Here is a 243,793-nt window from a genome sequence, read left to right as displayed (position 1 = left end):
CCCCTGCTCCTCTGACGGCGTTTTTCAGCGCTCTCTGAAGTGCGAGTGCTGTGGAGAAGTGCTGTATAAATGCGAGGCTGGGACGAGGGTGACTCACTCCTGAGAGAGCGCCGAGGCGGCGGTGGGTGTGCGGAGAACGCGGACCTGCTGCGGCGCTCGTTTTGCTGGTTTTATGCGAGTGCGGGGGAGGCTGAGGTGGGGTGCGGGGGATGAAGCAGGCGAGCATACCTGGCAGTTTCACACTTTTCCAAATAGGGATATATTTTATGGGGAATGTGCCACTTACTTTCCTCTGCTGGCATGGAGGTTTTTCCGTCTGGTTTTGTGTTTTATTTGTGAGTGTGTGTGCCCACAGGTGTATATTCACGAACGTGCCTTAGTTATGACCACATTGGCATGACATAATCAAGCAACAAGCATTTGCAATGCAATCGGTTTGCATTTGTGAGAGTTAGAGCTATTGGTGTTGTAAATGACAATGCCCTTTACCCATGTGTTTTGGTTTGGAGTGGATTGGATGTATGTGGTTTGGAGTGGAATTATGTCGGTTGAATTGGGATTGTTAGTTGTGGAACTGTGTGGGGTGGAATTGTGTGGTGTGTAGTATATTGTGTAATGGAATTATGTGGCATGGTGAATAGAGGTGAGAGCTGCACAGAATAGATAGAAAGGAAGATAGAGAGGGAATAGGTAGTGTGCGTACGAAGTGGTGAATGAACTCCAGACAGAGGAGCAGGAAGAGTGTGTGAGAAAGAGAGAAAGAAGCGGAGAGCAGGCTGAAGACACATAAAGAGGGTGCACCTGTTTTTGCAGAAGACACCACAAGAACAGGAGGAGAGTGTATGTTTATCGGACGGAAATCTTGAAAAGGTATGGGAAAGAAACTGCGCTAGAAGACCCGAAGTGAAGCAATATGAGAGAGGGGGAAGAGTGTGTAAGAGAGCGAGAGAGAGGTGTGAGAGAGTAAGAGAGAGACGAGTGGGTGAGGCACTCAGAGATTTAGGGGGGAGGCAAGAGGTGGGCCAGTGCACAGCGCGAGGAGATAGGGGGTGTGAGGTAGGGATGAGAGGGGGCAGTGGAATTGCAAAATTAGTGGGGGTAATGGAAGTGTGAGGGAGAGATTAGAGAGGCAGTGGGTGTGTGGGAGAGAGATGACTGGGTAGGTGGAAGTCTGATGTAGAGATGGGTTGTATTGCAATTGTGGAATTGTGTGGTGTGAGATTGTTTGGTGTGGTGTGGAGTTGTGTCGTGGAAATATGTGGCATGGTGTGCTTTGGAATTATGTGGATAGTATTAAGTGGTATTAACTGCTGTGGAATTATGTAGAGTGAGATTGTGTGGTATGTAGTTAATTATGTGGAATTGTATTGTGTGTTGTAGAGTGGCATGTTATGGAGTTGAATTGTCTGGTGTGCTGTTAAGTTTTGTGGCATGATGTTGGAATCTGTGGCGTGTATTGGAGGTATGGGGTGTGTTGTGGAATTGTGTTGTGTAGTTGAAACATGTAGTTTGGTGTGGAATTATGTGGTGTAGGTTTTGGAATGGTGTGGAGTTGAATTGTGTGGAGTGAAACTGTGTGGCGTTGAGTGGAAATATGCTTATTGGAAATATGTGTTGTGGTATTTAGTGCATTTATGTGGATTGCTGGTATTTGGCATAAGGTGCATTTATTGTTGGTGTTTTTATGTTGTATTGAGTCAAGTGTACTTATGTGGAGTGTAATTAAGTGGCGCTGAGTGATATTTTGTGGAGTGTAATTATGTTGTGGGGTGCAGAATTGTGTGGCATTGAATTGTGTGGTGTTGTGTGGAATTATGTGAGATGGTTTCGGAGTGGTATTATGTGGCATGGTGTGGAGTAGTGTGATAAGGTGTGGAATTACGTGGCATGTTGCAGATTTGAATTTATTTTGTGGAGTGCAATTATGTGTTTTGGAATTTAGTGGATATGTAGAGTGTAAATATGTGGGTGAAATGTAGGTTGGAGTGGAATTATGTGCAGTGGAATTATCTAGAGTTGAATTGTGTTGTGTAGAGTGTAATTATCTAGCATAATGGTATTAAGTGAAGTGGAATTTAATGGCATGGGGAGGAGTTGAATTATGTGGAGTTTTTTAGTTTCGTATGTACTTATGTGGCATGGAGTGGAATGATGTGGTGTGGAAGTGTGTGTAGTTGAATTGTGTGGCTTGTTATCATGAGATGTTACCAACGTTATACACACAAGTCTTTGCAGTATGTGCATTGACTTACTGGGCAGCATTACCAGCGGCAAATGTTCAAGTCTGCACTTTTAGGAAACAGGTAAAAAAGGGATCTGTGACCTAAACAAAGCGTTTCTGTAAAAATCGTCAGAGGCTCGTTTAGTTTTGCTCCCATTGAGGAGGGAGGGCTGTCTGAGACACAAGCCGAGGGATGCCACCCTGCACCCCCTGCTTAGCTGAAGCAATGGTGCATGTGAGCATGTCAGTGGTCTCATGGGACCAGCTGACATCCCCAGGCAGTCAGCTGGCCACTAGGTGAATCTGGCAGCATATAACCACGACTTGTCTCTTGGAGACCTTGCCAATTCTAATTTTACGTAAAGTATTGCCAAGACCAGAACATGACAAGGAGAGGGTAGGGAACAGCAATAGACAGCTTTGATACATTTTAGATCATATATATTGACAAATCTTCATAACACAGACAGAAATACACAATTTATGGTCAATTGTTGACACCGAGATTCAAACATATATCCTCACGGCACAAGATACATCCCTAGGGCACCCCATAATAGCAACTGGGAGGGAATGTGTTGCTACGGTCGGAGCTGACAACTTTCTAACTGGGGAGCCTGTGATTTTGGGCAAATCCCTTAATCTTCCCCTGCCAAAAAAATGATACCTTCTGTAATGTAACTAGTGCCCAGGTAAAGCACCCCAACTCCTACAGGTCGAGTTTGGCTATATGAAACTGCAAACAAAAACTAGAATGTTTTTCTGAGCTGAGCACGTTTTGTTCGTAATGTCCAACGAGCCACAGCAAACGAAAAACATAATTAACCCTAAACCATCTGACTGCACAATATCCCTAGATTGTTTGTGCCCGTGCGCAACTCAAAGCCGAGGCTGTGCAGCATAAAGAAACCCTCATCACTAAATAAATATCTGGCATTTTTACAGAGCGCAGCTAACAAGGGGCGTCCTGTCGCTTAAGTCTTACTAAGGAAGGAATAATATGCCCAGCGAGGCAGCCACTGAGGCGGTGCGTTGCTCACCTGTCAAAATGCACGGAAAGTGTTGAAGACGTTTATGAGCTCATGGAGCAAAAAATCTGGCCGCACTAAGTATACGCTATGATTTCCGAAAGGAATTACCCTGAAGAAAGTTGAGCGGAGGTCTTCCTCTCTCATGGCGTCTTGGCCAGGCATAGCTAAAGAGACCACGTGTTTGCTATCCAGAGTGGCTGCTACTTACCCGCCTAAGGAATAGGGAAATACCACACATAATCAAATCTAACAGCTGCGGGATAAAGTAGTGGGATTACTTGATTTACGGAGCCATGGGAGAGGAGTGTTAAAAATCTGAATACTTAATATTGAATAAATGCCCCCATTCAGAAAAGTTGGCGTTACAAAAAAGAAGCAAACGATCGTACACTACACAAACTCCTGAGTGACCCAGTATGTATAATATTAAGCCAACACAACAGTACCATCTCACCCCTGTGCTGCCTCACAAACAAGTCTCATCTGATAACACAAACATGGTATCGGTATTCAGTACACGCATTCAAAACACCCAGCCGCTGTACGCCACATCCCGCCAGGCACCTGGGAAAGCCAATATGGTGACTCCTGCACTTGCGTCAAGTCTGACCTTGATGCATAATGGAGGACTGCAGGTTTTCAGTGCTGTCCTCGCTTTGAGGCCTTGAAATGGAGTAAAGCATTATCCACATCACCAGCTCCCACCTCCAAACAGCACACTACTGAATAATCAAGGGAACTCCCTTCCCATGCGCTCACGAGGGGCGCTCAGGGAAACAAAAGTGAGGAATGGGTTACAGGCAGTTGCAGAGTTGGAGGGTAGCTCAGTGAGGGAACAGAGACAACGCCCCAAAACGATGGCGATTGTTTAGGAGAGAGTATGTGGCATAACATTCAGAGCTGCCAACTTTGGAGCCCAATGAACAGAGTTCGAGTCTCACCTCCTGTCTTCCAAAATAAAATGTTGAGACATGGCAAACTAAAAAATATAAGTAAAACAATGGCGAAAGCTGCCATTTATTGGTGCCCCATTTCAAAGGGGATCTTGGCGGGAAAAAAAACAAGCCTGTTTGTCACCACTCCTTAAGGCACTTTACACTGCTACTGTCCTATAAATAACAGAAAGGAGAGCGAGCGTCTGTAAAAGATAAAGCGCAGCATCCATGAAGTGGGCACCGTGCTGAGTCAGGAAAACCCATGCACCCTGCAATAAAACAAAAAGAGTGTGTGAACACAAAAGGAACAAGCCAGTGCACGAAGTATACAAAACACAAACACTTAACATGAGCAGTGGCAGGCCAACAACAGTGCTCTCAAAGTATCCTAAATAACCTGAAGAGTAGGAGCACATGTAACTGGGGCAGTCCTCATGGGAGGATACAAAAGTCCAAAGGGTGGTACTTCTACGCATATTCACCGAACAAAAGTCAGTCTTTACAAAGGACAGTAAAACAGTAAGAGTAACCAATGAAAAAGATGGGTGGTGCTTAAAACCCATATTGTAGATACAGCATGTCTCGAAAAGACAGTGACATGCGCGGCCTAGGTGAGACCTAAAAACAGTTGTCTTTGTAGTTGTGAACTAGTTATTTTTGGTGTCCTAACCTCAAAACACTTGCAATTCACAAGTTGTGGAAGCACATGATATCACACATGGCCTCACTTACAAATTACATTATGACATGGACGGCGCACAGATCCCTTGCTTGGGACTAGAATCCAAGGACAGATTGAGGAATACAGCCTCTTGGCCCTTCCTAGAGGTTATGATTTATTGTATAGTGGTCTTTACTCTGTCTGTCTGGTTAATTAAGGATATTACACATGCTATCTTGATGGACACAGTACCATCAGCCCAGCAGTAATCTCTGTACCTTCAGAGGGAAGGCTGTCACAGCGGTTCCTCTAATAGTATCAGAAGTTTAGTGGATGGTTGCCGTCAGTTTTGATGGCCACCCACCTAACTTTTTGTTGTTCAAAATCAAATCCCAAAGTGGGAGTTTAAAAAAAAAACAAATCGCTAATGACCCCCAAACCCAGGAAGTTTATTCCTTGGGTGTGGGGGTAATTATTTTAATTTTTCTGTTCATCGCCATCAGCTTTTCCTTGATAGTGATGGACAGAAAAAAAGGGCATAAGACCATCAGCCCTAAATAGGGTGGGTGGTGTAATGTGCTTAATCTGATGGACAGTACTCTGTCAAGCTGTCAGAGTACGTTTTCTGCTGAGGGAGCCAACAGAGACACCGCCGACGGAATGCTGATGGTCTATTTAAATTTAAAAAACAGAGCGACACTGGTCCTGGGTTGCTTGTGTTCCGTTTCAGGGAGGACTTTGCTTGGCATTTCTGGCTGGACTGTTCCCAGCATGGTCAAGACTGATTTGCATATAGCTGGGTCCAAACTGAGGTGGATGGGGATGCGGCCCTGAGTGGCTGAGATTAATTGGAGCATTCCATCCATTACTTTTTGTATACTTTGTTTGTCACCTTTAAATAGGGTCGGTAGAACAAGAGTTTAGCCAACAGGGTACTTTGATGGAATACCCTGTCCAACAAACTCCAAATCAGGCCCGAAATGATGAGTCAAGTAATTGAGGCCCATACCCTAGAGGATTTGCATGGTTTATCTGTCTAAATTTGGTATGGCATTTTTTTATTTATCATTTAGTATTATAGGGCCCGATTCACAGAACTAACTTAAGACAAAATCCTAAACTTACTACCATTTTGGTATTCACAGAAGGCACTTACTCATTTTGGTATTCACAGAAGGCACTTACTCATTTCGGTATTCACAGAAGTTAGGAGTCCTAACTTTAGGACTCCTAAATGCCTTCTGTGAATACCGAAAGTCTTAAAATTAGGATTTTTCGCAGTTTAGTAGTAGTATAGTTAGGACTCCTAACTTTAGGACTCCTAAATGCCTTCTGTGAATACCGAAAGTCTTAAAATTAGGATTTTTCTCAATTTAGTAGTCCTAAATTTAGACTTAGGACTACTAAATTGAGAAAAATCCTAATTTTAAGAATTTCGGTATTCACAGAAGGCATTTAGGAGTCCTAAAGTTAGGAGTCCTAACTATACTACTACTAAACTGAGAAAAATCCTAATTTTAAGACTTTCGGTAGTCACAGAAGGCATTTAGGAGTCCTAAAGTTAGGAGTCCTAACTATACTACTACTAAACTGAGAAAAATCCTAATTTAAAGACTTTCGGTAGTCACAGAAGGCATTTAGGAGTCCTAAAGTTAGGAGTCCTAAACTTAGGACTACTAAATTGAGAAAAATCCTAATTTTAAGAATTTCGGTATTCACAGAAGGCATTTAGGAGTCCTAAAGTTAGGAGTCCTAACTATACTACTACTAAACTGAGAAAAATCCTAATTTTAAGACTTTCGGTATTCACAGAAGGCATTTAGGAGTCCTAAAGTTAGGACTCCTAACTTCTGTGAATACCGAAATGAGTAAGTGCCTTCTGTGAATACCAAAATGAGTAAGTGCCTTCTGTGAATACCAAAATGGTAGTAAGTTTAGGATTTTGTCTTAAGTTAGTTCTGTGAATCGGGCCCAAAGTGTTTTGCTGTTTCAAAGCCCAGCAGATAACAGTTGTCACTGATATCCAATTTAATACACATGACTTTGTAAAACAAATGGAGTACTCGGGTGCCTAATTCTGAGATGATGAGGAAGGAAGAAGGCAACCTTCAGTTGTAACAAAAATACAAACCTTTTCAAATTAACATGGTAATCAACATTTTCTCCCCTCAGAAACCAAGGTGCCCAAAAGAGTCTCTGAAATATCAGGGATGTGCACTTCCTTTCGGAACGGATAGCAAGAAAACTGCAGCAGTTACTGTTACGGTAAGGTAAGAATTTGCAGTTATATATTGTTTCCTCTTTTGCTATTTATTAATACAAATTAAGACAATAGTTCTAAAAATAGTTGTCAACCAAGACCAACTGCTTCGCCCCTCAGAGCTCATTCAGTCATCGATCTTATGTAAGTTCATAAAATGTTCACATATTTGCCTTGAGAAACATTTGGTATGAACATGCAACACCATGTACCTATAATTGCACAAACTCCTTCTTTGGCAACCACGATAAAATCAAGAACCATCCTGGTCTGTAAAATTATAGTTTGCTGCGCTTTCAATTTATTAGATATCAAGTCAAGAGTGACTGCAGATGAGGTTGCAATCTCTTCTAAGAGCTTGGACAACTGCTGGATCTTGTTGACAGACAGTTCACTCCAGAACTAGAAAACAGAATGGCAAAGGAACGAGCAGTCTCGGAAACCTCTAGGGGCACTCTTTTATGGAGAAGATGGTTTTTGGCTGGATGTGTCTTATAGCAGGTAGAACATAATCAGGATGTTAAAGTCGTGACTAGTCCTTTGTATAACCAGACATAGGCATGGTTACCATACACAAGGAATGTCCCTGGCAGATCACAGGTGCGACTACAGGTACATGGTACCCCTGACACAAGTCTAAAGTAATAAGGATATAGTTTTGTTATATTATGCTATGTTGATTTGTATAGCACACTAATCACCTGAGAGGGTTTCCAGGCGCTAGGGCAGGTGTGTAGGTGTGTGGTCCACTAGGTGCTTATACGAAGAGTCAGGTCTTCAGCTTCTTGGGGAGCTCAAGAAATGAGGAGGAGTCTCTGATGTGTTCAGGAAGGTCATTCTATGTTTTAGGTGCGATGTAGGAGAATGAGGGCCTCCAGTTTTGCTTTTGCGTATGCTGGATGTGTGTTCGAGTGAGAGTGAGACAGAAACAGAATAAAGCTGAGACGAGTTGAAGAAGTCATGTTCAGTAGGGCCCATAAAAATACTGCCATTCACAGCCCACTTTTTTGAGACAATACCAGCAAGATGAATAGCAGAGGTTGAAATGTGCTGGTCAGAAAAACAGAAATCTCCAGTTTTAAAGGAAAGGTTGATCGAGGTATTGTCACATTCAGTGGGATAGCACCAATGCAGATATGTTTCAAGACACTGTTCTTCTTTGACGAAAGGGATACCCCCATATGGAACAAGGTGTTAGATGGGCACAGATCCAGCATGAAGAAAGGTAGAGGTTCTGCTTGTACTGCTGCAGGAAATGTAAAAACTTAGGGGTGATTTACAAGCCGCCGCCGTTACGTCACTTTTGTGATGCAGCGGCATCGTAAACAATGCGCCACGTTGCGACACATTTACAAATTGATACATCTAGAGAGATGCGTCACATTATACCTGCGTCAGGTATAATGTATGCAGGGTGGGCGTTCTGGTGCAAGAAAGCCTCATAAAAGTGACGCAGTGAAATCTACAAGATTTCACGGCGTCACTTCTACGACACCACTGCGTCAAAACCTTACGCCTGCTGGAAGCAGGCGTAAGAAGTGAGGCAGCACAATAGGGATAGGCATTCATGAGCATTGCTGGAGTTGCACCACACTTGCGACACGACTCCAGCAATGTGTTACCTTTACGCCAACAGATGCGTGACGCATCTGTCAATCCTTGCGCCACAGTGTGCTGCATTGTAAATGCGATACATCCATGGTGGCGCAAGGATTTTTTTGCGTGACGCAATTGAACTGACTCATCTCTGCTAAAATGCAGAGATGCGTCAGTCCTTGTAAATCTGATAGAGTGAGAGTCAGTTTTGGAAGTGGGCACCCATAACCTGGCTCTTCCAAACAAAGCCACACAATGAGCAAACCAGCGATGCTCACAGCGTACACTACCGTGGTCACAGACCATAGCCCTGGGCAGGAAGAGGGACTGTATTACGCAGAGATCTGCACAGCTGGGTAGCAGCAGGAGCTCTTCCAGATGTCAGAGCAGAGGCACAGTAATTTTCTGGAGCTGTGGCTGTTTGTGCGGCAGGTGCATTACCACTTTGGCTGACAGGAAGAGGTGCAGGGGTGTCTCTATGAGTAGGTCTGGAGTCGTTTGGTTCAATGGTCCACTTGAAGTCTGATGCATGAAGTGTTTTTCGTGAGCAGAATCCAATAGGGACCTCCAAAATAAGTGCCAATTTTTGCCGGTGAATATTTATATATACCCAGTCACCAAGCTTTGGATCGTGACAGATTTCCATTGGGCAGGTTGGCAAGTCAGCTTGAATCTGAGAATGGAAGCTGTAGAGAGAGTGAATCAGTTGTTGATAATAGTGCAGAGTCACGTCATAATTCAGTTGCAAATCAGTAAAGCTGGAGACATCAAAGGGATAGCACTTAAGCCCTGTCTCACTACAAATCCTAACTATCTTGTGCCATGGAGTGCCATTAAATCTCTCTACTCTCCCCCTAAGACTCAGCGTGTTCAGCACAAGGAAAGGGTTATTTGATTCCTAACGCTTGACATAGTTCTTGGCCTACAGATGACACAACGTGATCCCCGACACAAAGTGATCCCCCTTGTCCCTCCCAATCCAAGGAGGCATTGTAAAAATAGGAATAAAAATCGAACAGCAAATTCTTGCTACAGTGAGTGCATCAGCTCAAGGACATCATCAGACTTCAGTGCACCCAGAAACATACATCCTACAATATAGGAAGAGCATCAAGGCGTTTGATGCCAGTGTGGATGTGAACAAAGCTTCCCATGGAGGTGGGTGGTTAGTGGAGGTGGCTTTGGCACTCTTCTCAATGTTGTGAGCTTGCCCATTGGCACAGGACCAGCAATACTGTTGAAAAATGTAAGGGAAAAAGGGACCAAACCAGGGAGTAGATGTTGCTCCAATCATGCCATCTCTGCTAATGTGGGCAATACTGTTGGGCACAGTACTGTTGGGCATGGTTCTGTTGGGCACGGTTCAGGAATAAAACTTTTTAGGGCAGCAACTCATTCTATCTTATCCCTCCATATTCCATCTGAGTCCCGTTAAAGCCCTATTTTAACGAAGCACTGTTTTTGATATCGGGGGGACGGGCATTTAGATAAAACCCCAGGATCCTGTAAGGTAAGCATGAGGGGCTCAGCAGCCTTGGATAAAGTTTCTACAGCATCAGGAGACAAAGCAGCTCCTTTAGTGACTTGGTCATCGAGGGCCCTCTAGACCCTTTCTCTTTCGCAGACTAACGAGCAGTACATTTAACAGCAGCACTTTTGGATGTTAACTGAAGAGCATCATGTACATTCCTTACATATTTTTTTTTTTTTTTTAGTATATTTATATTGAATTCTTTTTACAACATATAACATATAACGTGTAATAGGCCTATATGTTATATGTTGTAAAAAAAAATCAATAAAAATATACGAAAAAAATATAAATAAATAAAAATTATAATAATTTATTTTTGATTGGTTCTCCGGAGGACTCCATGCTGTGTAGAGAGAAGCCCAAAGTAAGGGGCGACGACTAAAACACATATTTCAAGTCAGTGAATATTATTACAGAAATCTGGGCAGCTAAAGATAAAATACAAACACAAGTGAGAGAAATCAGCTATCTTTTCTCATTTCTCTTAAATGACAAAAGGGGAATGGAAACCCGTGAATCCTGCAAGTGAGGTCTGGGCATCCGTTGGTGCTGTGGTAATCAAGCACAACACAGAGGGCTAATTTCGACATGGGAAACTCCTGCTTTGAAATTAAGCCCCTATATACAGACCGTGTTTTCATTTTTTACAGTTACGAATGTTATTGACTGATTGCCAGTGGTGGGCAAGTGACTGATTGCCAGTGGTGGGCAAGTGACCGTTTTTTGCCACGAGAAAAGGTTTAATAATAATTAGGGTGTTTTATGGTATTTATTTTTTGGTCATTTCCGTTTGTATTTATCCATATTTATTTTTTCTCAACTTTATCTGTATTTATCCATATTTATTATTGGTTTTGTTAAAAAATGTAATGCTGAAACTGGTATATTTCCACATTTATTTAATCAATTAATATGCAGTCATTCTTGAATGCCTGCCAGGTTTCAGTGATGTGAACACACGCAGAAGATAAATCAATAGGGGAGAGGATGTAGCCTTACGGCTAGAGCGGTCGAACTTGAAGCTGGGGAACCGTGTTCGAGTCTCGGCATCAACGCTCAACATTCTGTGATTCTGGGCAAATCACTTATTCTCCCTGTGCCTAACAAAAATGAATGTGTCCATCTGTAATGAAACTGGTACTCGTGTAAAGCGGTCTGATACCCAATGTCTCGGGTCTAATTCGCGCTATATAAAACTAAAAAAATGCGCATTTCAGCATCAGCCTTGTGCATAGCTACTGTTGTTTAAACCTCTTTACTAAAAGTCCTTTCCTTTTTAACCCCCTTACCTATCAGTCTACACAGTTATTGTCCTGGCAGTCATGGCAAAGTGTATTTAGAATCACTCAAAAAGCACTCAATTTTCATTTTTATCCACATTCAAAAATAAATACATTCAAGAAAATAAATGATTTTCTGTCTGTATTCATCTGTAAAAATCAGTAAAAACGGAAAACAGGGAGCCTCTTCCTTCTTTGGAAGTGCCATTGTTCCCACGCTCCCCGCAGCCAATCACAAAGCTGCAATGCCCTGAAACGGCGCTCAGCCAGGAGCTGTAGGGGTGGGCATGTTCTCCATGCAGGCTGTAGGCCCAAGGCTGATCGCAAATCTACAAACACTACACACAGTCTACCCCCTTAAAGGACAACAGTTTTCCAAAATAGTAACTGGAGTCTGAATACTTGGTCAATGGTGGACGTACAGTCATGGAAGCCTGCTTGAACGGGCTAAGAAAATCATTGGCCACCATCCACTCCTGTAATCTTTCTAAAATAACCCTGCTAAACAACTTTTGCTTAGTATCAATAAGACTAATAGGTCTATAGTTTGTTGCCAGCAGTGCGAAGCCCTTCTTATGGATTGACATAATTTTGGCTCCCACCCAGGATGGAGGAATAGGCATTCCTTCCATGATGGCATTGGACAGCAACGTGAAATATGGGCACCAAATGAAACTTTCAGGCAAAAACAAGCAGCCAGGGATCTTATCGATCTCTGGCGCTTTGTTGGGGACAATCTTTTTTATAGCCAAGGTCAGTTCCTTAATTTAAATGGTAGGGTACTTCTCACTTCTGGGCACCTCCCTTATACCTTCCATTGAGGGACCCATCTCAGCTGTTGGCAAGGCACGATCTCCTACCATAGGGGAGTACAGACTGGAAAAATGTTTGTCAATTGAGTGAACAAATACAGGGACTCAAACTTGCTTTGGTCCAACGAGCTAGAGGCAATCAACAAATCATCAATATATTGAACTTGCATAGATCCTTTTGGGAAGTTTAATGTGTCTAGCTCTTTCTTGAAAAGTGTTAAGGCGCCTCCATACACTCCAGGGCGACACAAGACAATATAAGTCTGTTCCCAGAGAATGTGAAGGCAGAAAGATTCTGATTATCTGAGTTTATTGGAATGCAGAAGAAAGCAGAGCACTGCTTGATCAAGCATATCAGACCAGTGATTCTGGAAGAACTTTCAGAGTGAGGGTACTACCATCAAGGTTACATCACTGAAGTGACACTCACTGTGAAAATTCAAATCATCACACGAAGATCAAGTGTAGCAGATGAGTCACGCCCTTTCAGCGGAAACATGATTAATACTAAAGCATGGTTTGATACTGCCCTATTTTGTACAGGCAGCACATTTTCCATTGAAAAGGCCACTAAACTAACACAGACACGCAGTTTTACTAATAAAACTATATAGTGCACAAACAATATCGTGAAAAAAACAGGGTTTCCTGAAATATTTATCATTAGTGCATCACCATGAAAAGTGTTCTGATTTGTTTTCATCTTATTAAAATAGATTGAAAGGTTTTTTAATGTTACTGTGTGTTAGTATAAAATGTACACCCTACATACAGCCTTTCCTTTCACATTCCCTGTAGCATGGCAAGATCGTCATCTAGTTTACTTTACAAACTCCTTTCACTTTTCTGTCAGAGAATAAGAAGCAGTTTGTCAGAAGACAGCCTGGCACATGACCTCTAACTTTGAACAAATAACAAATGTGACAAGATAAAAACAAAATGTAAAGGCCTCTTTATTGCTCATTCACCTCTTGAGCTCCAGCATGAGTATTTTGGGGGTGCTGCAGTACCCTCTGCACCCCTACTTCCAGCACCTATGTATCAGATATTGTTTGAGGTGAAGGTTGTGCAGCCTCTGTTTCACATGAATCATTATTTAGACAAAAGCATGCAAAACAACATTCTTGTTTTCGGCCGGTTCATCCAAATAGATAGCCTCGCTGTTACAGTATATAGTGCATTTCAATTTACACAAGAGCTTCCTCACTGGGAGTTGTGCAGAGGAAGTAGGGCATAAAAAAGGTATGTCGGTCAGTCATAGGACATACAGAAATAGACAAAGGATCAGTAATATATTGAGGAACATGTGGGTTAGAAAAATCCACTGAATCAATCATTTTGCCTGAGAGTAACAGTGAGGAACATTCAGAAGTTTTCAATGCAGAACTTCTATCAAACTATGCAATGAGCATGAGGTGGGCCTGCTTTCAATGGCACATTGTAAAGCCTATTTTGATTTCCAAAGACTAAATCTCTCACAGAGACGTCGGTTCTCCTCAGACTGTCCTAAAAGGTAGGTTTTTGTGAAATATGGGTTAATTTAGGCTGTTCGGGCTGATCATGTGAGCTCTGGGGCAGGTTAGACCAATTGCATTTCCAGTGTCCCAGCTGGCCGGAATTGAAACATGAGGAACCACCAGGTAAAGCAGAAATTCCCTTTTCCTACGCCGGGCTTTTCTCCTCATTGTTCACCATTGTCATTCTGCCTCTCAGTTTCTCACAGGCCCCTCCTTTTGACAATTTGTTCATGCGCCTAGAAACCTTTAATGATAGTTTACTGTAGGAATAAAATAACATAATATTTGTTATACAGATTGCATTTGTAAAGTCATTTTCTCAGATTCCATAGATTCTTTACTTCTTTCTCGCACAGAAATGCAATCATTTGCAATAGAAGCAAATTGAGAAAGACCTTTAGTTAGCCATCCTATGCAAAAGCAGCGCAGTTGTTCCTGCCCTTTCTGTAATAATCATTGAACAAATCATGCTCAAACAGCTTCTTGAGCAGCTTCTGTAGCATTAACAATATCGGAATAAACAATCAAGCAGGATTTTAACCTACGGTTTTTAGTTCGCGGTTCTAGATGGCCAAACCGAGACATGCTGTATCGCCTTTGTGGACTTACAGCCCGCCCATAGGCTTCCCATTTACTGTCACTATCATCGCTCCATCTTGCGTTCTTCCCATTTGTCAAGGGCATGCATACATCATGCCTCTTACGGTGTTTAGCCCTCCCTGAGACCATTGGTCGACTACAGTTACACATATGCAGTGGCCATAATCATGCATTGTTTCGGGACTACTTTTTTATTTTCTTTTAAATGGGTGACTGATTCCTCTACACATTAAATCATTAGCGTGCATGTTGGGATTGGGAGCCCAGCAACAGCTGACGCTTCCCCTGCCAGTTCAGGATGGCAATGCCTTCCCGCCTCTACAGGGAAGGCTTTCCACAGGAGCAGGCTACAGTACCTTTGGGCTTCTCTGCGCACATTTTGTGAAAAGATGCAGCGAGTACAAGGGAAACACTAGGTAGAACGTCCTTCTCCCACTCTGCTTTTTGCACCCATGCATTTTCAAGAAGAAAGTCCAACTGCGGATACCTGGAGCCGCTTTAGTTCTGTGTATGTTGTGTGCTGTATGTTTTATGAATCCGTCTCCATTTAACACACTCAGATAGGGTGAACTTAGATAACACAGTGAGTTAAACAGTGACAGCGATGAACTTTCTGGTTGCCTAAGCAGCAGGGCTCCAATCCCCGGGGACAGAGGTGGCCACATCAGCTTCACACCATCACCCCAGGCTCCCCGTTTGCCGTGACATAGACTTTCAGGCACTTGGTACCTCTCAGCTAAACATTCTGATCACTTGATATCTTTTCTCATGAGTAACGCAACTCTACAAAGTATATAAAATACAAATACATTTAAAAACAACAACCCTGCATCTTAAAAGGTAGACACAGAGGCCAAGAGGCCGAGGAAGATGTCAGAGACTCTCCTTTTTGTCGTTTTCATCCCTGGCTGAGGGTGTAGTCCAACATGTGACGCATTTGTTAAATAAACCTTGATTGAATGTGAGTTATATTTAATTTAATTTGCCATGTGAAAGGGCCTGCATCAGTCTTACGCCTGCTAAGATATTGACGCAGTACCGTCCTAGAAGTGGTGCACTGAAATCTTATAGATTTCAATCCGCCACTTCTACCAGGCTTTTTGCGGGGTAACGCCCACCCTGCATACATTATACCTGGCACAGGTATAATGTGCCGCAAGGATTTACAAAGTGACGCATCTGCCTAGATGCGTCACTTTGTGAATAGGGCGCAACGTAGCGTATGTATTATGCCACCGGTGCATCACAAAAAGTGACACACCGGCGGCGCAAAAGTGTCGCAAGGGCTCATAAATGAGCCCCTTTGTGTCTAAACTGGTCTCAACCCTCATGGCCCTGTAATTTCTTTTTCGGATGTTACCTCTCAGGGTCAGTCTCTTCACTGATCGGTGCCTTGAGTAGTCCCTTGCTACGTCATTTCATTAGACTTGTCTTACATTTGGCGCAAGTCCACATCCTGTTATACAAATATTATGACGGCTGCAAATTATGCCACACATGAGGCCCGATTCACAAAGGTAAACTTAGATGTTTTGTCAAAACTCACAAAGGGCATTTAAAAGTACTATCTTTATGTCTGCACTTGGGATGGAGATCCGGCCCAAGTGCTGGCCATAAAGATAGTATATGAGCTCTCTGTATCAGTGTGTGAGTTTACACTACATGTGTATCCGTAGGTGCCACTGGGAAAGCACTGTGCATATCTGCCTGGTCAGACCCCGTCCATGTGCTTCGTGTGTGTCAGTTTTTGACTGCACTTCTGTATATCTGCTGGGCCCAAATCTGTGCATGTGCTCTTTATGCGTGCATGTCTCAGTACGCTTCATATGTCTGCGCGCTTCAGAGTGTGCACTTGCATTTGGACATATGCAGCAGCCTGCATGCTAGTTGGTTGATTCCCCTCCGCAGTGCCCCTTTCGCCGTCTCTGTTATTAGGCACTCCCATTGCCAAGACCGATTGGCTATGCCAATGCTTGTGTGCAATTGGTCCAGTCGGTTTTCACAGGACATACCTCTGTAACAGTATTCAGCAGTAGACCCCAAGCGGCGTAAGAGTAGCTATCTCACTGGGTAGTGTCCAATTAGCTTTCTCTAATAAGCGATCCTGTACTCCACTCAGCATAGTAATGTGCAATAATTGCTTGGCATCAGTGCAGTTAGCTTTGTAACATTCAAAAGCAGTTTGCAGTTCTTCACAAACCTTTTGAGAGTCATCATGGATTTTAGGGAATTGACGTTTGAGGTTTACTGTGTTAGCTGGTGGGGGGAAGCATGGATTGTGACCAGGCTACCTATGCCAGAGCCCTGGTATTCTTGTAGAGGCAGAAGAGCATCATTGGAATGGTAACTGGCTTACCCACTTTCCAAGTAAGGCACTTGTTCTAGTAGGCGTGTTCCATCCATCGCTCTTCGCCACAGGCACTTTCATAGACACTCTTCAGTAGAAGCCTGACTGCTAGGCTGACTGCCTTGATGTCTTGCTTCAGAATGTTGGGTTATTGAATGAGACTTCATCTAGAGTGATCAGCGGCATATATCATGGAAGCTTCTCATCATGTCCTCATGTCATACATGTTGTGACTTAACACAGTTGCCATGCTAACTTGGATTCGCCTGTGCCCCTACCACCAGTCCATTAACAAGCACCAGATACGCCTTGGCGTGCATCCTCAGCATCTGCTGCTAGTATGGGAAAATTTAAAATATTTAGCAAATCCTCCTCCTTTTCTTCTTCTGCTCCTAAGCTTTTGCTAGTGATCTTGGAAACACATAAGGAGGCAGCACAGTGCCTGCACAAGCGCTAACCGTCAAATGACTATTTTGGTATACCAGTTCCTCATGGGAGTGTTTCGGGCCCTGCACCTGAGATTCATGTGAACATCTTATGGCTCCTCACACTTTGTCTAGGTAAGGGTTGACAGCAGGCCGCCCAACACCAAGAGAGTGCTATATCAGTGTTATCATTCATGGATTTGTAGTGAACGGCATCTCAAATCTTACACTGTATTCTGCCAGATGCCAGTTCAGCAATTTTAAAGCAGGTTTTGGACCTTGTTTTGGCAATGCTTTTAAAAATGACTGCAAAAATCAAGTATCAATATCAAGTCTCAACATCAGCGGTGACCTGGGGAACTTCACGAAATCATCCAATGGAAGAGAGAGAATATCTCCTTGAAAAGCCTTAGGGGCCTATTTAGAGCTGACTGACAGGGTACATGTCTCATCAACCATATTTAGAGTGTCATTGACTAAAATGCACTTGTAGTTACTTGTACGATCAATTCTTGGTGACAGTGTTCGTGATGAACTAGAGAATCTAATCCAAGATGACACCAAGGAATATACATCAATTGAAAATCCGGAGCACTAGGGTGGTAAAACATTCCTGTTTGCCTCTCGTGCCTCCAAACCTTCAAAGAATCGACGAAGTGTCATATTTCCTAGTTTTCTTGGTTCCGCAGCCTGTTCTCTAGCAGAAATTATATATGGACATCAAAAGCCGTTGGCAAATGTTTTGCAGGATAATAACCTGGGTGATCCGACTCATGATTAATTTGAATATCATTGATAATATATAGGACCTATGGGAGACCCTTCAGTGGTTCCTTTTTTTGGAAGCATGGGCTCAGACCTCATGTTGTACCTTGCTTTACCTGTGTTCCCTGTGTCCCTGCTCCATCATGAGTATGGTACGGCATGGAATGTTGTGCCACTTGGCGTGCTGGTCTATCAGTTGTGATCTGGGGCAGAATGGGGCAGTACGAGGCGCCTAGTGGGGTATCCTGCTGATATTTGCTTGTAACCTATAAATTAAACTGATGTTTCTTGAAGCTGTCCTTTTCTGTTCATAAAGGATCCATCTGTTTGGGCCAAGGCTGGTTTCTGCACACAATGGACTTTAAAGTTTCCACATTTGTTGGTTCGGGTTGGTAATTAAGGAGACTCGGCATGTGTTTTACACATTTCCAAATAAAAAATGTGTCCAGAGCAATTTCTGACAAACCCATCCAGATCTCCCTCCAAGGGCCTTCCCACTAGTTCATAGGATTGCAAGGTATTTCCACTGGAGTGGAGAATAGCATGCAGGGGCAGGTAGCAGCCCAGTGGTGTGGGTGCTGTGGGGTGGGGATCAATCAATCAATCAATCAGTCATTTGTAAAGCCCACTACATACCCGCGAGGGTCTCAAGGTGCTGGGGGGGGGAGGGGCTGCTACTGATCGAACAGCCAGGTCTTTAGTGTTCTCCTGAAGGTCAGCAGGTCTTGGGTCTGTCGTAGGCTCAGTGGGAGGGTGTTCCATGTTTTGGCAGCGAGGTGTGAGAAGGATCTCCCGCCGGTGGTAGTTCTTCGGATGTGCGGGACGGTGGTTAGTGGGAGGCCGGCAGAGCGTAGTTGGCGGTTGGGGATGTAGAAGGAGAGACGTCTGTTGAGGTAGGCTGGGCCGGTCTTGTGGAGTGCCTTGTGTGCATGGATGAGGAGCTTGAAGGGTATCCTCTTGTTGACGGGGAGCCAGTGCAGGTTTCTCAGGTGGGGGTGATGTGGCTGTGGCGCGGTACGTCGAAGATCAGTCTGCCGAGGCGTTTTGGATGCGTTGTAGTCATTTGATGAGCTTGGTCGGGGCTCCCGCGTAGAGGGCGTTTCCGTAGTCGAGTCTGCTGCTGACGAGGGCCTGGGTGACTGTCTTTCTTGTATCTGTTGGGATCCATTTGTAGATCTTGCGGAGCATGCGGAGGGTGTTGAAGCAGGAGGAGGAGACAGCGTTGACTTGCTTGGTCATTGAGAGCGTTAAGTCTAGGATGATTCCCAGGTTGCGTGCGTGGTCTGTGGGTGTCGGGGCTGTCCCCAGTGCCGTCGGCCACCAGGAGTTGTCCCAGGCTGAAGGGTTGGAGCTGAGGATGAGGACCTCCGTCTTGTCCGAGTTCAGCTTCAGGCGGCTGATCTTCATCCAGTCGGCGACAGCCTTCATTCCTTCGTGGAGGTTGGCTTTGGCGGTGATGGGGTCCTTGGTGAGGGAGAGGATCAGTTGAGTGTCATCGTAGGAAGTGCAGGTTAGGCTGGAGGGCTTACTGCTCCCCTTCATGCTGCATTTAGGGCATGTGTGTTGACTAGGTGCAGGAGCTGCCCGTAGCCCCGCGGCCCCTCTGTCTTCGTGCCTGGAATTATCAGGTCCAAAGTTTATGGACGAGATAATTCCGAAGCAGGCCAGTGGTGTAACAAAATTTGAGAGCCCCTCCCCCCCTGCAAACTCTATGGAGCCCACCCCCGGACCCAGTCAGGAGCTCTCAGGCCAGGGGCCTGCCGCCGATGCACATTGCCAAAGGAGGCCTCCCTGGAGCTTTGAATGTTTATTTGAATGTTCAATTCACTATTCCTAATATGACATAAGAGACACATTGTGACAATCTCTGTATTTGCGACTTTCTATATTTGGTCAAATTCTGTGACTTTCTAGAGCTGAAATATATTGAAGCCTCTATGACAGAGGCAAGAAATAGCAGATAATTCTGAGATTTTAGATACTGTTTAACTAAAAATGAGAACCACTCTGGGCCACTTATAATGCAGGGCCAAGTAGCTTATTAGTACCTTGTGTCTTCCACATCGATGGCTGCAGAGAGGTCATGAAGATCAGCCATGCTGGATGGGCCTCGTCTCTGGAGGTCGCGTGGTCCTGGTTAATACAGGCCCACTTCCCATCCTGAAACCTACTGGTGATCAAGGAGAAGGCCCTGAACTCCCAGTGGCGGCACTGCCCCAGCCATGGAAACCAGTGGGTACGTTAGGGCTACCAGGTGATGGCAGCAGCGTTCCTCGTGGCCGTAAATTTGCCTGCGCTTCGGGTCTCTTTTGTATGAAACCCACAGCACTGGCAGTCAGTGGTTATGTAGTGAAAGGTAGGTGCTATGCTGCCCAGTGAAGAGCATGCAGGCCTACCCCACACTAAAGGTTAGGCAGAGCATGCCATCCCATTAACTCAAGCATTTCACCTTGAGGCATTTACCTGCTTAGGCTGGAAGAGAGAGCGTCAGCATAATCTTTTCTGTTGTACTTACAAGCGACTGTCAGGCTGGACCAGGACATGCTTCTCCACACAAAATGGCCAAAGTGGTGCTGTCTGCCTAGGCCACATTTCTCTGGATATTGGCACTTGACTCCTTGACTCTACCCATCACATAGCTCTGCCAGCATGATCATAATAATAATCATTCCATAGACATAGCTCTGTCTGCAAACCATCTGTTATCCAGGCCATGATAACAAGTGTTAATTATCAGCCAACTCAATGGTACTCATTTCATTGACCCTGGTAGGATGAAAGGCTGAGTGGGTCCACCAGAATTTGAACCATTGTTCTTCAGACTGCGCACTGATCTATACAATGGATGCCTTAGTCCACAGAACTTTCTTACTGAACTAAGATCCAGATCTTGCACTGTATGGGGAGGTGTGGGTGGTAGGTTGCAGGTGTGTGTGAGTATGTGTGTGTGTGTATGGGCAATAAAAACCCATGCGGTGAGCCCAGATTGGTCCTCATAGCGTGGGTAAACCCTGATTGAACCAGACAAACACTATCTGTGTGAAGAACAGTGAGAACGGGTCCCCATAGTGTGTTTTCTATATGTGTGAGTGTATGTATGTTTGTGTGTGTGTGTGTCTGTGTTTGTGTGTATGTGTGTGCTTGCATGCATGTGTGTGTGTGTCTGTGTGTGCATGCACGTGCATATGTGTGTATTTGTGCATGTTCGCAAGGGTGCTCGGGATATGATCTGTGCGTTTGTACTTTATGCCACTGGGAATGTATGTGACCTCAAATTTGTATGCATCTGCCTGGTGGCCTTAATTTTTGTCTGCATGATTGTGTGTGTGCTTTGTCACTGCCAGTATGGGAGTGGTGCGTCCATGGTACATTGTATATTGTGGGTACTCTTGCCTTCTGGTAACCACCCTTGGAGACGGTCATACGCTCTGGGTTAAGATAGACATCCCTTGAAAACTCACAGCTGGTGAAAATCCTATTAGAAGTTGTGAAAACCTGACATTTGGGGCCAGTCTGGGTATTACATAAACTGCCCAAGAGGTACAAAGGGCATGTGGGGCATGGCCTCATCAATGGCAGAAATCCCTGGCCTCTGCTCCTGTTCAATATGATGAATGTGGGCACAGAGGCAAAGTGACAGTCAGGAGGCGCACTAACTGTCCACCACAAAGAGGTGCCCCGAGGGTGTAAAGCAGTGTCCCATGGATCCGCCAGACATTCCGCTGCAGGCAAGTGCAGTCACTGTCCACTCCTGCCTTCTTGCAGAAGCCAGCTGAGGGCAGCCTGCACTATGAAATGTGGACAGACTGCTTCAAAGAGTTGGGCCGTCTTTCAGGAATGCGCTGCCTCCAGGGCAGGTTCCAGTTTGTAGCTGCGTGGGGGCAGCACACTATCTGCAATAGGTGCACTGTCCCTGTTTGTATCCGGCCCGGTGAGTTAAAACTGCGCGTCTGTAGAAGAAAGGACTGTACACCCTATGTATGATGCGCCACTGATATCTGGTAGCCATAGCTTGCACTGGTAATCATGCATGTCGTATGTGGAGCCGACCTGCCTTCAGGTGGCCATCGTTTGTGCCTGAGGCAGTGTAGATGCCTGTTGACCATAGCTCCAGGGGGACCGGTGTACACAGACACAGAAGGTGCTGGGTAAATTGGTGACTAGAGGGATTAGACCACTGACAGTGCAGTGTCCCTGGGAGGAGGATTATAAGGTTTCACTTTGTATCAGAATGCTTCTAGCGTCTTGTTCACACGTTTTAAAAGGACATCTATGAGTCAATGAAAAAACCCATTGCCCTAGAGACTCAAGTGAGAGCTGTATGAATGAACGAATGAATGAGTGAATGAATGATGAGATTTATAAAGCGCATGGCTACTTAACAGTGTCCCGGCACTAAAACTAGATGCGAACACGTTATCTGGCCTCAGTCAGACTTGTGGTCCTGAGGCACATTGTGGGGGAGCAGGGACTGAATGTTGGTGTTGTTTGGGACATAAGGGCTCTGAGATAGGAAAACCGGTTTTGACTCCATTTCTGTCTGTGTGAACGTGTTTGCGTAAGTACCAGTCGCTTAGCAGATGTATTATTATTATTTAAAGGTTTTATATAGCGCAGGCTAGACCCGAGGGTATCAGAGTGCTTTACAAGAGTATGAATACAGTACAGGAATGGCACAATTGTTCAGAACATGGAGAAACAAACAGGGTTAGATTAATAAGGGCAAATAGAGTAAAAACAATTTACATATGTCATAGGGCTATCTACATAAAAGAAATAGAAATAGATATAAATAAAAAGTACACGACTAGCACAATTATTTGTAACATGCAATGTCAGTCTGTCATTTCTGAACATGAAGAGGTGTGGAGTGATCCACACCTACATGACGCACAGCTATCGCACTCAAAAGAGTTTTCACAAAAGTAAATTTATATTTTTACTCAACCATTATTAGTGAAGTAACATCAATCTTTGGTTTTCAAAATAAAACACATGAGTTAAACACGTATTTTTTAAACATACGTAGTGGGTGAAGCGTAATTCATGGTTGAAATATTTCATAAACAAATACAATTCGTTAAACAGTGTAATTTCTTAAACTTCAAAATTCATCGAATTTTCAACATCCATCCCAATGCATTTCGGGTTGTTAACCCTTCTTCAGGGGATTCAGTTCGTGTACTTGAATAAACAGTTCCACGTTTGTAACACTACAAAAAATTGAAACAATAGTACTTAGTTCACATATGCGCTATTAGGATTTGCACTCTTAACCAAAAATGTGTTCAAAAACTAGAAGCCCGGTGTATTAATTAAAAAACACACAATAGGAAACGTGTGCCTGTTGAAAGAAAAGTTTTTAGAGAATATAGTGTGCCGATAGTCGAGTCAACGCAACCTTTATTTAAAGGTCCTAAGTGTGGAGGACAACCGAAAGAGGAGAACAGACCCCGTATCGAATTGCCCTAATAGTAAACACCACATGTGTTTGTGTATCGTACTCACGATCAAGGGTCCAATGAAGTTTATGTGAACCGTGATCAAAAGGCAACCTCCAACTGTTGAAAAGGTGCGGGAATCTTATTAGTGCGTGAACGACTGTATATGAACAGTGACTATCAGGGGAAAGTAATGAAAGCTTACCCTTCCGTGAGCTGAATGTAATCCTTTTCAGGTGTCTGTAAGGATAAGGAAAGCTACATTAAGTACGGTGCATGTCTGACGCAGAGTTGGTCGGTTAACCCAAGTTCAGCGGAAGTGGCTTACCGGTCAAAGGTCAAGGAGCGCGAGACGTGGGAATCTCGATGCGTACGTAACAGCAACGCGTCGTCATTGTGAAACGTAAAGGGGCTGTTTTTATAGATAACGTGAATTGTAAAGCTTTATTGAGTCCCAGATTGAGACATGGGTCTCTGAGAATTACAGTGTTCGTTGTCAGATGTGATATGAAAAGTTGAATCGTGTAATGATTTCCGGACGTGCTGAAAGTGACTTAGTCAATACCTGTCTACTGAGTCAAAGATATCTGCACTTGAGTGTCCTTAGAAAAAGAAAATAATGAAACGAAATAATGAATCTGAGTGAACCCATCCAGTGTGTGAGACGAGTGCAAATCCTTTACAAAATTGTATAATTGCGGGAAGAGCGTGCGTCTACCGTGAAAACATAGAGAGCATGATCTAACATGAATCATAAGAAGCAAGAAAATTCAATATGATCATTAAGCCCCCCCGGGATCAGAGTACCCAGTTTTTTTATCCAAAACGTTTCTTTTCTTGCTAGCGTGTTGTGAATGTCAATGCAAGATGTGGTGCTGATTTTCTCTAAAATGGTGAAACGTAGTTGGGGTATGGTGTGTGCTGTGTTTATCCAATGTGTGGCCAGACAGGATTTCAAATTCTTGTTGCGAATTGTACTCTTGTGTTCTATTATCCTCGTTTTTATCTTTCTCGAGGTTCTACCTACATACACGAGTCCGCATGGACATCTTATCGCGTATATCACAGTTTCTGTGTTACAGTCAGATGAGTGTCGTAAAGAAATTTTTTCTCCTGTCTGAGGGTGGTTGAAAGTCTGTCCCACCATTACATTTCCACACTGGCCACAGTTGTGGCATTTTTGCATCCCTTTATATTTGAATTGTAGGTTTGTAGGTTTGAATTTCAAGATTTCTCTTAGGTTATTGGACCTTGTGTGTGCGAATATCGGCGGGCCTTGAAACAAATTTGTAAAATCAGGTTCTGTTATGACAAGTTCCCAGTGTTTGTTGATTATTTTCTTGATGTGAGATGCCTGGGTAGAGTATCTTAAGACACATACTTCACGTTGTGATGTGGTTTTCTCTGCTGGGAGTAATAGATCTTCTCTTTTTCTATTGCAAATTTTTCTCTCGGCTTCATTCAGAATGTCATCTGGGTATCCTCTTTCTTTATACCGTTGTTTTTGTTCATTGATCAATTGTGTGCTTTCTGCATCATTTGACGTGATCCTCTTTATTCTAATAAATTGTGAAATCGATAGGTGTTTTTTCAAAGAGAATGGATGTTCGCTAGAGAAGTGCAATGCATTGTTAACATCCGTTGGTTTCCTGTAGACTGAGGTTTGTATACCTTCCTGGGTCTTGCGAATTTCTATATCCAAAAAATGTATTTTTTCGGATTGTATATCATATGTGAATTGTATTCTGGGGTTGCAGAGATTTAGCTGCTGAATGCAGGTTTCAAGAACTTGTTGTGGTCCCTTCCAGAGGCACAGAATGTCGTCGATGTATCTAAGAAATAATATTGTATGTTGTTGCCATAACGGATTTTGAAGAATGTGAAGAAATTCAAAGTGCGCCATGAAGGTATTCGCATAAGCAGGTGCTCCGGGAAAACCCATTGATGTTCCTGTCTTTTGTAAATAGTATTCATCTTGCCAAAGAAAGTAGCTGTGATACAGCGAAAAATGTAAGAGTTCAAGTAGAAACACGCTCAAGTCCCGTTCTACCGGAGAATCTAGAAGTCGCCATTCAATGGCTTCTAGTCCCTCATTGTGAGGTATTGAAGTATAAAGTGCTACCACATCTATTGTGCACAATAGAAAGTCTTCATTCAAAAGATGATTTAGTGTTCTCAATTTTAAAAGACAGTCGGTGGTGTCTTTTACATAGGTAATCCATGATTGTACCAGTGGTTGTAAATGGTAATCTAAAAATTGTCCAATTGGTTCGTGGATAGATCCACACCCTGCAACAATAGGTCGAAAGGGTGGGTTCTCCAAATTCTTGTGAATTTTAGGAAGCATATAAATATGCGGTGTCTTTGGAGTGGGAACTGATAAGAATCTTCTGGTGTTTTCAGAGATCACAGCGTTATCACAAGCTTTTTGTAACAAGGAGCTTAGTATTTCCTGAAAAACTTTGATAGGGTTCCCTTGTAGGTGAATGTAGGTATGTTCATCCTTTACATGTTGGTCCACACTTTGTCTGTAGAATCCAGAATCCAAGATGACTAAGGCTCCGCCTTTGTCTGCTGGTTGACAAATGATATTTTCATCTTGTCGCAGAGCATTCAGTATTCTTGAGTCTCTCAGTGTGAGGTTAGAATATTGCGATCTTTTGTACTTGATCCGGGTGAGTTCTTTTTTCACTAATAGTTCAAAGTTGTCCAGTGTCTTGTGTGATGTAGGAGCCATGAACTTACTTTTAGGTCTGAAACGTTCTATTATGGGTTCCGTTGCGTCAGATCTATTTTGTGAAAAGAACCATTTCAACCTAAGTTTTCGCATGAATTTGAAAAATGAAATCTCTGTTTCCAAAGGATTTGATGAATATGTGGGAACGAATGACTTCCCTTTGTTCAATACTTGTAGTTGTTCTGAATTCAACTTTTTCTTGGAAATATTCACTACTAGCGAATTTATTTCCTGGGGTTCCTTTGTGGAAATAAACCGTCTTTTTTGGCAGAAGGTCAATCATCCAATCTTCCCCCGGACAAAAACACTATAATTCCAGATACCGCACCCGTAGGGGACAAGTCAACAACAAAAAAAACCTTGGAATCAGGGAGACCACAAAGGAACCCCAGGAAATAAATTCGCTAGTAGTGAATATTTCCAAGAAAAAGTTGAATTCAGAACAACTACAAGTATTGAACAAAGGGAAGTCATTCGTTCCCACATATTCATCAAATCCTTTGGAAACAGAGATTTCATTTTTCAAATTCATGCGAAAACTTAGGTTGAAATGGTTCTTTTCACAAAATAGATCTGACGCAACGGAACCCATAATAGAACGTTTCAGACCTAAAAGTAAGTTCATGGCTCCTACATCACACAAGACACTGGACAACTTTGAACTATTAGTGAAAAAAGAACTCACCCGGATCAAGTACAAAAGATCGCAATATTCTAACCTCACACTGAGAGACTCAAGAATACTGAATGCTCTGCGACAAGATGAAAATATCATTTGTCAACCAGCAGACAAAGGCGGAGCCTTAGTCATCTTGGATTCTGGATTCTACAGACAAAGTGTGGACCAACATGTAAAGGATGAACATACCTACATTCACCTACAAGGGAACCCTATCAAAGTTTTTCAGGAAATACTAAGCTCCTTGTTACAAAAAGCTTGTGATAACGCTGTGATCTCTGAAAACACCAGAAGATTCTTATCAGTTCCCACTCCAAAGACACCGCATATTTATATGCTTCCTAAAATTCACAAGAATTTGGAGAACCCACCCTTTCGACCTATTGTTGCAGGGTGTGGATCTATCCACGAACCAATTGGACAATTTTTAGATTACCATTTACAACCACTGGTACAATCATGGATTACCTATGTAAAAGACACCACCGACTGTCTTTTAAAATTGAGAACACTAAATCATCTTTTGAATGAAGACTTTCTATTGTGCACAATAGATGTGGTAGCACTTTATACTTCAATACCTCACAATGAGGGACTAGAAGCCATTGAATGGCGACTTCTAGATTCTCCGGTAGAACGGGACTTGAGCGTGTTTCTACTTGAACTCTTACATTTTTCGCTGTATCACAGCTACTTTCTTTGGCAAGATGAATACTATTTACAAAAGACAGGAACATCAATGGGATTTCCCGGAGCACCTGCTTATGCGAATACCTTCATGGCGCACTTTGAATTTCTTCACATTCTTCAAAATCCGTTATGGCAACAACATACAATATTATTTCTTAGATACATCGACGACATTCTGTGCCTCTGGAAGGGACCACAACAAGTTCTTGAAACCTGCATTCAGCAGCTAAATCTCTGCAACCCCAGAATACAATTCACATATGATATACAATCCGAAAAAATACATTTTTTGGATATAGAAATTCGCAAGACCCAGGAAGGTATACAAACCTCAGTCTACAGGAAACCAACGGATGTTAACAATGCATTGCACTTCTCTAGCGGACATCCATTCTCTTTGAAAAAACACCTACCGATTTCACAATTTATTAGAATAAAGAGGATCACGTCAAATGATGCAGAAAGCACACAATTGATCAATGAACAAAAACAACGGTATAAAGAAAGAGGATACCCAGATGACATTCTGAATGAAGCCGAGAGAAAAATTTGCAATAGAAAAAGAGAAGATCTATTACTCCCAGCAGAGAAAACCACACCACAACGTGAAGTATGTGTCTTAAGATACTCTACCCAGGCATCTCACATCAAGAAAATAATCAACAAACACTGGGAACTTGTCATAACAGAACCTGATTTTACAAATTTGTTTCAAGGCCCGCCGATATTCGCACACACAAGGTCCAATAACCTAAGAGAAATCTTGAAATTCAAACCTACAAACCTACAATTCAAATATAAAGGGATGCAAAAATGCCACAACTGTGGCCAGTGTGGAAATGTAATGGTGGGACAGACTTTCAACCACCCTCAGACAGGAGAAAAACTTTCTTTACGACACTCATCTGACTGTAACACAGAAACTGTGATATACGCGATAAGATGTCCATGCGGACTCGTGTATGCAGGTAGAACCTCGAGAAAGATAAAAACGAGGATAATAGAACACAAGAGTACAATTCGCAACAAGAATTTGAAATCCTGTCTGGCCACACATTGGATAAACACAGCACACACCATACCCCAACTACGTTTCACCATTTTAGAGAAAATCAGCACCACATCTCGCATTGACATTCACAACACGCTAGCAAGAAAAGAAACGTTTTGGATAAAAAAACGGGGTACTTTGATCCCGGGGGGGCTTAATGATCATATTGAATTTTCTTGCTTCTTATGATTCATGTTAGATCATGCTCTCTATGTTTTCACGGTAGACGCACGCTCTTCCCGCAATTATACAATTTTGTAAAGGATTTGCACTCGTCTCACACACTGGATGGGTTCACTCAGATTCATTATTTCGTTTCATTATTTTCTTTTTCTAAGGACACTCAAGTGCAGATATCTTTGACTCAGTAGACAGGTATTGACTAAGTCACTTTCAGCACGTCCGGAAATCATTACACGATTCAACTTTTCATATCACATCTGACAACGAACACTGTAATTCTCAGCGACCCATGTCTCAATCTGGGACTCAATAAAGCTTTACAATTCACGTTATCTATAAAAACAGCCCCTTTACGTTTCACAATGACGACGCGTTGCTGTTACGTACGCATCGAGATTCCCACGTCTCGCGCACCTTGACCTTTGACCGGTAAGCCACTTCCGCTGAACTTGGGTTAACCGACCAACTCTGCGTCAGACATGCACCGTACTTAATGTAGCTTTCCTTATCCTTACAGACACCTGAAAAGGATTACATTCAGCTCACGGAAGGGTAAGCTTTCATTACTTTCCCCTGATAGTCACTGTTCATATACAGTCGTTCACGCACTAATAAGATTCCCGCACCTTTTCAACAGTCGGAGGTTGCCTTTTGATCACGGTTCACATAAACTTCATTGGACCCTTGATCGTGAGTACGATACACAAACACATGTGGTGTTTACTATTAGGGCAATTCGATACGGGGTCTGTTCTCCTCTTTCGGTTGTCCTCCACACTTAGGACCTTTAAATAAAGGTTGCGTTGACTCGACTATCGGCACACTATATTCTCTAAAAACTTTTCTTTCAACAGGCACACGTTTCCTATTGTGTGTTTTTTAATTAATACACCGGGCTTCTAGTTTTTGAACACATTTTTGGTTAAGAGTGCAAATCCTAATAGCGCATATGTGAACTAAGTACTATTGTTTCAATTTTTTGTAGTGTTACAAACGTGGAACTGTTTATTCAAGTACACGAACTGAATCCCCTGAAGAAGGGTTAACAACCCAAAATGCATTGGGATGGATGTTGAAAATTCGATGAATTTTGAAGTTTAAGAAATTACACTGTTTAACGAATTGTATTTGTTTATGAAATATTTCAACCATGAATTACGCTTCACCCACTACATATGTTTAAAAAATACGTGTTTAACTCATGTGTTTTATTTTGAAAACCAAAGATTGATGTTACTTCACTAATAATGGTTGAGTAAAAATATAAATTTACTTTTGTGAAAACTCTTTTGAGTGCGATAGCTGTGCGTCATGTAGGTGTGGATCACTCCACACCTCTTCATGTTCAGATATACAGATAGGGTGAGGGCTGAAACCCTTATACATGACAGCACGCTGACAACTGTTATAACCGACCTAAAAAACACCTAAATTATAGATTCTTACTGAATAAACAGGAGTGCAGGCACTACACATTTTCTTTAGTCTGTCATTTCTCTCACCAGCCTAAACTTGGCAGTGGAAAGAGCCACTTGGTATAATTGTGGCAGCCTGGCGAGTGGCAGTGGGCACCTTCGTCCTGCCCAGGAACACTGGTGAAGTCCATCCTTCTAGAAGGCAGCCTTAACTCAAAAGCAGTTATTTGTGGTATTTTAAACATGTGGCGTGCTCATGAGGTCGGTGACTGTCTTTACGTTTTGTCATCTCTCTGATGTGGCCTCTTGTCTGCAGTGGTCGAAGTGGGGAACAAAAGTAGGGGAACTGTGGATGGAGAATCAGAGGGCGGGAATAACCCGTGGACTGGGTCAGTGGGCGGAGTCAGAGGTGTGGCCAGAAAGAGCAAAACATCCCAATTTTTAGTATTTGTTTGGTATTTCACTGACCATTTACAACTTATTACATTGTTAAATTCAACCAAGGGACACACATGTTTATTAAAGTCTGAAAATGAGTTATTGACATTAAAATGTATTCACAGAATGGCATATGTTTCCAATCACAGAATGCCCCAAATACACTTAAAAGTGGAAGTACGAGCCATTTGTCTCCTCTATTTTTCCACAAGAGCAGTTCAAACATGAATGACAAAATATCCCAGTTTGCAAATTTTTTCCACCTAATTATGGCTCTGACATATTTGCCACATAATACACCATCTGCTGCATAATCTGATGATATTAACTAATAAATTGTTTGTAGCTCAAATGGATCAAAAGTTACAAAAAAATGTGACTTGTGTTGCTGCGAAGTGGAGGGCCCTTTGCAGCGGTTGACTGGTAACCTTTCTCACTGCTGCATTTGACTGTTACACTGGTTCTAATGAGGCAACATATTTGCAGAGACTTTTACTATGTATAAAAATGTCAAAATAATAAAGTATCAGAAAATATACCGCTTTATGCTGCAGACTTTTTGTTTGCTGCATAATTTAGTCAATATTGTGGCATAATTTCGTTCTCTCTTGCTGCATAATTCTACTGGCCCCAAAGCAGGCAGCACATGTTAAAAATGCTTGTGCATGGAGCAGAGAGGCCGTGAAGTTTGGTGTGCGTGCAAAACCTGCATTGCCGGTCCCTGGTGAGTTGCACTACTATTGCTGAAACAAGGCCAATTGAGGTACCAGAGGGTGAGGCAGACTGACTTCAAAGGTCCTGTGACCTCAGTGACCAAGTCAATGTCACTCTAGGGTGTGTTGCTTCGTAAGCCTGCCCGCAAGACTGGAGGTGAACTTCAGCATGGATTGTGGTGGACAGGCCTTCAAGGATAACCCACACTTGCCACTGCTAGGGCCCGTCATCTGGTGCTAAGACTCCCGGGCTTCTACAGTTTAGCTGGGCCTTCTAAGGTCAAGCATGGGAATGTGCTCCCTCAGGAGAGTGGTCTGGTGGACTGGTCATGAACTTGGTTCCCCAGACCCAAATTCGGCAGCTCTGGCCATAGTGCCACTTCCTCTCCCACACTGAACACCATACCGCCCCACTGAGAGGAACTCGCACTGCCTTTAGCCATAACTCAGTTGTGCTGCATTAGAAACACCTGGATGTGACTCAATTCAAATTATGTACTAGACAAGTGATATGCTGCCTGAGAAAAAAGTAATAACATCTTGGAAAAATCAATTACTCATAGGGAATGCAAGATTAAGTAAACCATGTGAAATGTAAGCAGGAACAATGTGGTCTTAACAGGGCGCAACAAGGAGAAATGCTTTATTTCTCCTTGTTTTTGGTGTTTTCATCTGTACTGCATTATGCAGCACACACAAAAACAGCAAAACCCCATGCATGATTGTTTATATACAGTTAGGTGTTCCTTCCTGCACATAAACAGTCATTTAAAAAATGACGAGTTGCAACTTCTATTTCTGCTGCACAAAGCAGCACAAATACGGTGCAGCCCTGCACCGTATTTGTGCGGCTTTGTGCTGGGCTGATTTGAGCTGGGCTCGTCACGAGCACAGCGCCGCCGCGGCCTCCCCCCCCCCACACCGCGGGGCGATTACCCCCACGGCGAAGGGGTTACGCCAAGAAGGCTAACGCTGTGCTCTGTCACTTCTTTGTAAATATGCCCCGTTGTTTAAAGAAAGACGACAAAACAAAAGTTGCGCTTTACTGGCAAACTCTGTAAAGACGGCCTAATGTGTTTGGTGTGAATAAAACCAATCTGGCCACTTTGCAACCACTCTGACTTGCTTTATTTAGTTATTTTTAGTATTTTGAACCATTTTTCTATCCGCCCTGAGGCTGCCTTTTGGAATAGAAAAATATCAGAAAAAGACATCGTGGCATGCTAGGTCAGTATTTCTTCTCTGTTAGCTCTACTGTTATGTAAATTGGTATTAGTAAGGCTATTGGTTCCCTTCATGTTCTAGTTCGGAACTCTGTTGTGCCTGTTTGAATGCTACCGTTCTTCGTGCTCCTGGGCACTTGGTACCCGCAGCTTATCTTCAGCCTACAAATAAAGAACTACTACATTCTTTATGAGAAGCGTCTTCAAAACATTAGAGACATTTGCAGCAAAAAGGGTTCCTTTCTTTTTTTGGATCCATTTCACAGGGGAACAAATAAAGGGAAGAGAGAGTAAGAGCTGTTTCCTAAAGTCACGGTTTTCAGCAACAGAGAAGGAGCGAGACAGAAAGAGAGGCAATAAGGGGAAGACATGAGAGAGATGGGGGCAGCCTATGGGCTACAGCAGAGGGACCCTGAACTTACGGAATGTGTGTAGGAAGTGTCAGGGAAATATAATCAAATAACAACAAAAATATCCTACACCTATATACTTGAATTTTAAGGCTATAAGTCCATATGAATAAAGTAATACCCACAGACTAGGTGTACAAAAATATATATGACAAAGTCATTTAATAAATTGTTTTCATTTTTTCTGAAAGACTGTTATTTATCCATTTTACATAAAAAATGAATTACAACATTTAGACAAAATCATTGTATCAACAACAAAACACCATGTCAACAGAAGTATAAATACAAGACAGAAATGGTAAACATCAGAACATCATACAAAACTAACAAAGGTACAAAAAAGGTACATATAAAGCAATACAATTTTTATATAAAAACAGTTCATCATAAAAAGTGCAACCAAGTGTAACCGCCAAGACAAGCGCCAACGCGCGTTTCGGAGCTAAACAGTATATAGGCTCCTTCCTCAGGGCGTGTAAGGTAGGTCTTTCAGGCGACAGCACAAACTACGCACATATCCTTGACAAACGTCTGATGGTGTAGAAGTTGACAAAATTTCAAAGTTTGTAACCATAAGTCTACTTTTAGCGTACTGAGTTACTGGGAAAACATCCAGACTAAGATAGCTAATCTAGTGAGCTATCTGTTGTTGTGATATCGACACAGAGATGGGGGCAGCGGCAGAGCAGAAGCCGACACTGTCGTTGTCTTCCCTGGACAAGAAGGAAGAGACAGAGTCCTTTTCCTTCTATACCCACCCCGCCCGTCCCCGAACGGCCATAAATGGCCAAGACTTGTCTATAAGCTTTCGCTATTTCTGCCGTCCTGGGACACATTTCAAAAAACAGAAAAGTGGGGAACGGATTGCCTAAATTTGAAGAAGTAGTGGCATGGCGTGACCTTCCGATCCCGCCCACTTCGACCACTGCTTGTCTGAATGTTCCCGCGCTTTTCAAAAACAATAGAAGTGTAGTCACACAGAAATGCAAACGCAACATTTTTGTTTTCCGTTTTCGTTTTTATAATTCACATATGCTTGCCACACATCCGTGTGTGATCTAGCTTAAAATGACTAAACGTGACAATCTTTATTTATCCTCTAGTGCTGACCATGTCATTACGTCATCAGAGCACTCTTCAGTGGTATAGACAACATGATTTATGAGCAGTTTAGAACATTATGTTCATAACCACTTATACTTGTCTACTTACAAAGACAAGTTGTAACATATATATTGTAGTGCTGATCGAAGCTTCTGCATTACGTCAAGACGAGGCGCTTTAAAGGGATATATCCCTAAACAATATATGGGGGTTTTGTACTCATTTTTAATATAATAATACTGCATCGTTAATCACAAAAATTACTACCAACATTTGCTCGAAATCTGCCCAAGGGCCTTCAACAAGGAGTACCTTGCAATGTCCGTGATGTATCAGAATTTCACACCCAATCATCTTTTATACTTCCAGACACTGTGCAGTAATCACAACAATAAAGCTCATACAGTATAAACAAAGGAAGAAAAAATAAATAAAAACAAAAGTATTATAACATTGCGCAGCAGTGACCGGTGACGGAATTAGTTTTAAGCATAGAGGTTACCAAAACCATTAATCATCCATTTCGCGGGACCAGGCGACCGCCGTCATTCAGGGGTTATGTGACCAGTATGGGGTGGGGGCCTAGCTACTTAGCAATATCTGGCTCTCCTGCGCTTGGGTGTCTGGGTTTTCCCTTGTCTCTGTATGCAGCAAAGAGGTGTTAGGTTGTATTCTCTGAGTCGTATCTAGTTCCAACTCCAGTTGCCAGTCAGGCGTTCGCAACCCCTCCAACATGTGTCCCCAGTACTGTAAATCCAGTTAGGCATATTCGTCCGTACGTACAATTTTTAGGTAACTTTCTTCCGCCACCCAGCACTCCCGCATATCTGACAGCCATGTAGCAAATTTTGGTGGGAGTGTTTGAGTCCAATGTATCACAACACGCCGTTTTGACGGTACTAGGCCTAGGAGTGCAAATATGTGTCTGGCACGTGTTCCCTTTTTTGGTGCCGGGAGTACACCCAGTAGGCAATGTTTAACTGTCTGTTCTATCCGGACTGCTGTGGTGGTCCGGAGTGTCTGAATAATTTGATTCCAGTACTTTTGTAACCTGATGCATGTCTAAGTCATGTGCAGGAAAGTGGCAGGGTCTGCGCCACACCTAGGGCAGTGGGAATAGCGCTCTGAGTTAAAGCGAGCTTGTCGCTGAGGGGTCATATACGTATGATGTAAGTAGTGGAACTGGGTGAGTTTAAACCTAGCGTTACTAGCCACCTCCCAGACCTGTGCAAAAGCCTTCTTCCGTTCCCCGTCCGTAAGGGGGACCGTCAGGTCAGCGGCCCATCTGTCTTTTATCTGTGACGTCTCAATGACGCGGCCTTCTTTAAGGACCTTATAGATACGGGAGATTAGGCCTGTAGTTGAGCCCGGGTTTAGCAGGAGGGCCAGTGTGTGTGACTCTGCCGGTTCATCAGGAAAGGAGGGCCACATACCCCTAACTGTATGTGCAATCTTAGTGTACTGTAGGAAGTGTCCTGGAGGTATTAGGTACCATTCCATGGCTTCCTCATATGTGAGGAAAGTCCCGTTAGCCAAGAGATCCCCGGCTGTCGAGCACCCTCCTTCTAGCCATTTAGAGATATCCATGACTGCCTGAATTTGACAGAACCCCTGCAACCATTGCAAGGGGAGCGAGGCCGTGTAGGGTGCCCTGCGTACAACCCGGGTGACCGCCTGTTCCCAAATCGTTGCTACCTGCCTGATTATGAATGTACACGAGCTGGGGACCCAAATGTCCATCATTAGGTATTTGGGCAGCTCAGAACCGTTATTACAATTCACTAGTAAAGCTTTCTCCATATTGTGCCCCTCCATGCACCACTGTGCTGCATATTGAAGCAATCCAGCAAAATAATATAATCTAAGGTCCGGGAGACCCAGTCACCCAGATCAGTATCTAATTTGAGTGTATCTAATTTCAACCTATTGCGACCACTGCAAAAAAGTGGTGCTGCTGTCAGGGGTGTAATGTCCCTCTGTGGCTAGTTGTGTAGTATACCCCTAATGGATATACTTCGGGTCAACATGTTTCGCCCTATCTCACGGTCTCGGGAGGAGATCCAAAAGTGCTTCTTCAGGATCAGTAAGTAAACTTAAGGATAGGACAGAGAATTTAATGGCCTGAAATGATCTAGTGCCACTAAAGAAATAAAGAAGTAGTACTCCCTTAAGTGCGGGGAAGTTTCCCTATGAGAATCGGTCTGTGGGTCACTCAAGATTGTGACTCGAGGATTGAGGAGCCGCTACATCTATCGACCCCACGCCATCTCTGCCGGCCATTAAATTCTCTGTTCTATCCTTAATTTTACTTACTGGTCCTGAAGCAGCAACACTTTTTGCAGTTTTAACAATGACAGAGGGATCACTTCTCTAGTAAAATGTTCCTATACTCCCTCCAGTCATTTTTTAAGCCTCACTTTTAGGACTTCACTGCCACTTACCGCCACGCACCCACACAGCTCTATTAAAAGATCTCCGAAAAAGCGACCCTTCGTGGGACACGTAGGGCATTGCAGCGCCAGCCCATAGAGTAGCACCAGCACAATGATGAAGCATGACATCCTTCCAGTGTGTGAGGGCATCATGATAAGGACACACTATCCCACACTCACAGAGTAGTAGAACGACTTAAGTTACTTTTAGTAGGAGCCAGGTAAATGCTGCCATGTTCAACCCTTGGATGCCTGAGGGTCCAGTCCCTTTGTTTCTGGGTAGGTCCTACCCCAGTCTAGAGGTTTCCAGGTGAGAAACTAATGGGTTGCCTACTGCATGTGGGCAATGGGACCAGAGCCATGCAGCCCCCAGCCCCATGCAGCAACTCCTTTAAAGGAACCTATCACAATCTACCAGAAGTTACTTGAACAATCTTAATTCACAGAAGTAAAGAACCCCAATCTGACACACACCCAGTTATCCACTTCCAAGCACTGCCTCTTGCAATAGACTCAGTCCAGGCACACACTATGACCTTTGGCGACAACGTCCCTCCATCTGTCAGGGCGCGCGACCTGTCGAGGCATGTGACCAGTGTCTCTTAAACGCTGTAACCTGTCAGCTAGAAGTGATCATTCAGCAAGGGCTCATGTCTTATTGTATGATATACTAATGAATTATTTTATTATCATTACAAACCTTAGTTGTCCCTTATAAAGCACCACGACAACACCACTGAACACCAATTTAGGCAATAATGAATTTGAATTCATATAATTCATCAACAAAATAGAAGTAAGGTGGAATAGAGCTGAAGAGGAAGATGTCTTAAAACAGCCCCACACTCTTCGAATGAGGGTTGGTCATCTTTCCACATCTTTCTTTTTAACTAACTCTCAAAACTGATTTGTGAATGTAGAACGGGGGAGGGGGGGGGGTATCCCACCAGAAGGAGAAAGCCTAGCAGTTTTGGAGAGTGCGCACCAAGGTCATGTCTGCCTTGAAGAGTTCATTGAGGACTCGTCTTAAGTGGTCAGGTAAGCATTTGGATTCCAACAAATCGATCCATAGCTGTGACGTTTGATGTTCTGGTGAGAGGAGTTTGAGAGTTAGAGCTACACCATTCACCAATGTATGATCATAACATTTCTCTCTATCTCTCGCTCGCACTCTCTCTATTTTACTCCCTCTGTCTCTCTCTGATTCTCTCTCTGTCACACACACTCCTTCGGTCTCTCACCGATTCTCTCACTGATTCTCTCACTGATTCTCTCTATCTCTCTCTCTCTCACTTCTCACTCCCGCTGTCTCTCTCTGATTCTCTCTCTGTCACACACACTCATTCAGTCTCTCAGTGATTCTCTCCCTGATTCTTTCTACCTCTGTCTCACTCCCTCTCTCTCCTGTTCTCTCTCAGATGCTCTCTCTCTATGTCTCTTTCTGATTCTCAAGCTCTCTCTTTCACTCTGTCTCAGTCTATCTGTCTCTCTCTGAATATCCCGCTCCCTTTCTCACTTCCTCAGTCTCTTTTTTTCTCTCTCTCTCTCTCTCTCTCTCTCACTCCCTCTGTCTCTCTCTGATTCCCTCTCTCTCTCTCTCTCTCTCTCTCTCTCTCTCTCTCTCTCTCTATCTCTCTCTTGGGTTAAATAAACAGAACAGGCTTTGAGATTCTCTCCCTAGCTTTCTCTCTGATTCTCTCTCTTTGATGCTCTCTCTCTCTGTCTCACTGTCTCACTCCCTCTCTCTCTCTCTGATTCTCTCTCTGATGCTCTCTCTGATTCTCTCGCTCACTCCCTCTTTCTTGCTGTCTCTCTCTCTCTCTGTCTCTGTTTCTCTCTCACTGATTCTTTCTCTGATTCTCTCTGTCTCACTCCCTCTGTCTCTCTCTGATTCTCTCTGTCTCACTCCCCCTGTTTCTCTCTGATTCTCTCTCGCTCTGTCTCACTCTCTCTGTCTCTCTCTCTCACCACTCTCGCTTGGTTAAATAAACAGGAAATCGGGCCTAATGATCAGCATAAAAGCTTGCAAAAGATGTATTTTTTTTACATTAAAACACTTGGGTCATGTAGAAGATTGGGTCGCCCCTGTTTGTTACGCATGCATACCAATACACCTGATTCAGGTGGGAGACTCCCGAATTTTGTAGCAAAACAACGACTTTCTTTTTGGCTGTCTCACGCCTAGAATTGCCTCTGCTTCAATAGAAGCAAAGGGGGTAAATACCTCCTGATTCTTTAGGTCGAGGACCGTCCGGTCTGCCGAAGGCAGAACCGGAAGTCGGAGATTTAATGTTTTGGAGAAGAGGGGCTTGAACCCGCCCCTCTTCTCCCCTCTTCTCCATTGGCTGGCCTCTTGAATGCTGGCCAGCCATTGGAGAAGAGGCTTTCTCACTCCGAACAGGCCCCGTCCTTTTCGGATTCGGGGGCGTGTTTTTTCGTTACTTTTCTAATTATCTCCTCCAGCCAATGGCAAGAGGAGAACACGCCCCCGAATCCGAAATCGCCGCTGCCTTTCTCCGAGGCATTTCTGCTTTGCCTCGGAGAAAGGCAGTGGTGTCTGCGCAGAGCGGGTGCTAGTCAGAAGCTTCTGCCATGATAACCATTCATTCCGTCACGAAATGCCTATTTTATTTGATCTTAGTGTGTTTTTCTTACGTTTTCTAAAGCTCGTTGCGTCAGGGTGCTTTATAAACATATATCTCCATTAAAACACAATTTCGCATATAAACATGGAGGGTACTGTAATGCTTATGAATAATAGTACATATATTTTGACTCAATACATTGCGCAATTGAAAGCTTTTAACATTTTTCCCCTCAATGTGTTCTCGTTATACCGCTCTCGTCTGGACGAAAGTTCTTGAAAGTCGCAGTCGAAATGAACGCAATTTAAGAGACAGATTTGTGGGTATCCCGTGTTTATGTTTTTGAATAATTTCGTTTAAATTATTTCAGTTTGTAGCATGGGCCTGTCCCCAGGGGTTGCTAGGCGCTTCATGCTGAACATTAAGGGGCGCCTAGTTACCTGGCTCAACCCAGCGACGCATAGTATGATTTTAGCAAGGGTTTAGGTGTTCGGAGAACCAGTGTGGTGCTAAATGTTCAAGTAGGATCAGTGTGTAAAAGGTAGAAACACGGGTGACAGGGAAACATGGCGACCGCTAGCTAGAGCGGTTCGCACGCTGCCTTCAGCCTCCTGAGACCCGCGCACTGCTGCAATATCATTTCATGCTATGCCATGCCGGCAAAACTTAAGCTCTAGATGAGCGTTACGATCTTTTTTTTGTGGAACAATATAGGATTATGGAATAATATAGATACCGTTTTTCAGAGGTGCAGCCTTCAGTGAATGTGTTTATCGGCGAATGTGCTTTCCGGCGAATTTTCTCCTTTCGGCTCCTGCCCTAGTCTGTCTCCCGCGTTGGGGGCAGGCAGCCGTGGAGATTAGGCGCGGCCGTGCGGCCGCTGCTCGGGGCGTTTTCACCACGTCTTCACTCAGCAGAGGAGGAGGAAGAGGAATACTGACGCCGAGGGACACAGTACTGACTAGGTTCCGCCTGGGTCAAACAGCAGATCCAGAAACGGTTGGAGTGGCGGTTGATCTGGAGGAGCCAGTGGACTATAGTGACTCTTTGGCTGAAAGTAAGGTGTTTGTTCCAGCTAAGGGGGGATTTAAGGCAGGCACCATTAAAAGTATTAGTAAAAACAGTAAATCTCACCTAGGAGTCACAAGAAGTAAGACTGGGTATCGAGGTAAAGAGCTTAGATTTGAAGAGGGCAGTAAACCACAGTTCCCACAGTGCACCTTGGGACTGAATTCCAAATCAAGTCTGGAGCACCAAACTAGTTTGGGCGACACCAAGGGAGAATCTGCTAAGGAAGGGAAAAAACAAACTAGACAAAAAAAACTAAGAACAAAAGTTTGAAAGCCCCGGGGGGTATAGCTCCATCACTGCGCTCTTTCTTTAAAGCACTACCCCAGGTGTTGGATATTACACAGGATATGGCTGCATCTAAGGAAGAGCGTTTACAACTTGATAAACAAGAAAAACAAGACATATCTAACGCCACCCCCAGTGATATTTTATCTTCTAGTATCCCGACCAAAGAGGCGATACCTGAGGGCTCTCTAGCACCTATCTCACCTGACCCGGTCTTGGTTATAGTTACAGAGACTGCCACTGTTAGTAAATCACCTAGTCAACACGTCAATCTCCCACCTGATGGGAACCAAAATGTGGCTGCAGCAGAAAAAGGGGTGACACAGGAGGGAGCGGACCAAGGACAGGATGACCTGGGGGTGGGCAACACTCTTGAGGCTCTGGTCAGTTCTATAGCTGCGATGAGGGTAGAGATTCGTCATGATTTTGCAGTTTCTAAAGCCAACCAGAATGAAATAAGAGCAACCTGTGAGGTTTTAGAGCAAAAGGTGGATGGGCTATGTGAAAGAACTGCAGGACTGGAAAGTTCAGTAGATCTCTTAACCACTAATTTAGAGGCTGCTAGGTCCAAAATACACACTCTTCAAAGAGACGGGGAGAGCATGAAAGAGAGGATTGAGGTCTTGGAAAACTATTCAAGGCGAAACAATATCCGACTTTTAAAAATACCGGAAGGCAAAGAAGGTGCCGACCTTAAAGGCTTTGTAATCAGGATCTTGAAAGAATCCCTAAACCTTGTCGAATCAGCAGAAGAACTGGATAAGGACATCCAGCGAATACACAGAGACCCATTTCGCATGAACCCAGCAAGAGATAAACCCAGGAAGGTGTTAATCAACTTCCTGACATATGCTCTTAAAGAAAAGATTTTAAATCTTGCATTGAAAGCTAGATCATTGAAGTGCTCAGACTTTTCCTTCGAGATACGGTCAGATCTTTCCAAAACTACATTGGATAGGCAATGGGAGCTGGGCCAACGCATGGATAAATTTAAGTCTTTGGGTGCAACAGTGCAGATGAGGTTTCCAGCATTCTTAAGGATTATGTACAACAATAAGATGCATAATATCCGATCTATACAGGATGCTGACGACCTTCTGGTATCTATTCGAGAACATGCCCAGGCCCAGCATACAAAATAACTATGGGTAGTTGTGTTTCACCTCTGATTTAGGGCATCTACCTTTGTGTTGTTTAATTAAGTTTTGTCTACATAGTGGAGACTTTGTTGTATATCGTTAGAGAAGCCCTCTCCCCCTCCCCTTCTATCATACATCTCTAAAATAAAAAATAAAAATTTAAAAAAGGGGCGAGGAATGAAAAACGAAAAAAATTTTAAAAAAAGAAGAAAGCTAGGAGATATTAGATAATATTAATGGGCTAACTCCATGCGCCTTTATCGGCTGGCAACAGCAGTTTCCTACCTCATTCAGACAACAGAGCAGCGGGAGGGTCAAAGGGTAGGGCTTTAGGAGGGCGTAAATCTGGCCAGACATCAGGCTAGAATAGACAGGGGAGGGTTTTCCAAGGGGGGTTGGGGTGGGGGGGGGCGGTGGTGGGGGGGGGGGGGTAAGGTAGCATATCTAAAAAACCTCATTTGTCTACCTTCTCAGGCAATTTCTTTCACAATTGGTCCATTCAATATTTTAACAATCAAGATGCTATTAATCAAGGGGCATAACAACGAAGGAGTTGGGAGAATATACAGAGCATGACATCTATACATTTTCTGTCCTGGAACGTGAATGGTCTGCGCGTGAGAGGTAGACGAGATTGTATTTTACAATATTTGAGAGATTCCCAGGCGCAGATCATCGTTCTCCAGGAGACACATCTTCTTAAAACAGAAGCCACTACCCTCCTTAAAAAACAGAGGTGGATTGATAAATTTTGCTCAACAGACCACAATGCTAATATTAGGGGGATCATATTCATCTTTAAAAAATCCGCAAAAGCTCAAATCCTGGATTGTAAAGAAGATCATTCAGGGAGATGGTTGTTAGTGAGAGTCTCGTTGGATGCTCAGATCTATATTTTAGTTGGTTACTACGGCCCTAACTCTGATGATCCATTATATTTGGATGCGGTCAGAAACCAACTAGTATTAGCTCAAGATCCAGTGATTTGGATGGGGGACTTTAATATCGTTCTTAACCCCAGGTTGGATAAATCTGTAAAATCTAGATCTAGTAGCTCCGTCAAATCTAGACACACTCTCATCACAATCATGACACAACTTGGCTTGGCCGATGTATGGAGAGAAAGAGTGGGCAATAAGATAGGGGTGTCTCTTCGGAATAGTCGCTTCAAACATAAATCTAGAATCGATTATGCCCTTTTCAGTTATTGTTTAAAGGACACCCTGACTATGATAGATTATCTACCTGCGCACTTATCGGACCATTCTGCACTAACATTTTCTTTGAGACCTAGAAACACCGTCAACTATCCATCTTGGTCTTTTGACCGGACTCTCTTGCTTGAGGAGGATGAGGTCAATTTCTTGGTAGCTGAGTCACAATTTTTTTTCGATATAAATAGTGGTTCTGTAGGCTCGGCCGTTGTCTGGGAAACATTTAAGGCCTTTTTAAGAGGTCAGATAACCAACAGAGCCTCTTTTAGGCGGAAGATATATAGAGATAGGGTGGCCAGCCTTGAGATTGATATGAAACTTATAGAGTCAAGGATTGGCTCATCCTCAGGAACATCAGAGGATCAAGAAAATTTGGCTGAGCGAAAGGTACAACTTAATAATATCCTACAAGAGAGAGTAAACAAGAGATGGGAAGTGCATAAGACCTCCCAATTTGAATTTGGCGAAGCCGCGGGGAAAGTGCTAGCATGGAAGATAAAATCTGATCAAGCCCTCAAATTTATTAAAGAAATCAGGAGAGAAGGGGAGGTACTGACAAGATCCACTAACCTAGATATAGGTACTGCCTTCTTCGAATTCTTTGAGGCATTATATAGGGAGGATCTCCCTAACGATCAGCAGGCAAGAGATAGTTGGCTGGCAGCTATTAAGCTTCCTACCCTCTCGACATCCCAAAGTAACGCATTAGAGTCTGTGATCACAGAGGCTGAGGTGACTAAAGCTATTCGACAATCAAAAAAAGGTAAGGCGGCTGGTCCAGACGGTCTGCCGGGGGAGATTTATAGATCTTTGGAAAATGTCATCGCCCCTGTCCTGACAACCCTATTTAATGGAATCCTAACCAAAGGAGAGGTGCCACCTAAATCTTGGGGGGAGGCTACAATTGTACTTATCCCGAAGCCAGGGAAATCTCCACTTGAATGTGGGTCATACCGACCAATATCATTATTAAATAATGACTACAAAATTTTTACAGCAATTCTCTCAGCTAGACTGGCCAGTGTCATTGGCACCATAGTTCATACAGACCAAAAAGGCTTCATTAAAGGACGACAACTCTCAGATTTAACACATCAACTGATTGGAGCCATAGATATCGCTACAGCCTTTTCCATACCCTTAGCCACTCTTACCTTAGATGCAACTAAGGCTTTCGATAGGGTCAATTGGCTATACCTGAGTGATGTACTTAAAAAATTTAATTGTGGGGATGGCTTCTGTAGAACTATAAAACAACTTTATGCTGCCCCTGTGGCCAGACTGCTGATTAATGGCGTTCTGACAGATGCCTTTAAGATAACCAGAGGTACAAGGCAGGGTTGCCCGCTTTCCCCTCTCCTTTTCAACTTATACATCGAACCATTTGCCCAGTTATTGAGAGAGGATGCTAACATTCCATCTTTTAGCTTTCTAGAATGGGAAAGGCGCGTCGCACTTTATGCGGATGATATTGTGATCTTTACATCCGACCCATCCAAAGCATTTCCTGCGGTTATTAAACGGGCAGAAGAGTTTGGCCATATCTCGGGCTACGATATCAATTCGAGTAAGACCGAGATAATGGGTTGGAACCTTCCTGATATACAACTGGAAGTAAATATTTCGACATCCATGCGCTATCTAGGAATAAAAGTTACCCAAGATGTGGGTAGCATCGGACAATCCAACTTGAACAGAGTATATATGGAGACTAAAAAATTTTTTAAATCTTGGTCGCATCTGCCACTCTCCATAACGGGAAGGGTAAATTTGGTAAAAATGTCCATTCTCCCTAAGTTTACGTTTATTTTTAACGCAATCCCCTTGGCACTTGATTATAAAATAATTGAAAAATGTCAACAAGAAATCAACTCCTTCATATGGAATTACAAATCTACTAGAATAGCGTGGAAAAAGTTAAGGAGAAGAAGGGAGAAGGGTGGGCTTGCTCTGCCAGATCTATTATATTATGCTTGGGCATTCCTGTTGTCACACTCTAGGATGCTTTTAAAAATACCATCTAATCTCCCTACAGGATCAATGTATAAAGCTATGTTAATGGGGGCGAATTTAACTGCGGATGGATTCATGTCCAAATTTGGGAGTCAGAAATTCTTCAAAAAAATTAAACAAAAATTTTGCAGTCATGGACTACAGCTTGGCTTAGTATTAGAAAACGATTGGGGCTGTCCTACTACTCCAATTTTTCTCCTATTTGGGACTCGCCTGGTCTTCCACCATGTCTGAGGGATAGTCTGTCTTTCATAATACAACAAGCTGGTATTATAAGATGGGGTCAGCTATTTAACGAAGGAGCACTAATAACTTGGGATGTGCTACAGGATCAGGTGGGCCCTGGGCTTTCTAATTTTAAATACATTCAATTGGAAAGTTGGGCGAGATCCCAAAGGCGTAAAGACCCCCACATGGGAAAGGCTAGTATACTGGAGCAACAGCTAGTGGAACGACCACAGGGCGGGAAAGAAGTAGCCACATGGTATTGGCAGCTGTTGGAGGAAATTGATGGGGAGCTTCTCCTTCCAGACCAGTTATGGGGGGTGGAGACCGGTCTTCACTGTGAAGAGCTTTGGTTAAACTCTTTCGGCCTCCTCCATCGAATTGTGAAACCATCATGGCTTAAACAAAACCATCTATTCTCAGCGCATCGGGCATATATAACACCATTGAGACTTTCCAAATTTCTTCCAGATAAGAAGTGCAATAAATGTGACCTTATGGAAGCCTGCGATGTTCATATGTTCTTGGATTGCCCGGTCATTGCTGGATTCTGGGAGGAAGTGAAGAACACCTTAAATTCTATCTTAAAGGTATCCCTGTCTATAACCCTATCACTTATCATCTTTGGGTTGGAAGATAATATTATTGGTAGAGCAAGATCCTTTCTTTTCTACGCAATCTTATTAGCCAGAAGGCAAATTTGTATACATTGGACAGAGAAAACTGCCCCATCACACTCTGGGTGGCTCTCGTCTCTATATGAAACATCTAAAGCGGACCTTAACAGAGCTTGTAGCAAACAAAATTTAGCTTTTTGGAATTTTCTGATCAATTGGCGTTAATGTCCGGGGTTTTTTTTTTTTTTTTTTTTCCCCCGGATCCAATGATTATGCCTTGAATACTCCTCGGACTGAGTTTTCGCCTAGGTCCATCAATGGTCCTGTAGGTTGTAACATACCTAGATGGAGTTGTTGAAAGTCCCTCCGGTAATGGGTCATGTACGCCACCATTATAACATTCTACGCCTTTGGGCCATGTAAGGTGGTTGAAATCTCCCATACTGAGGGTAAGGCAAATGAGGACAAAAAAGAAAAAAAAAAAAATCAAAGAAAAAAAAAAAAAAAAAAAAAAAAGGTAGAAACACTGAATTCACCCAAAATCGATTAGAGAAAGGGGATACTGTTCTCTTGTGTCTATACAGAGGGGAGAGAGGTACGTGTGGAGAAGAAACAGATCATAAACCTCACTTTGTGCAGCGCGTATTCACTCGCGAGGCGCGTCTTGGCGCTATGGAATAAGATGTGTCGTAAGGCCAGAGCTGTCAGCTATGGAACTGGGGATCCAAGTTCGAATCGCGGCGTCGCCTCAGCATTCTGTGATTCTGCCCAAATCACGCAATCTCTGCGTGCCTACGAAACACGAATGTGTCCTTGTGTAATGTAACTGGTGCTCGTGTACAGCTCCCATACTTCGAGTCGAGTTCGCTCTGTCTAAAACTGCATAAAAAGAAAACAAAAACCCAGGTAATCGATGTTTACTTTTTGCAGACTCCGGGTACTCTTTGCCTCGACCTCTGAAGAATGAGAGGGTGGTGTTATCCGACAGGTTTGAACCTGTGAATATGAAGTTCAAAGCACATCCTCGCAGGGGCTGCATTAGCCCACCGATATACCCGCAGGGGTGGGCGGTTGTTTTTCATGGGAAACTGATTTTTGGGGGGGAGAATACAATCTAGCTGCAGCTCATGGGAACAATTGTGTCAACACGACCGTGATGAGGTGTGCAGCTCCTGTTTCCTATCACGCTTGGCGTCTCTACATGTGATTTTTAGAGGGTACACAGAAAAAAAAACTGGCCGAGCCACGCTCAACGGGCGATCACGACAAATGTGCGCATGCGCACATCTCCCACCTCTTCTCTGCACCCCCTTTTCACGCTCTCCTGCGTATACTTCCTTGCATCTCGCTCAATCCACCAATCTCCTCGCATACTCACAATGCACCCAATTACAGAACTCACTAAATGTTTTTTTAACTTTTACAATTGGCACAGCTGTCCATGGCTCTGTGCACTCTGCAGAGAGGCCAAGGATTGGATGAGTATGTATTCCAAACCTAGGGTGACCAGGTGTCCCGGATTTGCCAGGACAGTCCCAGTTTTTGATCATTTTCCAGGCTGAATCCAAATTTACTAAATTACTGTACAGGTTTTCATAAAGAGGCAACTGTACAAACGTTTATGTGTTCTGCTGCAGAATTAGGTACCAGTCTTTTCATAAACCGATCTAGCTAGCACTTACAATAGTCTGTGCAAAAGTTATATTTAACTTATTTCCCTTAGTGCCTCCATATCTGTGGTTTATACATTGGTAAGCATTGTTATTCATTCTGTTCCCCTTGATCGTTGTGAAATTGTAGTCCTACGTCTATTTTTGAGAAATGTCCTGCTTTTGAAAATGTGGTCACCCTGTCTGACTCCTTTATGTCCCACTGACCGGCACTGTGAGAAATGTGCTTGCATTTGACCTAAACTCCACAGATCTCAACCGTGGCCCGCCGGCAACCTGAACTCACACAGCTACATAGGAGTGACACTTATCACACTACACCCAATACATGAATAACATGTTCTTTGAAAAAAAGACAGACACACACCAAAGCAAATACTGAGAGGGAATGCAGACACACTCACACACAGATACCTACTCGCACTATGTACAAACACCCACACAGTGCTGTACCCTGGTCCAATTGCACGTATACAATCAGGGATATGGGGGGCACACTGGCGCTGTAGTGTAGCCGGGCCTGCACTGTGGCACCACTCTAACCCGGGGTTATTCCTGAGGTGACATGAGGTGGCTCGAGGACACGCTCCTAAATGGCCTTTCTTTTCTGTGAGCTTACACTTTCTGCAGGTCGTGTGCTGCAGGCCGCGTTATTCAGGGGGCTCTAGCCCACACACACTTTCCACATGGTGAACACCCCTCAGGGTAAACCCACTGCCCTTGGAAAGAGAACATTCTGGAGCGACCCAAACGCACCCGCCTTTAAAAGTATGTATTCTTTTTTTAAAACCCTTTATCTTTGGTTGTTTTGTGTTTTTAGCACTTTGGAGTCAGGACAGAGGGGCGGGGGAGGGGGATAGACTGCGCAGAGCTCATCACCATTCCTTAACTTGGCCATAAATACCCAGCTGAGGGAATTAGACGCTTATTAAAAGCTCCCTTTTATGCAGCTAAAGGAGTTTAGGACTTGTTCATCCTAGCGCAGGAGTAATGTAATGGCCTGCACATGGGTTCTGCTTTGATTTTTAAGTGTGCCGTGATATTTTGAAGGCATGACGTAAATACGCTATAATTGCTGATCTGTTGGCAATTAGCGCACAGAGTTTCCTGATTGCACCTATTACATATAAATCCAATTTCTTTACCTGCAACAGACGCGCTGTAAACAAAGCACACGTGATATAATACGTTAAGCTCTTTTTTAGGTCTCGGCTAACAGCTCAGATTGGCCTGATGTCTCACATACAATGAACAATTACCGCAACGCTGTCATTAACACACGCAGCAAACCAAACAATGGGGACTAGCTTATCCTAGTGACGCCAGCACAAGCACACGGGACGTTACACTCACAAGCCGGCTGAGGGAGCGCAGATGGCTGTGTGTGTGTGTGTGTGGCTCTGTGTGTGTGTGTGGGTGGCTCTGTGTGTGTGTGGGTGGCTCTGTGTGGGTGTGGGAGGCTCTGTGTGTGTGGCTCTGTGTGGGTGGCTTTATTTGTAGGTGGCTCTATGCGTTGTGGCTTTGTCTGTGTGTGGGTAACTCTGTGTGTGTGTAGGTGGCTCTGTGTGTGGGTGGCTTTGTGTGTGTGGCTCTGTGTGTGGGTGCAAATGCAATATGTCTCGCATTTGAGAGTGATTAAGCTATTGACATTGTAAATAACAATGCAGTTTCTTTAAATGTTTTAAAAACAAAAACAATGTCAGGAGAAATGCCAATAGCTCTAACTTTAACAATGCCGAGACCATTGCATTGTAAATGCTTGTTTTTTAATGCCCTCACTTTTCTCTTCTAAAATGTTGACCTGTATGGTCGCGTCCCCGTAAGAACTCACATCGAAGCAACTTAAAACACTAGTGTCAGTGTTATTCAGGAAGTGGCATCTCCCAGAAGGATGCACGTCTACATCTCGCAGTTCAGTAGTTTAAATTATCTCTACTTTCGCAGAAGTGGTCCTGGATGCACCCTTTGTACGTGCAGAATATTAAGAAAGGGTCAGAAGTTAAAAAAAACATTTCTTTTACACACGAAACTGAACGTTGAACTAATAATCCACACAAGTGATGCACTTCTCTTGCCACACGATGGCGATGTTGTACAATGGAAAAACGTTGAGAACTCGAGGCCTTGCTCAGTACATGAGCCTAGCGATAGGGAGTTATTCATATGCAGCAAAGACTCATAAACGACCAGTTTATACCACGCTGTGCCGTTCCATGTGTACCTGGAATCTTTCAAACAAACACGGCTTGAGAAACTTTAAACACCCACAGACAAAATATAATACAAAGAATGAGGCCACAACTAAATAAACTGCAGGCTGATGAGAAGACTCGTGTAGAGTAGAGAGGATTGGAGTGAAGGGGCATAGAGTGGAGTGGTGCAGCGTAGAGTGCAGTGATGCAGGGTGGAGTGGCATGGAGTGGTGCACAGGAGATGGCAGTGATTTGGAATGGTGCAGTGTAGAGTGGCGAGGAGTAAAGTGAAGCATGCATGATATGGTAGCGCACTGCCATTACAGACATCATATCATCAATTTAAATGACCAATACATGTGCACAGGCACACAGTTTTACTGATATATGTATACAGTGCACTGCAGAATTACCAAAAATTGGGCTTCATTTGTGCTTTTCTAATGCCAATATCTTCTGAAATATCAGCACGGTTCATTTACAGACATTTAAATGTGTGCTAGAAAAAGAAATAACACTGTACAGCCTTCCTCAATCACATCCCCATCATCCAGCATGGTTGTCACATAAATACTCTCACTTTAAAATCAGAGAAAGAAAAGTAAACACTAAGCTCCTTGGAGGACAGAGATTGACATTTGGCCTCTTTCTTTGAATGCACAGCAAATGTGACAAGAAAGGAACAACATTTAAAAGCCTGTTTACAGAAGGCATTCAATGGTGCAAGAATACGGTAAATAGAGTTTGGGCAACGGAAGGGACGAACTCAAGCTGGACAGCCTAAAACAAACAGAGCCAGCAAATAAAAAGCCAGAAAAGGCGAGCTGCAAGCCAGAAACCAACGGGAAGCAACACGCAGAATGCAATCCCAGAGAAGCTTTCCAAATGTCCCCTTGATGTCGTTAGCCAACCAGACAGCTGCGCTGGTAGGCTTCAACCTAAAAAGGGCTTGGTGCATGCCTATTGCTTACCATTTGTGCACTTCGGTATCAATCTTCTTTGAAGCATCCCTAATTGGCTATTCCAGCCAAAACGTCACTTCTGATGCTTCCTGTGGAGCACGGACCGAGAACAGATTGTCTTAACTCCCATCCGCTGCTCCCGATTTGAGTGAGGTACTATTTCTTCCCCTCCAACTCCTGCGACCAGCTGCTCCCTCTATAGCGCTTTTTTTTCTTGTTTACTTTTTGTCTCTGTCTCTGCATATCTGCTCTTTTCAGTCTGCTCCTGCCGCATGTCCAGCCATGTGTTCGCTGTCTTTTGCACTGTACTGTTCAGATTATCGTTGGGATGTTTAATTTTACTGCCATTACGTACTTTTATCAGTGGTGTTATCTGGTGGGTAAACCCGCTTGTTTCATCACATACCCACCAATACATCTTCCAAAGAGCAGGCACATCTACTCTCCCATCTCAACCTGCATGAAAACCATATTTCATCCTTCCACGTGTGCCTGGTCTGTTCCTCTTCTAGGTACACATTTGTGTAACCCTCACTGTGTATAGCGCTCATATTTTTACCTGTTCTTGCACATGCAGATCTCTCACTTCATGTGTGCACTCATGTGCATTTCTAGTAGGGTGACCAGAATTTAAAAACAAAAAACCGGGACATTTCACAAAAATAGAAGAAGGACTATACGTTTACGTCAAGTGAGCGCCCAGAATGACAGCGCTCCTCAGCAGAGAATTACAAAACAGGCAGTAAGAACATACATAAGATGCAATTTTTAAACCCAGTAACTTTACTGTGAATTAAATTGCTTTCTTGGAACAACTGCTAACTAACTATCCCTGCTTTGTAAAACATAAAAAAACACCTCCCCCTGTTTTTAGTCGACCCTCTCCCAAAACAGGGACCTGAGCTAAATTTCTCGAAATCTACCCGGACAGCTGGTGAAAAACGGGGACCGTCCTGGCAAATCAGGGACGCATGGTCACCCTAATTTCTAGATGCTGATGTTTTAAGAATATTATCCCGGTGAGCTTCTCTCACCGCGCTTGTGTGTATCGTCCATATATGCGCGCCCCTCTTTCATTCTGAGCGTTTATCACCACGTGCGTTTCTCAATCCCGCTGCAGGTATCTCCCTATAGATAAGAACTGATACAATCGGCGAGCAGGTATAATATGTCAATAAAACACATACAGGACAGTGTGGGTTTGGAGATACTGTGCACGTATTGCTTAGTACTGGGACTGCTATGACAAACAGCAGAATAAGGACGCAGGATTTAAATACTAAATAATAGCCTGACTTGGAGTCCTATTTGATTGTAAACAGAACTTCACATTTTAACATGAAACACTACTAAGGTGGTTCGTCTCGATGCCCCCTCCAATGCCCCTCTTGTTGTCTCTATGTTTTTGATTCTCTTGATGTCCGAGGTCTTGCTTCGCATCCTGCTGTCCCTCATATTGCTATCCTCTCCTGATCTCATCCCGCTATTAATGTTAGCTTCCCCCCATCCGCACCCAATCAATGATGTATTTTAATATTATGGGCTGATGGAATATTGGGGTCATGTGTTACACTCAACAAATCAACCCAGAGGAAGGTTGCACACAGCAGACGGAAATAGAATGTACACACAATTTCAAAAAAGTTCTGAACACATCATTCAAAGAAACCACCAGGGCCAGACTGGGAACACACCCCAGCCCTGGCAATTTTATCGGACCTGCCCCTGGGGTAAGGGAGAGCAGGGGTTGGGCGAGGGTGCAAGTGTGCAGCACTGCTGCCTCACTAAACAGGCCCCCAGCACGGTTGCTTTTGTTACTGGGGGCTGGTATTGCAGTACTGCTGCAAAACCGCCCCCACTAACAAAACTGCCCCCACTGCTCCAAAACCAGCCCCCACCCTTCCAGCCTCCTGGGTAAACACCAGTTGCCTGCTACGTCAAGTTCGACCCTGGAAAGCACGTACAAGGAATGCAAATAAAAAATGTACATTTTTAACCGAGAAACATTACACACATCACCCTATCAATGAAAAGTTTTCACGGGAAAAAGACAGTGTGCATTAGAAAAAAGGGTGCAACGTACACACCAGTGATAGAAACCATGCGAAGGTCTGCTCTATATCATGTTTTTTTTATTTTTTTGCAGAGTTTTATATAGCGCGAACTTGACCTGAATCCAATCAGGTATCAGAGCGCTTTACATAGCACCAGTTACATGAGGACACACATTCATTTTTTGTTAGGCACGGGGAGATTAAGTAATTTGCCCAGAATCACAGGATGTTCAGCATCATTACCGAGACTCGAACCCAGTTCCCCAGGTCCGAGGTCGAGCGCCCTAGCCGTTAGGCCAACTCCTCTCTTTTAAACAAATGCTTATAGATATTTTGCTTCAACTGTTTTGTTGCCTCGTCCGTGTCATTTTTGTTTGTCACTGTTTGTTTTTCTTTATGGTTTTTGGGGTTTGCGGATGCTATGTGCCAAACTGCACAATAACCCAGTCAAGCAGCATATGGAGTGTTCCCACACATCTGGCAGCATACGTTTGTTTCAGTTACACACCAGTTCTTTGCATGAAATTGATGCAGTCTGCAAACATTTACATTATTTAAATAGAACGCATACAGGACGGTTCGTCTTTGGATATATTGTTCCTGTCATTCTTAACACTGGGATTGCTATCCATGGCACACAATTCCTCTCCACTAAATTCCACTCCACACAATTTTATGCAACACAATTCCCCTTCACACCACACACTTCCACTCCATGCCACACAGTTCTATGCCACTCCACACAATTCGCCTCCATCAGTTCCACTTCATGCCACACAATTTGACTTCACTCCACTCCATATAATTCAACTGTACACAATTCCATTTCCATGCCAGACAATTCCACTGCACGCCACACAATTTCACGGTACTCCACACAGTTTCACTGCACGCCACTCAATGCCACTTCACACCACAAAATTCAACTTCACATCACACAATTTCACCCCATGCCACACAAATCCACGACACACATTTCCACTCCACACCACACAATTCCATATGAAGCAATTCCACTCTACTCCACACAGATCCACTGCATTCCAAACAATTCCAAACTACACAGTTCCAATCCACACAATTCTACTCCATGCCACACAAATACACTACACAATTCCACTCCACTCCATATAGTTCCATGCCACACAATTACACTCCACAAATTTCCACTCCACTCCACACTACACAATTCCACTCCATGCCACACAATGCCACTCCACCCCACTCCAACAAAGTCATTAGAGCTCATATAGGTGAGACCTATTGGCTTTGTCAAGCCACTGGGTTTATACCCTCACTTGGTGTTGTGTAGTTCCTATAGTACCCATGCAGGACATGTGCGTTTGGATAACATAAACTGTGGGATTGGTGGCAGACTTGGTTCCGTACACCCCCACTGAGAAATGTTAGCCTGTTTGCATTTAAGCTAGCTCACAGTGCCACTAGTGTCTCCTCTTATCGGGGAGAGATTAGTTTCTGGCAACCTTAGAACATGACAACCCTGATCCCTCAAGATGGTGGAAACAATGTACTACTTTTTGCTCAGTCACTCATGCTTTTTTAGTTTATCTCAGAGATACACAGAATAAACAGTCTGGGTGTTTCCATAAGGGTTTATTGAACAGTTGTTATTCTCGTGTAAAATACATGAGCTGCAACAACCATTAGACAGTTGACGAGATATATTATTAGCAGTACAGTGAATTTAAAAGGAGAGTACAGTTCTACCATCTTGCAATAAGCATGAATAAATAGATGAATATAAAATGCATGATAAAACTGTGCATACTCCTACGATGCCTATCTAGATGTGCCTAAGTTTAACTAGCATATGTGTAGGTGTAAAGCCAAGAATCCCTCTGGGTTTTAGTCAAACTCTACTCCATGCCACATAATTACACTACACAATTTCGCTCCACTCCATATAGTTCCATGCCACACAATTCCACTCCACACATTTCCACTGCACTCCACACTACACAATTCCACTCCACACCACACAATGCTAATCCCACTCCATGCTACACAATGCCACTCCACTCCAACAAAGCCATTAGAGCTCATATAGGCGAGACCTATTGGCTTTGTCAATGCTTGTGTACATTAATCCACTGGGTTTATACCCTCACTTGGAGTAGATTTGTATATATATTTTTTTTTTATTCGAACGTTGTTTCCAGTAATATTCTGGGATGCTATGATTATTACCAGGGCCTTGAGGAGGGAGGGGCGGGGGGCATTGCTCTCCAGGCCACATGGTTTTTCAGGGCCTGAGATACAATATCCATTTATAGATTTTAAAGAAAGCCTGCCCTATTTATGTCAAGCCTACTAGAAGCACAAGCGGCCCCTCTGCAAAAGACCTACTGTCAGCTTACTAACATCTTAAAGTGGACCCATACCTTACCATTGGGTGGCTTTACTGTTGCTCTTATTTGCTTGCTTCGTATTTGATGGCTTGCCTTGTCCATTTGAGTTTGTCTCATCCCGGAGCAAAGCCTCAATACGTGGGTCCTTCCACTGGTCCCTTTAAGGGAATTACCTTTTTTCTTTAACATTCAGCACTCAGTGAGAGTGAATGTGTTTCTTGTTCTCTCTCCCAAGTACCTCCCATTCCATCCTCTCTGTGTTTCTCCCTCGCCCCACATCATCCTTTGCTTCCTCCCATGATAGACTTAAGTCACACAACTTAATCGCAGCAACCTTATCTAGATACGCTGGACTAAAAGTTCTGCCTCTACATCTATCCATGCAGTGGTGATTTCACTAGTACATTTCCCTTTTTAAACCAAAAATACTGGAAAAACAGCAAACAAAACCCATAGCAACGTTGCACGTTATTGCTGCCTTTACCGTGACTCAGTTGCACGTGTAGCCGCTTCTAAAAGTCGAAACTGGTACACAGCCAACTTTATGTCCATTTAGGAGAAAATTTGTTTTTTTTTCCATTACCTCATGGGAGCTAAGCTGTGACTCAGCATCAGGGCCTCCAAGGAGGTTCCTTTAGCTCTCCATCTGACCCCATCCCTGCCCCCCTTGCAATCATAACCCTCCCAAACCTCCTGACCTGCTATTTATTACATCCTTGCTGACTCCTCTGCCCCCTCCCCTAGTTCATTCTTAACAATGCAGGCAGTAACATAACACAATCATGATTCTTGTTCTTTTGTCACAGTCATCTAACACAGTACAATATGTTGTTAGTAGCAAGAACTGGATATCTTCTTGAGTTATATTCTACAATATATTCATCACCAAGATAAGGGTATCCACAAGTAAAATGTATTGTCTGTAGGGACACCCTGAAAGTTACTCAAATTTAATTCTATTTAATCCACAACCCAATGATAATGGTATCAATATTGATTGAGCGCAGTTTTGCGCTCAACTAAGATTCAGACGTTTTGGATTGAAATTTTTGGTGTTATTATAACATGAAAAACATTTATTTTGGTACAAAGAGGGGCCCTGCCCTGCATTTATGGTGTGGAGTAAATGACTCATAATATGTACAAATGACAAGGTGGGCACATGCAAACACTTTGTTGAGAACGACAACCCACGGAAGCAGGGTATGTATTCTAATAAGCTTGTCCCAGTTTCTGTAGATTTGGTATAAGGGTGTGTCCTCTGTTCTTATAATGTATATAGCTGCAAGACACTGATGCTTTCAGCTCACAATCATTAATGCATTATTATAATTAGGGCTCCCGATTTTATGGTATGTACTTTTTTGACATGTCCATCTGTATTTATTCATACTTATTTTTTGCTAATTTTCTCTGTATTTATCCATTTTCAGTTTGTGTTTAGAGTATAAATGAAGCTGCAGTGGGTATATTCAGGGACAGACTGGCTGTGGCGGGCACCAGGCGTATTCCCGGTGGGCCTGAAGGGTGGGGGCCAGTGTTGTACCTGTGGGTGGCACTTTTCTTACTGGGTTTTGCAGCAGTGCTGCAATATCAGCCCCCTGTAACAAAAGCGGGATCAGTGCTTCTCACTAGCAATCCGCACACCGACTGACCCAGCACCCGTGATTGACTGTAGTGAGAATCATCCAAAGAAGACCTATTTTCCATATTTTTGCAGATTTGAGAATAAAACCAAAATGAAAACACATCGGGCCTCATGTATAATTATTAGAAATAACGATTACTTAATTGCAATTTTCTTCGAATGGCAATTAGATAATCGCTATTCCTAATGTGTTTCATATAGCGATTCCTAGTGGGTCGCAAATCAACCTAGCTCATGAATATTAATAACGTAGATCGCAATTTGCGACTCAATAGAAATTCCTAAAATCAAGGAGTTGGTTACCTGCTGGGATCAGCAGACCACCAGGTCCGTGATTGCTTTTAAAAAAAACATTTTTTTTTTAAAAATGCAGCCCGCTTTCCTTAAAGGAAAACAGGTTGCACATAAAAAAAATAAAAACTTTCTTTTCATTTTTTCTGAAAAAAAGGTTTTGCCACCATTCCCAAAGGGGAAGGGGTCCCTTATGGACCCCTTCCCATTTGCGGATGGGTAACCACCTACTTGAAGTAGGTGGTAAAAGGCAAAGGTTTTGCGACCCCAATTCGGTCACAAAACATTCTTACATACTGCTGCGATTTTGTATTAGGAAGAAACGCCCTAAACACGCCCCTTACTAACACCAAATCGGTCTATATTCGCAATCCCAAATTGCGATTCAGTAACATATTACTGAATCAGAAATTGGAATTCATACATGCCAGAATGCATTTTACCGGTCGCAAATGGCGCGATTGTGCAAATCAGGCTGTTACTGACCAGTAAAATGTGTGATACCTGGGGCCCCTAGTTCTCTGTCTGTACTTAGCTGTAAAATCGGTAAAAACGGAAAACTGGGAGCCATAATTAAAATATGTGGATGTGCTTCCGAAGCACTCCTACCCGTACCAAGGGGTAACAACACCCTCTCATTTTGAGCACATACTTTCATGTCAGTGAACTCTGCCTTTACTTGTTATTTCAATATTCAGTAAAAGCTTAGGCAGTGTATAATTTATTCCAAGCTGCCCATTTGACTCTGTGCCCACTGCTCTCATGGATGCATGGGACACACTCTACATTCGCATCTGGGGTTATGTTTTTTGTTTTCTCTTTGCAGTCTTTTAGCACATTTTTGATCATTTTTTTTGCCAATTTTTAAGAGCCACCTTTTATCCTTACTTGTTAATCATATAATTTACCCCACAACACGTCACTTGTTCAACTTTGCCCATGAATATTCAGTACTTTCATAGAGAAGGGTCACTTTTCATGCAGTGGCATACTAGGGGAGTGCAGGTGTGCAGACCGCACCAGGTGACACCATCACATGGGGTGACACAAAAATGCAAAATATTACTGTCTGTCTATGATTCTATGTCACTCTATGAAATTATTCTTATGCATTGTTTCAGCCCAGCAACAGAAATTTATTATTGAAATATAAAAATATCTCTGTTCTATTAGTTATAAACACAAAAGCAACATGTTATAGTTTTGTTTTGCATCAACCCTAGTGACGCTGCTGCTGAGCCTCTGCTTTAAAGCGCTACATAAATCAGGAGGAACCCATTACCCGGCCGCCGGCCAAGATTATTGTCCAATTAGCTATACGACGTCGGTGTCCGGACGTCGATGACGTTCGAAACGTCACTCACGTGGCTCCCGGACCCGCCGTTTTCCTCAGCCCACTGCCCACGCCCACTACACGTTCTTAAAAACATGCTTTGCACTGGCGGACTCGGAGGAGGTCCATCATGGGGTAAGTCGGGAGGGGGTAACACCATGAGTTACCTCACTGGGTGACACCAACCCTAGTGATGCCGCTGCTTTCATGTTGAAAATAAACAACAAAAAGGTCAAATGACGGCACTTCGTGAAGCAGTGTTTGACAATTTGCCAAGCGCCATTGAGTCTGAGTTGTAAAATGTAAATGGAGTTTTACACATGACATAAATAACCATTAATTAGTGTGACAGCCTGACACCTCACACACTGCAGTACCACACACAATCTGTTCACAAACTTACCTCCAAGACCTGTTGTTTTACAAGGTATCACTTACATACTACAAAATGTAACATCTCTTACCTAAAAACTAATTCAGATAACAGAGCTGTCACTTGGGGAAACACAACTTTGTGTTCGCTCTTGCACCAGTGTGATGCCTTTTACGTGCATGGGCACAACAAAATAGAGTGGTGCCATGTTTAGACTAGCCTGGGGGTTGGCACATTCGCCACTGCTATGTCATGCTACTGCATCTGTAACGCTTGTCGTCACCCTGGAGGATATCCTGGCACGAAGAAGGAAACTGCTCCAAGAGGAGGCTGCTGAAAGAAAGGTAAGTTTTTCGAGATTTGCGCAAAAAGCAAGATGGTTCTCAATCATTAGAATCTGGAAAGTGGGAGAAAATGACAGGACTTTGCAGCCAATAGGAGAACTAGCGAGCACATGCACGGCTACGCCAAATCCCGGGGAACATAAGACAATTGAAGATGGTCGGAGTGGGCAAAGGTGTGTGTGGTGAACAAACTTCTGTTGTAAAAACTTGGGTCCTAATGAGTGGAAAGCGTTCCAACAAACAAATGATGGACGGAATGCTGACAATGCAGACATTCTCCCCCAGTCAAGAGATCTGGGTTAAATCCATCGTTCTTTTGCCCACTACGCCACCCCAGTTTAGACATGGCCATATGCAAATCAGTCTTGACCCTGTGCCTCATGGGAACAGTCCAGCCCGAACTGCCAAGCCATGTCTTCCCTGGACCGGAATCAAGCATCCTAGGACCGGTTTCTGACTATCAGCCGTCATCAGCAAGGATAGCTTGACTCCAGTGGCGTAGTGAGCACGGGTCCCACGTCTGGGAATACCCATCCCACTTAGGGCGAAAAGCGTTACAACAAACAAATGATGGACGGAATGCTGACAATGCAGACATTCTCCCCCAGTCAAGAGATCTGGGTTAAATCCATCGTTCTTTTGCCCACTACGCAACCCAGTTTAGACATGGCCATATGCAAATCAGTCTTGACCCTGTGCCTCATGGGAACAGTCCAGCCCGAACTGCCAAGCCATGTCTTCCCTGGACCGGAATCAAGCATCCTAGGACCGGTTTCTGGCTATCAGCCGTCATCAGCCAGGATAGCTTGACTCCAGTGGCGTAGTGAGCACGGGTCCCACGTCTGGGAATACCCATCCCACTTAGGGCGAAAAGCGTTACAACAAACAAATGATTGACGGAATGCTGACAATGCAGACATTCTCCCCCAGTCAAGAGATCTGGGTTAAATCCATCGTTCTTTTGCCCACTACGCCACCCCAGTTTAGACATGGCCATATGCAAATCAATCTTGACCCTGTGCCTCATGGGAACAGTCCAGCCCGAACTGCCAAGCCATGTCTTCCCTGGACCGGAATCAAGCATCCTAGGACCGGTTTCTGGCTATCAGCCGTCATCAGCCAGGATAGCTTGACTCCAGTGGCGTAGTGAGCACGGGTCCCACGTCTGGGAATACCCATCCCACTTAGGGCAAAAAGCGTTACAACAAACAAATGATGGACGGAATGCTGACAATGCAGACATTCTCCCCCAGTCAAGAGATCAGGGTTAAATCCATCGTTCTTTTGCCCACTACGCCACCCCAGTTTAGACATGGCCATATGCAAATCAATCTTGACCCTGTGCCTCATGGGAACAGTCCAGCCCGAACTGCCAAGCCATGTCTTCCCTGGACCGGAATCAAGCATCCTAGGACCGGTTTCTGGCTATCAGCCGTCATCAGCCAGGATAGTTGACTCCAGTGGCGTAGTGAGCACGGGTCCCACGTCTGGGAATACCCATCCCACTTAGGGCGAAAAGCGTTACAACAAACAAATGATGGGCGGAATGCTGACAATGCAGACATTCTCCCCCAGTCAAGAGATCTGGGTTAAATCCATCGTTCTTTTGCCCACTACGCCACCCCAGTTTAGACATGGCCATATGCAAATCAGTCTTGACCCTGTGCCTCATGGGAACAGACTGTCTACATGGGAACAGTCTAAACTGGGGTGGCGTAGTGGGCAAAAGAACGATGGATTTAACCCAGATCTCTTGACTGGGGGAGAATGTCTGCATTGTCAGCATTCCGCCCATCATTTGTTTGTTGTAACGCTTTTCGCCCTAAGTGGGATGGGTATTCCCAGACGTGGGACCCGTGCTCACTACGCCACTGGAGTCAACTATCCTGGCTGATGACGGCTGATAGCCAGAAACCGGTCCTAGGATGCTTGATTCCGGTCCAGGGAAGACATGGCTTGGCAGTTCGGGCTGGACTGTTCCCATGAGGCACAGGGTCAAGATTGATTTGCATATGGCCATGTCTAAACTGGGGTGGCGTAGTGGGCAAAAGAACGATGGATTTAACCCAGATCTCTTGACTGGGGGAGAATGTCTGCATTGTCAGCATTCCGTCCATCATTTGTTTGTTGTAACGCTTTTCGCCCTAAGTGGGATGGGTATTCCCAGACGTGGGACCCGTGCTCACTACGCCACTGGAGTCAAGCTATCCTGGCTGATGACGGCTGATAGCCAGAAACCGGTCCTAGGATGCTTGATTCCGGTCCAGGGAAGACATGGCTTGGCAGTTCGGGCTGGACTGTTCCCATGAGGCACAGGGTCAAGACTGATTTGCATATGGCCATGTCTAAACTGGGGTGGCGTAGTGGGCAAAAGAACGATGGATTTAACCCAGATCTCTTGACTGGGGGAGAATGTCTGCATTGTCAGCATTCCGTCCATCATTTGTTTGTTGTAACGCTTTTCGCCCTAAGTGGGATGGGTATTCCCAGACGTGGGACCCGTGCTCACTACGCCACTGGAGTCAAGCTATCCTGGCTGATGACGGCTGATAGCCAGAAACCGGTCCTAGGATGCTTGATTCCGGTCCAGGGAAGACATGGCTTGGCAGTTCGGGCTGGACTGTTCCCATGAGGCACAGGGTCAAGACTGATTTGCATATGGCCATGTCTAAACTGGGGTGGCGTAGTGGGCAAAAGAACGATGGATTTAACCCAGATCTCTTGACTGGGGGAGAATGTCTGCATTGTCAGCATTCCGTCCATCATTTGTTTGTTGTAACGCTTTTCGCCCTAAGTGGGATGGGTATTCCCAGACGTGGGACCCGTGCTCACTACGCCACTGGAGTCAAGCTATCCTGGCTGATGACGGCTGATAGCCAGAAACCGGTCCTAGGATGCTTGATTCCGGTCCAGGGAAGACATGGCTTGGCAGTTCGGGCTGGACTGTTCCCATGAGGCACAGGGTCAAGACTGATTTGCATATGGCCATGTCTAAACTGGGGTGGCATAGTGGGCAAAAGAACGATGGATTTAACCCAGATCTCTTGACTGGGGGAGAATGTCTGCATTGTCAGCATTCCGTCCATCATTTGTTTGTTGTAACGCTTTTCGCCCTAAGTGGGATGGGTATTCCCAGACGTGGGACCCGTGCTCACTACGCCACTGGAGTCAAGCTATCCTGGCTGATGACGGCTGAAAGCCAGAAACCGGTCCTAGGATGCTTGATTCTGGTCCAGGGAAGACATGGCTTGGCAGTTCGGGCTGGACTGTTCCCATGAGGCACAGGGTCAAGACTGATTTGCATATGGCCATGTCTGAACTGGGGTGGCGTAGTGGGCAAAAGAACGATGGATTTAACCCAGATCTCTTGACTGGGGGAGAATGTCTGCATTGTCAGCATTCCGTCCATCATTTGTTTGTTGTAACGCTTTTCGCCCTAAGTGGGATGGGTATTCCCAGACGTGGGACCCGTGCTCACTACGCCACTGGAGTCAAGCTATTCTGGCTGATGACGGCTGATAGCCAGAAACCGGTCCTAGGATGCTTGATTCTGGTCCAGGGAAGACATGGCTTGGCAGTTCGGGCTGGACTGTTCCCATGAGGCACAGGGTCAAGACTGATTTGCATATGGCCATGTCTGAACTGGGGTGGCGTAGTGGGCAAAAGAACGATGGATTTAACCCAGATCTCTTGACTTGGGGAGAATGTCTGCATTGTCAGCATTCCGTCCATCATTTGTTTGTTGTAACGCTAATGAGTGGAAAGCACAATGAACTAGGCAGAGAGTTTTACACTTAATGGAGCTGGGAATTGGAAGCCACGGCAGAGTAGCCAAGTTCGGAGGGATACATGAGTGATGCGGGAGCTAGATAGTGATACCAGCCATGGTATTCTGGATTTTGGACAGTCTAGCAGTGTTAGAAGCCAAGAGACCCAAATAAAGTGAATTGCAGCTATCCAGTTTTGAATAGATGGCAGCTTGGACCACTGAGGGTGAATTTGTGAAGCAGCAGAATATGGTAAATGCAAGTGAGGAAACTGGGAGCAGAGGGAGACGGAAGGATTGAAGTGGAATCCCAGGTTCTGGACTTCGGACACAGGTACATAGTCCAAAGCCAGATCTGTGTGTGACTAGTTAGTGGACAAGATGGTAGGGGATTTGTGGACAATGGCAACCTCAGGTTTGTCAGTATTAATTTTAAGTGAATTTTTTCACATCCGGGAGACCACAACCGAGAGGCAAAAGGTACAATTTACACTAAAATGACCTCGGACAAGTCAGGATGAATCGGGATCTGGGAGCCATTGGTATAAATCATGAGGGAAAATCTGAAAGAGTGGCAGTTATCGGCTTGTGCCAGGAAAACGGGGTGGGGCAGCGTGGGGTGAAGGGATGGACAATGACAAAAACAACCCAAAATAAAACAAATAAAAAAGAACTTACCTGCTGCCTGCCACATTGCTGTGCTTCTGCTCCTCTGACTCCACTGCAGCAGAGACTGAGGCTCCCAGACTCCCCTTTGGCCAATCCAGATGCTGCTCTCATGCTGCTTGCAGCATGAGAGAAGCACTGGGATTGGCCTGAGCAGCCTGTATTTGCTCTCCCAGAGAGACTTGTAGCCTCTGCCTCTGTCTCCAACCCGGCAATGCAACTCAGACACGGCAACGCAGCTCAGACACGGCAATGCAGCTCAGACACGGCAATGCAGCTCAGAGACGGCAATGCAGCTCAGGTTGGAAACATCTCAGTGCACATCTCGGTTTGGCCATCCTATGACGGCCGGCCAAACCTACATGCGCACATTTAGCTGTTCTCACCACTCTTCCTCCATGAGTCGTCACAATGGTCCGCCCCTAGACTCTGCCCTGCGCAGAAAAGTAAATTGGTAATAAATCTGTTTTATTATCATTTTATTTTTCAAGTTTTGCATCTGCTGGCAGGGGAGCAATGCTCCTCCGCCATATTGGAGGAGCCGCAGCTGAAGAATGGGTAAGATCAGCCAGAGTAATCTAAACATTACTGTTAGCAGGTGGTTCTGACACTATGGGCCGCCCAGATTTTTCGCTTTTTGAGCACCTTATTGTTGAGCTTTTACTGGGGGGGAGCCTCATAAGTTGGGACTCACCCACAGTGAACTCAGGATGGAAGAGACATGCCAGGGAAAGTCAGTGTGTTTTACTGTGTTTTCACTTCCTTATTCCCCTATGGGAATGTGTAGCCAGGGGCTAGTTTAACTTTAATTAGGCCTACAGATTCCAGACACGCACTTAAGTCCACTGTAGCAAATGTGAAAAGAAGTATTCTGTAGAGTCCAAAGTCATATTTGTACTGCTTTTGGGTCATCCAGAACTGTCATATTCCTCTGAGCCAGCCAGGACCAGACCCAGGCTGAGGGCTGACCTCAGCTGGATGGATTGATAACCTTTCTTCCACAAGCTAGGGCCTCCTCTCCACAAAAGGAAGATGGGAGGGGCTGCAGGCCAATCCATCAACTGCTGTCGCTGGGTGCCAGGCACCAGGCTGCACCAAGGAGGGAAGGCAGCGTGGAAGGAGTTGGGTTTCAGAGGCCATGTGGCCAGAGACACTGGACGACGCCATTTTGAACAAACCCAGAGACTGGACAAGAAGGAGGGAGCAGGGGCAGGAAAGTGATGTGTCGCTGTTTGATAGAACCAACAGGGACTTCCTGCCAGCCCCCTACTCAACTTTTAAAAAGTGCTTGCACAGGAAGAGAAGGTCTCTCTGGGGTGTGGTCGGCTGAGGCTGAAGGTGCTGGAGCCTGGCGCAATGGGCAGTTGGAAGGAGAGACCCCCTGACTGCCCCTAGGACCCTAACAGCACCAGAGGAAGAGCCCAGGACCGGTGCGCAGGAGCAGTGGCCTCTGCGCAGGGAGAAGAGGGGCCCGGAACCAGAGCCAGGCGAAAAGGCTGGCGCAGGGAGCCAGTGAAGACCGTTCCCTGCAGAAGGCACCCCCTTGGAGACCAGGAGTAGGAAGGAGAGTGCGCCCAGTGGCTGGGGGGCGCCACCAGGAGCAAGAGGACGTGAAAATGGAGAAGATCGGACCCCTGGGGGCTGAGATATGCCCCCCAGAAGGTACACAACCTTTGACCTTTGATGGGACCGACGACGAAGCACGTGGGGCTCCGCCGCCGGTCTGGCAACTGCCCCCGGGGTGGGTCAGGTCCCGGGGGCTGCCCCCCAAGGAAGAAAAGTCGGGGTGCGCCGTCGCGCACCCCGTGAAGGTACCCCCGCGGGGTGCCAGGAGCCCACCGAAAAAGGTGGATGGGGAGTGCCGTCGCGCTCCCCATGAAGGTGGCCCTAGGCAGGGGGCCAGGAGCCCACCCTGGCCCCCACCGATACAGAGAGAGGGGGAGCGCCGTCATGCCCCCCGAAGATTTCGGGGGCCCATGACCCCATCCCCAGGCCCCGAGTGTGGAGGAGGTGGGGGGAAGTGCCGTTGCACTCCCCCCGAAGAACCGCTCCATTGTGAAGGCTGCGTGTCTGCCCGCTGGAGCGGGCAGACGAGAAGAGTCGTGCCGGCTCCCGCGTCTGCACGCAAGGGTGCTGGCCGGGCGGGGAGCCGGCGGGGGCAGCCGGGGGTGGGCTCCCCGGGCTGCCCTCCCTCAAGGAGGCATGCTGGGGTCCCGGGTGGGACCGGGACCCCGAGCAGGAAGAGCGGAGGCGCGAGGGGCCCGGGTGGGACCGGGCCCCAGAAATCAGAAGGAGCGGCCGGGGGTGGGCTCCCCGAGTCGCCTAGCAGCACCTGGGGGTCGGGTGGGACCGGGCCCCCCACCGAAGGGAGAAGAAAGGGCGAAGCCGCCAGCATCGCCAGCGCGGCTCTCCCCGGCACAGCGGGAGAGCCGCTCATCTATTATTCACAGGAAGGAGCTCTAAGCGCCCCATAATGCCTTGCAAGGCATGGGGAGAACATCGTTTTTGGCACCTGGTGGCCCCCAAAGGAGGGGGTCACCCTCATGAGTGAAAGACAGTGCATGGGGGCTGCAGGAGCACCACAGCCTCCCCCAGCCTAATGGAGAATCGTCCCCCCATAAGTTTCAGGGGGCATCTGAAAGAATAACCCCTCAAGGGCTCAGCCAGCATCTATCACCTTCTGGGCTGGAACTTATGTTCTGCAGCTGAGGGTGTTCTACGAAGTGCATCACGGAGGAAAGGGCTGAGTTGGGGATGTCTGGAGAAGGGCATCCCCTGGCGGTGAAGTGGTGTAACTGCACCGAAATGCATTTACTAATAGTTATTTCTTTCAGAGGGACTGAAGTTCATTTGTTTAATGTGATGTGCTGGTGTAAGGTGATGTCATAAACCAAGTGGGGTTATGTTGCCAGACAGTCCTGCTAGGGTGTCTGGCTGTATATGCGTAATCCTGTGATCTCATCTGTGATGCCTCTAGAGGCTGTAATTGCAATGCATTCAAATGATCAACTAAGGTGATGAGTACTGTCATTCTAAAGTGTGCGTAAACATGGATTCTTGCTGCTGCGCTTAGGTGAAGACCCCAGACTGCTAGCCCTTAAGATATAGATGTGCATACTTTATGGTCAGTAGGAGATGCTCAGTCAGGGTCATGTGTCACCAAGGCAGGTTTACCCCTTTTTTTTTTTTTTTTTTTTTTGAAAATTTTATTGTGCAGAAAGAAAATTACAATCACAGGCCTACAACCACCAGGGCCGGCTGCTAGTAGGTGAGAGATCACACAGTGCAATAAAGATGACTGGCCCACCGGGGACCCGCATAATACAGAAGAGCATACTGCACATAGAGGAAATCAGGATACACCCTTTTAACATAAATAACAACTTAAAACAAAGGCGAGGCAAGAAAACATAAGATGGGCGTCAGGCCACAGCAGGGGCACGTCCATATCCGACCACCCGATGGCAGTCAAAAACAGGGAAACCAGGAGGTAGGGTGGGGGGGGGAGGGACGGGAATACAAATCTATACTCATGTGCCAGATAAGTAAGGAACCATCAAGGATCAGGGGGACATGGCTACATCAGACGTTTCCATCAGGGGGGGAGCACAAATACTTCCACGATACACATTCCACTGCCCCCAAATTCTGTTCCAAGCCCCGGGCTTACCACGAGCCACATAAACAGTCTTTTCCCTAAACATGCACCAGTCCATGTTCTCCTTCCAGACCGACACGGTGGGGGCCCGCTGCGAACCCCAAAGCTGCGCTATGTCCCTCTTTGCTATCATGTTCCCCAGGGAACCCCACCGCGTCTGGGCAGCATTATAGTCATTGGGCTCCCACACATTCAAAACACAACGACGCACCTCCGGCAACAGCGCGACCCCGGTGACTCTCCCCATAACCTCATGCACCTGACGCCAGTATTCCACCACCTCGCGGCACTCCCACAGGATGTGGAGAAAGGTGGCACTGTGCCCACAGCCACGCTTACAGAGCCCGTCCTCAGAAAACCCCATCGAGACCAAACGGGGGCCCGTAACGTAAACGCGATGGAGGATCTTAAGCTGGACCAACCGGAGACGGGCCGGGATGGCCACCTCCTTAGGAGATGACAGCGCGGACTGCCAGTCCTCGTCGTCCAACTCAACTCCATCCCCCGTCCACGTCTCCCGTAGACGCACCAAGAGGTCAGCCCGGTTATTTATCAACTTTTTATATATCAAGGAGATAGTACTATCGGGAACGTGACCGTCGAGTATGCGGTCCTCGAGGGGCGAAGAAACAGGGACCGTGGACCCTTCCCCAAAGACCGAGAGCAGGGCATGCCGAACCTGGGCGTAGCGAAAAAACTCCCTCTCACTAAGATCATACTCGCTTCGAAGCGCCGCGAAGGTCTTGACCGCGCCCTTGACCCACATATCCCCCACTCTGCTAATACCGATCGTGTCCCAGTGCTCAAAGCCTTTCGTCGTCCAAAGGCTCCCCAGGCGGTCTGAGGCAAACAGGGGAGTAGCACACGTTAAACGCTCACCCCACCCCATCGCAACATTCGCCGCCTTCCACACCCTTACCGCAATCTTGGTAGGGCCCGTGAGGGTACCACCAGCAGATCGGGAATAAAGCGCTCTGTTGTAATTACCGCCGGGAAGCAGGAATTTATCCATCTCATACGCCGGGTTCAGACCAGGAGCATACGTGGCATGGTTAATTGCCGACAGTTGAGAGGCCCAGTAGTACCGTCTAATGTCAGGAAGCGCGATGCCCCCGTCGTACCAGGGGAGAGTAAGCTTTGCCAGAGCGATACGCGCCCGCCCGTCCCAGACCAGTCTCCTCTGCAAGCTCTCCACCTCCCGAAAGTAGGCCACCGGGATGACATCAAATGAGTTCTGTAGTGCGTAGAGAAATCTGGGAAGGGACATCATTTTGAACAGGGCCGCGCGACCAAGCGGAGACAGGGGCAACCTACACCAACGCGCCGTATCCACCCTCAAACGTTGGAGTGGAGACAGGAGGTTCTGCTCATAGCGGACCGCCGGGTCCAACGAAACATACACCCCCAGGTACTTAAAACCGGATGAGGATGTTTGGATAGGAAGTAGAGGCGGTAAGACGGGAGGGCAACCGGAGAGAGGGTACACACAAGATTTGGACCAGTTAATTGTCAAGCCCGAGTTTTTCCCAAAGGAGGTGAGGACATCAAAGAGAACATTGAGTGACTGTCGCGGCGAGGTGAGGTACAGAAGGATATCATCCGCGTACAGCGAGACCCGATCCTCGAAGCCCGGAGCCCACCGGATCCCCCTAATAGAGGGCTCCCAGCGGAGCCAGGCGGCGAGCGGCTCCAAGGCCAGAGCAAAAAGCAGAGGGGACAACGGGCACCCCTGCCTAGTGCCCCTCCCGAGAGCAAAGGGCCTGGAAGCCCGCCCATTGACAACCACCTGAGCCATTGGTCCGGCATAAAGAAGCCTCACTCAGCTCTGAAATCCCTCCCCAAAGCCAAACTTCTCCAAGACCGCCCAGAGGAATGGCCACTCGATGGTATCAAAAGCCATGGTGGCGTCCAATGAGACCAATACGGCTGGTTCCGAAAAGTATTTCGCCCTAGCTAGGACACCGTGCAGACGCCGCAGATTAAGAGCGGTATTACGGTGGGGGATGAAGCCGCTTTGATCCGGATAAATCAGATCACAGATAACGCTCAGCAAGCGGTTGGCGAGGACTTTAGCCAAGATTTTGGGTTCTGCGTTTAAGAGGGAGATAGGCCTATATGAAGCACAGCGGTCACGTGGTTTACCCTCCTTAGGAATCACGACTATAGTCGCCAGACGCTGGTCGGCGGGAAGGGAACCCCTCTCGTTCGACTCCTGAAACATACGACGAAGGAAGGGCGCGATTTTATCCGGGCGTAGTTTGTATAGTTCGATCGGCAGGCCATTAGGGCCCATGGCTTTGCCCGAGCGAAGGGAGCCAATCGCGGCAGCAATCTCGTCGACGGCCAAGGGGGCATCCAACCGCTCACGGTCCTCGACGGATAAGCCGGGCAGGACAATATCCCGTAGTAGAAGACGAGAGTCGTCTTCATCTCTGTCAGACACCGGGGAATACACCGTCCGGAGGTGGTCAGCAAAGCACTCCACAATCTCGCCAGGCTCAGTCACACACGCTCCATCCGCAGCCCGGAGCTCTGGGACCACACGATTCACTCTCTCCTTCCTATCCAGCCAAGCAATCAATTTACCAGCCTTGTCTCCAGCATCATACAACCTACCCTGCTGCTCCCTATACATGGTCCGGGCAGCGTCAGTGACAAGGGACTTATACTCGAACTGTTTCAGGCTGAGGGCATGTAGCCCATCCGGAGAGACACCCGTCTCCAAGGCCGCCTCCAACCCCAAGATGTCGGTCTCCAGCTTCTCCACCTCCTCCGTCTTAACCTTCTTAGCCGCCACAATCTGGGATAGGGCATGCCCACGGATTACTGTCTTAAAGGCCTCCCACAGGGACACTGCGGACATCACCGACCCATCATTCTCAAGGAAGTATTGGTCAATCGACTTGACCAGACTATAGCGGATCGTGGGGTTCCGCAGGTACCAAGGGTTAATAGGAGCGATCCGCCCAGCAGACCGCGTCCCAGTGTCAAAGAGCAACCACAGTGGGGAATGATCAGAGATACCCCGGGCCAAATGCTTAACCCCTCGAATCCGAGCAGTCTGGGCCGCGGGCATAAGAAAGTAATCCAATCTGGAGAGACTCCCATGCGCCCCCGAATGAAAGGTGTACTGACACTGTGTAGGATGCATTAACCTCCAGCAATCAACCAGACCGAAGGTCTCCATGAATCCGCCAAGCCACCCCTGCGCAGCAGGGAGGGCCCTGGGTGGGTGGCGATCCCGGTCGCCCGAGACCACCGAATTGAAATCCCCACCCATAAGCAGAAGACTATCAGGAAGCTCAAGCAGCATTCGACCCAAATCTGAAAAGGTGGAGTTCTGGAGGCCCGGGGGGACATAGACAGAGACCAGAGAAAGGGACTGCCCCTCCCACCGCCCAGTCAGAGCCACATAGCGCCCTCTGTCGTCCGGGACTACCCTGGTGATCTCCAGCGGAAGTGAAGATCGCAGGAGAATGCCAACCCCTCTAGAGCCAGTGGTGAAACCAGAATGGGCAACGAGTCGGTACCCCCCCCCTGTTCATGGCATGACAAACGTTACCCACCAGATGCGTCTCCTGTAAAAACACCACATCAGGTGACATACGTCGCAGGTACTGCAGCACAACACCCCGTTTGATACGGTCCCCCAATCCATTGACGTTCCATGACATCAACCTCAACCCGTCTCCCCCCATCCCCCCCAATCGATCAAGAGTCCCCCAGCAGTTAGCGCAACGCCCAAGACAAGAACAGAACAAAAGCCTCGCATGAAAAACAAAACACACAAATCAAAGCCCCCCAACCCCCCCCAACTACCAACTCCCCCCACCCTGCACCCCTGCAACCCAAAAAACCACCCCAACTTGCAGTGTGCCTGTCGCCCCATAAACCCCATTCTACGGAAAGACCCCGGAGGAGGAGAGGGACCCGTCCCCAGCCGCCCCCCACATAGATCATAATGAAACAAAATGCAATAGAGAAGTCAAACCCAGCCGAACAGTACAGAATGGTAAAATCAAGGACCAAAGTCACTCCGAGGGAGACCCGCCACCCTCGGTACCAGGAGAGGGCCCAGGCCGGTCCCCGCGGCCCGGCAACGAGTCAAGCCAGTCACTCACAGTCACAGGAGAGTCAAAAAAGAGTGTCCGATCTTCGTGCTCCACTCTGAGCCTAGCAGGAAAAAGCATGGAGTACTTGAGACCCAGGTCGCGGAGGCGACGCTTTACCCCTTGGAAGCCCATCCTTTGCTTCTGGACAAGTTGGGTGAAGTCCGGGAAAAAGTTAATAGACGCATTCTCATGGCGGACCGGGCCATGGGCCCGCGAGGCCTGCAAAATCACATCTCGGTCTCTGTAATAGAAAAGTTTGGCAACAATAGGCCTCGGGGGGGCCCCGGGCCGCGGCCGACCGCCCGGAACCCGATGGGCCCGCTCCACGGCAAAGAACTTACTCAGGCCGGCGGGGGCAAGATGCTTGAGGATGAGCTCTTCCACCAGGAGATCCACCAGGTGGTTGTCGGAGGACTCCGGGACGCCCACGACTCGGACGTTATTGCGGCGGGCCCGTCCCTCAAAGTCCTCCAGCTGCCGGGCCATCAGATCGTTGGCCGACTTGAGGTCGCCGAGAGTGGCCCGCTGGTCCGACACATCCGTAACCAGGGTGGACGTCCGCACCTCAAGCGATTGGACCCTCTCGTTGGTCTTCGAGAGATCCGCCCGAATCAGTGCGACATCAATAGCCACCGTGTCGATTTTACGGGCCAAGGCCTCGTATTGCGTAGCAATAGTCTCCTTGATGCCGTTAATGGCGCCCATAATGTCCTGCAGGGACGGATCCGAGGGCATGGACGAGCCACCACCAGCCTCATCCGTGGGGGCTCCAGCCGCTCCAGGGGACCCTCTTCCTTGAGTATAGCGATCCATGTTGTTCGTCTGGACCGGACCCCCGCGGAGGGATGTCTTAGTCTTGCGCCCCTCGGGGCCTCCCCTGCCACCCATGAGAACCACGCTCACCAACGGGGACCGCCGGCCCAGCGTCAAGGGGGGTGCCGGTCACTCAGTCAGAAGCCGCACCAGGTACCGTTGTGCGGCCGGGCGAAGAAACAAAAATCCACGGACACACTGGTGGCAAGCGGAGACAAGGGCATCCAGCGGAGATGAACACCCAGCCGCTCCAATCAGTGACGACCTCCAGCTCCTCCGGGATCCAAAAGTGAAACCGAAAGTAATGGAGCGGCCCATGGCACAGATCCGCTGCCGCTGTTGTTCAATTACACCCCGGCTCCACAGGTCACCCTCGCACCGGGCACAGCCATCGATTGGGCCTCGAAAGTTCCAACCACCGTAAATCAGGATTCCCAGGTCCGATTTGATTTCTGAAAGAAGATCCACGCTCAGCCAGAATTCGCCTTCCAGATTCCGTCAGCCAAGTCAGGATAATTTCAGGATAAATTCCGAGGAGCGGCAAGGGTCCGGGGAGCCCTGTGCTCACGCGACCATCTTGGATGCGCGCTAGGCTCCTCCTCCCAGGTTTACCCCTTTTTAATGCTGGTTGAGGTAATGGGGTGGGTCGCCACTGGGATGGTGCCAGTGCTCAGGGCCCTCGCTCCAGGTTATGTTCAACTAACTGCATTGGGGGCAAGTTGATATGCATACATGGGAGTGGTGGTACTAGACCCCACCCCCCCCCCTGCGGGAGGGGTGGAGATGTTATGCAATGTCACAAAGTAATTCCAACAGCTTATGTATATTTGTAAATTGGTGCATGGTATTGAGTAGTGTGTGTGTTTAATAAATGTACTTTTACTTTTATAAAGCAAAGTACGGACTGGACAATCAATTATTGAGTGTTATTTTTGTGCAGCAGCAAATGGCGATTACTAGCCCACACCACCTCCCTTGAGTAAGCCTCCGACTGCTCTGCAACGCTACCCTCTGAGAGTCAGGTGCTACAATTGGGTGTTTGGTTCCCAGTGAAGGACAAATGTAGTCATGTTATTTGTGCAGGCCTCACAGATGCTGCCTCGTTTTCCAACAATTACACAGAGTTAGGCTAAGGGAGGATCCTCGTCATACCCCATGGGATTTTTTATTTTTATTTTTTTTAAGCAGAGTTTTATATAGCGCGAACTTGACCCGAATCCAATCAGGTATCAGAGCGCTTTACATAGCACCAGTTACGTTACATTAGGACACACATTCATTTATTATTATTTTTTTTTGTTAGGCACGGATGTGGACAGCTTCTGTGCAGTCAACCAGGCATGAGGCAATCCAGGATAGGGCGTGGCCTGTGATGCTGATGTCCGAGAGACAGGACAGCAGCCTCTGTGTCGAAGGCGGCAGACAGATCCAGGAGGACCGGGGCAGCTCAGACACCACAGGTGTGCGGTCGCCCAAACTTTCAATCAGAGCAGCTTCTGTGCTAAGTAAGGGATAGAATCTGGTTGATGTGAGTCTAGGATGTTACAGGCCTCCACCTTCCTTCCGCGTATGAAATGTGTCCAACTGGTCCAATTGATTCCTTTTTTGTGTGATGAAAAGTGAGTCAGTGCTGTCTCTTTCTGGTGGTGTGCTGTTGGCCTTGTGCATCGGATTGGAGAGTTTCCCATGTACTTGGGCAGTTTTTCAGTTTTACATTTCTCCTTGAGTCGGGCCAGTGTTTCCTTCTGAACATCTCTAATGCTGAGTAGATCCGCACAGAAAGGATCTGAATGGATCCGTTACACAGGGATTAACCTTAACTGGGCATTATCAGCTCTGTCAGCCTCACAACTCGAAATTCTCTGATTGGTGTTCCTGGAAGGGCATAGTAGATGTGCATTGGAGACCTTTTGGTTAAGGTGGTAAGGAAGTCCTTTTGGGTGCTATGGGCTACACTGCTTTCCTCTATTTCCTTGTCCTCTTCTGCTATGGCCCAGTCTATGCATCAAGGAAAAGACACAGGAAAGTGCATTTATCTCCGAAGACTTTAGCCTCTTCTGTTCTCTGTCAATGTCAAGGCTTTGCCTTCACTGTAGGATTCCCCTATAACTCTATCGCTGATTGAATTGACTGCACACACTTTGCAGTGGTATGTGAGCCAGTGCTTAATTTGTGCCGCTGTTTACCGGTACTCAGCACCGGTACTTATTTCAGATAATCAACCACACTGTGGCATTGTCTATCTATTTTTCAGCTGGGCATTAGCAACACTGTGTAATGAATACACATAAGTAAAAATAAACCAGCTCACTCAATCTATTCATACAACTTTGGGAGACATGGAATTTTCATAATTGTCACATTCGTTGGAGTGTGATCGCTGGTATTTATCATTGACACTAGTAATTGGCAGCAATCTTTGGGCACAAGCTGAGGTGGTCTCCCATGAAACACCTTGGACCCCGGCACTTTTTTTTTTTTTTACAAATTAAGAACTGGCGTGAGCCTTTTTAAAAGGTCCAGGATTTTCAAGAAGGGAGAGGAAAAGCAGTGACAGAATGACAGGGTAGAAAACAGCTTTTGATGCAGTGAGGTGACCACAACTGTCTTGATGCCGGGATTCGGGGCCCATTGCTGGGTGACACAATAAAGAGTGTTGTAAGATCGCGCCGTGTGAGCAATGTGAGCTTAATATTTGGTGTGCAAATGGGGCATCAAGGAGAATGTAGAATGAGTTCTGTGAGGGAAGGTAAGATAAAGGTAGAGAGGCTAGAAAAGGAAAATGAGAACTGGGGGAGTAGGAGTGATAGAACAAAGCGTAGAGAGTGAGCCCCACAGTAGTGGCTTTTTTGCTTCTTCTCTCAATAGCATTTCAGTAACTTAGGGCGTCCTGTGCTCAGTCGCATCCGCACTCGCTTACCCTGCCTAAAAAATAATTACACTGGGGTGCTGGCACCCAATGAGGAGACGTGGGTTCAACACTAAGGGCCTGATTACGATGTTGGACGAACCTGAGTCCGTCCGACATCGTTTGGGAACTGGGACCGAACGACCTCCTGTCGTCGGTCCAAACCCAACAATTAGGATGCGACCGAACACTGTTCAGCCGCATTCCTATTCTTTACAATGGGAGCATACATTCCGACCGGAATGCATGCTCTCATTGTAAAGAGCTGAGGTGCAGTTCATCCCTGCACCTGGTGGAAAGCACCTCTAGGTGACTGCCATCAGGTGCAGGGATCAACAGGGGGGTTCCATGGGTGCCCCCTAGGCCGTCATCTGGAGGCCATGCACCCATTTGGACCCTGCTGGGGACCCCCAAAGTCGGATTCCCACAGCCTTTCTGTGTCAGAAACGCTGGCACAGAAAGTCTGTTGAAATCTGCCATCGTAATCCCTAGGGCGGAAAGAGCCGCCTGAGGTATTACTGGAGGCTTTCCGAATGGCAGATGGGCTCTCCGAGCCCTTCAGAGGACATTCGAAAATCTGGTTCGGATTCCTTTCCGGCCAACCCCATCAAAATAGGTCAGTCGGAAAGGAATACGAATGGGGCAGTTCGATGGTCGGAGCCATTTCCGACCGCATCGAAATTGGGCCCCAAGTGTGAAATTATCAATACTAAAGGAGTAAGCATTTCACAAGAAGAGTCAGGTATTCATTACTGTCCAGACACTGATTCATCTAAGTCAGGCTATGAACGCCAATCTCACCACAACCCTTTAAAGTTCACTTTGACTCACAGTAGAACTGACCCGACCGTTCTTACATATTAGTACAGCAAAGAGAATATGCTATTGCCGCATAGATCTATTCACAGTAAACCAGCTGACAAGAATACTTATTAATGGTCTGCAGGCATCATCCTACACCACTAAAACGAGTGGGATCTTAAATTCCTGATGCAAGAATAATTGACAATCCTCCTGAACTGTTGGAAAAAACATGTCAACATCACTGAAATAAAGATTCCCCTGGAAGGATTATAATCTTGATGAGTGTCCTTTGCATATAGTAATACCAAAAGGGAAGGGAGGGTTTCTATTAGATTTGGGGTCTCCACAATCCCTGAAACAGACAGAAATGCATTTAAATGATGAACGAACGAACAACTGAATGAATGAATGAACAAACAAATTAATGAATGACGAATTTTGAAAGCACACTGCCACCCACAATAAGGCGTTCTGGCACTGAGAAGTAAATAAAAACCAAAAGTATCATATTCTAAAGATTGAGGGCCTCATTCATGAAAAGTGACGCCTCGCTGGGCAAAAAAACGATATATCTAGGGGTGCAAAAATTATGCATTGCTGGAGTGTGTTGGAACTCCAGAAATGTGTCCTAGCCCATCGGCGAGTCCCATGTGCAAAGACCTGCGTCCAACCTTACGCTGCTTTAAGCTGGCGTAAGGATTTTAATGCAGTCAAGTCGTAGAAGTGGCGTAGTGAATTCTCATAAATTTCACAGTGCCACTTCTATGAGGCTTTTTTATGAGGTAACGCCCACCCTCCATGCATTATACCATGCATTATACCTGACGCAGGAATAATGTGGCACAAGCCTTCACAAAGTATTGCTTAGTTGCGTCACTTTGTAGAAAGGGCGCAGTGTGGAGCATTGATTGCGCTGCCGCAGAGTCACAAAAAAGCGATGCTATGGTGGCGCAAGGCCTTCATAAATACGGGCCTTAATGGTCAGGCTTTGGCGTATGAGATGATGAAGATAAAAAGGGCCTCTAATGCAGAAGGCTAAAAAAGAAAGCAGGGAGCCGTGAAAGCAGAGTTGGTTCTGGGCAGCCGGTAAAGCTCTCTAAGGCTGCTGGAGATGGAATGATGATGGGGAATGTTAAGTAGTAAAGATGTCATTGGGAGGGAGGAGAGATAACCTCTAACAGCATAGCCAATAGTTGCAAAACGATGTATATTTTGATGCTGCGTACCTTGAAGAGTGCATCTGCGGGCATCAGATATCCATGACCCTCACTGACCCAAAAGGAAACCCTGCAGTTCTTCAGCTTTTGAATGGAATTTTCAAAAATCTGGTACTTCTTTTAGGCCTTCTACCTATAAAAAATGCTAGCAGGATAGGTGGCCACCCACATCTGTTCTGCAAGGCCCCATGCCGTTCACCGATACAGTTTATGTATAGGTGACACATGAGTTCTAGTCCCTTAGCATCTGGGGTAGTCCATCAGCATTTTATATTTGGAAATCAATTGTAATTAACATTCCCATTCTGCCATCCCATAAAAAGGTATAAGTCATTTGCAAACCTCCTTGCTTAAGAATATCAGAAGCTGAAGAAAGCACTAGTCTAAAGGCGTGGATTCACTCTAACCCCCAATCATGTGCTAGTGCTATATAGCAGTTACAGCGTGTCTGGGACCCATTGCGTTATCTTTCCTAAGAGAGGTTGTCTGCAGGGTGCGTGTGATCATGTGGCCCAGCCCCACAAGGTCACTCTTGTGACATTACAAGTAGAAGGGGAACAACCTTTACATCGCAGTTAGTACACCGCGATGCAGTTACATCGCAATCGTTACAACGACTGCATGTTACCACGCCATGCCATTACAACGCAAGTCTTTACATCGACTTGCGCTAGATGGCGTGCTAACATTACAAATAGTGTAGTTTACTATCCCAACACCTTCCCTACTGTTAAGTGGACTGGAGTTGGAATAGTAAATTATGCTTTTCTAATGTTAGCACGCCATCTAGTGCAAGTCGATGTAAAGACTTGCGTTGTAAAAGCATGGCGTGGTAACATCGCAGTCGTTGTAACGACAGCGAGGTAACGGTACGTGTTGTAAAAACTCGCGTTGTAACATCGTACATCCCAAGTAGAATGGTCAATCGGCTGTTTTCTGGTTCCTGGACAGAGAGACAGGTGGGTTAGTGGGAAGAGCTGGAGGTAGAAGGGTGACAGGACAGTCTGTCCTAGTGAAGTCCATGAAGAAGCCTTCATGGTGGACACCAAAAGCATGATTTAGAAGTTGTCAGATGCAGTGTATCGACGACACACCAAAATTATGGTGGCTGTCCAATCGCCTACCTGTTCTCCTGCTCCATTTACGGTGGCTAAAGACAGTGTCTACCAGAGGAGCCTCAGCTGGCTGTGCTGTCAGAAACCCTGGACTTAGAGGACAGTCCACCACAGGGCTGCAGGTCACAGTGAAGGATGAACCACCATATTTGTTGAGGGCGACTGTCTCTGGTTTCCCATAGCTGAGTCTGCACCGTAGCCGAGCAGTCAGGGGAAGAGAGAATAAACAATGGAGCTCTCATACAAGGAGAAACACTTTTTGCATCAGGACTATTGTTGTCTGTTTTTTTTCTAAAAATAACTCCTGCTTTGTCTATTTGCTTTGCAAACACAAAAAGCATGCCAATTAATGCAACAAAAAGGCATCCACTTGACATGCGTTTCTGCCCTTAGCGCAACCGCCACACCAGATGTTGCGCAGAAGGCATAGAGATCACTGGTAGGCGGTGAGGATCTCACAACACAGCAACCGTACCTCAACCCAGGGGAGGGGAGGCCATAGCTTCCACTGACCTGGTGGACATGCATCATCTCAGGAGGATCGAAACGGCCATGCAAGTTCACGGCAGCACAATCTTTTGTTGACCAAATCATACCCCTTCAGGGTTAGTCTGAGAGGAGTCCCAGGCTCCTGAAGCACTGTCTGACCTAGGTAAACCCCCCCCCCCCCTCCCCCAAGGTGGCGTTTCACTGCTAGCGAGAGAACCACATGGCCCAACTAATAGGATCCTAAGAGATGCCGCTTGTTGGAGGCTGCTGACTGATAACAGGCTGCAGGTAGGACAAAACAACGAAAAGTGTATTACGACCAAGCGTAACCAGGTAGGCACAGCCTAGTGTTGGAAATTAATAAGGCATTTCACTTAAGAGTGAGATGTGTTTTGGTGTCCTCTGAAGCTCTGTGGAGGACTCAGACCCTACCCGAATCAGTTGCCTGCGTGCCTTAGGAGGCGTTGTGCGCAGAGCAAAGACTCTCTATAGCCTAAAGGGAAGTGTGAGATGGTCAGGTTAAGAGACTTCATAACCCTCATCAGGTTGGTGAGTATAAAGGGTAGCACTCAGTGAACTACAACCAGAGTTGGAATACTGACCACACAGCATGTTGAAACAGTAGGTTAACTCATGCTGGACATCAGAGTAATGTAAGGGTCCATGAAGAACTCCATAGTTAACCTGCTTCGTACTGTGGGTACCTTAGAAATTTTACTTGGGTGAGTGTTAGACATGGAAAGAAGAGCAAGGAACAAAGTATCTGTTGGGATCAGACCCACTCCCAGTGGAAGGTGGCCAAGTCTGCCAGCGAACATACTACAACCCAAAAGGTAATGGTTGGCACAAAGGTGCACTAAAGCCCTTACAGCAGTCCTTGAAGGGTGAGTTGCAAGAAGTGAAGGAAGTGAGAGTACACACCCAATACAGGACTCAACCCATTGACAATAGGTCAGTGGAGCAAACGGTATGGGGAAAAGTAAACGGGAAATGGTTTGAGTTTCCTCTTTTATATAAGTAAATAAAACAGAGGAGAGTTTCAGAATGTAAACACATTAATCGATGAATAAACCAAAGGATTAGAGTACACCTACACTAAGGAGTGTGGACTTTGTCCAATGAGAGACCGTAGATAGGAATGTGAGCCTCTCCGCCTACTCTTGGTTTATTAAAAGATGAGAAAGTAAAGGTACCTCACAGGTAAATATAAGCAGAGTGACGGTGCAGTGAAGGTGAGTAAAGTAACTAGGTAGTGCGCTTGTCTTTTAAACAAAATATATGCATGTGACTGATTGTGACAATATGTTGTTACAAATGGCACTCATAGTACGAGTGTGAATGGACAAAATCGTATTTAAAAAAAAAACAGTCCACATAGAATTTTTGTCGACGTTTCGACACCTTAGTACAATTATTTAGAATGGGGTCATCATCAGGACAGAATACGAATGGGGGACTCCAGATAATCTGGGCAAAAAGACCCACAAGCATAGATTTATCACAATCAGTCCGAGGAAAATCTCAGCAAACTGCATTAAATCGCATTAAAGTAACAAAAGGTTGTGCCACATTCCTTGTCGGTACCGGTCTCACTTGTGTTCTGAATAGAGGCTCAGGGAATGATTATCAAGTTCATACGGTACCAAAGTTCCGTTGTGGTCACAGGAGAAGACCTTTGTATGCAATAAAATATAGCTCTGAGCTCAATTTATGTGCGGGCAGCAGCCTTCAAAATGAATCTATCTTGATTAACTCCCCTTGAATGTGGGAGATGAGAATGGCCTCCAAAGAAGCAAAATAAATACCCAGAAACTTCCACTTCCCAGGCCTGCACATGGACCAGTGCGGGCAAACTGGGAAGGTGTGGCAGTCAGAATCCATGACTAAGGCTTTTTTAACACAATGTTTAGCATTACGGAAAAGTGAGACACTGTGTACAATTTTCACCATGCATCAACGGTGGCGTAATGTAAATTTGAAGAATGTCCTATAGGGCATTATGGACATTTTAAACTGCGCTAAGAGCCACCTGCAGCCTTAAAAATCTGCCAGGTGTTGGTGAGTGGACTTCTTGGATGTGCTTTGAAATGCATCGGTAGTCAGTAAATTTCCCAAGGATTTCCTAAGGAAGGCCCTCAAAGCCCAATATGAAGAGGTCTTTAAATCCATTAACCAATGTTGTTGAGCTAATTTGCTGTAAAATCCACTTTTACCACTCCATTTCCTAGAAGGCATTTGAGGAAGAACCCCCAGCGGTCTTCAAAGATGAACTTTTTATCCCACATAGTTTCTTGTACCAATGTCAATGCCATAATGTGCTTTAAAATCCACTAATTGGCACTAACTTTCTTAAAACTTCCGTTGGGCTCAAGCCCAAAAAACCTGCAGAGTGGCCCAGAAGTCTACAAACTGACAACCAAGATTACCAACCTGACATGCTGTAAAAAACTGCATTAACTACTGGATTTTCCTCCGAATCAACCACGGATTAATTCTGCTATAAGGTGGTCTTTAAATCTTACCAAATCTTGCCAAATGTTCATGTCTCCAGCAATATGCTTTAAAATTCACAATTTGACATGCATTTTCAACTTAATAATTGGGAAGAACCCCTAGCTCTCTCTAAATTATTTTTGTATGCGGTCAGAGGGGTCACTGTTGCTAGTCAAATTGTGTTTAAACTGCAAAATGTAATACACACAACTTCTTGTAGTGATGGTAACTAATATGTCATTGGATTATTTACAGTTATTATCCATGTTGAAAAACAGCTCTGTATCAAAATGCCAAGATGTGGTTCTAAAGTTACTCAATTTGTACTGTGTTTCTTGTCGCCCAACAGAGCATTACTTGATATACATAAGTCTATTATCTATATCTATGAAAGTCTACAAGCTCTAATTCTTAAACAAGCATTGGCAAAGACAGTAGGTTTCGCCTTTGGAACCTATCGACTTGGCCAATGGTTCTAACCATGCATTACAGCATCCCTGATGCAGAAATAACAGAGGTGCAGGGAAGGAATACAGACGAGAAAGAATAATGAGGGAGAGAAAACAAATGAGAGAGATGCTCCATATGAAGGTGGGGGGAAGCACAAGAGCAAAAAACCCTCTCAGGGGTGTGATAAGCACACAGGGCAGTGGGGAAGCACACCAACAACAAGTGTGGCACAGGGAGGCACATACATGAGGGAGACAGCTGGAAAACACATGCACTCTTGTGGAGTGCTTAAGCAATATGAAAAACCAAGCACCTGAGACCGAAGCAGTGGAAGGACACATGTAATGCGCCCATGCTCAAAGGGAGGGGCAAACCGAAGAACTAGAAGTGAAGTCCATACAAGCTAGAAAAACAGAAGCAATCAAACGACAGCAACAATTAAGCCAACTAATGGTATGTAGTGGGCGGGCTCTAAGCCCACTATGAGCTAGCAAAATGTCTCGCAAACGGCAACGTATATGCTTTCTTATGCAAGACATAATAAAATGCAAGTATATACATATGGGTAATCTAAAATAAATTTTCACATAAGGGTTTCTGGTGAGAATAGCAAATATGCAAGACTGCCTGCAGGGTCTATGAATAACAAATAAATCCCCTGAAGAGATCTCTCCAATGCATTTTGAATAATAAAACTCATGTCAGCTGAACTGTTATTTGGGGCCTGCTTTAGACAAGACCCCAAAAGTGTGTATTGTTTTATCGTGGAATAGAACATAAGGATTTAGGAGATGTGCCAGTCATTTGTCCTGTTGAAAAGTACAGCTGAAGGCCTGTAACATTAAAACTGAGCATTAAGCAAGAGTCATTAAGTTGAACCTTAATTTCAGTATTAAGAAACACAAGCCCTCACTTAAAAAAACAAGGTTTGTATTCTGGTGGTAACTAATTGCATAAACCACTCCAAATCTGACATGTTTTGTGCACAATGTTCATCTCTTAAAATCATTATTTACTTTGGCAACCTTTAAATACTGGGCATAAAATCAAGAAATAGCTATTTCTCCTATGTCTGACCTCATCACCAGACATTTCAAGAGGGCAGGCGGAGGTGAATCCTCGCACAATACACAAAGCATACTCATTAAGGGAAATAGACCAGACTCGAGAGCAGCCAAGGCGGATAGGTTATGTTTATTGAATGTGAATTGCTCCTAAATACAGTACAGTGGAAATGGGCTGTTTCAGCACAATTCTGTCAGTCACTGGGCTAAACATGCAACAAAGCCAAGAATTATTTTTATATCAGCTGCATGTCCTAAAAATAAATCACTCTATACGAAATTGACAAAAAGGTTTCTGTTCAGTGCGCAGAAACATTTAAACAAGCACTGACAAAGTCAATAGGGCTAGCGTTGGCTGCCAGCCATTTGGCATTGCCAATGCTTGTTTTGTTTTGTCATTTTTTTTTTATCCGTTAAGCTGCTGGGTCCTTGTCAATGCAAAAGAAAAGACCCTGGCTAAAAGAAAAGATAATTTTAGTCTGCTGTAGTGAAAGAAACTACTTTGTGTACGGATACCTCACAGTGAAGTTATCCAATGGCTGAAGTGGGCTGAGATGTTGCATCATGCCGTAAAGAGTCAGGATGAAATAGAACAGTGTGGTCTGGAGGCGGGATCCTGCATGAAGGGCCTCCGGTTGCTGCAGTCAGAGTCTTAGGGACAGGGGACTAACATGGAAAGAAGCTAAGGCACTTTCACCGTGTTTTGGAATCCTTTCTCAGGTGGATGGCAAGTCCCCATGATTGTGGGCTATATTTGGGTACAGAATCACTCTGTGCCCACCCTATGGCCCAGAGAAGACTGCCACAGACCTACTTGTCCAGTAGTTTTCAGCAGCAGGACTCTGCGGAGACTTTTGAAGTCACACAATGTGGTGGTGATTTGGTGGTCTACAGGCTCCTGGCTCTGAGGGGCAATGGGTGAATGGGGAAAGGTGCCACCCTGAGAAGGTTGTCCTCCCTGGAGCACCCCTCAGTTTAAAGAGGCGGCTACATGTGGTGAGACAGGTTCTGTGCACACAGCTGCACAGCTCTCTTCCAGTTTTTAGTTTGGCTGCACCAGCAAGAGAAGTGAAAAGGCCATTGCCATGCCCTCGACAAGAAGGCCTCTGGGCATAAAGCAGCATTTCTCGAGAAAGGAAAATGTAACAATAATTTGTGGGTGAGCACCATACAGACCTCCTGACTACTGTCCAGGAAAATATTGTGAAGTTACAGACACACTTTACTCCAGGGTTTGGTGACCTCTGTGCTGGAAGAATTCTGTGAAATCACTAAAATCATGATTTGCTTTGGATTGTAACCAAAAGTAATGTAAAGCTGTATGTGCTGCCTTGCATTACCTTGCATCCAGGAGACATTCCCTGTATGGTGGATAGGTGTTCCCATGCCACCACCCATAGGTATTGATGTAAATCCATGGCTTAATTTGAGCTGGTGGTGTCGTGTAGTTCCAAAAAATACATAGGATCTGCGCATTTGTTGGACAACATAAACTGAGTGATTGGTGTCTAGACTGATTCCGGACACCCCACAGGATATGTCAGTCTATAGACCAGCTAGCTCACAGTGCCACTACAAGCCCCCGAACCTTACTAAGGAGCAAAGAGTTTCTGGCAACCATTGAACATGACAACCCTTGATCCTTCAGGAATCGTGGAAACACTACAGTACTTTTCGCTCAGTCAATCATGCTCACTTAGTCTCAGAGAGATACCCAGAATAAATGTTGGGGATATTTCAATAAGTATTTATTGAACCAGCGTTATTTTAGTAGAAAACATGTTTACTGTGACAATCAATAGACAGAAGCTAACAGAAGAGATTACAAGCACCAACAGATTAAATAGAAGGTAGAATTCTACTATGGTGATAAAACAGTGAATATATGCAGGCATATAAACATGACAGTAATCAAGCGTACTCCTACGATGCGGACCCTTCCTAAGTGTACCTAGGTGTACCTAGCATGTATGTGGATGTAAAGCCAAGAATCCCCTAGAAAAGAGCCAACCTCATTACCTGATGGGAGAGAATGAAGGACCCCGTCTTGGTCACGAGTTGGGCACCCCGCAAGGAATGTCAGACAGCTGCGTTTTGAAGATTCAGAGTGCAGGGACCTCTGTGTCTTGTGTCAGGTAACTTCCTCTACATAAGGTGCTTCAACATTTCTGTGTACCACAAATAATGAGTAAAAGTTGTTTTTGGTTTGGACTCCTATTGGGCCATTTGAGTGCCATGAGGTCTGGCTCCCGAATCCCAGATTTAGATGACTCGGACTGAAAAATTGATTTTGGGAGAGGGGACATATGACAAAATTCTCTATCAGTCACATTATAAGGCCTAGTGTCCTGACTTGATTCCTTCAATGCAGACGGCAATGTTGGAATTGCCAGTGTGCCATTCACATCTTTTCCAGATATATGCATCATGTAAATATGCACCAGAATCTGTGAATTCTGGACTATGTACATTGATCTGTTCATTCTTGGAATCCTCCTCTTCTGTTTATCGGTGACCAGCCAGTATTCTGGTTGCTGAATCTCAGAGGTGAGAACTTCATGAAGATGTTCTACGGGCAGATTATTCCTCTGAAGAGGCATTGTTAGGTCTGACTTCCAAATGAAACTTATATGCTGGTCTGCCATTTATCTTCTGAATTACAGGTTCGGGGCTGCCATCTCAGCAACCCCAATCTTGCTCTTCCCCTTGGTGCTGACACTTTGAATCAGGAAGCAGGCTTCTGGCAGAAGTTCATGGTCATTCACCCTCATGTGGAGTTTGGTATTTTCTTCCAGAAGTGTTGGTGGCATCTTTTTGGGACACTTCGTATGCCTTCTGAATTTGCTACTTGAGATCTTTAGGTACTTCATATATGTCTCTCATCTATAACAGTTGATGATGATGAGAAAAAATGTTGCTTCATAGAAGAGCCTTCTTCACACCCCAAAAGTGATAAATTAGTGAGCAAACCCTATGGTGTAATTCCTGGTTGTAAACATGAACTAAAGAAACCAACAAGATGAGCTTGTGTTTGCGGTACACAGCAATAACCTAATAACTTGCTTTATATAGTGCTGTTGTTTCTAAGCACTGTAAATACCAGTTGTACTCAATTACCCAATGTAATGGAGTTCAATTTACCAAACTAGGAGGAGTGGAAACCTGAAATAGACCTGTCAGTATTCAAACTCATGCCATGTGGATAACCGCATTGATCACTGGCATGTGTATTCATCACTTAGCCAATTAGCTGTAGCATCCAGTTGAGCATTATCTTTTGTATTATAGAGGTTGTCCTGTTATTCTAAACCCTTGTTAGGTTCATAATATAGCAAGTGAGAAGTCTCAACACTGGTCAGAGTGAAGTCTGGCTTGCCACCTGTAGTAACAAGGCGGAGGACTTTGGCCACAGTTGATGTCTTTAGGTCATTGCACTAGAATGCCTGCTCATATCTTGTGTACTGGTTGGTTATCGCCAACGCGTTTTTGATTGCCTTCCTGTCTGATGCCTCAGACGAGAAATATACACAGATCAGCTCTGTGGGTCCAATCCTGCAGGTGTTTCTCTCTGCATCCCTCTGATGTTGGGACTTGCAGACTGTGCAGGGGCACATATCTTGCAATGTCACTTCGCATTGTTGACTTGTGGGGCCAACAAAACTGTCTTTGAACCAAGTCGAAGTTATTGTCAAAACAGAGATGTCCATTGTCACCATGGCTGTACTTTATGGCAATCACCCAGATCACAAGAGCCAACAGAAGCCACTGTAAAGTGAAGAACTCTGGGTTCTGGTTCTCCAGGTACAGCATACCTTATTGGTCAATCATTCTGTTCCAGGCTTAGAGTATGCTGCTGGGCTTTCTTTCATCGTGCACAGTTGAGAGATGATATCGGTTCCCTATCTTTTATGCACTGAGAATGACAGATGCTGGGATCCCTCAGCCGGGCGGAATGATTGTCTTTATGTTCACTTGGGACTGAAATGTCAAATGCAGGTTGTACACATTGCACTGGGTCACAGGAAGGGAATCAAGATGGCTCTAAAGATCTCAGCTATATTCCTTTGCTTGACCGCTGCATGGACAGGCTTGGTTCCACAGCTCTGAAGAGCACCTTGTTGGTTGCACCTGACAGCTCCACCCAATCAGGTTCAAGCTTCTTTGAATAAAGTGATCTCGAGAGAGCACCTTCATCGATGTTCTTCTTCCCAGACTGATACTGCAGTTATTTGTGGCCAGAGCAGTGATGGACAGCATCAAGGCAAGAAAACCAAGCTTATGGACCAGGTACTTCTTCTCTGATCACAGGAGACTGCAACTGTTGTTTGACAATGTCTGGCCTCGTTTCCCTCCTCTTGTGAATGGACGCTACATTAATACCGGTGATAAGGGAATGAGTATACCACCGCCCTACAGAACAGCTTGCGATGGAGAGAAGAATTGGGTTGTCAAAGAGGTTTGCTTGAATAAACGGGCTTTAAAAGTGTCATTCTGGTGTTTGACTGATTACCCAAACTTGTCTCACCCTCATAGCAAATCAGTTGGGGTTACTAGGCCATATGCCTTTATCTAATTAGTGTGAATTAAAATAATTTGAGATCCCTAAGAGTGTAAATAGGCAATTTTAATGAGAAACTTCCAAATATTAACTTGGTTTCAGATAGTTCTTCATTACATGTTTGCATGTGTGATGACATACACCTAATTAAGATGGGCATTTTGCTGAAACACATATACGTACCTCTATCTAACATGGGTTTTGCACCTCCGGCCCTGTATACGTCATAGTTTTTAATCCTCATCACCTTACAAAATGACTGGCATAGAATTGGAAGACCCGGCAGTCTGGATGCACCTGTGCGACATTGCACTTGCCAATATTCCCAAGTTCTTAATGCACATAATGAATGCTATGCAGCATTTGAGATTGATCACAAAGTGTACATTGATAATGGTTAAGACTTGCATAAACTTTTAAAGACTAAAAGGCTTGAAAGGCATTCTTTGCGAAAACAGATCTTTGTGGGTAAATGCTGCCTTAACCATCACAGTGGAAAAAAGTATGAAAAATTAAGGGAACGGTGTCATAACAAGATTTGATAAATAGATATCGAATGTTTAATAAAGAATGAAGCAGCTACTCAGTTTTATATCAGATATTACAAAATTCAAAAAGATAGTGGACTCATTCGTTTGGGTCATGCACCAGAGCTTCATCTCATTTTGACATTTGTGATTCTGCAAGCTGTTCATAAGACAACTTGATACTGATGTAAATCAAATGTAAAGCATTACTTGGTTTGATGCACTAAATTTACCAATAAAAATATTGATAGAGCATTTCCAAAAATAGTTAGGAATATGCTTTGGACATGAATGTGAGAATATTCTCAGCAGCACTTATTATTTGGCAAATACTGCAAATGTGTTTTTGATGCATCTTTAGGGTATGTTAGTAAATACAGGGGAGTTTTCATTAACCCCTTCGCCGCGGGGGTAATTCCCCCGCGGCGCGGGTTGTGAGGGGGGCGGCGGCGGTGCTGTGCTCGTGACGAGCCCAGCTCGTCATGAGGCACAGTGGAGCTGTGCTCATGACGAGCCGGGCTCGTCACGACTCCGCCCACTAATTGATTTCCTGCCTGTGCGGGAGAATCAATTAGTGGGCAGAGTCGTGACGAGCACAGGCAGGGAATCAATTACGCGTGGGAGTGGGGCGACCGTTATGACAGTTCACAGCTCCACTGTGCCTCATGACGAGCTGTGCTCGTCATGAGCACACAAGGGGTTAACATCATTTCCTTTTGTGACCTTCTACCAATACACTTATCTGATTGTCAGGGATCTAGCAGGGTGATCTGTCAGGGGACTCGCTGGGTGAGAGTGGGACAAGACTGGATAATTGATGTGTAAATAAACCAGAGAGCCCCTGTGAACTGGACAAATGCCGAGGACTGAAGCAGGTTAGAACAGGCAGTGATCAGGAAACTATAATTCTGACGGGAAAACACAAGTACTAACAACAGGAAGGTGAAGCAGGGAAATGATAAACAAACAATCATAAATTATAGTTTGTCTGCTCCTCAGAAATGATCTCTCTGTGAGGTGAAAAGATCTTCAATGAAAGCATAGAGCGGATTAATCGCACAGAGTTCTGGGAGACACCAAGCAGCTCCTATGGAGAAGGAGTGCAGGGCAGTCCTCTGTGGCACAGGCACACTTGCACCCTTGGAAACTAAGACAATCAAAATGACAATGTAACCACAAGGCAGAACAACAAAGAACAGAACAAGGGACACCAAAACAGAAACAGGGCTCAGGGAAATCCAGGTTTGGAATCAGGGCCAGGAACAGGACTGGAATACACAGAGCTGAAATACTTACACTCAAACAAGGCAAGACAGAAACATGCAGACAAAAAGGAACGCAGAGCACACGGCAAGGAGTCTGCATATAACAGGGCAGATCAAGAAGAGTGCAGACAGCAGAATATGACCAATGGCTAACACAGGAACAGAGATGCAGGAATACAAGGGGCAGAAACAGATAGCACAAATGGTCAAAAACAGGAAAATGGGTACAGGGGAAAGGGAAACAAAATCAAGGAACAGGCCTGTAATAGCAGCAGGAACACAACAGAGCACAAGGAGACTCAACAGAAGTCAGTTGCAACCCGCTGAAAAACATCTTTTGCAAGCCATCGAAACATTGCTCATTGATATATGTACCTGTGTGTGCTATGGAAGTGGAGGAGAATGTACTCCTTACTTTGACATCTGCTCGGGGGCACACCAGGGATGTGTTCTTGCCCTGGTGCTATTCTCCGTCTTTTTGAATGACTCCCAAGAATTTCTACTTGAGGTGGTCCCAGACGTTCTGAAGCTGGGCAATAAAAAAAATAGTTATTCTCCTGTTTGCCAATGACATGAATATTATCCTGCACTCAAAACGAGCTTCACAGGAGGTTGGGCAGCTTCAAAAGCTACTGCAGTCAAAAAGACCTTGTCGTCAACAAACAAAGACAAAAGCAATGCCACTGAGACTATCCCCACCCCTGATAAAAACACCAAGAATCGCTGGTAAGGTACTTGAATTTGTCTATGACTACAATTTTTTGGGGATCTCCTTCAATAACAAGTTGTCTCGGCGTGCTCATGTTGACAAAGCGGCTGCCAGCTTACAGTGGTCTGCCAACGCAATTCTGAGGCTGAAGAACAAAATTGGCTGCCACTCATTGAGCATCATTCCCCAATAATACAATCAAAAACCAGTAGCAGCAGCAAGCTACAGTGCAGAACTATGGGGGTACAGCAACAGTAAATACCTCCAAATGATCAAAAGCACATTCCTGAGATCACTGCTACACCTGAGCCCTGGCACACTGCTTCTTCTTCTGTACCTGGAAATGAGCTTGGTTCCTAATTCTGAGCTCATAGCTCTTGCCCCGGTCCTATATTGGCTACGTTTAAATTGCAATTACAATGGAGAGTCCTTTCTGAGAGCAGTGCTCGAAGTGTCGCCATATGAAAAATCCGTCTTAACCCATGGACAAGCTGTCCAAGAAGCTGTCTCCAAAATCTCGGTCTTGAGCACCTATGGTTAGAGCCAGCCCATATTAACAGTACCACCGTTGCCATGGTAAAGGAAGTATTAATGTACACAACACTCAAGGCCCATCTTATCTTGCAATTACCTGCACACAAAGCACATTCTGGGCAGGGAGCAATACCTGAATGACATTAGCCCTGATGCACACCGCACTTTATATTTTGAATTCCTCCAAGGTATTTTGCCCAGCACATTGTTAGTGGGTGACAAGGAGTCAATTACACACTTTGTGCTATTTTGCACCAAGTCTAAGCTCCTAGGCACTATTTATGGAATTTTGGCATAGGGCAGAGCAGCAAGTCATTTGGCCAAAATACGGTGCATTCCTGTCCTTTCTCCCTGCGCTGGCGCTGTTTCGGCAGCCTAGCACCAATGTAGGCAACCTTGCATTATGGTGAAAGAGTGCCTCCATTGAATGCAGGATTGTATTTGTTCAGAAAAAGGTACCCTCATGCACAAAAACAATCCTTAGATGCATTTTCCTCTTTCTATGTGTGCTGCAGAATGTAGAACACAGAGAAAGAGGAAAAAACGAGGAGAAATAAACATATTTCTCCTCGTCATGCCTCACCTTCGGAGGAGTACGGATTCATCACTTCCCCGGGTTTAAGTCACTTTGTAAATCTGGGGCAGCTTCAAATTCCATGGGTTTTGCATGTGAAAACCCACCGAAACGCCCATGGAACGCCTCCCGGGTGCAGCGTAAGGCAATACAACGAATTGCCCTGCATCGCCATAATCATGTTTTTATGTTGTGAAAAAGTGACGCAGGACTCTCATAAATAAATGGCTTATCCCACTGTTCAAACAATTCTCAACCTCATCTTGCACAGGAGCAATACCACCTTGCACCATAACAGATCTACCAGCCATTTACAAGCCTGTGTCCAGTTACATTATGGGTCAAATAACAAAGTGGGGCGACCCGGTGTCCCTCAGAACCTGGGTATAACGTTTATGAACAAAATTAGTTCTGTCGGGTTCTCAAAAGTAATTTTCACTGCGCATTAAGAGTCACATAACCCAAATACCGTAAACCAGCAGAAAGGGATACGCTGCTTAAATATGAGTCTAACCATCCCTTCAATCTGCGAGATAACCTCCCATATGGGCAATACTTACGATTGAGTACTAATTGCTCAAGAAGAGAGGAGTTCTTCAAGGAAGCGGATAACCTCACCAGGAGACTGAGGAACCGTGAATATCCTACAGGCCTGTTCAAACGAGCGAAGAAGTGAGCATGGTAATGCCCTAGGGAGCAACTATTACAACCCAAGGAGAAGAAGACGGGGATTGACAACATTTTCTGTGTCACGATGTACAGTTTCAAAGAGCAATGACATAAAGAGGATCGTCAATAAGTACTGGAATCTGGTGGCAGATGACCTAAAAACCACTGAACATCCTCTGTTCGCATTCAAAAGGGGAAGGAATATCAGAGACAATGTGGTCAAGGCATTCCTTGAACCACCCAAGCCACCCGATTTGAGGAATCAATTGGGTCTTCCTCCCATAATCGGACACCACAAGTGTGGCTCATGTACAGCCTGTCCACTCACTGTTGAAAGGCCCAGTTTTACACACAGCAACTCAGTACACAAGTTACCGGTATTCACGAACTGCAACAGCATCAATGTAGTGTACATCATTATATGTCCTTGCAATACACCATATGTAGGGCAAACCACACAGAAGGTGAAAGCACGTATTCTCCAACATATGAGTAGGATCAGATGCAGAGTGCAGGGAGCCCCTTTGGTGGAACACTTCAACACACACAACCACCCACCAGAGAGCATCAGATGGAGGGTCCTTGAGAAAGTCTGTCCACATCCTAGGGGCGGGTCATTAACAGCTGCTCTTAATCTAAAAGAGTGTAGGTGGATCCATTCCCTCAACTCTGTGCTGGCAGGCTTAAATGAACATGAGGAAACTGCAAGACAAATGGGGCATTTGTGACGTGACATTCCCTAGGCAGCCACATGCCTTGGCATTCACCATCTGATAAACATGTTTAGACAGTACACAACACCCACTCCATTTCCCCAATGTTGTTAAAATCACACCCTGTACTTTCACCTCTAAGCTTCTAATATGTTTGTATTTGAATACTGTAGTAAATGCACGGTTTTTAATATTGAATTTCTGATCCGTATTGACTCTGATGCTACTGTGCATATGTAAGGCGCATGTAAATATATAATGGTGCCTCGTGTAAATTGTAAATATCAGGTTTCTAAAGACTACAATTACTTGGATGCATTTTGCTGACTGAGCTTCGCACATGCAATATGTTAAATTATTATGGGCGTACTTTGTATATCACCGGATGTGTCCTGGCAGTCCATCACAGACATAGGGAACCGTGGCACACCGAACGCTTCCCCAATCGAGCAACCGAACTTAACGGCCGCTTACACACGCCCGTGTATATTGTAAATATCAAATTACTTGGATGCAATTTGCTGACTGAGCATCACACATGTACATTGTAAAATTGTTATGGGTGTACTTTGAGTATTACCAGATGTGTCCTTACCACGCAATAAAATGCAAAGTGGATATGCATAGACGGTGCTATTGTGATTATTCCAGATAACGTTTCTTATATGGTTAGGCGTGTGTGACGTTCTTGACCTATGAATATTTGGGTTATGTGACTCTTAATGCGCAGTGAAAATTACTTTTGAGAACCCGACAGAACCAATTTTGTTCATAAACAGTTACATTATGGGAGCATGGCTCATCACAAGCAGGGCGCAGAGACCCTCTACTGCCGCTATTAACTAACTGTAGCTTTCCTGAATCGGGACTGCTTTTATTGTGTTTTACTTGATGTACTTTGTATAACTGGAAGGCTTATTATTAGTTTTATTGCTCTTTTTAATATCCTATGGCACAAATATGGTGATAAAGTGTGATGATGATGATGATGATGATGATGATGATGCAAGCTGTTGCACTCTGTGCTCACAGGGCTGAAATGGCTGGAGGCTCAGGGGTGGAGCACAGGGGCAGGGAGAAAAGTAGGTGCAAGGACTTAAACAATTGCAGGGAATGAGGGAACCACCAATGAAGGGAACGCTGAACTGGGACCAGGAGATGGAAAGACCAGGTGAACTAGGAGACACAAGAAAAGGAATAGGAAAGCCTGTAATGAAGTATGGATTGGCGCAAACATGGAGAACGGTCCAGAATGCAAAAATAAAGGGGTCAGAATAACAGTAGGATCCAAGAACCAAACTAGTGAGTGGGAAGCCGCCACCAGGACATGAACTAGGAAGGGACAAGGATAAAGGGAGCGACAAGGACCATAAAACATCTGGGAAGTGGAACAGAAACCTGGACTAAAAGGTGAAGCGAAACTAAGTATGATAAGTATTATGATGTGTTTATTGACTTATAGTAATATAAAGTTGCAGGTTTTCAAAGGGCCCTTGTGAGTGGCATCTAGTGGCAGGATGGTAAAATACTGACACTGATGTTTTCCAGAGAAGTACGGTAATAATGGATCTAAGGATTATGAGTCAGCAAATGCTTATGCTGTTGCAATTTCAAAACTCTATACATTTAATTCATTAGAAAAACAGAGTTTTTAATGTAAGTAAACAAAAGAGTAGTGTTAAGAAAATGGAAGTTGTCGAAAAAACAGGCATTGAGAGTGAATTCAAGAAAGAAGTTGCCTGGTTTCAAAGAAATAAAAAATAAAAACTTATTTGGCCAGAGAGGTCAACTTGTGAAATCATGTTTGAAATCAATTTTTGGAAATTTAGCCATAAGTTTATCTTTCGAAATAAAATCATCATATAAAGTGCTCAAAATATACTGGTAGTTTGACTATTACAACACAACTCCCCCAACCCTTCCCTCTGCCCCTTCTCTTTAGATATTGCCTTAATGTCTTGTGTTTCTTGTGTGCTTGTTTAAAACCAGGAGGATTTTGATTTCATGCTCATATTACATACAATTTTGCATTCATTGGCAAATATCTGTTAAACTTCATATTAGATTAATTGTAAGATAAATAGCTCTTTACAATGTATGTACTCGAATGACTGTGTTTGATCAACATAATGTTAAAAAAAAAAAGAAACATAAAAAAAATGTGCTCCTTGTTCCTTGAAAAAATATGTCATTAACCTCAACCACCAGCTTAAAACTTCAATTATTTTTGGAATTTAGAGAATTTTGTATCTGCTCATCTGCTGCACTAGCATAAGTCTACTATGTTACTGTCCCTGGGGAGATCCAGGGTGATGTTATTTGTGTACTGTGCATCATTTGACTTCACTTCCCATGACTTACCTGGCAGTCTACAGTGCCTATTGTCCTGAATGCTTTGATCACCAATTTTGCCAAAGAGCCGCTTGGCCAGAACAGGAGGGCAGAGGCCGGAACCATCCTGCAGTGCCCACCAGGGCTGTGCAGGGCATGGGCAGCTCCTGCCACTAGGTTCTGACCAGCTCCCAAACCTCTTTGTGCATCACTGCTCCTGATAAAGAGGCGGTGACAGAACTGGTCCACTGAAGATGCATGAACAGGAAGGGTGGAGGGAGAAAGTCTACAAGTACATGGTGGTAATGGGATTTGAGTTGTGTGAAATATGAAGTTTCTTCACAAGTCTGGAAATTTCTCAGCAGCCAGTTGAAGATACCTAACTTAACATACCCTTGACAAGGCAATGTTTTATATTTTCTGGCTCCAATTCTATGCAGCAAGTTGTCCAGTCCAAGCAATACTTAATTTGTAATAAATAAATAAATGAATAATGATGCCCAATTTTTTGTAGGTGTCCATGACTCACTGGTACAGCTAGATCTCTTGTTTTACTGTGAACCCCACTTATATCGTTGCCTGGTCCTGCATTACGAAGCAGCACTTGTCGGGCCCTACACTGACTTCCAAAAAATCCCTTCTCAACTCAGCGCTGTTTGATCTTCATTGCATCCACAGAAAGGTGTTTCTTGGGTCTGCAGTGATTCGGTCACTAGCTCTTTTCGTGACCGTGGTTCTTCAATCAAGTAGCGTTCCTGTCACTTGAGGTACATGCCTCCTGAATGTCCCATGTCCCTAAAAAGAAGTCTACAGGTGTCTCCCTCTGCGACTCTTCAATGATGAACTCTTTCGGCTCCTGCGATGAAGCTCTGATTTTCCAAGGTTCGACCCCTGCCTTTGCGGCCCTACAGCCACAACAACCAAGTTGTAGGACACCTATGACACAGACACTAGCGTGCAAGAGGAGGCATCATTAAAACTATCTCCAGCTGACATCTAGAACTCTCCTTCTTCAGTTCCGCCAGTTTATAGGACCTTCCTACGTGGCTTCCATCTTGCGTTCACTGGACCGCTTTATTGCTAGCTTGGAATCAGCAGAAAGTGCATTCCATGCATTTATACATGCAACTCAATGTGTTTTCACCCTTCTTCAGGCTGTTGAAATGGCATGGCCTCAACTATGCTCAGCAAACAACAAAAACAGCACTGTTAGTCATCGAAACATGAATGCTGAGCTCATAGATTGTTCATTTCCAATGGCTAGCCTTCTCATTCACAGTGTCTAAGCAAATCCACAACCGGAAATAATTTCTAATAATTCTGCTTGCTGCTGTGTGAAAATGCTCTATTGTTATCAGATGCAGCGCCCATCATACTCGCCCAGCCTGCTTCAGTGTTCTTTGTGTCATCCTTCACCTTCTAAACATTGTGGGCCTGATTTAGAGCCTGGTGGACAGTCCGCTAGACTGCGAGGTCAGTGGCGGCTGTGCCTTTCGCTCTCCTGGTGGAAGATTGCCCACCATATTAAGATATTCCCACCAGCCATACAGGGATCTCTGTCACTTTAAAGGAGCTGCCATCATGGCAGCCCACAGAAGCCACTGAAGCTGCGGCCATGCTATGCTTCAAGCACCCACTTGGCAAAACATCTTGGTTTCATATAGCAAACTAAATAACAATGGTCCTGATGTGCGGGTTCCACAGGAAGAGCATCTCCCAAATTCTAAATGATCCTTTGACTGACTTCTATCCCCCCTCCACCCTTGCCTCCCATAGGTTGCTCAGCTGCTCGGATGTGCTAGTGAAACTGATTAGGGAATCGTCAATGCTTCTGCCCCATTCTGCTCAGCTTACTATATCCTTCAGATCAACCAGAGAAAATGAGATACACTCCAACATTTAAACTGTGTCACTCTTTTTATTACTTCACCTTTCTCTGCTGCCTTCTTGAAGAGCAATATATTCAGGTGCTTGCATCTCACACCAGCAAGTCAGAGGCAGAAATCTACACAATCTTAAGCCAATTGGCAGAGGTCTGAATTACCTCCCTGCCATCAAGTGGTGCAACCATATTCTAAATGACCACCTTCATTCCCGACACAATTGTCGACTTAAGTTTGATTTTCTCTTTGCCAATAATTCCTGCCTATGTGCCCAATCTCAAGCAGGATTAGACATCTTAAATTCCACTGTGCGATGTTACAATTAGAACTAAGAGTGAAAATAATATTGGCCGTGGTGTAGCACTTCTACATTTGCAGCAACCTGCCTCTATATAAAAATACACACATCTTATCCCTCCCCCAATATCATCAAATATGGGGATTTTGTTTCCTGCACTTCCAAATTGCACAACACCATTCATGTTGATCTCACTGACTATATCAGACAGCACCAAACACTGACTGACTATCGCTGAGAATTGAGGGCAAAATCCTATGTCTCATTGTATGCGGCCAGAATAAAGTGGAGTGTCTCAGTGCCACTGAAGATCATTCCTTATGCCTCTGACCATACACATAAAAGATGCCCCTTTGCTAGCCATGTTCCACCAATGATTGTCCACAAAAGTTCCTTCAGGGAAGTCACAGAAGCTGAACTGGCTCAAGTACTGCCTGACATTTCCTGCAAAATGGTTATAATGCATGTTGTGTATGCATCGGTCACCAGTCATATTAATTGTCACAGACTTGCCATCTGATTTGGTTTCTTATGCTACTTCCCGTCCTCAACGGCCAACTCTTCACAGACTTAGTCTGTCAGAGATAAGGGCAACCACTTCCAGTAGCCACGATGCCGCTCACGCAAGTGAGCACATAGCATATAGTGCCTTCAAGAAGGAACCTCAAGGAGCAAAAATTCCACTGTAGAGGTATCTGCATTTTCTTGATATGTCCAGAGACCAGAGGTGTTCCTTCCACCATCTGTACCTGCTCAGGAGATTCCTTTGTGATTTATTAAATACCCCTTTGCTTTGCCCATTTCTCATCCAGAAGGGCTGACACCTTAATCAAAGTTATTTCCAGCAACCCAGCCTAGACTGGCAGAAGAAAGAATGGGAAATGGGAGTCCTCAGAAGCTCAGACAAATGGAAACTGGTGTACTTCCATCCTCTCTTCTGTCACAAAGGACCAAATTTGACTTTTCTCAAGGGTGTTTTTGAGGACAAATTGGAAAGGTTTGATGTTTGGAAGAATCGTAATTTAAGCACAGACCATTTCTACGACAACGTGATCTCTCAGTCTCCAAAAGAGAACCACGGATGGTGCCAATCTGTATTTACTCTTCACTTGAAGATGCGGACAATTCTACAGAAGAAATTTAAATTTTATAAGATGTATCTCACAAGTCTCCTACTATTGTAGCAACGTGAATAATCCGATCTGGGTTCTCATAGATGATGCTCGATTAGTAGGGCTTGATCCATAAATTCAGAGAAGGTGTCCAGTTGGGGACAATGAATTAGCTCATCTTTAATCTAATTTCTCAGACTTCTATGAAATAAAGTCATCAAAGTTCACTCTACCCATGTAGTCTTAGCTGCCAACTGGTGGAAACGAGTAATATAGATTAAGACATATTGCCCACCTTGATGAATGTCACGAAGTGCCTCGTCAGCTGAAAATTCAGGGTCAGATCTTTCGAACATTTGCATGGAAGAAGTTTAAAAGCTGACATAGTTTGAAAGGCTGGGGTCTTCAGAGGTTGATAGAGGGGCTGCCCAAGCTAGTGCCAGTCTGGAAAAGACAATTTTGGGATTGACGAAAAGCAAAGGAAACAATAAAAGAGTCAAGGAACTCTTTCAATTTATTTTGGTCGCTGGAAAAATGCTGACTTGTGGGAAAAAACACAGGTATATCAGAAGTTCTGAAAATAGAGGCTTAACGCAAACTCTGTTTTTCATGATGCAGTTGCTGTAATTCCTGCGTCTGCTGCAATACCTTTTGGGGTAAAGCTTTAGTTTCATCCAGCTTAGAACTGGGTGATGGGTGTCTCAAACTGTCATGAACTTCATGCTTAATTTGGTTCCTTACGCTACTTCTCGACCTCAACAGCCTAGACTTCACAGACTTTGTCTGCCAGAGATAAGGGTGACCCCACCAGTAGTCGCAATTCCACTGGCGCAAAAAAGGGGCCAGCAGGGAGTGCCTTCCAGAAGGGGCCCGACAAAGGAAAAAAGCTCAATGGGCAAAAACCTTCATAAACAATCCATGAAGGCTACGGAAAGATGACTTGCCCCCAGAAGACGCGAAGTGGTGAGCTGGAGATAAGCCGGAAGTAAGGAAGCTGAAGTTGCAGTCCTGCACAATGGTACATAAAAGGCAAGACTACTGAACAGCAGAGGAATAAGGGAAAGGAAAACAGACAAAGGTTCAGGAAGAAATCCAGGAGCAAGGAACACAAAGCATTGCAACAAAGAGGTAGAAAGAGTCACTTCCTATTAAAGGTCAGGAAACAGGAGGTTGTGTTGTCCCCATATTGATTTGGGAAGACTTTCAGGCTAGGTTGAGACACAAATTACCTTCTACAACCACCTCACCAAGAAACACTAGGAAGGAGAAGGCCAAGCAGGCCCATGGTGTAGTTTACATTGTCTGGAAGAAGGCCCCACATTGAAGAATGGCAGAAACGAATACCAGTGGGTCGTCCGCCGCCAAGTAAATCGTGAAAGGAAATGCAGTGACCCGGAGAAAGTGGTTGACGTACCGGACTGCGGAAATGTTGTCCAACTTGAGAAGAACACAAGATTGAACCTTGTCCTTGGTCCAACAGCGGACAGCGAAAGTCCCCGCCAGGAGTTCCAGGCAATTGATATGTAGGGTTTGTTTGTTTTATGACCAGACTCCGCAGGTGGAGAACTCCCCACTGTGAGAGGTTGGCCTAGTATATGTTGTCCACTAATTATAGTGAGCACCCTGTACCAGTCCAAACAACCCCTTATTGGTTATAGGTTAAAGACAACCTTTATTGAAAGCTAACCTAGTGGTAGCTATGGAGAGCAGCCTTCAGGCTAAGTCTTGAAGGAATGTAAAGCAGCTTGTTTTACCAGTCCATAATCTCTTGAGTGCCTAAATGACAGACAACCACACCAGGTATATATATAAAATATATGTATTTATTTCTAAACACACCCTCCTAGTCTCTTTATGAGACTAGAGGTCAAAACACATAAGGTACACTTCAAATATCACAGTAATAAGCACAAATACACGTCAGGCCCTAGGGGCGAGCCAAACCATATACTAAAATAGTGGTATAAAAACCACGACTTAACTAGACACAAGGCCTAGAGCCTGTAGAATCGCTGGGACCCCAAGAAACAACCCAAGGTAGTGACAACAGGGGACCCACGGACCGTGTGCAGTGTGAGAACACAGCCGCGAGCTCCTGTTAGCTTCTATGGGGAAAGTCGCGGTTAGATTTTTAAAGATTAGAAACACTTACAAACGAGTCAGGACCAAACCCTTTGGGACTTAGGAAGATTTTAGGGCCAACACCCATGGGAGCAGCTGAGTACTCGTGTTACCGCACCCAGGGAAGCCGGGTGCATAAGTGTCAAATGGTGTCGGGTCACGTCATCGATTTCAATGGGAGCTGGCAAAGAAGTGCTGCTGCCGGGAAGATGCGAAGTGTCCGAACAGATCCAAGCCTGGATCGAGGTTGAGAAGAACCTGTAAGCAGAGGGGACAGAGTCTGGGTCACTTGCCAGTGACCAGGAAGGCGAAAGGCGGATGCCCACCGATGTCGGGTGATTTCAGGTGAAGAGGGTGAAGCTTGACTCTTCAGCCACGAGGACCAGGAGGTGTTGAGGACAACCAGAAGCTGGATTCCAGCTGACCCACAAAGGATGTTGAGTGCTGCAGCATCGGTGCCTGGATTGGACACAACAAGCAACAGCAACCCACGCAAAAAGGAGAAAGATGCTTCGGTAGCCAGCAAGGTCTGAGGGAAGCACCACTTGTTGGGGAGTCAGGGCACGTCTGGAGCAACCATGGTAGCCCAAGGAAATTCAAAGTTACCCCCTCAGGGATCCACCAGTCGACGGACCAGGGATCGTGAAGGGACCTCGAGAAGAACCACAAAATGGCAGCGCATGGGTCACTTGGGGTGACTAGGCCAACAATCTTTGGTGGATTCTCTGCCCGAGGTGGGGGATACAAGTGAGCCCAAGTACGACTTCAAGAGATGTCGAGAAGTCAATGCACGTGCAAAAGTGCAGGTTGACCAGGAGTTCCGGTCCCACGCTACTCACAAGGGCTGCGGGTCTCAGCTTTGCTGGGGACTCGGGTCAGCCTCTGAGATGTCTGGAAATCCTCTTCCTGGGCTGCAAATACTTCAGAGTCCGGCAGGGGCTTCGGAGATGCAGACCGGCAAAATGTTTCATTGGTGCCCGCCAAGCAGGGAAGTCATTCCTTGACCCCAAGGGAGATTTCTTCAGTTCTCTAGTCTTTAGTAGAGCATCAAAGTTCCAGGATTCAGCTTCAGAGTTTTGTCCGGGGATATCTAAAGTTCTGGTTACAGAGGTTTCTTACTTATACCTAAGGAAGGGGTTGGACTAGCTCTAGGCACCCAGCTATGGGAGGGTTTGGAAAGAGGGGTGGCTACACCCATTTCCTTTGTCCAGTTTCATGCCAGAGCAGGGACTGAAAGCCCCTGAACCGGTTTGAGCTGGACTATGCACAGGGACACCAAATGTGCCCCCAGTGCAGGACTTTAAAGCACTCAGAGAGTGCTACTACCCAGCCCCAATACACATCATCCTGTCTGGGAGGTAGTTACACCTCCCTGTGACAGGAAACCTATTGTCCAGGCCTCCCCTGCCGGAGTTTTGGTCAGCAGCAGGAGGCCCGTGTCTGTGACCGCAGCATCCATTTTGTGATGCCAGGGCTCTATTAGATTTCTACTGGGTATAACAGTACTGCCATCTCTCTCCCTCTAGACTGGTGGGGTCATATCCTCACATCAAGAACTGATGTGGGGGTATGATTCCAAGGTGTTTGACACCAAACACAACATGTTTCCGTGCAGCCAGTCCAAAGTTAGCATTAACCGTTTTAGATATAATGCACTTAAAAGTATTGGGTCAGGCTGCACCACTGACAACCCCGGAGAAGAGATTTCAAAGGCTGCAGAGGGGCTCAGCTCATGCCTGGGCACCCTCTCACACATAACCAAGCACCCTGCCTTCAGGATTGATAAGGCCTGCCATAGGGGTGACTGATGTGCAGTGATAGGTGAGGTATAGTGAACCTATACCTCAGTAAAGGGTGCATGCACCACCTTACCCAGGCTGCAGCAGCAGACCTGCGGTGTCATTTTGCATGGCTTTCCAGGGGTGGCACAATACATGCTTCAGCCCCTGGTAGGCCTCTGGGGTACCTATGCCCTGGGTACATAGTATACCATATACTAGGGACTCACAAGGGTACCCCAGAACACAATCCAAGTACATGCAATCAATTTAGAGAGGAAGCAGCTAGGCTGGGGCCATGAATAGCAGGGTCCCAGCCATATTAAAGTCGAAAAAAAGTGAAACACCAGAAAAAGTGGGGGTAAACATGTGAAGCAGATCCTACTCTCCTACACCCACAACGAGCGCAGTGCGCCATCCGGTTCTGCTGGCTTCGGACTCTATGATGAGGTCTGGGAAGGACCCAAAAATCACTCGGCCGTTCCATGCCTCCATGTGGGTCAGCCACCATGCTATTTCCTCTCTTGCTTCCAAAATCAGCGGTACTGACTGGGCATAAGACCGACCCGGTCATAAATGGTATGCCTTTTAGGCGCTGAAGCGCCCAATAGTGTAAGGGACCCGGGAAGATTGCCTGGATGGATGAAGAAAGAAGTCCCACCAGCCGCGCGATCTGTCTGAGGGACGTGCGAGGTCTGGCCATAGTCTGTCACAACTCATGGCGGATTTTGGCCATCTTTCGGGACAGAAGACTGAAAGAGGTTTGAATCGAGTCCACTACGAAGCCCAGAAAAGTCACATTCTGAGAGAAAATGAGGACCGATTTCGGTTCGTTGATGACAAACCTAGTCTCTGCAAAAGGTTCACCGCCTGATGAAGCTGGGAGTTCAAGGTCCTGGGACACTGTCCCATGAGGAGAATGTCGTTGAAATACACGATCATTCGAATGCCCTGTCCTCTGAGGAATTCCACCGCTGGGTGGAGCACCTTGGTAAAACACCATGGTGCAGAGGAAAGTCCGAACGGAAGGGAGATGAACTCGTAGATCAAATCCCTCCACCAGAATTGCAGAAAACGCCGATGAGGAGGGTGTATTGGGACCACTAGATAGGCGTCTGTAGTGTTCTAGGTTGTAAGAGGGAGATGATGTAATGTTCTAGAGTGGGCTTAGGTCACTTGTCTATGTCATACTGTGTTTGCATATTCTAATGTGGAATGTACTTGAGGGAGAATGTTACTCCTTGAACGCTGTGTCAGTTATTCTTGGATGTTGAAGGATGGGGTCTCTTGGATTCTTTCTACATTAAAGAACCTGCAAACAGATCACCTTTATTTCTACTTTATTTCTGATCTTCAATACCTCATTTTGGCGACGAGTGGAAATCGACAAGAGACCCCAACTCACCCATAATCGTCATCTCTTCAGATCTCAGGCTTTTCTTTTGTTCCTCAAGTTCAAGTTCAGGCTCAGTTTTCACCGAGCTTGCTCCGCCGCTTTTCATCACATTGCCGCTGCTTTTCCACGATCTTTTGAAGGCGTCTGGCATGTCCCTGATCCCTGTTGGAAAGCGTCTGTCTGTTACCTGATCTCCGTTGGAAACTGTGGCTCTTCACCGCTTCACTGTGTCTCCTCGCAGATCTGGCCCGCTGGCTGGTGAAGGCCTCGCTGTCCCGACGCCTCATTTTCAATTTTGCAAGTTTTCCGGAATAAGCGCTGGGCATTTGCCGTCTTCGAGGGGTTGCCTAGCAACCTACCGTGTGTTGGGCCCAGTCTGTTGCCTCGCATTGAGTTTCTCACGTTTCCGTACGCTCTACGTCAACGAGCGGAAACTCTCTCAGTGAAAAGACATCTACTGCGCAGTCTCCGCTGCGTTGCCTGGCAACTCCTCAGCGTTAGGCACAAGGGTTGTTTTACTGCGTCCTGAGTGCGAGGTGACTTGTGGATTATCCAAGAACTCCTAAGGTATTGTGGAGCGATTCAGTTACGTTGACAACGCTGATCTGCACAGCTTTACTGTTTTCTCAGCAGATCATTTCTTGTGTTTTAAACTGTTTCGTGACTTTCTTTTTTTTGTTTTGGCCTACGCTAATCAAGTGATTCAGTTACTTTGTCAACGCTGATCTGCACAGCTTTACTGTTTTCTCAGCAGATCATTTCTTGTGTTTTAATACTGTTTCCTGACGTTTTTGGCCTACGCTAATCTGCACTGCATCTTTTTCAATTGCTTAATCAACGCTGATCTGCACAGCTTTATTGTTTTGTTAGGCACAAGGGTTGTTTTACTGCGTCCTGAGTGCGAGGTGACTTGTGTATTATCCAAGAACTCCTAAGGTATTGTGGAGCGATTCAGTTACGTTGACAACGCTGATCTGCACAGCTTTATTGTTTTTACTGCAGTATAGGTACATGTTTTCTTAGGCTTACAAACACGACCTTTTTAGTTGTGTATGAAAGAGAGGTTGGGTTGCCCTAATATTTTATTTTATCTTTTCTTGGGTTATTTGCTCCTTGTTATTTCTGCTTGCAGCCATGCAAAATGTTACTGCTCCTCCTTTCTTTCTATCTTCTCCTGGGGATCCAACCATTCCTTGGATTAAATGGAAAAAAGTTTTTGCAAATTACGCCAGGGTTTGTGGCACTTCTCTGAGTGCTGAGAGGAAGTCAGCTCTCTTTCTACATTGCCTAGGCTCTGAGGGCCAGGAAGTTTTTGAACACCTTCCAGATCTGCCTGATGCAGACTCCCTCAATGAGTATGAAATCTGCATTAAGAAAATGGATTTACATTATCTACCAAAAATGAGCATGGTTTTAGAAAGATATCATTTTGGTAAGAGGGTTCAAAGGCATGATGAAACTGTGGAACAATATGTTACATCGTTGCGCAAACTAGCTTCCACTTGCTCGTTTGCTGGTAGCTTGGAGGAAAGACTTAGAGACCAACTCATGTTGGGTTCCTCGATTGAGAAGGCGAAAGATGCACTTTGGCAGAAAGATAATCCACCGCTGGAAGATGTTATCACTACTTTGAAAATGCACGAACACTCTAAAGCTTGTTCAGAAGCCATAAAAAAGGGGTCGGTCTCTGACAAAAGTGCTGACACGGATGTCAAAGAGATCAATATAAAACCTAATGTGAATTCTGATAGTTTGGTTAAGTCTTCGGTACAATCTGGACAAAGTTCCTCTAAGATCTTACGTCAGAACTGGAATCCAAAATTCTCAGTAAAGTGCTTTAGGTGTGGAAATGCAGGACATGTGGCTAACTTTAAAGATTGTCCTGGGTGGAAAACTACATGTTCTATTTGTAAAAGAAAAGGGCATTTTTCTAAGTGTTGTAGGTCTAGCAAGAATACAAAAAAGGTGAATGAGGTAGACATCTATGAGCAAGATGAGGGCGATCTGATTGTATCACAAATTTACAGTCAGTCAGCAGATGGTCCTATAGAGAAGGTTTTGGTTAATGACAATCAGGTGGATATGTTGTTTGATTCCGGGGCCAAGATCACTTTAGTACCAAAAATTTTCTATGAAAAATACTTAATCAACAAAGTGAAGCTTTTTAAGCCTGATATTATTCCTAGAGGTTATGGTGGTCAGGTCATAAGCCTGTTGGGATATTTTATGGGAACAATAGATTACAAAGGGAGGATCACGGCTGGGAAGATTTATGTCTCAATGAAAGGGGACTCGTTAATCAGTTGGTCACACCAACGTGATCTTGGGGTTTATTTAGATCCCAACGAATCTCCTTCGGTGTGTTTGAGGGATCTATCCACTGTTGCTTCCATCTCTGATAACAGTGTATGGATAAGTAAGTTCCCTAAAGTGTTCGAAAAGAAACTAGGGTGTCTTAAAAAGTACGTGCACCTGATTAAACTAAAAAAAGATTCTATTCCCGTGGTGGCTAAGGTCAGGAATGTTCCTTTATTGGTAAGAGACAAAATGAAAGAGGAATTGAAAAAGTTGCTGGATAGTGAGGTCATTCAAGAAATTGAAGCCACAGAGTGGGTTTCTCCGGTTGTTATGGCCCAAAAGGCCAACGGAGAGGCCAGGTTATGTATTGATTTGAGAGAACTGAATAAAGCGGTAGTTGTAGATCATTACCCTCTTCCGAACATCACCGAAATGTTGTCATCGTTAGGTGAAGCCACACACTTTTCTACACTAGATTTATCTTCGGCCTACCATCAGGTCAGACTCCATCCCTCGTGCCAAGATTTGACTGCTTTCATCACGCCATTTGGCACTTTCAAATTTCTTAGAATGCCCTTTGGCTTAATATCGGCTGCATCGGTATTTCAAAGGGTGATGGAAAATGCTTTACGGGGTGTTAGTGGGGTCAAAATCTATCAGGATGACATCCTTGTGTACGGGTCCAGTTTGGGAGAACACAATGAAAGGGTAAATCAAGTTCTCTCTAGGTTGGAAGATTCTGGTCTCACTCTCAGGTTGGATAAGTGCAAATTTGATGTGAAGCAGATTGAGTACCTGGGTCATATGATTTCTGGCTCAGGAATTAAGCCAAAACCGTCTTTGGTAGAGGCCATTTGTAAGTTGAATTATCCTGCAAGTAGAGATGAACTCACAACGTTTTTAGGGATGGCAGAGTTCTATAATAAGTTTGTTCCTGGGTTTGCTCAAAATACAGAAAAGATCAGGGCCTTATTAAAGAAAGGTTGTGAATTCAAGTGGGATGAATCTTGTAGTTCTGAGTTTGACTTGATTAAGGATTATCTGAAAAAAGCTCCTAATCTTTCCAGTTTTGATCCAACTAAGGATTCATATGTTATGACTGATGCCAGCTCCAAAGGACTGGGTGCTGTGTTACTACAGTCCGGTGATGGAGGGGTCAATACCATTCTGTTTCTATCAAGGCCTCTCAGAGGGGCTGAGTGCAATTACTCGGTGGTTGAGAAAGAGGCTCTAGCCGTGTACTGGGCGATTCGTAAACTGCGAAAATTTTTGTGGGGTAAAGGGTTTGTTGTAGTCTCAGACCACAAACCGTTGAAGGAAGTTTTCGGGAAAAAAGGGATTGACCGTGTGTCACATAGGATAAGGAGATGGGTCGTTGCATTGCAAGAATTTGAATTTGTTGTCCAGTACTTGCCTGGTGCTAACAATATTCTTGCTGACTGTTTGTCAAGACTTGGTGGGACCACTATTTCGGATGAAGGTGATGATGAGGAAGATTATTTTCTGGGTGAAGCTTCTGGTGGAGAATGGAGTGTGTGTCTGGTCACCCAGGGGGTGGTCACTGAGGATGAATGGAATGCTGTGTTGAGAGATGATGCTGTTCTTCAGCGTGTTGTTTGTCGTCGAGACCTATCAGGTTGAGGAGAATTCCTCAAAGATTTCAAGATTGAGGCTTATTGTTTGTCACGGTGTTGTTTTTATTCTTTTGGTTTTTTTTTATTTTTTTATTTTTGCTTTGGGTTTGATGTTTTGGAAAAGAGGGAGGTGATGTAGTGTTCTAGGTTGTAAGAGGGAGATGATGTAATGTTCTAGAGTGGGCTTAGGTCACTTGTCTATGTCATACTGTGTTTGCATATTCTAATGTGGAATGTACTTGAGGGAGAATGTTACTCCTTGAACGCTGTGTCAGTTATTCTTGGATGTTGAAGGATGGGGTCTCTTGGATTCTTTCTACATTAAAGAACCTGCAAACAGATCACCTTTATTTCTACTTTATTTCTGATCTTCAATACCTCATTTTCCTTCAAATCTAAACGCACCATCCAGTCCGATGGGAGAAGGACATCCCGAAGGAGGTGAATCCCCTCCATTTTGAAGTGGCGATATACCACCCACTCGTTGAAGTCCCGGAGGTTGATGACCGGGCGCGGCCGCCATCGGCCTTATCCACAAGAAATATGTTTGTGAATGTATGTGAATCCATTGCGATGCAGAACCGATCAGTGAATGGCCCCTTTGCTCAGGAGTGCAGAGACTTCCTCATCGATCAGATCTGCATTGTGGGTTGAGAAGCAAATAGACTGAGGATGAGACTCTTGTGATGATCGCAGAACTCCTGTTTGCAGGACCCAGGCATCTGAGGTTATAGCCCACCACGCGTCCAGAAGGTCTGCTAACCGAACCCCAATGCGAACTTGGGAAAAAGGTGGAACACTTACAGGTTGAATTTCCGCCCCCGGAGTTATTCTTGAAGCCTCCTCGGCCCCTGAATCACTGACCCCTGGTGGGGTAGAAGTTGGTAAAGTTGGCGCTGGTGTTGAACTGACCGCGACTGGAGCCTTGTCTTTTGGGTGAATCCTGTTGGAAGCCACGGCCGACCGAGCGGCCCCTGCCTCGGCCGGCCCCAAACCCGTTTAATATTTGACTGCACTTTATTTAAAGAGGTGAAGGTTGCCACGAATTTTCCGAGCTCCTTAACAAAAGGATCCCCAAAAAGACCACCCTGAGCCACTGTACCCGCCTCTGAGGAAGCCAAGTTCCCGAGCTTAGGGTCGAGTTTGATCAACAACGAGCAGCAACGCTTCATTAACAGGGCACAATTAGCGTTGCTCATGAAAATGATGGCCAGCTGGGCCCAGTTAGAAAGTACCTCAGATGATATAAGGGATCCAGAAACCTTTGCTTCTTCAGCCATATCTAAGATTTTGGTCATGGGGCCAATGGCGTCAAGAAGCTTATCTTGGCACGAACGCCAACATCTGTCAATGCCTTTACGCGGCTCCTTCATGTATTTAGCCAAAAAGTGGCCATATTTGAATCTAGCTCTGGGGTAAAAGCAACCTTACCCTCCAAGGTGGATCTCGGGCACTTCGCTTTGAGACAGCCCCGGGCCTCTTTCTCAAGAGTTTTGCGGAGACGACCCGCAACAAACTTTGCCACCTTTTCCACTGGAGTCCAAGCAGCAAACCGAGGATGCACAATCTCATCCGGGTCCAGCATGCCTGAGTCCTCCCCTTGGGCAAAGGGGGAGGTGATCACAGGGCACCAATGACGTGAAGGACCCGCCTCGTCATCCAAATCTCCCTGGGAATCTACATCGGGTTCGGGAGAAGCCAGGTCAGGAGTCTCAGGGGGTTCTGGAGACACTAAGGGAGTTGGGAGAGTGGGAGTTCCTCACGCCAGCAAAGCACTCGTAAGGCACGCAAAAGCATACTTGTCGACCCCTTCCGTGTGTTCTTTCTTAGGTGGAGGGGCCTCCTCCCCCGCGGAGGGGATGGTGGGGGGAATAGGGGATCCTGCCGGGGTCTGTGCCAATTTTGCACATACCTGGAAAATTCTGTCGGCCAGGCGCTGCTCCATGGGTCCAACTACTTCATGGACCACCCTATAAATCAAGGAGTCAACTGCATTAAAAAATTCATCGTCCAACTGAATGTAAGACTGGGACTCTTCCTCCTCATAAACACAATCCTGAGCTTCCATTTCCCTGACAGAGTGTAAGTCAAGTATAAAATATATATATGTGCCCACAACAATGAGGCTTTGATAGGGTAAAGCGTATGTACGCTTAAATGTATAAATAACCGGTTGCTGGGGGACCCAGACCAATGACAAGGGCAGACCCAAGGCCTGCAATAGGGCTTGCACCACCCCGCGCACAGAAATATATATAAATATACATAGAGCCCTCAGGTACAACTGACCGGGCTCCGCTGCCCCGCTGTGTGCGTTAATCAAGGTTAAAGCCTCCGTTTAATATACGCACTCGGCGTTGAGAAAATACTGGACAAAGTCAGCTGTGCAATTCAATACACCCTCAGGTGTCAACGTGGGTGTAGCCGCAATGCGGACCCCTGCCGGGGCGTTCAAAGTTTCAAATGCAGGGAATACAAACCCGGTTACCGGGCGTGACAGGTGGCAGCAGTAGATAAGGCTACGTCAGTGCATCTCCCGCAGCGTGGTCTCTCTGATTTTGAAGAGACGTGTTCAGCGAGAGCAGCGAGACAAAACAGTCCACCTAGCGGGCTTCCAGAGCACCGCAAGATCAAAGGCAACGGCCACGTGAGGAGCGTTGAAACGTTCCCACGGTCAGGGAATCTGAAATATAAAACCACACAGCAATAAACATTCAAAGTAGTCTCTAAAAGTCCACGGAGGGCATTTTGAACACGCGCCTCCGCGGTAAAGCCTAAACAAGTACAACAAATGCTCAATGTGGAGAAACAAGGAAAAACATACTTAACTGGCTGCGAAGCAGCGAAGAAAGAAGAGATAACACAAAGAAAGGACTATGTGGCATTACTGGACACTATAAAAGGACTACTGTGTGGGATCTCCCAATGGTTCATGGGAGTTGAAATTTTTGTTTAAAACAAATCTCATTTGACTGCTATGAAATTTGTTAATGAATAAAGCGAAGAGAGATAAAGCATAATCTGAAGCCTCAGGTCCTGACATAGAATGTGTAACTGTCATCGTGTAACCATAGGCCGTATACTTGAAGCGGATTGGTCCCGCTAGAGCTTTGGATATTTCTTGCTGAAACAAGTTCAAGTCACAAAGCAGAATGGGACTTGGTCGTATTTTGGAAGGTGCTTGGAGCCTTGACCAAGACAAAGCTGAAATCCAATCCAATACTGGGACTGCCAATCACCTACTTTTTCCCACAGCTCACCCTGAAGCTCTGGATGAAAAGTGTTTCAAAGTTTCTAACCTTTCTTCCGCTACTCAAATAACCACAGGAGTACAATTCTAAGGCCTCCATGACCTCAGGCCTGGGCACATAGAGACACTCAGGGCCCAATTCACAAAGTTAGACTTACACTTTTGTGTAAGTTTATGATTGTTTACTATTCACAAAGGGATATACGAGCAGTATCTTTACGAGTGCCGAGTCTCCGCACATAAAAAGATAGGAATGTTCTATCTTTGTGAATAGCAAATAATTATAAACTTACACAAAAGTGTAACTTTACCTTTGTGAATCTCACCATCATGGTGCCAGGCAGCACAACCAACAAAGTCTAGTACAGATCCAATTGCCACTGGTCAGCTGGGTACTTCCAGGAAAAGGTCTACTGTAGTTCGTTATGTCCCCGTAGCCACAGAGGAGGTCAGTCAACTGACCTTTGGAGTCCACTTCTTTGCCATGGGTACAAGGGGAGCAGATCCAGCCCTTTGTGGACCCTCTCAAGTCGCAGGCTGCAGGTCCAGTCCTCTTCTGATCTTTCACAGGGCCAGAAAATGTTCTCAGGAGGTGCATTGCACCAGCTAGGCAGCGGGGGTGACACCTGGGCAATACCTAACCAATTGGATAACAAGTACCAGGGACAACCCTCTTCACTTTTTCCGAGGTTCCTGTTTGCCCCATAGCAAACAGTCCCACAGTGCCCCTTGCGGTTCTGCGGGTTACAGAAAGTGTCTCGCCTCATGTGCTTTTTGAAGTGAAATTGGATGAGGAGTCTTGCTACAGCACTTCGGATTCGTTGCATTTTGCATATGATGAAAGGGGACAAGCCACAGGATAGGCTGCTGACATAGTTAAGCTTAGAGGTTACAAGTGTGAGGATAGTTTGCAGTTTTGTTCATATTCAAGGTAAGGGAAGATGTGCTGCAGCGTTTTCAATGTGTAGAAGTAGCTCCTTGTAGCTTTGTTGGCACGTGGAGTCAGGGAGAGATCCGAGTCCGTGGTCAACCCCACGTTGCTCACTTTTCTTGATGTAGCTGGATGGTCATGAGGTTCATTTGAACATATGTCTGTAGGTGTTTGTGTCATTGTGTTATTGTTGAGTCATCATCCATTCATCTAAATCAGGGAGGCCTTGACTACTAGAAGTCTTTAGGGACATCCAGTTTTAAAATGATTTGTGTTATCATCTGCATAGTTGTAGCAAGAAAGGTTTACCAATCTCGACTAGTCCAGTAAAAGGGTTAGGTAGATGTTGAATAGAAGAAAAGGGCTCATGGCCTCTGATGGACAACACAGGGTGAACGACCTTCACCCCGCATCCGTAACCCCCCATGCTGTTGTGACAACGCATACCATTACCCCGCAAGTCGTTACAACGACTTGCGGAGGGGGGAGAAGGTGTTCGATTTAAAATCCAACACCTTCCCTACAGTCCGCACAGACTGGAATTGGAATAGTAAATTTTACTATTCAAAACATTCAGCACCCCCCCTCTGCAAGTCGTTGTAACGACTTGCGGGGTAATGGTATGCGTTGTCACAACGCAGTCGTTGTTACGACCGCGTTGTGACAGCATGCGAAGTAATAGTATGCGGGGTGAAGAGACATATTCCTAACACAGGTTGTAGCCGGCAATCCTTTATAGAGCGTTTTTGCGCATTCCAAGATGATGGCATGTCTTGTAGTAGCATCTGATAGCAGATAGTCTCAAATTTCGCTGACAGTTTCAGCAACAGTAGGGTGTAGTGTTGCTCTTTCCCATAAAGCTGGAGTCTAGTTATCTGAGAATCTCAGCGGCTCTGCAGATCTGGAACCAGCACTTCAGTTGGGTCTTGACCAGGTGTAGGAGAGTAGGGTCTGCTATCCTATGGTCACCCCAAATTTTTGCTTTTTGCTTCACTGGTTTTTGACATATTGAGGCTGTGGGCCTGCCAATCAGACCCCCAGCCTGCTGTTCTCTCTACTAAATTAAAACTATGCACCCTAGGTGCATAACCAATTGGAAGTGGATCTCCCTGTCAGCCCCTGTACCAGTGTACACTAGGTACCCAGGGCATTGGTGTACCCAAGGCCTGCCAGGGGCTGCAGCATGTATTATGCCACCCCAGGCTTGGCCTAACAATCTGACACAACTGGCTGATCACTCAGCTGGGGTAAGTTGGTGTAATCACCTCTTACTTAGGTGTAGTATACCTATACCTAACCTTAAATGGGACACCTGGTAACCTATAAGTCACTCCTATGGCAGGCCTTAACAATCCTGAAGGCAGAGTGCTTGGTTCCATGTGAGATGGTGCTCTGGCATGAGCTGAGCCTGTCTGCAGTGGTCGGAACAACTTCCTTCTACTGTTTCCAGATATCGTCATACCATATACTCTTAAGTGCATTATGAACCTCGCGGTTAAATGCTATCTTTGGTTTGGCTTTATCAAAACATGTCGAGTAAGGTGTCATACGAATTGGAATACTAACCCCTCGCCAATTCTGGCGACGGGGTTAGCATTCCACCCTTCTAGAGGGACACGACATGTACAGTACCTGAAACCCGGGTAAAATCAGACATAGCCTCAGCTCCACAAAATGGATGCTGCCACCACAGACACAAGTCTGCCCTCCTGCTGCTGGGAGTCCTTCCAGCTTGGGAGGTGTGGACAAAGGGTTTCCTGCCAGGGGAGGTGCGTGCACCACCCCAGACAGGATTTTGTGTATTGGTCAGGTAGGGCTTGAAAGAAACCAGACATGCCTGTGGCTCACAAGGAGCCTCGGTGCATATGCCAGTTCAAACCGGTCCTGGGGCACACCAGTCCCGGGCCTGGGGCGAGCTGGACAAAGGATTGGGGGTGTAACCACCCCCCTTCCTGGTCCCACCCATAGGGAGGGACCTAGCAGGTAGTCCGGCCCCTAGAATCCGCTTAAAGGTAGGAGCTGTGTCCTAAGACTTCAGACATCCTGGAATCAACTTAACACTAAGAAGAAGACGGGAACTTCGACGCTCTGCTGCACAGAGGACTGAAGCCAATCTCCCCTGTGGTCAGGGAGTGACCACCTTGCTAACGCAAGCACCATCCAGCGAATCAACGTCTGCTTTGCCGCCGCCTCCCGCCGGAGCCCGAGCCCAGAGACTGACAAGACCTGGACCTCCAGACCTCTCACCGCCCGATCCACAGTCCCTGAAAAGAGGAGACCCGTGGAGGCACCGAGACACGTGGAGCCAGCCATCTTGAAACGACCACGACAAGCTGACAAGTGCAACAACCGAGGCTCCCTCCAAGTTGTGCTTTGGGATCTGAGAAGCCCAACACCCGAGCAGCATCTGCACCAAAGGTGAGCCCTCCAGCATCTCCACGATCTGCGTGGGGCCCTTCTGCATTTTGCCACTCGACGCGCCTAACCGGTTGCTGGCCCGCTGGCTAGTAGCCATCTTGGCGACGAACTTCAAGAAATACACCGCGGGTCTGGTTGCTCCAGACTGGCCCTTGCTCCCCTCCAAAGGAGCAGTCCTTCTGACCTTGCTGGTCAGAACCATCAGCTTATTTCATCTCCTACAACAATTGCTTTTGCCAAGGTTTGTTTGCTTCGATCAAGTCGCCGACACCGCCGACAGTGAGAGCCTGCGTGGGACAGCTCGTGAACCGACTCCTGGACGTCGTCGACCTCCAGGGACCACGTGGCTGCAGAGACAAGCTACACCTTTCTTCCTGTTTGCACCCGACATTGCCTGGTACCCACCTGGTGCCACGCCGGTCACTGGCTAGTGACTGTGAACACTGTCCCCTCTGCTTACAGGTCTTCAACATCTCCGATCCACTCTTGGATCCACTGCATCTCTCCCGGACCGACCGCCTGCAGCATCTTTGTCTTCAAGCTCCACGGAACAGATAGAAGAAACCCGACGCACTTCGAGGCCTATGCACCCGCTTCCTGTGGGTGAGGTAAAGCTGGCACACCTGTGCCCAAGTGTAGTATTACATCTCTAGTGCCTGTGTTCCAAATCTTGAGTTCCTAGTCCATCCGGAAGATCCTCTTTGCAGTAACTTTGTACTTTTTACGCACCCATTGAAACCTATGGGAGCACACGTGTGACTATTTGCTCTGCACACGCCACCCGTGGACCTCCTGGTCACTAACTGACGTTAGCTCCTTGTAGGCCCAGCGATTCTAGAGGCCCTAGGCCTTTTCCCTTTTCTGTTCGTGGTACTTATACCACTATTTTAGTATATGGTTCGAGTGGCCACCAGGGCCTATCCATATAAAGTGCAACTTCTGTGTATTCTACTGTAATCTTGTTTGACGATTTGTGCTCCTGTGCTCATAAAGAGACTAGGGGTTACTTTGAGAAATAAATACATATATATTTTGAATATATATCTGTGTGGTGTCCTTTCATTGGTATAAAAGGGGGTTACATTTGGTAAAACAGCTGGCTTAACACGCTTCACGAGTTTAGCCTCAAAGACTGCTTAGCCTACGCTACCACTAGGGCAGCTAGTCCGAAAAGGTTGACTTACAACCACACCATAAGGGTTGCTTGGCATGGTACAAGGTGGTCACTTTAACTAGTGAACATCATATACCAGGCCAACTTCTCACATTGGTGAGCAGCGGTTGGATTTGAGCTTGCTGTGTTTTACCATTGTAATCTCTTGGTTACCAATTGAAAGATCACATAGGTACCTGTAGGTACATATAAAACAAGATTAGATATACATAAGTTCTACTGAACTTAGTTGTTGTAGAGCAAAGGGAGTAGCACACCCTGACTACAACTACTAGATAGGTTTAGTAGGTAAACCCAAGTGTAGGTAGATTGCAACACATCCACCCACACTTAAGAGCAATGGCCGGGGCAGAGGGGTCCACTGTACCCATCTCTGTTGAGATGACCCCCAGAGGGCACCATCCAGCTTTGCTACCCTTAATCAGAATGAGCTCAGGCATTTGGCAACTCTTAGAGGCCTTAAACAGCCCAAGAACCCTACCTCTGCTGAGCTCAGAGAACTCTTACAGAATGATGAGAATCAGAGAGAACTCAAGAAAGCTTCCCAGTTAGCCCCCTTAGGGTCAGGAACAGGAGGCCCCCCTTCTGAAGATGCTACAGAGGTACCCAGTTCCAATAGCCATCCCTTAAATGAGAATCATACTACAGGGAAGGAAAGTGGTGAGGATACAGAAAGTAGTGATGATGAAGGGAGAACTAGCCCAGTGCCAAGTATTATACTTGGCCCAGCTAAACTAAGGCTATTGGGGACTGACAGTGGGTTTACCCCATTGGATCTCCCCAGTGGACTTAACCCAGGGCTTGGGAGGCAAAGGAATCGCTCAGGTGACTCCAATGCTTCTCATGGCTCTAGAGGCTCTCAAGGTCACTCCAGGAAAAGGATGACCACCCCTCAGAGGAGGGAACATGAGGCCAGAATGCAGGAAGCCCAGCTGAGGATCAGGAAGCAGGAGCTAGAAGTAGCCCTGATGGAAGAAAAACTGAACAAGGCTAGGCAACCTAGAGAGAGTGGGTCTATACCCACTGGTGGCAGCATTGTCCCTAAGGACAAAGATAGGGTCTTTGATAATAGGAACCTGTCTAAGGTTGTGCCCCCCTACAAAAGTGGGGATGACATCCACAAATGGATAATTGCTCTTGAGAGAGCCTGCAAAGTACAGCAGGTTCCTGAAGACCAGTGGGCAGCAATCCTCTGGCTCTCCTTTGAAGGAAGAGGCAGAGACAGACTCCTCACTGTTAGAGAAGAGGATGTCAGAAATTACAGAGTCCTGAAGAGTGTTCTGGTAGATGGGTTAGGCTTAACCACTGAACAGTACAGGTTAATGTTCAGAGACACCCAAAAGACACAGACTCAGGACTGGTCTGAATATGTTGAATGTGCCACTAAGGCTTTGGAGGGTTGGTTGCTGGGAAGTAAGGTATCTGATTTTACAGGATTGTATAATTTGATGATGAGAGAACAGATTTTAAATAACTGTCAAAACCAGCAACTGCATCAACACTTGGTTGACTCTGATCTGACCTCTCCCCAAGAATTGGGAAAGAAGGCAGACAAATGGGTCAGAACCAGGGTTAAGCAAAAGAACCAGAACCAGGGCCAAGGGGGTGATCAGAAGAAAACAGACCAAAAGGGTGGAGATCAGAAATCTAAAGACCAGAAGTCTTCAACAGGGCCCCAAACTACTGCTAAGGAGGGTGGGTCCCAACAACAGTCCAAAAAGAAGAAAGAAGGTCAAAAGAAACCCTGGTGCAATCATTGCAAAAATACAACTCACTGGACTAGTGATTGCAAAAAGGGTGGAGCACCCAACACTGTTGCCCCTAAGGCACCTGCTCCCAGTACTACTGTTAGCAGTGTTGGTACCCAGACAAAGGGTGTAGTGGGAATCACTATGGGAACTGAAGGAGATTCTGACTTAGACAGAACCCTGACACAGGCAGTCTTGATCTGTGATGGGGACATTGATTTGTCCCTGACTGTGAGCCCCAGTAACCTGGGCAAGTACAGACAGACTCCTTTAATTAATGACAAAGTGGCTCAAGCCTACAGGGACACATGTGCCAGTGTCACTATGGTGACACCAGGCTTTGTGGACCCTGGACAGTACATACCAGGTGAGAACTACCTGGTGACCAATGCCAGCAATGCCACTACTTCACATAGTGTGGCAGTTGTTAACTTCTCATGGGGAGGGGTAACTGGCCTCAAAAGGGTTGTGGTTAGTGCAGACCTCCCAGTAGAATGTTTGTTGGGCAATGACCTAGAGAGTTCTCTATGGTCAGAAGTGGAGTACAGGACTCATGCAGAGATGTTAGGTATATCATCACATGTCCTTGCTGTGACCAGGTCACAGGCCAAAAAGTGCCTCACTGAACCTCAGGTCTTGGATCCTGGAACAATGGACCAAGCACCTACCAAGAAGAAGAACAGGAGGGTCAAGGCTGTGCCTTCCCCCCTGCCTCAGAGTGATGATCAGCCTTCCCAGGAAGCTGATCTAGAGGACCCTGAAGGAACTGTCCCTGAAGAGCTTGAACCTGATCAGGTTGAGTTTCTGGGGACAGGGGGACCTTCCAGGGCTGACTTGAGGCAGGCTCAGTTATCCTGTCCCTCTCTTGAACCCTTTCAGACAGCTGGCTGCTGCTGAGGCTGCTGGGAATGCTCAAGGTACCCATAAAGTGTATTGGGATGAAGGGCTCCTTTATTCAGAGGCTAGAGACCCAAAGCCTGGTGCTACCAGGAGGTTGGTTATACCTCTGCAATTTAGGGGCTTCCTTCTTACCTTGGCCCATGATATTCCTTTAGCAGGACACTTAGGCCAGAACAAGACTTGGGACAGGCTTGTCCCTCACTTTCACTGGCCTCATATGAATGAAGATACAAAGGAGTTTTGTCGCTCCTGTGTGACCTGCCAAGCCAGTGGCAAATCAGGTGGCACAACAAAGGCCCCCCTAATACCACTACCTGTGGTGGGGGTCCCCTTTGAAAGAGTGGGAATAGACATAGTGGGTCCCATGGAATCTCCCACTGCATCTGGGCACAGATTTATACTGGTGGTAGTGGATCATGCCACCAGGTATCCAGACGCAATTCCCCTTAGGACCACTACAGCTCCTGTTGTGGCCAGGGCCCTGCTGGGAGTATTCTCCAGAGTGGGGTTTCCTAAGGAGGTAGTATCTGACAGAGGTACCAACTTTATGTCAGGATACTTGACAGCTATGTGGAAGGAATGTGGTGTCAACTACAAGTTCACCACCCCTTATCACCCACAATGCAATGGGCTTGTTGAGAGATTCAACAAGACCCTAAAGGGTATGATCAAAGGATTACCTGAAAAGCTCAGGCGAAGATGGGACATCCTTCTACCCTGCCTTCTGTTTGCTTACAGAGAGGTCCCACAAAAAGGAGTTGGCTACAGCCCCTTTGAATTGTTGTTTGGGCACCCTGTGAGAGGCCCACTGTGTTTGGTAAAGGAAGGATGGAAGTTACCTCTCAAAAAGCCTAAGCTCGACATAGTGGACTATGTACTTGGTCTCCGCTCCAGGATGGCTGAGTATATGGAGAAGGCATCCAAAAACCTTGAGGCAAGCCAGGCCTTACAGAAAGCTTGGCATGACCAAAAGGCTGTCTTGGTTGAGTTTCAGCCAGGACAGAAGGTATGGGTGTTGGAGCCAGTGGCCCCAGCAGCACTCCAAGACAAATGGTCTGGACCCCATACAATCCTGGAAAAGAAGGGAGAGGTCACCTACTTGGTCGACCTAGGAACTCCCAGGAGTCCCCACAGGGTACTCCATGTTAACAGGCTTAAAGCATATGTTGACAGGGCAGACATGGGCTTGCTCATGGCTACAGATGAGGGACAGGAGGAAGAGAGTGACCCTCTCCCAGACCTGTTGTCTCAGAACCCTGAAGATGGCTCAGTTGAAGGAGTGACCCTTGGAGGCAACCTCACTGCCCATCAGCAGACTGAATGTAGACAGGTTCTACAATCATTTTCACATATGTTTTCCTTGATACCTAGTCAAACTGACTGGTGTACCCATGTGGTGGACACTGGTGACAGTCTGCCTGTAAAGAACAAGCTTTACAGACAACCTGACCACGTCAGGGACTGTATAAAGGCTGAGGTACATAAAATGCTGGAATTAGGTGTCATTGAACCCTCAGAGAGCCCCTGGGCTAACCCAGTGGTTCTGGTCCCCAAACCTCACACCAAAGATGGCAAGAGAGAGATGAGGTTCTGTGTGGATTACAGAGGACTCAATGCTGTCACCAGGACAGATGCACACCCTATTCCAAGGGCAGATGAGCTCATAGACAAACTAGCTTCTGCAAAGTTTTTGAGCACATTTGACTTAACAGCTGGCTATTGGCAAATCAGATTAGCTGAGGAGTCTAAGGCCAAAGCAGCATTCTCAACCCCAGGTGGGCACTACCAGTTTGTGGTGATGCCCTTTGGTCTGAAGAATGCACCTGCCACCTTCCAAAGGCTGGTGAACCAAGTCCTTACTGGGTTGGATGACTTTTGCGCAGCATATCTGGATGACATTGCTGTCTTTAGCTCCACCTGGGAGGATCACCTGATCCACCTGAAGAAGGCTCTTGAGGCCCTGCAAAGGGCAGGCCTCACTATCAAGGCTACTAAGTGCCAGATAGGGCAGAGTAAGGTTGTATATTTGGGCCACCTTGTAGGTGGAGGCCAAGTTCAACCACTGGAGAGTAAGATACAATCCATCAAGGACTGGTCCCCTCCAACCACCCAGACTCAAGTTCGAGCTTTCTTGGGCTTGACTGGGTACTACAGGAAGTTTGTTAAGAACTATGGATCCATTGTGACTCCTCTTAATGATCTGACATCCAAGAAGATGCCCAAAAAGGTTCAGTGGACAGTAAGCTGTCAAAAGGCATTTGATGACCTGAAGGAGGCCATGTGCTCTGCACCTATCCTGAAAAGTCCTGACTACTCCAAAGAGTTTATTGTCCAAAAAGATGCTTCTGAGTTGGGTGTGGGAGCTGTGCTGTCACAACTTAATGTAGATGGTCAAGACCAACCCATTGCTTTTATTAGCAGAAGGTTGACCCCCAGAGAGAAGAATTGGTCAGCTATTGAGAGGGAGGCCTTTGCTGTGGTGTGGGCCCTGAAGAAGCTGAGGCCATACTTGTTTGGCACTCACTTCAAGATTCAGACCGACCATAAGCCCCTCTTGTGGCTAAATCAGATGAAGGGTGAAAACCCCAAACTGCTTAGGTGGTCCATTTCCCTACAGGGCATGGACTTTACAGTGGAGCACCGGCCAGGTACTGACCATGGGAATGCAGATGGTCTCTCCAGGTACTTCCACTTAGGACATGAAGACGAGACTGGTCAAGGCTAGTTTAATGTCCCAGCGTTTGGGGGGGGTTGTGTAGGAGAGTAGGGTCTGCTATCCTATGGTCACCCCAAATTTTTGCTTTTTGCTTCACTGGTTTTTGACATATTGAGGCTGTGGGCCTGCCAATCAGACCCCCAGCCTGCTTTTCTCTCTACTAAATTAAAACTATGCACCCTAGGTGCATAACCAATTGGAAGTGGATCTCCCTGTCAGCCCCTGTACCAGTGTACACTAGGTACCCAGGGCATTGGTGTACCCAAGGCCTGCCAGGGGCTGCAGCATGTATTATGCCACCCCAGGCTTGGCCTAACAATCTGACACAACTGGCTGATCACTCAGCTGGGGTAAGTTGGTGTAATCACCTCTTACTTAGGTGTAGTATACCTATACCTAACCTTAAATGGGACACCTGGTAACCTATAAGTCACTCCTATGGCAGGCCTTAACAATCCTGAAGGCAGAGTGCTTGGTTCCATGTGAGATGGTGCTCTGGCATGAGCTGAGCCTGTCTGCAGTGGTCGGAACAACTTCCTTCTACTGTTTCCAGATATCGTCATACCATATACTCTTAAGTGCATTATGAACCTCGCGGTTAAATGCTATCTTTGGTTTGGCTTTATCAAAACATGTTGAGTAAGGTGTCATACGAATTGGAATACTAACCCCTCGCCAATTCTGGCGACGGGGTTAGCATTCCACCCTTCTAGAGGGACACGACATCTACAGTACCTGAAACCCGGGTAAAATCAGACATAGCCTCAGCTCCACAAAATGGATGCTGCCACCACAGACACAAGTCTGCCCTCCTGCTGCTGGGAGTCCTTCCAGCTTGGGAGGTGTGGACAAAGGGTTTCCTGCCAGGGGAGGTGCGTGCACCACCCCAGACAGGATTTTGTGTATTGGTCAGGTAGGGCTTGAAAGAAACCAGACATGCCTGTGGCTCACAAGGAGCCTCGGTGCATATGCCAGTTCAAACCGGTCCTGGGGCACACCAGTCCCGGGCCTGGGGCGAGCTGGACAAAGGATTGGGGGTGTAACCACCCCCCTTCCTGGTCCCACCCATAGGGAGGGACCTAGCAGGTAGTCCGGCCCCTAGAATCCGCTTAAAGGTAGGAGCTGTGTCCTAAGACTTCAGACATCCTGGAATCAACTTAACACTAAGAAGAAGACGGGAACTTCGACGCTCTGCTGCACAGAGGACTGAAGCCAATCTCCCCTGTGGTCAGGGAGTGACCACCTTGCTAACGCAAGCACCATCCAGTGAATCAACGTCTGCTTTGCCGCCGCCTCCCGCCGGAGCCCGAGCCCAGAGACTGACAAGACCTGGACCTCCAGACCTCTCACCGCCCGATCCACAGTCCCTGAAAAGAGGAGACCCGTGGAGGCACCGAGACACGTGGAGCCAGCCATCTTGAAACGACCACGACAAGCTGACAAGTGCAACAACCGAGGCTCCCTCCAAGTTGTGCTTTGGGATCTGAGAAGCCCAACACCCGAGCAGCATCTGCACCAAAGGTGAGCCCTCCAGCATCTCCACGATCTGCGTGGGGCCCTTCTGCATTTTGCCACTCGACGCGCCTAACCGGTTGCTGGCCCGCTGGCTAGTAGCCATCTTGGCGACGAACTTCAAGAAATACACCGTGGGTCTGGTTGCTCCAGACTGGCCCTTGCTCCCCTCCAAAGGAGCAGTCCTTCTGACCTTGCTGGTCAGAACCATCAGCTTATTTCATCTCCTACAACAATTGCTTTTGCCAAGGTTTGTTTGCTTCGATCAAGTCGCCGACAGCGAGAGCCTGCGTGGGACAGCTCGTGAACCGACTCCTGGACGTCGTCGACCTCCAGGGACCACGTGGCTGCAGAGACAAGCTACACCTTTCTTCCTGTTTGCACCCGACATTGCCTGGTACCCACCTGGTGCCACGCCGGTCACTGGCTAGTGACTGTGAACACTGTCCCCTCTGCTTACAGGTCTTCAACATCTCCGATCCACTCTTGGATCCACTGCATCTCTCCCGGACCGACCGCCTGCAGCATCTTTGTCTTCAAGCTCCACGGAACAGATAGAAGAAACCCGACGCACTTCGAGGCCTATGCACCCGCTTCCTGTGGGTGAGGTAAAGCTGGCACACCTGTGCCCAAGTGTAGTATTACATCTCTAGTGCCTGTGTTCCAAATCTTGAGTTCCTAGTCCATCCGGAAGATCCTCTTTGCAGTAACTTTGTACTTTTTACGCACCCATTGAAACCTATGGGAGCACGCGTGTGACTATTTGCTCTGCACACGCCACCCGTGGACCTCCTGGTCACTAACTGACGTTAGCTCCTTGTAGGCCCAGCGATTCTAGAGGCCCTAGGCCTTTTCCCTTTTCTGTTCGTGGTACTTATACCACTATTTTAGTATATGGTTCGAGTGGCCACCAGGGCCTATCCATATAAAGTGCAACTTCTGTGTATTCTACTGTAATCTTGTTTGACGATTTGTGCTCCTGTGCTCATAAAGAGACTAGGGGTTACTTTGAGAAATAAATACATATATATTTTGAATATATATCTGTGTGGTGTCCTTTCATTGGTATAAAAGGGGGTTACATTTGGTAAAACAGCTGGCTTAACACGCTTCACGAGTTTAGCCTCAAAGACTGCTTAGCCTACGCTACCACTAGGGCAGCTAGTCCGAAAAGGTTGACTTACAACCACACCATAAGGGTTGCTTGGCATGGTACAAGGTGGTCACTTTAACTAGTGAACATCATATACCAGGCCAACTTCTCACACCAGGGATCTGTCAGCCCCTCTTGATGTCAATGACGAATGCCAACTGGGCCTAATTGTTATGGTCACCACACAACGTGAGTGACCCTCTCTTCAAAGTGGCCCGGGTGGCAGGACAGGTGGGCCATCAGGCGGTTATGTCCGTGCAGTGGAGGTGCACTGACCCGTTGAGCTGGGCAGCTGGGGAGATGAGCGTTTATTTCCCCACAAGATTCAGGAATACTGTGGTCTCACACAAGATGCCAAGTCTCGGTGACCATCTTAGATGGGCAGGCTTTTAAACCACTCCCTTCCATTGACCGCATTGCTAGGCAACTGAGAAACAGATAAGAAGTCTTGCCCGATGATGGGGCACCAGCCCGTACTAGCCCGTCTTCCTGCTGATTCCGGGTAAAGCTGCAAAGTTCAACACGCCAGAAAAGGGTTTTGTTCACTTGCAAAAATGAATCGGGAACATTTCCAAGAGAAATGCATTGAAATTGAATCTAATGAGAATGTCTGGAACAAGTATTCTTGACTATAGAAAGACAAAATATTATAACCTAGGACCGATTCTCTGTCAAACAAGCAATTTTAAAATAAAGTTAATTGGAGAATGTCTTTGGTTAGGTAAAAGTGACTAAGCTATGGGATATTCATTTTAAGTGCATTGTGAACTAAGTACTGATTCTCTGAGAGAGAACACTGTCATCAAAACCCCAGAGCAAACGTCCAGATGCAGTGCGCTCCAGGACAAGATTTTCTGGGAAGAAGAGCTGACTCGATTTCTCTCTCTCTCTCTCTCTCTCTCTCTCTCTCCTCCCTAACCCCGAATCACCTGGTGACAGTCTCTCACGTCATGTATAATCAGGGCCATGGGAATTTTGCAATGTTGCGGCTGCTGTATTTTCTGTATGTGCCGCATTTTGTAAAAAAAAAAAATACTTTGGGGCAGATTTACAAGCCCCTTGAGTGACTTTTGCGCCGCCATTGCATCACTCTTGTGACGCAGCTGTAGCCTAAATGTTGTGGCCCATTTACAACGTGACGCATCTAGGGAGATGCGTCATGTTGTAAAGCCCTGCATTACATTATACCTGCATCTGGTCTAATGTATGCAGGGTGGGCATTCCCATGCAAAAAGCCATGTAGAACTGACGCAGTGAAATCTGCATGATTTCACTGCGTCATTCTACACATTCACTGCGTCAAGATCCCTACGCCTGCTTAGACCCGGCGTAAGGAATGACGCACCCATCTATTGTGGCGCATTGCTGGAGTTGCGTCACTTTCATGAGCAACTCCAGCAATACCTCACTTTTGCGCCAACAGATGCATCAGAATTTCTTACGCATCTGTTAATCCTTGCGCCATGGAGCACTGTATTGTAAATACAGAGCATCCATGGTGGCGCATGGACATTTGGCGCTGACGCAAGTAAACTGACGCATCTATGCAGATGCGTCAGTTCCTTGTATATCTGCCCCTTTGTTTCTAGCTTAAGTGGATCAAAACTTACTGAAAACGCTCCAACACTCGTTGCTGCACAGAGGAAGAGCCTTTGCCAAGGTGTACTATTGTTGTTGCTTACTGCTGTATTTAGTAGTCAGGCTGATACTAATGAGATGAAACCTTTGACAAGAAAGTGTTAACTAGTGAAAAAATAATAAGGCAACACTATTACACAATGTGACCCATTGTGCCACATAATTTGTCTCTCCTTGGTGCATATTTGTGTTATCTCTGGCGCATGACTTGGTCCATTCCTATAACTCATAGGTGGGACAGACTGTCTGGAGGGAAAAGGTGGGCAATCATTGCTTGTTCCATAAGGAATACCAGGTTAATGAGACTGCGTCCTGCGCGTCCAGCGAGGGTTTGCCTTAAGTCGCTCCACAGGCTGGAGCAGGGAGGCTAAATGGTGGTGACCAAGGACATTGGGTGGGGGAAATCACCCTACCAGTCGGCCATTTCTCTAGAGGTGCAAAAGATGGGAGAGCGTCCTAGCCCTCAGCTTTATACAGGCTCAACACTTGACGACATGGGGGACTAGGTGCATGGTGCTTAAAGACACATGTTCGCATCATTGTGGGCATAGTGCCTCCGGTCACATAGGGGGAGGATTGATTCTCCATCTGAGGCAAAACGCTATCAAATAACAACAAAGAGCATAGGATTGGGTGCACCAACAATGGCCATTAAGTGCTGATGGCAAGTGATGGTTGAATGGTTTGGCAAGAGTTTCCAGTTCTTTTTCAACATTTTCATGGCTTGCCATTTTCATCAAAAAAGTTAAAACTAGCTAATGCCAGTTAAATAGTCCTTGCTGAATCCTACATGACTTTCCAATCTGAAGTTTAATCATTGTAAACCGTTTCAAAGTTATTTTTGGGCGCAACTATAAATTGGAAATATGCCAACTAGTGTCTCTCTTCTATTTGTGTCATCTACAGTGGCGGCTGCTCAGTGGTGGCAGCTACAGGGCAGTAGTGGTGGAGCGAGAGGGGGGCATGACAGCAGCGTCGTGATTGGTCTGAGCCACCTGGTTCAGCACACAGACAGGGGGCGGGAGCCTGTCCATGATCTCCACCCGGCCTTGCAATTCAGCTGGGTGGAGAACATGCTAAGTGCGCATGACTGTTTGGCCGGCCTAAATCGGCCAGCCAAACTGACATGCACACTTAGAAAGTGCTCACCACTCCTCCCCCTGCTGGCTGACAGCCCAGCCCGGCACCTAAAACAAAACAAAACTGGGTCAGCAAGGAAAAAAAATTATAATAACACAGTGGCCGCTTCTCCACTAAGACGGAGGAGCGTCGCCCCAAGGCAGAGGAGCGCCGCCCCACTGCTTTTTGCAGTGTAAAAAAAGGAAAATTAAAATTATTATAACTCGAGGTTATTATCATTTTGTTATTCCCTGTTGCTGTGTCTTTTGGGGGTGGGCTGCTCTCAGAGCAGGGGGAGGAGTGGTTTGCACTCCCTATGTGAGCATGAGTGCTTGGCCGGCCCTCTCGGGCTGCCCAAAACAGTCATGCGCACATACTGTGTTCTCCATGCAGCCTACGTGGAGAACATGCCACCCCTCCAGCTCCTGGATGAGCACCGTGCCACGGTGCTCAGACCAATCACAACGCTGCATTGCAGCATTGTGATTGGCTGCAGAGGGCCTAGGAGCCCTGGTGCTTCCTGCTTCCTGTCTCCCCCAAGAAGCCAGGAGGAGAACGTAAGAGTGGTGGCAATCGTTCAGCCGGCCGACCGGGAGGTAAGTGATTTTGTTAGCCCATCTCCCCCCTCAGCCCCTTCCCCCCAACCCACCCCACTGCTGCTTCCAGGTAGCAGCCGCCACTGTAATAACATTGTGTCATTATCACTTTATTTTTCCTATGGGGCGACGCTCCTCTACCTTATTGGAGGAGCTGCCGATACAGCTGCTCCCTTTAGACAGTGATGTGGCACATACATTTTTCAAACTATTAAAATTATAAATAAAAGTACCTTTCTGCAGGTTGCAGCACACTTTCAGCTCCTGCCTCACGCTGCTTGCTGGATAAAACCATTAAGCCAAATCAAGCACTGCTCTCTTGCTGCTTACAATGCTAAACAGCATGGGAGCAGTGCTAGGATTGGCTGCAGCAGGCAATCACAGCGCTCCATCAAAGATCTACGGGTCTGTGCTTCTGTTTGTCAGCTGCTTTTCAACTGTTGAAGCAGTAGCCTGAACTGTGCATGTCAGGATGGGGACTGTTAAAACACTGGCCAATCCGACATACACCGTTCAGTTAACACAGCCTGAACGGCTGTTGTCATGCCGGGAGAGAGAGCTCTGTCATGGCCCCACCCCCTAAGAAGGTGAGAGTGAAAAGCGTGAGAGGGAACATGCAGGGCCAACTTTAGGGCAGTGCAATCGGTTCCACCACACCGGGGGCCGTCTTGGGGTGGGGCCGTCATATTTGCAAGTATTTTAACATTTTACAAGCACCTGCTGCTGCATACCTGGCCTTCAGCAATTTTCAGGCATCAATTAAAATGTCAATATAACTCCGGTGATTAATGTTATTCCTGGAGAGAGACAGGAGTTTTGTCTAGTGGAAGTTTTGACTTGTCCTAAGGTAGCGCAGAGGGGTAAAAATGCCTGCTGCTAAAAACGTGTACTATGCAGATCACAAAGTGCATATAATGTAAATAGGTCAGGGGGTTACTGCTTCTGTAAAAGAGCTCTTTTTAGGTCTCGCCTGACCCAGCACATGCGCTGGTCTGGAGAGACTTTTTGTGAGGGCTCAAAAAAATGCTACCATGGCCAGCCTAGAGCTACAGTGCATTTGCGCGGACGCGCGCTTAGGAGCAGAGGCTGGCAAACCTTGTGAAGCTCATTAAGCGCCCGCGATCACTTTCACTTTCGCCCGTGATCACTTTTGCGGCGCCCCTCTGATGTTCTCGTTCAAAGAACATCAAACATCAAAGAACATGTTGTGTTAATGCTTTTCTGCGCCCGTTTGACTTACAATGTGCTTTCTCTTACCACAAACTCGATGTTTGTGTTCCTTTATTTTGAGATGCTTTTAGTATTACTGTTTTGTGACTTAAGGAACATTAAGGAAATGTTACTGTGAAACTGGACAACGTCCACAGTGTTTATTTCTGATTGCAGTGGCTGCTTCATGTCCGTTGCACCATTCAGGGAGTCCTTTCATTGTCGCTTTCATGAGAACATGATGAGGAAGCTGGAACACAACCACACCCACACACACACACAAACACACACAAACACACACAACCACACACAACCACACACACAACCACAACCACACACACAACCACCCACACAACCACACAAACAACCACACACACACAACCACACCCACAACCACACCCATAACCACACCCACACAACCACAACAACACCCAACCACACCCACAGCCACACACACACACAGCCACACACACACTACCACACACAACCACACACACAACCACACACAACCACACATACAACCACACACAACACACAACACACACACAACCACACACAAGCACAACCACACACAACCACACACACACACACACACAACCACACACACAAAACAACACACATACAACCACACACACAATCACACATACACAACAACACACACACAACCACACACACAACCACACACACAACCACACACACACAACCACACACACACAACCACCCACACACAACACACACAACCACACACACACAACCACACACACACACAACCACACACACAAGCACAACCACACACAACCACACACACACACCCACACACACACAACCACACACACAAAACAGCACACACACAACCACACACACACAACCACACATACACAACACACACACAACCACACACACAACCACACACACACAACCACACACACAACCACACACATACAACCACACACACACAACCACACACACAACCACACACACACCCACACACACAACTACCCACACAACCACCCACACAACCACCCACCCACACCCACAACCACAACCACACTCACAACCACACCCACAACCACACACACAACCACACACACAACCACACACAAACAACCACACACACACACACAACCACACACACACACAACCACACACACACAACCATACACACACACAACCACACACACACAACCACACACACACAACCACACACACACACACAACCAGACACACACAACCACACCAAGCATTGGCATAGCCAATAGGTCTCGCCTTTGGGACCTTGTAAGTGTTTAGCCACGCAACAGTTTATGTGGTTGCACCAAGGATATTGTGCTGCATAACTAAATACTTAGAAGCGAGACCTATTGGCTATGCCAATGCTTGTTGTTACTTGTAGTTTATAAGTCAAAATCCCAACATACAACATTGAGATATTAACTGTCATATAAGAGCTGCATGCAAACTGCAAGAGATATGTTAGAGCTATATGTTTTTTTGCACAGTCTTTCATTATCCTAATCTTCCCAATAGGGTTCATCTGGGTAGAAAACAATTCTTATTATTAAAGAGAACCCCTAACAATGATGTAATGTTTTAAATTCTGAATTTGTGCTTTTCCAGAATAAGGACTCTTAAGCTATATTGCCTACCAGTATTGATGACATGTTGCTCCTACACGACACCTTGTAGTCCTGTCTGATGTATCATTTCCTATACACTGATCTACACACATATGATTGTCTCTGTGCAATGTGTGTGATGTAAAGTGCTCGGACACCTTACACTGCAATGAGTGGTGTTACAAAACTAAATAAATCGGAGAGACAGTGGTTGTGGAGACTTGAGGGGCGCTGTTAAAGGGTGCTAGTGAGGGAATCCGTGAGAGAGGGGGCCATGGGGGATGCGGGGGGCGCCGACAAACATTGTCGCACAGGGCACCACCAGTGTTAAAACCGGCCCTGGGAACATGTGTACTGTGTGTGTGTAGTGGGTCGCAGTGGGGAAGTCAGGGGGTCAGCACCCCCATGCTCCTATCCACGAACCGCCCCTGGTCATCCATGATCCGGAGGAGCAAGTCCCATAGACAGAGGCGGCATGTGCACAGAAACATGGACTTGCACCACCTTGGCGGGTCTGTACAAAACTCAACACAACAGTGCAAGGTCCGAAGACTGAAGCTAGTTTGGAGGCAGAAGGATGGTTCTCCAGCAACACAGGCGCATGGAAAAACACTTGTGCTGTAGCTGGTGTTTGTAATTCCAGTACCTGTATTTAGTGGGGATAATTTGTACATTTGCGGTTTGGGGCTAAACCAGGCACCGTGGGGTGAGGAGAGTTCTCTTTCCACATGCTCCCGGCATGGAGGGATAGCTAAATAAGTGGGCAGCAAAAATCTTCAGACCACGAATTAAAATCCAGTAGGGGTGCTCTCCATGTTTCGGCTTTTTTTTTTTTATTTCAGTAGATTTTTATTAAGATTTTGTTTTTTCTCCCCAAAAACCCATGACATATAACATATAACATAACACATACATAAAACAATTAACAATTAACATGCACTCTGCATCGCTTGTTGTTACAGGGTCGTCCACTTTGGCTGTGTAGGTTGAGTTACAATTAGCCTTTTTTGGCTATCTTCCACCCACTGTCCTCTTATTGTTCATAGGAAGCACAGAACAGCCCTAAGTGCCCCAGCAGTAAAGGTCCCAGACTCATGCTGAATCTTAAGGCTTCGATTTCTTTGGACTGTATGGTCAGGTGCATGGTCCAATACGTGGATTCTTAAGAGAGTTCGGAAAACGGTGTGACGTTAAAAGTAACATAGCAAAGACACAAAGGGCGTTTCCCACCGAAGCTCTTAAGGTTTCTGTTCGCCAAGATGTGTACCTCAGCTGTCTTGCGTAAATCATAGGAGTTGCAGGTGCGGGGAGGATCTATAGAGCAGAAGGTAAGTGGAGGGTTTTGCCCTTCCACTGCTAATTATTTACATTAGCTTATACAAAGGATGGGCCTCACCTATGGGGAAATACCCAGGCAGCTATGCATGCTGACACTGACGGTAACTGGAAGAGTTTGCTACCCTTTGTTTTGAGCACCATTAACCTCGACTCATGCATGCCGGGGAGGCGTACAATGACCTTAACATTTTTAAGCAGCCAAGTGGGAACTCATTAAACAGATAATTCCCAGGGCCACTAGAATTATGTTGCAGGAGAGGGTCAAATTATGCGGCAGGGTTGATTAAATTATGCACTAAGATAAGGAAAATTATGCGGCACAATGCGGCATGTTTTGTAATAGTATTACTTTTCTTATTTCATCATTTTCAAACTTGGTAACACTCTCTGGGCATTAGTACCAGCTTAACATCCAAATATAGCAATAAGCAACACAAAGGTGTCAGGAAGCCGAGAGCACAAGCGATGGAATCGCGCGCCTGCATTGCCTACAACTCCCAGCCTGCCCACAGTTCGGGGGAGGAGTCACGCCTACAAAACCGAAGAGACGCCCCATGGACGCTGTGCGTAATTCTAAGAAGCACGTCCGTTGTCGAGCCAGTGGGAGAAGCATCCTCGCCATGGCGTTATACCGGTGAGGACGAAAAGAATGCGTGGAGCCTGCAACCGATAGAAGCCGCGGAGAAGAAGCGAGCGAGTCGGAGACAGGTCCGCGGGTTCTCCGTCGACGGAAGACGTCTTTCGGAGGAGGCTCCCAGAGTACAGATAAGTGCAACATTCTCTCGGACAGGAGAGAACCGAGTCGGACCCTAAGGAACCGTTTCCCGGGCCCAAGAGCAAGCAGCAGGATTCTCAGTTGCTTAAGGTTACCGTGCCAGTGAGCGGGTAACAGGATTCATAGTAGTGATTAGTTTTCTTGTTTCCATAGCGCTGGGGTGAGTGTTAGAGGTGTATATAATTCGTACTTTTCAGCCAAAAACTATATACCCCTCGATTCCCATTTTCCTGCAGTAAAAGGAATATTCGAAAAGAAGGTGGGGTGGCGAGACTTTGTACTTAAGTGAGGTACGACTCACTATGAGACTTTCGAACTGTAGTAAACTACTCTTTGGTCAGAACTGGGAGCAGTTCATCTGTATGATTTTGTCATGTTGAGTCTCTAACGGTACGGATAGAGGGGGCCCTCTTTCCAGACGTGAGAAGGTGGTGTTAGTTAGTAAACGTTTAAGCTCTTGCCTCTGCTAGGACCTCATGTTGTGGACTGCTTGTTAACGCTCAGGTTCAAACTATTAGCCTCAGAAAATATCTATGCTTCCATGACTAGAGAAAATGAGTGATGTTAATCTAATGTTGGCATAGGCGGAAAGACGGTGTCTTTCCAGAGGGTTAGCCCACAGAAAGGGTCTGAGGTTAGCGAGAAGGAATGAGAGTAGCATTACAGAGATATAGGTATTGCTTTGTGTATTTTTTCGTTACAGGTTCTACTCCCCGCTGTTCCCTTCCTTCCCTTCCCTCACTTGATCGCTCTATACCTCCGTGCCTTTAGTGCAGGAGTTGGGGATATCAAGAGGTGGATACCATATGGCATCGCTCGAATCCTGAGGAGTACTGGACCGTGGACGGATCGTGACAGAATTACGCACCCACGTATTAATACTCCTCCCGGTTCGGGGGGTGGATATAGGGCCACAGTATGGAGGACGTTTTGCAGGCACTAGCAGCAGTTCAGCAGGAACTGTCAGCCTCCAGAGTAGAAACCGCCGCATTAAGAGATCAAGTAGACAGGTTGTCTAGAAACCCCTTCAATGTAAGCACAGGATCTAATCCTATACATGTGACTGTGCCCTCACCCATACCATTAGCCAACCCTGAACGCTATACAGGAGACCCCCAGAAAATTCAGGTATTTCTAACGCAGATCTTGATGCATTTTTCCTGTAGACCATCCTCTTTTCCAAACAACCACTCAAGAGTGGCGTTTGCCATCTCTTATTTGGCGGGAGATGCAGCCAATTGGGCAGTGCCATTGGTCAGGAACAACGATCCGATATTGTCCGATTGGGACGAGTTTAGGGTCGCTCTGGAAGGAGTTTTCGACAGACGCACGACGACATTCTGTGCAGACAGGGAGTTGTTAGAACTAAGACAGGGACGGAATGAATTGGTGACTTACTTGACCTCATTCAATAGGCTGGTGGCAGAAGCCGATTGGCCGGAAGAAAAAAGGATGTCACTCTTCTACCAGGGGCTTTGTAATGAGTTAAAAGACGTCATAGCCCGCATAGACCCTCAACCCCGTACATGTGCCGCTCTGGTCAGCTTGGCTCTAAGGTTAGATGGGCGCATATCAGATAGAGGAGGGGATAGGTTTAGGGGAGAAAAAGGCAAGAAAGAGACGGCAGGTACCGACCTGGCACCAGAACCCATGGAGGTAGGTGCCATTCGTGCCTCGTTGTCTCGTACTGAAAGAGAGAGCAGGAGAACTCAGGGGCTCTGTATGTATTGCGGGAAGAAAGGACATTATGTTCGAGAATGCCCGGCTAGGCCCAAGAAACCAGGGGTAAACAATCGCTATAGAAAAAATATAGCAGTAGTCACCAGTCCTGAAGGGGGCTCCGCTTCCGCGGAAGCTCCAGAGACGTCGGAGGGCAAACTCTGGAGAATCCCTTCTGTGGCTACCACGCAACAGGGACAAACCGAAAGACACATAGAGTTGGTTATGTGGCTGGACAACGGCCGTAGCCTTTATCAGGTGAAAGCCATGTTGGACTCAGGAGCGACGGGAAATTTCATACATTCCGGGTTGGTGGAACAGTTGGGTATTACAAAGGTGGCTAGGGAGATTCCAGAAGAAGTATTGGCGGTAGACGGAAAGCCGCTTACTTCAGGTTTACTCATTGAACAAACAGAGGACCTAATCCTAACAACCAGAACGGAAGAAGGGAGACACGTAGAAACCGTAGCCTTAAACATTATTGAGGCCCCTCAGTATGAGGTGATCCTGGGTATGCCGTGGTTCTGTCTTCATAACCCAACTATAGACTGGAAAAAGAAGACAGTGTTCTTCAGGTCAGAAATCTGTAACGAACATTGCATTCAGGGGAAGGACTCCGGTGCTGCTGCTTTAGCCTGCCCTTTTGTCGCCGCTACTGCAGCAGAAAAAGAAGTGAGTCTACCCAGGGAATACGCTACTTACGCTGATGTTTTCAGCAAATCTCAGGCCGAATCACTTCCCCCCCATAGATCTTATGATTGCCAGATCGATCTGGTGGAGGGAGCCAACATGCCCACCTGTCGGGTGTATGCTCTCTCGGAACCTGAGACGAAACACCTCAGAGAATACCTGGATCACTTCCTAGATATAGGGTTTATTCGTCCTTCCCGGTCCCCGGCGGCGTCACCGTTATTTTTCATAAATAAGGCGAATGGGGAATTGAGAGCCTGCTGTGATTATCGCATGTTGAACAAGAACACCGTTCGCAACAGATACCCGTTGCCACTCATCCCCGTCTTGTTGGATCAAGTGCGTGAGGCCAAGATATATACCCGACTGGATCTCAGGGGGGCTTATCACTTGGTGCGCATTCGCAAAGGGGATGAGTGGAAGACGGCGTTTAAAACCCGGTATGGGCTTTTTGAGTATCTGGTAATGCCGTTCGGGTTGTGTAACGCCCCGGCGGCATTCCAGTACTTCTTAAATGACGTCTTGCGAGAGTACATAGACAGAACAGTTATAGTGTACATAGACGATATCTTGGTTTACTCAGAGGCCAAGAGCTGTCATCAGGAACACGTGAAACAAGTGTTACAGGTTTTGAGGAAACATAGGCTGTTTTGCAAGCTGAGTAAATGCGAGTTTGGGGTGTCGGAAGTCGAGTTCTTGGGAGTTATACTCCGTCCTGAGGGTATGTGTATGGCAGAACGGAAAATCCAAGCGGTGCAGGAGTGGCCAGTGCCAGGTAATGTGAGGGAAGTCCAGTGTTTCCTGGGCTTCGCTAATTACTATAGGCGCTTCATTCATGGGTTTTCCAGTATCGCCATACCGATTACACGGCTTCTCAGAAAAGGAGTGCCGTTTGTTTGGACCCCCGAAGCAGAACAGGCTTTCGGGTATCTCAAGGGAGCATTTACTACGGCTCCGGTGTTGCGTCACCCTCAGCTCGATACCCCATTCATAGTGGAAGCCGATGCCTCCAATGAGGCCATTGGGGCCATTCTCTCCCAGAGAGACAAAGACACTGGGCAGCTGCACCCGGTAGCCTACCTATCCAGGAAATTGCTCCCCGCGGAAAAGAACTATAATATCGCCGAAAAGGAGTTGTTGTCCATTAAGAAGGCTTTTCAGGAGTGGCGTCCCTATTTGTGGGGTGCCAGATTTCCGGTCACCGTATATTCCGATCATCGGAATTTACAATACTTAAAGGCTGCTAGACACCTGTCTCCCCGACAGATGAGGTGGATGCTCTTTTTTGAGGAGTACAACTTTGTTATCACCTTCAGACCGGGGGTGGATAACCGGAAAGCGGATTCGCTATCTAGGGTGTGGACCGCAGAAGGGGCAGTGGAGGCTCCCGAAGAGGCTATCATACCTCCGGCCAAGGTCCTATGCACCATCAAGGCAGAGAATTATCTTGATGACATCCGAAAATACAAGAGCCCCGAGGCCTGGGGCCGATGGGCTGAACAAAGACAAGATCGACTGATCCGGCAGGGTCTGCCTTTTCAACAGAATGGTCTGTTTGTACCCTCACTGTCTCTTCGGAAAAAGGCCTTTGAGTGGTGCCATAAATCGCTGTTAGCAGGACATCAGGGCATTCAGAAGACCATCCTTTTGATGAAAAGATCGTTTTGGTGGGATTCGATGGTCTCAGACGTCACGGAATGGGTATCCCGATGTGAGGACTGCGCCCGAGGGAAATCGAACAACGCCTCAGCTAGGGGACTACTCTGTCCCATGCCCACGCCGCGTTCACCGTGGCAGAACATTAGCGTGGATTTTATAACAGGACTCCCGGTGGATCAAGGGTGCTCAGCCATCCTTGTGGTGGTAGATAGCCTGACCAAGATGGGGCATTTCATCCCATGCAAAAACTTACCCACGGCTAGCCAAACAGCCCAGTTATTGTTGCAACACGTGGTGCGGATTCATGGCGTCCCGCGAGTCATAGTGTCCGACAGGGGCCCTCAGTTCATCGCCAGTTTCTGGAAAGGGTGGTGCCATTCCCTGCGCATAGACTCAGCAGTTTCCACAAGCTTCCACCCTCAGACAGACGGGCAAACGGAACGACTTAATCAAACATTAAAGAAATATCTGAGATGCTATGCTACAGAGGCACAGGACTCTTGGGTTTCTTTGCTGTGGATGGCCGAACTGTCCTATAACAACACAACGCACAGTTCCATAGGCACATCTCCCTTTTCAGCCAATTACGGCTTCAACGCCAACGTCCTACCCATAATCGTGCCCAGAGGGGCGTGTAATCAACCATCGGTTCACGACCGAATGAGGTTGTTGCGCGAAGGACACGTGCTAGTACGGAAGCTTTTGGGTAAAGCGAAACTGACGTACAAAAAATGGGCAGACAGACATCGAGTGGCAGGACCTCAGTATCAGGAAGGAGACATGGTATGGTTGTCCACTAAAAATATCCGTTTCAAACTGAGGAGTGTTTTCCACCCCAGATATATCGGTCCATATCAAGTGATAAAAAGGATTAACCCGGTGGCTTACAAATTGCGCCTTCCAGGCTCTCTTCGGATACACCCAGTATTCCACTGCAATCTCCTGAAGCCGGCCAAAGGGGGGGTAAAGAAAGCTCCTCCGGACATCTCTGCAGAAGGACAGGAGTACGAGGTACGGCGCATATTGGATGCCAAATTCCGAGGAGGTAGTCTTTGGTTCCTGGTCTCATGGGCCGGATACACTGCAGAAGAGGATTCGTGGGTGCCGTGTCGTGACGTCCATGCCCCGGCCAGGATTAGGTCCTTCTATCAACGGCACCCGGACAAGCCCGGTTCTAGGAGGCGCTGGGCAGGGGGACCTACTGTCAGGAAGCCGAGAGCACAAGCGATGGAATCGCGCGCCTGCATTGCCTACAACTCCCAGCCTGCCCACAGTTCGGGGGAGGAGTCACGCCTACAAAACCGAAGAGACGCCCCATGGACGCTGTGCGTAATTCTAAGAAGCACGTCCGTCGTCGAGCCAGTGGGAGAAGCATCCTCGCCATGGCGTTATACCGGTGAGGACGAAAAGAATGCGTGGAGCCTGCAACCGATAGAAGCCGCGGAGAAGAAGCGAGCGAGTCGGAGACAGGTCCGCGGGTTCTCCGTCGACGGAAGACGTCTTTCGGAGGAGGCTCCCAGAGTACAGATAAGTGCAACATTCTCTCGGACAGGAGAGAACCGAGTCGGACCCTAAGGAACCGTTTCCCGGGCCCAAGAGCAAGCAGCAGGATTCTCAGTTGCTTAAGGTTACCGTGCCAGTGAGCGGGTAACAGGATTCATAGTAGTGATTAGTTTTCTTGTTTCCATAGCGCTGGGGTGAGTGTTAGAGGTGTATATAATTCGTACTTTTCAGCCAAAAACTATATACCCCTCGATTCCCATTTTCCTGCAGTAAAAGGAATATTCGAAAAGAAGGTGGGGTGGCGAGACTTTGTACTTAAGTGAGGTACGACTCACTATGAGACTTTCGAACTGTAGTAAACTACTCTTTGGTCAGAACTGGGAGCAGTTCATCTGTATGATTTTGTCATGTTGAGTCTCTAACGGTACGGATAGAGGGGGCCCTCTTTCCAGACGTGAGAAGGTGGTGTTAGTTAGTAAACGTTTAAGCTCTTGCCTCTGCTAAGACCTCATGTTGTGGACTGCTTGTTAACGCTCAGGTTCAAACTATTAGCCTCAGAAAATATCTATGCTTCCATGACTAGAGAAAATGAGTGATGTTAATCTAATGTTGGCATAGGCGGAAAGACGGTGTCTTTCCAGAGGGTTAGCCCACAGAAAGGGTCTGAGGTTAGCGAGAAGGAATGAGAGTAGCATTACAGAGATATAGGTATTGCTTTGTGTATTTTTTCGTTACAGGTTCTACTCCCCGCTGTTCCCTTCCTTCCCTTCCCTCACTTGATCGCTCTATACCTCCGTGCCTTTAGTGCAGGAGTTGGGGATATCAAGAGGTGGATACCATATGCCATCGCTCGAATCCTGAGGAGTACTGGACCGTGGACGGATCGTGACAAAAGGTGTGCAATCTAGCTTTGCAAACGGCCTTTCACTGCACTGTAGTACGTGTCATCTCATTTTTTCGAACCCTTAGAGCTAGAAACATTTTTTCTGTTAAAATATGTAGATTATGTGGCAGATGATGGATTATGTGGCAAATGTGGCAAATCTATAATTATGTGAAAATCGCCACAGCCGCTCAATCGCATAATTCCAGAAGCCCTGGTTATCTCCGACAAGGATCTCAACATAAAGCCCTGTTGCAGTGTCCTGTGGTGCAGCAGGTGCGAACACCAGGGGTTAAACTGCCGCTAGTGCGGCAGGTGTAGTGTCACCGAGGCCCTCAAAGGGAGGAGTCTTTGTCTGCCGGATTAGTGACCTTTTCTACGGCTATTACAAGAGCAGGGCAGTTGGAGACTGAGAACACGCTGTACAGGCGGGGCTAGAGCAGCCATCTTGCTCCCTGCCTTGTTGCCAAGGTAAGTTAAAACAGCTGGCCAAAGGGGGTCGAAAGGAACCTCAGTAATTTATTAGGTGGATAGCCGGATGCCATTAGTTCGTTGGCAGCTTTCAATTCATTGACAAATGGGGGCTACCGTAGTGACAACCACATTTTTAAAATCAAATAGATGATAATGCAAATATATGGGAGTGAATCCCACTTGACTGGGCTGACGGTGGCATGGCCACGTTATATCTGGACGCCAGAGCACCAGGAAGACCAAATGAACGAGGATTTGCAGCAGTGATTATCACTGCAGGGCAGCTCATGTCATCATAGCTCTCCCCATCAGGCACATAAAGTCAGTGGAGAGTTGGAGTCAGTGGGAAATGAAACTATCTCTTTAAAAGGGGTAGACAAGGCGTGGTGTGGCAGCTTTTCATGCAGAGAGAGCCATTGGTTATGAGCAGGTGGCTCTATCTGAGGGAAGCAGCACAAATAGGGCCTTGACCCATCTGGCTCAATTGCCTGACTGTTCCTAGTGGTGCCTACATTATTTCCTGTTTGATGCATCCTCTGTAAGGGGGGCAAGCAAACCAGATGGGTGGCAGGGGGGCACAAAATTAGGCAAGTGAGTACAATTCGAATAGATTTTGCACAATGTTCAGCAAAATAATTTTCTTGAAATACGAATCCTTAAAGGGCCAGTCAAAGGGGCAAGCTTTTTCACTTGCTTGTAGTTTAGGATCAGACAGCTAATAAGTTTGTTTGTGTGCCGGCACGTGTGTTGTGCATGACCTATCACTGAGGGGATGTGGCTATCTCTTTATTGTGTTTGGCCCTATGGAATGGGGTTATAGGCGGCCACGACACTGTCATAGTTGGCTCATAGCTTATCAGTACCTCAAGCTCATGAGGCAATGCCCAGTGCAGCATGGTACTGGGTACTTGTACAAGTTAAAGGGGTGATTGGCAGGGACTAGCATGGGAAAAGCAGTTATCTGCAGGTACACGGCTAAGCAATAATGTCAGCCACTACTACCACTATTGTGTGATCCCTGGCTGTTCATCATATCCAAACAAACACTTTTCAACAATGTAATTCCTGCCTAGGGAAACATTTTAATATTTGCATTATATTTTCAGTCTGATTTTCTAGGTGCCACCCAGGAGTATCCTCTGTCCTTGGATGCAGATCTGGAAAGATTGCTATCCCCAGTGAGGGGCACAGACCCTCTGCGCGCTTTTTCATATAAGCATTGGGTTGCTCAAATATGAATCTGTACGACTGGTCCTTTCTTTTTCCTGAATGAGTGGTCAGCAATATTACAATAAACTCATAATGTGTTTTATCCTCAAAGTTTTCTCAAATCCCATCTTGAGTTTAAAAAATTGTTTACGATATCTTGCAAGAACCAAGTTGCTCATCCAACAGTTCAAATTATATCCCCAATGCGTTTTGGACCAGTTGATCCTTCATCAGGGGTATATGCTAGTTGAATGTTAAAATGCATCAATCTATAGATGGAGGAAGATGTCGATTACAATATCAACATGCTGGAATCAAGAAAATAAAAGACTGGCATTGCCTGTGCCGTGCATTCTCTATTTCATGTGATATGCTCTAAAGAAAGTCCTCGAATGGTCATCCACTTAGAGACAATGGCTTAACAATAAATTACAATATGTCCCGTTGGCATCCAATAATATGGGCACGCATCTGTTACAGGACACAAGAGGCTGAAGGTACATGCCAAGGGCTAAATGGCCGAATGGTGCCCATTTTTAATTGTCAGAAGGAGTGTGGAACCTAGTTGGTCACACTTTCCATTCGTCGAGAGCTCTGGGATCACTAGCGGCATAGATCAATGAATGACTTGAATCTCTATAGGAAAACAGCCACCCAATAGGACATCCCTTCTGCTACCCGTGAGTCAAAGCTTTACTACTAATACTGCCTTCAGTTGTTGGAGAAACACCAGGTTTTATGATGTTTTCTAAACAGACTCCACAAGTCTATCACTGGAGAGGCGTCAGGAGCTCACTCCAGGCCCTTGCTGACAGGCATGCAAGGGACCTTTCTCTTTCCAGCTTGATCTTGGGAATTGGAGGAGGTTTGAGTTAGATCTCAACCATCTGTTAGCAACATAGAGTTTTCGTCTGGCTATGAGGTAGATATCTTAATGCAGGTCTATTAGTGCCAAGTCAAATGGCTAGTTTCCTGCTCAGGAGGGCTAAACACAAGTAGCACTCTTCGAATATCCCATCAGTGCGACTGACACTTGGGTGCCTTCCTCTATTTGTATCAAAGCATAAAATAAGGCTAACCTCAGCGAGGGTTTATTTTGTTTATTGACTCATCGCCTTTGAAACCTTGGCTCTGGTTCTTGGTAGGGCAGTTGGTCAGTGGAGTGTGGTCACACTGCAAGCAATATGGCCATGTGGCGCTGATCCCAAGGCCATGACTGACTCAGCGAAGAAGATCATTCACTCCTCACTCGGTACAGAAGATACACACGGGCTCCAAGATGGGTACCACCAGGCCAAATTCGCTCCAGCTCAGGAGCAGGGATTTGCTCACTAAGAATGCGGTCTGCCTTTCTGATAGAGGTGAGGAGTCATTCTTTCATACAGTCAGGGGAGCAATCCCCAAACAAGTGGAGGTGTGGCCGGGAGAGGGTGAATTCGCCAGTTACGTCTTCGCCCTGTGGCAGAAATATTTGCAGAGGAAGGGGCTACCCGAGAACTTTGGCTACTTTATTGGTTTGTCCCCTTGATGTGGTAGGGAGTTTATGGGCACATGGCTGGCTGGCTGAAGGGAGGGGCTGACTTAATGGTGGTCCTGAACCTTTCAGCCCTACCCTGAGTTGCCTGGGATTGATTATTGATGGATGCTTCACTTGGAGGCTGGGCAGGCCACAGGGGCCAGCCTTATCAGCAGGAAGCATTCCCTTAATTGCATGCAAATGAAGGAATCCCTTTGCCTCTGTACACGCCCCTTATTACAGAGGCAGGTGCAGAGGCAAAGAAGCTGTCAGGAGGCACACTGACAGTGCGCTACTGTCAGTGCGCCAACCTGAAAGCAGCCCTCTGCAGGGGGTCAAGAGGGTCACATGGACCCCCCAAACATCCCCACTGACTGCACCCACCTGCAAGGTGATCTCTAATCCCCCTTTAAAAGTGCAGGCGGGTTGCCGCCTACACTATGAAAACACGAAGCGGCTTTAAAGCAGCCGCTCCTTTTTCATGCGAATGGGCTGCCCCCAGGGCAGAGCGAGTTCGCGGCTGCCCTGGGGACAGTGCAATCATGGAAGTAGAGCACATTTTTATTGTTTGCCATGGGCGAACCTTTCAAAAGGTGCGCCCGACGCAAACAATGTAAATGTGCCTTTACTGTAATACGGCCCCTGGTTGTCTGCCTCCTCTTTCTTATTACAGGATGGGAGGGAGGAATTAGCTATGTAATGTTCCTTGCCCAGATGGGGCTAGGGATTGTCACATTGTGAACGCACCGCGTGTAACAATAATATTGGAATCCTATTATTCACCTTTGCCCCTCCAATAAACACAGCATTCAACAACTTGAATCTTTAATGGCCTTTCTTCAAAAGTGGGCAGTTGGAAATCAGAGTCCCTGAGCAATCCACTGTCCTGGAGGGGGCAACGCAACGAATCTGATTGTGAGGGAAAGTTCTCCCAGCGCTACCTGTGCTGCGCCTGTTCTCGGTGTGAGATAAGAGTGCCCTGGTGCTTCCTGTACACCTGTACCCTCCTCTTCACTGTATATGCAGCAGTTCCGGATTAACAAATATGCAAAGTAGGCACCGGCCTATGGGCCCCACTCCTTTTAAGGGCCCCGCGACAATGGATCAAAATAATATTGATTTAATCTGGAAAAGAAATTACAATCAAGCTTTCTTAAATTGTTTCCAAAGGATAGAAAAAAATGAATCAACTCAAAGAAACGAAAACTTTACATTAAAGACTTTAGAGAGAAAATGTTGTATTCATGTAATGTACCCATTAACAACTTAAAGTACATAAACCAGAGACACCAGATTCACATAACAATTCGTCTTTTGTAATCTCATTTTCTTGCAGTCGTCAGAAGATTAAAACAAGATCCAGTACAACTACACTCGTGTTATTATTAAACTTGTTGGTTGGTAACATTAAAAACGTATTAGGAGGAGATAATTTGCGAGAGGGGGGCGAAATGTCGACTCTCTGGGGGCCTCCACAGGGTTCAATCCGCCACTGGTGTGCGGAAAGTCTGCACTTCCACGATCTCTGTTGCACCTACGTGGAGAGGAAGCTTGCACTGTCGCTTCCCCGGCCCAACCTGTTTAATGTATGAAGGCAGCTTTTTTTGCTGAATGCCACTCCGTACCCGCTCAGTGGACCTTAGTAAGGCTCGGTACATCATTTTAAATATACAACAGCTCCCACTATTAAAAAGTGGTCAAAATAAAACGTTTTATAAAATCTTATGGGCAGCGCTTTTGTGTCCCCTAGCCCTAGGTGCACCATCAGTTTGAAGAGGCCCACCACTGACTGAAATACGTCACACTCTCCTCGCGGGTGAATAGACAAAAGGGAGGGGCGGGGGTGTGAAGCGATGGCGCTGACAGCTTCCGGTTCAGGTCACTTCCTTGCGCATAGTTTTCTAGGAAGTTTGGGGCCCCCTAACATCCTAAAAAGCTGTTCTTTCGAGTCCCTGTTCCAAGCAAAACACAGCCGTGGGTTGATGTGGTTGGTGCCTGCTCCCCAAAAGAGCAGGCCTCTCAGGGAAACGCCAGAGGTCCAATGAAGAGAGCTCTTCTGTTGTGAAAAGGGTTAAACTGAACGACATGTTTTGTCCCACCATCACCTGACCCCACGGAGCCAGAAGAACGTCATGCATGTTAGGGGTGCAAACGGGGACTATAGAGACAAGACCAGCCCTTTCTTTATGAAATATTAATGTATTCGTTCTTTTGATTAAATATAATAGTTTTTATCAGTTACCATTGGAACTCATTCCTTGTATCACATCTCTATTTACTTGATTATATGTGGCCTGGGAACTGTATTTTCCGTTCTGCTAACACTGAAATACATTTGTAGTATTTCGAATTGTGTCTACTTCATTTTTTAAAGATTTTTTTTTTTTTGGACTATTTTGCTATTATGCTCGCAGTGGAGCTTTGGAAATGTGTTATGCATGCATAGCACCAGCAGTAGGCAACACTCCCCACCCCCCCACAATAGCATGAATGTTCTATGCATAAATAAAACACACCGCACAAATTTTGTTTGGGTAAAAACTGCTGCAGGTTTATTACATACACCGTTATGTAATATGGTGGGTTATCTTACGGGCGATCCAAGTGCAGGCAACCATCATGGCGGAGCGTAGCAAGGCAAGTCCCCGGTTGTTCAGGCCCACAACCGCCCGAAGGACTAACGGGGCGCCAACACGGTTTTCCAGGAACCTCCCTTGAGGCTCCTGGGCTCTGGCACCCCCTATGGTGCCGCGCAGAGGTACCCTTTGGTACCCATTTGCTTCCAGATCACCCTGTAACTCCGCCTGCAACGAAAAAGAACAACATTCTATGCCTCCCCCGCTGCTTCCACGCCGGGTAAGCGGTAGGGTGGGAGACGGCGTGTCCAGGGCACGAAAGAGGAAGGCCAGTGGGTGGGGGAGGCCTATATACCCCCGTTCCTCGCGCCCCGTAAATGACGAGCCCTCCGCGCCGCAGCCCATGGCTGCCAGAGTAGGGGGACTCCTCCCCGAGGGGTCCCCACACTTAGAAGAAGGGGGGTGGGCTGGTGCTTTGCTGGCACAAGAGGCCCGCCCTCCTAAGGGCACCCTGCGGGCGCCAGGGCACCCGCATAGCACCAGCAGTAGGCAATACTCCCACCCGCCCACAATAGCATGCATGTTCTACGCATAAATAAAACACACCACACAAATTTTGTTTGGGTAAAAACTGCTGCAGGTTTATTACATACACCGTTATGTAATATGGTGGGTTATCTTATGGGCGATCCAAGGGCAGGCAACCATCTGGGCCGTCTGCCCGCCTGATGAGCCAAGCAGCACTGGGGCGAACCCCATCTGTGCTGCCCCTTCGGTGATCCTCTTCCCGGATCACGGTCCCTTATTACTCACGCCCCTTTCAGGGCGGAGCGTAGCAAGGCAAGCCCCTGGTGGTTCAGGCCCACAATCGCCCGAAGGACTAACAGGGCGCCGACACGTTTTTTCAGGAACCTCCCATGAGGCTCCTGGGCTCTGGCACCCCTATGGTGCCGCGCAGAGGTATCCTTCGGTACCCATTTGCTTCCAGATCACCCTGTAACTCCGCCACAGCTCTGGAGGCGGCCACCGTCGCCGCCAGAGGCCCCCACCAAAACAGCTATAGTCTTGCCCGCTAACTCTCCTGTCTAGAGCCTCCTGCAAATCTAGATGAAAGAGAACATCCCTACTGGTTATCGATGCCCCATCTATATCCCAATAGCCCTAGACGTTAACATGGGGCAACTAGTGTCTGATGGAACAAAAAGCCCTTTATGCCTGTGAAGTTGGGTCAAGCACTATTCACCTCACACCGCAAAGTTCCACTACGTCACATGACTCAGCCCCGTCCCACTCTGGGAGGGACAGTTTCAGACACCCTGGCACACGATGCCCCACCTATTTGCTGATCACACTGGCGACCGCCATCTAGCACTGCGTGTGACTGGACACATGTGTCTCCCATCTCTGGGACAGCAGCTCATATGTTAGAAGACCGTTCCAACCCCAGCTTGCCAGTTTAGGCTATACGGGCGAGGGGGATTATGCTTAATCCTGGCACGGTCCCTTTACTTGCTAAATCCATGCGCACAGGAATGTCCATAACAGGCGTATGAGACAATGAGCACGGCTGCCCTACAGCCCTTGCCCTGCATCCCTTATTCCTTATGGGAATTTAGAACGCTCAGCTCCTTCTGGTGAAGACCCTTAGGCATACCCGCTCAGAGAATCTGTCTGATTCGATGCAGGGCGCACTGTCTGTAATCCAGTGCCTAACACTTGATGTGGGAGATGCCACACACCGCCTAGGTCATTGGAACCTTAAGGAGCACACCATTTTCCCCCGGGCGTACCACTAAATGGGACTGGCTCCACCCAGCTATAATGCTCCTACTGGGCTGAGTAAATGCGGCCCTGGAAGACCCTTAAACAATCTGCGTGGTGTGCTGCCACAAACCGTATTGGTAATAAGAACCTTAAGAAGCACACAATTACTACCTGGGCGTACCCCTCAATGAGACCGGCTCCACACAGCTGTAGGCCAAAGGGACACAATATTCAACCGATTTACTGGATTCTGCCACTTGGTACCCTACTGGTTGCAGCTCTGTGTTTATGTGAAGCGCGCGTGCCCCCGGGGCATGAAGTCGCTGATAACCGGGTATGTTACCCACTCGCTGATGTATCGCTAACTGCCCTTATTTGGCCTGAAGGAAAGCTGGTTGATTCCTAAGGACTGTGGACTTAATACTCCAACCCAGTATGACCCCAAAACTTGGGACAGGCAAGAAGTAATCACGCCCTTCAAGGTACATCTACCCCAGCAATGACTATCAACATATTTGGGACACCGGTAGCAGAAGATGCCCCTTCTATTCTCAGGTTCTAGCCCCTAGAAGGATAACCAGGGAGCGGACAAGTCTGTGGGAACCAGGGGGGACATACTGTGCCAAAAACCTGCCCTTTCCTGAATATTGTGACGACAAAAGGTCTATGATACCCTGTCGCCCTTTGGCACTAACGCAGTGTTAACCAAACATTACTGCCCCACAGCACACTTGTTAGATGACAACTACCACCACCCGCCTGCTGCCCTGGTTAAAGCGCGGGTGAAAATGTCTTAACTGACGCAACCTGATACCTGCCCTTGGCTGCAGAAGAATGCCCACCCCGTGAACATGGTACCCGATTCTATAAGGTGCCCCCAGGTGTTCCCCATGAAGGCCCTCGTAGCCAATTGCACAATGCAGTCATTATTTTGCAGCGCCTTTCTCTGCGTTGCAATTTCATGAGTAAGTGTAAAATTATACTTTCCCTCCATTGGGCAGGAAACCGGTGGCAAAGGCAGACTGTTAATTTGTGGCTTCTGACATTGCCGCTGGGTAACTACTACAAAACCACAGTGCACCTACAATGCTTGTTAGTTGCATAAGATAACTGAAGTCACAATTCCGGCTTCGCTGCGTAGCATATTGAACATGCCTCCATTCAGAACTGGTGGGACTGTCGCCTTAACTTGTTGAACATTGCATGGATTGTCTCCCTACGATGAGTAGTAAGCTTACCCGCAATTGGGACCATTCCACTAATCAACTTCCGCAACAGCCAGACAGGTCACCCGCACGTAAGCCAAGTACCGTAAGGGGAGCCATTTGGGAACGGAATAGCGGCGCAAAATCCCCGCGTTGGAGAAAAAATTGACCTTGTTGTACTGCGACAGAGGCACATGCGGAGACAAAATAACTATTCTTAGCAAAACAGAGCCTGTCCGTATCTTTTGCCTGTATAGGGACAAAAGATGAACCATTATATTATCACTGACCAAGCCTGTGATGTCCTCTTCCTACCTCTGGCATATTTCTCATCGTTCGCCATATCTGACTGACACCGCACTCTCAGCCTGTGCTTTGTGTGCTCTTGGCCCATTTTGGTGTGACCAGAGCCCCGTGAAGTATACTTGGGTTCTAGGCCGATAATGCACAAGTGTTAGGTGAGGAAGATGAAACCATACTTGCCGAGCCCCGTCCAGAACCGACAACCATTTTACCATTTGTCATCAGGCACATTCATCAATAGGACATTGAGAAGGGCCACATGCATAACTCCTGGTGGCAAAAGGACCTTGCTGGCCAAGCGGCGAAATTTTTGCTCAATGCCATAATATGAAACAGACTTCTCACGGGGCACGCCACCCAGACACCAAACAGGACACAGAGGTTTACACCGAACATCCCAACTCCAAAGAAAAGGCACCACAAACCCAAACGCCTGCGCGAGTCACTCACCGAGGCACCGCTGAAGGATCCACCCATGGACAACGCCCCTGCATGAAGCTTGAGTGCCCCCTGAGAATAAAGTAGGCTGTGGTTCACCAGATGTAATCCATTTATATCAGAGGAAATGGAGAAAACCTATGAGTAATGTGTCTGCACACTCTAACTATGAATGCAGAAAGTGATCTGGTAGTTGTCTGTATTAGTACACCATCCCCTCTAATTCAGCACATCGAGGCAAACCGCACCATCCTCGGAATGGCACACTCACACCCCAGCTGGCTGAAAGTGCCTGTTCGTGTGTAGCCCATAACCCTAGGTGTTTCACTGGCGGTATCCAGGATTATGCTGAGACTAACTAGCTTCACCACTGAGTGTGCATTGCACAATCACAGATATGTCTTTGCCTTTTTCGTTCCAGGGTGGAAAGTTTGAATGACATGGCCAGCCCCAATCCCGGGTGAATAAAAGGAAGCTTTACTGCTAACCATGTGCGCAGCTGCTGGTTCTGATGATGGAAATCACCTAGTTGCCACATGAATTCATAAGCCACAGCCTACTGTGCTAAGTTATAAGCGCTGAGGTACCTAACTTAATGTCTCTTCAACTGTGAAGCACCACTGATGTCCCCTTCAGCGAAAGTCGTGCACTCCCCCGCTTCTGCTAATGCGTACCATGGAGTGTACCAATGGGTGGAAACAGGGGGGAGCCATATCTACAGATAACTGCCTTTTCTTGAATAATGGAAGAATTTAACGCTAAGTCTCTCGCTTTCTACTTTGCCGAGTGAGCGCGGTACCTTCACCAAACTCCTGAACAATTTCCATTTCTGACTGTAATTGGGAATACGTTCACCCCATGGTATCTTGGCGCTGCATAACATGTTTATTGTTTCTCAGCTCAATGGTACTTGTTTTATCGACCTCAGAAGGATAAATGCTAAGTGGACCTACCAGGATCTGAACTTGTGACCAAGAGGTCGAACACAAGCCCCTTTCTGTTCTGCCTATCCACAGGCCTGTGAAATTGTATCCCAGGGCTGACTTCTGGCACCTAAACCCTTACTTGGACATGCCTGAGCCAGAACCCACCTCTAGAAGGCCTGCCAACCTGCTGACCACTTCCAACACCAGAGTGTCACGCAGCCACTCCGTAGCCTGGATACCAAACCAGGTAAAGATGTATCAGAAAACCCCTCTCCTGACGCATGCCTGCCATAAATTTCAGTGAAATAATCGCTGACAACTCACCTGAAATTAAGCAACCGGAACAACCAATACAAGGGTCCATGAGGTGGCGCACACTGGGAAAGGAATGCCAGTAGGGTGGGAATGCAACCTGCGTTCCATAGTTAACTATGGTCTCAACCTCCAAATAGCCTGCCTACAAACCCCGCTAGGTCCGAGTGAGCGCCCGAACCCCCAACTAGGACAGGGAGGCAGAGCACGTGTGACGTGACTACCACATGCTAAACGAAGTGTCGAACCTACGGCGCTCCAACCACCGGACCCAGCACACCCATCCGTAAAGCTCCGCCCAAGCCGCATCCTCTCCCTATCAATCCACAGTCAGGCCAGCCAGATGCCAAACGTGGGGATCCCATTCAGACGATGGCCACCATCAACCTCTGCGGAGCAGCCAGCTTGACGGACTGTACTTTCAATCAAACCAATGTCATTCTAGAATGAATTTTCACCCAGCCCAAAGGTACCTATTTTATCAACCTCCGGAGGATGAAAGGCAGAATGGCTAAGCCGGAGTCCGCCCTTCCCAAGGTCTGCACACTCGTGCAAGTGTTCCTGTTCCAAGGAGCACCCCCTCTCTTCGCGGATGATGTGGACATCATCATACACCAAACAGCACACAACCGGCTGCAGCACACACGTGTGTGTCCTGTACAGCGCAGCACAAAGCAGGTGTGATTAAGTTTTACAACCACAAAAATTGTGCGTCTGGCCGTGTTACACCTTTACGTCAATGAGCTGACTATTGCATTCTGAATCCACAAAGTGTTGCTGGGCTATAACCTTTTGACCATATACTGCCCATCCCAAATTAAATATACAAATCGTACTCTTCCTTATACAAAACAAACATTGTTCTAAGGGCCTCGCCGGAAGTACGCCTTTTATAGAATAGCTGGAGAAACCTCCTTAAATCGTGAATGTCCAAACTACGGTGAAACAACAAAATAGAGGGACAGTACCCCCGGTGCCCCAAACACCTTATTGTGTTGCCTGTTCACATTTGTGACCTCCCGGTGTCAGCCTGATAGTTTAAAGGCTGTACCCACATCTTCCTGCCCTACTCCATGACCGGCCGCCAGTTATGCAAGCCAGTTCTCAGACAACCCTGGAGTAGATTTTTCATGCTAGATCACATCTTGGCTACCCGAAAGGAAAAAACACAGAACTGTAAAGAAAGCAGTTATACTGGTGCTGCCGTAACAGACAAAGGAAACCTTGCACTAGTTCCCCACACTGGCCTTGCATCTTTGATTTAGCTGGACAATGAATGAAGACCGGGAGCTGTTCGTGCCATAATTGTGGTATTTACAAGCGGGACTGAAGATCAGGGTCTAGGTCTCAAGGATTTGGACCTCAATTTGTTTTCCTTTATTTGTTGCCATCTGCTCTTTCTGAGGTTAGAATCCCTTATGCACGCTTCTCACAGGAGCTGTGGGGCCGATCACTAACTTAAGCCCACCAATATCGGGGGGGACTGTAGATACGGCGGAGCAGAGGCAGCACTAAACCCAGCAAGAGCCAAACGAAGCAACGGTATCCATACCAAGCTATGCTTTCCATCACTCAATTACCCAACGCGGAAACAGGCACAGCGCATCCCGGCTACCTCACCCCAGCGATGAATGGGCACTCCCTCCTAACAACTTCCCAGTGACGGTGGAGCAGAGGCAGCCATGAGCCCAGCTATGGCCAAGCTAACCAATACTTTTCTAAATCCAAATCAATCTATGAAAATGTGGACACAGACGGCATCCAGGCTACCACTCCTGGGCAAATTTGGTCTACCTCTGCCCTCAGCTCCAACCGCAGAGCCAGCGAAAGCCCGAGAGTAGCTCCAATGCAAGGAGCTGCAGAGCAAAGATGAGCCCTTACCACATATGCGAAACACATCCAACCCAATCCATTAATTACCGTACCTGCCTCGCTGCACTGTATCCCGCCCCAGCCTGCTGTCTGCCAGGCTGACGCCGAGGCCTGCCCCGACCAACATTCTCACAGGGGCAGGCCGCTCCAGTCGTGAGGCCAAATCTCCACCCCAGCCTGCTAATACAGGGAAACAGGACAACGATGCGCACCGAGCCCCAGCGTTCCATGCTTGTCGGCAGCATAACCATCATGGCGGATCGCACCGGTGATGCCCTGCTACTACTGAGATTCACCCTCGTGCCAGTTCTCCACTCCCGGGGGGTGGGCGGCGTGAAAAACCTCAGACTGCTCCATCATGGCCGCTCGGCGATGGGCCCCCCCAACGTGGCCATCCTGGTAACCCCTTCCAAATGGAGACCTGAGTGCCCAAACCTACCATGCGCGTCCTCACACAGGGGAGGCAGCGGGAGACTACCACGTGACTCCTTCACTCGGGCTGCTCTGCGATAAGCACTCCCACGACAGCGAAACCTAGCCGTCGAAAGCGGTGACCACCACGCTGTCCTCCCCTGCGAAGGCAGCGGAAAGACACTTGCTTCGGGGCCATTACTCCGACTAATGCCTGAGCACTACCACCTGTTCCCCCCTACCGCAACAACATGCGGGCAGGGGATTCAGTATCTACAAAATTATGTTCAGCATTGCACGCCCCAATTATTGCAATGTATGTTTCCATGCCGAGATCTGGACCCACGACCTTCTCCTTGGTAGACGCCTCATTCTCCTGTTCCTACTATCTCAATTTCGACCAAGACCTAACCAACGTACGTAGCACACCCGACCTTGCTCGGACAATATGGAACTACACAGTTTAAATCTTGCATACTACAACTCATGTTGTTACCTAAATGAGTCAAGCCATTCAGTGTATCATACCACCTTTACTGGAACTTATGTTCCACATTCTACAAGGCTCGAACCCTGCACCCCACCACTACAGTACACGGATGCTTCTGTTATTTGACAACCTTTCGCTACAAACGCGCGTCTTCCAGGTCTTCGGGCAGATAATCATCCCCTACGGGCCCGCAAAAGTTGATACGTCGCCCCCGTGGCAGCAAACAACTATTCAACCTTCGCTCGGTCATGAGGGGGGGGGGGCGAGAAAGCTCGTCGCTGAACCCCAACGACACCTGAGCCTGACGCATGCGGTGTTGTAATAAGGCACTCAAATGGCACCAGTTCGAATTTTGGTGCAATAGAAAACGCACAATTTTGGTGTGTTCTGAGCCCACAACACCCTTTGTATCAAAAAGGATAACACACGCCTGGACAAGGCCCTCGGGGGGAGCACTGAGCACGTTCGCGCACATGAATCAGACAACAAACAAATGATATGTACCTGTACAAAGTTACAGACCTCTACGGGGCGTACAAGGCTTCCAGGCGTCCTGGATAAAGATTCCTGAGGCACCAAGCTACACAGCAATGGTGGCGTCTCGAGCATTTATGACACGCCCGTCGGCCACAGAGCGTCGAGACGCATAGAGCATCAACAGAGCAAAAAATGCCCTCTAATGGACTGCATCATATACTGCCCTCGCGCGACCATGGGATTATGAACCCGATAGTTCAAACGAGACGCAAAAGGAGTGCTGAGGTGCGGTCCTGCGGCTTAAAATAATACCAAGTAGAAAAGTAGTCTAGCAATCGCCTAACACAATATAGGACAATTCCTAGAAAATTAAAGATCAAGAGCACAACATCTTCCTGGGTCACCATCCCAGAAGTACCCCAATCTCTGCTAGCGCACCCCCCCAGAATATACAGGAGGGGGGCAGGAAGCGTCGGTCATCAACCCACGGGCCGTGGCCAGGGTGACTACCACTAACCTCTTCCGCGAGATGAAGACTCGACCAGGTATCGAGAAGCAAAACCTTCAACTCAGTCCCAAAGTCAAGCTACCGACACGAGACAACCAGTCGAGACGGCGTGTCCAGGGCGCAAAAGAGGAAGGCCAGTGGGTGGGGGAGGCCTATATACCCTCCCCGTTCCTCGCGCCCTGGAAATGACGCGCCCTGTGCGCCGCAGCCCCTGGCTGCCAGAGTAGGGGGACTCCTCCCCGAGGGGTCCCCACACTTAGAAGAAGGGGGGTGGGCTGGTGCCTTGCTGGAACTAGAGGCCCGCCCTCCTAAGGGCACCCTGCGGGCGCCAGGGCAGCCGCAGTTGTTTGGAACCAGGGTAGGGGAGATTTGGAAACCAATTATATAAATACATTTCTTCCTCAATTTACGTTAAAATGGAGGCAAATTTAGAACAGGAGAAAAATAAACCAATTTTTGCATATAAAATCACAGCTGTCCTATAGGAATAGGTTGTGTTGGCATGCATTGGAAAGTATGTCTATATAAAGGTCTTTATATAGAAGCGGACTGTTGAACCAACATTTATGTAAGAGCAGAATGTCAGATCAACATTCTAAGGTCGTCCTCTAAGTCAGAATATAATGCTAATGGTAATAGTAATGTGTGTGGCACGAGGGAGGGGGCGTGTGTGTGTGTAAAGATATCAACCTATAAAGTGATATAGAACATATATCAAACCCGTATGTTCACAGAGCATAATCAGCGTGGTCCTCCTATAGGTACCCAACCATAGAGTAGCAGCTTAATTTAGATTTTATTCACTTTCGCCACCACAAATTAAATGCTTGCGATTTCGGATTGGGCTGTGATAGCTACAACGCTTTCTCCCTATATGTGGCTATAGGGCACTGACTGAATGCGGCTGCCCGCGGCCCATGCAGGGGGCCACACTAAAAGGGCGGGCCTCTTAGTGCCAATTTGCGGCTGACCGAGGACCCCACAGGGGGCCACTAAAGAGGGCAGCCCTCTAGTTTCATCTGGGCATCCCACACGCCACCTTAGGGGCAGGGACTCAGGGAGTAGTCCCCCCAGCCTCGTTGCGATGCGCTAGGGAGCGTCACTTCCTGGGCGCTAGGACTGGGGGAGGAGTATATAGGCCTCCCCCACCATCTTGGCGCCCTCTTTTGCTGAAGATCCATGGCCCTTATCAATGCGTGTTTGTAGACAACACTGCATAACGGTGATGTTTTATCTCAAGAGTTGTCGTGGTTGTCTTTGTCGCGTTGTCGAAGTGTGTGGTAGGTGCGGGCCTGTAGAGGCCAGGGGGGACCTTTATAAGGGCCGGCCAGCCCCCCCCCCTTTTGTCGGCCAGGGGTTGAGGATGCCTGGATTCCCGGGTCAGATTGTATGCCAGAGCTGCATGCACTCGGGCCCGGGTTTGTGGGAGGCCGGGGCGGTCTGAAGTGAGTTAGTTGTGCTCGGCCGTGCCCATGATATCCTGGGGGCCTCCTTTCAACCTCGGACTTCAGGCGGACCGAAGGGACATTGGGCTTTTAAATAACCAGAGGTTTTAAATGGGTTGGTAAATCATAAGCAAGACGATCTCTTTTAGTCAGAAATAGATCACCCTAAAGGGTGGCGCAGAATTATTGGCCTGGGGAGATTTATTGGTGTTCCAGCGCGGAATGTGGAAAGCCATGGGCCCTGGGCGCCGTTTGAATAATTGAGCACACACCCCTATGGAGTGTGACAAATGCCATCTAGTCCAGAGAATTGGAGTGACTAATGTGGCCCGTCGCGGAGATGAGATCTTTCAATTCATGCTTGTCGACAGATTATTTCACGTTTAACATTCATGCAGTAAATGTTGGTGTGTTCTAGCGTTCAATATCACTAGTCAGCAAGGACCGGGCGTGCCGGATCCGGGGGCCCGGTGCCGTACGACAGAGTGTTTTGAGGGGAAGGGGCCCAGCACCCACGTGGCCACAGGCGGGGGCGCTACAGCGTGCGAACACATTGCGACACAGGTTAAGGTTCACAGATAGCATGTAGGACTGGCTCCTCACCGGGTGAGGAGAATGATCAGAAATCGTGGTAAAGATAGTTTACAAAGGAGCTCTTACACCACTGATCGTTCATGCATACTCCAGGTGCAGTGAGGCATTTAGGCCACCGAATGGCACTGTCCCTCGGTTTTGCAATTGTTCTCATCTCGCTTAGGCGGCCAGATCATTGGTCGCAGTGCCCTTATCTGGGTACTGCGAGCATTTTGTTTACGAACATGTGCTCACTTGCCAACTGCTATTCACGTGTCATTTGTATGTTTTCCCCCATGCGGATGTAATTCAATTGGGGCACTTGCGTTGCTCAGGTACGGGGTTGCGCAGAACATGCAGCGTCACAGGATATGTTTGTGGGCGGGTCACGGACACCCTTTGGCTGCCGGATTACATGGGGCGCAGCGTGCTTGCTAGGTGGAACAGCCCTAGTTCCTGCATAATGGCAATAAAGCGTTCTGTTCATAGCCAGTGTGTTTGGTCAAAATATTGAATTTTAATAGCACACAGGATAGGCTTTGATGTCACCGCAGACTGGCAGCTGCAAATTCCGGGGTATCCCTCCAGGTCTTCGCGTGTTCGCCCTGCTTGAAATGACAGTGTATGAGCGACGGGCAGTCTTTTCAGCATACATTATTCACAGGGTGCACTCAAGCCTCATGAAGGGTGGGGTCCTAACAGTGGTCCCTTTGAGAGTGACATGGCGCAGTGGATTGGTTGGTTGTGGTGCCTTTACTTGGAGTTGGGATGCTCAGAACAAACCTCGGCCTGCCCTGTGGTGCCTGGGGGGCTCTGGGGGGTGTGTGCTGTGAGCAATCGGTTTTGTTTGATTGCATTGAGAGAAGACTTCGCTGCCTGGCCAACAAGGTCCTTGTGCCGCCGGGGGTTATGGAATATGTGTACATCGCTCAAGGCGCCTCCAAGCCCAGAAATGCGCACAAAAGCAGCCTTAAACCTAGAGTTTCGTGTTGGTCTAATGGGGGTTATTACTGATATCGATATGTCTCCCTCATCTTCATTGTTTGATTTTGCTCGCAAGAAAGTGTCAGTCATAGTCCTTTAAATTTCACTCATAGTTGCACTGAAATGATGACAATGTCACACATAGCAAATTGAAACCTTGGCAGCTATGGATGAGGGCAGCTAGCTCTTGGTTGGCTATGCAACGGAGCTAGAATTGTCGCTTATTTATCAGAAGCAAATAGAAGCGTTGACTGAGCCAAAAGACAAACTTATTGTAGGTGTAGTGCTCCTTTTGTATTAAATATAGGGACGCAATGACATAGCGGCAAATACCAGGCAAGGGCAAGGCACGGACTTTTTCAGCACGCTTGGGGGGCGCTGTTGCATTTAAAACACGGTATCCTGAAGGTTTGAGGTCAGAAGTGCATTTACTTGTAATCAACAGCACATGCGGTTGTACTACCAGCCGCTCTGGGCCAAAATTATTGGGAGCACCTGTTTCGAACGTCTTTTAATTGATACTGTTCAGTTCTTTTATGCCCACTGTGAGGACGGGCACAGACACACTTGTCCAAATTACGAATGATTACATCCAATATGCGGTGGCGGTGACATGCTTTCAATACTGTAACACAGGAGCAGCTAGTTCTGCTCCCATTGGCCCCCCAGGAGCACAGGGTATGCCCACACCTCAATGCTGGGGGATGTGCAGAGCATGTGGTGTGGTGCATCAGGAAGGAGCGATGGGCATGGTTTGTGATGGATATGTAGAGCCAGGTTCGCCCAGGCACACCATGTGTGCTCCCGCCGCAACTAGAAATGCACGCCCACTCGGTGCATCAGTTGGTCATTGGTTCTTTGCCCCCACCCCCCTAGCACTCGTGCATGTTTGGGGCTTAAGGTGAGGCACTCCGAAGAGGTCCTCCTTCTCTTTAGTGCGGTTGGTTTCAAAGTACGAGTGAGCTGTACTTCTCCCCTCAGTGGGTTTAAACTGTAGATGGTTCTTCTTGGATGTGGCACGGCTGTGTTTGGCTGTCCTTTGTTTGCCTATATAGGAGCTATGGCTCAGTGGCAAGTCTATTTTTGTTGTTGTTCTCATTTGCCTTCTTTCCACTTCTCTTCTAACGTGTCCGCCCCAGGGATTCATACCTCATTTATGCTAGACAGGGAAGGCCAATCAGTGGCAAGTCTTGTGCCTTTGGTGGCAAAGGATCTCACAGGATAGGGGTTCAAATCCTGCCGAAGCTCTCAACATATCCTATCGCACGTTCTTGCACCTTTACCAGAGTCGCCTGTTTGCCTCTCGTGTGTATGTCGGGGTTGCATTATTATGGGGATTACTGGACGGTGGCTGGGTTTTTGGAGGAGTGGCCCCATTGGCTAGTTCCAGCATGAGGTCAATGTTCCTGGCGGTTCTTAATTGGCACTAATGCTTTAGACCTTTATTCCGTCCCACGAGTCCTCGTAGTGCCCTCACTAAGTCGGACAATATTGATAAGTTTGAAACATGGCGGCTAGCACTGGGACGATCGCCGATCCTCACGTGTGCCTTACAAATCCAGATTCAGCATCATAGGTACTAGTGGAGAAATTCCACGATATGGAATTTTGTGGACCACGAAGGTGAGAACTGGTTGATATGTCGTTGTTGTCATTGAATTGGATGACAGCGGCATAGCAACAGGTGGATAGGGAATGGGTACTTGTGGCACATTTGATAAGGGTGCAGGATAATTATTGTTTTACTCTATGAAACTGGGATCTTATGCCCAGGTTCTGTCTTTCTTTGCCGCCGGTTAGCAGCCCAATGTTGGGAAAGTACAATTTTACACTTACTCTGGGCAATTACAACTCAGAGTGGTGCTGCGAAACGTTGTTGAGACTGCATGGTGCATTTGGCTACAAGGGCCTTGATGAGGAACATCTGCTGGCACCATATACATACAGGTACCATGTACACTTGGTGGGCATTTCTAGCTTTGAAAGGAAGTTGAGACAATCCAGTAGAGTTTCAGTGCAAGGCCTAATTTGTGGGGTGTCATGTTTAAAGCATTAGACCAGCCAGCCCTGGGAATTAGGCGGGCATATGATGTTGGTTCAAACCTGTTAGAGCATATCTACCATAATTAATAGTGTAACCAGGAACAGCTTTACAAATCAATGCAGTAGATTTCTTGTAGAAGCCTGGATGGACAAGCTTTAAGGAGAAGGCCCTGGCCTTTCACCCCTCGAGGGACCATCACTACTAGGTGGCGAGCATACTAATCCCCCAGCAGGTAGCACAAGAGGATAGGTACACGAGAGTGTGTGATCTCACGACGCCCTGTCTTAGCAATCCAGGTCACACCTCAGAGGGCAAAGGCAAGGCCTCGACCCTTGATGGAATATGTTTAATTTTAGTGTGTGGGACTGGGGCCGCAATCTTGTCTCGTCTGGCTATGTCTGGTCGAAGCAGCTAAAATGTGCCCTCTGCAGGTTACAGGCTGCGTCGGTTAAGACATATTCACCCGCGCTTTAGCCAGCGGGTTTGTGTCACACAGAACTGGGGGATGTCTCAGGGGGCACACTCACACCTGTGGTAATGGTGCGGGATAATTATGGTTTACTCTAGGAAACTGATCTTATGCCCAGGATCTGTCTGCCTTTGCCACCGGTTACCAGCCCAATGGTGGGAAGTATAATTTTACACTAATTCTGGAAATTACAACGCAACAAGAGGCGCAGCGAAATGCTGAGCTGCATTGGGCAATTGGGCACGAGGGCCTTTATGAGGAACATCTGCTGGCACCATATAGAGACAGGTACCATGTACTCTGGGTGGGCATCCCTCTGCAACCATTGGCAGGTTTCAGGTCGCTTCAGTAAGACATATTTTCACCCACGCTTTAACCAGAGCAGCAGGCGGGTGGTGGTAGTTGTCATCTAACAAGTGTGCTGCGGTGCATAAAAAGTTTGGTAAACACTGCGTTAGAGCCAAATGGTGACAGGGTATTATTGACCTTGGCATTACCTTTATTCAGGAAAAGGGCACGTAGTTGCACAGAATGTTCCCCTCTGGTTCCCACAGACTTGCCTGCCCCCTGGGTTATCCTTCTATGGGCTAGAACCTGAGATTGGAAGGGCCATCTTCTGCTACAAATACGTTGATGGTCAACGCTGGGATAGATGTACCATGAAGGGCATGATTACTACTTGGGTTTTCCCTAAGTTTCTGGGGTCAAACTAGGTTGGAGCATTAATTCTACAGTCCTTAGGAAGCATCCAGCTTTCCTTCAATCCAAGTAAGGGCAAATGGCGATAGATAAGTAACAGCGAGTGGGTAACAGACACCGGCTGTTCAGCGACATCGTGCCCCTGGGGCTGCAGCTAACATGAAACTGGGAATCTGGGATTCCGACACTTTTATGAGTTTAAGCATTCAGGGTCAGAGAAGGTTAGCAGGTATTGGCATCTGTGACCCAACGGCAGTTAAGCAAGCGAGGTGCACTGCGGAAGTTGTCACGACATGAAAGGGTGAGGTGTCGCCAAAAGCGGGCATAATACATACAGGGTCAAACCAGATTTCACAACAATAAGGCGTTCACCAGGGTTAGCACCCAAAGGGGTCTGTGCAATTGTCTGGTCAACGCGGGGAAGGAGGTGCACCCCAGTGCACTTACTTCCCTAAGTCACTTTTCTAAGTGACAGGTTACTTTACTAAGTGACCTGTTCCTGTGGTCAAGCTCAAAAGCCCTGCACGGTCAGCTAGATTAGCCATGCTTGGTGTGGACGCGGTTAGCCAATATAGTGTGCTGCCATCCCATTAAATGGGGTAATAAGGTGTCAAGCATAATGGGCTACTATTGCAGACAGTGCGCATTGTGCAAATCAGATAGATTCTCAAAGCAGGTATTCCTAGGGGGTTTCACCACAGAGGGAGCTGAGCGGGGAAAATTCCCATAAGGAATAAGGAATGCAGGGTAAGTGCTGGAGGGCAGCCTTGCTCATTGTCACATACTTCCAGTTATGAACATTCCTGTGCGTCATGATTTCGAAAGCTAAGGGACTGTTCAAATATTATGGACAACCCTTCTCGCCCTATAGCCAATGCAGGCAGGCGGGTTATGGAAGTAGTCACCCAGCAAGTGGGCTGCAGTCCCATAGATGTTGGACACAGGTGTTCAGGTACACACCGTGCTAGGACGGCAGCTAGGTAAGAGCAGCAAATAGATGGGGCATTGTGAGCCAGGGTGTCTGAATGAAATGAAATGAAAAGACCATTTGTTAAGCGCGATAGCTACCCTAAGGCGTCCTAGCGCTGCGGACAGACGCGTGCAGGAATAAAGTTAGAAACTATACGGATTTGTTGAAGAGCAGAGTTTTTAAAAGCTTACGAAAAGGGAGCAGGTTGGGCTCTGCACGCAAGTGAAGGGGGAGAGAGTTCCAGAGTTTAGCCGAATTATAAGCAAAGGAGCGGCCACCACATCTAGTTCTTTTGATCTTAGGCACTAGAGCGAGGAAGGAAGATGGTGATCTAAGCTGTCTGTTCGGATGGTAGGGGGTAATCAGCGATTGGCTAATGGCAGCGCCCATTTTCCAAAAGGCCCTATGAGCAATGCACAGGGCCTTGAATTCAATTATTTCCCTAACTGGGAGCCAATGAAGGCTCTTTAGACCGGGATTGATTGGAAGTCGGCGCGGAATCTGAAGGAGAGTTCAGGCTGCACAGTTTTGGATGACCTGGAGTTTGCGCAAGGTTGATTGAGGGGCCCCTAGATAGAGGGCGTTCCCAAAGTCCATAAATCCTTCCCGCCCAGAGATGGTGCGGGGCTGAGTCATGTGACGCAGTGGAACTTTCCCGTAGCGGGTGAATAGTTCTTGGCCCAACTTCACAGGCCAAAAGGGCCTTCTGTTTCATCAGACACTAGCTGAACCAGGCTAACGTCAAGGGCTATTGGGATATAGATGGGGTCATTTATAACCAGTAGGGATGGTTCACTTTCATCTAGAGTTGCAGGAGGCTCTAGACAGGAGAGTTTGTGGGTAAGGCTATAGCTATTTTGGTGGGGGGCTCTGTCGGCGACGGTGGCCGCCTCCAGAGCTGTGGCGGAGTTACAGGGCGATCTGGAAGCAGACGGGTACAGAAGGGTACCTCTGCGGGGCACCATAGGGGGTGCCAGAGTCAAATCCTAGTAGCCTCATGGGAGGTTCCTGGGAAACCGTGTCGGCACCCCGTTAGTACTTCGGGCGGTTGTGGGCCTGAACAACCGGGGGTTTGCTATGCTACGCCCTGCCCTGAAAGGGGCGTGAGTAATAAGGGACCATGTGTCACTTAATCCGGGAAGAGGATCACCAGAAGGGGCAGCACAGATGGGGTACGCCCCAGTGCTGCTTGGCTCATCAGGCGGCCCAGTTGGTTGCCTGCCCTTGGATCGCCCGTAAGATAACCCACCATATTACATAATGGTGTATGTAATAAACCTGCAGCAACTTTACCCAAACAGGAAATGTGTTGTGTGTTTATTTATTAGCATGCATGTTACGTTGGAGGGGTGGGGAAGGCTGCCTATGGTGATACTATGCGGCTGACCGAGGCCCCCGCAGGGGGCCACTAAAGAGGGCAGCCCTCTAGTAACATCTGGGCACCCCACAACCCCCTTAGGGGCAGGGACTCAGGGAGGAGTCCCCCCAGCCTCGTCGCGGCACGAGGGAGCGTCACTTCCTGGGCGCTAGGATTGGGGAAGGAGTATATAGGCCTCCCCCACCCCTCTTTCGCGCGCCTGACACGCCGGTGAATAGACACAAGGGAGGGGCGGGGGGTGTGAAGCGATGGCGCTGACAGCTTCCGGTTCAGGTCACTTCCTTGCGCATAGTTTTCTAGGAAGTTTGGGGCCCACTAACATCCTAAAAAGCTGTTCTTTCGAGTCCCTGTTCCAAGCAAAACACAGCCGTGGGTTGATGTGGTTGGTGCCTGCTCCCCAAAAGAGCAGGCCTCTAAGGGAAACGCCAGAGGTCCAATGAAGAGAGCTCTTCTGTTGTGAAAAGGGCTAAACTGAACAACATGTTTAGTCCCACCATCACCTGACCCCACGGAGCCAGACGAACGTCATGCATGTAAGTGGGGTGACGGACAGGGACTATAAAGACAAGACCAGCCCTGCTAACACTGTAGTATTTCGAATTGTGTGTACTTCATTTTTTTAAGTTTTTTGTTTATTTGGTCTATTTTGCTATTATGCTCGCGGTGGAGCTTTGGAAATGTGTTACGCATGCATGCATTTGTTTGGAAACAGGGAAGGGAGATTTGGAAATCAATTATATAAATACATTTCTTCCTCAATTTACGTTGAAATAGAGGCAAATTTAGAACAGGAGAAAAATAAATCAATTTTTGCGTATAAAATCACAGCTGTCCTATAGGAATCGGTTGTGTTGGCATGCATGGATAAGTATGTCTATATAAAGGTCTTTATATAGGAGCGGACTGTTGAACCAACATTTATGTAAGAGTAGAATGTCACATCAACATTCTAAGGTCGTCCTCTAAGTCAGAATATAATGCTAATGGAAATTAGTAATGTGTGTGAGGCGGGATGGGGCGGGGGAGGGGGGCGTCCGCATGCATAAAGACATCAACCAATAAAGTGATATAGAACATATATCAAACCCGTATGTTCACAGAGCACACAACTGTATAATCAGTGTGGTCCTCCTAAGGTACACAACCATAGACTAGCAACTTAATTTAGATTTTATTCACTTTCGCCACCACAAATTAAATGCTCGCAATTTCAGATTGGGCTGTGATAGCTATGACGCTTTCTCCCTATATGTGGCTATAGGGCACTGACTGAATGCGGCTGCCCGCGGCCCATGCAGAGGGCCACCCTAAAAGGGCGGCCCTCTTAGTGCCAATTAGGCACGTACACCACCCCTCTAGTGGTAGGATTCGGGGAGGAATCCCCCCTTGCCTTGGCGCGGTAGGTGCGTCACTTCCGGTGCACAGAGTTCGTGGGAAGGTACTTATACCTCGCCCGCCTTTCTGGCGTCCTCTTTGCGCTGGACATGCCGTCGGGGAGGACTTGCTGTTGGTCTGCTGCTGGACACGCAGTCTGCGCAGGTCGAGTCGGGAAGTGAGGTGAGTGGCTTGTCCGCCCGAATCCCCCCATCACATATGACTATGGCCCGTGTGGGACCCCATGCATGTGGTGGATTCCCAGGCCCCGCTGGTGCGGGCACCTCCGGGTGGGATTGTGTCGAGGGTTTGGGAGGGGGTCAGTGAGTGGGGGACAGGCTTCTTGGCCTCATGTGGTGTAGGTCAGTTCGAGCAGCCGTAAACTGAGGAGCTCTACTGCTCCTATTGCGAGTACCATCGCGCGGCCCCTTCCGGGAGTAGCCCCCTGAGGGTTGCTGGAGCGATGCGGCCGGGGGCATTAGGCAGCCCAGCGGGTTCGACCGCGAGGGAAAGTACCACGATTGGGGGTCGTCCGCAGCTGCCATTTGGGATGTCGGCGCAGTTTTTTCCTGAGTGGCATGGCTCCTATACTCAGCGAGGTAACCCAGGGTTTTTAGTGGGTTTCCAGAGCTAAGTGTATATAGCGCGTTAATAGCGAGGCTGCAGTTGAAAGGTGGTTGGCTGCTTTGCTTGGAGCTAGAGCGCTCCTAAATCGCGTGGGTTCGAGACTATGCTCTGAAGAGACGAAAGCCCGCCTTTCCTCGAACACTCCATTTCGGCAGGGTGAGTGCAAAACAATGGGTTGTTGGAGAGGTGGGAACGAGTCTGCAGTAGAACCATCGAGTTTCCTTTTAGTGTGGCCTTTACTCAGATTGTATATAGCGCTGATTGTATACACCACCTCCTAGCACCGCCGAAGCTCTAGCGCGGACCAGGAGCAGGGAAGGGGTCGCTGAATGCTGGTGGTGTGTGGTCCCCGTGCTCACGAGTGACTGGGTGTGGTGTCAGTCGCGCATGGTGCTGTGGCTCGGAGGCTGTACTGTGGGTCCGTGCGCCCCTGCCGGCGGGACCTGTTCGCCGCCGGCCCGTATCGCGTCCAGTTGGGGCCGAGCTGGTGGCTGCGTCTGCCCGGTTCTTGTGCTGTTTTTTCAGGCGAGGTGCCGCCTGGTGCTGTGTAGCGGGGGAACAATTGGATGTGTTGATTTGCCGCTCCTGCGCTCAATGGGAAGGCGGGAGGCAGAAATGTGATGGTGGTTTTTGAAGTATATACATGTATATGGGTGTTTTACTTAGAGCAGTCAGCAGAGCCTGGAGGATCAGCACGCTGTCTACCTTTGCAGAATGAAAGCCATGTCCTGCCCAGGTGGAGATGGCTGCAATAGGCAAGAGCCTTTTGCGGTCTTTCTTTTGAACCCCGGTTTGGTATGCATACAACTTCTCCATGTTGTTAGTTTCGGCTGGGCCTCCTGTCTGTCGGGTAGTGCCCAAGCCGCATGCTGCACTTGTGATGCTGAGTCGGCGAAACGAGGTTTCTTGGATGCACCTTGTGTCGCCGCGTGTGCTGGGTCGGTATACACTTCATTCCAATTGGCGACTCTCCAACACAAAACAGAGATTGGCTCGGAGCAGACTATGTATGAATGGACAGGACGTGTTCGGCGGCCACCGCATGGTGCTTTGTCCCACCCCGATTCATCAGAATGGATCTCCTTGCGTAAAGTTTCAGCTGTATGTGTACAAAATGAGGCCAATCCGTGACTTAGCAGGTATGAAGCCATGTTTGCAGAATTATAAACACATTATTGGTTTCAGTTTAGTAGTGTTCTCATGCGATGATGAACTTTTCGGTGTCAGGGGTTGGCAGGGGGTACATTGCAGGTGATATTTCCCTGCGACAATCTTTTTCTAATTTTGGAGGAGTCCATATGTCACCCCAAAGGCCTAATGGTTGGATGTTGGCCTCCTGTGGCAAGGGGTGGGAGATTGAGGCACATCTGTTAATCTGCGCATCCGAGCAATAAATTGATTAGCTTTTCGTGATGGGAATCAAACCTCCCGACGGTATTGCACTTAAGGGCACACTGGAGAAGGCAAGGGGCCGGTGTGGTATGGCGTCTAGGTGTTTTTGATTCACTTTTTAATATAATGCTAAAACGCTTTGGCGCGGAAGCGCGGTAATAACGACATTATTTACTCAGATCGGTGCTGCCCACTTGTCGCCATTGGAGAGATAAAGGTCTAAGTTTGCCTCACCAGTATTGTCGCAACGATTAATTTGAGCTGATGGCAAAGGAGACTGGTGCTTATCACTGTTGCTACATGGGGACGCTGTTGAGTAATTTGTTTATGTAATGTGAGACGGGCAATACAGTTGGGTATAATTCAATATCATTGAAAACGACTAATACATGCGCCAAAGCCATTCTTAAAGCTGTGGGGGCATCGAACAGTCTGAATTGTCGCACTTCTAGGAGGGTCACAGAGCAGTTGGGCGGGCACTGTCAGTTCGCATTATGCCACTGACTCAGGTGTGTACAAGTCCAGGGGGGGCGGGGCAAGGTGCTTTTCAGACAGGCCTGGCAACTCCCGACATGGGGCACGCCTCCCGCAGCTAGCCTGCAAAGTTCTGTGAACATCTACCCACAGGCTTGGGGGAAGGGGCAGTCTTTTGAACGTTCTGTCAAATTGATCTGGGTGTTGTAGTCAGGTTGCAGCCTCTTCAGAGCGATTGAAGGTGGGGTGGGGTGGCGTGATGTGGAATGCTTGCTGAGTGGTTAGGAGGCAGATTGCTGATAATGCAGACATGGCGGATTTATGGACAACAAGACTGGTTGGAATTTTGTTAAATAGATTTCCTATAATATCTCTGGATCGATTTACGCCAGGGGTGCTTTTGCACATCAGCGTGCAAGGAAAACGGCGCTGTCATGGCATCTTTATGCATTATTGACTACTGGATACTATTGTTTATTAATTATGAAGTACGTAGGGGAGGAGCCTAGCGCGCAACCAAGATGGCTGCGTAGGTGCGAGGCTCCCGAGGACCTCCGCAACCTCCTACGTTTATCCTGTCTTCATCCTGAATCGGTTGAGGGGACTGTGTCGGTGAGCCTGAGCCGAGGTGGTACCCGTTTTCCGTTTTCGAATTGGACCCCGGGTGCCGGAGTGAGCACCGACTGAAGTTTGCGGCCTACTTCTCTCCTGACCCCAGATTCGAGTTTGGGGGCGACCCAGTGGCGAAGTGAACAACAACGGCGGGCTGGGTCTGGCGAGTCACGTACCCCACACTTTCACTTTCGCTTTTGAGTCCCCTTGCCATTATCGCAAGTGGGATCACAGCGCTTCTTTGTGTTGGGGTGGCCTCGCTGGGAGACCCTGCCTGCCTGCCTGCGGTGGCCCGCTCTGCCGTCCTGGGGTGGCCTTGACTGCCTGCTCTCCACTGCGTGGCTGGTGCGGGTGCGAGATACACGACGATGGCCACGAAGCAGGATGGGGATCGGTTGAAGGCCAAGTCGACCCGGCGTGGCACCGCACATCAGGCCAACGTCATGGACCGCTACACCCTCCCGAAGGGATCTCCCGGCGGATCGCACAAGTCCTCCGAGTGCCCCCCGGATGCCCCGGATTTGCCTATGGATCTGACTTTGCAAGACGTCATGGGCGCCATTGCTGAGATGAAAACCTCGGTGGGCCAGCAATTCGACACTTTGGCACACAAACTCGACGCGTTCCTCATTGATGTCAACCTTGTGAGAGCTGATCTCTCCAAGACGAATGACCGGGTCGACTCCTTGGCCCACACCGCGTCGGGCCTCACGACTGAGGTAGCGGCCCTTCAAACGGAGGTGTACCGGCTCCGTCAGGCAAGTGCGCTCATGGATCGGCGCCTGGAGGACTCCGAGAGCCGGGCCCGGAGGAATAATATCCGTATCATCGGAGTACCCGAGGGACGGGAGGAGTCGGCGGCGAATCTCTTTGTGGAGGACCTGATCTCTACCCATCTCCAGCCTCGAGGACTGAGTCAATTCTTTGCTGTGGAGAGGGCCCATAGAGTTCCCGGAGGCAGACCGAAGGTCGGAGCCCCTCCGCGGCCTCTTATTGCCCGTATTTTCAACTTTCGGGACAGGGATGCGATTTTGCAAGCTTCCAGACTGCAAGGGCCGATTAAGCTGGAGAACATGGAAGTGAACGTTTATCCTGATTTCACGCAGGCGGTCCAGAAGCAGAGACTGAGTTTCCTGGGCGTCAAGCGGCGGCTTCGAGGCATGAACTTAAAATATGCCATGCTCTTCCCGGCCAGGCTGCGGGTGGAGGCGGATGGTCGCACTCACTTTTTTGATCGTCCTGAAACGGCCGGGGACTGGCTGGACACTTTGTCTGGGGGTCATGGTCGGGATGGGGGGGGGGGGGACGGGAGGAGAGTGCCCACCGGACCGGGTCTGAGGTACTGACACGGGGGCTCACTCCGGATGATGCCACTTTCGGCCAAGCTTAGGGTCTTTTGTCTGTTGTGTCTTGTCTCCCCTCCATTGGAGGAGGTGCTGGGTCTCGAGGGGGTTCTCCTTCCTCCTCTAGGGGGTCTTAGTAGTTTAAATCACATAGGGGCGACAGGCACACTGCAAGTTGGGGGGGCTGTTTGGGCTCATGCAGGGGTGCAGGGAGGGGGGAGTTTTGTTGGGGTTGTTGGGTAGGGGTTGGGTATTGTTTATTTGTACCACAAGGCAGAAGTATTGTTGTGCTATTTCTAAAGTGCTCTCTGGGGGGCGATTGATCGACTTCGGCTATGATGGGGGGTAGGGGACTGAGTCTTTTGTCCTGGAATGTTAATGGACTGGGGGACAGGATAAAACGGGGGGTGGTCCTGCAGTTCCTAAAACGAATTTCACCAGATATAGTCTTTCTGCAGGAAACACACCTCATTGGAAACTCCTTTCGTGCCATGAACAGATGGGGCTATCGCCTTATGGCTTCACGTCTGGTTCAAGGGGTGTGGGCATTATGGCTAAGACCTCGCTCCCGTTGGAAGTTGATGAGGTGCTCCATGATGACAGGGGACGATACACGGTTCTGGTGGGTAGATTGGAGGGTAGAGTGATTGTTTTCGTTTCTGTTTATGTCCCGCCAGGGTTGCAAACGACTACTTTTGCGGATCTGGGGCGCCTCCTCCTTGGACTTCCAGGAGGGGATTCTAGTGGTTGGGGGGGGATTTTAACGCTGTGGTTTCCGGGACTGAGGATCGTCACCCTCCTAGGGATCTCCCCCGTGCCCAAGCGTGGTTGTCCGGCCTCTTGGATACCTTGGGGCTGGTGGATTGTTGGCGGTTGAAACATCCTAAGCAGATACAGTACACCTTTCATTCCGGGGCTCATGGCAGTCTTTCGAGACTTGATTATGTCCTGATGCCAGCGGTACAGGCGGGGCGGGTTGGGGAGGTACGACATTTGGCGCGGGGTATTTCAGACCACTCCCCGCTCCTGTTGCACTTCGACATTGTCCCGAGGGGGGAGGGGAGGGTGGCCCCGATTAATCCCTGGTACCTGCGTGACCCCACAATTCGCGCAGATTTGGTTAAATCTCTTAAGCGATATTTTGAAGACTATGTGTGGTCTGTGTCGTCCTCGGTTTCTCTGTGGGAGGCGTTTAAGACGGTACTCCGGGGGGAGGCCCTGTCCCTTATTTCCCATTCCCGGAGGCGCGAGCGGGAGGAGGTGACCCGTATTGAAACTGAGATAACCGAGTTGGAGGGTGATTTGGAGTGTGGGGTGACGGACGACAAATTGCATGCTCTCCGACTCAAGCAGGTGGACTACAAGGCCCTCGTCACGGAGGCAGCCAGGGGCCTCAGTAGAGAGCAACAGGGGAGACTGTATGATGTGGGTGATAAGGCTGGTAAACTGATTGCGTGGCTGGATAAAAAGGAGAGAGCGAGTCGAGTTGTCCCGTCGATTGAGAAATTGGATGGTGTGTGTGTCACTAAACCAGGAGAAATTGTTGATTGCTTTGCAGAATATTTCCGTGGGGTGTATTCCCCGGTATCTTCCCGCTCGGAAGAGGATTCCCATGCCCTGCTTAAAGACATTGCGCTGCCTTCCCTTTCGGAGGAGGATAAAGTGTTGTTGGACGCGACCCCAACATCTGAGGAGATTGCCCTCGCCATACGTTCGGTCGCCTCCGGCAAGGCCATGGGTCCTAATGGCCTTCCCATCGAATTGTACAAACTACGACCGGATACGCTGGCGCCGCATCTCCGTGCTATGTTCCTCGCAGCCCGCTCGGCGGGTTCCCTCCCGCTGGACCAGCGTCTGGCCACTATCGTGGTTATTCATAAGGAGGGGAGGCCGCGGGATCGGGTCACGTCTTACAGGCCCATTTCGCTGTTGAATGCGGAACCCAAAATTCTCGCCAAGGTGCTGGCTAATCGGCTGGTTGGCGTGGTGTGCGATCTGATTCACCAGGACCAGTCCGGCTTTATCCCTCATCGCAACACCGCGCTCAACCTGCGGCGTTTGCATGGGGTGCTCGCGCGGGTCCCGTTCATACGAGAGCCGGCCATTTTGGCGTCCCTGGACGCCACTATGGCGTTCGACACGCTTGAGTGGCCATATATTTGGGCGACGCTGGCTAAGTTTGGTTTTGGCCCGGGATTTATTGGTTGGGTGAAACTGTTATACTCCGGACCGCTGGCGCAGGTGGCGGTGAACGGTAGAGTGTCGGCTCCGTTTGAGCTGGGCAGGGGCACGCGGCAGGGCTGCCCGCTATCGCCGCTCCTCTTCGCGCTTGCCTTGGAGCCCCTGGCGGAGTGGCTGCGGTGGCACCCTTCTATCCGTGGTCTCCGATGGACCCCCGAGTATGAGGATCGCGTATCCCTTTACGCTGATGATATTCTCTTATACCTTGCTTCCCCGCGTAAATCACTGATTGTACTTGTGGATGTTTTGCATTCATTTGGCCGCAACTCCGGCTTAGTCATCAACTGGGCTAAATCCTGTGTGTATGTCCTTTCCGGGGAGGCTCCTATCCTTCCGCGGGGTTGTCCTATCCAGATCGCTCCGCAGGGATTTAAGTACCTGGGTATCTTCATTACCCTGGACGCTGAGGCCCGATATACACAGAACTTGCTCCCCCCCCTCCAGCGCCTGAAGGAGGACGTGGGGCGTTGGAGGCGCTTGCCGCTCTCACCGCTCGGCCGTGCGGCATTGTTTAAGATGATGTCGCTGCCACGTTTCCTATACGCTTTACAGAACACGATGGACGTTGTCCCGGCGCGCTACTTTCGCGAGGTGTAGAGTCTGCAGCGACGCCTGTTCTGGGAGGGTAGGCCGCGTATCGCCCTTGCGAAGCTGACGCTCCCGTGGTACGACGGGGGGGTCGCCCTCCCAGATATCAAACGATATTACTGGGCCTCCCAGCTGGCTGCTATAAATCACGGCCTTTATGGGCCCGCTCTTAACCCGGCCTTTGAAATGGATAAACTATTACTGCCGGGTGGCGACTATAATCGGGCGCTTTATTCTAGATCGCTCGACGCACGTCTGACGGGCCCTACGCGGGTCGCGGTACGGGTGTGGCACGCGGCAAACTCGGCGATGGGGTGGAAGGATCGGTTGACCCGGGCGACGCCGCTGTATGCATCTGAGCGGCTGGGCTCTCTGTGGACCTCGAAGGGCTTTGAGAAGTGGGACATGATAGGCATCAGCAAGGTGGGCGATCTCTGGACGAGGGGGGGATTCAAAACGTTCGATGTGCTGCAGACTGAATTCCAGTTGCAGGACAGGGAGTACTTTTGATATATCCAGGTCCGTCACGCGCTGTGCTCCGTATTCCCGGATGTTGCCTCCATCCCGGAGTATTCCCCTCTGGAAGATAGAGTGCTAGATGGGCATGTACCGGACGGCACGATTTCATTGATTTACAAAAAGCTCATCAACGATCGCTTGGGACTGCTGACTAGCCTTCGTGAGGTGTGGGTGGCCGATGGATTGGAGCTGGATGACGAGGATTGGGTGTCTGCGGTGGCCTCCCCGAAAGAGGTGGCCATACCGGCTCGCCTTCGCTTCGTCCAGCTCAAGATACTCCATAGGGTCTATGTTACGGGGCCGGGTCTGATGCGTACGGGATATGCCGTGGATGGGTTGTGTAAGCGTGGGTGTGGTTCTTTAGGGACCTTCCTCCATATTTTGTGGGAATGCCCGGAGGTGGCGCGATTCTGGCGTGATGTGCACGCGGTGTTGCAGGCGGTCACGCATGTGACGCTGCTTCCCGAGGCGAGGAGATGTCTGCTAAATGTGTGGGAGCCGACTGACTACTCAGTGCCGCAGACGTGGTGGGTGACTCTGGGATATATGGTGGCCAAGCGTGACATTGCGCAATTGTGGGGTTCCCAGAGGTTGCCAACGGTCTCGGCGTGGAAGGACAACATGGATTGGTGTATGTTTCGGGAAAAGGTAGTGTATGTTGCGAGAGGTAAGCCTGGGAAATGGGTGAAAGTGTGGGGCCCCTGGAACACCTACCGTGGCGGAATTTGTACCCCGCCGCTGACGCCTGATCTAGCACTGGCCCCGTCTCCTTAGTCTGCTTGTCGCCTTGGTTCTGGGCTTTGAGTCCACTTTGTCTCCTATCCCCCCCGCTATTCCTGTGGATCGGTAGGGTCCTCCCCAGGGGAGCTCATACTGTTGCTTTGACTTTTGGCTGCCTTGTGGATTTGTTTGTCGTTTCTTATATAAAAATGGAACCGCCATGTGGGGGGTCCGGACGGTGTGGCCGCCAACGCTTCTTTCAACTCCTGTGACCTCTCTCACGCTGCAGCGACTGTTTACTGACTGTATTCTATGCTCATACTGTTTACTAGCGACCGGCCCGAAGGTTGTAGGCCCATCTTTGTATATCTTTTGAATTCTGTAATAAAGGTTTAAAAAAAAAAAAAAAAAAATTTAAAAAAAATTATGAAGTACGTAAAAAGTCTGCGGACTGCGGGGTCAGGTGCAATTTTATCCGTTTATCCGTTCGGGGAATGCAGCTACCTACTTGGTGCGCCGCACAAGGTTTAAACAAGTGTAGCTTTTTGGTTTCCTGCATCATGCGGCGGGGGCTAATAAGCACAGCGTGGCTTGTCAGGGTGGTCCTACGTCTGGCCCAGTGGTTGGGGCGCAGGTACATAGCGATTTCCGGTCTGGAAGGTCTTTGTACAGATCCTTCCCCCCTTCAGTGGTCACCGGTCATCCCCTGTGACTTTCTGCCAGGTGAGACTGAGTGGCGCATTGAGGAATGGGAGGCATTGCGTTTAGGTTGTGGCAAGGTGTCTTTTGAGTGACAGGCACATACGCTAAGTGAGATGTATCACATACCGGGTAGAAGGGTCCCGGTAGGACCCACAAACTGGTGGGCTGCATTATGACATGACACCGGAATCTTGATATCAATGTAATGGGACCCTCGCATTGTGGGCAGAACTATACAGTTTTAACTGCACATGGGGAATTCCTTTAAGGAATAATGGTCAGATTATTAAGCGAAGAAACCCTCCTGGCGGAAGACCACGTGTTCTAACAGCTCTGGAAGCGGGGTCCTCACAGTGAGGTAGCTCCCAAATCATAGTCACGGCTAGGTCAAACTGGACTTTCAGCCAAATGACCACTTGCGCAAGAAGGTCAAACGGTATTTTAAAAAAGGGGCATAGGATGGATGATGGAAAAGCGAACCCGTGCAGTTTTAAGTTGTGCAACTTATATGGCATGGGAAGAGTGTGCGCAGAACAGCACACAAGAGTTGACAGAACATGGGAAATGCCTTTCCAAATCTGGCACCAGAACACAAGGTTAGCAAGGGCCAACTTGTTTGTTGGGTGACTTATGTAGGCGAAGACTTATGAAGCGTTACCTTAGGTATCCCTGGGCATAAAGGAAGGCCAGACAAGATCACGGAGCAAGTGCACTCTGTTCTTAGCGTATTATATGCAGGCTGCATCACCTACACCAAGAAAGCAAGCATTTCTTTAGGTCTTCGGTTGAACCTATACCGGACATCACCTATACCAGCATAATTTAGCTATACTAACTTGCCCCACCCCCCACCTTCAAAACATCTTGGCCATCCTCCTTGTTGTTCACAGCAACTGCACATTGAGCGTTTCAATTACCTGTGCAAAGTTCATTCAGATAAACAATATCATTTTAATTTAAATAATCGCTGTAGTTACAAGTTGCAAGCGTGAGATTCCCTCAATGTCAGCAACTGCCCACATTGTCAGCAATGAAGCTGCCTGGGAAGTCTGGGTGCAGAGGAGGGATGTTGAATTGATTTCCCACTTAGCAGTATGACTATTGCACAGGAGGATGGAGGGTGATTCAAGAAAACACAAGACTGTCAGCTTATGCTGGGTAGGAGGTTCTGTATCACCAACCAGAAGGGTGCCAAGTGGCAAAACCAGTAAATAGGTTTAAGATATGTGTGTCTCTGGCCTTACGGCGGTGTAGAGCCATTCTCATTTAGAGGTACGCCCAGGTGAAAGTTGTGTGCTTCTTAAGGTTCTCATGACCATTGCGGTTTGTGGTATCTTTTCAAGGGGAAGAGATATAAGTTAGGCACTTAATCGCTTACAACGTAGCACATTCAGGCGGGCGTTGTTTAATTGCAAGTTGCAACCGGGTGATTTCCTCATTAATGTCTGTGCACATGGCCAGCAATACGCAGCCTGGAAAGTCTGGGGGCGAATGCCACAGATTAAACTATAAAGGCAAAATTACTGTACGAAAGGAGGGCTAAATGGCAAGTACAGGAAGACTCCCTTGCTTAATGTCACATATTCCATGGCGGGATAGTCACCAAGGTGTGGCAGGCTATTGGGTATGCCTTGCCAGGACAGTGACACACACTTCACTAGAACTCAAGCCCCTATAAAGGATAAATTCTGTAAACACAGACTGGGGTACGTTGGGCTCAAAAATCCTCTTCAACAAGCTGCTGGGCATTTTGTTGCCATATGCCGTTGAGTGAAGAGGCAAGGGCGTTAAGGGGCGGTATTAAGTAACAAGGTCATTTGCAGGGATGCAGAGGGGTCCCAGCGGATCCACTGAAGGTGGGCTGCAGCTAAACATGGAACTGGGAATCTTGGATTCCGACACTCTTGCTGGTTTAAGCATCTAGGGTCACAGCTGGATAGCAGGTACTATGCATCTGTGATCGGACGGCAGTTAAGCAAACCTGGTGAGCTGCGTAAGTTCTCACTCCACGAAAGGGTACAGTGCCTCCAATAGTGGGCACAATACATATATTCTTTCAAATGAGATTTGACACCATTAATGTGTTTGCCAGCGTTTAAAAGGTCTGTGCATTTGTCTGGTCAACATGGCGACGTAAGTGCACTCTAGAACCAAGGGTAGGTTACAGGTTGCTTCAGTTAAGCTCAAACGCCCCTCCCCCCGATAGCTATATTAGCTAGGCTGGGTGGGGACGTTGCCAGCCAACATAGTGTGCTGCTGTCCCAATAATTGGGACAAGGTGTCAAGCATAAAAGGCTGCTATGTAAAAAGAACATTTGGCACGTTCAGTATTCAAGAGAATTAAAATTTTACGGAGCAGGTAATTTTCCACTGCTGGTGCTGCACATGGTTGGCAGTGTGAACCCCCAATTTTGGGAATAATCTAGTACAGGGGTAAACAAGGGCTTAGTCAATCCTGAATGTTAGGCACTATGTCGCAGACAGTGCACACGGGATTAAATCAGACAGAATAACAAACCTGGAAAGCTTAGGGGGTTTCACCACAGAGGGAACTGAGCAGGCGGAATTCCCATAAGGAATAAGGGATACATGGCAAGTGCATGATGGACACACTTGCTCATTGTTACATACTTCTAGTTATGAACATTCCTGTGAGCAATGACTTAGCAATCAAAAAAGACTGTGCTAATGTCAGGTCAATCTCAACAAAATAGGTGCACTCTGCTCCATGGGCATGTTACGGGTTGCTTCAATTAAGCAGAAAACGTCTCGCCCTGATAGCCAAAGTAGACAGGCTGGTTGTGGGAGCGGTCACCGAACAAGTGGGCTGCTGTCCAATAGGTTGGGGACACAGGTGTTAAGGCACATACAGTGCTAGAAGGACTGCAACTACAGGTTGCAGAAGGTTGGAGCTTACATTAGCCTGAAGGGTAAGATAGCCATGGTTAAGGTTAGACCTCCCATTGGACTCCCAGAAACTGGCTGGGGAGGAGGTCTCCCCAACATCTTGGTGATCCACTTAGGAGGCAACAACCTCACTGCCATGGGTGGGGGGGGGGGGGGTTGCTGCAAGCAATGAGGGCTGACTTAGGTGAGATCAGCAAATACATGGGACACTGTGAGCTTTGGTGGTCTGAAATCGTTCCGCGCAGAGTTTGGCACGGGGCTAAGTCATGTGAGGTGGTGGAACATTCCCGCATAGTGCAATGTGCAAGTTCACAGACCAAGAGGACTTTGGTTTCATCAGACACAAGCTGATCCAGACGAATGCCAGGGCTATTTTGATAAAGATGTGGTTCACTTGTCACAGGTGGGAATGGACCTGTTCCTCTTGGATATGCAGGAGGCCCTGAATATTGCAGGTTGCAGGTGAGAATACAGCTGTGTTGGTGGGGGGCTCTGGGGGCGACGGGGGCCACCTCCAGAACTGTGATGGAGTTACAGGGCAATCTGGAAGCATATGGGTACAGAAGGATACCTCTGCAAGAGCATAATAAGGGTGCCAGAGCCAAATCCCAGGAGTTCTCATGGCAGGTTCCTGGAAGAAGTCCGTCGGCGCCCCGCTAGTCCTTCGGGCAGTTGTGGGCCTGAACAACTGGGGGCTTGCCTTGCTACGCTCCGCCCCGAGGTGGGGGCGTGAGTAATAAGGGACCAGTGTGTCACGTAATCCAGAAAAGAGGATCACCCCATAAAGGGGAGCACTGATTAGGTTTGCCACAGTGCAAGTTGTCTCATCAGGCGGGCAGGGCAGCATAGGTCAGTTACCGCTGCCTGCCCTTGGCTCGTCCGTAAGATAACCCACCAGATTGCATACTTTTGTATGGAATAAATCTGCAGCAATATTTTCCAAAACAAAAGTTGTGTTGTGTATGTATTTATGTCATCATGCATGCTCTGACAGTGGGTGGGGAGTGTTGCCTATAATGGCACTATGCACGCGAGGACCCCCAAATGATAATAAATTAATCTTTAGCGACCTTTCTGGTGACCTCGTTTGCACCGGTCACGCCGTCTCGACTGTTGGTCTAGAGTCGTTGGCTTGACCCCGTGACTGGGTTTGGAGGTTGTGTTCTCATCTGCCTGGTCCAGTCTGCACATCGCCGAAAGATAGGTTAGTGGTAATCCCCACAGTTGGCCGCGGCCTGCAGGTTAGCGAGCAATGCTCCCAAGCCCCTCCTTTCTCTATAGCATGCGGGGACCGAGAGGGTGCTCTGGCCTGGCCGGGTGTATTTCCGGCGTATCCAACGCACGGTTGTGTCTTGGTCGAGTGGTCAGCGGCACGGTGATCGGGCCGGGCGGCGAACTCGAAGGGTCGGTTGGTCGGGCACGGGTGTCTCTGGGGGCACAGCGGGGTCCTTATCTCCACCCACACCCTCCAACCCCTTTCGTGGAAGCAACCACATAGCCCTGTTGGTAAAGTAGCATCATGCAGCATATTGCCTAATCTGGGTGGCAGGTTCAGGCCCCACGTGGCACTGTTTACCGAAGTACTGTGAGCAAAGGTGGGACGGTGTGTTGGCTGCCAAGGGAGGCGACCTATCTGCGATAGCGGGTCCTTTGGGTCTTCTGATCGGCTTTCCCCATGCCTCCTGCCCTAATGGAGGGCCCCTTGTGACACGCGCCGCCGCGGGAATCGGGGCTTTGTAAGAAGGGCTGCAGGTCCTCCGCGAGAGGGGCGGGGGGCCGGTCTTTCGGGGCAGACGCCGGGGTACGGGTTTGTTCCCTTGTGTTTGCTTTTCCCGCTTATGAACTTTGCCCCACACGCCCCGGTGTATTTCCAAATTGACCCCCTTCCGTCGTACAGACGGCCTTCTGTTCGCCTGAGAGCTCTGAAATCAGGGTGCACGCCATACTGCATGCTGCATTTATCGGTGTGTACTGTTAACTAGCATATATTCAAAACATGCTACACGTGTTGGCCTTTTTAAAGAAGGTCGACATGTTTCCCTGTCTTACTATGTGCCCTCGGAAGCAGGCCCTGGCGCATGCGCAATAAAGCATCTCCATCTTGCGGTCTTGTCTGCTTGAGTTGAGATCGGCTCTGTATCACATTGGATCGCTGTCCATGGCTACCCTAGACCATCTTGGGAGACCCGGAAGTGGAGAGCGCAGGCGATTCACGGGGGAGTGTTGCCTATAATTGCACTATGCGGCTGCCCGTGGCCCTCTTAGTGCCAATGAGGCACATACATCACCCCTAGTGTTGGGGACTCGGGAGGAGTCCCACTGCTAGGCGCGTCACTTCCGCCGCATAGAGGTTAGGGGGAGGGTATTTATATCCCCCCCGGCCTTTCGGGCGACCTCTTTTGCACCGGTCACGCCATCTCCCGCCCTACTGCTTACCCAGGCGTGGAGGTGGCAGGCAAAGTACGTAGAACGTTGTAATATTTTCTTTTGTCGTTGCAGGCAGAGTTACAGGGCGATCTGGAAGCAGATGGGTACAGAAGGGTACCTCTGCAGGAGCATAATAGGGGTGCCAGAGCCAAATCCCAGGAGCCTCATGGGAGGCTCCTGGAAGAATTACATCGGCGCCCAGAGGCGCAACTAGAGCCAAATTTCGGGGGGGGGGGGGGGGGGGGGGGGGCTGAGCAAAAATTTCGGGGGGGGGCTGAACTTTAAGCAATTGGCAGAGTGGAGCTGCAGGAGCTTTTAGAAGGGGTGAAACAACAGCAAGGCCTCATTAACATGCAAATAGTCGTTTAAAGACCTGTGAAGTGCTCGGGTGCGGCTGCTTTTTTGCCCGGGAAGGTGTCTTATCCCGGGCTGCCACACACGACGGGGGGGGGGCTGAAGCCCTTTGAGTCCAATGGGTGTTGCGCGCCTGTCGGCGCCCCCTTAGTCCTTCGGGCGGTCTTGTCTGCTTGAGTTCAGATCGGCTCCGTATCACATTGGATCGCTGTCCGTGGCTACCCTCGACCACCTTTGGAGACCCGGAAGTGGAGAGCGCAGGCGATTTAGGACTTGCGCGTGCTGCCATGGCAAGTGCCCAGGGGCCCACAGTATAAGGAGCTGCAGCAAAAGCCGGCCATGCCAGGCTGAATTTGAACTTCCCGTTTAGACATCACAGAGCCAGGGGCACTGCACAAAGCATATCAAAGTTGGCTTTAACTTGTGTGATGGAGGCCTGTCTCTGCAACGTAGACGTCATTGTAGGTATATTTTGAGTTTTGAATTGAATTTGAAGCGACTGCACAAAGCATCTTTTTTTGTTTACGAGAACACATCCTGCTTTCATTTCTGCATCTTCCAGACCTACGTCCCCTTTAGTCTTTTCGCTTTGTGTTGTACAGTTCAGAGGAGCGTCTGTGACGTCAGCAGCACGAGCCACCAGCCCAGGAAAGGTTCAAGAGCCGCAGTGGTCTGAGGCCGAACAATCCGTGGAAGTGACACACGAGCCCAGGAGAAGAGAGAGGACAGGATGTCAGGGCGGAGATACCAGGGAGTGCTTTGTGCGCACACCGACCGCAGGGTCCCGGCCATTCCTGCATTTTATTACTCGGAAAGGCGATGGGGGCAGGTCAGGGCACTGAACTGTAAGGAAATGGCGCCTTGTAGCAAAAGTCAGTTTCCAGTTTAATGTCTCTTGCAATATCCCATCACAAAAATAGCTCGACGGCATTGGACATTGGGCGAACTTCTATTGGCACTACAGTATGGCTTATATTCTTCCAAGATTGCTTCTTCTTTTGAGCTATGTACATTTAGGACTTTTGTATTTTGATAAACTTTGATATGTTATGGACAGGGTCTCCTTCCATTTTTGCGTGCTGGTGGGAGTGGCCATAGAAAACACCACAAGATGATGGACGGAGAGCTGAAACTTTTAAACCACTCAACCCCAGTCAAGTGATCTGGGTTTAATCCATTGTTCTTATGCCCACTACGCCACCCCAGTGTGGACCCAGCCGTATGCAAATCAGTCTTGACCCTGTGCCTCATGGGAACAGTCCAGCCCGAACTGCCAGGCCAGATCTTCCCTGGACCAAAAGCAAGCATCCTGGGACCGGTTTCATATATCCACCCCTCTTCAGCCAGGCTAGCTTGAATCCTGTTGCGCAGCGAGCAAGGGTCCCACGTCTGGGCATACCCTTGGCCAAAGTGGCCATGGCTGTAGGAGAATATTGAAGGTGCCCACAAAGAACTTCAGAATGTGCACACTCAGTTTCACACAGGCAAGTCTGAAATGCGCAAATGAGCATGGGACAGCTCTCGGACTGTGGACTTCCTGGAATATAGATTGATGTGTGAATGGAATCCGATGATATAATTCTCACAATTTATGGAAATATATTTTTTAAATATTATTTATTTATGCGTTTTTATATAGCGCGATTTTCACCCAAAGGTGTCAGAGCGCTGTGCAATAGAACATTTAACAAGATTTTTAAACGCCACCGTTCCCGTCGCCTGGGGGTTTTGAAAACACTGCTGCTTTCCACTAATTGGATGAAGAATGCTATTAATGTTAGTAATTTCCATAGATTATGGACAATAATTGCGAGGGTCGACCTCATTCCTGTGAAGGAATGGTGGAGGAACCATAGCTTAGTCTGCATTAAGAATAGTCAAACATGTAATATGTAGAAGATAGGTGATAGGTATCTATATGTTCCGGGCCTGGGATGCTACTGAGAGATTCAATTGACATAAACCATGCGACCGAAGAATGAATGACTTATAAATGTCCCTAGAACCCCAAGATCACTCTACTGCTCCATAACACTGGGTACGCCATCGCGCCTCCTGGTCACTCCCTTGTAAGGGTTTTTTTTGTAGGGGTGCCAGGATGCAGCTCGTGCAGAGGTCACTGATAGATCACCCCTGGTCCTGTGCAAGCCTGCTCTACTATTTACTATTAATTACAGGAGACTTAGAAGATGGAGAAGCCGTCAGGCACCAACTCATGTCACAAGTTCTCAAAAGACTATTGTCTTCCAGTTAGAAAACCAAGCACTCCTTTTGTACTCTTGACTCTCCAGGGGTAAATTGGGCGAACAGTTCAAGGCTTACTCCAGTAGTGGAACTAGCTTTGGAACTCAGAAACGGTGTGAGGTTAGAATCCCACCCAACAACTCAATGTCAAGTCAGACTGCTATCTCCAGTAAAAAAAAGAAATATTTGCAGATTTACTAAAGCTAGTGCAGCTACTCACTCATTGCTTAGTTTATGCCGGTGGTTGCAGGTGGTGTAGCACCAGCACTTTTTTTTGGGGGGGGGGGGGGGGGAGGGGCATTATCAGACTTGGTCCCAGATCAAGTGAGGGAACACAAGGAAAGAGAGAAAGAAGGGTGAAAAGAAAAGTTAAGAGAAAACAGGGACAAAAGGGGGAAGCAGGGTTGAATAAGAAGCTGCAAGAGTGAGATAAATAGACAGGATGTGGAATGTGGCAAAAGAAGAAAGTCATGAGGTGGAATGAAGACCCGGCATCCTTAGTCCTGGACAACCCCAACATTTGGCAGCACCGCTGGTGGGCTCCTCAGCGCCACTGGTGTGTAGCTTGAGTCCTAGGACGTTAGGCCTCAGTGGTGCTGTTTCTCTTAAGTTACCACCTGACGATCAGATTGTGACTCACAAATTTCCTTGCAGCGCTCACCTCCTCTCATAGCAGTAATTTTGATATCATGACGCACTTCCTCTCCTCAATCATCTCTTAGCATTATACTATAGCCCAGTTTATGTTTAGTCTTTTAAATCAGCAACTCTGACGGAGAATTCTTAAGCGCTCTCATGTTCTGCCTGCATTACTGAATGTGGTAGAAGACACTGTATGTACTGATTGCCATTCGCCCTTTCATGTGCACTTGGGCTTGTCTTGAGTCACATAATTTGGGTAAAATACAATTATCCCAAGATAATGCCCCGTTAAACATCTATTAACACTAAGTATAGATCATATCGCTGCAGGAGAGTGTTTGTAGACCATGATGACAAACTTGATAGTGTGTGACATTTTATTTTGCATTTGTGTTGTTTTATTTTACTTCGAAATGTATTATTCTTGCATTTCTAGGTGAAAACACCATTATTTGTTGGGCATGCATTAAAGAGTCTACTTTGTTGTGCTTTCCGAATTTCTCTGATTACAGGTGCCATATTTTGGGGAGCTTGGAACATTATGTTTATATAAACATGTGAAAGGAGTTGAACATGAAGAAAAGAGGAAAAGGTCAGTAGGAGATGGTATAATAGTGGTGTGTGGCGCTGCCACTCAAATTACACCAGTCGCTCTCCCTTTTTCCCCAAAGGGAGGACTGGAGCGCTAGAAGCAAAACTCATTTTGATGCAGTTCAAGGGATGGAAAGGCCATTGAAAGAATGAAACTTGCCAAGAATACTCTGCCTTTAGTCAGTGATAATGTTGTACGTGAAGGATTATTGGCCTCGAGATGAGTAAAAAGTCTAGGTAATGGCCCTCGCCTCACTTATGAGCCAAAGACCTTCGCACGGGACGCCGGGGCACGAAGAAATACAATGACTAAAGTGGCACCTACCATCCCAACTCCAACACAGTAACACCCCCAGGCAGGTGGCGCTGTATAGGTACGCTCTTAACTGTGGTAAGTGCTGAACATAGCATCCCGTAAGTATTGTAGAAGCTGCACAGCCTGGAATTTAAGGCAGTACTAAGAGCATGGCATGCGATACTCTACTGATTTATTCACTGTTTATCAGATTTCTGTAGTGCCCACACACCATTAGGTATAGGTGTTCTTTTCAAATATAACAAGAGCAGTGACACTAAGTTCTTACATCAAATAATAAGCACAATGACAGAGTAAAAACACAGCAGATGCAAGGTACTAATTGACAAAACAGCGTGCATTTATTGCAGTATTATATCTCTACTTGTATCCAGTATGCTTATGTAATTTACCAAATTCATGCCACATCTATTCCCTCAAGGAAGTTCTTTCACAATAGGAAATTCTGTACTCCATGCCTATAGAAGTGCCTTCCCAGAGTGTTCTTGTGTTTGGAGTGACTGCCACTTATTGCAGTATTATACCTTTATTTGTATCCAGTATGCTTATGTAACATGCACTCTTGTCACTCTTTCCTCTTGTAACGTATCGTTTGCTATCTCATCTTGTATCTTGTTTACTGTTGTTACTTGCACAATTGTCACTTTTTCCACATGTAACGTTTGCTCTTGTACTATGCACACTTGTAATTTTCTCCTCATATAACGTTACTATTCCTATTGTGAAGCGCTCTGACCCCTTCGGGTAAAGTCCGCGCTATATAAAAACGCATAAATAAATAAATGCATTTTAATTGGTAGAGCAAGGTGCGCTCTAACTGCTATTACAAGGCACCACCAGATTCCACCGAGTGATGCTGAGGTTCCTGCCACCAATCCGCTGAATGGACAGCAAGTTCCGAGCTAGCAGGAAGGGTGTTACGCAGAACAGCATAGCATTGGACTCAGCCCGAACAGCAATGTGCGCTTAAAGCTCCAGTGCAACGTCCTTCAGCAGTTTGTGTTCATTGCTCCTTGATCCCACCTGCGCATCCCATCTGTTTATCCCCTCCAGCACTTCAGCCCTCAGGTACGCTCACTTCAAGTGCTGCTGCAGCTGGATTAACACATGCACCCTGTTTGTAGTGCATTGTGGATCAAATTTACACGCGCCTTGCGGCAGGTCTGTTGTGATGCAAAGCAGCACCTGTTATTTATTATCCAGTACCAAAGATGTTTTGTACACAAAAACTTTGCAGCACTTTGCACCGCTTTGCGTCAAGGGGGTAATACTGGGCCGGATCAGCATAAGCACCTCGAGAATTTTATGCTAAGCCCAAACTACTAAGATAGCCAAATCAGTCTTTGCGTCAAAAACTAATGTCTACTTGAAGCACGCTCCAGCAAGAAACAAATTGTTAATTTCTCAAAATAACTAACACTTCAAATGTGTGCTGCACTGGACAGCATACAGCCAATGTGTATGAACCTTCTGAGATTGTCTATGCATAGGAATTTGTACTGGAAAGATATGCCTTCCTGTGCTTGACAACGTGCACCTCTTCACCATGGTGCAAGGCTGTGTGTCCTGCAGGCAGTCTGATTTGAGTGCCAGTTCCAGGAGTTACACCAGCATCACGCTCATCTAGGTAGATATGGCTTTGAACTGTGTTTTGCCTCTTGCACAACAAAGCGCAATTTGCCTGCTGCACTACATTGTGTGAAAAATTTGTAAATCGGGGCTTTAGAGTTGTAAAAAACTGTTTAATAATATCTTAGCTAAATTATTTAGCGAGTTGTAGGAAAATATTTTTTAAAAGATGCCATAGCAGTGGTACTGCTAGTAATTCCACAATTCCCCACTACAAATCGCAACAGAAGAAAATGTGCAGCGCTACCATAATTACCATTACAAGGTGTTACCATGTGATTTAGCAAGCCTGGAGGCCCATTGCACCCTAATTACCATTACAAGGTGTTACCATGTGATCTAGGAAGCCTAGAGGCCCACTGCACCATAATTACTATTACGTGGTGTTACCTTGTGATGTAGCAAGCCTAGAGGCTCAGTGCACCATAATCACCATTACAAGCTGTTACCATGTGAAGTCGCAAGCCCAGAGGCCCATTGCACCCTAATTACCATTACAAGGTGTCACCATGTGATCTAGGCTGCCTGGAGGCCCATTGCACCCTAATTACCATCGCAAGGTGTTACCATGTGACCTAGGGTGCCTGGAGGCCCATTGCACCCTAATTACCATTACAAGGTGTTACCATGTGATGTAGGAAGCCTAGAGGCCCATTGCACCCTAATTACCATTACAAGGTGTTACCATGTGATGTAGGAAGCCTAGAGGCCCATTGCACCTAATTACCATTATAAGGTGTCACCAGGTGATCTAGGATTCCTAGAGGCCAATTGCACCCTAATTACCATTACAAGGTGTTACCATGTGATCTAGGAAGCCTGGAGGCCCATTGCACCCTAATTACCATTACAAGCTGATACCATGTGATCTAGCAAGCCTGGAGGCCCATTGCACCCTAATTACCGTCGCAAGGTGTTACCATGTGATCTAGGAAGCCTGGAGGCCCATTGCACCCTAATTACCATTACAAGGTGATACCATGTGATCTAGGAAGCCTAGAGGCCCATTGCACCCTAAATACCATTACAAGGTGTTACCATGTGATCTAGGAAGCCTGGAGGCCCATTGCACCCTAAATACCATTGCAAGGTGTTACCATGTGATCTAGCAAGCCTGGAGGCCCATTGCACCCTAATTATCGTCGCAAGGTGTTACCATGTGACCTAGGAAGCCTGGAGGCCCATTGCACCCTAAATACCAGTGCAAGGTGTTACCATGTGATCTAGCAAGCCTGGAGGCCTATTGCACCCTAATTACCATCGCAAGGTGTTACCATGTGACCTAGGAAGCCTGGAGGCCCATTGCACCCTAAATACCATTGCAAGGTGTTACCATGTGATCTAGCAAGCCTGGAGGCCCATTGCACCCTAATTACCGTCGCAAGGGGTTACCATGTGACCTAAGATGCCTGGAGGCCCATTGCACCCTAATTACCATTGCAAGGTGTTACCATGTGACTTAGCAAGCCTAGAGGCCCATTTCACCCTAATTACCATTACAAGGTGTTACCATGTGATGTAGGAAGCCTAGAGGCCCATTGCACCCTAATTACCATTACAAGGTGTTACCATGTGATGTAGGAAGCCTAGAGGCCCATTGCACCCTAATTACCATTACAAGGTGTTACCATGTGATGTAGGAAGCCTAGAGGCCCATTGCACCTAATTACCATTACAAGGTGTCACCATGTGATCTAGGATGCCTAGAGGCCCATTGCACCCTAATTACCATCACAAGGTGTCACCGTGTGATGTAGAAGCCTAGAGGCCGACTGCACCCTAATTACCATTGCAAGGTGTTACCATGTGACCTAGCAAGCCTAGAGGCCCATTGTACCCTAATTACCATTACAAGGTGCTACAATGTGATGTAGGAAGCCTAGAGGCCCATTGCACCCTAATTACCCTTACAAGGTGTCACCATGGAATGTAGCAAGCCTAAATGCATTGTTATTTGCATTGCCAATAGCTTAAACTCTCCCAAATGCAAGACCTATTGCATTGCAAATGCTTGCTTTTTACTGGTACCAAAAAATAGGGCAGTACCATTTTCAGCATTGTTGAGGCCTCTGCATTACAGAATGGAACACAACGTTTTTTTCCTCCACAGGGGAATTTATGTACCAGGCACCAGTGAAACAAGTAAACTGAACAAGCAGAGACTTTAAAACCAAGAAAAGAGTTGCACAATACACATGAACAAAAACATTATCATAAATAATGACTGTTTGCAGCATACATTATATGCCATTCTCAATAGAAACAAAAAAAGTTAGAAATTGAAAAATAAAGAGCTACTGAAACTGGCTGTCGGTACGACCAGGAACGGATGAGAGTGTAAATAAGGAGACTGTATTGATTTGTCATGGAATAGCACCGGTGAAGCCGTCAGTGGCAGGAATCACACTGATTGAATGTACTAAATCCACTTTCCCACTTACTTTGCGGCACTGAAGTTCAAAGCCAAAGTAAAACACAGCCTTGATTGCCTTTCTGAACTGCAGTCCAAGGTGTGAAAGGGATGCTGCCCAAGAAAACACACCCTTCCATGCTTACTGTATGTGTTCAAAGCTTGATAAAGAAACAAGGCACATGCATGTGGATGGTTTGACACCGGGGGCACCAGAGAGTGCACAAAGAGCACGGGAGCCCTCAAGGCGGTCCCGGCTTGTGCCCTGGGGAAACGCGTGCACGCTCATTGTTTGCCTGCTTATATCAGTCTAATCTTGTATTTATAGTAGGATACGGTTTGAGGGCGCGGGAAAAGGACTATATATCATGCATAGCTGCCAAGGTTTGAGATTGCTATGTGTGATATTTGCATCATTTGAGTGTAATTATGAGTGGCATTTCAGCACCTATGAGTGACACTTTCTTCAGAGCAAAATCAAGCAATGAAGACGAGGGAAACATATAAAAAATTATCACAAATTACACCCATTCGTGCAACGTGACTGCGCCAGGAAAATCACATTTTAACATAGCATAAGAGTCAGTGGAACAGTACGAGAGCTTGACTTACACCATCGCTGCCACGTTTTCAGATTGGTTATGTTTATATTTCCATTGTTTCAATGCACTTCTGAGTGGCATTTAACTGCAAATGAGTGAAACTGAGAGTGACATCGAAAAAGCTAAATTAAGAAGAAACTTCAAACTATTGAGCAGTGAGAAGGGTTAGCAAGCATTTACAATGCATCGGTCTCGGCATTGTTAAAGTTAGAGCTATTGGCATTGCTCATGACATTATTTTTGTTTATGTTTTTGTTTTTAAAACATTTAAAGAAACGGCATTGTCATGAGCAATGCCAATAGCTCTAACTTTAACAATGCCGAGACCGTTGCATAGTAAATGCTTGTTAAGCGACTCCCCTTGGCCCAGGACCCCGCTCTGATAGGCCGCAACCTCGGCCTCGTATTTCTCCTTCAGAACGGCGGCTCTGAGCTCGAACGGCCGCCGCGCCTCGGGACTTTGCTCGGACCACTTCTGGCCCAGCCTCTTGGCCTGCTCAGGGACGGACAACCCGGGACAGTCTAGCCTGAGCTGTGGCCGGTACGAGGAGGCAAATAGGAAGAAGGCGGTAAGCGGCTTCTTGGGGGCGCGGGGGTCCTTGCGGGGCCGGACACGGGCGGGCACCGCACCCCCTCGTTCTCGCTCCCAGCGCTCCTTGTCGCCCTGGGCCAGGTGCTCGAACATCGCCCTCTCCCGAGCTGTGATGCTACGCCACCGCTCGCTGCAGGCCCGGGAGAGCACGGACACGCTCACCCGCGCGTCCAGGTGTCTCCTGCGAATCTCCGCCCTGCAGGCCTGTACGAAGAATGAGAAGGGGGACATGCACGCCCGGGGCTTCTCCGATTTACCCATGGCGACTGCAGGGAAGAAGGGACGCGGTCAGACAGCGCCCCCAGCTTAAGTGAAAAAGTCGGTGCGCTTAGAACTCCGGCGAAGAAGGTACTGCGTGTCGGGATCGGGTCGGAACACAATACTTGGTAATCAAATGTCTGCCGCCATACTGCCTGCTCTCGAGGAGGCCTGTGTGTAATATTTTCAAGCTGGCTTCCTCAGCCACAGCAAGCTGTTTTCTAAGGACAGGTTCGACTTTTCAAATCAGACGCCGGGACACCACCGCCTTTCTCCGAGGCGAAGCAGAAATGCCTCGGAGAAACGCAGTGGCGGTTTCGAATTCGGGGGCGTGTTTTCCTTTACTCTCCTCTTGCCATTGGCTGGAGGAGATAATTAGACTTCTTCGAAAAAACACCCCCCCGAATCCGAAAAGGACGGGGCCTGTTCGGAGTGACTGTCCTCTTCTCCAATGGCTGGCCAGCATTCAAGAGGCCAGCCAATGGAGAACAGGGGAGAAGAGGGGCGGGTTCAAGCCCCTCTTCTCCAAGTCATTAAATCTCGGATCGAGACTGCGCAAGCGCAGCCTTCGAGCCGAGACCTAAAAATTACTTGAAACCAATGCAAAACTCCTCAAAACCGTTTTCTAAGATGACCATTATATAAAGCAGTCGAGGCTCCATTGTTCATCTCGATTAAAACAGTAAGTAACTCAGCTGCATCAGCTAGTATAGACTTGCTGTGAAAACCGCACCACAGCGCTGAAGAAGACATTTTTGCATATGTCACACTGTCCAATTAAGCTTGCTGCAGGAATTATTTTTTAGCGGAAAAAAACATCAGTTTAACCTAGCACACCCACCTAGACCGACAGGCCCATAAACAGACACAAATAATTATCCCATATACTGACCTGCTGTCTCGAGACCGGGTGGCGGCAGAACAGCAACTGAAAGGAATGCTGCAACATCAGTGCCTCAGGGGTCAAATCACCAGGGTCTCAGATGTCTGCTGTACCCAGTGCGCGCTAACAATACCACGTGACACAAGGGCAGTAGTTTCAGCTTCATGGATGCTCCGGGCCGGCCCGCCCGTCCAGCGCCAAATTATCTCCTGACTCACTCACGGACCGGACATTAACGCTACCCACTGTCCAGGGCACAGGCTTCTCTACTGTGCAGTTCTGGGGTCAGGAGGGGTGAGCTGCAGCTCTCGGTACTTCAGCACCTCATGCAAGTCTGTACACAGAAGTACTGCACACACGGTAACCGCCCTGATGCACTGTATTATCTCACTGCACAGGAGTGACCCGTGCAGTGCAATTCAGTCATTTTCCTCTGTTACTATGTGTAGCCAATGTTATTCGCTAACATCTGACTGTTAACTAACAAGCAAATATTTGGGAATTCGCTGATATTCACCGCCTAGACTACTTGACAAAAGTAACGTTGTGAATAAACGCAGAAATACATGCATGGCAATTTACTGTTAGCACGGAAGCATGCAAAGATGACAGGGTGTACTCACAACGTGTATTGTGTGACAAAGAGATAATCTAAAGAAGCGGCACTGACAGCGATTGCATCGCGATCGCTATTGTCAAACAAGGGAAAGTGAAAGAACGCCATGCGCGCGTTGTATGCATGCCGTGAGCGTGCACATCGGCGTGGTCTGCGGTTTGTGCCCAGTGGCAGCGCCTGCGGACTTCGCCGTACTTACTTAAATAAGTGCTGCGCGGCTCGTGCGGCCCAGGGAGGTAGACAGTAGAGAAAGTCCAGCGGGAGCCCACCCAGCGTTCGTGAATGCCGCATGGTGCTGCCAAAGCAGGATTTCAGACGGGGCTCCTTTGAGCAAGAGGGAGCACCGCATGTTGCTGCAGTGACCGGCTGAAGACGGAGACCTGCCGAGGAGCAGCGCAGAGTCCCCACAAGAGCCGGTAAGTGGGGTGAGGCATGCTGTACATTTAAAGCGCGCCGCGCTTGGAGCTCGCGTGTGCAATAAAAAACGTGTGCATAAACTCTTGTATGCATTTGGCAAATTTTTTAATTTGTTGATCAAACAAACAGGACGCAGCAACCATAAGTAAGAAAAACAACAAACACAAGTAGAGAGGAGGTATATTGCAACAGCCCATAGCTAAAGCGAGCATGCATTTCTCGTGTGTTTGTTAATTAAAGAAGCACACATGGGGCTAATAACGCGGCGCCAGGCGCCAGCCGTACACGTGCAGATCTTATACATTTGATGCTAGCCCGTCTTCACAAGCGCGTTCACAACCTCCAATTGCCCTGCGCGTGCCCCAGTCTGTCTCCCTTGAGAGGCATCAGCGAGACCTAATAACAAGCATTTACAATGCAATGGTCTCGGCATTGTTAAAGTTAGAGCTATTGGCATTGCTCATGACATTATTGTTGTTTATGTTTTTGTCTTTAAAACATTTAAAGAAACGGCATTGTTATTTACAATGTGAATAGCTTAAGGATACTAGGCGAACGGAAACAAAGGAATTTGTCCAGGAGCACACGGTGCACTACAATTCCCACGGCGCACTGGAGAGCCAGGAAGCTGACGTATGTCGACCCCGGAAAACAGGTTCACCCATGCCACTTAAGGTTACGTTAAGTAGCGGGCGTTGGACGTGCACACCCATTTGTTAGCTGTCTCAGAATTCAGCTGGTGCAGTTAGGAACATGCAAGACACGGGCTGAGGGTGGAGACAGCTGCCACCTTCCCCACTCCCGCGTGATCGCCCTATGACCCGTCATTATAAGGCGGGGAGGGGCAATAATCGGTGACAGACTACATGCTCACCAATGCAATTAGCATATGAATGTGACAATCCCATTACCCCCGATGCTAATTTGTCTCCTTCCTGCAGTTTATTTAAAATGATACATGTTCTGAGATTCCAAAGATGCCCAATACCAGCAGTAGGAGAACTAACTCCGAGCAACCTGGCGGTCAGTCCTGCCCCAAACCGCTAGGCCGCCCAGACTACTAAACTTTCTCATCCTGCTGCCAACTCAGCCCGGAGTTGCATCTCAGTTACACGCACCGTAGGGACTTCCAGGCGCCCCTGCTTCTCCTCGCATACCCCAGGACAGCAGCACAGAACGTGTCCCGCGGTTTCGCTGGGAAGGAGTCAGTCACGAGTTATTCTTATCCGGGAGCCTCTGAAAGGTCTGTGGCGCTGGGACAGAGTCAGTCAGTCACACATCAGGTGCAGCTTACATCTCTGAAAGGTCTGTGGCGCTGGCAAGGAGTCAGTCAGTCACAGGTTAGGTGCAGCTTACATCTCTGAAAGGTCTGTGGTGCTGGGACAGAGTCAGTCACAAGTTATTCTTATCCGGGAGCCTCCGAAAGGTCTGTGGCGCTGGGACAGAGTCAGACAGTCACACATCAGGTGCAGCTTACATCTCGGAAAGGTCTGTGGCGCTGGGACAGAGTCAGTCACACATCAGGTGCAGCTTACATCTCTGAAAGGTCTGTGGCGCTGGGAAGGAGTCAGTCAGTCACACGTCAGGTGCAGCTTACATCTCCGAAAGGTCTGTGGCGCTGGGAAGGAGTCAGTCAGTCACACGTCAGGTGCAGCTTATGTCTCTGAAAGGTCTGTGGCGCTGGGGCAGAGTCAGTCATGAGCTATTCTTATCCGGGAACCTCTGAAAGGTTCGTCTGGCCCTTTGACAGTCTTCTTCCTCAGAATTAGAGGAAGGCCCTCCCACGCGGAACCCGCAGGCTCCTGCAGTGAATGAAAACCTGCTGGACTGGAACACCGAGTCGGTCACTGAACGCTGCGCCCTTTATGCCTGTAGCGCCTTTGAGCGCCTCATAGCGCCACCACGTGCTCTTTCACAGCGGGATCCGAGCTCTGCCTGCGGCGTGGGCCGTTGTGGTACCGGAGCCTCTCCGACAACACTGGTTGTTATAGCGATGCTGAGGTTCTCAAGGGAGCGCTTCAAACACACGAGGGATCACACGCTAGGCGCTTTACAGCCGGTGGAAGGATCAGACACAGCCGGCAGCGTTCACCGGGTCCAGACAGGGCACAACGAGCTCCTCGCGTCCTGCTGCACCAAGAGGCTCCCGCAGCCAGGTCACGGTAATGCAAGAGCCTGCCAGTGCAGGGGATAGCTAAGTGGATTCATGCACCTGCTGCACGGAGAGTTCTGCATCCTGAAAGCCATAGGCTTGGCTGGGATTCTGGGGAGTCTGCATAGGGTTACTGCCAGCCAGGCTGGGGCAGACAGAGTAATCCTAGAGGCCTAATGTCGTGGAGATAGCTGAGTGGGTTTATGCACCTGCCGCCTGAGTCGTGAATACAATAAAATCAGAATTGAATCTTGGGAGCAGGGGAGGGGGCAGTGGGGCCTTTGTAGGGCAGGTCGGGAATGGCCCAGTAACCCAATAGGCTCCCTCTTCAGGAGATAGCTGAATGGGATCAGGCCCCAGCTGCGGGGTGCTCAGCTGCAGCTCTGATGCCTGATGGGGTGTATATGGGGCGAGGCAGGAAGGAGGGGTCTACACATCACCAACCCCCTTACAAATATTTAATCTGCAATCGGTGAATACTCAAGCGTTTCTTCCATTTTCCTCCCACACCAGACAGGAGCAGAGGACACTCGTCGTGGGCGCACACAGAGAAGGCGCTTGACAGGACCTGCGCCGCTGCACGTTTGCCCCCGGAATTCAACAGCGCTGTTCGTGGAAAGGAGCGGGTGTGTGTTGGCGCTGGGCCGGGGATCCCCAGGTTTATTCACGGTAGCGCCTAGAATCTGAAGGCAGAATGCGCTTTCAAGGCATCAGTGCGGAGGTGCGGCGGGCCCTCCTCTGGGGGAGGGCGGTGGAACTCCCCCCAGAGTCCTCCAGGGTGGTCCGCGTCTTCATCAGCTCCACCTTTGCAGGTAAGCATCCCCTGGGATTTATACAGCGCTTCACGCAGCATTTTATATAGAATTAGTACCTGGTCGAAGTATTGGTATTCAGTTTATCAACTTAAGGTGGATGAAAGGCTGAGTTGCCCCTGCCAGGACCTCTGACCCTCAGACCATACACAGACCCCAGCGGTAAGCGCTCAGTCGGATGAACTGCCTTGGAATGGATGCGAGGCAGCTTGTCGGGTTCGGGTCGCTGCTGCAGAGGGTCAGTGAGGAGCCTGCGGGTCACAGACTGCAATCCTTGCAGGGCGGCCCGGGCTGTTCGCTCTTCAGAGTTCAACAATGATGGCGTGCGGCAGCCCTGGGATAAAAGCGACAAACGGGCCTCTGGAACTGTGACGGTATATACATGAACTATGTGATATTATCTACATGAATATTGTTGCGGTTACTAGTGCAATTACTAATATTAATATGTTAAGTTATTCCTTTTTATAAAGCGCTGGCATGCGCAGAGGCGTCTTGGCGCTGTATGAAGGTTTAACCAGGGAAGCTCCACAGGTTCTTGGCAGAATAGCCCTGTTTTTCAGGCTTTTCTGAAGGAAGGGAGCCTCGAGTTGTCCTTCAGACAGGAGGGGAAACTCTCCAGAATCTGGCGGTGCAGGTTGTGAAGCTCCCGTCGCCCCAGGAAGACCGTGTGACCTTTGGCATGTGAGGTTCTTGGCTGCAGAGGAGCGCAGAGCCCTGGAAGGCGTGCAGCCGGTGAACGGGAGGCCCGGGGCAGACAGAGGGTGCGAGGAAAGAGGAAGGGTGTAACTCCGAGACACGGAGCACGTCAGTGGATGGGTAGACAGTAGATTGCGGAAGGGCAGTGCGGAGCAAGGAAACGAGGAGAAAAGCGTATATAAGGGCGAGAGAAAGAGGCTCGATAACAAGAGAAACAAGCACACCACTGCCTTTCTCCGAGGCGAAGCAGAAAGACCTCGGAGAAAGGCAGCGGCGGTTTCGAATTCGGGGGCGTGTTTTTCTTTTCTCTCCTCTTGCCATTGGCTGGAGGAGATAATTAGAAAAGTTGCAAAAAACACGCCCCCGAATCCGAAAAGGACGGGGCCTGTTCGGAGTGACGAACCTCTTCTCCAATGGCTGGCCAGAATTCAAGAGGCCAGCCAATGGAGAAGAGGGGAGAAGAGGGGCGGGTTCAAGCCCCTCTTCTCCAAGTCATTATCTCTCGCGAGTGAGACTGCGCAAGCGCAGCCTTCGCTAGCCGAGACCTAAAAACGGGCAGAGACAGGGTCCGCTGAGGGAACTCAAAAACAGTAATTAGGTATTGGTGTGCTGTTCCTCTTATGGTCATTGTGTACCCCTCCTGCAATTTTCGACCCTTAAGTACATTCTTACAAATATCACTTGAGATTTACGAGCACACGCAGGTTGGAGGGATTCCAGTTACACCAATATGCATGCCAACATCTGGGATCTAATAAGGACTGGATATTTAACAAAAAATAAAAATCAGAACGAATATGCGACAATAACGTGCAATGGACTGGGGAGAGAAAATATACTGTACCTGCCCCTAGGCATCTTCTTCCGGTACGCAATCACCAAGGTAACGAACGTAACAACGGGTGATTCTGTGCATGCTGTACGCCAGTCTGTCAGTGCGCATGCAAAATTGCCTATATCGAAGGAGAGGCACAGCCGTTTACGCTAGCACTCGTAACCAATCAAAAAAGTGGTCACGTATTCTATTGGGGCGGAGAAAGTGTGGTGTCTTTAGATTGGTTCTATGCTTCTTCTCGTGGGATTGGCTGGAATAAAATCTGCTAGTTCTTTGATTATTGGATCTGGCTTGCGACTCCTGAAACGGTACGATGTTTATTTTAGCTGCTAGCAGTTCCATATTGTTCTTGATTAGTTTGCAATGTTTGATGTGCAGGAAGGTTGGCTCTATGTAGAGAGCATTTTTTTCCCTGTCAGTGTGGGCCATCCGGTAAAGGACGGTATTGAATTAGATTTCAGCGCTCCCTGCTGACTTTATGCTTAGGACATGTGCCTCAGGCCACGCATATTGTTGCCATTTCTATTTTTTTATTGTAGCCTTCTCAATGACACATTTTTAAACTCCTCTTGACATTAAAATACAGCCGAAGCAGCGAATTACAGCTATGTGCAGAGATTTAATAAACACTTTAAAGTACAGCGACGCACCGTAGGAATTCGTTTAACTAAGACCCTCTCTGCCTTCGAGGCATCGTGGGTAGGCGCTAAGAAAAAAAGCCGCGGATGCGGTGAGGGGGGAATGCAGCGGCGGGGTGTGTGCGCGCGCGTGTGTCTGTGCGTGTGCGTCTGCGCAAGCGCGTCCACAGACCCCGATCGCTGCGCGTGCCCCGGTCTGTCTCCCTTGCGAGGCATCACGGCAACAATAGTTCTCGTTGGCGGCAGCGCTTCGCGATGCAACGCCATCGAGACCTAAAAATGGAAATCCTTTCCCCAAACTGTACTCCTAATTTTGCAAAAGTTTCTCAACTTTTCAGGTGATCAGGAGTACTTCTCGAATCTATGACAGGAACAGATTTTCAGGAGTACTCTAATGATTCAAATGTATGCACACTGAATATAACATTTTCCAGCTTTGTGACAGAATGTTTTAGATTTTATTTAAACACAAAGGAAATGATTGTGCTTAACTTTCTTTACTCAAAACTCAGAAGCATGTTCGTCATCATAAACTACACGACCCAGAATCATAGGTTATATTTTACAGACCCACCATAGAAAAAAATGTCTTATCATTAGACGTCCACCTGAAAAACTCCTCTTGAGGCTTACATACCAGCCTCTTTCTTTGTGTCAGTAACTTGCACCCTTATTTCTCAAATGTGAAATATTACTCATGTTTATGTTCAGTTTTGTGTTTTTGCCTACAATGCAAAAGGCATATATCTGATTATGTAATATCTAGTCTATGCTGTGAGTAACAAAGGAATATCATTATACAAATCGTTGGGGTAGATTTATGAGGTTTTGCCGTAGGGAAGCGCAGCAGGCCTTCCTACTGCGCTTCCCTACGGCAAAAGAAAAGGGCAGGGATGCGCCGTATCTATAAAATGCGGCGCATTCCTGTCCTTTTCCCCTGCGCCGGCGCACAATGGGCTGCCTGCGCCAACGCAGGCACCTCTGCACCATGGAGCAAGGGTGCCTGCGTTGCGGAGATGAATATTTTTGTACAGGAAGGGAAACCTTTCTGTACAAAAATAATCACAAGAGGTTTTTCCTCTTTGTATGGGTGCTGCAGAATGCAGCACACATAGAAAAAGGAAAAACGAGGAGAAATAAAGATATTTCTCCCCGTTGCGCCTCCCTTACGCCTCCACTGGGGAGGCGGAAGCTTTTGGCGCTGCCTCAGATTTACGATTTCTCGTAAATCTGGGGCAGTGTCAAAAGGCCATGGATGTTGCTGGGAACGCCCCCAGCATCACCCATTGCACGCCCCTTTAACGCAGAACACTGCGTTAAAGGGACTGATATTTATGAGGCAGCATTAAGCCAAAAAAAGTGGCTCAGTGCTGCTTGATAAATATCACGCAGGCTTCTGCGCCATGGAATGTCACAAAAAGTGACGTTCTGATGGCGCAACTGGCCTCATAAATCTGCCCCATAGTGTTTAGGGCAGGTGATAATTTTGAAACATGAAGGACACCATTGGATGGGGAAGTCTACCCCCAAGTACTTGTTAGAACTGGAAACCGTCTGTTACAGAAGCCTGGAAATATTATATTCCGTCAATGTGGGGATTATGCTCGTTCAAAGCTTGCTTACCATCAAAATAGCTATATTGATCATAGCTTGGAAGTAAAATTGTTTACACATGGATTCCTGTGACCAGTCTGTTAACTTCTTAGTATCCCATAATTTAGCCCATGTACTGTAGGTTTTGGTTAGCATAGTGCCTCTGTCAAAATGGGCCACATATCTATAATCGTTAATATTTGCCTCTGCCGTCATCCATTCAACCCATCATGTCAACGTTGATGCAGTGATTGAGAACAGGGTGTATGAGAAATATCTGTAGCTGTCATTCTCCTCTGGGTCTGAATCGTCATATGTTTTCAAGCATTTGACCACGCATAATTGTGGATTTACGGAAAAACTTTGATAAAAGATGGATTGAGTTCATTTTATAACAAACATGACTCCCCTCTGAAGTAGCAACATTACCATCTAAACCTAGGGACTTACAGCTAAACGCTTTCCATCATGATACCAAACATAGGAACATTATAGTTTTGCCAATAATTGTTTCCTGGCTAACTCTTTATTAGCCGGCATTCTAATCAAGAGGCAAATTCCCACACCAACATTCCAAAATGGGATTCAGGAGAAATTAAAAATCTAATGCCATACAGTAATTTTCAAATCAGAGTTTTTTCTCCTACTGGATTTCCATATAATAGGAATGTGTCCTACTGAAAGGGCTGATCTATAAGTGTTTTTATGTCTTGTATGCTAAGCTTTCATCTGCAAATTGCATCAGGGATTTAGGATTATTTACTACATCTGCCCCTATGAAATCCAGGTAAATTTTGAAAAATCAACTGAATCATGCTGTCCAAGATCACTTTTATCCCTTGTGCTTGTCCTCAGTTCATGCTTGCTTGATGTTGCATCCTAATCTAACCAAAATCATTCATTTCATCAGCTGTCACAGACCAGATTGCCCAAAGCGATGCTGAAGGCCCAGGGGATTCACCAAAAAGGACAGATGTTGGGGTAGGAGACAATTGGAAAACGTAAGAAAGTTCCAGATGGACTGGACATCAAACTTGCAGAATGTCATTAAGTCTATATTACCTAGGGTATGGGAGGATGTGGACAAAGTGTCTATTCCTAGATTTCCAAGCAAGAAGTATCTATTGGAAGACTTGGAGTAAACTTTTCCACAAATACTAAAGGTTAATATCATTCTCACTTCCATGATATCAACTTCTTGTTTGGCTTCGAAGGAATTCACACTTTCTGAACTACTGGATAAAAAAGTGGAAGCCTCACTTAAAACTTGTTATGCTGCTACAAACAATGCTACCAGTATCAATACTTAGGCGGCTTACATCACTCAAGTCTTGTTAAAGGACTTTCATGCAGTGTTTGAATGCCTACAAGCCAATGAGGATCCTACCCTGCTATTTCCTAAGGTGGAGCAATTAACTCAATTTATGTCAGACTCCACTTTTGATAGATTATGGGTCTCATTATCAGCTGCTATTACAGGTCGTCAATCACTGTGACTTAAACTTTGGAAGTTGAAGTCCTGCCAGAAGTCTACTCTATAAATTACTATTCCTTGGTGGCAAGCTTTTTGGTCCTGAATTGGATGAACTAGTGCCAAAAGTGGCTGAGAGAAGAAGATCGTGAAGTCCTTTAAGTTTGGTTCAATGCAAAAACCTCCCTTCCATATTATCATGCCCCTCCTAAAGAAATCTGATCTGGATAGTACGGACTGTAAAAACGTGTCCGATTTCTCTGTTTCCCTGTCCAGCAAAGATTCTTGAGAAGCACCTTAATATCTATTTGATGGAAATTTCATTGGCTGAATAATCCTCAGTTCGGCTTCAGGAAACATCATGGAACAGAAGCCGCGCTGATCTCAGCCACTGACTGCATCAAGCTGCTAGTGGATGAAGGACAGGGTGTGGCTCTAATACTTCTGGATCTATCAGTGGCATTTGATACCATCTCTCCTTTGCTTGCGGTTGGATCGACTCCAAGGTTTGGGTATCTCTCATCAAGCCCAGGCCCTTCTGTCCTCTTTCCTTAGGGATGGATCTCAAAAGGTGAAGGTACAGCACTTCTACTCAGAGGTTCTTTCCCTGCCATGTGGAGTGCCGCATGGCCCTTCGCTGAGCCCCACGCTCTTTTATCTTTATGTGGCCCCCTTGCGGCAATAATTCAAGCATTTGGGATGAAGGTAGTGTCATATGCTGACGACACTCAAATTATTGTGTCAATCCCCAACAATTCATGCTCCTTAGCAGATAATGTCTCACGATCTATGTCAGCAGTGGAAGACTAGATGGCCCGAAACTTTAAAAAATGTAATGGCACAGGATCGCCCAGCTGGAATAGTAGCTGGTGGTCAGAATCATTAGGAACCTGCCCAATCCTGAGGAAGAAGGCTAAGAACCTTGTAGTTCTTGTAGATCTTGAAATCAACTTTAATGCCCAGGTGAATCATACAGTAGCAACCTGCATCTGGATTATAAGGATGCTTAAGAAAATCTTTCCGCTTATTCAGCAGTCAGACCATAAGCAGGTCGCTCTTGGCCTAGTTATGTACAGACTGGATTACTCCAATTCACTATACCTGTACTCCAATAAGAGCACTCATTACAGACTTCAGGTGGCACAGAATGCACTTGCCTGATTAATTCTAGACATCCCTAGGCGCCAGTCTGGCATCAAGGGACTGGAGGCCTTACATTGGCTGCCGATTAGAAAGAGCATTATGTTTAAATCTCTATGCATTGTGCACAAGGCCCTTTATCTTCCCTGTCCACTAAGAATAAAAAGTATGTTTATTTGGTACATCCCAGGTAGAAATCTGCAATCAGCGCATCAATACCAGCTCATGGTGCTGAGAACTAAAAGAAAGAAATGGGGTGATAGAGCATTTTCAACGGCGGCAAGCAGACCCTGGAACTCCCTCCCACAAAGCCTTAGGGCCATTCCTCAGTTGATGTCCTTCAGGAAGGCACTCAAGACCTGGTTATACTCCCTATAGCTCATCTCTCTATTCATCTATAGGCATAGCAGGGTTTCTCCGGATGGTCATTTACAGCGCCTTAATGCCTCTGGGTAATTGGTGCGCTTTACAAATTTAAAAACAAATCATATTAAAAAGTCTGCTTTTTTCGCCTCAATGAAAGTCGCCTGTTCTAAGATGGGCCTGGGATCGATGGGCCGTGTTTTAAGAAGAAAAACATCCCTGTACTTCAAGACAAGAGCAAAACTGTCAAAATGACTATATGGTTGGAGGCCGGCTGCAACACTTCCATCAACAATGGAATCAAACAATCAACATTCCTGGGTCTTCCCAGTTATTCTGCATTGTTAGCGAATCAATTTCAAGGAATCACCGCAAAGAGTATTCAAGACCACACAGCTTCCAAAAGACTCGATGAAACGTTTAGCATTACTCAACTGTGTTCAACCACTATTGGACAAAGGAGCAGTTCTTCCAGTCCCCGCTAGTCCGAGACTTACAAGATTCTATTGCATTCTCGTTGTGGGTCTGAAACCCGACTGCTGCTTTTACCCAGTTCTAACCTCAAACCCCTAAATTCTTTTGTGGCACTAGAACCCTTCAAGATGGTGACTCTTCAGTCCCTAATACATCTCATGGACAAAAGGGGACTTTCTCATGATGCTAGACTTCAGGATGCATGCTTCCATGTTCCGATGCATGTAGAGAGTCAATGGTTTCTTAGGTTCACCATGGGAAAGTCTCGTTTCCTGTTTTGTGCTCGCCCATTGTACGAGCAACGTCTCCACGTATCTTCACACAAGCATTGACACCGACAGTGCCTTCTTTACAAGTTCAGGGTTTTGCTGTTTTTCCCTATCTTGATGACAGGTCCTGGTTCTTCTTTTTCCAAGGCAGGTGAAGCTGTGACGGCAGTGGCTGCCCGCTTCACCAACTGGGATTCTTGATCCACCTACAGAACTTGTAAATGGTGCCGCTGCAGATCAGGCAACTGGAGAGAGTTGTGTGCGATTTCCAAAGCTCTTCTGTTCTTTCAGGTTCTATTAGTGCCCAAGACAATCAAGTTGATGGCGCTACCTGTACAAACAGGGGATGGGGGTCAAAAGCGGACTCTCTCTCAACCACCTGTCAGCTCAGATTTGTGCATAGGCAGAATCGTGCGTCTTGGCATTGAAAGCAGTTTACATCAACGGGAAGTTGAATACTGGGGAGACAGCCTCAGTCGCAATGCTCTGTCCTCAGCCAGCTTTCACCTGGCCACTCACAAGTGCCATCACATTTGTCACAGGTTTGGCTCCCCGTGGATGACCTGTTTGCATCCCAGACAAATGTGATGTGTCCTCTTTTCTGTTCAGAGACAGTGTGCCCTCAAGCATGGGCAATGGATGCCATGTCGGTGCCATGCCATCATGGGTTACACTATGCATTCCCCCCAAATTCTGCTTCTCCCAAGAGTCTTACAAAAAATCAAAGCAGAACGGGTTAACGTGATTTTGGTGAACCCATTCTGGCCACGCTTCTCTTGGTTTTCAGTGCTTCTCACCACGTCACAGTGCAGTTTCTTCATCTTCTGTTGGTCGCGCCTGCACGGCAGTCTCCTCTCCTGACAATTCATCAATTCAACCATCTTCATATGACAGCCTGGTTATTGCATGGCTAGTTTTACAGACCATAGGCTGATATATTTAGTTGGCTAGAGACCTCCAATCTTCCAGAAGAACCTTCACTCTTCATTCCATTAAAACATTGACAAGTGTTTTCCTGGTGGTGTGAGGAACCCTCTGCTGCCCTTGCCTATATTGACCCTTTTAAGATCTTAGATTTTTTAAGGGATGGTTTTCTTGAAGATTTGGATTCCTCCACTTCGAATTCCCAGTGGGCAGCTTTCGAACATTTCTTCAGCTCTCAGGAGACTTTCTCAGATAGTACCTTTGGTCTCGAGACTGATTAAATGTTTTGGGATACAGATGCCAAAAAACCTTTCATAACCCTTTACCATCATGGGATTTTTCAGTTGTTCTTAAGGGTTTGCAAATGGCCTCTTTTACGTGGCTGTCCTCTAAAACTCTTTTTCTAGTTGTCATTACTTCGGCGCAAAGACCGGTTGAGTTGGGGGGCACTTATTATTTTGCACCCTTACCTCCATTGTTTTCCAGTTAGGGTGGTTCCTTGTTTAGATCCTAAATTAATTTTTCTCAGGAGGTTGTTCTTCCTGTGTTTCAAGGCAAGCCTGCTTCTTCCATCCCATCAACTCTGGTTGTTAAACGGGCTTTGACCGTATATCTTGATCGCACCAACTCCTTTGGAGATCAACATCTCTTTTTATAGCTCATGGCTCGTTCTCCAAGAGTAAGGCGGTATTTACGTCTACTCTGAGCAGGTGGATACGTCAGGCCGTTTCTCAGGATTATTCTGCTGAAGGTATTCCTCTCCCAGGCTCCATTGAAGGCCTTTCCGCTGGGGGAGCTTCGGCTTCTTGTGCTGAAGCAGCAGGGGTTCCCCTAATTGAGATCTGTAGGGAAGCCACCTGGTCCTCATCTCATACTTTCATTAAACATGATTGTTTAGATTTATCTGATTCTGTGCAAGAGAATTTTGGTTCTGCACTTCTTTCCTCAGCAATGATCCCATTGTGAAGGGAATAAACATGCATTGTCTCTATTCCATTAAGGTGCACATGTTTTTCTTGCATGATCCTCTTATGTTACTGACCGGGACTCCATGAGGGGATAATGCTCCTTTTACTTCCCGCTAATCTTCATTACCCCGATTAGGAGTCCTCCTCGTCGCAGTCACTTCCCTCCCTTCCTCCCATTGTGCACCTCCATTGCTTGCTTACTTGTTTTGGTGGTAGGAGGGGAGAGAGGGGAGGTAGGACTACAGGTGTCAAATCTTAGTTTAAAAATATTTAGGTATTTTAACATGTCATGGGCTGTCATGGAGGCAGGAATGCCTCACATGTTAATGACTGGGACGCAGAGGACTCTTAATTGGGGTAATGAAGATTACCAGTAGGTATAAGGGTCATGACTGTCTGGAACAGCAATGGAGCTGGGTTCCAGTCGATGGAGTACTCAAAGAAGCTACAATTCAAGTCAACAACCACTTTTGCTTTCCATGGACAATATTCTGCCATTAGTAAAATGTGATGACTCGAATTACAATACCAGACATCTTAGCTGACTTCTGCAAGCAGGTTGCATCTCTTTCCTTCTTAGGCATACATTGAACTGCCAAACCATGGTCCATTCTATGGAGAACATTTAGCTTTGCCCCTTGCCAGGCAATGCACCGAGAAAGAGCCTGGCAGAATCTCTAGTCAACTAATGAGTGAATTAATCTTTATTTGACAGTTAATAAAAACCATGTCCATATGAACACAGAGGCATACCTCACTTCATCAGAACCAATTCAATGCACCCTGGCTCTTGAGGCAGAAACTATAAAATATTAGTCATGGGGAAATGCACAGCATCTGAAAGTTGTACAGTTGTGGATTCGTCATGGCTAGTAATAAAATATCCCAAACATACATCAATGCAGTATTACAAAATAATTCCAGATAAAAAGAAAAAACAACATTCACAGCAAAAATATGACTAATAAAGCAAATCTATCTGGGGCTCCAGGATTACTCAATTAAGCTGTAACAGCTGCATGCACTGCACATGCAAATTTGACCACACAACTCACTGATTGGAAATCATTGCTCTTAAATGCTGAAACAACTGCCTTTAGAGATGGTCATATGCTTACTGGACACAGTGAAAGAAATTGACAGAATTTCCATGTAGTTATGAATGCATTACAGCAGCAAACTGTGTGAGCTAGGCTTTCTCTACTATATTGGTAGAAGCGGCAAATAACAATTATCGTACCTGATCTTCAAGACTGTTGGTATTCTTTTATTTTGGACAAGTAAAGCATTGTTTCACCTACTCTCTATTAAATGACAGTGATCCTGTTATATCTAGATGTTACTATATTAAATAATATGAGGGCAAGAGTAATTAAAGTGCCTCATCTTTGTCAATATTTCTACATCAGCCTCATAAGATGTTGTTTTTAGCTGCTGAAAAATGACTTATTTAAGTGTTCAGATTGAAGCCCTTAACCGCCATAGTAATTCCAGTTCAGCTTACTTTTATCATCTCTCCATAGCTGGGATAGCAACTAAATATCATTAAATAAATCTTTTTTCCTTTCTTTAAATACAAGCCCAATACATCCATTGTTTCTCTCAATTGCAGTCCATAGTGATCAGGATAGAGTATGCGTCACACATGCATTTTTTAAATTCCAAAGACTTAATTGTTCTTTCTTCTTTAAGATGCAGCCAACGCGTTTCGTTCATACTAAACTTTCTCAGGGGCGCATGGCCAAGATGGCAACTAGAGCGAACGTACGTTGCAGAGCTCTGCCACAAACCCTACAAAAAAATCCTTCATCATCTTCCATCCCATGCCCCGAAAGTCTTGAACCCCCAGACTGCGAGTGGTCAACAGGGAGAGAACACACTTCTTTCAGAGACCTGAAGAACCCTGCTCCTGGATACTCGCTTAAAGGAGGCCCACTCATCGCCAATGGCAGTCAACTTCAGGAGCACTAGGAGATGCGGAAAATAAAGAACAGACACAACCGCAGACCACCGCATCGTCCAACAAGTGAGCACCCTTCCATGGAGAGGGCGCTGGTGGTGACTGATGTTCGGTTTCACACAGGTATTCATTCACTGTCCTATCGTTGGATCACGGTTCAGACACGGAGACTGGGATTAACAGATCCAATGCATCAGAGCAGGGTGAGGCACTTACACCCCCCTATAGTCTGAAGTGGACTGTGACAATGCAGTAAAGGATGGGCACAGGTACATTTGCCATTGTATGAGAGAGAGGGGTCTACCACTGAGGATGTCGGGGACTCATTAAAAACCAGGGAGTTTGATCAGCTGGGGAGCAATACAGGCCTCACCATGCCCCCTACTGTTTCCGAACTGGACAAGTTGTTAACTGTTGATCGCTTATACAAGTGCTTGTTTGAGCTCGTTGTTGGGATCCGCACTTTGCGACCTGCCCAGGGGAGGGAGTTAGAGAATACGTTATATGTGTTATTGCGCTGTTGGAGCTCACACTACGCGATATGCGACACAACGGGCTACACATTGGTCAATAGGGGAAATGCGATGGATATATGAAGAGGAAACAAGGGGACGTGAGGTTTCACACAAGACAGCATCAATGGGAGATAACGCTCAAGTAACCGCCCCAACATACTATTTGCTGACGTGGAACGGGAAGGGGCTAGCAACTCCCAAAAAGCGGCACCCAATATATACATACCTTGCATGGTCAAATTCACTTAGCGGTGCCACAGGAGAAGCATCTGGTGGCCATGGAGCTGCAAAACGCTCAGAGTCAATGGAGGGAGAGTACGCAGGGCACGTCTTTCTATGTCTTGTCACAGGGAGTGTTGATTTGGATATCACTAGGAGTCCCCTATGTGGAGGTATCACGCAGAATAGACACAGAGGGCAGATTTGCAATCCTGGAGGGCTTATTACATGGAGACCCATTCACACCAGCAGCAATTATGCACCCAATGTAAATCATACTGATTTCCTAGACCAATTAACGCCTGCCTTGTTGCACAACCCAAAGGCACCGGCCATATGAGCAGGCAATCATAATTGTGTACTGGACACTGAACTGGACAGATCCACTCCCAGGTAGGAGGAGCAGCAAGCAGCAGGGTGACACTACATTTCCGACAGTGGATAGATGACATGAGGCTATATGATATATGGCAGTTACGACACCCGAAAACACGAGGGAATACTCGCTTCACTCCCCGGTGTACGACGTATATATACAACTGACTCTCTTCCTCTGCACGGGGGACGTATGCCAGCGCACATTGAAGACAGAATATTTTGCGCGTACTATTTCTGACCACTACTTGCTACTGCTGACTTTAAGCTGGGGGAGGGAAAGAGACAAAATTCCAACTTGTCGGCTGCGCACAGAAGAATTGCACACCATTCTGTGATACTTTAGCATCATATATTATTCAATATTTCGAGGAGAACACTGGCACTTCTGAAACCAGGGGTATAGAATGGGAGGCTCATAAGGTGGTCATACGGAGCCACTGCATTAACACGACATGGGGTAAAGAAGTCCTTGCATAGGTAACTGTTGGAGATGGAGGCAGAGTTACGCAGGCTCGAACATGCAATCCCAGCATGGACTGGCAGAATGGGGCGACTCCAGGGGCTTAGATGCACTCACAGTGAACTGACTGCCGGAATTCCAAAGCTGGATTATAGACAGTATATAGAGTAACCAGTGTGGTGAGAGGAGTGAGCTATCAGAATGCCAGCATGGCTGCTGCAGGGGGGAAATACCCTCCTACCCAATAGGGGCCATTTGCACTGCAGTTGGAGCCATACAGAATTCCCAAATTGATATTAATTCAACCTTAATGGAGTATTATTGCACACTCTATGCGGTACAAGAGACGTGAACATCAGGGGCGGCTCCTCCATGTGGGCGGACCAGCGTCGCCCCACTGCTTTCTCACAGTGCGAGAAGCAGAAACATAAAATGGTATTATAAATACAATTTTTATGATTCTGCTTCTCGCACTGCAAGAAAGCAGAAGAAGGGTTTGGTTGGGGGTGGGCAGTGGGTGGTCCTGCAACAGGGCAGGGGAGGAGTGGCTAGCCCAATGGTGCGGGCCCTGACTGTTTGGTCGGCCCTCTGGGGCAGACCAAACCAGTCATGTGCACTCTCCATTTTCTCCATAGACTCCTGTGCGGTCGGTGTCCCAGCCAACCACGATGCTGCCATTGCAGCGTTGTGATTGGCTTAGGGGAGGGAGGCTGCCTGCTTCCTGTTCCTGCGGAGGCAAGAAAGCAGGAGCAGGCACCGGAGCCTGTAAAACGCTGGACCTGAGAAAGGTACAGTTTTTATTATTATTTATCTGAAGATCTGCTTGGCGGTCTCACTTGATATAGAAAAAGCATTCAACACCCTGGGCTGGACATACTTATTCGAGGTTCTGGAGCAGCTGGGATTGGGGCCTTCCTTCGTGTGGTGGGTGTCGATGTTATATACAGACTGACAGGGAGGGTAGGACTGGCTCGACAAGATTGGACCGGATTGAAATAGAAAAGAAGTACCAGGCAGAGATGCCCAATGTCCCCATCATCTTTTCGCTTGCGATGGAGCCTCTGGCGAGCTTGCTACACCCGGGTCCAGCTGTGGGGCGTGAGGGTGTTCGAAGAGGGGCACATCGTATCATAAGCAGACAATGTGTTGATTTACATACGGGATGCCCGCACATCACTATAACCATTGATGGAGATGCTCAATACATTTAGAGAGTTCTCTGGCCTCCAAATTAATTGGCCGAAGTCATGCTTGTTCCTGCTTCGGTGGTTACTGAAACATCAGAGACTAATGCCGAACTGAAACAAGGGAGCTTGGATAGAGCACGTGCCTCGACACATCGCTCCCTCCCCTTCCGGACCTCGCTCTCACTGTCCCCAATGGGACGAGTGGCGATAGCTAAAATGTTGGTCTTACCCCAGCTGCTGTACTTATTCGTGACTCTACCACTGATAATTGCAAGACAGTTCTTTGATAACCTCCGAGGACTGTTATTGGATTTTATTTGGGGGATGGGCAGGAAACAGGTCGCACTGCAGGTGTCACAATGCCACATAATGGAGGGGGGGTGGTATGGGGCACCCAATTATGAGCTGTTTTATGCAGAGGCACAATTGCACTGGCTGAAGCGTTGGATCAGCCCTATCCTCTGAGAGAGATACAGTTAAACGCAACTTGAGAGGCCAAGATGTACTTACAAGGCTGTACGCAACAAACATTTGAAAACACTGGAACCCAAACATATGGTAGCCGCACATAGATGCTGGCACAAATATATGCGGGGTGAAGGAAGGCACCCACCCAATGTTCCACAACTACCTATTGGCAGCCGCAGCCGCTGCAGGTATGAGCGGTGGGGCTGTCTGGGGGGAGGGGTGGGGATTTCGAGAGACGACCAAGAGGGAATATAATTATTTATTTAATTTTCCCTTGTGGTCGTCTCTCGAAACCCCCCCTCCCCCTCCCCCCCCCTCAGCCGGTCCCACCGCTCTTACCTGCAGCAGCCGTGACTGCCTATCTGGTCATTACCGAGAATTAGAACCTTCATGGGCCAAAGTGTGGTGCACTCCTAGAGACACTGACACTGCAAACTATGCCAACACATGGTGACTCAAAGACAGCTGTGTCGATATTACACAAGGCCCTACCCACACAACAATACACAATAGAAATGCCAGCCAGAGCTAAGTGAGCAGCTGACCTCGGAATGGTATTGACAGATAAACAGTGGGAGGGTGCCGCTACTCAAGCGAAGGAAGTTTCCAGAATTCAGATATACACAATTTAATTTTTTAATTAATTAAACCAGACATATTTGACACCAAAACATATGCACCGTATGTTCCTTGGGGGCCATCGAATTGTCTCCGGTGCTGTCAGCACAAGGCTGGATTTTGCCATATGGTCTGGAGCTGCCAGCCGCTTCAATGCAGGTGGACAGGGGTGTCTTTAGACTACCCCCCCCCCCCCCCCTCCGAATACTGCCTACTGGGCGCGCGACCCAGCACCAAGGGAGACAAATATGTCTGTGGGTCCATTGACTTGGCCCTGGTACGGTTTAAGAGGCGGATAGCAATGTCCTGGAAGGCCAGCGCAGCATCTAATACAAAGCGACGGTTGTAGGAACTTGTTAAATGGACCAAGGCTGAATCGGATGCTATTACCAAGGCCCATCTCCTTAGTGGAAGAGAGCCCGTGGCCCCTGTCTGGGACACATATATCACGATGTTAGAGACCAAGAATGATGGGAGACCACTCTGAGATGGATCTTGATGCTAACGAAGTCTAGAGCACAGTAATCCATTGTAATTCCACAGTTTATGATCGTCATGACAGTAATATTGTATAATAAGTTTGAAATTCAGTATCCTCCGAAGTACATGCCCACATTTTGGGGCAGATTTACCAGCCCATTGCGCCACTTTTGCGTCACTTTTAACATGGGAAAATTGACGCAAAATTGGCGCAAGGGGCTTGTAAATCTGCCCCTTTGTGTTTATTTTATACACATCGGCTTGGTTGCACATGCTCCTGTATCGTCAAAGCGCGGTATTGAAATCATAATCCTGCGCAAACAATTCCGTCAATGTGAAGTCCTTGATAAGCCTCCTCACCGAACGAAGTTTTCAAACATGCCGCGACGCGAGTCTGTGTTATCGGCACCCAATCTTGATTGATGGAATTGTTTGTGCAGGATTATGATTTAAATACCACGCTTTGACGATAAGGAATAGTATAATTATTTTCCCTAAAAAAGACAAACAAGATATTACGTCGGCTACAATGCTGTGGCACAGACACCATTACCTGATGAAACGGTTAATACCATTTGTTGATGTGGAACTGATTCATCAAATTACTTGCAAATTTGCTTTTGACATCTGTTGGTTTATGGATGTGAATCTAGGATGTCGGGGTAGCAGAATTTAAAGGCCAGGGACGTCTAGATATTATACTGTTGAACAGCCTTGAAAAAGCCTTTAAATAGACGAAACACGTGTCAGCTGAAGGCTGAATCTATACTGAATGTGCTGAGCTGATTTTTGCTGGATAAATCAGCAGTTGAATTAACAAATTGATGGACTTTGATATTTGATTCCATCTTGGGAAGAGAGATCATTTACCTTGTATTTCTGACTTTAAGAAGGATATCTGAATTATTTATATTTCTGTCATTAACCTATTTATGACTTAATGGTCTAATGTACTTATTTATGAAAGTGCTAAAAAACGGTTCAATTATGCTTATCTGTGCATGTTGTGAAAAAAACCAAATAAAAAATGTCCCCTAAAAAAACCTGAACTTTCTCCAGGCCTAAATCACGTATCTATATTCTGTGAATATCAAAATGAGTACATTCTGTAGTCTTTGAGAGTAAATATATCATCTCAGATAGGTGTCGCAAATTCCGTCACTGACAATAACGTGAAATGTTCGAGGGTGAGATTCCCGCCAATCCTGTGTGGCGTTTTTTCACTACTACCTCAATAACGTCACTGTCAGGTCTATACACAAGCAATTGACCCCTCTGCAATGGGTATCTGTTTTCTAAAACAGTAAGAATAAATACTTTAAAAAAAAGTTTAAATAAATAAATAAACTTCACTTCTTTTGAGTGATTGGTTCATTGGCATGGAAAGAAGAAGAACCAAGGTGCCTGAGACAGAGAAAGTAAATAGGTGACCGCAGACATTGTGGGTGTGGTCTGGAGGGTTCAGACAGGAAGTGTGAGGTCCTCAGAGCAGAGATCTGATCTGACAGCACTGATCTGAGTATATTGGGCGGCTGTGCACAAGACTGGGATAAAGTAAACTCAAGGAGATGCCACCATACCCTCAGAGTGCTAGGCGTCTCTTGCAGAACTACTTGCGCCACGCAGTGTTGAGGATTTCGTTGTAGGTATGGACCCAGCCTTTCATTCTCCAAGGTCAATTTTTATATACTGGTAGATAATATTAACTCTTGTCGAAACCCTATTAATGTCCTTCGGCCTCTTCCCCATTTCAGCTCTTTCAGAAATATTTTATGTTAACTATACATTTTACAAACATAAATGACTGCAACACAATTTTAGTTACAATTGTTTATTTGTAAAGTATGCCTCACCGAATTTAGTTGCTTCCTGCTTCCTGTTGAGACAGTGAGTCTGGTTACATTGACCAGGTTTTTAAGCATAAACAAAATGCATTGAGTTCATCGCTTGTGCATCTCCATTTCAATGCATGCCCAGATCCTCAGGAAACACACCCAGGCATGGGCAGGGATGATCCTCAGCAGTGGACATGAGCTTAAGGCCCTCACAGTGCTTGTCCCAGTCTCTACCTCTGAGCAGGGGGTGAGCTTGTGGAGTGGGGTTTAAAATCTGAGTCAGTTCACATGAACACAGATGCCCCAGGCTTTGACTTTAGAGAACTGTGCTGTCGTCCAATGTAGGGCAGTCCATCATTTTTCCTTATTCTTTGTATGTAAGTCATATTTTGACCACTGCAGTGGCTGCAGCCTCATTATGATGCCCATCTGTCTATGCTGTGTTTAATAATAATAATATAATAATCCATATTTGTAAAGTGCGATCTTATCACTGCCTTAAAGTTTCAAGGCGCTAGGAGCCATCAGGGAGATTAAGTGAGCTATTACCCAGAGTCACATGATGCTGAGCTAAGCTGCCACCAGCGCCGGGGATCGAGCCGTGAACCCCGTGCTCCGGAGTCAGCCACTCTGGCCGCTGCCCCACACCTCCCCTGTTTAACAGAGATGGGTTTTTCATTTCAAAATTATAATAACTCTCAATCCGGTAATTCAAAACTGTAACATATTAAGTTAAATAAAATATCTCCACAACCAGGTAAGCCTAAGGAAGACTTGTTGGGGGAGAGCGGGGCCTGTGTATAGTATTGTGAAAGAAGTGCAGAATGAACCAGTCAATCTGACAGCTTTGGTGGCCACTCTTACACAGCCATGTGTTGTTTCAACAGAAACGTTTTCTGTTCTTCCCTGAAATCCATCAACTCTTTCCTGTCTGATCTCTTCTAATATTGAGTTCCAGGAGTTGTACCTGCAAATGATGTGTGGTGGACTAGGTTAGATTAGAATTTCTTCTACTCCAGTCTAAGGGATGCCTGGCTCCAAAGCTCTCTTTCACCCCCGCTGTGAGCAGTAAGAAGGGAAGGTGAAGTGGTTAACTATGTGGATTTAAATTTAATTTTTGCCTTAAGAGGGAACCAGTGTCGGTCGTTCAGTACAGAGCAGATGTGGTTGAATTTCTGCCAATGCAGACTTTTTAGCACCCTTAAGAAGGGCAATTCTATGGCAAGTTTCAAAATGATAATGGCTTGTATAATTGATGAAAATCCAGATTTGAGGCGTTTTAGCTGGTAGCGTGGTGGTCATGCCGATGTATCAGTTTGGTCAATCTGGGGGTTCATGGCCTGATTCAGGTCCAGCCATGCGCAACGTTTAATTACTAAATTCTATTAACACCACATTGCAAGTCTCTAAGTTACTTGGATGAAAAGAGCAGTATTGATGCTAACTTACTGCTGCCAATTACTTTTGGAACTGTTCTGAAGTGTGAGCCACATTGTGGCTGAGTGTTGCCACTGCACCTGCTGCACCAATGGAGTCTATACCCTTGGGGTCTCAGCTACAAATAAATGGCGCTGCATGGCACTGCAAGCCATTCCGCTGCACCATGCTGTGTCATTTTAAAAGCACAGGGATGCGTCATATTAACAACAATGCAACACATCCCTGTGCTTTCCCCTGCACTGGCGTACAATTGGCTGTCATGCACCGGCGCAGACACCCTTGTGTCATTTTGCAAGGGTGCCTCGGCTGCGGGGGTGATCGTTTTTGTGCAGGAAAGGACACCTTCCTGCACAAAAACAATCATTAATGGCATTTTCCTCTTTCTATACATGATGTAAAACGCAGCATACACAGAAAGAGGAAAAACGAGGAGAAATAAAAGTATTTCTCCTCGTTGTCCCATTCCTATGCCTCACCTGGGGATAATAAACAACAGGAGCATAAACCCCTAAACCTCGTTGAGACTGGGGTAATAGTGTAAGAAACAACAAATATTCTCAACTGGTATCATTCAACACAGACAGATAAATTGCATGTACAAGACATTACAGTTAGGATAAGGAAGACTCGGAAAAAATAAGATTGAGAAAAGTCATAATGTATTAGATCGAAAAGTTTACAAAGGGACATACAAAAATGAAAATGAACAAGATAATGGAACAGTTGTGACAGCACTGTACGCAAAATCAATGACGCATAAGAACAACCCGAACTTGTACTTGGTGCTTAAAGTGTACGTGACACAGAGACGGCGACGCAAGTGACAAGGTGAGATCAGCAGAGGACGGCGCAAAGTGAAGTAAAGGTGAAGTTTGGAATAATATATAAAGGTTCTGAATTCAATTTCTTTACAGTCGAAGTAATTAAATATTCATTTTAAAGAACCATAAGGCCATCAATTAAGCTGAGGAGTCGACGGCGTTTCGATCCGATCAAATTAGGATCATCATCAGGACTGGGCTGTAATATTCAAGACAGTGCTGTACAAGAAAAAGAGGGAAGAGTGTGCGATAAGAAATAAGGGAAAAGACCAAGTAATGGGATGGACTAGTTGCTAGAGGACAAGGAGGGCCCTAGTCTTAGAGTCTTAGAAAAGAGGATCAGGGCCAGTCAAAGGGTGTTGATATCAGGTAATTAGAGTGCATAGGAAAGGAACCAAGTGAGGAGAGAAAGGTGGAGGGGGGAGGGGAAGGGGGGGGCGGGGAATTTAAGGGAAAGGGGGAGTAGGGAAAGGTAGAGGAAAGACAAGGACATCTGGTATGGGTACCTGTAGACATGAATCAATCTTAAATGAGGAAAAACACTAGAGAGCACGGTTCAGTGAAAGTCTGTAGAAAAAGGGGAAGATAAAAACTTGCAATTACAGAAAAAAAGGGAGGGACAAGGTTATAGTGGAAACAGAAAAGGCCAATTACCTGGACGTGGACCAATTGGACATGTTCCAGAGGAGAAAAAGCGACCGGATAAAGGGGTTCTATAAAGACAAGGGAATCACAATTAACGAAGGGCGAATATAAGGAAGGGAGGCGTGGGAGGGTAATCTATGAAGGATGGCAAGTTAATAAAGGTCGTTAATTGCAGCAACCTCTAAGTCAGGAATAGAGAAAGTTCATACCTGAACAAGCTGAGGGTAATACTCGTGGTTAATGGGGGCAGCCAAGGCGCAATAAATGCAGCAATTCTAGTAAGGGGAACAACGGGAAAACGTCAGTAGGAACAGACAATTAGTATGTATGGAGGGGAGGGAACTGAGTTGTGGAAGGGAAAGGGGTAAATAATACCTTAATTCAATAAATTCGGCCTCATACTTAGTCGGCGCTATGAAGGCGCGAGGTATCCTGGCAAACTGAAAATAAAAAATAAATAAACCAGGGTCAGACTTAGCTGGAGTGAACCAACATACTGGGGATGGAAAGGCCAGAAACCAAAGATTAAAATGAATTACCTAGTCAATAGAGAGTCAAGGAAGGCATCTAAGTCACCCAGAGTCCGGCGTCCTGAATAATGGACGGGAAGGAGTCAGAAAATCAATGCAGGAGAAGGGCGTGGCTACGACGTAAAAATACGTCCGGGTGAGAAGTGAAGTGAATAGAAATGGAAAAAAGATCGGGGAGAGGAGCATGGAAGTGAAGAGAAAAGTGCAACAGTATGGATCAGATTCATAATTAGAAAAATATAAAGGAGCAATTTGTTGTGCAATTAAAGGACTATAAATTTGAACACAATACAAATAAGGGGCAATAGTTTACGTAACAGGACGTTTAAATAAGCATTGCCAGCATAGCCAGTTTAAACCAGGGATAACAATCACAATGACGAAAAGGCAGGAATAATGAATACTTCGATAGTTAAATAACAAGGCATCAGTTATACGAGAGAAATTAAATAACATATACAGTTATTCATAAATTATGAAAAAAGGGGGGGGAAAGGCTAGGGAAAGGGACAGAATAGTAGAAAGTCCACTTAATGTAGTCAATGTTGGAGACCGAGGTAAGAAGATATGAGAATCATTTAAAGACAGAGGGTTCAGAGCAGAATGGTACTGTTCCATTCATCAATGGTATTCAATCCAGCGTTCACAGAATTGCAAATGGTCATCCATTTGGATTCGCTTTTGTTAAGCAGTAATTTCATATTATCGCCTCTTTCGGGTAATGTGGGTTGTTCAATCACTTGCCAAACAATATCTGTGGGATTGTGGCCTTTTTCCAAGTAATGGCTCACCAATGGAGCAGTCAGTATTTTACAGTGTATTCGGCTTTTATGTTGTATGATGCGCTGTTTTATCATTTGAGTTGTCTGTCCGATATAGGTAAGGTCACAGGGGCACCTAATTGCGTAGACCACGTTGGGGGACCTACAGTTTGTCATGGTTTTAAGCATATAGGTTCTGGTGCCTGTTTTGAACTCCTTCGTATTTTGTGTCAAGTCACAAACTGAACAGTTTTGGCTTTTATAATATCCAATGATGGGGGGAAGGCCCCAGGCCGAGGTAATGGTGTTGGTGTCAGATGATTTGGTTGGCCAAGTTATAGCATAAACCAAGTGTGTAGCTAGATTATTACCCCGTTAGTAAGAAAAAAGGGGAAGTTCTTTAAAAGAGTCCAACTGTCTGAGTACAGACCAGTTTCGTTTGATGATTTTGGAGACCATATGACTACATGGACTGAATTTTGAAACAAATGGAATGCGCGACATGTTTTGTTTAGGTTGTGGAGTGAGAAGGACTTCACGTGGGCAGTACCACGCTCTTTTGCGTGCTCTGGTCAAAAGGCGTTTGGGATATCCTCTATCTGCCAATTTTTGTAATAGGACATCTGACTCTTGAAAATAGTCTTTTCGCCATGTACAATTCCTACGAATCCGTAGGAATTGTCCATAGGGGAGAACATCACGGAGAGCACGAGGATGATAACTCGAGTAATGAAGAAGAGTGGGGAGGCATAGGATTCTGAGGCATTCCCAATTTTACAAACAGGTGTAAATGTGGGAATGCCTGAAGTTCCATGGATGTTGCGTGGGAACGCACACAGAAACACCTATGGAACGCCCCTTTCCAGCAGAGTAATGCATGAAACGGGCCCATATCATCACAGGGGCGGCTGGTGTTCAAGGGCGAAAGGGGCGTTGCCTTGCCATCAGGAGGAGGGGGGGTGAGGAGGGAGAAAAACCTACGAGCAGCTTTAGTCAAGAAGCTAATAGTTGGTTTTCACTAGAGCTGCTCGTAGGTTTTTCTCCCTCTCCCTCTCCCTCTGTGACGGCTGGGCAACGTGCTCTTTTATGAAGGATTGAGAGTTATTTTTTGGAAGGAGTACCTGCCCGCGCATGTGTGACCAGCGAGCGTGACGATTCTCGCCCTTAAGGCACAAACCAGGCCAGTGACATCACGGTGAAGGCGTGCTCAGTTTTAGCGGTGATGCTTAGGCTTCCTTTTGGGTGTATACTGCCCTGGCCCAGGGCGGGATCTTAAGAGTTCCATTCATTTAATGGAAAAGGGCGGGGCAGACGTGGCTGGCTACCATGGAAAGCCAGCCTCGCCTCCTCCATTGCTCGCGCAGCTTGTATTGGTTGATGATGCCTGAGGGGTGGAGCCCAGCAGATTTTGATCCCGAATGCTGCAGTGCACGTGACACCTCGTCGTCCGTTAGATGAACTACCTCACAAGTAAGTGCTTTGTTTTGTAACAACTACAGTACATGGTATATTATGTTAGCTTAACATGGAGCATGGCGGAGTCTCTGCAGTGAAAGCTTGCACACACCAACCATTGTTAAGTTTACACAAGCTTTAACTGCGGAGACTCCTCCATGCTCCTGGATTGATATGTTATTTTCGCCCGTCTAGTGCATGTAGAGCCATTAGGGCCCGGGAGCAGCGCTCACTAGGCCTTGCCTGGCATCGATTTGTAGAAAGTCGGGTGCTCAGCTGCCCTCTCCCACTTCAGCAAGTTCACTCTCCCCCAAATCCCTCTGTTCTCTCCAAGTTACTCTACTGTTGTCGCTGGACTCACTAGTCCACATTTATCTGCTCTACTCCAGGATGCCCTGCCTCGTTAATCTCCCATTTAGACTGCCTCGCCCCTCCCCAGTATGTCTCCTTTCACCCAGTCTGTCTGCTCTCCTCACCTGCTCCTCTACCTGCTCCTCTACTGTCTCACCCAATGGGCCTCCTCTTCCTTCCAGTCTCTCCTCTCCCAGTCTATCAATCGTTGTTGTAGTAACTTTATTCGATATATAAAAATATCATAAAAGTATAAAACATTGTAAAACAATAATGAGTAAAAATAACCCACTACAACGACGGGTTCCCCGTATATACAGGAATAAAATATCAACATAATTAAAACAACGTAATTCATTACCCCCAAAAAATGGGACAACAGATGCATTCACTTAGGGGCTGGGGTGGGGGGTGGGGCAGAGGTAAGAAGGATGGAGTTTTACTCAATTAGTGGTACTTCTCGAGAAGCCTCTGCCTTATCCTCCAAGCCCTGCCCAGAAACTTAGCAGTCCCACAGATGATACTGGGCACTGTCGTTTCATCCGTTAGAATGCGCAAGGCCACCAAATGTGACCTGCATCCCAGATTGACGCATACAGGTTTCAGCCATCTAGACCTCGGTTGTTTATAGGCCCGACAGGCAAACAGAAAATGGCCAATAGATTCCGTAGTGGATGCACAGCCTGGGCAACCCTTAGCAACCTCCGACCCGCCACTCCACCCTGCTTGAAACTCATGTGGTGGGAGTGTGCCATACCTTAATTTGAGGTAAAGTGACCTATCAATGGGGGATTCAATAAGGTCCAGCAGCATCTCCAAACTGGGAGCAGGTTTAACACTTAGACATTTTTCAGTAAGGGAACCTCTCTGTGACCTCAAAGTAGACTGCCTCGCCCCTCCCCAGTATGTCTCCTTTCACCCAGTCTGTCTGCTCTCCTCGCCTGCTCCTCCACTGTCCGTATCGGCTCTCACCCAGTGGGCCTCCTCTTCCTTCCAGTCTCTCCTCTCCCAGTCTATCAATCAATCAATCAGTACTTGTAAAGCGCACTACTTACCTGTGAGGGTCTCAAGGCGCTTAATACCCACCCCTGCCTTTTCTCTCCTGAATTCCTCCCTCTCACTGTCCAACCGGCCTCTCCCCAATCTTTTTACTATTTCCCCACTCTCTCAGGCCTCTGCTCCCTGAAGTAGCCTGTGCACTCGCACCCCTGCCATGCCAGCTTGGTGCTCTGACGCCCTCACTTTCGGAAAATATCTTTGCTTTTTTTTCCTTCGAGTTGGAAGTGAAGCAATTTATTAACCGCCCTGATGCGGATAGCGTTATTTCAGTGTTAGGAACAGCAACGGTGACGTCATTTTCTTTGAGTTGGCAATGCAGTTAGAATGTAGGGCAGAGTTTCAAATACGTAGAGGAACAATGTCCCTAATTCCTTGCAAGATTATACCATCATTGAGCTGGGTAACCACTTATTGTAGCGTTTGATTGAGTGCTACACGTTTAAAGCGCTATATGAAAAAAACAGTTCTTATTATCAGTACTCTCAAGTCATCCGTGCTTGCAATGGGAAACATTAAGTGAACTGGCAAATGGATGGAGGTTGGGCGACCAGAGTCATGAGTAGTGCAGACACGAGAACAATCCGCCTGTAGACTTCAGCGTCTATTTAATATCTTTGCTAACTCTGCAAAGTTGACAAGGAAAAAAACTATAGTAACGCTGTTCCGACTTACTTAATTGGTCACATTGCTCCTGTGACTCAGCTGAGCGCGTAGTGTCTGCGACATAATGGTTTCATGCCTGTGACTTATGGCCGCTTTTCTCAGGATTTTGTGCTCAAGTTGGGATATTAAGGCTGTTTTGTAGTAAATACTGGTCCTTCAGACCTGAATATATTTATTAGAGGAGGGAATGGCCAATAAATAATGCACTAAAATCTCCACATTTTTTCTAAAAACCAAAACGTGGGAGGCAATAAAAATTGTTTGTGGTAAATACCTAACACCTCGGTGTCCGTTTTAATTGTGTGTGACAATTATTGTACCCCATAGCCTTCAGCTCAAAAGGAAGGGCTTAGCTTTTAATCTGTACCTGTCAATAGGGTTCAGTATTAGTTCTGCAGGATTGTCACAGAGATGAGTATTTCACATTTTATGTCAGAAATATATTTTGCATCCCATTCCCAGGACTGTCTGCTGATTTTAAAGCTCGTATTACATAGTGACGGACCCGATTCTCAAAGGTGGTTGAGCTTGTAAGCCAACCGCTTTCTACGTCCCACTACCCCTGACTCTCCCTCAATCGCTCTAGCTATCCTTACTTTACCTCACCACCCTCTTTCCTTTGCCTGCGTCTCCATCCTTTTCCCCGAAACTCTCTACATGTGTATCTCCCCCTTCCCTCACCTTCTTCTCAGCCATCTTTCTGTACCTACCCTCACCAATTTTTACCTCTGTCTACCGCCAATAACTTACTCTTCACATCTTCACATCATCTCCCTTGGCTCTCTCTCATCTTTCTACCTCCCTTCTTTCTACCTAACAATATTGTAGTATTTTGTCTCTCTATCTCACAATGAATAAATTGCCGCTTTTATCTATCAACCTCTGACCCTGTCACCTCTTTGTACCACCCTTTAGTCCCCCTTCTCTGCCTTACCGATCTCTGTCTCACGCCTCTGTCCTTACATTGCCTCATGTCTTCTAACCCATGCCCTCTACATCTTGATGTTCTTACTCCCATCTCACATCGGTCTGTCTCACATCTCTACAGCAAGCCTCACCTCACGCAGGTACACTTCTATGTACCTGTCCTCTCTGTCACTCACTATCATGACCTCGCTGTGTCACTATTCTCTTTCCACCTCACCACACTGTTCCCATCTCACTGCTTCACCTCTCTCTCTACCTCATCTTTTCCTTTAACTCTCCTATTTTCATCTCACTTTACCTCACCTCTCTCCGCCCTTCTTTCCCCACACTTTCACTCACCACCTCCATCTCATTTCATCTCTTCCTCACCTCACTCACTCTCATCTTTGTATCCCACCTCACTCACAAGCTAACCTCTCAATTTGCCTAACATTTATTTACGGCATCACCTCTCCATCTCTCTTCTTGTTGGTTCCTCCTAACTCGCCTCTCACTACCTTCCTCCTCTGTTGCTACCTCTTTCTCTACAGCAACCCTTTATGCAGTCTGTCATTCTCTTTTCACTCCACTTTCTCTGTACCGCCTTTGTTTCAGCCCATCCTCTCTACCTCGCTCTCTACTCATTCATCCATTGTTGTACCACACACTCTGTCTACTTTCCTCTCATACTCTACTTCACCTATCTACTTCATCTTTTCCCTCTACAAATCATCTTTCAGTTCTTTATCCCTCTTGCTCTGTGCTTTACCTAACCTGTCTTTCTACACCTCACTTCTCATTTTGTCCCTCTCTGTCACCACTCCACCTCTGCTTTTCATCCCCTTATTCTTTTGGAAAACAATAACATGGGAAGCCTTTGCTGTTACATGAAGGCATTTTTTACACAGTACTACTTGAAATGCATTAATATTTTCAGCATTTTTTTTTTAAATGGCGTTTCTTGCATGAAAACAGAAAATTAATTTAAGGAAATAGTATCATCATATTGATGTACAGCACTACACAGTCAAAGAATGTATTAATTGTATAGTTAAAACCATTACAAGTGTATCAGGGTGTTCAAAAGTTAATATAGGCATATGCTAAGATTGTCCTTCATAGCTCATAAAAATTGGCAATTTCTTAAATGATAAATAATTCAATCGTATTGCTTTATTAACCTTCCTGCTTCCTCCAATTTTCTTGAAAATGCACCATTTGTCCTCTCCTTTTTCAAAAATTTCTGTAGGTTCTTTGGGCTCGCTGGCTAGGCTCGCTCGCCACAGTGCAATATGACAATAATTTTACCCCACACCACTTTCAAATGTCACCAGCCGCCCCTGTTTACAAGGTCACTTTACGCAGGGTGACTTTATGTGACCTTGTAAATATGGGCAGGCACACTCTTTCGCTGATGCCTCTAAAAAAGTGACGCACTGGCACAAGGGCCTTGTAAATAAGCCCCTTTGACTCAACCGCATCTCAGGATCCCCTCCTCCAACTCTGAACTGTACATCGATCAGATCTCATTTCCTGTAAACGAGCCTCAGGCTGTGTTTCCAGAATGCAGCATGTTCTTCCCCAAAACGTGCCCTGCGTGAGATACCAAGAGTGGGAGGAGCAGGTTCAGGGGAACCCCTGGTTAGATCACCAGTGAGTCATGTGGGGGTTTCAAAACCACCCTCTGAAAATCCTGCAGGCCTGAGCTTTGACAGTGAAAGTGGACAAAAGAGCAAGGCGAGTGAAGAAGTGACAGAAAATCACAGGTCAACCAGGGAAAATAATTATTATTAATTTACAGCTATCACAATCAATCAATCAATCAATCATGGTACTTGTAAAGCGCGCTACTTACCCGTGAGGGTCCCAAGGCGCTGAGGGGTTGGGGGGTGTGGGTGCTGCTACTGCTCGAAGAGCCAGGTCCTGAGGAGTCTTCTGAAGGCGAGTAGGTCTTGGGTCTGCCGTAGGTGGGTTGGGAGGGTGTTCCAGGTTTTGGCGGCGAGGTAAGAGAAGGATCTGCCGCCGGCGGTCGTACGTTGGATGCGGGTGACATCTGCGAGGGCGAGGTTGGCGGAGCGGAGCTGGCGGGTGGGGGTGTAGAAGCTGAGTCTGCTGTTCAGGTAGGCTGGTCCGGCGTTGTGGAGTGCTTTGTGTGCGTGTGTGAGGAGCTTGAAGGTGATCCTCTTGTCGATGGGGAGCCAGTCCAGATGTGGCTGCGGCGGGGGGCGTTGACTATCTGTCGGGCGGAGGCATTTTGGATGCGTGGTAGCCGCCGTTGGTGTTTGGCTGTGATTCCTGCGTAGAGTGCGTTGCCGTAGTCCAGTCTGCTGCTGACGAGGGCCTGTGTCACTGTTCTTCTTGTTTCGGTCGGGATCCATTTGTAGATCCGGCGGAGCATGCGTAGAGTGTTGTAGCAGGAGGAGGAGACGGCGTTGACTTGCTTGGACATGGAGAGGGAGGAGTCGAGGATGAATCCTAGGTTGCGTGCGTGGTCGGTTGGTATCGGTGCTGTCCCCAGGGCGGTCGGCCACCAGGAGTCATCCCAGGCTGAGGGGGTAGGTCCGAGGATGAGGACCTCCGTCTTGTCCGAGTTCAGTTTCAGACTGCTGCTCCTCATCCAGTCGGCGATTGATTGATTGAGATTGTATTTATAAAGCGCAAACTATCACTCTGCGAGGAGTATCTTGGCGCTGACGTTGTACGGTGATGAGAAGGAAAGGATATTGACCTGCTAAGAGCACTAAGATCAAAGCAAGACAACAGTCCACCGAGATGCCAAAGATCCAAGTTTTAAGAGCTTTCCTGAATGAGAGTTCAGTGTTACAAAGTTTAGTCTGGGCTGGGAGCTTATTCCAGGCTCTGGCACCCAGGAATGCCAGGGTTCTTGCGCCCTTTGATTTGTATCTAAAGTTGGGCAATTTAAGAAGGTTTGCTGAAGAAGACCTAAGCAACCTGGTAGTAGTGTATGGAGTGAAGCGAACTGACAAAAATTTGGGACCAACACTCATTTTTGCCCTAAACGTAATAAGAAGAATCTTAAAAAGAATTCTTTTGGGGACCGGAAGCCAATGAAGTTTATTCAAGGCTGCAGAGACTGCAGAGGCTTGATGGCTTTCATGCCCTCGTGAATGTTGGTTTTGGCGGTGTGAGGGTCCTTGGTGAGGGAGAGGATGAGCTGGGTGTCGTCGGCGTAGGAGATGATGTTGAGGTTGTGGTGGCGGGCCACTTGTGCGAGGGGGGCCATGTAGATGTTGAACAGCGTCGGGCTGAGGGATGAGCCCTGGGGGACGCCGCAGATGATGTCGGTGGCTTCTGACCGGAAAGGTGGGAGGCGGACGCTCTGTGTTCTGCCGGAGAGGAAGGACGTGGTCCAGTCAAGGGCCTTCTCTTGGATTCCGGCTTCTTGGAGGCGTCTCGGTAGGGTGCGGTGGCAGACCGTGTCGAATGTGGCTGACAGGTCCAGGAGGATGAGGGCTGATGTTTCGCCGTTGTCCAGTTGGCGTCTGATGTCGTCTGTGGCGGCGATGAGGGCTGTCTCGGTGCTGTCTTTCACTTTCTTTTAATACTGGTGTAAATTCCAGTTTCTGTTGGATGCTTTTATTTTATGTTATTGTGTTATCTATCATTAGTTGTTTACATCACACCTGACGTTGGTAAGAATTAGTTGAGGCAAAAGCTGTCTAGAAGGTGTGTTTCTGCGCACCTCAGGGTTGGTTATCCAGCTGGAGGCTGGTTTGGAAAGGTTTGCTGGGTGGGACGGTTCGTCCAGAAACCACATGAGCCATCATTGTGTGTGGAAAAGGCCGCTTTGATGAGACCACTAAAAGAGAGCAACAATGAGTCTACAAATTGGAAACTGACAATCGAGGATTAAATGATTCACTCCCATGGAATGCCCTGAGTAAAAACTAAATGGGACATTGGGTTTACCTCTTAACATTAGTGGTCTCTTAAACCCATTTTTTAGAAGTCATCAGATTATATGAGCCTATAGGGAAAAGGCATATATCAATTCTGGGATAAGATTTTTGTGTTACGAGCGTGTCCTTTATTATAGGCACGTCCTTCTGTGATGGACTATCACAGTCTGATCCATAGGAACGAGGTACGCTCCTGTTTCACCAATACAGGACTACCAACGAGACTCTGACTCAACACATGACCACCTCTTGGAAATACCCACAGAAGGCAATTGCCATGATCTCTAACCATTGTGACCTGAGCTTACTTCCCCTCCTACCAGGTTTACTACAATTCCCATGTAACTTTGGGAACTAGTACTTCTCATGGGTAATATGCGTCAGGGCTGCACAATTAGCATATGGGACTATGGTTCCCATGGGATAGTTGTAGTCTCAAGCTAGACGCGCACAGGAAGTGACGAGGAACGGAAGTGCCCCAAACCAATCTCATGCCCATCGACCAGCGGCGATACGTAACGACCTGTTTATTTAAGTGGGCGCGCATAGCAGCGAGTTGCAAGAGCCGGGATACACGGATACCACCTAGGTATACTACGGGGCAGGACCTTTGAAGTAGTAAGTCCAGATCGATTGCGTGGCAACAAACAGAGGTAATGTCAGCTTGATCATGTGGGAGGCTGGGAGTCCTAACGCTGCAGTTTTTTACTTTCCCTAACAGCGTGTGACTACAAGGCTCCCCTTCCCGTGATCCATGAGAAAAGTTTGTTTCCCTCAAATTGGGTAAGGGCATATTAGCGCATAAGAAATCAAAGGGTTTCTGAACATGTACTAAGACTGTCGTTGAGATCGTTATTAATAACTGTTAGACTGTGTGATCACTGTCGTGATGTACGAGTGAATATCATCTGTTTATTGGTCTCTGAGTATGTGTGTGGTTCACCATGGGATAAGGTAATTTGCACTTACGAGAATAAAACAAAGTGCGATAAATATACGCATGCTGCCAAGTGGGCAAGCTGAGATCAGTTAGATCAAGTTTAGCTCTGTGTTTTGATCACAATTTATTGATCGCGGAAGGATGGAAATAAGAGCACCCCTGCATGATGGGTGCAACTTTGCATTAGGACTATGATTATTGTATTGCATAATTGTATCTTTTTGGTCTCCTGTCATAACCCTTACAGGTGGAGTTTTTTCATACACACAGAAGGGAGATAAGTATACTCCCTATTATTACTTTCAGGAAGGTGACAGCTTTCTGTACCTTGAACACAAATATATAGGATAATCTTCGGTCAACACCAGGGAGGGAATGTTTGTTGTGCCCTGATGAAAGCTCAGGACATCTATGGCCATTTTATTGGGCTGAAACATGTTGGCAGATTATTAGGGTCATAGGACCATAACTTCCAAAGAGACCCGCTTTTAAAAAAAAAATGTAATATTCGCTACGTCCCCGTGAATAAAAGGGATACCTGGGGAATGGAGTAGGATTTTTATCTTTAAGTCTCCTTGGCCTACATCTCATAAGCGCTCCTTGAAATATGGTTGAGCCCACCCTGACCTTTAGGAGCCAGGGTGAACCCGATGATGAAGCATGACACCAATAGGGTGTGAGAAGGTTAAATAACAAAAAGGAATTGCTTCCTTCCCGCATACTGCGGTGTACGCCACATAAGGATTTGTTTAGCTTCTAGAGGTCCGTTTGATCTGGATACAATTATTGGTACGAGTGCCATGTTCCCCGCTAACGTGACGAGTCCTATGTTCGCCGCTAACATGGACAGGAATCACAAGTATATTTTTCTGTCAATTACATGAGCACCCCGACTGCTGGAGTAGCATAACAGAAGAGCGTCAATGGCACCCAAAATACCGTGCTGTTACATAAGATGTTATTGACACACTACGCTGTCCATATTATTTTGTATCCATCCACAGTAAGCAATACTGCAAACTTCACACATAAAGGATATGGTGAATGTCAATTCTAGTAACATACCTGTTATAGGTAATTCTAGTCTTATTACCTCTCACTTTGTCAAAACGAGCAATGCTTCAGTGAGTACATCCTGTGGGTGCCTTCCCGTTAATCAGGGCTCAGGAGGGAAGATGCTCACAGGGGTTTGCGGGGCATCACTAAGAACCGAGCATCATGTGTGTGATAAATCAGTTATTAATCAAGTGACCTACACAATGGTGATATAAGGAGGATGAAGTCCTAAAGTAATTTAAATGGACCCCCCCCCCCCGCTGGTTCTCTCCTTTAATGATCTGATAGATCTCGTGCATAGCATCATTTAGCAACATATGGCTACTTTCTTTTGTATGGCAAACACATACCACATGTCCTAGGTGTCCAAAACAAGCATTTCAACTACAGACTCGAATCCGGAAGACATTACAAACCATGTTAGGGGCCTTTCTATCAAAATACAAAAATACTTAGCTAAGTGATATAGTAATGAATAACTAGCCTGGATGCATTGCATACGAATCCAGATGATAGCTTTTGGATATAACTACTAGTACGACTCCTTCACTATACTAATATGATAGAGGGAAACCGGTGCATATGTGTAGATCTAGGGAATTACCCCTCAAACTGGTGAAAACGTTGTGGGACATAAAGGAGTTATGAAATCTAAAGGTAACAATAAGTATATATCATGGCATATGGGAATGGAATTGTCTTGCTACTAGAGCCAAATAAGTCACTGATATGTTGCTAACTACAACATTTCAAAGCTTAAAACTAGTGAATGAGGTGAATGGAAATGTAAGCTGAAAATGTAAATACTAATAGAACTTTTGACCTCAACACTCCCTACCCCACCTAAATGGCAACTCTCCCCAAATCAAACACAAGCTACTCGGGAAGAAGTGAGGTGGGGTCAAAGAAAAATAAAAGAAGTGGCTGAGGAAGTTAGATGGCAGAAGATGTAAGCGGAATTCCTTGGATGGGTTGTTGGGCTCTGGGTGTTTTGCACTAAGGAGCATATTTACAAGCCCCTATTGCCACAGGAACGTCACTTTTAGTGACGATATGGGCTTCGCCTTATTTACAAGGCAGCGTTAAGCCACTTAACATAGTTTAATGCTGCCTTGTAAATAAGGCTCCCTTTCACGCTATACTAAGCGTGAAAGGGACGTGCCGTGGGTGTTGTGGTGGGCGTTCCGCTGCAACACGCATTGATTTTGACTCTGCCCCATATTTACAAGGGGAGCATAAATATGGGGCCTGCACCAAAATTAAGACCAGGGAATACCTGGTCTTAAACAGGCGCAACGAAGGCGAAATGTTTTATTTCTCCTCGTTTGTGCTGTTTCTATTTGTCCTGTGTTGTGCAGCACACATAAAAACAGCAAGCGACCATTGATTGTTTATTTGCAGGAAGGCGACCCTTCCTGCACATAAACAAACAATGTTAAAAAATGGCGTACTGCAACTTCTATGTGTGCTGCATTAAGCAGAACACATAGAAGTTTCAAAATCCCATATTAGATTGTTTATGTGCAGGAAGGAACACCTTCATGCACATGAAAAATCTTCCCCTACAATTCAGGCACTCTTGCACTATGGTGCAAGAGTGTCTGCGTTGGCGCTAGGCAGCTCAAATAAGCGCCAGCACTAGGGAAAACACAGGGGTGCACCTTATCCTTGTAAATACGGTGCTGCCCTGCATTTTGGAAGTGGCGGGGCGCAGCGTTAAAGCAAGGTGGCTAATGCAGCACTCTGCCACTTCCTAATAAATATGCCCCTGAGTGTCTTACCTAGCGGCCATCTTGTCAGGCACTTTTTATTTAATTGATAGGAGAGAGGAGAACATTGAATGCCACTTGAAGAATGATTATGTACCAGAGATTTACAGTGCTGATGCAGCTTCCAATTCCACATACACTTGAATTTCATGTTAAGTTATTCTTTTACCCTCTTGTAATGAAGATAGATGATGTACCGTGAACCAGCTACTGTAATGTTTTGCGAGAGAGAAAGAAGGAGAGAGATAGATGGAGAGAGAGTGCAAGAGAAAAATAGAGCGAGAGAGAGAAAGATAAAGAGAAACAGAGAATGTGTGTGTGTGGTCAATGGGCAGTCGTTGTAGAGACAGATGTATTGTGCAGTTTGTAGCTCACAGTCTACAACTGTGCTGGCTCTCATGGTGATGTTATCTTGCTACTGAAATTGATAAACACATTCTCTATAAAGACAGAAGGGAGGTTTTTGTGTTTGGTGGGTGCTGGACATCCACCAAAGACGGCGTGAGTTTAGGAGACAGTTCACCAAACCCGCAGTTCTCCTCCCTATTTGGGCATTAGGGCTTTTGCCTCTTATTGTACAGGCCACACTACCTGTCTACCAGACTTACTCACAGCCTTTCACCTTCTCTGCCCAAGCTGAGGGATGAGAACTGCTTTAGGAGATCTCTTAAAGCTTGGTCATTAGTCAAGCCTTTCGAGTGAAAACATGAGTGAACGAATGTTGGGGCATATTATCAAGCATGCCGTTAAAAGTATCGTCGCTTAAGCAGCAGAAAACTGCCTCTAAAGCGGCGAAAATGGGCTTGATAATATGCCGCAGAGAATCCCAAAAGAAACCCATGTTGACATCAGAACATGGGCTTCTATTGGAATTCTCAAGGGCATATTATCAAGCACATTATCGCCGCTCTAGCGGCAGTTTTCTGCCGCTAAAGTGGCGATAATTTTAACGCCGTTTCTTGATAATATGCCCCGTCATCTACTAGCGCCTGGACACTCCTTTCGGAGTAACTGTGTCCTATGAAAAGTATTAATTGATTGATTGCTGTTTTCTTTTATTCAAAAGAGGTTTGTTCAGTGAGCCCAAGTTAAAACATAGCCACCGATTGGCATATTACTCTACCTACAATCTATACCTCACAGAGAAAGACAGAGGGGAAGAGAGAGAGAAAAAAAGAGAGAAAGAGAAACAGAAAATGTGTGTGTGTGAGTGTGTGCATGTGTGCGGGCGTGCGTGTGTGTGTTTGTGTGTGTGTAAGTAGTGGTAGTAAGTAAATCTATCTGGTACAAGTTGCAACATAGCTTGAGAAAACAAGCCTCAAAGCAGCAACTGAACGGGCTCAGGTGTTTCCTTGACATGTAAGGAACTGGAGCACAGCTGTTTCCTCAGGTTAGTGCAGCCACAGTTCACTTCCTTGCAAGAGCTGCAATTTTGTGGTCAGCACTCAATCACGTGCTTCTGGTTGTGAAGGTTTTTCTTTTATTTACTTATTGTTGTAGCAGACAGCACGTTAATTTGGGACAGACGTGACATTTTTACATGTGAGGGAACCTTCTGAAAGTGCCTTCTTAACATTTAACATTTCAGCACCAAAGGTTTGAAGAATTTTGCTTTACAAATGAAGTATTCAAAACAGTGATGGATAGAATGCTTTAATTAATCTCAGCTACTGGTAAATACTTGTGGACGGATCCCAGTCCATCGTTATTTTGCATCCCATTCCACCCCAGTTCAGCCCCAGCCATATGCAAATCAGTCTTGACCCTGCTCCAATGGAAACAGTCCAGCCCGAACTGCCAGGACAGGTCCTCCCTGACCTGGAACACAAGCAATCCAATACAAGTTTCGCCATTATTAGGGCTCACCTGTTGGGTATTGCTTGGTTTCAGTGGCACAGTGTGCACGGGACCCACAGCTGAGCATACCCGTTCCTCTTAGGGCCTAACAATGAAGTATGCAAAAAAAAAAGTGATGAATGGAATGCTTGAATCAATATCAACTACTGGTAATTACTCCAGCCACATACCGGCTTTTCGTAAATTTGCACACCATGCCACCTCAGTTTGGACCCAACTGTATGCAAATCAGACTTGAACCTGCTCCAGTAGGAACAGTTCAGCCTGAACTGCCAGGCCAAATCCTCCCTGATCTGTCAACAGCAAAGAAAGATCGATTTCACCATTATTAGGCCTCATTATTAGGAATCATTTGGCTCCGGTGGCACAGTGTGCACGGGACCCACATACTGACATTCCATTCCCACTTAGGGCATCACTGAAAAATGAAAATAAAAGTGATGAATGGAATACTTGAATTAATCTCAACCACTGGTAATTAATCAGGCCTATTAAAAATGGGGATCTCTAGTTGGCAATAGTTTGCACCTTTGTCCAAATAAGGACCCTTCCTTCTAGTCAGAATAAGGGGGATACACTACTTAAAAAACCCCTGCTCACCGCCCTTGGTAGCTTGGCATGAGCAGTCAGGCTTATCTCAGAGGCAGTGTGTAAAGCATTTGCTCATAACCAACAGTAACACAGGGAAAACACTACAAAAGGACACCACACCAGTTTAGAAAAAGAACCAATATTTATCTGTGCAAACATGACAAAAACAATAAAAAGCCAATGTACAGTAATTCAGAATATGCACTTTGCAAGACTAACTCTAAAATGCAGTTCCTTGAAGCCGGTAGCACCGTCCGGGGCTACCGCGGTGCTGAATACAACAGAATCCAACAGTTCCAGCTGACCATGTCGGTCGCGGTGCAAGCAGCGGTTCGGTGGCGGCACCCGTCGTCGTCATCTGTGAGACTGGGGTTGTGGAGCGAAGTGCGGCAGTGCCCTCTGCGGTGCTTTCAGGACACAAAGCCAGCAGCGATGTCGGTGGCAGGTGCTTACACCACCTGGGGCAACTGAAACCTGCGGTTCCAAAGCAGGTACCCAGAGGTAAGTGAAGTTTTTGCTGTCCCTGAGACTTCGTGAACAGGAGGCAAGCCCTTGGAGATACTCAGCAATAAGTGAAGAAAGTTCAGTCCAGTCCTTTCACTGCCGAAGGCAGAAGCAGCAACTGCAGGCCAACCCAGCAAAGCAACAACACAGCAAAGGGGCAGTACTCCTCTTAGCAGTTCTTCCAGCTCCACTTCTTGGCAGGTTCCTTGATTCCAGCGAGTTCTAAACTTCCGGGGTCTGGGCCCCAATATTTATACTCAGTTTCACTTTGTTCTCTTGGGCAGAGAGTGTCTGTGCTCAGTCCGAACCAGTTTGGTCCTCTCTGGCCCAGCTTCCCGGCAGGAGGTGGAGACAGCATTGTCCAAGGCAGACCAGGCCCATTCAGGTGCAAGGAAATCTCCTCCCACTACTCTAAATGCAGCCCAGGTCTATTCAGCCTAGCCCTGACTCATCCAGGAAGGGCAGGACACACCTCGACCACCCAGTGGCTGTCTGAAGAGAATGCACATCCCCAGCCCCTGTCACTATAAAGCCAGACAGTCAATCCATAACCCAGCAGAGGCACACAGGATGGTTAAGCAAGAAAATACCTACTTTCTAAAAGTGGTATTTTCAAACACACAACATAAAAATCATCTTTACTAAAAGATGCATTTTGACATTCTGAGTTCAGGCATACTAAACTCAATTTCTCTATCTTGTCCTAATAGGAAGATATACTCGTAAAATGTTTACAAATAATTCCCCATTCTATCCTACGGGACAGATGGCCTTTCACTAGTGAAAAAATTAACTACACTGTATTTCACTATCAGAAGATGTCACCCACTGGGTACATGTCATACCTTTTAAATGCACTGCATCCTGCCCATAGAGTTACCTTGGGCCTACCTTAGGGGCGACTCACATGTAATAAAAGGGAAGGTCAGAACTTGCACTTGCCAAGTCGACATGGCAGTAAAAACTGCACGCAGACCCTGCAGTGGCAAGTCTAAGAACCCTTTGTGAGGCTGCTCGTGTGAGTGGCACAATCAGTGCTGCAGGCCCACTAGCAGCATTTGATTTACAAGCCCTGGAACTCTCAGTGCACTTTACGAGGAACTTACCAGTAAATCAAATATGTCAATCATGGAAACACCAATCCATAATACAACTTAAAATAGGAGCACTTGCACTTTAACACTGAGCAGCAGTGAGAAAGTGTGCAGAGACCCTAAACCAGCTAAAACAGAGTGAAAACCAGGGGGTCAGAAAGCAAAAAGACAGGGGAAACGTGCCAAAAGATGCCAGGACTAACAGGGCTACATCCCAGTCCACAGTTATTTTGCAAACCATGCCACCTAAGTTTGGACCCAACCATATGCAAATCAGTTTTGAGCCAGCTCCACTAGGATCAGTCAACTGCCAGGCCAAGTCTTCCCTGCACCGGAACACAAGCAACCCAAGACTGAGTTTTTCTCTTATTAGGGTTCATCACTCAAGTATAGCTTTGTTCCAGTGGCACAGTGTGCATTGGACCCACATCTGGGCATACCCATCCCACTTAGGGCGTCACACTGCTTTAGAAGCTTTTTTCCCCTTCTGCCAGCAGCGGTGAGACAAACAATTACATGCGCGCGGATTATGTCTCGGCTGGATTATGCCAATGCCCTCTTTGCTGGCATCCCGGGCTATCTATTGAAGAAGCTACAGGTGGTCCAGAACACCGCAGCCAGACTGCTGTTGGGGCTGTCAGCCAGGGACAGTGTACAGAAACAGCTGTGTTTATATCACTGGCTGCCGTTAGCAGCCAGAGTGAAATTTAAATTATTGGTTATGGCCCATTGCGCTCTTCAAGGATGCGGGCCTCTTTACCTACAGAGGCGGGTGTCTTTTTATGTCCCTGCGCGCTCTTTGTGCTCCGCATCTCTATACCTTGCCCGAGTCCCACGCTTTAAGCGGCAGAGGATAGGTGGTGGCTCCTTTTCAGTGACGGCAACTACTGCTTGGAATGCTCTCCCGCTGGCTCTGCGTACTATTCAGGATCCAGAGGCTTTAAAAAAAAACCTGAAAACTCATCTTTTTATCTGAAGTCCACTATGGCACCCCGCTAGACTCGGGCCCGGACACTCTTGCGTAGCTGTGCGCGTAATAAATTCATGTAACATAACATAACATAAAGTATAAAAATGTGATAGATAAAAAGTTTGAATTAATCTCAGCTACTGCTAATTACCCGAGGCCGCATCCCATTCCTTGTCAATTTGAACCCAACAATATGCAAATCAGTCTTGCCCTGCTCCAATAGAAACAGTCCAGCCCAAGCTGCCAGGCCAGGTCCTTCCTGATCCAAAACACAAGCTACCTACGTCCAGTTTCATCCTTATTAGACACTATTACACCTTATTATACTTCTGCCTCCCTACTGAGCCCCATCACCCTCCAGACTAAATGCTGATCTACACTGTGCCTACTTAATTCAATCTATGTCACCAATTCTGACCTAGTTTGTGATTTCTTCTTTTCTACGTTAATACCTATGTGTTTCCTTTAACCCGTTCATCTACAAGACACACTTTCAGAATACACCCTCCTTTGCCCATTGGTGTACTGGTAACTGCATCGAGGAAGCAGGGAAAAGTATCATGACTTTTGCTTGACTGCAGAAAACACTAGCTCATGGGGAACACCAATGGCTGTGTAGACCAATGCATCTACTCCTGGCATCTGTGTTCGATCTCAAGGTCACAGGTTTGAATGCCAGTGGGTTCACTCAGCATTATGCCCTTCCAAGGACTATAAAGTAAGTGTACATAAAGTATTATTTGATGTTGGATCCATTTGAAGTACTGATGTTTACACCATGCCTCACATAAAAACACAGGCAGGGAAAATGAGGAGTGATTGTCCTAACCTAGATAGAGTGGACTGGCCTGCTAGGTCAGTGGTTACCACTGGTGCCACTGAGTTGCTTGCAAGCAAAATTGATAGAATTTTGCACCAGGGTCCCCTGGTATAGAACTTTATGAGCAAAAGATGATTGATAGTATGGTATTGGTGGCAATGCGTGGATACTGCTGTCAATGTGAGTCTGCACAATGTTACATGCATGGGAAGATGAAACTACTGAAGTGAAAAATGCAATTTTGTATGTATGTTTGTATGTATATGATCTTTCTATAGCACAAACATAACCACATAGCATTGGAACATTGTACACGGTCAAAGACAAGCATAAAGTCAACAAGAAACAGGAGAGGAAGCTAGGTTGTGGACTGTTAATGCATTGTGATGTAGTGTTCTTTAAAGAAGAGAGGGGCATAATTACAAGCCCCTATCGCCATCACAACGTCACTTTCAGTGACATTGTGATGGCGATATGGGTCTCACCTTATTTAAAAGGCAGTGTTAAGCCACTTAACATGGCTTAACGCTGCCTTGTAAATAAGGCACCCTTTCACGCGGTAATGGCATGAAAGGGGAGGGCAATGGGCGTTGCAGTGGGTGTTCCACCGCAACACCCATTGATTTTGACGCTGCCTCCGATTTTCAAGGGCAGCGTAAATAGGAGTCAGCGGCAAAATTAAGACCAGGGAAAACCTGGTCTTAAACAGGCGAAACGAGGAGAAATGCTTTATTTCTCCTTGTTTTTGCTGTTTCCATGTGTGCTGCCTTGTGCAGAACACATAGGAACAACAAATTGCCTATCCAATTGGTCGCACACTGCTCGTCCTACCAGCGTGTTACCCCAAAGCATTATGGTCCATGAAGTCAGCATCAGCGAGTGCGCCTCTGCCAGAGTATTAAGCAAAATTAAAGCCTCGTTGGCCATCCCTGGACACGTGTTTCGAGGTTATTACCTCTCGTCAGCAGGGAATAGGCATGTGTGTAGGGTTGCTGCGTAGGCTGCCAAAAATTGTTCTCAGGTCCAGTACCGCTCGTGGCAATTCTGGTGCGTAACCATGAGCTCGTCAGCCCCACCGGCTCAAGGGAGCCTGAATATTAACACAAATCCAATTGGTTGCACACTGCTCGTCCTACCAGCGTGTTACCCCAAAGCATTATGGTCCATGAAGTCAGCATCAGCGAGTGCGCCTCTGCCAGAGTATTAAGCAAAATTAAAGTCGCGTTGGCCATCCCTGGACACGTGTTTCGAGGTTATTACCTCTCGTCAGCAGGGAATAGGCATGTGTGTAGGGTTGCTGCGTAGGCTGCCAAAAATTGTTCTCAGGTCCAGTACCGCTCGTGGCAATTCTGGTGCGTAACCATGAGCTCGTCAGTCCCACCGGCTCAAGGGAGCCTGAATATTAACACAAATCCAATTGGTCGCACACTGCTCGTCCTACCAGCGTGTTACCCCAAAGCATTATGGTCAATCAATCAATCAATCAATGACACTTATAAAGTGCGCTACATACCCGTAGGGTCTCAAGGCGCTGGGGGGTGGGGGGGGTGCCGCTACTGCTCGAACAGCCAGGTCTTCAGCTTCTTCCTGAAGGAGAGGTGGTCTTGGGTCAGGCGCAGGTCGGTCGGGAGGGAGTTCCAGGTCTTGGCGGCCAGGTAGGAGAAGGACCTTCCTCCTGTTGTCGCTCTTCGGATGCGGGGGACGGCGGCGAGGGCGTGGTTGGCTGATCGGAGGTGGCGTTTGGGAGCGTAGAAGTTGACTCGGCTGTTGAGGTAGCTCGGGCCTTGGTCGTGTAGGGCTTTGTGTGCGTGGGTGAGGAGGCGGAAGGTGATTCTTTTGTTGACGGGGAGCCAGTGAAGGTCTCTCAGATGGTACCGGCGTAGAGGGCGTTGCCGTAGTCCAGTCGGCTGGTGACGAGGGCCTGGGTGACGGTTTTCCTGGTCTCGGTGGGGATCCACCAGAAGATCTTCCGTAGCATGCGGAGGATGTTGAAGCACGCCGAGGAGACGTTGTTGACTTGCCTGGTCATGGAGAGGGAGGAGTCCAGGATGAAGCCCAGGTTGCGTGCATGGTCTGTCGGTTTGGGTGCGGTGCCCAGGGCGGGAGGCCACCAGGAGTCGTCCCAGGCGGAGGGTGAGGGGCCCAGGATGAGGACCTCCGTCTTGTCCGAGTTCAGTTTCAGGCGGCTGGTCGTCATCCACTCGGCTACCTCTTTCATCCCTTCGTGCAGGTTGGCTCTGGCGGCGGTGGGGTCGTTGGTCAGGGAGAGGATCAGCTGGGTGTCGTCGGCGTAGGAGATTATGCTGAGGTTGTGTTTGCGTACGATGGCCGCGAGGGGGCTCATGTAGACGTTGAAGAGGGTGGGGCTCAGAGATGATCCTTGAGGGACGCCGCAGATGACTTCGGAGGCCTCTGACTTGTACGGTGGTAGGCGGACTCTCTGTGTTCTTCCGTTGAGGAAGGAGATGATCCATTCCAGCGTCTTGTCCTGGATTCCGATGTTGCTGAGGCGCCGTACTAGGGTGCGGTGGCAGACCGTGTCGAATGCCGCGGAGAGGTCTAGGAGGATGAGGGCCGCTGTTTCTCCATTGTCCATCAGGGCTCGGATGTCATCGGTGGCGGCGATGAGGGCGGTCTCGGTGCTGTGATTGGCTCGGAAGCCGGACTGTGAGGGGTCGAGGGATCCGTTCGTCTCGAGGAAGGCGGCCATCTGCTTGTTGACGGTCTTCTCGATGACTTTGGCTGGAAACGGGAGGAGCGAGATGGGGCGGTAGTTCTTGAGGTCGGTGGGGTCCGCTGTTGGTTTCTTGAGTAGAGCGCTGAGTTCGGCGTGTTTCCAGCTCTCAGGGAAGATGGTGGTGTCGAAGGATGTGTTGATGATGTCTCGCAGGTGGGGTGCGATGACAGCGTCGGCCTTGTTGAAGACGTGGTGAGGGCAGGGGTCGGTCGGTGATCCGGAGTGGATGGAGTTCATCGTGCAGATGGTGTCTTCAGTGCTGATCGGTGTCCAGGCGTGGAGGGTGGTGGTGGGGGGTGGTTGTTCGGTCATGGTGTGCGTTGGTTGGTTGTAGAAGCTGTTGTGTATGTCCGCGATCTTGTTGTGGAAGTATGAAGCGAGGGAGTTGCAGAGGTCTTGCGATGGGGTGATGTCGTTGTTTCCTGCGCTGGGGTTGGAAAGCTCTTTCACGATGTTGAAGAGTTCCTTGCAGTTGTGTGCGTTGTTGTCCAACCGGTCCTTGAATGCTGTTTTCTTGGCGGCGCGGATCAGATGGTGGTGTTTCCGGGTGGCAAGTTTGAAGGAGGTCCTGTTGTCCGGTGTCGGTTCCTTTCTCCAGACTTTCTCGAGGGCTCGGCAGTTCTTCTTGGAGCTCTTGAGTTCGTCGGTGAACCATGGAGCCTTCTTGCTGCCGGGTCTGCTAGGCGGGGTCCTCAGTGGGGCGAGTTCGTCCGCGCAGTTGCTGATCCACTTCGTGAGGTTGTCGGCGGCCTGGCTGGGGTTCGCTGAGCTGGCAGGAGGGTGCTGGCTCAGGGAGGTGGCGAGCTGGTCTGCTGTGATCTTGTTCCAGCTTCTGTGGGCGGCCTGTTGCTGGTGTTGGTGGGTCGTCGTTCTCTTGAAGGTGAAGTGGACGCAGCTGTGGTCCGTCCATTGAAGCTCTGTGGCGTGGCTGAAGTCGATGTCTGTGCTGGAAGAGAAGACTGCGTCGAGTGTGTGTCCAGCGAGGTGGGTGGGGGTGGACACCAGTTGCTTGAGTCCCAGGTTGGCGAGGTTGTCGAGCAGGGTGCTGGTGTTGTGGTCGTTGTTGTTCTCTAGATGGAAGTTGAGGTCTCCCAGGAGGATGTAGTCAGCGGAGGGGAGGGCATGCGGGCTGACGAAGTCGGCGATGTCCTCGCTGAATTGTGTGCGTGGTCCAGGGGGTCGGTAGATCAGGGTGCCTCTGAGGGTGGTGTTCGGGTTGGTGTGGATCTGGAAATGCAGGTGTTCGGCGCTGGTCAGGGTGTTGTCGGTGCTGGTCGTGAGACGGATGGTGTTCCTGTGGATGATGGCGATGCCTCCTCCCATCTGGTTGGCGTTTCGGTCCCTCCGGACGATCTTGTAGCCCTCTGGGATAGCGATGGCGATGTCGGGAGCTGAAGAGGCGTTCATCCAGGTCTCCGTGAGGAAGGCAACGTCAGGGGCTGTGGCGTCTAGAAGGTTCCAGAGTTCGATGGCGTGTCTGTGGACGGAGCGGGTGTTGAGCAGGATGCACTTGAGGTGGGTGCTGCTGGTGTTCGACTTGGCGGGTGCTGGTGCGAGGCTGGTCCGGATGCAGGAGAACTTGCAGGCGTGGCAGCTGAAAGGTCCGTGGGTACGTCGTGGAGTGGCTTGATGGCATTCTGGGAGTCGGCCGGTGTTGAGTGCGGTGACGGTGGCGGCGGAGTACGTCAGGCGGGTCGGTCGGGGTCTTCGGGGGCCAGGGGTCCTGGCGCTGGACGCGATCCGGTCGCGGACGGGCGCAGACGGGCTTACCTTTGGCGCGCCTTCGGCGCACAATCGGCGCGCCCGCTGCGCGTGACCGCTGCGCGTTCGCACGGTCGCCATTTAAAGGCGAAGTGCGCGGGTGGGCAGAGCAGCTGGGAGGCGGGAGCGGGGAGGGAACAGAAGAGAAAAGGGGCGGGGCTAATGGCGGTGGCGGGAAGCGGGAGCGGGGAGGGAGAGCGGAGGGCGGCGAGGTAGGCAGGCAAACAGGAAGGAGACAAGCACAAATGCACAAATGGAGGGCAAAACACGAAGAAGAAACGGTACAAAAAATACAGGCAACAATGCAGGTCAAAACGGAGGCAAAACAGTTAACAAACGATCATACGGCATACAAAGAAAACAAGCACAAATTTCGGTCAAAAACCGGCGAAAACCAAAGGGGAGCGCTCAAGGCGGCAGCGAGGCCGGCGCTGAGGCAGAAGGCAGGCACTGGGGCACACGCAGCAGCTGGTGGCCGTGCGGCGCGGGGGTGTCCCACAAGTGGGTCACACTCACCTGCGTCGCACGGTCGCCATTTAAAGGCCAAGTGCGCGGGTGGGCGGAGCAGCTGGGAGGCGGGAGCGGGGAGGGAACAGAAGAGAAAAGGGGCGGGGCTAATGGCGGTGGTGGGAAGCGGGAGCGGGGAGGGAGAGCGGAGGGCGGCGAGGTAGGCGGGCAAACAGGAAGGAGACAAGCACAAATGCACAAATGGAGGGCAAAACACGAAGAAGAAACGGTACAAAAAATACAGGCAACAATGCAGGTCAAAACGGAGGCAAAACAGTTAACAAACGATCATACGGCATACAAAGAAAACAAGCACAAATTTCGGTCAAAAACCGGCGAAAACCAAAGGGGAGCGCTCAAGGCGGCAGCGAGGCCGGCGCTGAGGCAGAAGGCAGGCACTGGGGCACACGCAGCAGCTGGTGGCCGTGCGGCGCGGGGGTGTCCCACAAGTCAGCATCAGCGAGTGCGCCTCTGCCAGAGTATTAAGCAAAATTAAGTCGCGTTGGCCATACCTGGACACGTGTTTCGAGGTTATTACCTCTCGTCAGCAGGGAATAGGCATGTGTGTACAGTTGCTGCGTAGGCTGCCAAAAATTGTTCTCAGGTCCAGTACCGCTCGTGGCAATTCAGGTGCGTAACCATGAGCTCGTCAGCCCCACCGGCTCAAGGGAGCCTGAAAATTAACACAAATCCAATTGGTCGCACACTGCTCGTCCTACCAGCGTGTTACCCCAAAGCATTATGGTCCATGAAGTCAGCATCAGCGAGTGCGCCTCTGCCAGAGTATTAAGCAAAATTAAAGTCGCGTTGGCCATCCCTGGACACGTGTTTTGAGGTTATTACCTCTCGTCAGCAGGGAATAGGCATGTGTGTAGGGTTGCTGCATAGGCTGCCAAAAATTGTTCTCAGGTCCAGTACCGCTCGTGGCAATTCAGGTGCGTAACCATGAGCTCGTCAGCCCCACCGGCTCAAGGGAGCCTGAATATTAACACAAATCCAATTGGTCGCACACTGCTCGTCCTACTAGCGTGTTACCCCAAAGCATTATGGTCCATGAAGTCAGCATCAGCGAGTGCGCCTCTGCCAGAGTATTAAGCAAAATTAAAGTTGCGTTGGCCATCCCTGGACACGTGTTTCGAGGTTATTACCTCTCGTCAGCAGGGAATAGGCATGTGTGTAGGGTTGCTGCGTAGGCTGCCAAAAATTGTTCTCAGGTCCAGTACCGCTCGTGGCAATTCTGGTGCGTAACCATGAGCTCGTCAGTCCCACCGGCTCAAGGGAGCCTGAATATTAACACAAATCCAATTGGTCGCACACTGCTCGTCCTACCAGCGTGTTACCCCAAAGCATTATGGTCCATGAAGTCAGCATCAGCGAGTGCGCCTCTGCCAGAGTATTAAGCAAAATTAAAGTCGCGTTGGCCATCCCTGGACACGTGTTTTGAGGTTATTACCTCTCGTCAGCAGGGAATAGGCATGTGTGTAGGGTTGCTGCATAGGCTGCCAAAAATTGTTCTCAGGTCCAGTACCGCTCGTGGCAATTCAGGTGCGTAACCATGAGCTCGTCAGCCCCACCGGCTCAAGGGAGCCTGAATATTAACACAAATCCAATTGGTCGCACACTGCTCGTCCTACTAGCGTGTTACCCCAAAGCATTATGGTCAATCAATCAATCAATCAATGACACTTATAAAGTGCGCTACATACCCGTAGGGTCTCAAGGCGCTGGGGGGTGGGGGGGGTGCCGCTACTGCTCGAACAGCCAGGTCTTCAGCTTCTTCCTGAAGGAGAGGTGGTCTTGGGTCAGGCGCAGGTCGGTCGGGAGGGAGTTCCAGGTCTTGGCGGCCAGGTAGGAGAAGGACCTTCCTCCTGTTGTCGCTCTTCGGATGCGGGGGACGGCGGCGAGGGCGTGGTTGGCTGATCGGAGGTGGCGTTTGGGAGCGTAGAAGTTGACTCGGCTGTTGAGGTAGCTCGGGCCTTGGTCGTGTAGGGCTTTGTGTGCGTGGGTGAGGAGGCGGAAGGTGATTCTTTTGTTGACGGGGAGCCAGTGAAGGTCTCTCAGATGTCCGGAGATGTGGCTGGTTCGTGGGATGTCGAGGATGAGTCTGGCTGAGGCGTTCAGGATCCGCTGGAGTCTCTTCTGGAGCTTGGCGGTGGTACCGGCGTAGAGGGCGTTGCCGTAGTCCAGTCGGCTGGTGACGAGGGCCTGGGTGACGGTTTTCCTGGTCTCGGTGGGGATCCACCAGAAGATCTTCCGTAGCATGCGGAGGATGTTGAAGCACGCCGAGGAGACGTTGTTGACTTGCCTGGTCATGGAGAGGGAGGAGTCCAGGATGAAGCCCAGGTTGCGTGCATGGTCTGTCGGTTTGGGTGCGGTGCCCAGGGCGGGAGGCCACCAGGAGTCGTCCCAGGCGGAGGGTGAGGGGCCCAGGATGAGGACCTCCGTCTTGTCCGAGTTCAGTTTCAGGCGGCTGGTCGTCATCCACTCGGCTACCTCTTTCATCCCTTCGTGCAGGTTGGCTCTGGCGGCGGTGGGGTCGTTGGTCAGGGAGAGGATCAGCTGGGTGTCGTCGGCGTAGGAGATTATGCTGAGGTTGTGTTTGCGTACGATGGCCGCGAGGGGGCTCATGTAGACGTTGAAGAGGGTGGGGCTCAGAGATGATCCTTGAGGGACGCCGCAGATGACTTCGGAGGCCTCTGACTTGTACGGTGGTAGGCGGACTCTCTGTGTTCTTCCGTCGAGGAAGGAGATGATCCATTCCAGCGTCTTGTCCTGGATTCCGATGTTGCTGAGGCGCCGTACTAGGGTGCGGTGGCAGACCGTGTCGAATGCCGCGGAGAGGTCTAGGAGGATGAGGGCCGCTGTTTCTCCATTGTCCATCAGGGCTCGGATGTCATCGGTGGCGGCGATGAGGGCGGTCTCGGTGCTGTGATTGGCTCGGAAGCCGGACTGTGAGGGGTCGAGGGATCCGTTCGTCTCGAGGAAGGCGGCCATCTGCTTGTTGACGGTCTTCTCGATGACTTTGGCTGGAAACGGGAGGAGCGAGATGGGGCGGTAGTTCTTGAGGTCGGTGGGGTCCGCTGTTGGTTTCTTGAGTAGAGCGCTGAGTTCGGCGTGTTTCCAGCTCTCAGGGAAGATGGTGGTGTCGAAGGATGTGTTGATGATGTCTCGCAGGTGGGGTGCGATGACAGCGTCGGCCTTGTTGAAGACGTGGTGAGGGCAGGGGTCGGTCGGTGATCCGGAGTGGATGGAGTTCATCGTGCAGATGGTGTCTTCAGTGCTGATCGGTGTCCAGGCGTGGAGGGTGGTGGTGGGGGGTGGTTGTTCGGTCATGGTGTGCGTTGGTTGGTTGTAGAAGCTGTTGTGTATGTCCGCGATCTTGTTGTGGAAGTATGAAGCGAGGGAGTTGCAGAGGTCTTGCGATGGGGTGATGTCGTTGTTTCCTGCGCTGGGGTTGGAAAGCTCTTTCACGATGTTGAAGAGTTCCTTGCAGTTGTGTGCGTTGTTGTCCAACCGGTGCTTGAATGCAGTTTTCTTGGCGGCGCGGATCAGATGGTGGTGTTTCCGGGTGGCAAGTTTGAAGGAGGTCCTGTTGTCCGGTGTCGGTTCCTTTCTCCAGACTTTCTCGAGGGCTCGGCAGTTCTTCTTGGAGCTCTTGAGTTCGTCGGTGAACCATGGAGCCTTCTTGCTGCCGGGTCTGCTAGGCGGGGTCCTCAGTGGGGCGAGTTCGTCCGCGCAGTTGCTGATCCACTTCGTGAGGTTGTCGGCGGCCTGGCTGGGGTTCGCTGAGCTGGCAGGAGGGTGCTGGCTCAGGGAGGTGGCGAGCTGGTCTGCTGTGATCTTGTTCCAGCTTCTGTGGGCGGCCTGTTGCTGGTGTTGGTGGGTCGTCGTTCTCTTGAAGGTGAAGTGGACGCAGCTGTGGTCCGTCCATTGAAGCTCTGTGGCGTGGCTGAAGTCGATGTCTGTGCTGGAAGAGAAGACTGCGTCGAGTGTGTGTCCGGCGAGGTGGGTGGGGGTGGACACCAGTTGCTTGAGTCCCAGGTTGGCGAGGTTGTCGAGCAGGGTGCTGGTGTTGCGGTCGTTGTTGTTCTCTAGATGGAAGTTGAGGTCTCCCAGGAGGATGTAGTCAGCGGAGGGGAGGGCATGCGGGCTGACGAAGTCGGCGATGTCCTCGCTGAATTGTGTGCGTGGTCCAGGGGGTCGGTAGATCAGGGTGCCTCTGAGGGTGGTGTTCGGGTTGGTGTGGATCTGGAAATGCAGGTGTTCGGCGCTGGTCAGGGTGTTGTCGGTGCTGGTCGTGAGACGGATGGTGTTCCTGTGGATGATGGCGATGCCTCCTCCCATCTGGTTGGCGTTTCGGTCCCTCCGGGTGATCTTGTAGCCCTCTGGGATAGCGATGGCGATGTCGGGAGCTGAAGTGGCGTTCATCCAGGTCTCCGTGAGGAAGGCAACGTCAGGGGCTGTGGCGTCTAGAAGGTTCCAGAGTTCGATGGCGTGTCTGTGGACGGAGCGGGTGTTGAGCAGGATGCACTTGAGGTGGGTGCTGCTGGTGTTCGACTTGGCGGGTGCTGGTGCGAGGCTGGTCCGGATGCAGGAGAACTTGCAGGCGTGGCAGCTGAAAGGTCCGTGGGTACGTCGTGGAGTGGCTTGATGGCATTCTGGGAGTCGGCCGGTGTTGAGTGCGGTGAGGGTGGCGGCGGAGTACGTCAGGCGGGTCGGTCGGGGTCTTCGGGGGCCAGGGGTCCTGGCGCTGGACGCGATCCGGTCGCGGACGGGCGCAGACGGGCTTACCTTTGGCGCGCCTTCGGCGCACAATCGGCGCGCCCGCTGCGCGTGACCGCTGCGCGTTCGCACGGTCGCCATTTAAAGGCGAAGTGCGCGGGTGGGCAGAGCAGCTGGGAGGCGGGAGCGGGGAGGGAACAGAAGAGAAAAGGGGCGGGGCTAATGGCGGTGGCGGGAAGCGGGAGCGGGGAGGGAGAGCGGAGGGCGGCGAGGTAGGCAGGCAAACAGGAAGGAGACAAGCACAAATGCACAAATGGAGGGCAAAACACGAAGAAGAAACGGTACAAAAAATACAGGCAACAATGCAGGTCAAAACGGAGGCAAAACAGTTAACAAACGATCATACGGCATACAAAGAAAACAAGCACAAATTTCGGTCAAAAACCGGCGAAAACCAAAGGGGAGCGCTCAAGGCGGCAGCGAGGCCGGCGCTGAGGCAGAAGGCAGGCACTGGGGCACACGCAGCAGCTGGTGGCCGTGCGGCGCGGGGGTGTCCCACAAGTGGGTCACACTCACCTGCGTCGCACGGTCGCCATTTAAAGGCCAAGTGCGCGGGTGGGCGGAGCAGCTGGGAGGCGGGAGCGGGGAGGGAACAGAAGAGAAAAGGGGCGGGGCTAATGGCGGTGGTGGGAAGCGGGAGCGGGGAGGGAGAGCGGAGGGCGGCGAGGTAGGCGGGCAAACAGGAAGGAGACAAGCACAAATGCACAAATGGAGGGCAAAACACGAAGAAGAAACGGTACAAAAAATACAGGCAACAATGCAGGTCAAAACGGAGGCAAAACAGTTAACAAACGATCATACGGCATACAAAGAAAACAAGCACAAATTTCGGTCAAAAACCGGCGAAAACCAAAGGGGAGCGCTCAAGGCGGCAGCGAGGCCGGCGCTGAGGCAGAAGGCAGGCACTGGGGCACACGCAGCAGCTGGTGGCCGTGCGGCGCGGGGGTGTCCCACAAGTCAGCATCAGCGAGTGCGCCTCTGCCAGAGTATTAAGCAAAATTAAGTCGCGTTGGCCATACCTGGACACGTGTTTCGAGGTTATTACCTCTCGTCAGCAGGGAATAGGCATGTGTGTACAGTTGCTGCGTAGGCTGCCAAAAATTGTTCTCAGGTCCAGTACCGCTCGTGGCAATTCAGGTGCGTAACCATGAGCTCGTCAGCCCCACCGGCTCAAGGGAGCCTGAAAATTAACACAAATCCAATTGGTCGCACACTGCTCGTCCTACCAGCGTGTTACCCCAAAGCATTATGGTCCATGAAGTCAGCATCAGCGAGTGCGCCTCTGCCAGAGTATTAAGCAAAATTAAAGTCGCGTTGGCCATCCCTGGACACGTGTTTTGAGGTTATTACCTCTCGTCAGCAGGGAATAGGCATGTGTGTAGGGTTGCTGCATAGGCTGCCAAAAATTGTTCTCAGGTCCAGTACCGCTCGTGGCAATTCAGGTGCGTAACCATGAGCTCGTCAGCCCCACCGGCTCAAGGGAGCCTGAATATTAACACAAATCCAATTGGTCGCACACTGCTCGTCCTACTAGCGTGTTACCCCAAAGCATTATGGTCCATGAAGTCAGCATCAGCGAGTGCGCCTCTGCCAGAGTATTAAGCAAAATTAAAGTTGCGTTGGCCATCCCTGGACACGTGTTTCGAGGTTATTACCTCTCGTCAGCAGGGAATAGGCATGTGTGTAGGGTTGCTGCGTAGGCTGCCAAAAATTGTTCTCAGGTCCAGTACCGCTCGTGGCAATTCTGGTGCGTAACCATGAGCTCGTCAGTCCCACCGGCTCAAGGGAGCCTGAATATTAACACAAATCCAATTGGTCGCACACTGCTCGTCCTACCAGCGTGTTACCCCAAAGCATTATGGTCCATGAAGTCAGCATCAGCGAGTGCGCCTCTGCCAGAGTATTAAGCAAAATTAAAGTCGCGTTGGCCATCCCTGGACACGTGTTTTGAGGTTATTACCTCTCGTCAGCAGGGAATAGGCATGTGTGTAGGGTTGCTGCATAGGCTGCCAAAAATTGTTCTCAGGTCCAGTACCGCTCGTGGCAATTCAGGTGCGTAACCATGAGCTCGTCAGCCCCACCGGCTCAAGGGAGCCTGAATATTAACACAAATCCAATTGGTCGCACACTGCTCGTCCTACTAGCGTGTTACCCCAAAGCATTATGGTCAATCAATCAATCAATCAATGACACTTATAAAGTGCGCTACATACCCGTAGGGTCTCAAGGCGCTGGGGGGTGGGGGGGGTGCCGCTACTGCTCGAACAGCCAGGTCTTCAGCTTCTTCCTGAAGGAGAGGTGGTCTTGGGTCAGGCGCAGGTCGGTCGGGAGGGAGTTCCAGGTCTTGGCGGCCAGGTAGGAGAAGGACCTTCCTCCTGTTGTCGCTCTTCGGATGCGGGGGACGGCGGCGAGGGCGTGGTTGGCTGATCGGAGGTGGCGTTTGGGAGCGTAGAAGTTGACTCGGCTGTTGAGGTAGCTCGGGCCTTGGTCGTGTAGGGCTTTGTGTGCGTGGGTGAGGAGGCGGAAGGTGATTCTTTTGTTGACGGGGAGCCAGTGAAGGTCTCTCAGATGTCCGGAGATGTGGCTGGTTCGTGGGATGTCGAGGATGAGTCTGGCTGAGGCGTTCAGGATCCGCTGGAGTCTCTTCTGGAGCTTGGCGGTGGTACCGGCGTAGAGGGCGTTGCCGTAGTCCAGTCGGCTGGTGACGAGGGCCTGGGTGACGGTTTTCCTGGTCTCGGTGGGGATCCACCAGAAGATCTTCCGTAGCATGCGGAGGATGTTGAAGCACGCCGAGGAGACGTTGTTGACTTGCCTGGTCATGGAGAGGGAGGAGTCCAGGATGAAGCCCAGGTTGCGTGCATGGTCTGTCGGTTTGGGTGCGGTGCCCAGGGCGGGAGGCCACCAGGAGTCGTCCCAGGCGGAGGGTGAGGGGCCCAGGATGAGGACCTCCGTCTTGTCCGAGTTCAGTTTCAGGCGGCTGGTCGTCATCCACTCGGCTACCTCTTTCATCCCTTCGTGCAGGTTGGCTCTGGCGGCGGTGGGGTCGTTGGTCAGGGAGAGGATCAGCTGGGTGTCGTCGGCGTAGGAGATTATGCTGAGGTTGTGTTTGCGTACGATGGCCGCGAGGGGGCTCATGTAGACGTTGAAGAGGGTGGGGCTCAGAGATGATCCTTGAGGGACGCCGCAGATGACTTCGGAGGCCTCTGACTTGTACGGTGGTAGGCGGACTCTCTGTGTTCTTCCGTCGAGGAAGGAGATGATCCATTCCAGCGTCTTGTCCTGGATTCCGATGTTGCTGAGGCGCCGTACTAGGGTGCGGTGGCAGACCGTGTCGAATGCCGCGGAGAGGTCTAGGAGGATGAGGGCCGCTGTTTCTCCATTGTCCATCAGGGCTCGGATGTCATCGGTGGCGGCGATGAGGGCGGTCTCGGTGCTGTGATTGGCTCGGAAGCCGGACTGTGAGGGGTCGAGGGATCCGTTCGT

At 47.4% G+C, this 243,793-nt stretch overlaps 1 long non-coding RNA gene and 1 pseudogene across 1 annotated transcript; both read right to left on the bottom strand.

The window, feature by feature from the left end:
- Window positions 1-4,340: 4,340 nt before the first annotated feature.
- On the bottom strand, window positions 4,341-211,892 carry LOC146789133 (uncharacterized). The gene is made up of 5 exons (XR_014969749.1): window positions 211,817-211,892; window positions 211,653-211,717; window positions 211,487-211,552; window positions 211,287-211,345; window positions 4,341-4,456 (listed from the first exon to the last, which is right to left on the bottom strand). It is a non-coding gene; the product is annotated as an uncharacterized LOC146789133 (long non-coding RNA).
- Window positions 173,883-186,000, bottom strand: LOC146789134 (high mobility group protein B2 pseudogene; annotated as a pseudogene).
- Window positions 211,893-243,793: the final 31,901 nt, after the last annotated feature.

This window comes from Triturus cristatus, chromosome 10 (genome assembly GCF_964204655.1).
Source record: "Triturus cristatus chromosome 10, aTriCri1.1, whole genome shotgun sequence".
Classification (NCBI taxonomy): domain Eukaryota; kingdom Metazoa; phylum Chordata; class Amphibia; order Caudata; family Salamandridae; genus Triturus; species Triturus cristatus.
This window is presented reverse-complemented; position numbering and strand designations above follow the sequence as displayed.